A 281,519-nucleotide genomic window follows, 5' to 3' on the forward strand; every position below is an offset into this window, starting at 1 on the left:
GAATTCACACTGTGAAGTAAACCTCCCAACAAACAGTTGCAGGCCAATTTTACACTACGAGGGGGTGGCCTAAGGAAGAAAAAGGGACGAATATATCAGACGAATATATCATTTCCCTTGTTACTAAATTTAAATTAAAGCCATGGCCCAACTTCCGGCAGATTGGATGATGTCTTGGTGTCTTCAATCAGCATGGGACCGATCTTCATGGTAAAGTATCGTGGTAGCCCACCAAATCAATGGCCCCAATAATCTCTCTCTCACACACACGGGCCTGCTAGCATAAAAAAGAGGACCTGTAACTGTAAACGACCCCTTCCCCTTGTCCATCTTCTTGTTCTTTGGCTTTCCTTAGTGTAACATAGACCAAAATGATCTGATCTTGGCTTTTATTTTACTATTGCACGGATTTATTGATATGTGAATTCTCTTTTTTCCTTTTTAGTTTTTATCAATATTTTACGTGATCCTTGCCCAAGATTGCCCAAGGATCCTGCTTGGCTATTACAAGATACTTGGGCCAAGATTAACAACGATTCGTTTCAATCTTTGGCTATAGATTTCTCCTATGATTCTTTTTTATGATTACTTCCATCTTTAGCCATGATTTCTGGTGTGATGACTTCCATCTTTAGCCAAGTTTTCTCTTGTAATTTACTGCCAAAATTTTTGCTGCAATTTATTTTTTTACCTTCGACTTTCTTTTGTAACATCATCTTAAGATTTCTGTTAACTTACCAACTTCTCCAAAAGCTTAAGCTGTTGGAGAAAGGCGTTATTTATCTTGTATACTTTAACACTCCCCCGCACGTATAGCCCACTTGGCAAACACGTGGCACATGTGGTTCCACTTTGGGCCGACCATCGCATGTGGATTTTTGCTATCTAGGAGGTTTGAACTCGAGACCTTTGGCTCTAATACCAAGTTAACTTACCAACTTCTCCAAAAGCTTAAGCTGTTGGAGAAAGGCGTTATTTATCTTTTATACTTTAACAATTTCCCTAAAATCTTCTATAATAGATATCTATCTATTATCTATTATTTAAGGAGGAATGGGGAAGTTACTGTTCATGCCTTCCTGTGGGCCTCCCCTTCCTCCTCATACATATTTTATATTTTATAAAGGAAAATGTTATCAGCACTACTATATTTTGATGAGGGCACTCCTCACTTTATTAAGAGTACGGTATGGCCTGCACCATAGGATGATCCAAACCGTCCATTAGATGGGCCACAGCCTAAATAGGTTGTACCCCAAAAATTATTTCCACAGGTTGATCCTAACCATCCGATCTGAATGTTAGAGGGTTGATCCTAACCCTCTATAGATCGGAGGGTTAGGATAAACCTATGGAAGTATTTTTTTTGGGCACAACCTATGTAGGGTGTGGCCCATCTAATGGACGGTTTGGATCATCCTATGGTGCTGGCCATACCTTACTTTGAATAAAGTGAGGAGTGCCCTCATCAAAATAGAGTAGTGCTGATAACATTTCCCTTTATAAATTCCCCGGAAACTAACATTTCCCCTTATAAATTCCCCAAAAACGAAAAAGAAAGCCGAAAAAGAGAAGAAACCCAAAGAAATGCCTGCGTGTGGGCCTCCTCTTACCTGGATGATCCATTTTAGTTTTTCATGCTTAGGAGGCCCTGTTACATTACTCCTGCTGGGCCAGAGAGTTGAAGACACAAAATAGACATATAGGCCCTGTTAGGATTGCTGGATTTTTTGGAGAAGTTAGGAGAGGAAAAATATTTCAGTAATTTTCCACTCTTTTTGCATATGAAGAAGAGGAAAGTGTCTCTAGTCGGTCGACTAGAGAACCTTTTCTAGTCCGCCGACCAAAACCACAGTGGGCCCACATTGTTTGGATGATCCAAAGCATTCATTTGATGGCCCTGACATAGATAGGGTGTGCCCAAATCAGCTCCATATGATCATCCTAACCCTTCGATTTGTGGAGGTTAAAAATGGACAATGGAGGTTACAAACCCAGTGGGCCCACGTTGTTTGGATGATCTAAAGCATTCATTTGATGGGCCCTGACATAGATAGGATGTGCCCAAAAAAATCATTTCCCTAGGATCATCCTAACCCTTCGATTTGTGGAGGTTAAAATGGACGCGTATAAACTCCATAAATTGAAGGGTTAGGATGATCCTATGGAGCGGATTTTTTGGGCACACCCTATCTCTGTCATTGCCCATCAAATGAATGCTTTGGATCATCTAAATAATGTGGCCCCACTGTGTTTTTGGTCGGCAAACTAGAGAAGGTTCTCTAGTCGACCGACTAGAGACACTTTCCTCATATGGAGGAAGAAAGAAAACTTGAACCTACCCTATTTAATTTTGATTCAGATGGACCTCCAGAGAAAAAAATTATCCGTCAGAAACATTTTTCTTGCAATCCAAACAGGGCCACAGGGAATGTCTTTTCCTAAGCACCTCCAAAACACGAGTGGTGAATTTTCTGTAGGAAATGTTTTCTTGCAATCCAAACTGGGCCTCATAAGCACCGGCAAAATACACCAGTGGTCCAACAACCACACCTTTTATCTACCATTCAAAAAAAAAATTTACACCTTTTATTTTGCATTAAGACATATTATTTCTCTTTCTTCAGTTATTAACGATTTTTAAATTGTGTTTGATTGTCTTAGTCGCTTAAAAAATATCTTGCTATTGTTCATCAACATAACTGTCATTGGCTACTCTTGCCCATGATGCCTTTTATTTTGAACTTCATCAATCGAGTGTTGATTTTTAATTAATTCATTTGGCTAATGCATTGGTGACATTTTTACATAGTAGGAAAATGCCATGTTAGTTGTGGTAGAGCTAAAACAATCAGGTTTGCTTCTTTCAAGGATGTGATTAGTAATTTGAAGGATTTGAGAAGTACTATAGCTTCCTTCAAAATGATACGATTATTGTTAATATGGCGGGACATCATAGAAATTGAAGGCCCTTCTAAGTAAAATTTGTATAGGGTTGGTTCAAATTATCTGTTTTTGTGTAAAATTGAAAGGAATTTTAGAAATGTGTGTTTTGTTAGCTTAGATGGGCTTGTTGGGGCATGTGGTTGCTTCGACCCAAGCTCCCTGATATTTATGCTCATCCAAGCCCAATTGCAAGCTACTGATAGCTTTTGATGGTCGAGCCCAAAACTCAACTCATCTAAATTATCAAGCCTAAAGATCCAATATGCATTTTCACCACCCTATGATAATAGTTTTTAATCGCCATGGAGTATAATGTTGTTTAGAAGAATTTGTATTATTCATTTAATTCATTGAGGTGGCTTTTCACTACTGCAAAAGTGAACTGTGAAACCCGGGAGGGCGTGGCTCTTTGGCGTAAAGTCATGGGTATGCTGCCCAGTGACGAGCGTTCGAATCCCCCCTTGTTCAACCGATGCGCGTGGTCTACCGGGTGCCTGCGTGCATCCCTAGGGACTAGTCCCGCCCCACGAAGTGGGGTGGGGATACCCTATGCTATTAAAAAAAAAAAAAAAAAAAAAAAACTGTGAAGGAAATCCCATTTAGGCAATTTCCACTCCATGTCCACTTTTGCAGTAGAGAACAGGTACAGTTTTCCAAAGACTTTCTCTTATTATCTTGTCATAGGGAAATGATTTCAGCGCTCCAATATTTTGATAAACATATGCCCACTTGTTTGTCGTGTAGCATTTAAGGGGCTTTAAGAGCCTTTTGAGAACCCTGATATCCTCTTACATTCCTTTAAATACTACACGACAGACAAGTGGAGCGCATGTTTGTCAAAACACTTGAGCGCAGAAATCATTTCCCTTATTTTATTTTGATGGAATTCCTATTTATTGGACAAGAGGACTGCCCATCAATCTGGATTGTCCACATGGATTCTTTCTCTCCATCTTTCAACTAAATTCTATTCTCATATTTTCTCATTAACTATACAATACTCTCGTATGCTATTAATATTAGTTTTATAATTACAAGTAATGCTTTACTTATTTAAAAAATTTAGTTTAGTCATAGACAGATAATTTATTTGTATAGATTGCAGAGACACACTAATAGCCAAATGGACATTCTAACTTCCTTTCAAAATTCTAATATGTATAATACATAAGTCAACCCTACTATGACACTATGATGGACGGGTCTGATTTGAAATGGATCATGAGTGAGACATTGGAAGAAGGTCCGAAGAACACCCCACATATAATTCCACCAATAAGAGATTTGAATAGACAGTAACTAAGACATAGATAGATCCGATTAGGGGTGCAACTTGGGTCGGGTCGGTTCAGGTTCAGGTTTTGGTAAAAAAATGAATTGGAATCAACCTCAACCGGACCTAATTTTAAGGCAAAAGCTCAAACCGAATTCCCACAAATCGATCCTAGTTGCACCCCAGATCCGATCCAAAGTGGATCCATTGATAGCTTTTTTGAAATTATAAGTTATAACAACCTCTTAATGGATCTGCGCCCGCTCATAGGTGGGCTATGTTCCGAATTGGATCCATTGAAAGCACCATCGCATATTCGAATCTTGACATTACCTCAAAACCAGGGAATATTAAAGGCAGAAAGCTATAGGACCATCGGAATTAGTGGTAACCTTTTGATCTCTTCCCTACACGTGGCTTGCATGTGGTTCACGTGAAACTAGATGAACATTTTCGTAATTCATCAGATCAAGGTCTCCGTGAAACTGCAAAAGTCAAATCCATCCCTGAACGCCACGTGGAGGGCAGCCCGCTGCTCGCTCTCTTCACTGAAGAAGAGAGCAACGAGAAAATAACGGAAAAACCAAAAAACTGAAAGCCTTAACTACCTGCCCGTCCTACCCGAATGTAGCCCCATCTATAAATTTTCATCATTCTTAACGGTCATTCAATTTTCCGTCACCATGGCCAACCTCGCCGTTACAATCTCCGTCATCTTTTCTCTCTTCTTTGTCTCTTTTGCCCGTATTCCGTCAACTATACCGTCACCTTTCCTCACCGAGCAGATCGATATTACCACGACCCCTGAAAATGATAAAAACACTCTCTCCATCAAAGAGAAGGACACAATGACCTTAATACCCGTAACAAAAATGGAACAAGAATTCTCCCGTATCCCCCGACCGTTGATGGTTTCTTTTAACGGTAACGAATTCCGTCCAGTTAACCGCCACTTCCGTCACATGCCCGGTAAACGGCCGTTTCGGTTACGTTTCCGCCACCATTGCCATCACCACCCCCGCCTCGGCGGGCCCCACTTCGTACGGATTCCGCACGGGGAAATTCCGGCGAGGCGATTCCGTTTCCCCATAGAGAGGAATCCATTTCCGGTCAGGCCGGATCGGATGAACGGTGGATCTGCGAAAGAGGAGGTGGGGCTCAATAGGCCTGAATTAGAAAAGAAGGAAGGGGGTTTCATGAAGTGGGTTCAAGACTTCATAAACCACTTTTGAAGGCCTAGGAGTTCCCAGGTTTTGGTTTTGAATTTCATGTTATTTGGGTCGAATGTTTTTGTTTAGCGAGGAATTTTAGACTGAAGGGGCCTTGCAAAAAAGAGGTGAAAGGGCTCCCCCATTGGCTGCACATCACCATCTTGCATTTTTCTTGCTTTTGTAATATATTTTGGTTTGTATTCTTAGAAGAATATATATGAAAAATATACTTATATTTTGCCATATGTAAATATTTTTTTGTATTTGTGTGCATGTGAATGAGCTCGAGTAGGAATGCAACGGGTTTTATGGTGTTTGCTCATAGGCAGGGCTACGGGCCTACGATGATCCAAACCGCTCAATAATCCAATCAGGATTTAGAGGAAAATGATATGAATATGCCTTATTTAGAGGCATATCATTGTGAATTGAACGTCCCTCTATATAAAACCTGAAATGTATTGGTTGAAGTCATTTTTTTTTCAAAGTTTTTCCTCTTCAGACTTTTTGCAAGAAATTTTTACAATCTAATTCGGACCTAAGAAAAAAAAAATCTGCCAGAAATGGTGCATATGTCTGCGGCCTCACTTTGTCCATGCGTTGCATATGTCTTCTGAAAAGGACTGTTGATCAAATATACAGTTCGTGTTACATGTTACCGTCGTAAGTGAGGACCTCATGGGAGATGCAGTTTAGTATGGGACATGTGGGGTTAATGTGTTCCATCATTCCCTGCACTTTGGCATATTGGTTAGATACCTAACATCATATTGGTTAGATACCTAACATTTGGTATTAGAGTAGCAATATCTACTCAAAGACCAGAATGGAAGGCATGTGAGTGAGATGGTCTGACTTGTGGAAATGGCTACCTAAAAAAAGGCTAGAATTGAAGTTACCAAGGAGTGGACCGTACAAAGATGGGGTAGATGCAAAAGTGTGGTGAAATGTTACCATCCTAAGTGAAGGGCCTACATAAGTATGGGACGAGGTAGGAGTGTAGGACCCAGCCTGATATGAGACATGTTAAATGGCTTACTAACGTGTTCCATTAATGCTAGTGCTTTTGCCACATTGGCCCGATTTTTAAATAAAATTATTTTAAGTAACTACCTCATTTCTCATACTATTATAACCATTATTTGCAAATGATCATGGTTGACTTTAAAACCATTTCCAATTAAGATTTTGAGAAGCTATAGGAGGTCGGAGCGTATTTTTGTAAGGAACATTATTGATGGTGAAAGTACAAGTGGGCCGATATATTTGGATGATCTAAGCCGTTCATTTGTTGCTTGTTGGTCCCCATTGTAGATAGGACGTAGCCACAAATCATCTCCATAGGATGATCTTAATCCTTCACAAATTAAAGGGTCAGGATCATTCTATGAAGATGATTTTCCAGGCAAGGCCTCTCTCTGCCGGTGGCCAACAAATGAATGGTTTACACCATCCAAATATGTGGGACCCACTTTTTATTTTGGGCCGCTACGCTCGGGATAAAATAATTCTTGTCTTACTATATTCAAAAGAATTACGCTAGGGATCAAATAATTCCTCTCTTATTATATTCAAATGATTGTTAGTGGTGTCCACAAATGCCCTAATTCTTTGGTAATGCTTGTGATTGAAAGAGCTTGCCTTTGATATGGGGTAAAACTTCATATGGAAATCGAGTTTTTCTTTGGCCCTCTGAATTTCCTTGAACATTTTTCTTTCCACTGAATTTTTATCCCTGGACCCAAACTGCCCCATAAGGTTCCGATGGAGTGTAAAATTATATAGAGGAAGTTACAGTTATTCGCCCTCCAGGACACTCTATCCCACGTAAACGTGGCAATTTATGGTGATCGAGACAATCGATTTGTTGGGCCATTGAACATAGGGCCTGGTGATCTACTAGATCATTTTGTCATCATTCTGTTTTTAAGCCTGGTAGATTCCTTTCACCTTCTTCATGAAATTTTTCCAAATGATTCATTTAGTCGACCCCAACTAGTTTGGGACAAAGGCTTTGTTGAGTTGAGTTGAGATAATTCTGGTTTTAGAGAAATCAGAAGATGATGTCGACTTTGATTCCAATTCCTGATTCTGAAAAACGTTTACCATGATCTATGCCATATGGTGTTATATTGTTCTGGTCCAATCAATTCCTCTAATTTGAACAGTGGCCCGCCAAATTATTTTATGGGACTTTGAAGTTCCCATCAGGTCACGATTCTAAGGTATCTTTCTTGAAGCTTCCCCAGTTCGCCCTATTATGAGGCAAATAGAATACTGGCAAAATGAAATTGCTAATAAATTTTCACATGGTGAAAGTTGCTTCACTTGCTTGGGTGCAGTGTATCGTGTACCTCCTTGTCACCTTCATGGTTTTAAATTTCGATCGAAACCTGAAATTTCAGACCGATATATTGGATTTCAGTCAACAGTGAAACCGAATTTTGAGAAATTCAACCCAAAAATCTCAATTATTTTAATTATATTTCAACCGAAATTATCAGAAATTTGGGCCGAAATTTGGCACTGAATAAAGTATTATTTTTTAATTGCGTACCTGATTTCTGCTGAAATTTCAGTTCCAGTGAGGGCCGAAACGCATACCGAAACCGAAATTTAAAACCATGGTCACCATTGTGTATGATCCCAAAATATGTGGACATTTAGTCGTTGAATGTGAACTGTCTCGCTATGTATAGATTCTAAGTTTTCTTGTCAAAACAAATGATGTACAAAATCTGATATTACAATTGGAATATTGGATGGTTGGGCTGATTTGTTGGCAAGAGCGATCCAATACAAGGCCTACCAAATAGATAGTTTAGTCAAACAAACGTGGGAGCCACTGTACCTAGCAGCCACACTTCCTTCTCTTAGAAGCCCTCTAAGATGCTGGAATTATTCCGATTCCACCTGGTTCCGGTGTTTTTTTCAAAAAAAATAAATGAAATCAGGGGCACGCAATGCCCAACAATTTATTTTATTTTATTTTTTCCGCAACAAGTTATCGGAAAAGAAGCTAAAAAGGATGGGAAAGAAATTAGTGTTTATTCGAGAAAAATATTGAAAGTGTATGTTGGGTATTTTAGGAATTAACTATAGTTTCGGAGAATTTTTGTTGAAAAATCTTGGTAAAGATCATTAAGAGTAATGCTAGGGAAACCGGTTTTACAACCGAGCAGGAATCTTAACAATTTCCCTGAGGCTCGTGGCCTAGGCCCAGAGAGACCTCGTGAGGAGAGGGTTAAGAAAGGCTAAAAAACAAGCGGGAAATTGTTAAGATTCCTACCCCTCTGACCCTCTCTCAACACTTAATAAACCAATATTTCATCCAAAAGAAATTTCATAGTTGCCAAACATGGCCTAGCAGGCTCCCCAATAATTTTTTGGGAAAATGAACAAGTGGTGTCATGTCCATGGCCCATGCCATTTAAAATGTTATCTATAGTTCTATACTATACATAATGTCAAAACATGGGGTGTCATTTACATGACCCCATTCTATTTATAACATTACTAACCATTTAAATGCCTCTACAATTAATTGCTATTAAAATTCTCAACCATTTAAATTCCTATACTCACTATTCTCAACCTTTTAAAACTTTATGTAAATGTGACCCTTTAGCTATCAAATATAAATTTCTTTACACACACACACTGCTGCAGTGTGTTGGGTGTCCCAAGTAATCAAAAGGGGCGGATATATCACTTCACAATTTTTATAATAATTAAATATTTTAAGGAGGAATGCTAAACTGAGGGGCACCCATGCAAAATCAAGATAAAAGGGCGCTCCCAATAGTGGAACTTGACCAAAGTGCATTTATAGCATGCAAAAGTCAAAAATGAGGAATGCCCTTCAGTTTAGCATTCCTGATTTTATTGAGATAATCACATAAATTCCTTTCCAACCCATTAAAATGCTATATTTTATTCTCTATATCTATTTTTACCCCACAAAAATATACTCATAACATAAAGCACATATTTTTGGAATGAATAATGTTCTCACACAGCGCGTGCTCTTTTCTTTGGTATCTCTGATGAGGTTCGTTCATCCATGAAAGGGAAAGGAGGTTAGTAACGTCTACATTTTGTCTTGGGAGGACATTGCCCAGCACTCGATGTTAACATATCCAACTTCATTTTCTAAAAATAAAATGCATTTGTCGTTTAGCACACAAGTTGGTGGAGTGAGGCCCAAGGAAGAAAAACTATCATACACAATTAATTAATATTAATAAAAAGGCAGATATGAACAAACACAAGTAGGTGGAGTGAGGCCGCAGGAAACCCACGTTTGGTTGGTGGGCCCAAAATAATCCCAGGAACCAAAGTAACCCCGTACGAAACCCTAGGAAGGAAAAAAAAATACTCCCAGGAACCAAAATAATACCAGGAACCAAAAATAAACTTGCTGAAGAATTTTTTTTCTTCCCAACAGTTCAAGCAACCAAACAAAGCTCCCACCATAGTCCAGTCAACCAAACATGGGATTTTTATTTTACCGGGATACTTCCAGAGAGTTTTTTTCCCACCAATCTCCCAGGAAGTTTTTTGTTCCACAAAGAGTATCAAGAAAAAGAGCTAAACTCTAAGGGCAATAGAACTCAAGGAGGGAGGAACTAAAAAAATCTCAATTGCCGATCTCGACACTCCGGCTCAAACTACCCCGTTCGCGGATCTCATAATGTGATGGTAATGAACTAACTAACTAAGTGACCCTCCACATGGTCGAAGATCTCATCCATGAGCTGAAAAATCTCCTTTGGGTGAGGGGATCTTCCTCCACAATGAGACATTCCAAAACTCTACCCTCGGCCAATCTAATACTCTGGAGGATCACTTTGACTCCTGCCTCATTTGAATCATTGATACCAATCTGTGCAGAGAACGCCCACTTGGTGGAACCTCCCCCCCCCCCCCCCCTCTCTCTCTCTCTCTCTAGTTTTATGCTTCATTCGGCTCCACATGAACATAAATATGAATTTGGGATGGTAAAGGGACTCTTTGTTTTTCTAATTGCACTGTTTATTTTGGCTACTTATATCGGCACTATCATGAAACAAGAGAGTGCATTTAATATTTCCTTGTAAGAAGTACCGAGACATGGCATCTCTAGGGAAAATAGACCCTGTTAGTTTTGGATTTTGAGAAGCTACTGCAAGTCCAAAACCAATTATTGGACTCATATGCATGTTTAAATTTGAGTCCAATACTCAGTTTTGGACTCAAAAATCCAAAACAAACCGGGCCTAACTCTAAGTCTCTAACTTGGATTCTCACCACTTGAAAAAAAGCAGCCCTACCTCCACCTAGTGGGCCCTACGATGGACATGGAATGGGTGAAATCCATAGCAATAGAACAATATTTAGACTTCATTCTTGATTGGAAAGTTGAAGATCATCCGATCAACATTCGTTTTGGCTAATCAAGAATCTCTCTCAGGTGAGTCTCACTAGCTTTTGGGTCAACAAAGATGTCCCCATTAGATCATCCTTTACACGTGACTTTTAAATAAGCAATTCAGCAAGAAAGAATCACTTTATGTAGCTAGGCAAACAGAATCACAGGCTCTGAGTGGCAAACTGAATCACAAGTAGACAGGCAAAGTAAGATGAATGTCTTGTCTTCCTCGTGAGAACCATTGTGAGCCCCAAACCCATTTTTGGACTCAAAATTAAACGGATTCGTTCTTCAACTCTTCTCCATTTTCGCTTTTGAAAGATGGGTTGACAAGAAAGGTTAAAAAACACACCCAAACAGGCCAAAAACACTGCTAATCAGGACCAACTAAAAGTTAAATGATATATTCGTCCTCTTTTCTTCTCCGGGGCACCCCTTTGTAATTGTGACTACCCTCTTTAGAATACAAAGAGGTTAGGTGGTGGATATATCATATCCCCAACTCAAAACAATGCAGAAAGAACTGATAAACACAGAACAATTGGCAGAGGAGGTTGAAAACCTCATGTGGAAAGGAGGCATTAGATTGCAGTCTCCGCGCAATTAAAAAAATCAACAGAAAAGTACTTATAAAGCATCCAACTGCAGAATATTCGGGCCACAAAAGTCCAAAAACATTTTGTAAAATAAGCTTAGAATAAGTGATAATAGGTAAGCAAACCAGCTTCTACTACTACTAATACTAATAATAATAACCACAACAACAATAATAATAATACTAAGACAAGAAGTATGTAAAAGCATCCATCTAACAACAACTCTTCAATCTCTGCAATGAGAAGCAGCTGCTACATCACTTTCACCAAAACCATATAAACACGAATTCCGGCAGAGATATTTACAAACATAGAAACAAACAAAATACCATGGCCAAACCCATGAAATTCACAATGAAAAGAGCACCTAATTTTTCCTTTTTTTTTACTTTTCTTTTTTCAATTCATGGATAGGGTTTGGAGACCTGTCAAAGAGATGTGGTTCTGGAAACTACCAAGACACAAGAAATTCCACCAGAATTTAGCATTTTGAGGGAATGGAAAAGGAACAAAAGCAAAGGAAAGAGAGGGGGGGGGGGGCGCTAAGAACCTGGAGAGGAGCTACCAGTCAGTCTCCAAAGCTTCTGAGATCGAAAGCCTCGGAAGCTTCATCCATGGCGATTGGTGCCTCTGCACCCCCCTAACTCATGATCGGTCGATGGGTTCGGTCCGATCCTGCACAGCCAGCCGCTCAGAGACATCTGCCAAGGATTTGAGATTGCATTTTATTAGGGCCTCGACAAAGTAGCATGTCTCGTCCTTGGTGTTCCCATCAGGCACATCTACAACGTAGGATTCGATCACCAGCGTCCCTGGTCTCCCGTCGATGATCTCAGGATGAAGGGTGATGATCGATGAATAGTTCTGTAGAAAAACAAGGAAGAAATGTAATGTAGTCTTCTGAGTTTCAGATGATTTAAAATTATACAAACCAAAGTTTATCAGCAATCATATAAAACTTGATCTGGTGTCTTATGTATAAAGATTAGGGCTCTGTTTGTTTGGATTTTGAGAACTGATTGTTAGCAATGGCAAGGCCTTGGGCTTGAACCCAGCTTACAGCCGGAAAATATACATAAAGTTACATAAGTGTGCTGACTTTATTACAAAATAACTCTATTATTATACAAATGTCTCAGTCTGTTGGATTTCTTTAATGGTTTAAATCTTTAGCTACATTATGTCAATATCTCAAGTCCAAACTAAAAACACAAAAATATTTCATAAAACTCAGCAAACTCAAAGTGGAATTAAAGGAAGACTATGATTTGAATGATGTTGGTTAGCTGTGAACTAAAACAATTAAACGTTTTTTAATAGGACAGGCCTTGGAAGGGACTATGTTTCTGTAATCAGTCATCCTGTCAATGTTTCAGTGAAAGCATACCAATATAGGTTTCAGGGTTCAAAGAAGTAGGTTTAACAGAGATCAACGGCCGGCAGAAACACTTCAACCATTTTTAAGATTCACTAATTAGCTGTGAGACATTATGAAGACTTTGAAAAATAAAAGAACAAAGAATAAAGAAACATGTTACATCTAAATCAACTGCTTCTGGCCCATTTTATAAGACTCCAGGGATTTTGCCAATTGATGGGATTTTCTACTAATAGATAGCAAAATTATTTAAAATTATTTCATAAAGTATGAAATACTTTCTCAGTAACTAGAGAAAATTAGATGGAATATGTTGGAAAATCATATAATGTAATTCTTCCACTGAACATGTGTTGAATTCTGTTCATATAAGAAGAAAAGCTACCAACACTGAACTTTCTTCAATAACCCAGACATTTCAGATATTATTTCCTTATTTGGGGAATATCAGATCAATTTAAAATAAGCATAACCATTCAAAAAAAAAAAAAAAATTAAAATAAGCATCAGCTGATTAAGCATCAAGTAGTCATAAATTTATAGAGAAGGCAATAAATCTCACTGGATAACACAAACGAGCTCATGCCAAATGTTGACATTAAAAACAAGGGTGAGAAGCCAAGCTTATCCATTTTACTCTAGAAATAGCTCTGATAAATCAATCTAAGAAAATATCTGCATGCATTCATTCAAACAATAAGTAAACAGGGGACAAAGATTAGATCTCAGACCCTTAATCTGTGATCCCCGCCAACGATCCTGATGCTGAGGATGTGCTCGTCATCATCGAGAAGCTCCAATCGTTCTGTGCTTGTTGTGGCAGGAAGCCCTGATTTCACATTCACTTCTCTAAGGCTTCCGATCTCGAGATCCCCACGTACAATACATCTGCTGACAAATGGCTTGTATTTCTGTGGTTGATCAAATCTCCTCACCAGAGACCAGACCTGTTAACAAAGAATTCAAGTAAAAAATAAACCATAAAAAGAAGAATAAGGCAATAATAAGAGAACAAACAACTCAAGAACAAAGTAAGAGATGAAGAAACAAATTCATTCAATTGAATAATCATTCTCAACTGAATCAACTCTGATAGAGCTAATCCAATCGATTTCTCACAAATTCTCAAGGTTTTGGTCAGAATCCTACAAATTTTATAAATTCCAGCAATCCTCATAAAAAAACAAAAAAATCAGGAACAACTTCCGCAAATTTCTTCAAAATCAGACAATCTACATCAATATCTTTTCCCTGTCACTTAACCTAGATTCCTAAAACTACTAACAGACACCGAAATTTAACGGAACATCAATCTAATTATTAAGAAAATCTACAACATGATTATTAACCGCCAAAAGTGATAAGAGGTTAAAAAAAAAAAGAAAAAAAAAAAGAGGAAATCTAAATCGGTTCAGATCCTCTCTGAAATCGCGATCTAAGATCGAAACTACACAAAATCAATCACTAAATCCACAGATCTGGAATCTGAACTTCCTAAAACTGAAAGAAATATCAATCAGAAAAATCTACACAAGAAAGAAAAAAAAAAAAAACTTACGAGATGAACAGGAGCTTTGATGTGTTTAACGAGAGGAGAACTACACTGATTCTCCCTCGTCTCGTGTTGGTGATGTCTCCGTATATAATCCGACTCTGTTCTTCCCCCATTCGCGTTCATCGCGAAAACCTTCCAACCATTCAAATCAAAATCCACAAAAACAAAGAATCCCGCTTTCCAAAAAACCGCCCCCACTCAACCGGAAAACCGCCTTCGTTTTCCCTTTCCTTGTCTCAGAAAAAATAGCCAAACTCCACCGCCAAAGTTCTCATCTCATCTCTAACTCAACTCCAAATAAAATAGGGAAAAGAAATCCACTTTTCCATCCACCTCTCGCCATTCCCGCACCGTATTATCTGGGGCAAGCTATGGTAAGAGCCCTCCTTTTATTTTAGATCTACGAAAATGCCATTACTTTGTCCGTTTGCGAGCTTTCCTTACTTTATAGACGAAAATACCCTTCAATTTTAACAGGTTTTCGTTTCACCGTCACGAGTAGTTTGGTCATTTCCTAAAGAGAAAAAAAATGGGAAAATCGACGGTACTTGATACTTATCCAACTCCGTCTGCCTTCGTTTTTGGAGCTTATATTTTCACAGCCCCTTGTTCTGATAGATACACCCCTGTTCCTTAACCATTTCACTTGTGCTTATATGTATGAGACCAAGAGGGTGAAAATATCACTTCATCACAAACCATCCAACTGATGAGTCATGCCCGAAAAAATCTCTCCTAATCAAATCATCCTAGCCATTGGATGGTAACACTTTTGAAAATGGGCCCCCTAGTCTCTCTCTTTTCTTTAATTTAATAATCATCTGCTGCAATCCGCTACAGAATAGCTGAGATTGTTTCATAGAAACTGAGTCCCTCTCTAATCAAACAAATTTCTCCTTCGTTTTTTCCACTTAAAAACTGGGTCGTAAAAGTTGTTTCAAACCCATACTCAACTCAGCTCAACTCAGCCTTTGTCCCATACTAGTTGGGGTCGGCTAAATTTTAGGAAACAACTTTTTTTTTACACTGCGAGGGGTGGGGACATAAGGAAGAAAAGGTGGTAATGTATCGCTTCCTGAAAATTTCCTACAAAAGACAAGCAAAAGTACAAAAGAGGTGAAATTGTTTAGAACCTCCTCACACCGTAGGTGTTGTCCTACTTAATATGTGCTAGGTCCCGTCGGATCCCACTGATGAGAACACGAGGACGAGAAATTATATCCTCGCGGAAGGACTGAAGCTGGCCTTAAAAAGAAAAAGAAAAAGGCTACTGATATTGGCACTAATAATGAGACAAACTGACCTTGTCTTTTCCTTTTTAATTTGCTTCCTAGGAAAGGAAATGATATATACGGTCCTATTTCTTCCTAGTGGCACCCCCCTGGTAGAGTAAGAGGGGAGTCATAAATACAATAGAGGGGCTGCCCCAACGAGAAAAGTGCGAATATATATCTTGTAATAGCTTTGACAGCTGGTTACATAACAAAAGACAAGTTGAGCTCCTCTCATTATCAAAACACAGTAGTGGGAATATCAGTAGCCCAGATATAAAATATAATGCTTGTTCTAGGGCTGAAAGGGCTCCCCCATTGGCTGAACGTGGCTACATTTAGTACTATTTGACTTTTGACATCACAAATGCAGCCAGATTCAGGCAATGGCTTTCAGCCCTTTTCAGCAAGGGCGCCTGTCAGTTTAGAAAAATGATATCTGCTATATTGGAACAGGCAAATCTTGCCTGAGACTAGCAATCGGGGAGCACCTCAACACCAGGGGTAGTATCGTAGTTTATCAACAAATCAACAGCATTTGGGGAGGGATTTATTATATATCCAACTTGTCTCGCACAACTGGCGTCTCCTAGTTTATATACTAAAAAATAGTTTTTTACTTTAATTAAATAATGTATTATTTTGATCGATGATTTTTCCGCCCCCTGTAGGATAATGCGCCCATTGTAACGTGATTTGACATTTTGACATCAAAAGCGTTGAAAAGTCTGCCACGATTCAGGATACCAGGGGCGCGCATTATCCTACAGAGGAGCGAAAAAATCATCTCCCATTATCTTTTGCTCTATTTTGCAAACCATATTTACTTCCGAACAACACCGCCGCCTCGTCTACTCAGAAACCCACAACTTAAAAGTTCGGTTAAATTAGTGCCGGAAATCCATCCACGGCTGAAATTAATCCACCTGTCACACGATAGAAGACACGGTTTCATAATTGGAGCTCCCCTACGCCTTGGGACCCACACAGTTCACGAATCTTCTGGGTCATATAATTGGAGCCCCCCCCCCCACGCCTTGGGGCCCACACGTTCCGTACGGATCTCTAGAACCCGGCGACTTTTTTGAGAACTCGCTTACAAGCTTCGGGCCCGCACGTGATGCTCCCTCGAGTAAAGATACAGGTAGCATGTGACAAATACTTCTTTAGCTTAATTTACCAATTCACCTTAACGATTAACAAAACCCATTAAAACTCTCTACACATATGTGTAGAGAGTTCTCTACACACTAGCTTAAAATACAATGGGGACCCACATTGTTTGGGTGATCCAAGCCATCCAATTTAAAGGCCCTCACGTAGATAGGGTGTCTACAAAAAATCAGATCCATAGGATCATCCCAACCCTACGATTTGTGGAGGTAAAATGGATGTCTTTAAACCTTTACAAATTAGTCAAATTTTTGCCTCCACAGTTCGAATGGTTAGGATGATCCTCTGGATCTGATTTTTTTATGGACACCCTATCTATGTGAGGGCCTTAAAAATGAATGGTTTGGATCACCCAAATAATGTGGCCCCAACTGTATGTTAAGCTAGTGTGTAGATAACTTATCTATACATGTGTGTAGGACTACTAATATTATTTTTCGTTTGGTAGAATGGTTAATTTACCATGAAAAGATTAGGCCCTGTTTGGATTGGAGGAATTTTTTTGAAAGGAAATTATCTCTAAAAATTTCTACCTTATTTATATACAAAAAAAAATATAGGGAAATGATTTCAGCGCTCCAATGTTTTGATAAATATGCGCTTCACTTGTTTGTCATGCAGTATTTAAAGGGCTTTAAGAGCTTTTTGAGAACCGTAATATTCTCCTGACAGCCTTTAAATACTGCACTGTTGTGGGTCCAGCCCATGTAGGCCCCACCCACACACTGATTCCTAATTAGACTAGGAGAGTGACTTTTCTTGTTGAAAAAGGAACGAGAGTCGGTGGGAGATGTGGTCGTTTGTGTGTGTGTCAAAGGTTATTTTTAGAAAACAAAAAAAGAAGGAAAAGCATAGGTTGTGTTTTGATGTTGTAGCACGTAATTAGAGAAAAGAAAGAAGGAGAGAAAGGAAAAAGAAGAAGAAGAAGAAAACTAGGGTTTTCTTGGTGGCACTTTTAGAGGGTTTTGTGTGGGATCAAAATCAAGGATTTGGAGCGTTCTTCCTGGAGATTTTCACCGCGCCATTGAATCCTTTCGTTGTACGGAGACTTCGTAAGGATTTGGATTTTTTCGACTTGAAGATCGAAGTGGGTATTTTTTGTGAGAAAGTGAGTTTTGTTGTTTGCAACGAGGTAACCCTTTTACTTCTCTTGTTTCTTGTATTAGCTCAAGTTTTGGATGAAAACTTGAGAAAGAGACGTATTACTTATTTGATTAGTAGATATTTCGTCGGATTCACCCCGTGATTTTTCCCTCTTTGTTGGAGGGTTTTCCACGTAAATCTTTGTGTTATCTCGTGTGATTGCTCTCTTGATTGTTTGGTTTCTATTTTATCCACATATTATTTGCTTCGTAATTAAAGTGGATTTTCTTCGGCAAAAAACCCAACATGCACGACAAAATATGGAGCACAGAAATCATTTCCCAAATTATAACTTAAACTAGTCCTACTCAATTTTAATATGCGGGGCCTTAAATTTAGAATGATTCCCTCTAAATTAACCGAAATTGTAACATTTTCCTCTAAATCATGAAAAGAAAAAATTTACCAAATAAACTATTATATCATTTAAGGGTCTTTTGGACATTTGACTTTTTAACATATTTTCAAAGGAGTCAAAATATTTTGGTTAATTCACTTAAGATTAAGGAGTTTATGGTAGTTTGTAATTTTTGGAATGTTCGACGGAAAGTCTGGATTTGCGGTCGAAACAATGACCTCAACGATCCCACCGTCATACTGTAACGGCCTCTGCACAAGTAAAGGCCCTAGAGCACGTTGTAATGCAAGGGTTCATGCATGTTAGCATCACAAAAGTCAGGCCAGATAAAAAATGACCTCAAAGCTAACGTTATGACAGAACGAAACATGCATTGTGACACAGAGCTCAAATGTCCGGCCTAATGTGTCGAACAACATTTTCTGTGTATCCATGACCCAAGGAAAGCAACAAAATAAAAGCGTACTGACAATTTGGAAGTATATACTCAATATAACCGCTACTTTGATGGGCCGCTATCTTTAGAAAATTACCTTGTAATTAACCCTACTTGTCACGATTATATGTCATATGGACCTCATTTTGGTAAATTTTGGCATTGGGTTCATTCAAGTATCACGATAAATACAAGTAATTGATATATACCCAAGGGCGGAGCTACATGTAGCATAAGGGGGGGGCGCAGTTGCCGCTTTTGAGTTGGGCCAAATCCCTAATAGGCCCAACTCACCATTAAAATTTGAAGGCCTGCCCCCTTATGTACAAGCCTATATAAGCTTGCCCTTCTTATACCTAAATCCTGGCTCCGCCACTGTATATACTAGCACTATTGTACTTGCCATATCCGCGATGTCAATATCAATACCAAAATTTTTCTATCGATCCCCAGGGACATGGGTCCCAACCTAATGCCGATGATTAGTGATTAATTCATTTTTAATCCTAAAAGAAATCTAATTTTTCCTAGCTAAAAATTTGTTATAAAGAGTTCAATAATTATAATTTTTGGTATTCTACTTAACCTTCGTTTGAGACTATACTCTTAGGTGTTTAATGATTGTTATGGATAAGCCATGTTCTCATTTCCTTAAAACGGTAGCTGAGGGAGCTCATGTTTATGCACAAATATTTTTTCAAATAAATCGGCGATTTGTGTCTGTAGTTGACTAACTATAGCGATCCAGGATAGTCGGGGGAAGAGTAGTCATATATAGCGAGTTGGTTTTGCGCAAGGATGAGATAAATTCGCTCCCACTGTAGGATGATTCGCACCCCTTGTAACATGAATTGACGCCGAAAGTGTTAAAGTCTGACGCTTTTTTACGCCTTTTGACGACAATTTACGTTACAGGTGGTGCGAATCATCCTACAGTAAGGTGCGAATTCATCATTTCCCTTGCTATTTATGTCTCCCTAAAATTATAATTTCGAAGTACGGCAGAGCCTTTTCTTTTCAAAGAATTATATAGGCGTCCCTTAGGAAGAGCATAAAAGACATGACGTTTTCTCAAAGTATGGGACGAGATTGTCATTATCGTTAAAGACTGATGAAATTATGTCTATTTGTCTCTTACACCTCGATAAAAGCTCCATCCCTGTCCGATTGCATTAAAGTTAGTGAGGGGAGCTCGTTGCACGCTGGGATTGGAAACTAGTGCCTACGTGGCAGTTACAGCGATGGGTCTCCACAACGTGGCAGCTTAGGAATCTGACACGTGGCGTCAGATCTTTTGGCCTTTCCGCTTTTCGCCCCCCTCATTATCTGTTTTTCTCTCGAACGTCTCGGAAGATGACCAAAGTTGGCGCTTCGTGAACCTCATCCGTTGATTAGTGTGGGACCCATTACCGTTAAGGCATTGATTTGTTTAACTTTTAGCCCCGTAGTTTTATTGGACGTAAATGCATATGGTGATGCGGATCAATGGAGCGCCCTTGCGGTTTCCAAGGGCGCCCTTGAGTTTACCATTCATCCGTTCTTTAAAATTTGTTTAAATAATGGAGGAATGCTAGAATGAAGGGCTCACTTGCAAAAACCGGCTACAAGGGCATTCTCGTTGGTCCGTTTCAGCAAAGCACATTTCTGAGGGCACAAAATAAAAATAAAAATAAAAATGGAAACGGCTTTGCAGAAATGTGCTTTGCTGAAACAGACCAATAGGAGCGCCCTTATAGCTGATTTTTGCAAGGGCACCCTTCATTCTATCATTCCTCTGGGTAATAATGTCTTGTGGGTGCTGTGTAGTTAGGGGTTTAAATGGACCCAAATGGTCCAATGGAACCTGATGGGGTGTAAAAGCGCAGCAGCCTGTTAGCTGCTGACACGTGGCTAGAGGGGGGCCCACCGGGGGCCAGCCTATCAGCTGCCGGCACGTTTCTCGAGGGGGAGGCCCACTGCAGACCCCGCGTCAGCAGGGGTTGTTCGGTAATTACCACAGAGTAGGTGAGCCTGAACCTATAGTCGGTGGACACCTGCCTTGGAGCATTAACTCCCCACCTACCCCAAATCTCCTCTATAAAAAGATTTCCAAAGCTCATAAATCGGGGTATTGAATTCTCACCCACCACTCTTAAAACTCTCTCTTCACTCTGGTTCATACTGATTTGAGTGTCGAAGGGCCTGTCCGGAGTACACTCCGGGTCGGTCATTCTGACCTCGTTTGCTTCTGTGCAGAACACAGTTCATCCGGACTCTATTTCCTTCACTTCAGCTCCTCGGGCCCTCCAGCTCGGCTCTTACGTCACTGTCGTACCTGTTACCGATTTTCGGTCTAACAGATTGGCGTCATCCGTGGGACCACCTGAACTAAAGGCTGTTCCAATCACTTTACAAAAATGACAGGGCGAAGGAGTGCGCGAGTGCCAACCGCGCGGGCTACCCGAGCCATGCTGCCCCGCAGGACTCGGAGTGAGCGAATCGCCTCGCTGGTGGTGGCAGCTTCTGCTATGGCCGAGCAGAGCCAACCTCGCTCGGAACACCTCAACCCCATGCCCACTGCGGAGCAAGTCCAAGCTCTCTTTCAGCAAATGACAACTCTCGTTGGTCAGGTCAGTACCAGCAGCTACTCCAGGCACCTCCCCAACTTCCTCCGGAAGCTCCACGACCGTCCCAGAGAGGTCAGATATCCACAGGGGAGAGTCATCGCGCCATGGTGAGGGCCGAACTCACCACTCCACCAGACAAGTCCGTCATCCACCGGCCAGGCATGCACAGACAGAGCCGCACCACCGTCGGAGGTCGCGGTCTTGCTCTGAGCAAAGGCGCCGGGCTCCTGAAGAGCGCGCACCACAGGCAAAATCCCGGTCCTGTCGTAGGAGTCCGGAAAGCCACTCCGGCTCCGCGGCGAGTCAATCTGTGGAAAGAAGCAGGTCACCAGACCGTAGAGCTGACTCGATGCTACAGAGAATAGAAGAGATGGACCACATAATTAAAGAGCTGGCTAAGGATCAAAGCCGGCCTGTGTCTAAGGCGTTCTCAAGCAAAACGCCGTTCACCAACAATGTGATGGGTGCCCTAGCACCCAGGGGATTTAAAATGCCAACTATCCCGCAGTATGATGGGACCACTGACCCCGTGGACCACTTAGAGACGTTCCGAACAATGATGCTCTTCCACGGTGCATCAGACGGTTTCCTCTGCAGAGCATTCTCGACGACCCTGACCGGTGCGGCAAGGGACTGGTACTCAAGGATCATACCGAACTCCATCAGCAACTTCGACGACTTCGGGGAAGATCTAATTCGTCACTTCATGAGCAGCCGCAGGCCAAGGAAAACCACGGCATCCCTGATGGCCTTGCGACAGGAGGATAATGAACCTCTCAAAGCTTTCGTCAGCCGCTTCAACAGGGAGGCACTCCAAGTGCCAAATCTAGACCCCTCAGCCGCTACAAACGCACTTCTCGCAGGTGCTAGATCTAATAATTTCCGCCGAGCAGTGGCCCGCCGGAATCCTCACTCCCTAGCAGATCTAAACCAAAAAATTGTGGCCACCAGTATTTTTTCATAATTACAATTTCAACAAAAGAGGCTTGGGTTTGGTTTTTACAAAAATACCCCCACCATGACAAAATAACAAGAATACCCTTATCTCATAAAAGATAACGAAAATATCCCTACTTAAATCTCATGAAAAATGACAAAAATACTTATATCTCATAGAAAGTGTTAAATACACCTATCTCTTCGGAAAAAAAAAACTCATATATCATGGAAAATAAAAAGACCCTATCTCATAGAAATTTATCAAAGTACCACTCACTCATAAAAAATGACCAATACACTTATATCTCATAGAAAATAATAAAAAAGACCTATCTAATGCAAGACAATTTACATGGTGGACGGCTCTGCACTTACGTGCAACCCGAAAAAATACTGATGGCCACATTTTTTTGGTGATCCAACCATTCATTTTGTTGGGCCAGGATTTTATTCTCTAATTGAGATCTAATTTTATTCTCTAATAAAATCTTCTCCATAGAATGATCTTAACCCTTTGATTTGAGAAGGTTTAAAATGGACACTGCAATATAAAAAAACTACATAGATCGGGGTTAGGATTGAAAAATATTTTATGGGCACACCCCCAACAAATGAAAAAAATACATGTGCCGACATTGTTTGGGTGGGTGATCCAACCATTCATTTGTTGGGCCCTAATGTAGACAATGTGGGCCCGTAAAATCTTCTCCATAGAATGATCTTAACCCTTTGATTTGAGGAAGTTTAAAATGGACACCACAATAAAAAAAAAATGCATAGATTGGAAGGTTAGGATCATCGATCCTATGAACAAAATACACTATCTCATAAAAATGACAAAATACACTGTCTCATGAAAATGACAAAAATAAACTTATCTCATATAAAATAATAAAATATTTCAATCTCATGGGAAATGGGTCAAGGTACTTTGGCTATTATCTTTTATGACATAGGGGTATTCTTGTTATTTTCTCGTAATATAAATGAAACTATGGGAAACGGTTCTCTAATAATAAATGTGTTTTGAGGATAAAGGTGTGGGTACATGAAAATAGGCGCTTTAAATGCTCCTTAACGAGTGCCCTAAGGGCATAACAGACATAGGGCTGCACATGGTTCGATTCGGTTCGGTTCATGGTTTATCCGATTTCCTTGAGTTGGATTGCTGCCTAAGTTATTCTTTTGGTCTTTAGTGTTATATTTCCGCCCATTTATTTACTTGGAACCACCCATTTTGGTCGGTCTCTTCTCTTTCTAGTTAAACATTAGATTTGGGTGTGCCAAGTAAAGAAAATTGATATATATATATATATATATATATATATATATATATATATATATATATGATTTATAACAAAAAATGGCAAAAATACCATTGGTTCGGTTTGGTTTTTCCGGTTGAAATTTTGCCTAGATTGTGACCGAACCGATCCAAACGGTTTATGCAAAACCAAAACCGTGACCGAACCGATGCCACAAAAAACCGAACCGAACCAAACCGAAAGGCCCGGTTCGGTTCGGTTTACCGGTTTAGACGGTTAAATGTGTAGCCCTAAATAGACATGACGTTTTCTCAAAGTATGGGACGAGATTGTCATTATCGTTAAAGAATGATGAAATTATGTCTATTTGTCTCTTACACCTCGATAAAAGCTCCATCGCTGTCCGATTGCATTAAAGTTAGTGAGGGGAGCTCGTTGCACGCTGGGATTGGAAACTAGTGCCTACGTGGCAGTTACAGCGATGGGTCTCCACAACGTGGCAGCTTAGGATCTGCCACGTGGCATCAGATCTTTTGGCCTTTCCGCTTTTCGCTCCCCTCGATCGCCCTTGTCTGATTTTATACATCTAGGCCAAAAGATCTGACGCCACGTGGCAGATCCTAAGCTGCAAATTTGAAAAGAAAAGGCTCTGGCGTACTTCGAAATTAGAATTTTAGGGAGACATAAATAGCAAGGGATATGATGAATTCGCACCTTACTGTAGGATGATTCGCACCACCTGTAAAGTAAATTGTCGTCAAAAGGCGTAAAAAAGCGTCAGACTTTAACACTTTTGGCGTCAATTCATGTTACAAGGGTGCGAATCATCCTACAGGTGGGAGCAAATTTATCTCATCCTTGCGCAAAACCAACTCGCTATATATGACTACTCTTCCCCGACTATCCTGGATCGCTATAGTTAGTCAACTACAGACACAAATCGCCGATTTATTTGAAAAGATCTTTGTGCATAAACATGAGCTCCCTCAGCTACCGTTTTAAGGAAATGAGAACATGGCTTATCCATAACAATCATTAAACACCTAAGAGTATAGTCTCAAACGAAGGTTAAGTAGAATACCAAAAATTATAATTATTGAACTCTTTATAACAAATTTTTAGCTAGGAAAAATTAGATTTCTTTTAGGATTAAAAATGAATTAATCACTAATCATCGACATTAGGTTGGGACCCATGTCCCAGGGGATCGATAGAAAATTTTTGGTATTGATATTGACATCGCGGATATGGCAAGTACAATAGTGCCAGTATATACAGTGGCGGAGCCAGGATTTAGGTATAAGAGCGGCAAGCTTATATAGGCTTGTACATAAGGGGGCAGGCCTTCAAATTTTAATGGGGACTGGGCCCAATTGAGTTGGGCCAACTCAAGAGCGGCAACTGCGCCCCCACACACACACATTTGGTGACTTGGATCCAAAGGGGTGCCCTTGCGGCTGGATTTTGCAATGGCGCCATTTAGTTTATTTAGCAGTACTGGTCCTAATTTTGTCCCCATAAAGGTGGGAAATATCAGTACTCCCTTGTTTAAAAGGGACTAGACGAGGAGCGGGAGAAAGAGTTGTGGGGTTAGGTTCTCCTATTTCTATCTTGACAAAAATTGAGCTATATTTACTCCTTTACTTTTATATTTTTCAGTACAAATACAAACGCACTTTGATTAATGGATCCAATGGGAGCACCATTGTGACTAGTTTTTGCTAGGGAACCTGCATGGACTAGCTAGGGAGTATAGACCACGAACACACACACAAAAACACATACAAGGAACAAAAATGAGTAGATGTAGCATTTCCAGTTAGTCAACTAAAAATTGAGTACATGTAGCATTGTGTTGATCGAACAATCTGCAGCCCCGCACGCCCTGCACCCCAATGATTCTCGCCTAGCTAAAAAATTCTCATCTACTCATATTTTCCTTTTGAGGAATTCTAAACTGAGGGGCACTCTTACAAAAAATGAGTGAAAGGGTGCCCCCATTGGCCAATATGTACCATATTTTCCTTCATAAATGCACGATGGTAATGTTTGGCCAATAGGGGCACCCTTTCACCGTATTTTTGCAAGGATGCCCTTCAGTGTAGCATACCTCTTTTCTTTTCTTTATATCGTAAATGCCTCTCACTCTCTAATAAAGGAAAATATGAGTAAATGTAGGATTTTGAGTTGGCCTACGATGACATTATCTCTATCTATAAAGGAAAATATGACTAAAAGTGGCATTTTAATTAAGTTCGTCAATAAGCTACATCTTTTTTTGAAATACCTCCCTCTCTCTCTCTCTCTAGCCTCTCTCTCTAATCTCTTCACGTATCTCTCCCCCCGACCTATCAAGCACCTGTAGGGTTTGTTCTGGATGCAGGGAAAATTTAACTAGGCACTTTGTTTTTCTTTTGGAAAACGAGTTTTCCAAAGTTTGGCTAACTCGATTTCCTTGATTTTTTATTTTTATTTTTTTTGGATCAAGAGATTTTACAAGCTTTTAAAGAAAAAGTAACCTGATTAGACCTTAGATTTTTTCTCAACGAAAAATTTCCATAACCTTTCTCAATAGATCCAACCGCCCCCGACATCTCTCACTTTCTCTCCTCCCCTATTGTGTCACCATCACAATTGTCACTTTTCTCACACGCCTGCTTGAAAATGTTTGTGCATTGTCAGAGAAGGTAAACTCAAAAATGAGTTTTTATATGAAGAGTGTGTGTTTTCCCTGGTGCTGTTTTCCCTGGAAAACAGCCTTTTTTTTCTCTGACAAGACCTTGATACGACAGAATTTCTGTGTTCACTTCTTTTCGAGGGAAAAATATTATCAAATGTGGAATTTCTTATTTAAAAGCTGAAAATGACGTGGAAGTTGACTTTTTCCCTGTTACTCGAGATTTGATTCCGATTAAATATATCGGAAAGAGGCTTTTTAAGGAAAACGAAACGTTTTCCTTGACAGTTCCCTGGATTCCTTTTCCTTCTGCCATGTCACCTGGAAAGGAAAGGAAAACGAAATCCTTTCCTTTCCTTTCCTTTCCGGGAAAAAGAAGTGAACAGAGCCTTAGTGGGGGCGGACTAATTTACACTTACCTGCAATGGTCATTGGGGGGCCATGGCCACTAAACTATTTTAGCATGCATGTACATCCATACATTATAAAAGGGATTTTCCAAGTCATTATGGGGGGGGGGCAATCTCTCTCTCTCTCTCTAATATATATATATATATATATATATACACACCAGATGTGGCTGTCCCAAGTTAAAGGTGGATGAAGGCCTTTTTGTCTTTTTCATGGTCCCTACCCAAGGCTAAAACTCATATCAATGCTCAATGGTTTTGTTCTTTAATCAACTATCAATTTCATTTCAATCTTAAATAGCTTCCAACGTGCATGACACGGTGCTAGGGATGCAACTTGGGTCGGGTCGGGTTGAGCTTTTACTAAAAAATGAATAGGAATAAACCCGACCCGATTTCCAGGTAAAATCTCAACCCGAATTCCCAAAAATCGACCCGAGTTGCACCCTATCTATAGAGTAGATTATAACTGAATAATGGCATCTTGCAATTGAGATTAAAGGTCTTATGTGATGACACTAATATTAGTCCTTAACTGCAAATAAGATTATTTTCATTTAACTTCAAAGCCATTTGTGTATGGGATTATATGTAAATAATGTTATGTGCTCAGAGTGGCTCTACGCTCTAGGGGCTGACTTGATACCCCTAAAATTTATTTATATATAATCATCATGCATTTAGTCTTATTCGCGAATTATCACTTTGTAAGCTCAAACAATGTGGACATTTCATTACTGTTTTATTATTCCTACATTTATGTCTACTTCACGCTACTTATTATCTTTTACTTTATATTTAGCACGACGGGCATCACCAAGAAGATAACCAGCCCTTGACTTTAAATTCGAAGGACTTACAATTTATCATGTTATCCCCCTAAATACATTAGCCCCCTTTTTGTCGCAATTCGAAGTACATTAGCCCCCTTTTTGTCATTGATACACTGACACTGGGTGTCCTTTGTGATGAAAAGGGGAGTAAATATCACTTCCCTTTTTTTTCTGGCTTTCAAGCTATTCTTTTGTTCCACCTACATCTTTTTATGAGTGCATTCCCTCCTTTTTATAAATATTTTTGACACATCTTTTTTTATGAATTATTTATTTTTCTTGCCCCGTGCATCGCACGGGTTGCCGCACTAGTATAGCAATACAAGAAAATAAGCAAGCAAAAAATGAGTGATTCCTGAAACATGCTTGCCCAAATATCAATCCATTTGTGGGGAAATGCCATCTCAACATTCTAAAGAAGATGTTGACATGGACCAAACACCCTCTTGATGTTCTTTACAGGCATTTTGAACAAACACGAAATAGGCAGTGAGATTCTAATGGCAATGTCAAGCTTATGAACCATCTAACCCACTTTGAATCCAGAAGATGATGTCAATCCAAATAGCAAAGAGTGGATGCTTTTTTAGCAGCTAATTCTCTTCCAGACCTTCTTGAGAAAAAATACATGAGCAACAGTAGTATGATTAGCAACTAGTGTTGAGTTATCTAGTTAGTCTGCTCCTTTCTTATAATTGATTAAATTTTAGGACATCTGATCAGTTTCTGCCAATAACTTCCCTCATTTTATATATTAAATACCAAGTGGATCAAACCTAGTATCTATCTATCTACTATATAGCATAAGAGAAAAGGAGAGAATTTTTTGAATTATTTCAAAATTCTATGAGAATTACACATCACTTTTTTTTACTTTTTTTTAACAAAGGTACCCGCATATTTTCAATCCTACCTCTCCTTTATGCTTTCTAACAAAGGCACCCATTAAAGCCACATAATTTCAATCCTACCCCATCCTTTATGCTTTTTAACAAAGGCACCCATGAAAGCCGCATAATTTCAATCTTACCCCCCTCTTTTATGCTTTTTTAATAAAAAAATCTATAGAGTGATCTTAACCATCCGATTTAAGAGGAACAACATATTATGGAAACCTCTATAGATTGGAGGGCTGGAGGGCTAGGATCAGCCTATGGAAATGATTTTTGGGGCGCAACCTATAGATGTTGTGTTCCATCACATGGACGGTTTGGATCAACCAATGATGTGGTCCGTACAGTTCTTTGTTGGCCTGTGCATCGCAAGGGGTTTTTTTTACTAGTGTGTGTGTGTGTGTGTGTGTGTATATATATATATATATATATCCAAAACACACAAAAGACAAATGAAAAAGAAAAAGGAATTGAAAGACAAACAACAACACCCATTAAAGCCACATAATTTCAATCCTACCCCCCCTCCTTCATGCTTTTTTAATTATGGAAACCTCTATAGATTGGAGGGCTAGGATCAGCCTATGGAAATGATTTTCCGGGCAAAACCTATTGATGTTGTGTTCCATCACATGGACGGTTTGGATCAACCTATGATGTGGTCCGTACAGTTCTTTGTCTGCCCGTGCATCGCACGGGGTTTTTTTACTAGTATATATATATATATATATATATATATATATATATATATAGCAAAGAGAAAAGGAAAGAATTTTGTCAATTTAACACGTCAATGTGGATGATTTTTACTGTTTTTGCCCTCCTCACATATCTGTATATATTCGCTAGCCACCTTCTCCAAACGCTATGTCTCTCCCATCCTTTGCAATTGTATGTATTCAGAGATTTGTCTTATTAGATGTGATGAAAAACTGCACGGAAATACTATTTCTTGAAAGGTTGCCAGCAATAATACGTAAAGAAATATGACAATTACGAAAAACTACTTTTTCTTGAAAGGTTGCTAGCAATAATAATCATTAGTAGTAAGGTTTGGGAGGAAAATTATGGATAACGGGTACCTGGATATGACAATTATGGAAAAAACTACAAAGAATTACGACAATTACGAAAAAACTACTTTTTCTTATTAATTTTTTGAGGATATTACGAAATCAGCACACCTGTAAAAATATTTACAAATTCCGGGCACGTTCATATGAACAACATATTATGGAAACCTCTATAGATTGGAGGTCTAGGATCAGCCTATAAAAATGATTTTACGGGCACAACCTATTGATGTTGTGTTCCATCACATGGACGGTTTGGATCAACCTATGATGTAGTCCGTACAGTTCTTTGTCGGCCCGTGCATCGCACAGGTTTTTTACTATATATATATATATATATATATATATATATATATATATATATATATATATCCAAGTCAACTAAACTGCCTTTATCATTCTTTTAATTTGCATTTTTCAGTGTTGTTAGTGTTGTTATAAACGCATTGAGTAATGTGGATCCAATGGGGTTCCCTTGCTGTTGGGTTTAGCATTAAAAACATTCTAGTGATATTTTTTCCTCGAATTTTTTTTCGCTTCCATAATTTAGAAGGAAATGACAAGTAGGCAATTCAGAGGGATATCATTATAAATTGAAGGTCTCTCTCGATAAAACTTGAATTGTGGTGGTACATGTCTTTTCATATGTAATAAACAATAGTAAACAAAATCTGAAAAAGTTTCTTCTCAAAAGTTTTACATAAAATTCCTGCAATCCAAACATGGCCTTAATCCTTGTAACGCTTAAGTACATGGCTACCAAGAAAGAATAAACACAAAGAACACAAAACTACTATCCATCAATGAGGAAGGTTATCGAAGGTTTCCAAATCCATCATTGCCCTCCGTGGCTCTGTTAGCCGACCGCCTTCCATGATGGAAAGGGATAGATGATCAGTCACTTGATCCATGATCTCATCAATCCAGTGCCCAAACCTCCAAGGATAGGCCTTAATCCATTTTATCACATTCAATGAGTCTCCCTCTAGTATAACTTGATCCAGTATGCTAGGATCAATTATCCTAATTACTTGATAAACTGCTCTAATCTCCACCTCATTGGAATTTCCTGGCCTGGTATTCCCGAGGCAAGAGCCATCAAAATTTAACTTTAAAAGGCCTCGACTAGGAGGATCCCATACCTGACAGGCTAATGCCCTCTGCTCACTACTGGTTCATATCTCAGCGCATCCTTGCCATATATCATATGCTGAAACAAAGCGAAACCTATAAGATGGTCAAGGTGATCACCTTAATAAAGATGTAATGGGGTGTCTTTACTAAGCCTTTAAACACCCTAGCATTTCTCTCATTCCAAAGCACCCAGATAGTGGTCAGAAGAGTAAACTTCTTTAAGATCTTACCTCGCTTTCACCAAGGGTTAAACAACCAACTATCCAAAAGCTCCGACAGCTTGGAAAGGAACACCCATGATACTCCAAATCTACTTAATTAGTATATTTCCCCATACATTCCTAGCTGTTTTGCAGAAGCAAAAGATCCATAGTCTCTCCCGCCTCCACACACATCGTGCAATGATCAGTTATCCACATGTATCGATTACGGAGGTGATCCACAATGAGGGTTTTATCTAAGACCACCGTCCATGCAAATGCAGATACCCTAGGAGGGGTACTCTAGCCACTGGCGAAGATGCAGGATTATTGACCCTTTTGCACCTGTAATTTTCACATTCACACTAATGACATTCGTGGGATTACGTCTCCTAATAAATTTCTCACGATAAAACTACAAGTCATTTCATATTCATTAATTTGATGGCTGGAGCAATTTAATCTTTTCAAGATTTTGATTACAGACGAATGGAAGAAAGAGAAAAGGAACATAACGATTATAATTAAGGATTTTCTAGGCAATTAAACATAATTTTGAGTCCGATAATCGGCTGGGGGCTGACAATCGGTTGCCACAATCTCAAATGAACAGGGCATTAATTTTGGGCCAATAATTGGTTGGGGCCCTCACCATCCCCATCGGTTCTCACAATCTGATCGAAACGATCAGGACTGCCTAACACTATTTAACTAGAAAACATGATGTTGATTGCCCACTTTGTACTTGGTATGATGATGATGACAGGGAGGTTGCAAGGTTCTCATACTAAGCATCAGAAACACAAGGGCAGATAAGGATTTTGCTTGAGCCCCACCACGATTGGCTTTTCTAAGTTATGAATGTTCTTGAAAAAGACTGGGAGAAAAAAGAAAAAAGAAAAAGAAAAAGTTGGAAAGGGAATGCATTTGGAAAGGGAACGGCCAGTTAGTAACAGTGGGTGACCCTTTTCTACCATGTTTTAATGTTTGAAGATGATTCTAGATAGTTATTGATGTTGGCACTAACATGTTTTGATAATTGTACTAATTCATCTTATATTTTTATTGTTTAAACAGCTGTCAAAGGTCATTACAGTTCCCAAAAAGCTCTTGAATGCCGATTAAAGAAGGAAAGACAAGCTAAGTTTGTGTAATTATTAAAACATAGTAGTGCCAATATCAGTAGTCTCCTAGATAAATCAATTAATGGCAAAGGAGTTAGCGGAATCGTAGAAAGATTTGACTTGACATGTGAAAGAGAGAATAAACGTTAACACACAGTGAGTGGATGGAGGATAACATCAACATGCGTGTTCGCTGGGTTCTCATAGGCGTGGGGGTGACATTATTCTTTTGGTCTCTTTATGTATCTATGACCTTTTCTTACTGGTAAAAACGTAGGATTCTCGCTTTTAGTATAGTCAGGATAAGGATTTTAGACCCTGTTTGGTCTTATTATTATGGGAAAGTTTGGAAAAGAAAATCTTTTGTTGAATTTTCCACTTTTTCCATTGTTTGGTTACCCATCAAATAGAAAAGTAACTTGAACCTAGTTCAAGATTTATTATAGGGAAAATTCTCAAAAAAATATGACTTTTATCTGAAATTCTCAAAAAATGGTTAAGTTGGATAATTTCTCAAGAAGGGGTGAAACGCATCCCAAGGAGTATTTTTGGATAAAAATGCCCTTGTGTTGGTTTTCCCTCCAAAAAAGTAAGCAACAAATCCCAATGCATTTCACCTAACATTTTGACCTTTTGACCTTTTTCTTCCCATGCCAAAATCAAACTCCATTATCTTTGTAAAACACCCAAACGAAATTCCATTGCAGAGAGGGGAGTTCCCCTCTCCTAAAATGTAGATTTTATTGGATCTTTTATTTTTCTTTGGCTATCAAACCTAAACTTCTCAAGTAGGTCCATTGTGATACATTTGCATAGGTTTAACGTGTTCCTTACAATGCTATGATGTATTGTCATAATCTTGTTTATTTGTTAGGGATTTATTATGGTTTTGTTAGGCATTTGTTATTGTCATCATCCTCTTTACAGTGCTATGGTGTATTATTTAGATGGCCTAATACTTTAATGTATGGTGTATTGTCACTCGGATATTATGGTGGTTAATAGTTTAGATGGCCTAATACTTGTGAGAATGACTGTGTTTATAGGATTTTAAACACTCAGAAGCACTCATTATACCTGGGAACCACTAATTATACCTAGGAACCACTATTTACCATTATGTAGTGGTTCCAAGCTATAAATAGTGGTTCCAAGGTATAAATAGTGGTTTCAGAGTAGAAATATTACTTCACACAATCTAAAAGTACTTCATTGGGTGTCAATGTTGCAATGAATTTATGAACAATGGGTTAAATAGTTTTCTAAACACTCGGATGTTATGGCAGTTCATAGTTTAGATGGCCTAATACTTGTGAGAATGACTGTATTTATAGGGTTTTAAACACCCAAAAGCACTCATTATACCTAGGAACCACTCATTATACTTAGGAACCACTAATTATACCTAGGAACCACTATTTACCATTATGTAGTGGTTCCAAGGTATAAATAGTGCTTCATTGGGTGTCAATGTTGCAATGAATTTATGAACAATGGGTTAAGTAGTTTTCTAAACACTCGGATGTTATTGTGGTTAATAGTTTAGATGGCCTAATACTTATGAGAATGACTGTATTTATATGGTTTTAAATACTCAGAAGTACTCATTATACCTAGGAACCACTAATTATACATAGGAACCACTATTTATCATTATATAGTGGTTCCAAGCTAATAATAGTGGTTCCAATGTATAAATAGTGGTTCCAGAGTAGAAATATTGCTTCACACAATCTAATAGTACTTTATTGGGTGTCAATGTTGCAATGAATTTATGAACAATGGGTTAAATAGTTTTCTAAACACTCAGATGTTATGGTGGTTCATAATTTAGATTGCCTAATACTTGTAAGAATGACTGTATTTATAGGGTTTTAAACACTCAGAAGCACTAATTATACCGAGGAACCACTAATTATACTTATGAACCACTAATTAATTATACCTACGAACCACTATTTACCATTATGTAGTGGTTCCAAGGTATAAATATTGGTTCCAAGGTATAAATAGTGGTTCAAGAGTCGAAATATTGCTTCACACAATCTAATAGTACTTCATTGGGTGTCAATGTTGCAATGAATTTATGAACACCTGTATGACGGAATGGTGGAAAGGTCGACCTTTTCACATGTTTTACACCTGTCTGACGGAATGGTGGAAATGTCGACCTGCAAGTCGACCTGTAATTGGTATTCCTACCTGTTTGGTCAAATGCTGAAAAGGTCGACCTATCAAGGCAAATTCCCACTTGTTTGTACATATGTTATAAAGGTCAACCTGCACCTATTATGGCAAATTCGCACCTGTTTGCGAAGAATGTAAAAATGTCGACCTTCATGTGTGACCCGTACAATACTATTTGCATTGTATTTCATTAGATCACCCTGTGAAAATAATTTTTTAGGCACAACCTATTTGCATTGTGGCTTATCTAATGGACGGTTGGATCATCATATGGTGTGACCCGTACAATACTTTTTTGAAAAATGCTGGAGTATATAGGTTTATACCGTATAAAAACTCTTTCTCATGAAGAAACAATATATGTCTTCCCTACCACTAAATCAAAAGCCAAAAGTATTTATGTAATTGAACACAATTTGTAGAAGGGCAGTGAAAAATTCACCTCGTATTTTTCAAAATGGACCATACAGCCCACACCATAGGATGATCCAAACCGCCCAATTGATGGGCCACAACATAAATAGGCTCTGCCCCAAAAATTATTTCCATAGATGGTCCCAACCGTCCAATATATAGAAGTTTCCATAATCTAAGTCCCTCTTAGATCGGATGTTTAGAATCATCCTATGGAAATGATTTTTGGGGCACAACCTATTTACGTTGTGGCCCATCAATAGAGCGGTTTGGATCATCCTATGTATGGGCTGTATAGTCTATTTTGAAAAATATGGGTTGAATTCATCTGAGAAGGGAGCTGTACAATGGAGTTTTACCAAAGGCAAGACTTTCAACACTTGGCATGGGGAAGAAGAATCTAAAAAAGGTGAATAGGGTTTGTGAAATGCATTGGGATCCGTTTCTCAAAAAGGTAGAGGGAAAAGCAACTCAAGGGCATTCTTGTCTTTAAACATGCCCTGGGATGCGTTTCACCCCTTTTTGAGAATTTAGCCAACTCAACCCTTTTTGAGATTTTCAGTTAAAAATCACATTTTTTTGAGAAATTTCCCTTTATTATAAGGTACCTTCAATTTATAAGGATATTCCCAAAATAAACTATATCCATATAATTTTCCTCCAAACACTCTTTATGTTCAGAACAAATTTATGTTTTGGAATTGTTTTCCTCAAGGAACTTCATCGAGAAAATAAAGACAAAAGTGAAAATGACATGTGATCTAGTCATTTTCAGAGTGCTTTTGGCATTTCATGGGGATTCGAGCTTTCTTCTTTGTCTTTCTGTACACATGTCACCACAGTGCCTTTCGGTATTTTTTTACAAAACGGATTTCCGTTTTGCTAGCAATGCTCTACCATCTTCGATTGCTTTTTATGCACAACTAAAGTTGTTCATAATAATAAATAAGCATGGTTAATTAATGGGAAATGACATCACCACTCCTCTTTAATAATGGCACTCTATTTATTCACACTTTTCTAATTAGCTTTTGAAGTTTAGTACAATTCTCAAAAGTTTATCAACCAAAAATTAAAGAAGAGTTTAATAAAGTGAGGAATGCCACTACAGAATCAAGAGAGTGCTGGTATCACATCTCTAATTCTTTTGTTAAAATATTGAAGTTGGTGAGATTTGTCACCCAAAAGTTAAGACTTTATACTCTTCCATGCATGTTAGCTTGTATTTTTTTTAGAAAACATGACAATCTGAAGTCTAGAGATCTTTCTGTCTTTAAATGTGATCAGAAATGAATGTGTTAGAAAAAATAAATATTATAATAAGCTAAGATTTTTCAATCTAGGATCAAAATAAAGTCATCAGTAGACATCAATTGAGATTCGGAGGATGAGTTGTTTGGCACATACAAGGTTTTTTAAACCTGGAATGAGTTGTTTGGCGCATACAAGGTTTTTCAGCACTCATATCTACTAGAATTTTCATTCGTGAAACCTCATGGAAGCAATCCTTTGTTTGGATTGATTGGAGAGGGGTTATAGTGGAATGAAATGGATTTAATGGACTGGGGAGGGTCCCTCCCTCTCCAGCCAATCAGAATCCTACTGCTATAGTTCCTTTTCCTTGGATAGTTTAGGGAAAGCGGTAGGCTTACACATTCAATCTTTCAGCTCTTAGGTTAGCAAAAGCCGTTGCTTGCTGCTTGCTGGCTAGCGCGAGCGCCCTAAACATAAGGCGCATACTTTTCTGCTATCAATGAAACCGGCCCGTAATGATGAGATTTACTTGTTCATCACTTTCAGAAAAACCAAGGAACTATCATCCAAAGAAAAGCATTGCAAACAAGAGTTGTTGACTACTACGGCACTGGGGCCTGTCCTCTCAAGTGGCGAGACTTTTTTTGCCTTTTCTTTAGCTAGCTTGAGTCACAAAAGAACCCATAAAAAAAAAGTCACAAAACAACAGGTATAGCTTTGCTTGGGCGCCAACGCTCTATCTTTAGTAGAGGGGCTGCCATCTACTATAAAGGTTTCTTTGTGTCTCGATTATAGTATATCACGTTTTAATGCTGACTAGTTTTTCCCTTTTCTTTTGTATTCAACTTCTTCATCACAAGGATAAGAGCTCCAGGTCAGTAAACATAGCCATGCTCATGTTTCTTTTCTTTAGCTCTGGCAGCAATATTCATTGTTCTCTTTGTCTGTATCCTATTATTAGGATAGGGTTAGCGTTTTGTATGCTGATTGTAATATCTTTCACATTCTAACATTCTAATAAATCGGTAGGGGTCCCCGCCAAACCCCAGCTTACCTATCAAAAAAAAAAAAAGCTCTATCAGCAATATCATCTATCGGACTATTAAGGTTGTCAAGGCACACAATCCATCCTTTGGTTGTATTTTTTTCCCTGGTAACCCTGATTATCTGTTTACTCTGGAGCAGCTACCATTTCTATTGACTCAGGTGTAGAACCTACCCTGATAGTGTTTAACAACTCTTGGTGAGATAGAAGGTTCGGACTTGCACTCTTATCCATGGCTCTGTTCGTAGGTTCCTTTTTAAACAAATTCTCCAGAGCAAACCATTGATAATAAAAGGCATATATGATGCAGCAGAGCTTTGAATACATGAATCCATACTCTTAAGAACAATCAACTTGAGCCATGATCATTCAAAAAAATCAATGTAAGCCACACGTACATGGATAATAGATAACATTTAGATACAAACAACAAAAAAATGGACAAAAAATAAAGCAAAAGGGAGCATGTACAAAGACAAATGGAGAACCAAAGCCCTCATCCATGTTTCCTAGAAATTCCTATACAAATCTTTGCATATAGAGGGAAGAATTTACAGTCTCCATGACCAGTAACTAGCTCTTTAATTAGTGACCAAGCTGAAGGTCTCTGAATTCCGCCGTTTCCCTCTTCACTTCACAAGTGTGATGGCAACATAAAAAGAGGCCCCCAACGGTTTAGCCTCTGACTATTGTCGCCCTTCAGACTACCCACTAACTACTTCTTTAGTGACCAAGTAGGAATTCTCGGTATTTACCTCAAGGCTCCGCCCATATGGTGACATTGTCAACAGAGGCCACCATTGGTGTAGCCTAGGCTTCCTTGACCTTCGAACAACCCACTTGGTATGTTGGCGGAGCACACCATTGATGGCCTTCAAGTAGTTGCTTGAATCATGGTCTCTAAGGATTGTGCCTTCTGAACCATAGGCGGTGGGGTCACTCAGGGTCTCTAGTGGGTGAGGAGAATTGAGGAAGGCCCTCAATGCACTTGCTATACCCAATTGCGAACTGTCTCGGTTCACGCCCAAGGCGTAGAGAGCACTCCCAGGTGGGAGAAAGGGGTGAGGAGGAGATGACTTCCCATCAGGTTGAAGAATGAATACCTTCCCCAAAGGAGAATACAACAATTTCTGCAGAACGCACATTGAGACAACATTAGCAAAGAAACATGAATGTAAATTTCCTACTTACATTTTTATAATGAGCTATCTATCATCACAGACTGGAATTCCTTAAACAAAATTGGTCCTCAATCTCATGTTTTTTTGGCTATTTCGTAAGTTAACCTTTGTAGTTTGGTGTTTGGACACTGAAAATTAATACTGCAAGATTAAGTATCTATATATATATTAGAAAGCTAGTTCACTTGTAGGCCTAGTCAAAACAAAGCCCAGATGTCGAGTCTACTCTGGTTTAATGCTGCATAATATTGTGTGCAACTTACTCTAACAGTGGGATTTTTATAATGAGCTATCTATCACCACAGACTAGAATTCCTTGAATTAAATTGTCCCTCAATTACATGTTCTTTGGCTATTTCATAAGTTAACCTTTTTTTTTTTGAGAATTAAAAACACAATGGCGTCGCCCGGGCTCGAACCGGAGACCTTCAGTGTGTTAGACAGACGTGATAACCAACTACACCACGACACCTTTGATGTCGTTTGAGTTTGGAGACAGAAAATTAATGCTGCAAGATTAAGTATACATCAACTTTCTACGAGACAATACAAAAAGAAAACAAATATATGTACATTTTAAAAGAGTTAGAGAGCTAGTTCACTAGTGGGCCTAGTCAAAACAAAGCCCAGATGTTGAGTCTACACTAGCTTAATGCTGCATAATATGGTGTTCGACTTGCTCTACCAGTGGGGTTTTAAGGTTACAGAATTGTCATTTATAATTGTTATTGCTGTCTTAGGCTACTCATGTGAAACAACATTGTATAGAGTAAGGCTTCAATACGGCATGACCTCACTGTAACACAATGAGGTCGGCATAGTGGGTCCTACCTTTGATTGATCCAAACCCGTCCATTTGATAGGCCATCCTCTGGACTTTCTATGACCCCAAATTCATGTCAACCATACAATCCTAACATTTATTAATGCCTACATTTTTGTTTAATGTGAACCATTGCCTTTGTCATTTTTGACTGTCTATGTCCAATGACAAAAAAAAGCATATGATTGGATGTTAGGATTTAATGATTTGAATGATTTTTGGGCCATAAGAGATTCAATGCAAGGCATGTAGATAAATCAGAGCAGTCAGAGGTGACACCCACTATACCGTAGTAGCATGTCCTAATGCATTACAATTGCAATGGGAACATACCCTATAAGGCATGGGGTTTAAGTACTGTTGTGATGTATCATGGACTTGGAATCTTAAGATCACAATGTCTTCACTCGTACTCAGAGCACTGGAAATGTTCACTTAATCACTTGCAATGCATTTTGTCATGTGTTTGAGTCAAAGAAATTTTTGACATTTCTGAGATTTCACTGTCATTAACTATCGTTTTCCAATGCATGCTATGAGGAAATTAATGTGGCAGAGTTGATACTCACGTTATTGTTGAGGCAAGGGTGAGACCGAAAGGTGCCGTTGAGTCGTTTGAGGACTTGTGCCACATGGTTAGGATAGTTGCAGGAGAAGGCTCTAGGGACAATGTCTCTATGCATTATAACAGAGTGCACATGACCCTCATCCAACCCTAGATCATTGAGGATACGGTGGCCGCCACAAAACACAGAAGGAGATCCAAAAGTGACAACTGGCAATAGGGTGGAGGGGTTGACAGCGCCCCTTCCCAAGAGCATCAAGTTGACCAGCAGTGAAAGGCTACCACCCAGAGAGTGACCGGTGAATCTAAGTCTTGCTCTCTCTCCGTAAAGCTCCAAGTGGTTCAGGATTCCTGGCATGAATTGCTCGTATATTCCCTTTGCAGCTTCATAGATTCCCCTGTGAACAAGCACCTCTGTCCCCTGGACATATGAGAAGAAAAAAAAAATGGTGATCAGATAAATCCTAACAGTTTGATAAAGAGCCTAGAAATGGAAATATAGGGAAGACTCCCCATTCAATATCTGAAACTACATTCAATCCCATAGTTAGGATTGAAAGATTAACATGGCTTTTGGACCATTAGTAAACCTAAGTTGGGCCATGCCAAGTGATCAATCAGAGGTAGCAACTATTTGTAGATCACAAAGAGTTATTAGAGAGAAACGTCAATCCTGTGGAATTTTGAAGTAGAGATTATAGAGTATGTGCTTACCTCAAATTTTGTGGGTTCGAAGAAGAGATTTGCTTGCCAGGACGCTAACGAGTCCGAACCCTAACAATTGGAATCCCACGCATTTATTAATAAATGGCGTTATGTTTTAGTAATACGGTGGAAAAGCCTAAAATATTAAAATTACCTGGATGACGAAGCAACGAGTAAATGTGCCCGGATCGTCACAAACGAACCATTCACAAGGCGAAGAATGAAGAGATTGAAGGTCCTTCGCAGCCTCTTGCCTCGCTCTCTCTTCCGCACCCACAACAGCTGTCATAGTCGAGGCTGCCACGTAAGCTGCCACCTCAGACTTATAATAAACCCTAGATGGAGAACGCTCCGCCTCTTCTACAACGCCACGTGTCTGCATCTCCTCATCCTCCTCCTCCTCCTCTTCATCGGAGGAGCCCAATGAAAGGAGGCCCTTGGCACGTGCGTGGACGTACGAAGCAGCCGAAGCCGCGATCTCGTAAGCAACGGACGGTCGGATGGGGCGCTTCTGATTGGCACGTGAGAATTTGATGGGAGACGTTTCGGGCACGCGAATGGAGTCCTCTTCGAGCTTCGATTTTATTGCCTCTGCCTCTGCCTCTGCTTTTTTCTCTAATGAAGAGGTCACCAAATTCAGGCCGTAATGTTTCTTCAAATCTTCCCCCTTTTATTACAGACAAAAAACATAGAGTTAGTTACTTGTTTTTTATGTAGAGTTGTTGATATTCTCACAAGACAAATGTACAATTGACGTCATACATAGCTTTTGAGTGTATTTTAGGCACGATGAGGTAGGCTACTTATTAGAGAAAACTTACAAGGGTTGAGAAATTTAGAGGCGGTTTAGGTTAGGGTTAACCATCCTCGAGCAAAGACTCGTGTTGGGTCGAGTTAGGGTTGAGGTAATGGTACCTAATAATAGGTTAGAAATTGCCACAGTCCGACCCGACCCGAGTTGCACCCCTATATTGTCTGTTGCATGCATTGTGGAACCTACTTTAGTTTCATCTCAAATATCCACCATTACATATACGTACACGCTATGAGATGGGCGGTCTAAATCAACCCCAAGAAGTTGTCTCGGAGGGTAGTAGAATGAGGGGAGGAGAAAAGCATTTGATTTGTCTAGAAGAATAGTGGAAAAGTGGTCTGTAGTGTTTGGTTGCGCTGTAGTTCTCTTGAAGAGTAGCAGAAAAAGCAGGGGTGTCATTACCAAAATAAAGAGAGTGAAGAGAGGGAAGAGAGAGAGAGAGAGAGAGAAAGAAAGAGAAAAAGATAGAAAAGACAAGACCTTTTCCACCATTCTTCTACAAAAATTTTAATTTTTTGGTGAAATAAGTTTGGAAGATGAATTGAGGGGAAATTAGTGTCACATGGGGTGTGTGCAAAAAAGCTAGGGGAGTCAAATGGAACTTGAATGCAATATTGGCAACCAAACATGCAATAGCATTTGTTATTCCACAAATCCCCTATTCCTTCTAGGGTTTTGGGACTGCCTTGAGTGGGGCTGCATTGTTCCGCATATTATTTCCATCCTCTGTCTCTGCATTTCCATTAATTATTTTTTCTTTTTCTTGAAAAAATCTTTATTTTCAGGAAAAAGGCAAACAAGGAGGTGTAAATTTTAGGAAAACAAAGCTAACAAGAGGGGGTGTAAATTTCGGAAAGGGGGAGGAAAAACCATGCCCTTTACAAGAATACCAAACTTTTGTTAAGACCTTTCTAAAATAGAAAGAAAAGAGAGGCTAATTTGGCAACTTGTACAAAACTATTGTCCAGTACTCTGGATCGAAAGTAAGGAATTCATGAGCCCCATGAACTATGAAACGATGAACAATTAGATAGTTCACGAATGGAGCAAAGCCTAATCGAAACCCAATAAGAATATATAAAACAGAAATGTAAATAAGATAAAACAAAGAGAATACCTTAATCTCCGGAATCACGTAAGCCATATTGCACAGGAATGCCAACTGAGAAAAGAGCCTGGTCTCAGCCAAAGGGACTCGAACCAAGAATCTCGAAAATGATTCCCTATCAAAATCCACCTCCTCCCCTCCTTCTTCACTCTCCGAATCATAACAAACACCACATAAAATCTCATCCTCATCTTCCCCATCTCCTTTTGTCTCTCTTTGCCTATCTCTCCATCGACTCTTAATCTCCAAAAGCCTCTCAACCCAATTCACCCTCTTCTCCTCCTCTTTTTCACTCTCCTCAGAATCTACTAACCTCATGTCTTTGTTGTAATCCGAGTCAAAGAGAAAAGATCGCAACGAGTTGGGAATCATGGAACCGGAGAACGGAAATGGGAAGATCCTAACAGAACGGCTAGTTTTGAGTTTTGGCTCGGAGGAAGATCGGACGGTGTTGATGGAGCAGCGGAGTTGGGAATCAGATTGGGATCTTCGCATTCTGGCATGCTCGCGGAGGTCCTTGCCGGAATGAGATCGGCGAATGCCCTTGTGTTCTCGGAGAATTTCCTTTCCGGCCACCGAAGTGCAGGAAATGGCTACCTGATTACATGCCATGGTGTTGTTGGAATGGGAAAAGAGATGGGCCTTGTTTCCTTGTCTTTTTTACTCAGGTTACGAGACTGCATGCCATGTTTCACCTATTATAAAATGAAAATGTCGGCCTTTTGTCTTTCTCTTTTTCCTTAGAAAACCTAAATCACACTATCAGACTGATAAGTAAAGAAAGCTTAGAAGTGTAACTCTATAAATTCTTATATATGGGATTGGTAAATGAAGAAAACTCTCTCTCTCTCCCTCTCTCTCTTCTCTCTCTTCTCTCTCTCTCTCTCTGTGGGTTGTTGAGCGAGTTCTTGAAACAAGACCACGTAAGGATACTGCTCTCAAAAGGAAGGTGTTGAATAAAAACGTACCCGTTTCTTAAGAAATAACGAAAGTACCCCGGATGCTCTTTAATTGCTTTTAATTATTTTTAAATGACCAAAATACCCAGTGGAGCTCTGGTCAAACGTGTCCAATGTAAGGAGACACGACCCTTGACCCTTCAAATGGATTTACATTCCTACTCTAAGTCCCCTGTTTGTTTTGGACTATGAAAACCAAATTGTGAATCCAAAACTGATTATTGCTCAATTTCATGCTAGGCCTTGTTTGTTTTAGATTTTGAGAACCAATTGTTTGTCCAAAACTGATTATTTGACTCAAAATTATGTTTAATTTTGGGTTAAATTATCAGTTTTGGACTCGCAATGAGTTCTAAAATTCCAAAATGACATAGAAAATGCTGAGAGTCATCGCTGACTCTCCACGGCATTGGAAGGGATGGGCCAGCGTGGTGTGGTGCGGGTCGATGTAAGGCTGTGATATTTGAATCCTGGTTAAACTAGGAGCCGTAGTGGTTAGAGGAGTTAGACTCATAAGGGTTGGGTAACTGTTAGTTGGTTTTGGGAGTTTGAGTCCTAGTGTGATTATGAGTATGTATTGCATGTATATATTTTGAAATACTATTCAAAAGAGAATTTTCTCTCTCCATCTCTTGTGTGGCTTTTGTTTCTTAGTTTTTCTACTTCTTGTTTTCTATAAGTGATATCAGAGCTTTTGTGCTTTGATCATTGTTTTCTACAGAAAATTCATGTCCATCAAGTCTATCAGAGTGTCTCATGTAGGACATAAATTTTTTTTATTTAATATGTTAGGACTATAGTGTTATTCTAGAACATTACTTAATGATCCCTTTGGATCTTTGGTATTGAAAACAAAAAAAATCAATATTGAATTGAGATGGGTTTGATGTAACTTTCACCATGGCTTGTGATTGAACGTATGTAATCCGACGATCCTCGTAGCTTTTTCGAGCATGACGGCGGCCCAGAAACCCCCCATTGATACTTCTCTTACCTTGCACGCCAATAGGTCTATGGGAAACCTCTCAAAAGTGAACTATCTCTCTCTCAATGAGTTCTAGTGTTATGGCGTGTGGCAAGATGGACTAAGGGTTTCTTTTATAGGCAAAAGCTCCCATAGAGCTTTCCTAGAATGCCCAAATTCGTTTGACAATTACACTTAACTGTTATTTTCCCTTCCCAAACGTTTCCAAATTCAAGGGATTACCCTATAAAGATGAGAGGTTACTAAATATGCAATGCCACACTCAAATTAGCAAGTCTAAACAAAAAAATCCTTGCTTTGCAAGGAATTCTATCAAGTTTAGAAACCTTTAAGTTTGGTAATTTCCAACATACAATGGACATAGACAGACAGTGAAGGCCCATTGGAGTGTCCCATGTAAAACAATAGACACAATTCTTATTTATTCGGATTATATAAGCTAAACATAGACCGTATTTCTTGTATAAAACATCTACCCTAAGAACAATAAAAAATCTCATTTGAATAAATTGAATCAAACAAAGTCTTCATTTCCTCACACTTGTTGACCCATTCTTTGCATTAGCCAGTAAATATGTCCTTTCCATTCTTGTGATGTGCAATAGTCAGACCTAATTCTTAATTGGGAACAAGACACAAACAAAGAAAGTAGATTCTCAGATCCAACCGAGTAGGGCCTAGCCAAGTTAGGCTTCAAATGGTTCACGGCACACACATAGAGGTTCCCCTCCGAATTGGGTCCACTAGATAGGCCCAAAATACCAATCCCTTTGTTTGTGGGGCTCACCAACGGCCAAGTATAAAATTGCATTCGTGCGGTAAAATTACTAAACTATCACCTAGCACAGGTGTTTTAGTATCGTTTTAAATAAATTAAAACAACGCCTCTGTCTTAAGAGCCAGGATATTTTAGTAACTTGATAGAGGAGTTCCGTTTGGGAGGCAACACAATGAACAAGGAATCCGTTTGTCTTGTTTCTTGTACATGGAAACAAAGACTTTGGCTGTTCATCTCGATGAGCTCTCGATCTATCCAAACGAGTGGCTCTACCAACGCATAAATAACACGAAATGAAAACAAAGAAAATCCCTCCTCGTGGCCTCATCTCTCTTTGTTATTCACGCTTTCAGTGGCCTCCAGTTCAGACCCACTTACTCGGAATTCATATAAAAATGGTCCCTAAAACCTTATCAGGTAAGAAATGAGTATATACTTATGATAAAACAAAATCTATAGAATGAATCGAGTTAAAATAAGAGTTTGTCAAAAACAAGAGACAAGCAAGCTTGTTGTAGTAGAGCTCCACTGAGAGAGGAAGAGCTTGTAAAAGGTCATTAAAAAAAATCATAAAAAGGTCATTATTATAGTGACGTAACTAAAACATTGATTGTAAACCGACTTGGAAGTGATTCTAAAAGATTGCCAACTAGGTATTGTTTTCCGACGGTACATGTTAGCAAAAGTAAGCATACAATTTAACGCAGGGGCGTATATGCGCGTATATGCTCAATGAAAAAGATAGAAATATGAAAAAGGAATTCAGAGGCGAATTCACCTTGTATGTGAAATAATCAGCAGCAGTGGCTGAATTTGGGCAGCAACGGCGAGCAAGTAGCTGCTGACTTGCTAGAATAGCCAACCAATCTGAGGCGATGTAGACACCCCATTTTGACCGGGCCCTTAAGTCCCTAAAGTAGAGTTGAAGTCTTGAAGTCGAAGAAATTCCCGAAGAGTTAGACCCAAATGCGAAGGAAATCCGAAATTTTGTCATCTTGTTGTTCTTGTGGGCAAGGGTGAAGTTCCCAAGATATGGCTAATTTTCCAAGGGAGTTACCCGTAAAATTGTGAGCAAAACCGATGAAAATTGCCAAATAAGCCGAGGCAAGATTGGGTTAGTGCCATTTGCGGAAGGGAAGTGACTTAACCCATTGAAGGATGCCCCATTTGGTAGGAATGATGCTCTAACCAACACAATTATGCTGACATTAGCTTGAGATATTTGGTATAAAGGGGGGGGGCGAATTAGCAAGGCATGGGTGTGCCAATACTAGTTTACCATAGGCAAATCAAAGAAGAAGAGAATTTAGTCCACCCCAATTTCCTACTCGAGCCATCCCTTGAATAGAGTAAAAAGAGAGTGAAATATACTAGAAAGTGGCTGTCCAAGGCAAGCATGGGAGGTCAAATTTATCATTTCCCTTTTTGATTACCCATTTCCTACCCAAGCCCAACCCGTAATCAGAAGAGTAGTTATATATATACTAGATGGGGCTGTCTAGAACAAAAAGGGGGGTCGAGTGTATCATTCTTCTTTAATAAAATCCACGTACAAGCAAAATAGAGGTATTGGGTAAGAAGGAAATCAACCCATCTTTAAGGGTATTCTTGGATGTTCTCATTGCTTGCTTGGGAAGTAATAATTCTAAGCCATAGAATCAATAAGGAAAGTGTGTGGGTAAGATGAGGTGAGAAGAAATTTTTTTATTAGGGTTTGTAAAGGCAATGGAAGAGATCAAGGGTTGAAATTATACAAGATACATGGGCTTTGCAATGAATGGCTAAGATCATACCCATGGAAATATCTCAGTTATAAAAGCAGCCAGAGTAGACCTGGCAAAATGGGACCCGTACCCGCGGGTACACCCAGCCCGCAGGGGTACGGGTACCAATTTCATTACCCGCAAAAAAAAATACCCGTACCCGTGACCCGTGGGTGGGTCTGGGTCGGGCGTTGGTGCCCGCGGGTTACCCGCCATTCGGTTTTCAACTTTTTATTCTTAAGGCCTAAACACTAAACAGTAAAAAATAGACTATGTGGGTGGGCCAACAAAACAAGTCAAAGCAATCGGACTATGTGACTGGTATCTTTGGTTGTACCAAAACAAACACTTGTTAAAGTAAATGAAAAATTGTATGATGAATGGGCGTATAAACATGTACTCATCATCCCATCCTTGATATTTGAGAAGCTGTTGTTGGATTAAATATCAAGGCTTGTACATCCATCGTACCACCTCTATGTGTTCATACACCCATTCATCATATAATTTCTTTTGGTATATATATATATATATATATATATATATAATTTCATTACGTGTAAAGACGAATTACCTTATAAAAAGACCAAAATACACATGATAGTCAAAGATAGGTTTTGAATCAAGGGTGTGGGAATATCATTTCTCTACAAGCAAGCATTCTAATGCACTAGTGTTAAAGAATGGGCCAGCCCCATCAAAATCAAACATGGCGTGTAAAATTGTGGGCCCACCATATATACATGTACTCGGTGAAGATTGCGGGACCTACGCCACGAAAGCACGAGGCAAAAATGGTGGGCCCCACCCTATGCATGGGTTTCATAGAGTTGGTGGGACCCACCCATCAAAATAGGAGAAATTATATGGTGGCGGCCCTTTACATATATAGGGCGGAGAGAGAAAATATCAGCCCCCTTGATTTTTTATCAAGGGGAAAGTCAAAAAAAGGGGTTTGTCCTGGATCAAAAATAAAGAGGGACTGTTTTTTCTTTCTGTTTGACAGTCGGCCACCATATAAATTCTCTCAAAACAGATAAAGGGCATTTTGGCCTTTTCCATGAGGCGGTTCTCCTCTTTACATAGATAAGGGCATTTTGGTCCTTTACTAGTTAAAAAATTTATCATGGGCGTTTTGGTCACAAATTGATGGCACTGCCCGATTTACAAAATCTACTCAAACGTGGTGACTCTATTTGCAAATTGTTAAACTACGAGACAGTTCTTGCAAATAAATCAAAGTAGAAGTCTTCTTTTGCAAAATCCCCAACAACTAATCCTAAAAGACTAAAAAAAATCCTAGTAAAAGTAAAATTCTTAAATTTCTTAAAGTGTAGTATTTAACGTGCGCCGTTGATCTAGACGCCGTCTGAAATCATCCAATCTAAGGGTCTTGGACGATCCGATTAAGGCTACGATGATCTTGACCGTTGATCTCGTGATAGTGCGAGATGCACATGCATCACAATTCCCACGACTGCAATCTGAACCGTCGATAATATCTGGCTGCACCATAGATGGGCAACGATGCAGATATAGCTTTGGTGGGAATTATCTAGGCCCTGTTCATTTAAAATCATGACCACAGATTGTGAGTGCCAAACCAATTATTGGACTCAAAAATTACATTTAAATTTGAGCTCAATAATCAGTTCAGCACTCACTATCTGTACGTTTTCTTAGGCCTTGTTCATTTAAGATTATGACAACCGATTCTAAGTGCCAAACCGATTATTATACTCAAATTTAAATGTAAAATTGAATCCGATAATAGGCCTGTCACTTACAATTGGTTGTCATAATCTTGAGTCCCTGTTCGTTTCAGATTGTGAAAACCGATTGTAAGCCCCCTAACGATTATTGGAGTCAAAATTACATTAATTTTGACTCAATAATCTGCTGAGGAGCATACAATCGGTTGTCACAATCTGAAACGAACATGTTATAAAAGAACAGGGCCTTAATCTTAAACGAACAGGGCCCTAACAATCGGGAGAGCTGGATTAAACATTGATGAGATGATATAATCGTTCTAAAGAAGCGACGCTTGGGGTTGGGTTACCGTTAACTTACCAACTTCTCCAAAAGCTTAAGCTATTGGAGAAAGGCGTTATTTATCTTTATCTTTTATACTTTAACACGCCCCCCCCTGCACATGTGGCCCACTTGGCAAACACGTGGCACATGTGATCCCACTTTGGCCTGACCACCGCATGTGATATTTGCTTTCAGGGAGGTTTCAACACGAGACCTTTGGCTTTGATATCATGTTAACTTACCGACTTCTCCAAAAGCTTAAGTGAAGGGATTTATTTCTAGCTTTACATACCAATTAGCCTACAATAGAATTATGTAATATACAGCTGCTCGGTAACACTTGGCAATTATAACAAGTTTCCCAAGAATAGAAAAGCATGGAAAGTTGCCAACTATATGCAGCTCTACGGTATAGCAACTTTCCTACCACAAGCATGGGAATTTTCCTAATAGTTACAGTATAAAAAGATTAAATAACGCCTCCTCCAACAGCTTAATTTTTTGGAGTAGCCTCTCTTGTCACATGATATCATAGCCAAAGATCATGAGTTCAAACCTCCATGATAGCAAAAATCCACATGCAATGGCCAAAGCCAAAAGATGGGCCACATGTGCCACATATAGGCCAACCCTAGAAAGAGGGGCTACACATGAGGGGCAGTGTTAAGGTATAAAAGATTAAATAACGTATTCTCCAACGGCTTAAGCTTTTGGAGTAACTTGTCGTTTCACAGGGTTCGGTTGGGACCCCTACTGGTTTATTTGATAGAGAAAGATGATACATTATGGGCACAATAACCCACCCCTTACTTGGAACATATGAGAGAGGGAGATCCCAAATACAGGATAGACAAACACTAAGCCTAAAAGATTGAAATGCTCAATACTTGCGAGTTACATAATCAGCTAATTTGATAGGAGTATGTTGGGCTCTTTGTGAGTGTCTTAGGCAAATTTTCTTGGGAACTTCCTGCCATGATCCAAAATAGAATACTCCCTTTATTGCTTCTATATTTTATTACTAGGCTTTCTACGTGATCCTTAAGTGCAAAGCCGGCTTGGTAAGCTGGTAGCAGCCTTTCAAATGGAAAAAAGACAGTTAATGCCCCTCCTCAACCAACCCAAGTGCTTAAATGATAAGTTGTTCTTTAAAAAAATAGTGCTATTTCTGTCTTTTACTAAATGGGCTATGGAAGTCCACCGTACTGAAATTACGACAATGCAAAAGCAAATTGAAGGAAATAAGAAGCAGAAATTTTCTTTAAAAATTGGTGACAAAAACAAAAACAAAAACCAAAGAGCGGAAAATAATATAAAATTTGAGTAAAAAAGAGAAGTTCTCATATAGCTAAAATTTGAGGCTGGAAATTCCACAACTTGGTTCTAAAAATCCGGTAGATATATGTTTCTACATGAAATTCAAGGTAACAAAGGAAGAAATGTGTTATAACTCACAGCTGAACTGCTAAGATGTTTTTCCTTTTCTTTACAGTGATTTTTTCCATTCACAGTTGCATTTTCCTCTTTCTAACTGAGATCTGGTTTTCTTTTTGCTACTGAAACCTGGCTTAGAGTATATGCATGTAAGAACATCGAGAACGACAACACATCGGAGAAAGAAAGAGAATCTCAGCACCTGGCTATTTATCGACAGGAAAAGCTTTACAAATTTAAGAATAGAAGGAACCCATAGCCCCTCAGCTTGTCTTTTCTGAAAGCTTTTTGGGAACTTTAATAACCTTTGACAGCTGTTTAAATAACAAAAAGATCGACAAATGACTTCGTGCAGTTATCAAAACATGGCAGTGCCAATATCAGTACCCTTCAGAAATTACCCAAAGATTATAGCATTTTGAGTAAAGAGGAAGATCTTGTAAGGGTCTTCTAAAAATTCAGCATTTATAGGGTGGTATTCTATGAGAGCAAATGGCTTTGGGAATGTTAAAGTATAAAAGAATAAATAACGCCTTGTCTAACAACTTAAGCATTTGGAGATTTGAGGGCAAGTCCTAAGCAAATTGAGAGGGGGCAGATTTTTGGAGTGTCGATACCAATTCTCTTCCATAGTAATCTTTTTTTCCAATTGTTTAAAGGGAAATGATTTCAGCACAACTATATTCTGATACATGCGCTCATGTGTCTTGTCTTGTAGTATTTAACTGTCTCTTAAGGTGCTTTTTGGGAACCATAAAAGGTACATTTTGGGAACCCATAAAAGGTGCTTTTTGGGAACCCTTCTACAACTTTCCAAAGTTTGCGATTTTGCACGCGATTTTGCGTCGAGTAAAAATCTCCTCTCTTTTCTTGCATTTTCTCGAGTAGGAAAGTTTCTGCAATGGCGCAAGTAGTAGTAGCTTCTGGATCGATCTGTTACAGGCTCTTTTTAGTACAGTGGCGACACTGAATTCCTGAACTTATTTCACATGTTATATAAAGTTATTATTAGGAATACAAGCCATGATTACTGCATAAGCGTTCTCCACTTTTATGGAAATGATGGGCAGATTCCTTGTGAAACAATTGAACTTTTTTGTTAGAAACTGTCATTATGCTAGAAGATACCATGCCTTCTGAGGTCCCTTTAATTAATTTACTTCTTTTTTATGTAATCAAGATTGTCCAGTATGTTTTTTTTTAAATCCAAGCCAATTAATCTGCTCCCTTCGACTGCATGGTTTCTGGTATTTCAATGGTCAACATTGATTTTAGCACAGTCCCTTCAAGCAAGACCAAATAGAGGGACAGTGTATATCTATGGAAGTCTGTAAGATGGCCTTGGGAAACTGCATAAACTCGGTCAATGGTTCAATTTGTGATATACCTAACTGGGAAAGCATAGCCAAAATATCCACTCATATATGCGATTACCAAATCATTGGTCTATTTCCTGTATTCCGCCAAAAGATAGCTGCTCTTTTGTTTTTATGTTAATATCAAGCTTTAGCGTATCAGTGACTGCTTCATCTTGTTTCCATAAAAAATGTTTATTAGTTAATGGCACCCATTTTGAAGGCATATTTATGACAACATGTCTTTAAGTTTAAATAGAAGTATTTGATCATATTCAACACTTGTTAGGATTTTGTATTTTTACTTCACTATAAATGGTACTTGTTGATGATCAGGGAGGAGAAGGATTCCAACATCTCCAAGGTATTCAGCAGTTCGTGGACGCACCAGTGGGCATGTGGTCTAAGCCGAGTGTCCAACGTAAGACAAAAATTGTTTGCACGATAGGTCCTTCTACTAACAAGCGGGAAATGATATGGAAGCTAGCTGAGGCTGGTATGAATGTTGCTGGAATGAACATGTCTCATGGAGACCATGCATCACATCAGAAACTCATTGATCTCGTCAAGGAATACAATGCTCAATCAAAGGACAATGTGATTGCAATTATGCTTGATACTAAGGCAGGTTTTTTCTTCTTACCACATCCTTTTCTTGCATTATTAACTTACCACTTACCAGGCAAGGTTGCCCAGACACAGTTGGCAGATTAGGATCATTAAATAATGTTTTTGCCACTTTTATGTTACCAGTAGGGGCCACAGTAGTTATAGCTGTTACTGACATCAGAAGCTTGGTACCTAATACTTGGTAAGGAAATTTGAGCAATGGATTCAAACTCAATAGGCTACCTTGCTAAAGCAGCATTCCAAGTTTCCTCTTCTTTTCATCCCATGGGGCTTATTCACTTTGATGAGCTGTGTCCTTGTTAATTTAATTAAGGTCTTCCAAAGGTTTATGTTGTCTCATACGGGAGCCCAATACCTCGACGTGTTCATGTCACCGACTTGACGTTTCAGTCCATGGCATGGCCATGCATAGGTTCTATTTTGGACTATTATGCTCTTCTTGCCAATCAACCTCCTTGATAATTTAATCATACTAGGGGAATGGTTTCAAACTTAATATGCCATCTTGCTAAAGCTTCTGTGTATCCTCTTGTTTTCATTGTCTGGGACTTAAGCACTTTGATGAGCTAAGTCCTTGATAATTTAATTAAGGTCTGCCAAAGTTTTTGTATGCTGCCTCATAAGGGAGCCAATGCCCTGCCATGTTCATGTTTGTGTTCCCAGATTCCATGCATATGCATGGACATGCATGGATTTTATTACAGACCATTCTGCCCTCTTTGACAATCAAGTTCCTGAACGGTGATTCATGATTTATGGACGAAATTTGAAAAGACTGTGAGCTGCTGCCATAGACACATTTTTATATTAATTTCAACTGTCCTTTGCATTTGTTATATTTCAGGGCCCTGAGGTTAGGAGTGGGGACTTGCCACAGCCAATCATGCTAGCGAGTGGTCAAGAATTTACTTTCACCATCAAAAGAGGGGTTGGGACAGAAAATTGTGTTAGTGCAAAATGATGATGATTTTGTTAATGATGTAGAAGTGGGTGACATGCTTCTGGTTGATGGTATGTGATCAATGGCCTCCCTGACAATCTGCGAAGTGAATTCCCCACTAGTAGATAAATATGTAGCACCCATATAACTGTAACTTGTAGAAACTACACACTTTGGCTTCTGTGATGATTTAGTGAAACTGACAATCAGTTTCTTTCTTTAGGAGGAATGATGTCATTTTTGGTCAATTCCAAGACAGAAGATTCAGTCAAATGTGAATTTGTTGGTGGAGGTGAACTCAAGTCTAGACGGCATTTGAATGTCCGAGGAAAGAGTGCTACACTGCCATCCATCACTGGTGAGCTTTTGAAATATATCAAATCACATGCTTGCTAATTTCTAGGGAGTTTTTTAATTGTCTTTTTTTTTTTTTTTGCTTCATTTCTAATGCAAGGTGTTTGTTTGATGATAATTCTTTATTCTTGTATAAATGTAGATAACCATCTGCTTTGTTTTTCTGCAGAAAAAGATTGGGACGACATTAAGTTCGGGGTTGACAATAAAGTGGACTGCTATGCTGTTTCCTTTGTCAAAGATGCAAAAGTGGTCCATGAATTGAAGGATTATCTCCGGAGTAAGTATCTGGTACAAATACCTACATTTTGATGGGTGTATGCCAAGTCAAAAAGCACATTTTGGTTTCATTTATTTTATGGAGTATCAGTTAAAGCTCCTGTCCTATTGTTTTTGCAGGCTGTGGTGCAGATATACACGTGATTGTCAAAATTGACAGTGCAGACTCTATACCAAATCTCCATTCTATTATCTCTGCATCTGATGGGGTATGACACCTGACTCTGTATATTGCAAGACTTGTTTCACCCATAAGATTGGTTACACTGTTTGGTTCTCTTGACATTTTAGTCAGTATGTTTTGCCCCTCGGTACACTCACCAATATTGTGGGTGTTGAAACTTGAAACAGCCGTATCAGGGTTTTTTTCTTCATATTTTTTCTTTCCTTCAATGGAATTTTATCTTTTTTGCTAAAGAGAACCTATCTTGCCCAAGTAATCATGACTGTGTTTATCTGCAGTCAACCCACTTAGGATCTTCCAGCACCTATTATATGTAGAAGTACCAAGTCTTGGGGATTGGTTGTCCATTCAGCTGATTGTGGATTGTTGCATCAAGAAAGAAATAGCTGCTTCCAAGTTTTTAAAGCCTGGTGTGGCGTTCTATCAATTTTATTCCTGTTATGGACAATGACTTAAACATTCAAACACTAATTTAGATTTCTCCCATCATGTACTTGGCAATTAATATTTATTTAGGCTTCTAGCTATAGTCTAGAGGATAGGTTACAGCGATGCTGTTTCTGTGGAGTGAGCTAAAATAAAAAAATATGGAATAAACAATTGTTTGCAAGAATATGCAGCTTGGTCCATTCTATTCCCCTTCTCTGCCAAGGACATTGAAATCCATCAGATGATTTTTCATCGAACGTCTCTTTCAGATGGTGCAGTAGTATGCTATTAGAGAAGAACTATTGGATATAAAACATATATACCAGATTAGGGTATTCTATTAGAGCCATGCACTAAATATTGAATCATCGTCTCTAAGCCATCTTTGACTCTTTGGCCATATAAACAATTTGTGTGTATGTAGGGAGATCTATGCACAAATCTATTGATAAACCAGTATTTATGTGTATGTAGGGAGATCTATTTGGGGAGTAATAAATTCAATTTGCATACTTCATCTGCACAAAGAATTCTTGAGGAAGCATAGATGCAATTGGAACTGGCATTCACCTGGATACTATCTCTTATGTTTACCCTTCCTACAGTTTGACATAATCCAGTTTGCCCTTTGCATGGTTAAACTTAAGTGACCCCCAACAGTGTACATTTGAATTTCTTAATACCTGGAGCATAGAGATTACAATGTGAAGTTACTATCTTCGTTTTAATGTGACTGTTGATATATACATCATAAAACGGTGAATATACAATTTTTTTGTCTGTGAAGAAATTATTTTTCTTTCTTACAGTCAAGAGCTTATTTTTTGGCTTGCTTGATTTGTTCCGATTATTCTTTTGTTATGTATTGTATGCACATCAATCTTTGATATTTCTGAGTGTATTGTATGCTCATCAGTCTATGATATTTCTGAGTTTATCTTTCTTCTATAGGCTATGGTGGCTAGGGGTGATCTTGGGGCTGAGCTCCCTGTTGAGGAAGTTCCTTTGTTGCAGGTATTTTCATATGCTATTCTATTTTCATTTTCATTAATGTGTTCTTTGATGTGTATTATATATTATCTTGAGTTACTGATGCTATTTCTATCTATTTACTTTCCAAACCCCCACCTTTTTGGGTTGCTTGATTTAAATGTAAATTTATGCACCATTCACATGCTTTAGGTATAAAAGGGATCAACTTGAGATGAGTCAATAGCAAGAGAATCAGTTTTAGGGCATTGGCTTGGTGAGAAAATGGGTAACTGAGTACTTCAGTGCCATATGCATGTCTCCTAACTCTCCTAAGTGGTACTCTGCCATTGCTCAGGTCAAAAGTCTTGGACCCTCCACAGCTGTGATTTCTCATCCACTGTATATGTTGTCTACATCACCAAGATTTTTGGGGTTGACACAGAACAATGAATTGAAAATTGGTTTTAATATTTTTGCATGTTTTGCAGAAGCTCTTTGAAGAATGGCAACAGGGAATGAGAAATAAGAGAAGTTCTCAGCTTTTATGGTGTTTGTCAAGGTTATCTAGAAAACTAGAACAACAGGACCTTATCTTCCTCGGACATAAATTTTCTGATTTTGGTCTAATTTGTCACAGGCACTTTAAAGGTGAAATGATGGACGAAATGTATTCTTCTACTAGCTTTTATGCTCTGCATATATCAATTACATCTTTTGTTCACGCAACAATTGTGTTCAATTAGTATTTATTGTAATAAAACCTTAGTTTCTGTTAAGCCACCAGTGTAAGTGGGATTGATACTAGACATCGGTTCGTAAGCACACAGACTTTGAGAAAAAGTACAGTACATAAAGAAGTTGGCAATATTTGCCTGTGTGTGGAGTACTATCATTTTCATTTTCTTGGTTATTGCCATGATCTTAAAATTAAGTTAATTTGTGGTTAAATCAAAATTTTGTTTTCTACTTAAAAGCATCTATTTAATTCACTAACTAAACAGGCCACATCAGTTGCATTTGGTTTACATGCAGGAAGAAATTATTAGGATGTGCCGTAGTATGGGAAAAGCGGTTATTGTAGCTACAAATATGTTGGAAAGCATGATTGTTCATCCTACACCAACTCGGGCGGAGGTCACAGACATTGCTATTGCAGTCTGTGAGGGTGCTGATGCTGTAATGCTCTCTGGAGAAACTGCTCATGGAAAGTAAGAGTTCTAGTATTTTCCATACTTCAATTTTTTTTCTCATTTGAACTTCAGAATCTAGCAAATAATCGCAGGAGATCACAGATATTTGAAGAAGCTGGACAATTTTTGCCATGTTTAATAACTTGCATATTTGGTGATTTACCCTTGAACGGTTTATATTTACAAACCAAAATTGTGCAGCATAGACATGACTGATCCATTAACTTCAAACTGTGAATGGTATGTTACATGCCAGAATGAGTTACAGTCAAGGTTTTAAATTTCGGTTTTGGAATGCGTTTCGGCCCTCACCGAAACCGAAATTTCAGCCAAAATTTCTGAAATTTCGGCGAAATCTGTCGAAATTAAATTAAGCAATATTTTATAGGCTGTACCAAATTTCGACAAAATTTCGGTAATTTCGGCTGAAATTTCAGCATAATATTAAACAATCAATAAAAAACTGATTTTTTGGAGATATCCCTTAAATTTCGGGGGAAACGAAATTTCAATCGAAATTTTGTAACGTTTTGACTTTACACACTTTCGGTCTCCACCGAAACCCGAAATTTCGGATTTCGGTCAAAATTTAAAACCTTGTTTACAGTCATGGTTTTAAATTTCCCCAAAATTTCTCCAAAACGACCGAAATGTTGCCATTTCCATCCCCACCTAAACGAAATCTACATGAATTCCTTCCATGTCATTATTTCCGCTGAAATTCTCGAAATTTGATCGAAATGGTATGAGCGACAATAAAAAATGGAAAGATGTTATGATTTGCATTATATTTCATTTAATTAATGTAAAGAATGATATTTGGTAAGCAGCATCATTGAACTGCACAACAAAGTAAGATACGGAAATTTCTCCGAAACGACCGAAATGTTGCCATTTCCATCCCCACCTACACGAAATCTACATGAATTCCTTCCATGTCATTATTTCGGCCAAAATTCTAGAAATTCGATCGAAATGGTATGAGCGACAACAGAAAATGGAAAGATGTTATGATTTGCATTATATTTCATTTAATTAATGTAAAGAATGATATTTCGTAAGCAGCATCATTGAACTGTTATTTCCGCCGAAATTCTAGAAATTCGATCGAAATGGTATGAGCGACAATAGAAAATGGAAAGATGTTATGATTTGCATTATATTTCATTTAATTAATGTAAAGAATGATATTTTGTAAGCAGCATCATTGAACTGCGCAACAAAGTAAACGTATCTTATGCCAGGGATGTTAGCTCGGCACAGGACCAGTGCTTGTCATAGGTGTTCCTTGTGATTAAGCCATTATGGATGGCTTTCTTGCTCATGTGTTGGTTTCCAAGTATGTATTTGTGCTTATTCCAGCATTTCCCATAGTTTCATTTTAAAATTTCATCATTTGCATATGTTTCCATGTGTTTTCGTGATTTTACAAGATTTCCACTGAAACCAAAATGTTTCCATTTCCATGCTGACCGAGACTGAAACTGAAATTTAAAACCTTGGTTACAGTATTGTTTGGTTCGGATTTAATCTTGCAGCAATGAAGCCAGGAGGGTTAGCAATATTAAGTAGATTTCACTATTAAATTCATTTAGTAAAAATGAGGATTACAAGTGCGCTTAATGGAGTGTGTGAGGCCCCCTCAAAAAAAATAGTTACTAGTCTAGAAGCATCCAATTTGGCTAGGTGATCCACCAAATCATTGACACTTCTAGGAATACGGAAAAAAGAGAAACCTCCATACAAACACATATCTTAGTTTTTTGAAAAAAGAAAAAAAACGCTTGTCTTTGATCTCATCTCATCCTTTATGCATGCTACTAGGGAGGCCAACGTCGTTTGCCAAAGCTAGCTTAGTTGTGAAGCTCTTATTGAGGCGCAATCTTTGTCCCGTTTGGTTCTGATAATATTTTATCAAAGAATGAAGGTCGACGTGAATAGTGAATGTCAAGTCTACAAAAAAGGTCGGCCCAGTGCATGAGGCTCCTGCCATTGTGGGGTATTGGGAGGGCTAGATGTACGCAGCCTTACCCCTGCAATTTGTTCTGATAATATTTTATCAAAGAATGAAGGTCGACGTGAATAGTGAATGTCAAGTCTCTCTGAGGATAAAATAAATCGCAGCTTGTTATCCCCATGGTGAACAACCCCAAAATGCGGATAGGAAATAGAAATTCTTGGATAAGTTTTTCTCGGCATTGGCTACTCTGTTTGTATAGTATACCCTACTGGGTTGTTCTCGTTGTGCAGAGATGATAGCAAGCCTTTCCAAGAATAACATAAATCCCGGCATGCTATCCCCATGGTGATATATGGGGTTTCTGTTATAGATTTTTGATGTTTCTTGACTGAGAGAAGAGGTAGAAAAGAGATTTGTAACCCTAATATCGATATCGGGAAATTCTCTTCTCCCGTGAATGTAGTCACACTGCCGAACCACACAACTTTTGTGTTTCTTGCTATGTGTGTTTCTTTGCCTCTCATCTTATCGTTTGTTGCACATCGAGTTTGATCTTGTTTTTTGGGAGATTCGAGATTTCTCGGTATATTTTCACACTATTTTATATCTTCTCCTCTCCTTCAATGATATTGGTCTCCTTCTTCAAAAATAAATAAAGGGAGATGACGTTTTCGCCCCCACCCCCCTGTAGGATTATGTGCCCCCTTTTAACGTGAATTGTAGGCAGACTTTAACCCATTTTGACGTCAAATCACATTAAAAGGGGGCGCATAATCCTATGCCGGTTGAATTTCTGTTGCAAAGAGTAGTTAATTTTTCTGACAAATTTGTGGTAAGAATTTCGAACACAAATCATGATCGAACTTCCTGACTAAACCTCTTTCCCATGTAGTGCTTTGAACCCCCAATTGTAGTTAGATTTTCCTAGAAAATAGGGAAAGCTTTTGACTTTGGATTTATTCCTTTCTCTACTTCTTCTCTGGATTACTTTCTTTAACCCTTCTTGGCAGTGCTCCTGGGCCTTTTTCATTGTGAATTATGAAAAATACTAGAGAATGGTGTTCACCAAACGCAGCCCTTTCTGCCTCTTCCTACAAATCTCTAGTTCTCAGCAGCTAAAACCATTGATTTCTTGGAATGAAGTGGAGCTGCTCCAGACAATTCAGTTATGCCCGTTTCTCCCACTCTGGAAAGCAGAGAATGTGAGGCTTTGAAGAACGCAACATTTAATATTTTCGAAGAAAATTATTGCTCTAATTTAAGAGGTTTTAAAAACCAAGTGTTGAATCTGAATTAGGAACCTAGGAACTGGAATTAGATGTCCCATTTTAGTTTGAATCGGTTGTGACTGAATTTTCACTTGAAGAAAATCTTTCCTTCCAATGCTTCTTTCGCTTCTTTCCTTTATGAGGGGCTTCCTCCCTACGGTCGCCTCACTACACTACACCTTGGGAAGTTGGTTCGGTACCCAGTTGCCTTCCAGAAAGTGAACCAGGTAAATCATCTTTCGAGATTGTTCAACTTCTTTCCTGCTTGCATTGAACTTAACAGAAAACTATAACATGTGATCCTTATTATAAATAAAATTAATTGCAAGAATCTTACTAATTAATACCAATCTGTGTGTGGTGCACGTGAACAGGTTAACAATAGATGAGACACTCAGAACTAAAAGAAACTCAAAAACCTTGGGAATCTTGATTATTTGGCTGGAGCTAATTCTTCCAATGACGGATTTAGTAATGAGATGTGGTACAATTCTCTATAATAGTTAGAAAAAGAAAGAGATGCATCTACCAATGAAAAAATATATCACCAATCTAACCTGATCCTGGGGCTGTTGTTCCCACCCCACTATAAAATGTGGACTTGACTCACTATCTCGATCAGTGTTACTACAGCAAAAACGAGGAAAAGAACTCCCCTACATATGTAATAACCTGTACAAGGGTTACAGTTGAAGAAGTTAGATTCAAACAGTGTAAAAAACTGCATTTTGAAAATTTCCCAGAAATTAGGGATAGACAAAATACTTTCACAAGCACTCATGGTGCAATTAAATTAAAAACTGGGGGAAAACCAAAAAGACCATAAAAATGTAAAGCATCTGTAGGATTTGGCTAATGGCTCGCATGGCATATTGATTTAATAAATTGAGCCATGAAAGGAGTATATAACATAGTTGCCAGAAACTCCAAGGGTGGGTGGGAAACCCGTTTCCCCTAAAACGCGTTTCTCGTGGGTGGGAAACTCGTTTCCCCTAAAACGAGGGAAACACGTTTTGGAAACGTTTCCAAAATATGATACAAAATTGGAGAAATGCTTCTGAAACACATGGGAAACATATGGAAAACTTATGTAAATAAGTGTAAACACGTGATAAACGTATGCAACACTCGTAGAAAACACATATGAACTGTGTAGGAATATGTGTGGAAGTTACGAAAATCATTTTGGAAAAAACAAATCATTTCCTAAGACGTTTCTCATACGATTTTCTATTGTTTCTCGTTTCTCGTTTCCCCTGTATTTTTTTCATGCGTTTCCCGTTTCCGTTTCACGTTTCGTTTCCCGAATTTGTTTCCCGCCATGGTAACTATGGTATATAATACCAGTAACAGATGCTTTATACATAACAGTGAAGGTAATCCAAGAAAAAAAGTGTAATTCTTTTAAACATAAGCAAAATAAAGAGATAGTCCATGTTGTCAACACTTAACATAAATTGGGATTTACCATGGGTTAAGTTTCATGTCTTTTTCCAGAGAAAAAGTGTCTTATATAAAAATATAACATCACATTTATATCGCCCATCAGCATTACATAAAAGTTAATATAGATCAAATGTAGGCAAAAAATTCACATAACAACAAATCTAACACTGGCACATTTACCCTTAGCATCATACGATTAAACAATAAAACAGTGAATTGATGTCTACTTTACGATAGTAAGTACGCAGAATACAGTGAATTGATTGAAAATAATATAGAGAAAGACACCGGAAAATCCTCTACTCAAATAGTGAAACCAAAGTTTACACTACCCCAAGATGAACAACCAAAGTAGAAGAAGAACAATGCCCAAAAGAGATGTGCTTCAATATATGATAAAAGAAGACAATACAAGACAAGAACAAAAGAGAGAAGAAAGTTTCAAAACATAAAAAATATGGCAAAGCTTCAAACACTAGCTTGCACACAAGAGAGCTTCAAAACTTAAATGGAGGTCTAGGTAGATAGTGGAGAATCTCTACCAAAGTGAAGTTAATTAGAATAGGCTTAGTCAATGGAAAGTAGAGAAGTAATAGCTTTGGTAGGAGATAGTGGGTATGGGAAAGTGGGGACTTTAATGCTAGGAAAGTGGTAGTGGGTTTAGAGTTTCAAGTAGGGTTTGAATTTGAAATAGAAAGTAGTGGGAAAAGTTGTAGCAAACATGTGTGGCTCACACATGTGCAAGCTAGGCCAACAAAAGACCAAAATGCCCATGGACACAAAATTACAAATTTGTCCTCACTACATCTCTCAAAATAAAACAAAATAAAGCTAACCAAAAAATACACTTTAAAATTAGCACTCCCCCTTAAAGTGATTTTTTGAAAACTACTCCAAGCTTACCACAAAATAGCTCAAATGGTCATTTGGAAAGTGACTTGGTAAAGATGTCGGTAATATTCTCTTTGCTCCTCACTGCAACTACACCAATTGTACCATCTAACACCCTTCACGAATGAAATGATGCTCGATCTCAATATGCTTTGTTCTTGCATGACAAACTGGATTTGTGGCAAGTTTGAGTGCACTTTGGTTGTCACCAAGAATAGTCGTCGCCTTGTGAATAGGTAAATGAACATCTTCAATCAACCGTAGCAGCCAAACATATTCTTGAGACGCAAGAGCGGCGGCCTTATATTCCGCTTCCGTTGTTGAAAGAGACACCGAGTCTTGTTTCTTACAACACCAAGAAACACCCGCCGATCCACACAAAAACACATAACCGAAAGTAGATCTTCTATCATCTAAGTCCCCTCTATAATCGGCATCGGTAAATCCATTCAACACAAAATCAACTCTTCTCTTGTAAAGCAACCCAAAGTCAAGGGTAGAATTCACATACTTCAAAATTCTCTTTGTCGCTTCGAAGTGTGGTTTCCGTGTCGCTTGCATATAGCGACTAACAAGCCCAACGAAGAAAGAAATATCAGGTCTTGTGATAGTCAAGTAGATGAGACTACCCACAAGAGCACGATATGTCCGCGGATCTGGAAGAAGCTTGCCGTCTCCCCGCCTTATCTTTATGTTGGGATCAAGATGAGTAGATGATATTTTACTTTGATTCATCCCCAATCTTCCAACTAATTTCTCCGCATAACTTTTTTGAGAAACTAGCACGCCATCCTTCAAGGTCTCCACCTCCAAGCTAAGAAAGTGACTTAGCTCTTCCAAGTCCTTCATCTCAAAACGAATAGTTAGCTCCTCCCTTAGCTTTGCAACCTCAGCATCATTGTTGCCGGTAACTATCATATTGTTGACATAAAAGAAGTACAATAACAAGCAACCCTTTCTCTTTCTTCACAAATAAACTAGAATCGGAGTTAGAAGCAAAATAATCACAAAATTGTAAGTATTCGGCAATCTTACCATACCACTCTCTTAGAGCTTGCTTCAACCCGTAAAGATATTTCTTGAGCTTGCAAACATAAGTGGGATGATCACTTGAATTGTAACCCAACGGTTGCTCCATGTAGATGTCTTTGTCAATCTCACCATACAAAAATGCATTCTTAACATCAAGTTGAAACAATTTCCAACCATGACAAGCGGCGAATGAAATTACAACTTGAACGGAAGTCATCTTGGCAATGAGATGTACTTTAAATTACTCAGTGCCTGAGGCTTTGATGTATCGAGCAGGTCTGAAAAATATGCCTTTTGCCCTTCTTTGACTCCTAAACCAGGATGTACTTTAAATTTCCTTCACATTTCGGAAGGTATACACCCATTCCTTCTCAGTGCTAAACACTTTAGACCTTGAAAGAAAACAAATAAGAACAAGAAACAGACTCCCAATGACTCTTTAAAAGAAGACTTACGATGTTCAAGGGACTTGACTCAAACACAAAAGTTCTCAAACACAAAAGATGCTACCTCAAAGTCACACGGTACTTTTGGCCCAACTTTTCAAGCTCTGCCATGTCACAATCCGTAATACAGGGAGTACCTGGATAACCAAATGGAAAAAGGAGTAAGCCATAAGTAAAAAATATTAACTAAAAGAAGCACCAACAAAAACACAATTAGTATAGAACAGAATCAAATTTAAAATGAGGCACAGTAGCTGAGTCGACTGCATGTTTACATTTTGCATATAAGCAGTCCTCATTGCTTTCTCTAAATCCAACTGCATGAAAATGGAATAGTGATTAGTCATGCAAGGTAACTACTAAGGATGAACAGTTTGGTGAACCGTAGAGATGGATATACACAGATGTTAGAAACTTTCCGACTTCTCCAAAAGCTTAAGCCGTTGGAGTCTTGGAGAAGGGAAGTATTTAATCTTTTATATTTTAACACTCCCCCTCACGTGTGGCCCACTTGGCAAACACATGGCACATGTGGTCCCACCTTGGGCCTACCATTGCATGTGGATTTTTTTGACATCGGGGAGGTTTGAACTCGAGACCTTTGGCTCTAATACCATGTTAGAGACTTACTGTCTTCTCCAAAAGCTTAAGCTGTTGGAGAAGGGTCGTATTTTGGGCCTGTTTGTTTTAGACTATGGCAACTGATTGTGGAGTCCCCAACCGATGATTGGACTCAAATTTAGTGCAATTTTGGTCCAATAATAATTTGGGCACTCCACAATCGGTTGTCATAATCTAAAACAAACAGGGCCATAATCTTTTATACTTTAACAATAGAATGCAGTTTCAAACCCACATAAATCAAGGAGATCCATTCACAATTATCATCATCCTATTATGCAATTAAATATAGCAAGACAATTTTTTCATCAATCTAACTAAAAGGGGGCATACCATGAAAGGCAATCCAATTCCATGCATCGCATTGAAATTACCATTTTACAATCAAAACTCACTTTCATGAAATCAAATGGATTTAAAGAGAATACCTTATTTTGAATAGAAAAGTTGATGAAATTAGTATCGACCAAGACACGATAAGGCGGCCAAAGTGCAGTGTTATACTTGAAAAAAAGCGTGGATGGAATGTTTGGTCTGTCACATTATCAGATAGAGAAAATAGAACATAAGACATAAAATTCTAGAAGGAAAATGAAACAAACTCCAAAAGATGAGTGAAGAAATGTTTGCTTACACGTTTCGTGGAAGCTTCTCCTTTTCGAGATCTTTCTTTTTAGGGTTTAGAACATCTTCCTTATATCTGCAAATTAAAATAGAAAAATATGAAATATTTCCAATGAAAAAGAAGAACAGTATAAAATGAAGAAAAAAGAAGATTTCTTACTTTCGAAAAGTCTTCGAGCTCACTATCTTTTTCGTGACTACGAATTTTGGGGCCTTCTTCGCTCTTCCCATTCTGAAAGAGTTCTCACAATCATCCTTAACTTTTTCCAAAACCCTAGAAATGGGAATTTGAAGAACAAATTTCAATCTTGTAGTCGAAAATCACCGCCTCTTTCCCTTGCCAAGGGAAAGAAACTTTGTGCCCTCGTTAAAGATTCTATATGATATAGAATTGCCAGTGACAGTTTCGTAAACTAACCCTGAGTTCCCAGTTTTTACTATCCTAACTCCTTACTAGTGGGCCTGCCTAGGTATAGGACTGGGTGGGACCCAGCCTGGTATGGGACAGGTTTAAAAGGCCTTGCCTGAGACGTTTGGCGAGCTTTTGGTGTATTGGTAAGATACCTAACATTTAGTATCACCACATCCTGCGTGCAGTCCTGAGTGGGGGCTCGCCTAGGTATGGGAACGGGTGGGACTCAGCTTGGTATGAGAAAGGTTTAAAGGGCTTGCCTAATACGTTCCTTCCGCTCTTGAGCTTTTTGGCGTATTGGTAAGGGAGTTTTTATATGGTGCACCACCGTCAAGTACCGTGAAAACGGCACCACTCTTGATATTTGATCCAACAACATTGCCCTTTTTAAGAGGTTGTTGTTGGATCAAATATCAAGGATGTTATCATACCACCTTCACAGGGCTTGACAGTCGGACACCATTAGGGGTGTAAACGGACATTCGAAATTCGATTACCGTCCGCATCCGAATTCGTTTAAAGCGAATATTATCTGAATCTGTTTCAAGCAGATATTATTCGAATCCGTTTATGAGATATCTGGCTCTTAGAGGATGCGAATCTGGTAAATGGTACATTCGATCCGTTTAGCATCCGAATCTGAGAAGTACATCCGTTTATCCCGAATATCCGTATCCGAATCCGTATCCGTATCTGTGTATCCAAATCCGTATCTGTATTTGTATGTCTTGAATATCCGTATCCGAATTCGTTTTATTTTTACTAATATTTAATATCATCAAATAAGTGAAAAAGTGTGTAAAGGAAAAAATACAAGGAAAAAAAGCATAATCCTAGAAAAACATGATGAGGAAAAAAGCATAATCCTAGAAAAACATGACAAAACTAGAGGAGAGAGATCGGGTTCGGGTCTGGTTGCCAAGGCCTCAACCCTAACCTAACCCGAAATTAAATCGGGTTTGCTTTTCCCAACCCAACCTGAGAAAATGCCAACCCAACTCAAGCCAAAATCAGGTTGAACCCATCGGGTTCGGGTTGAGCCCGACCCAAGTTGCACCCCTATGTACAACAATCCAAACAGGGAGTTAACTTTAGATAGAATATGGTTACTTGAGCCTTAGAGGGGTTAACTATTTCTATCTAAAGTTAACTAGCTTGGCCTTGTTTGGATTGTTGTAATTTTGTGGAAAAGTGTGTAAAGGAAATATATTTGTGAAATGAGATTTTATATGGTGTATGCCCTATAAGCTCGTATTTTTTCAAAAAGTACTATATAGACCACATCATAGGATGATCCAAACCGTCCATGTGATGGAACACAACATAAATAGGTTGGTTCCCAAAAATCATTTCCATGGGATGATCTTAGCCCTCCGATCTATGGAGATTTCCATAATATGCATTCCTGTAGAGATCAGAGGGTTGGCATCATCCTATAGAAATGATTTTTTGGGCACAAGCACAACCTATTTTACTTTGTCACCCATCACATGGACGGTTTGGATCATCTTGATTTTTTGGGCACAACCTATTTTCTTTGTGGCCCATCACACGGATGGGTCATCCTATGGTGTGTCGTACAGTACTTTTTAGGGCTTACACCATGTAATTTCTCAAAGCCCTGTTGTTTGCTATGGACAGCCACATTAAGTGTAAAACAAAGCCATAAATACACTAAATTGGGGTTGCATGAAGTTAAAGGGTGGGGGGTGAGGAATGAAACGGCTTGCTCAAATCCACAGTCTAATTTCTCAAAACCCTAAAAAAATGAGAAGAAGTATCCGAGGCGAGAGCTGCTGTGAAGAAACCCCTTGCCGTCCTCCACTAGCCGCCCCCACAACCACCATCATCACCATTGACCTCCATTAAATCCTAGATCTACCATTCCCTTCCCTCAACCACCATCATCCTGTAACTCCACCAGAGAGAATATCATTTTCCTTTAGAACCCATCCAATAAGGGCATCAAAGGAGGGGGCTCTTCTCATCTTCCAAAAATACAGAGAGAGAGAGAGAGAGAGAGAGAGAGAGAGAGAGAGAGAGAGAGAGAGAGAGAGAGAGAGAGAGAGAGAGAGAGAGAGAGAGAGAGAGAGAGAGAGAGAGAGAGATCCCTTGCTGCTACTTCCTTGATCACCAAGGACCTTCACCCTCGCCACTTCATCTCCCCCATCACAGGCTATCTCCATTGCCACCACAATCCGCAAGTGTAGCATCGAGATTAGAGACCAGAAGCTAATATATTAGATCCAAGACTCAAGTAATCTATTTCTCCTCTCTTTAATTCAAAGCTATATGTGAATCATATTGATTAGAATGATGTAGATCTGTAATTTTGGCTTGGTCATTGTGGATGCCTGAGATTGCTTAGTCGGTTAGATTTCTTTTTGTAGTTTAATTGATGCCACAACACCCGTTTTGTTTCCTATTTATTTGAGATGGGTTTTATGAAATTGAAGTTTCCTCGGACTCTTTTTTCCGAAGAGCACTAAAAGGGAAGAAAGGGGTTTCAGCCATTGTTTGGGTTCTAAATCCGGCCAATCTCCCGTGGATCCAGTGAGCATTCTTGTTGAATTGAATTCGGACATGATTTTTTCGAATTCGGATACTGGACTCAAATTCGGATTTAAATTCGGACATTCGTTTATGAATTCGAATTCGGATTTGAATGTGGATAAATGGATACGGATAATATCCGAATTCGAATAATATCCGTCGGATTCGAATTCGGTAAGAAATAATAAATATCCGTCGAATCCGAATTCGGATACGGATACTGACTATTCTAAACGAATTCGAATTCGGATAGAGCAATATCCGATTCGAATTCGATCCGTTTACACCCCTGGACACCATATAATTTCTCTTGGTAAGGTACCTAATACCATAACCCCAGAAATGCAAAATACCCACCCCTATTTTGTTTGCAAGCGAAAATAAACTTTGCTCCCTCATTGAAGAACTAAGACTTATAAATCGGCTCAGGATGGGCGGGTTGAACTTCAAGAACCTCAAACCCTAGTAAAAATCTAAAACCTATATATATTAAAGAAAAGTGTTGCTACTCGGTCTTAGCTAAGCTTATCTACTCGGTTTGGTTAAATACAGTGGGGGCCCACATTGTTTGGGTGATCCAAACCATTCATTTGAAAGCTCCTTACCTAGATAGGGTGTCCACAAAAAATCAGATCCATAGGATCATCCTAACCCATCCAACAGTGGAGGGAAAAATGGGAAAAAATGGACAGACACAGTTTGTCCACAAATCTGCCAATTTTCCTCTCCACTGTTGGATGGGTTAGGATCATCTTATGGGTCTGATTTTTTGTAGACACCCTATCTAGGTAAGGGGCTTTCAAATGAATGGTTTGGATCACCCAAACAATGTGGGCCCCCACTGTATTTAACCCGACCGAGTAGATAAGCTTAGCTACAAGACCGAGTAGCAACACTTTTCCGTATATATATGTGTGTATATATATATATATATATATATATATATATATATATATATATATATATATATATAGAGAGAGAGAGAGAGAGAGAGAGAGAGAGAGAGAGAGAGAATTGTACGCTCGAGTGTACCAAGCTTATGGTACGCTCGAGTGCCCAATCACATGTGGGCCCACTTTGTTAGGATGATCCAAAGCATTCATTTGAAAGGCCCTTACATAGATGGGGTGTGTACCAAAAATCAGCTACATAGGATTATCCTAACCCATCCAATTGTGGAGGTCAAAATGGACAGACACTGTTTGTCCACAAATCTGCCCATTTTTGCCCTCTACTTTTGAAGGGGTTAGGATGATTTAATAGAGCTGATTTTTGGTACACACCCTATCTATGATAGGGCCTTGCAAATGAATGATTGGGCACTCGAGCGTACCATAAGCTTGGTACGCTCGAGCGTACAATCCTTTTCCTCACACACACACACACATATATATATATATATATATATATATATAATGCGGGATATCAACCGTCGACCGATGAGATTAGAACTAACAAAGAGAAAATGAAACGCTTGAATCAAACCTCTGAGTCAGAGACCGACGAAAAAATGGCACAAAGAAAAGAATGCATACCTGACAGTGGATTTTCTTTTCTATTTCTTCTTTCTTTGTTTCTTCTTCGGGTGGGTTTAGGGTTAGAAGTTTGTCACAAGTTGAGTTTCTCGCACAGGAAGGATAAATGAGAATAGTAACTCATGCCTTAAACTTTGGGGCTTAGGTCGGTTGGGTTGATCGAAGCCTCAGCCCTAACCAGAAAAAAATTGGATTGTTATTTTCCAACCCTAACTAGGGGTGCAACTTGGGTCGGGTTGGATCGGGGAACAATTCATGTTAGCCAAACGTGCCCTTAGTGTTTAAAGGGCTGTCAAAAGGTTATTATAGTTCTCAAAAAGCCCTTTAAACACTAAAAGACAAGAAGCTTCCGCGGAGTATCAAAACTTGAGAGTGCTGATATCATTTTCCTTCATATTTAATTCATGTATGTCTATTTAGGAGGGACATTTTTGTAACATGAAAAAACCCTACTCAAAATCATGGACAACATTTCGTTCTTTTATTTCCTCTTGTTTTGATAATGAATCATCTCGCTAAGTATCTATTTATTCCCTCTTCCCTTCTCTAACACTAGGCCCTAATTGTGTACGCCATAAGTAGGGCCCAGAACACTCCGCGTGGTTGGCAACGGGGCGGAGCGGGGCCGGATGTTGCATTCCCCGTCCCCGCTTCGGGGATTGCGGGGAATCCCCGTTCCCGCCCCACGGGGGAAATCTAATCCCCATCCCCGTCGGGGAAAAAAATCCCCGTACAATCTCCACCCAATGAAATAAGAAATGTGAGAACTGCTTACATATAAAATATAAGACAAACTTAAATCATAAGCATATTTTATGGAAAATGATATTTGCACAACCTCAGTTGTCTTTTCTTCATTAATTTGCTGTGAAAGCCTTTGGGAAATGAAATGATCATTTGATAGATCTTCAAATTTTAAATAAGTTATTTTTTATAATGTAATGAATCGGGGCGGGGCCAAGGCCCTCCCCATTCCTGCCCCGTCCCCGCACCGGGGAATTTTTTACATCCCCATACCTGCCTAGATATGGGAATCCCCGCCCCGAATGGGCCGGGCTGGGGCGGATCCCCGGTTTTTCGGGTTAAATTGCCAGCCTTAACACTCCGGACTGTACAATTTGGAAAGGATTGTGAGTTTGTGACCTAGACTCAAAAGATTAAGATCCTAAAATCCACTTCAAAAATAATATATTGACACACCTAGGGTTACTTGCATTTAGTTTGGGATTTGAACAAGTCATGACCAAGACATAGGTGGATCCGATGACATCCCTAGAGTACTTGCGTTTAGTTTGGGACCCACACGATACACAAGTGGGTCCCACCATGCTCCCTTTTTTTTATCTTAGTGTGACCCCAAGGTCAGGAATGGTCCCCAACTCCCCATAGCATATGTCCCACACTCCCCCTACACTACCACATAAGACGTCTTAGTGAGAGTCATGGTTGATTAATCAATGAGACCTACTTCCACCTAACAAAGTATTAAACTAAAGATATATATAATTTCTTGTCTTAAGTCATGATAACCAATTCCACGAGTGTATGGTGAGGAAGGAAGAGTATACGGAAATAAAAGAAAAAGAGTAAGAAACTTTGATTTATGTTTTATTTTTATAATGGAAGCTGTATCTTAGAAAGCATGTTTCACTCCATGGCAAGATTCACAACTCCTGCACATTAAAGAGGGAAAAGAAAATTGATGTTCTCACACGTTTTGATGTTTCTAATATATTAAAAAAGAGTTTGATTTTGGCTCAGTTTTTATTCGCTCAGTTTTTATTCGCCGTGTGTGCCAGAAGTCCATTATTTTTCTAAAAGTACTGTGGGCCCGCTTCATAGGATGATCGAAACCGTTCATTTTGTTGTGCCACAAAGTAAATAAGTTGTATCTTGAAAATTTATTGCATAGGTTGATCCAACCCTCCGTTCTGTACAGGGACTGCAAATTATAGAAAATTATAGATTTTATATTGTGTGTGCACGAGAAGTCCAATATTTTTCTAAAAGTATCGTGGGCCCTCTTCATAGGATAATCCAAAGAGTTCATTTGTTGTGCCGCAAAGTAAATAGGCTGTAACCCACATATCTTCTACGATCTAAGGAGGTTTCTATTATGTACAGTCCCTGTACAGATCGGAGGGTTAGGATCATCCTATGTAATAATTTTCAAGCAATGATAAATTCGCAGCCCTGTAAAGGAGGGTGTGTGGCCGACTTTAATGCTTTTTTAACGTTTAAAGGGGTGCGGGGTGCGAATTTATCATTGCCTGAAAATTATTGCATAGGATGATCCTAAACCCTCCGATCTGTACAGGGACTGTACATAATAGAAACCTCCTTAGATCGTGTAGATGATATGTAGGGTACAACCTATTTACTTTGCGGCACAACAAATGAACGGTTTGGATTATCCTATGAAGAGGGCCCACGATACTTTTAGAAAAATATTGGACTTCTCGTGCGCACACCATATAAAATCTCTCATTTTCTATAATTTGCAGTCCCTGTACACACACCATATAAAATCTCTCATTTTCTATAATTGCAGTCCCTGTATAGAACGGAGGGTTAGATCAACCTATGCAAATAATTTTCAAGATACAGCTTATTTACTTTGTGGCACAACAAAATAAACGGTTTCGATCATCCTATGAAAATGGGACCACAGTACTTTTAGAAAAATATTGGACTTCTGGCACACACGGCGAATAAAAACTGTGCCAAAATCAAACTCTTTTTTTTTCAATATATTGGAAACATCAAAACGTGTAAGAACATCAATTTTCTTTTCCCTCTTTAATGTGCAAGGGTTGTGAATCTTGCCATGAAGTGAAACATGTTTTCTAAAATACACCTTCCATTATAAAAATAAAAAAATAAATCAAAGTTCTTAGTCTTTTTCTTTTATTTCTGTGTATTTTTCCTTCCTTACCATACACTCGTGGAATTGGTTATCATGACTTAAGTTAGATATGTATTTAGTTTAATATTTTGTTTGGTGGAAGTAGGTCACATTGATTAATCTACCATGACTCTAACTAAGACGTCTTAGGTAGTTAGGTGGTAGTGTAGTGGCACATATGCTATGGGGACCACTCCTGACCTTTTGTGCATTGAAATTTATTGAAGAGACGGGGTAGGGTCACGCTAAGAGAAAAAAGGAGAATGGTGGGACCCAATTGTGTATCATGTGGGTCCCAAACTAAATGCAAGTAACCCTAGGGGTGTCAATAGACCCACTTAGGATCGGATCAACCTCTGTCTTTGTCATGGCTCGTTCAAATCCCAAACTAAATGCAAGTAACCCTAGGTGTGTCAATATATCGTTTTTGAAGTGGGTTTTAGGATCTTACTCTTTTGAGTCTAGGTCAAAAACTCACAATCCATTCCAAATTGTTCTGTACTAAGTGTCCTGGGCCCTACTTATGGTGTACACAATTAGGGCCTAATGTTAGAGAAGCGAAGAGGGAATAAATAGAGACTTAGAGAGGATTCATCATCAAAACAAGAGGAAATATAAGAATGAAATGTTGTCCACGATTTTGAGTAGGGTTTTTTAATTTTACAAAAATGTCACTCCTAAATAGACATAAATGAATGAAATATGAAGGGAAATGATATAAGCACTCTCATGTTTTGATACTCCGTGGAAGCTTGTTGTTTAATGTTTAAAGGGCTTTGTCAGGGCTTTTTGGGAATTGTAATAACCTTTTGACAGCCCTTTAAACTCTAAGGGCACATTTGGCTACCATGAATTGTTCCCCGATCCAACCCGAACCAAGTTGCACCCCTAGTTAGGGTTGGAAAATAACAATCCGAATTTATTTCTGGTTGGGGTTGAGGCTTCGGGCAACCCCATCCGACCCAAGCCCCTAACTTTAAGGCCCGAGTCACTATTCTCATTTATCCTCCCTGTGAGAGAAACTCAACCCGTGACAACTTCTAACCTTGAACCCGCCCGAAGAAGAAACAAAGAAAGAAGAGAAGAAAAGAAAATCCGCTATCAGGTATGCATTCTTTTCTTTGTACTATTTTTTTTCACCTGTTTCTGATTTAGAGGTTTGATTCAAGGGTTTCATTTTCTCTCTGTTAGTTCTTATCTCATCGGTCGTTTGTTGATATCTCGCATATTTTGTACATATATAGGTCTTAGATTTTTACTAGGGTTTGAGGTTCTTGAAGTTCAACCCGACCCATCCTAAGCCGATTTATAAGTCTTAGATCTTCAATGAGGGAGCAAAGTTTATTTTCGCTTTCAATCAAAATATGGGTGGGTATTTTTCATTTCTAGGGTTGTGGTGTTAGGTACCTTACTAATACGCCAAAAGCTCCAGAGCTAATAGAACGCATTAGGCAAGCCCTTTAAACCTGTCCTATAGCAGGTTGGGTCCCACCCGGCCCCATACCTAGGCAGGCATCCACTCAGGATAGTTCTCGGGGACGTGGTGATACCAAATGTTAGGAACCATACCAATACGCCAAAAGCTTTCAGGCAAGGCCTTTTAAACCTGTCCCATACAGTCCCATACCTGGGCGGGCTCCTAATCTTTAAGGAGGCGCATGATGTCTTTTCCCTTGCAAGCGAAAGAGGCGGTGATTTTCAATTACAAGACTAATATCTTTTCTTCAAATTATCGTTTATAGGGTTCGGGAAAAAGAAAGGAAGATTGTGAGAACTCGTCTAGGGTTTCTCAAAATGGGTAGAGCGAAGAAGGCCCCAAGATTCGCAGTCACGAAAAAGCTCGTGAGCTCGAAGACTCTTCAAAAGTAAGAAATCCTCTTCCCGCTCCATTCTATCCTGTTCTTCTCCTTTTCTCATTGGAAATATTTCAGATTTTTCTATTTTCATTTACAGATATAAGGAAGATGTTCTAAACCCTAAAAAGAAAGATCTCGAAAAGGAGAACCTTCCACGAAACGTGTAAGCAAACATTTCTTCACCCATCTTTTGGAATTTGTCACCTTTTCCTTGTAGAATTTTATGTTTATGTTTTATTTTCTCTATCTGATAATGTGACAGTCCAAACGTTCCATCCACACTTTTTTTCAAGTATAACACTGCACTTGGGCCGCCATATCTTGTCCTGGTGGATACCAATTTCATCAACTTTTCTATTCAGAATAAGGTATTCTTTTTAAATCCATTTGATTTCATGAATGTGAGTTTTGATTGTAAAATGGTGGTTACCTTATTTTTTACCTTGCATGACTAATCACTCTTCTATTTTTTATGTAGTTGGATCTGGAAAAAGCAATGATGGACTGCTTATATGCAAAATGTAAGTGTGCAATCGACTCAACTGCTGAGTTTCATTTTAAATTTGATGTTGTTCTATACTAATTGTGTTTTTGTTGGTGCTTCTTCCAGTTAATATTTTTTATCTATGGCTTATTCCTTTTTCCATTTGGTTGTCTAGGTACTCCCTGTATTACGGATTGTGTCATGGCAGAGCTTGAAAAGTTGGGCCAAAAGTATCGTGTGGCTTTGAGGTATCATCGTTTGTGATTGATTACTTTTCATTTCTTCAAAATACATTCTGATTTCAGTTCTCCCTCCAAATTCTGCATTTGCTGGCATGTGCATGGGACTGCGTATTCATTTGAGTGCATTCTTGATTGTCCATTCACTAATGATGAATCTACCTCTGTTTTTGTTACAGGATTGCCAAGGACCCTCGTTTTGATAGATTACCCTGCACACATAAAGGAACTTACGCTGATGACTGTATTGTTGATAGGGTTACTCAGGTATAATTAGATGTCTGCATTCACTACAACATGTTATTGCTGTTGATTTTCTCTGCGTCATTCAGAATTGAAATTCAGCTCTACATTCTGTTATTGGTGTTGATTTTCTGTATCATTCAGAATTCAAATTCAGCCCTACATTCCTTGAGAACAATCAGAACATATTTTTATTTGTTCCTTTTAACTTGTTTAGTAATGGCTTGTTATGATGGACTGTACTGTTCAATAGTTATAATCAATCTATTGAAAAATAAAATTAGCATCCCATTAAAGATTAAAATGAAATGGATGCACACTTTATACGTAATAGTATCTCTTTCTTCAATAGTGATGTTGATGCAAATTGCACATCCAGTAGCCCAGGCCCTTCAAGAAATTATGGAAGAGATTTTAAAGTAGTGTGGATTAATTGAATTTTCTCCATGTAAGTCTTAAAAAAATGAATCTTGAATTAATTGAATTTTTCTCCTCTTTACAACTTGCATTGCTAGCATCTGATTGTCATGCGGTTGACTTGTCACTTGAAAAATTTGTCCAAATACCTTGAACTTCTAGGGGGCGTCAAATAATATTTGGTACCTTGAATAATGATGATTTGTGGCAAATAAATCTCAAAATATTATGTGGAAGTGCAGAGTGTATGTACCATTGAAAAAACAAAGTTGAGAGCATATGTAGAGTTCCATATTTTTGTTTAAATGGCTCTCAACATGTGATTGATTGCAGCCACTAAATGTCAAGGCTTGCTTCAAATCAGTGACCATGCTTTGAGTGTTTCTTTGCTCTTTGAAAACATGAAAAACACAAAAGACAGCTATGTTTCTCCCATGCCAGTCATTCTCTGTAAGAAGGAATTATATGTATGTGTGATCATGAATATAGCTGGATTATTATTATCTCATTTCTTCTTCCAATATATTAATGACTACTCTAATGTACAGCATAAGTGCTACATCGTCGCTACGTGTGATAGGGACTTGAAGCGAAGAATTCGCAAGGCAAGAGATATCCACTGCTTGTGGCTTGATATTTCATCTGATTGTATTTAATGCAAATTTAATTTATGAAATGGCTTGTTGTGTGTAGGTCCCTGGTGTGCCTATCATGTATATTACTAAGCATAAGTATTCGATTGAGCGCCTACCGGAAGCAACTATAGGCGGAGGTAGTCTAGAAGCCTCCCTTTTTTTTTAATCTCAATTACGCCCATATGCTTGAACTATTTACATTTACATTTCTCTAATATTTATATTGGGTATGTTCTCCTCAGCTCCAAGATATTGATTCTGGATGATCGTTTAGCTAACGGGTTGGAATAGCATCATTAAAGTCCGCAATCATTTTCACTTTTTCAGGTTCCGTTCTTTTTTAAATATTTCAGGTTCCATGCCTTTTTTCCTTTTTTCTCTAATCCCATACCCTCATGTTGATGAAATACACAATGTCATGGATACATTTGTTGTTCTCACTAAAGTAATCAATATGAGTTGCCCATAATTATTCTGTTGGATTTATATTTATATTTATATTTAAGGTCCTTGCTTGGAAATGGTTGGTGGTTTTGCTTCTTGAGTTCCCATCTCCATAATGAGTTGTCTTTTCAGTGTTTCAATTACAAATGGAAAGGAAGTTCTAAATGTAGCATATTTGTCTTTTTTTCTACTTGTGCCTATTTTCTGAAGTTTAAAGCGTGCCCAATATAGTTTGTTCCATTGTTGTTTATTCATTAGTGAGAATTGCCTTGTATCAAATACAAGGGGCCCTTCTATTCCTCCTTGGAGGTTTGCTCGTCTTTTGGATGAGATCTTTGATAAAATTGAAGGTTCGTCGGTCATTTTCAATCATGTTAAGAGATCGGTTAATAGTGTGGCAGATGGTTAGGCTAGAGAAGGGGTAGATAGGGTAGCCTTAGAGTGGTTTGATTTTTTGCCCCCATAATTTGAGCCTATATTTGTTCTTTTTTCTCCCTTTTGTTTCTGTTTTCCTTGTATCTCTTCTGGTTGACTCTGTCTTGGTCGCCCTCTCATTCTTTTAATAGAAGTTTTTGCTACCATTCAAAAAAAAAAAAAACAAACAGTGAGAATTGCCTTTCTTGCTTTTGATATGCATGCAGATGGGGTTTGGTAGATCCCTTACTGTTCATTGGTTAGAAAAGACTGTAACTGAAATGGAGGGCTTTTAATTCATTTTATTCCCAGATTTATTCCATAGTTGTTGAATCCATCAGCATTTTGATCTTCTAAGATCCATTTATGGCTTTTTGGATGCCACCAAATCTGTCCTTATTTGTATATAAAGTTATTTTAAGTTAATCTTATCGACAACTGGACATTAAGGCCTCTTTATAATTTCTAAAACTATTGTAGCCATAACTTGCAAATAAGCAAAATTTAACTCCCATAACATATTTTTCGAACCAATAAGTATGTTAAGAACCAAACCAATTAAAAACAGCAGTAGCCCTGCTAGCTGAACAAACTAACAAACCAGGAAACTACACCTGGCCAAAGAACTTCTACAAGTCGGACATCTCATCCCAGACTTGTATTCAAATAACTTTGACCCTAGTCTTGATTGAGTACTAAAGTGGGTCTTTTTAGATACTTTGTACCATTTCTAGGAATTCATCTGTTGAATCCAAGATGGTGAGACAATATTATCTAGCAAACTTAATAGACCATCTCCTTATGGCGTAGATGGTATGTTCAAAAACATATCCTCTCATGTTTCCGTATATAGAATCTGTCAACTGCAATGGTGATTGACTGATTGGATAACATTTTATATCTTTGTTATTTTAAGCTTAATTTTGATGGCTCGAGCATTGGGAATCACACAGTAAGCATAAGAGGGCCTCTTAATGGATGAGCATTGTGCTACTAGGTGGGTTTTTTCCGGTTTGATTGGGATTAAGAAGTCTAACGAAGCAGTGGTAAGAGCGGTTATACAAGGGTATTAGATTTTTTTTTGAATGGTAGGGTATTATAATTGTAGAGAGTCTCTTAATGGATGAGCATTGTGCTACTAGGTGGGTTTTCTCCGGTTTGATTGGGATTAAGAACTCTAATGAAGCAGTGGTAAGAGCTGTTATACAGGGTATTAGATTTTTTTTTGAATGGTAGGATATTAGAATTGTAGAGAGTCGATTTGGCTAGGTTTATAGTGGAAGGTGAATCCTTGAACGTGATTAGGTGGCTTGAGGGGGAGCTTCCTATCATTTGAGGTTTGCGGATTTTATTGAGGAGATCTTGGACTGAACGGAGGGGTCTCATGTTAGATATCGGTATGTTAGGAAATTGGCCAACTCGAAGCCAGGCTTTTTAGCCCAGATGGGGTGGCCAGGGCTGGTTTAGAGATCTTCAATTTTTTTCCTCCATGATCTGTAGTTTTTCTCTTTGTTCATTCCTCTTCTCTTTCTATCTTGTTTGGATCATCTCGGTCTTTTCGTTTAATAAAATCTTTTTGCAACTCAAAAAAAAAGAAAATGAAGATTTGATTCCAGAAATTTTGCATCGTAGAATCAATTTCATTAAGTATTTTTGTGTGCCCCCATCTCCTCAGGACACTACTCACTGGATGGGTTGTAGGGCTTTTGCTGGTCCTATTTGATGGGGTTTTCTTCAATAACAGTGTGAAGCTGCTAATAGCCATGCCACCCATGAGCCGAAGCCCAATTCTGTAAATCCTGTGAAAATAACATGGGAGAATCAGATTTCTTTACCTTTTTTACTCAAAGCTTGGCAATCGCTTCAGCCGATTCTGATTCTCCTGTTTCTGCCCTTTTATTGCCCGAGAACTAGCATTGTTGCCAAACACACCAGTTTTTGACACAATCAATTCTCAAAATCCAAAACAAACAGCGCCTTAGCAGTTTGAATTTGGATTAAGAGATTATCAAGGGCTGCTTTCTGAATTTGACACCCAGTTCCAGAAAAATGAAAGCAACAAATACAGTCGAAACATGTAATAGAAAGATTTTAAGGTATAGGAAATTATTTTGGTTGATGACATTGAAGTTACATAATCCCTTTTTCACATGGTCTGCATCTATTTCATATAAAGTGATATAAATAATGGGATTAAGTTTGGTAATTTTACTAGTAAGCTCCACTTTACTTCACACCCTCATGCTTGAACTTTGCCATCTTAGCAAGCTCCTCTACAGCCTCAACCAAGTGATCAAGTCGAGCCACAAACTCAATGAGCAGCGAAGTGAAGTTAACAAGTGACAGAGATGTGGTGCTCTCATCTTGGGGATTAGATCCATGACGTTGCCTCCCTCCTCTTCAAAGTCATCGACCTCTCTTGACGGCCACGAGTAGAGCCTCCTCTGCTGTTTTTTCATGGTCTCGTGGTAAGATTCCGTTCGAGCCGGAGCTGCGGAGGGTTTATTCTGAGATGGGTCATTTTGGGGTGGTTCAAGACCGTCACTATGGCCGAGCTCAGCCAATTGGGTGGAGAGATTACTGAGGTTGGAGGAGAGAGTGGAGGAGAGTTTGGTGGGGGGAGGCTTGGAAGAGTAGTCGAGGAGTTCATGGGCAGAGGTGAGAAGATAGGAGTGCATGTCAATGGAATGTTGGAGGCGCTCCGTCGAGTGGTGGACCTTCTTCAGTAGAGCAGCTTGAAGGTTGCACTTCATGTTATTTATGTCCTTGCCCAAGATTCTCACAAGCTCCGCGGCTTGGGTGCTTGCATCCATGATCACTGACTGGAATACAGTTCGGAGGTTATATGGTGCCTGAAAAAACAATAGTGAACATCACTTGTTATCATCATAGTCTATCTTACTGGTTGAGATTCTTAGAAAGAAAACTATGGAGACATGGGGGAAATCTTTATCGTCCAAAAAAAATCAGCTAACTGATCATTATAAAGTCGGCTTTTTGGATCAAATATCAAGGGCGGTACCATGATTACTCGCTTAGCGCGGACACCATATAAAAATTTGCCATTTAGAAAGTTTGTTTGTCAAACAAATGACAAGAATTCAGAGGGAGAAAAGAAGAAAAAGGAATAGAAGAAGACCCGTATCTCTGAGTGTAGGACTCCATGCGATGCCATCACCTCATAAGCATAGTGCCGGAGAACTGCACCCACCTTCATGTACTCCATCCAAGGATAGAAGAAATACTGGAATCTTCCATGTGGCGGCTCCCATTTCACCGAATCCGCCTGAAAACCAAAATTAAAAACAATTACACTTCACTAATTACATCGATGTTCAAATTCAACTGATAAATCTATCAATAATTAAGCTAGAAATTCCCGAAATGCTGATTCGTCGGCGAAGTCATCATTAACCATCTTGGCAAACTCTGGGTGACCAGACCCATCATCCTGTAGATACGTCCTAACACACTCTAAGGTCAGAAAATAAAATGTCAAGTCAAAAAGTTGCCACAATTTGATCAGAAATATCATGTACTTGTACAAGGTGGTTTACCTTCTAGTGAGTCAGCAATCGAGTCAAAACTCCTGACTACCTCCTTATGTAGTTGCTCTCCAGCCCATATAGGGAAGATGGGTACATTCACAAAAACAGCCACGAATGCTCCCATCGCGATCGAGTACAGCCGATCCATGACAGTTCGTATAGGATTCCCCATCCGATAACCGGAGACTATAAGCAGACAGAATGTGAAGAGTATGACCCTAAAGCCATACTCATACGAAGCAAAGGACGGCCATAGCTTTATGAACGAAGTCAGGGCTCCTCTAGATAAACCTTGACAAACACATCGACCGTTGAGTATGGCTTTAGGGTCATACTTCACATTCTGTCTGCTTATAGTCTCCGGTTATCGGATGGGGAATCCTATACGAACTGCCATGAATCGGTTGTACTCGATCGCGATGGGAGCATTCGTGGCTGTTTTTGTGAATGTACTCATCTTCCCTATATGGGCTGGAGAGCAACTACATAAGGGGCTAGTCAGCAGTTTTGACTCGGTTGCTGACTCACTAGAAGGTAAGCCACCTTGTACAAGTACATGACATTTCTGATCAAATTCTGGCAACTTTTTTACTTGACATTTTATTTTCTGACCTCAGAGTGTGTTAGGAAGTATCTAAAGGATGATGGGTATGGTAACCCAGAGTTTGCCAAGACGGTTAATGATGACTTCGCCCGAAAAGAGTTTAATGTCGCCCGAAATATCCGAAATGCTGGTTCGTCGGCAAAGTCATCATTAACCATCTTGGCAAACTCTGGGTGACCAGACCCATCATCCTGTAGATGCTTCCTAACACACTCTAAGGTCAGAAAATAAAATGCCAAGTCAAAAAGTTGCCAGAATTTGATCAGAAATATCATGTACTTGTAAAAGGTGGTTTACCTTCTAGTGAGTCAGCAACCGAGTCAAAACTGCTGACTAGCTCCTTATGTAGTTGCTCTCCAGCCCATATAGGGAAGATGAGTACTTTCACGAAAACATTCACGAATGCTCCCATCGCGATCGAGTACAGCCGATCCATGGCAGTTCGTATAGGATTCCCCATCCGATACCCGGAGACTCTAAGCCTACAAAATGTGAAGAGTATGACCCTAAAACCATACTCATACAGTGCAAAGGACGGCCATAGCTTCATGAACGAAGTCAGGGCTGTAACCTATCCGCTTTCCGATGAAGACAAGGTCCTGTTGTTCTAGTTTTCTAGATAACCTTGACAAACACCATAAAAGCTGAGAACTTCTCTTATTTCTCATTCCCTGTAGCCATTCTTCAAAGAGCTTCTGCAAAACATGCCAAAATATTAAACTACTTCATCCCCTTCCAATTTTCAATTCATTGTTCTGTGTCACCCCCAAAAATCTTGGTGATGTAGACAACATATACAGTGGATGAGAAATCACGGCTGTGGATGGTCCAAGACTTTTGACCTGAGCAACGGCAGAGTACCACTTAGGAGAGTAAGGAGACATGCATATGGCACTGAGGTACTCAGTTACCCATTTTCTCACCAAGCCAATGCCCTAAAACTGATTCTCTTGCTTATTGACTCATCTCTAGATGATCCCTTTTATACCTAAATCATGTGAATGGTGCATAAATTTACATTTAAGTCAAGCAACCCAAAAAGGTGGGGGTTTGGAAAGTAAATAAATAGAAATAACATCAGTAACTCAAGATAATATATAATACACATCAAAGAACACATTAATGAAAATGAAAATAGAATAGCATATGAAAATACCTGTAACAAAGGAACCTCCTCAACAGGGAGCTCAGCCCCAAGATCACCCCTAGCCACCATAGCCTATAGAAGAAAGATAAACTCAGAAATATCATAGACTGATGAGCATACAATACACTCAGAAATATCAAAGACTGACGAGCATACAATACATAACAAAAGAATATATGAAACAAACCAAGCAAGCCAAAAAATAAGCTCTTAACTGTAACAAAGAAAAATAAGTTCTTCCCATAAGAGATAGTATCCAGGTGAATGCCAGTTCCAATTGCATCTATGTTTCCTCAAGAATTCTTTTTGCAGATGAAGTATGCCAATTGAATTTATTACTCCCCAAATAGATCTCCCTACATACACATAAATACTGGTTCATCAATAGATTTGTTAAAAGGACTTCAAATAGTTTATATGGCCAAAGAGTCAAAGATGGCTTAGAGACGATGATTCAATATTTAGTGCATGGCTCTAATACAATACCCTAATCTGGTATTTATGTTTTATATCCAATAGTTCTTATCTAATAGCATACTACTGCACCATCTGAAAGAGACGTTCGATGAAAAATCATGTGATGGATTTCAAAGTCCTTGGCCAGAGAAGGGGAATAGAATGGACCAAGCTGCATATTCATGCAAACACTTGTTTATTCCATATTTTTTAATTTTAGCTCACTCCACAGAAACAGCAACACTGTAACATATCCTCTAGACTATAGCTAGAAGCCTAGAACAACTTTTAAATATTAATTGCCAAGTACATGATTGGAGAAATCTAAAATCGTGTTTGAAAGTTGAAGTCATTGTCCATAACAGGAATACAATTGATAGAAGGCCACACTAGGGTTTAAAAACTTGGAAGCAGTTACTTCTTTCTTGATGCAACGGTCCGACACCGACTGCTAAGGCACAATCAGCTGAATGGACAACCAATCCCCAAAACTTGGTACTTCTACATATAATAGGTGATGGAAGATCCTAAGTGGGTTGATTCCAGATAAACACAGTCATGATTACTTGGGCAAGATGAGTTCTCTTTAGTAAAAAAGATAAAATTCCATTGAAGGAAAGAAAAAATATGAAGAAAAACACCATGATACGGTTGTTTCAAGTTTCAACACCCATAATATTGGTGAGTATACCGAGGGGCAAGACATACTGACTAAAATGTGAAGAGAACCAAACAGTGTAACCAATCTTATGGGTGAAACAAGTCTTGCAATATACAGAGTCAGGTGTCATAACCCATCTGATGCAGAGATGATAGAATGGACATTTGGTACCACTTTTGCATCTTTGAGAAAGGAAACAGCATAGCAGTCCACTTTATTGTCAACCCCGAACTTAATGTCGTCCCAATCTTTTTCTGCAGAAAAACAAAGCAGATGGTTATCTACATTTATACAAGAATAAAGGGGCGTTTGGATACACGGATTTTAGAATGTGTGACTTCTTCAAAATTGTAGCTAAGAGACAAGAGAAGAAGCGGATCAGCCGTCGTTTTTTACTTCTTGCCCTTCTTTCGAACATCAAGAGAGTAGTAGATCCCCCCATATTTCTAGGTTTTAGAAATCTTAGGATGCTGGAGAGATTTTTAAAACCTGAATTTCTCACTTAAAATTCAAGAAACGTTATCAGGACAGCATACGACAACTTGATCATGAACCGTCTTTTACACTGTTTTCAAACTAAAAACCTAGATTCTAAAATCTGCGTATCTAAGGGGCCATTTGGATATGTGGTTTTTAGAATCCTAGATTTCATCAAAATCATAAATGGGAAACAAGAGAAAAATGACCACCTGTCGTTTTCTGATTTCTTGCTCATCTTTCCCCTGCAAGAGAGCAGCGTCTTATGTTCCCAGGTTTAGGAATCTCAAGATATGCTTTCAGGACATCATACAACAGCTTGAACATGAACCCTCTTTCACTGTTTTCAAACTAAAACTTGGATTCTAAAATCCACGAATCCAAATGGCCCCTAATGTTTTTTGAACGTTTAAAGGTGTGCGGGCAATGATAAATTCGCACCCCCAATAGGATAATTTGCACCTCTTTAACTGGAATTGACGAAAGTCTGCGACATACCCTCCGTGCTAATTATCGTATAGTGGGTGCGAATTCATGTTTTTGATGGGTGCGAATTCATCATTGCCCTTTATCACTCAGGAGGCTAAAATCATTCAATCAAGGTTAGGACTATTGGCCGTCCATTGTTTCCAATGGATTCGATCAGATCCACGTGGCACAATGCACGGGGATTAGACGAATAATCCGAACGGCTGCATGATCAAGGCAAATTAACACACTGCAAAATTTTGCAGTATCAGTACCAGTAGAGGAATTACCTTCCACAGTAATTTTTTTTTTTTTTTCCAATTGTTTAAATAACAAACAAAAAGAAAGAAAAGGTAATCCAGCCGTTTTGAATTTATTAGTTTAAGACAAGAATAAGAAAAGGCACCCCTTCTTGTAGGTTATTCCCCCCCTCCTCCTCTCTTTTGAATTTATTAGTTTAAGACAAGAATAAGAAAAGGCCCCCCCTCCTTGTAGGTTTCTCTCTCTCTCCGGAACAGGAACAATTGATGGGCCCCCAAAATTCTCCTCCTTGGTTCCTAAATCCAACCCACTATGACAGTGTACCGTCCAGACCATAGGATGATCCAATCAGTCCATTTGATAGGCCACATCGTAAATAGGTTGTGTCCCAAAAAACCATTTCCATATGATGATCCTAGCCCTCAGAAATAAAGAGAAATTGCTTACTATGGAAACCTCTATAGATTGGAGGGTTGTGATCATCCTATGCAAATGATTTTGGGGGCACAACCCATTTACGTTATGGCCCATCAAAAGGACGGCTCGGATCATCCAATGGTCTGGACGGTACACTTCATTTTCAAAAATATGGGTGGGGCCTAAATTGGGCCTTAATGTTACTGTACGAACCACACCATAGGATGATCCAAACCATGGACGGCTTGGATCATCCTATGTTGTGGACGGTACGCTTCAATTTGAAAAATACCGGTAGGGCCTACGATTGCACCTTAATGTTACTGTACGACCAACTCAATAGGATTATCCAAACCATGGACGGCTTGGATCATCCTATGTTGTGGACGGGCCTTAATGTTACTTTACAACCAACTCCATAGGATGATCCAAACCATTCATTTGATGGGCACAATGTAAATAGGTTGTGCCCCAAAAATCATTTCCATAGGATGATCACAACCCTACACTCTATAGTGGTTGCATAAGATGTAGTTTCTATTTATATCGGAGGGCTAGGATCAGCCTATGGAAATGATATTTTGGGACGCAACATATTTACGTTTATGGCCCATCAAATGGACGGTTTGGATTATCCTATGGTGTGGTATGGGCGGGGCCTACGTGGTTCAAAGATGGGCCCACCATTCCACCAACGGTTTCTGTTGGGCCCACCAACTGTTCCTGTTGTGTGTGTGGAGAGAGAGAGAGAGAGAGAGAGAGAGAGGAGAGACCGGTCAAATGGTGGGAAACGTTAAAGCCTAACAGTTAAAGTTTGCCAGCCTGAGAAAAAACAGCTTCTCTTCGATACGAACAAAGTTCTTTCAGTTTTGTTTGATTTAACGGCGATTTCTCCAGAGAGAAAGAACAGAAACTTTCAAGAGGGGTTTTGACTTTTTAAGCTTTGGTTCTTGCACGAGATTTTGCATCGAGTGAAAAAATTCCTCTTTTCTCACATTTCTCGAGCAGGAAAGTTTCCGTGATGGAAGATGTCCCTAAGATTGTAAGATTTTGGAACTTATGCTCTTTAATTACAATTTTCTTTTTTAATCTCTTATTAGAGCTGCATTAGTCAATGATTTCATGATTACTATGACCTAACAGGACTTATATGAATTGCAAGAGATTGATGCTATTTTTATTTTTTTTTTGTGTGTGTCGTATGAACTTGTATGAATTGATTGCATAACAAATATTAGTATAGTTGTGACACTGAATTCCTGAACTTATTTCACATGTTATCAGTCATACGAAGATATAATTAGGAATACAAGCCATGATTACTGCATAAGATACCATTCTGAAACAATTGAACTTTTTTGTTAGAAACTGGCACTATGCTACTAGATACCATGCTTTCTGAGGTCCCTTTAATTAATCACTTCTTTTTTTATGTGATCAAGAGTCAAGACTGTCCAATATGTTGGTTTAAAATCCGAATCAATTAGGCCGTGTTTGTTTAAGATTACGACAACTGATTGTGAGTGTCAACCTATTATTGGACTCAAAATTACGTTTAAATTTTAGTCCAATAATCTGTTTGGCACTCACAATCGTTTGTCATAATCTTTAACAAACAGGACCTTAATCTGATCCCTTTGACTGCATGGTTTCTGGCATTTCAATGGTCAACAGTGATTTTGAGCACAGTCCCTTAAAGAAAGACCGATAGAGGGACAGTGTATATCTATGGAAGTCTGTAAGATGGTCTTGGGAAACTGCATAAACTGTGTCCATGATTCATTTTGTGGTATACCTAACTGGGAATGCATAAGCAAAATATCCACCCATATATGTGATTACCAAATCACTGGTCTAATTCCTGTAGTTGGGGGACATGTGATTCCGCCAAAAGATAGCTGCTCTGTTGTTTTTATTTTAATATCAAGCTGTAGAGTATTAGTGACTGTGCTCCATCTTGTTTCCATAAAAAAATACAACTCAACTCAACTCAACTGAGCCTTTGTCCCAAACTAGTTGGGGTCGGCTCATAGAAAAGTGGCAAAGTTTACGGCCTGCTACCAACCTGATGCCAACCCTCCTCCTTTATCCTGGCTTGTTTCCATAAAAAAATGATTATTAGTTAATGGCATCTATCTATTACACCCATCCCATTTTGAAGGCATATTTATGACCACATGTCTTTAAGTTTAAATAGAAGTATTTGATCGTATTCAACACTTGTTAGGATTTTGTTTTTTTATTTCACTATTAATGGTACTTGTTGATGACCAGGGAGAAGCGGAATTCCAACATCTCCAGGGCATTCAGCAGTTCGTGGACGCACCAGTGGGCATGTGGTCTAAGCCGAGTGTTCGACGCAAGACAAAAATTGTTTGCACTATAGGTCCTTCTACTAACACGCGAGAAATGATATGGAAGCTAGCTGAGGCTGGTATGAATGTTGCCCGAATGAACTTGTCTCATGGAGACCATGCATCACATCAGAAAGTCATTGATCTCGTTAAGGAATACAATGCTCAATCAAAGGACAATGTGATTGCGATTATGCTTGATACTAAGGCAGGTTTTTTCTTCTTACTGCTTCCTTTTCTTGCATTATAAACTTACCACTTACCAGGCAAGGTTTCCCAGACATAGTTGACAGGTTAGGATCATTAAATGATGCTTTTGCCACCCTTTTTTTATTTTTTTTTGAAAATTAACAAAATTTATAGATAAAAAATGGGGACAAGATGTCCCAGTACAGAGTCCAATTCAGTAATAAGGCACAAATTGCCTAACTGGTCCAACGAATTACAATAATTTACACATTTGTTTCCGTAGCATATACACCCTCTCTAGCCGGTGCATCCGCCAAAGAGTTGGCTGTTCTCCTCCGGTGAACAAGTTGAGGATGGATCCGACGAACCAGATCCCGAATCTCATCGATAATATAGTTCAACCTCCACGGTCCGCCTCCTTAGTTCCTAGCCCAACCAATAACATTTGATGAGTCCCCTTCTACAATGAGTGGGCCTAAATTGTTAGTATCGTACCATCGTAGTATCGTACCATCGTAATCCAAAGAGCAATCCCCTAGCCTCAGCCTCATTGGCATCGCATGTTCCCGCGGGCCCAGAAAACGACGTTAAAATTCTACCAGAAGAGTCTCGTATTAGGCCGCCAAAGCCAGCAGGTCAGGGGTTTCCTAATGAGCTGCCATCAAAATTTAGTTTTAGTCAACCCTCCGTCGGTGCCACCCATTGTGGAGTATTTATGTCTCGAGACTTTCTTTCCATCAGCACCACCTTCCAGTTTCTAAGAGCAAGTCCAGTTGGGTATGATAAGTTCCCATTCGCCCTAGCCCACGCAATAAGGGATAGTTTTATTTCAAGTATTATGTATCTCCAGTGCCTTGTTTTATCAGAAAATACTCTGTTGTTCCGTTCTTCAATAAACTCTGTCAATGGTTCAGTTTGTGATATACCAAACTTGGCAATCATAGCCAAATATCCACCCATATATCTGAAGATTGGATCCTTGGCTTGATTCCTGTAGCTGGGGGACATTTGATTCCTTCAAAAGATAACCACTCTTTAATTTTTATGTTAATATCAAGCTGTAGAGTATTAGTGATTGTGCTTCAACTTTGTTCCATAAAACTATTAAGGATAAACAGTTTGGTGAACCGTGGGGATGGATCAACATAGAATCATAGTTTTAAATTTCGGCCAAAATCCGAAATTTCGGCCGAAATATTTCGGTTTCGGTCATTGAATCAGATTTTTACATGATTTCCCCGAAATTTTGAAATTTTGCCGAAATCCGAAATGAAATTTCGTTTTTCATCCTTATTTACAAAATTTCTACCGAAATGTAAAAGATTTCCACCTAAATTACCAAAATTTCCACCGAAATGGCCGAAATTTCCACCAAAATTTTATACTTTTCGGTGGAAATTTTAAGAAAACCGAAACCGACATTTAAAACCTTGCATAGAATGCAGTTTCAGACCCACATAAATCAAGGAGATCCGGTCACAATTATCATCATCCTAATATGCAATTAAATATAGCGAGACAATTTTTTCATGCATCGAACTAAAGGAGGCATACCATGAAAGGAAATCCAATTCCATACATCGCATTGAGACCACCATTTTACAATCAAAACTCAATCTCATGAAATCAAATGGATTTAAAGAGAATACCTTATTTTGAATAGAAAAGTTGATGAAATTAGTATCGACCAAGACACGATATGGAGGCCCAAGTGCAGTGTTATACTTAGAAAAAAAGCGTGGATGGAATGTTTGGTCTGTTACGTTATCAGATAGAGAAAATAGAACATAAAACATAAAATTCTATAAGGAAAAGGTAACAAATTCCAAAAGATGAGTAGAAAAATGTTTGCTTACACGTTTCTTGGAAGGTTCTCCTTTTCGAGATCTTTCTTTTTAGGGTTTAGAACATCTTCCTTATATCCGTAAATGAAAAATAGAAAAATCTGAAATATTTCCAATGAAAGAAGGAGAAGAACAGAAGAGAATGGAGGTGGGGTTTCCTTCCTTCCTTTACCACCTCTGTATTTCCACCCTCAGGCCAGTAAAAATCTTGGACATTCTCCTTTCTTGAGGGTTCTACAATCTTGACAGCTTGTTGGATATTTTTCTCTACCATCTGCTCCCTCTTTCGTCCACAACGACGACATTCAGAATGCCGCCGGAAATTGTGGTATCTACACACCTTGCAAATCCAGTCGCCTGGTAATACACGAACGTTTTCAGTATTATGTTTTTCATTATCAAATCCAGGAGAAATTCTTTCATTTGCCACTCCACCCCACCGCCCTTCTTTGGGGGTTTTGCCATGCTGTCTGGAAGCCTCCATCATCTGATTCCAGTGGTGATACGACACCCTTGCTTCTTGTTTGTCCACAGTGAGAAAAGCTTGACTAGAAACCCCGGACAGAAGGAATGTGAAGGGCTTGGGCCCTAATAAGTCAGAGAGTAGAAGAAACAGAGCTAGAAGGGCTTGGGCCCTCGGTTCGCCGGAGAGAGACAAAGCTCAGGTCGCCGGAGAGAGAAGGAAGTCATCGTCGAAGGTCTCTTTTTGACTCACATGTTCGTCCCTAGACTAACTAGAGAGAAGCATCATTGTAGATAGGGCATTGAATTTTCCTCTTGTAAGCCGCTTTTGCCACTTTTATGTTACCGGAATAGTAGGGGCCACAGTATTTATAACTGTTACTGACATCAGAAGCTTGGTATCTAATACTTGGTAAGGAAATTTGGGCAATGGATTCAAACTCACTATCCTACCTCGCTAAAGCAGCATTCCAAGTTTCCTCTTCTTTTCATCCCATGGGGCTTATTCACTTTGATGAGCTGAGTCCTTGTTAATTTAATTAAGGTCTTTCAAAGGTTTATGTTGTCTCATACGGGAGCCCAATACCCCGACGTGTTCATGTCTCCGACTTGAGGTTTCAATACATGTGCATGGCCATGCATAGGTTCTATTTTGGACTGTTATGTTCTTCTTGCCAATCAACCTCCTTGATAATTTAATCATACTAGGGGAATGGTTTCAAACTTAATATGCCATCTTGCTAAAGCTTGTGTGCATCCTCTTGTTTTCATAGTCTGGGACTTAAGCACTTTGATGAGCTAAGTTCTTGATAATTTAATTAAGGTCTGCCAAAGTTTTTTGTATGCTTGCCTCATGCGGGAGCCAATGCCCCGCCATGTTCATTTTTGTGTTCCCAGATTCCATGCATGTGCATGGACATGCATGGATTTTATTACAGACCATTCTGCCCTCTTTGACAATCCGTTTCCTGAATGGTGATTCATGATTTATGGACGAAATTTGAAAAGACTGTGAGCTGCTGCCTATTAGACACATTCTTATATTAATTTCAACTGTCCTCTCATTTATGATTTCCGTTTTCATTTGTTATATTTCAGGGCCCTGACTGAGGTTAGGAGTGGGGACTTGCCACAGCCATTCATGTTAGCGAGTGGCCAAGAATTTACTTTCACCATCAAAAGAGGGGTTGGGACAGAAAATTGTGTTAGTGTAAATTATGATGATTTTGTTAATGATGTAGAAGTGGGCGACGTGCTTCTGGTTGATGGTATGTGATCAATGCCCTCCCTGACAATCTGAGAAGTGAATTCCCCACTAGTAGATAAATATGTAGCACCCATATAACTGTAACTTATAGAAACTACTACACTTTGGCTTCTGTGATGATTTAGTGAAACTGACAAATCAGTTTCTTTCTTTAGGAGGAATGATGTCATTTTTGGTGAAGTCCAAGACAGAAGATTCAGTCAAATGTGAAGTTGTTGATGGAGGTGAACTCAGTCTAGACGGCATTTGAATGTCCGAGGAAAGAGTGCTACACTGCCATTCATCACTGGTGAGCTTTTGAAATATATCAAATCACATAATTGCTAAATTCTAGAGAGTTTTTTAATTGTCTTCTTTTTTGCTTCATTTCTAATGCAACGTGGTTATTTGATGATGTTGAAGTATAAAAGATAAATAACGCCTTTCTCCAACAGCTTAAGCCTTTGGAGAAGTTGGTAAGTTAACATGGTATCAGAGCCAAAGGTCTCGAGTTCAAACCTCCCGGATAGCAAAAATCCGCATGCGATGGTGGCCCAAAGTGGGACCACATGTGCCACGTGTTTGCCAAGTGGGCCACACGTGCGGGGGAGTGTTAAAGTATAAAAGATAAATAAACGCCTTTCTCCAACAGCTTAAGCCTTTGGAGAAGTTGGTAAGTTAACAAATGATAATTCTTTATTCTTGTATAAATGTAGATAACCATCTGCTTGTTTTTCTGCAGAAAAAGATTGGGACGACATTAAGTTCGGGGTTGATAATAAAGTGGACTGCTATGCTGTTTCCTTTCTCAAAGATGCAAAAGTGGTACATGAATTGAAGGATTATCTCCGAAGTAAGTATCTTGTACACATATCTACATTTTGATGGGTATATGTAAGTCAAAAAGCACATTTTGGTTTCATTTATTTTATGGATTCTCAGTCAAAGCTTCTGTCCTATTGTTTTTGCAGGCTGTGGTGCAGATATACACGTGATTTTCAAAATTGAAAGTGCAGACTCTATACCAAATCTCCATTCTATTATCTCTGCATCTGATGGGGTATGACACCTGACTCTGTATATTGCAAGACTTGTTTCACCCGTAAGATTGGTTACACTGTTTGGTTCTCTTGACATTTTAGTCAGTATGTTTTGCCCTTTGGTATACTCACCATTGTTGTGGGTGTTGAAACAACGGTATCAGGGTTTTTTTCTTCATATTTTTTCTTTCCTTCAATGGAATTTTATCTTTTTCAGTTTTTGGCTAAAGAGAACTCATCTTGCCCAGTAATCATGACTGTGTTTATCTGGAGTCAACCCACTTAGGATCTTCCAGCACCTATTATATGTAGAAGTACCAAGTCTTGGGGATTGGTTGTCCATTCAGCTGATTGTGCCTTAGCAGTTGGTGTCGGACCGTTGCATCAAGAAAGAAGTAACTGCTTCCAAGTTTTTAAACCCTGGTGTGGCCTTCTATCAATTTTATTCCTGTTATGCACAATGACTTAAACTTTCAAACACTATTTTAGATTTCTCCCATCATGTACTTGGCAATTAATATTTAAAAGTTGTTCTAGGCTTCTAGCTATAGTCTAGAGGATAGGTTACAGCGTTGCTGTTTCTGTGGAGTGAGCTAAAATAAAAAAATATGGAATAAACAAGTGTTTGCATGAATATGCAGCTTGGTCCATTCTATTTCCCTTCTCTGGCCAAGGACTTTGAAATCTATCACATGATTTTTTCATCGAACTTCTCTTTCAGATGGTGCAGTAGTATACTATTAGATAAGAACTATTGGATATAAAACATAAATACCAGATTATGGTATTGTATTAGAGCCATGCACTAAATATTGAATCATCGTCTCTAAGCCATCTTTGACTCTTTGGCCATATAAACTATTTGAAGTCCTTTTAACAAATCTATTGATGAACCAGTATTTATGTGTATGTAGGGAGATCTATTTGGGGAGTAATAATTTCAATTGGCATACTTCATCTGCAAAAAGAATTCTTGAGGAAACGTAGATGCAATTGGAACTGGCATTCACCTGGATACTATCTCTTATGTTTACCCTTCCTACAGTTTGACATAATTTAGTTTGCCCTTTGCATGGTTAAACTTAAGTGACCCCCAACAGAGTGCATTTGAATTTCTTAATACCTGGAGCATAGAGATTACAATGTGAAGTTACTATCTTCGTTTTAGTGTGTGACTGTTGGTATATACATCATAAAACGGTGAATATACAGTTTTTTTGTCTGTGAAGAACTTATTTTTCTTTGTTACAGTTAAGAGCCTATTTTTTGGCTTGCTTGGTTTGTTTCATATATTCTTTTGTTATGTATTGTATGCTCATCAGTCTTTGATATTTCTGAGTGTATTGTATGCTCATCAGTCTATGATATTTCTGAGTTTATCTTTCTTCTATAGGCTATGGTGGCTAGGGGTGATCTTGGGGCTGAGCTCCCTGTTGAGGAGGTTCCTTTGTTACAGGTATTTTCATATGCTATTCTATTTTCATTTTCATTAATGTGTTCTTTGATGTGTATTATATATTATCTTGAGTTACTGATGTTATTTCTATTTATTTACTTTCCAAACCCCCACCTTTTTGGGTTGCTTGACTTAAATGTAAATTTATGCACCATTCACATGCTTTAGGTATAAAAGGGATCATCTTGAGATGAGTCAATAGCAAGAGAATCAGTTTTAGGGCATTGGCTTGGTGAGAAAATGGGTAACTGAGTACGTCAATACCATATGCATGTCTCCTTACTCTCCTAAGTGTTACTCTGCCATTGCTCAGGTCAAAAGTCTTGGACCATCCACAGCCGTGATTTCTCATCCACTGTTTATGTTGTCTACATTACCAAGATTTTTGGGGGTGACAGAGAACAATGAATTGAAAATTGGAAGGGGATGAAGTAGTTTAATATTTTGGCATGTTTTGCAGAAGCTCTTTGAAGAATGGCAATAGGGAATGAGAAATAAGAGAAGTTCTCAGCTTTTATGGTGTTTGTCAAGGTTATCTAGAAAACTAGAACAACAGGACCTTTTCTTCATCGGAAAGCGGATAGGTTACAGCCCTGACTTCGTTCATGAAGCTATGACCGTCCTTCGCTCCGTATGAGTATGGCTTTAGGGTCATACTCTTCACATTCTCTCTGGTTATAGTCTCAGGTTATCGGATGGGGAATCCTATACGAACTGCCATGGATTGGCTGTACTCAATCGCAATGGGAGCATTCGTGGCTGTTTTTGTGAAAGTACTCATCTTCCCTGTATGGGCTGGAGAGCCTCGGAGCATTCATGGCTGTTTTTGTGAAAGTACTCATCTTCCCTATATGGGCTGGAGAGCAACTACATAAGGAGCTAGTCAGCAGTTTTGATTCGGTTGCTGACTCACTAGAAGGTAAGCCACCTTGTACAAGTACATGATATTTCTGATCATATTTTGGCAACTTTTTGACTTGACATTTTATTTTCTGACCTCAGAGTGTATTAGGAAGTATCTACATGGGTCTGGTCACCCAGAGTTTTCCAAGAAGATGAACGACCTGGATCATCACAAAAGTTGGCCCTACCAATACTTTCCCTAGCTAATTTATTTACTTTAATTAACAGCTCTAAAAACGATCAATATGAGATGTAGTTGTTAGTTGCTAGTCAAATACGACCCAGAAAACCCAATTCTTCAAATCCTATCAAAATAGGATTGAAGAATAAGATTTATACCTGTTTTTTTCAAATCTTTCCTCCTTGATGTGTATTCTTGATGTGGTTTTCTTCTTCTTTCTTGTATTGCTTTGATCCTCTTGATTGTTGCGGGCCCTCCCTGTGGCCCTCCTTGTGTTTTCTCTTCTTTAATAAAATTCTTTGCCATTAAAAAAACTAGGGATTTGCTAGGCATCCTCGCAGAGGGCATTTCGCGGGCCGGCTGTTTCATGAAAGAGCAGCCACCTAATGAATAAGACAAAATCTGTTGAAAAGTGAGCCTCTGTGGCTGCTTTCTCATGCAACACCTGCCCACGAAATGCCTTTTGCGATGCTTCCTAGCAAATCCCTAAAAACTATACGCGGCAGTCCCTTTCAAATGCCAAAAAAACAGTTAATTTGATAGTCCGCGATTGCACAGTTAGCCAATGAAATCTAACAATCGACCTCAACAAGTGGGCGGTCTTTATCAATCGAAGGTGAGACCCACACGTAATAAATACGCATGCCTTACTTTTCAAAAGGAGATGATAAATTCGCACCCCTTGTAACGTGAATTATGTGGCAGCCTTTAACTCTCTTTCACCTTACTTGGGTGCGAATTATCTTACAGGGGGTGCGAATTTATCATCAAATAGGCCCACGACGACTTTGCTAATTGAAGTTGGACTCCCTCTCTCTCTCTCTCTCTCTGAATCGGATTCTTTTTCTACTGTCTAGGGTCAATAGTGGCGATTTGCTTTTTAAGGGCAGATCCAAAAATCGCCCTTGAACTGCAAAATTAGGGTTTTATACCTTTTCTTTGCAGAAGATGGACATGGACGGATCTAAGAAACGTATTTACAATCTCCCTCTTGTGGAAGCTTCTCGTTGCCTAGACGCTATTTTGGTTAGTGATCTATTTTAGTTTTAGGTTTTTGCTTAATTCACTGTTTAATTATCGTACTAGTAGATTGATTGATGTTTTACTCTGTTAATCTCTTCTGGTTTTAGGTCTTCTTTGAAAAGGACGAAATTAGGGTTTCCATGTAAAACAGTAAAAGTAGTAGAACTTATCTGGAGAGGAATGGACAGAAATGCCGTTTTTCTTGTGGGTTTTGTGCTCTACCTTCTCATATTATACTGCTACGCTACTGAAAATGAGGTAAAGAAATGATAAATGAAAAAAAAAAATCAGTTAATTATGGTAAATTTTATTTCTAGGGCTTTTAACTCAAGGTAAATTTTGTAAATTTTGAATTTAGGCTATGAAAGTGGATCCAAATGCGAGTTTGGATACGAAATCTTTCCTGCCTTTGAACAGTGGCAACCAATCCGATGCAAAAGTGACCAAATCTGAAATGAATTTGGAAGTGATGGAAGTTGATAAAGGAAGTAAGGGTAAAGATCAGGATGAAGAATCAAAAGCGGGAGTCAATAAAGATCCCAAGAAGAGTAGTTCGAGTATGGAAATGGGTTCGAAAGAAATTCGTAAGATGGGGAAAGATAAGGATCTTATGAGTTCGGAATCAAAGTTGGACGATGAAAGCAAGGAGGGGAGATCGAATGCGGGGTCGGATTCTAAAGTGATGCCAAAAGAGAGTATCAGGGAAGAGAGTTCGGGTATTTTGAAGCCACCAAGGAAGGAGAATTCTCGGGTTGAAGAATGTGATGCATCTAATAGATGTGTGGATGAGAAGAACAACTTGATTGCTTGTTTAAGAGTTCCAGGAAATGGTAATCCAATGATACCCTCGCTCAAAATAATGTGAATTGTTCATTTAGTTTCACTAATTTCGCTGATTCGAGATTTATGCTCCTGTTAGTTATAACTTATAACTTATAACTTGCTATACATAGTATATTGAATTGATGTTTGTAGACACCCAATTTTGTCAAGGTGGGACTAATGATAGGTTGTCACGAGACGAGCCCGAATAAAAAACCGGCTCCCACAATGTGATGAGTTGGTTTGGCTGTGAATTCTTCTTTTTGAAACCAATTTATGATTTTGCTGTTAAGAAAAACCTGTTGAAAAGTTGGAAAACTGGTCGATATGCTATTGTAATGAAATAATCTTAATTTACAAATACTAAGCTGTTGGCTAACATTGTTGCAACATTGTGACCTGGTGGTCACGGGTTCGAGTAACGGAAACTCCTCTCTGCAAAACAGGGGTAAGGCTGCATACATCTAACCCTCCCCAGACCCCGCAATGGCGGGTGCCTCGTGCGCTAGGCCGCCCTTAAGCTGTTGGCTAACATTGTTCTAGGGTATGGATGCTAGTGAGTCAAATGTATGGCTAAGCAAGACATGATTACATTTTCTAGGAGTTGACCAAACCTTGCGTTTCATTAGAGTTAAACAAATCGCTCTTTTTTCAGAATCTATTTGATTTGATTATTTGTTTGTCTCATATTATGGGGTGACTTTGGCCTAGAATTGGCTCAGTAAAACAGAGCCACATGCTGTTCTCTTTTGTGTTGAACTGCCTCAGTCATTGCTGATAATAGGTCTTTCAGAACAAGACTGTTTTCCAGTTTATGGCGACAACGTGACTGGCTGGAAATGTGTCCCCCAAATCATTCATGTAACTTTTTGAATTTAGGAATTGTGATAATGAATTCTCTATCTATTAGGTATTTCATATAGCAATCAATGTGAGTAGAAATCTTTTATTTTCCGTGGTGGTGGGATCAAAGGCCTTGACGAATTGGTGGCTGTGGAGACACATGGCTACATCATGACAAAATGATTGAGAAGGCAAAACTGTCACAACATGAGAAAGTGGGAGGGGCAGAAAATAAAGAGGGGCCAAAAAGATCAGTTCCATAGTGTGAATGTTTATGTACTTGTCTGTCGAGGTTAATCAATATTTACGACTTTTAGATTTTGCATTTTACCCTACTTTGATCGTGTTTTTGCCAAATCTATCACTCTTTTATCTCTGTATCATTGTTCCTGAAGATGTGATTGTTTAATTCTCTAGGATGCCTTCTACTTTTTATTAAATTCCTAGTAGTATCTTCCATTGGCTGCTGCCTATTTTGGATTCCCTTCACTGTCATGAATTGGAGGGAATGCTGCAAAAAATTTTGGATGAAAGGTGGATTATTGTGGCACCTGCATTTCGACTTCTTGAGTATCTTGGAGAGCTTTTTTTCTCAATGTTCCTCTTTGCACTTTTCATTTTTAACAAGAAGAAATAGGGGTTCCTCCTCGAGCTTGGGATTAGTTGGAACTACATACCTCTCTCTGCTCCATTTTGTCTTGCATTCGTGGGATAGATTTTATTCTCAAAAAAACTGTCACGTGAAACTGTGCTCATTGTTGCTCTGCATCTCAAATGACATTCCCTTCATCACATGAGAATTTGGGCTTAATCCTAATCACGCAGTGCTGCTCTTTCATTGTTGGTCTGTGTTGTTCATGTGCGTGGTTTTCATCTCCCACAATTTCTTTGTTTGTTTTTTGTGTGTTTCTTTCATCGCAAATGACATGTACCTGTCCTATGAGACTTGGATTTGAATAAATTCATGCTGCATTGTTGTTTCAATATCGGTCTCTGTCATATTTATTTAAGTTGGAAAATAACAGAGGCTTTGCCAATATTGCAAAAAATGCATCTTGTAAAGTTGAACAAGAAAAGTGCAGGTTGTCAGCTGAATGTCATAGCTAGAATGTTCTGATCTGAATTGGTAATGCGGGAATAAAGCAACATTTTGTAATTGTTCCAGGGTATTAATGTCAATCGTTATTGTTGATGAACATACTTTATTGTTCATATTTGTGCAAAAAGAATGGGGTTGAGCCTCTAGCTCATTGGGAAAAAGGCATTGTTCCTCAACCAAGAGGTCAGAGGTTCAATCCTAAGTTACCTACGGAAAAAAAAATGGGCAAAAAGGACCACATGAATAGCTTTAGTCATGCTAACCTGTGCTCATTGTTGCTTTGTGTGGGATGGTTCTTATGCATTTCTGTTTAGTTCCAAAATTTGGCTACATTTTAATTATTGCATATTTATATTGAAATATCAGTTATTTGTGGTTTCCAGAATCACCGGATCTTTCACTTTTGATTCAGAACAAAGGCAAAGGGTCTTTTACTGTTAAGATAACAGCCCCCAACTTTGTCCAGCTAGAGCACACCACGGTTCAACTCGAGAAGGAAGAAAACAAAAAGGTATTTATGGAAGTATTTGTGCATCAAAAGCCTTTTAAAAAATTTCGCATTTAGTTTTAACAGAACTGATCCCAGTATCAAGTGCTCATAGATACAAGCATGGGCAACTTCAAGATCCAAATGGATTACACATGCCTAGCTACTAGAGATGCAGATTTGCTCAACAAATTTTTATTATTCATCATGAAAACCAGTTTATTTAATTTTCTCAGAAATCTCAGATTACTTTTGAGACCCATGACCCGATGTCAAGTTCCTATCAGATGATGACATTATCAAACCCTAAGAACAGAGTTATGGAGTCCCGAGTTTGGTTCTTTATTTTAAAATAACTAAACCAATAAGTCATACAGTTCTACATGCATGCACAAAAGCACTTAGGTGTATGTGTAATCAATTTCCCTTTGGATGAGTCTCCCTAGGTGGGCTGTTTTGCTTATATTTTCAGGGACAGCAGACTACCTTGCTGGAGCGGTGTCGCTGTATTGACTAGGCAGATTATGATGCCCCTTTCTGTTTTGTGTTTTTGGGTCAAGGGAAAGAATTCCTGTTTTGTTAGCAGCTCTCATTTTTTTGGTTAGGTAAGCTGGGATTGAACCTCCGACCTCCAGGTTGAAGAACAAAGCCTTACCATTGAGCTAGAGGCTCAGTCTCTTTATTTATTTATTTTGCTCGCAGCTCTCGGATTATAAACTATTGAAAAAACTGCTTAGCAATTTATTTCGATCTTTATTCGTCTTTCTCTCTATGGAAGTTGGAGTGTGACTAGAGATGGGATGATGCAGGTGAAGGTTACAATTGGAAACATCATCAAGGACACCGCGATTGTTTTGGAGGCTGGAGAAGGTCGTTGCAATCTAAGCTTTCGAGATATTCTCTTACCCAATCTTGACAAAAAGACTGAACATTTGCCCCAGTTCAAATACTCCAACACCTTCAGACGAGCTCCCATCATATATGTGCTCATAGTTGTGATGCTGCTCATAGGAGCAACTTGGACATGCATCAGATTCCGGCGAAGGAACAACTCCATATATGAAAAAGTGGGAATCGAACTCCCTGTTTCCGGTGGAGTCAAGACGGAATCGGTAATAACTGACAGTTGGGATGACAGTTGGGGAGACAGTTGGGACGACGAAGAGGCACCGAAAACGCCTTTGAAACCTGTTTCGAATCTGTCATCCAAAGGCCTTGCCTCCCGGTGGTCTAATGGTAAAGAAGGGGGCAAGAATAAATGGAAGGATTAAGTGCTTGTGATTCATACACGGAATATGAGTAAAGGGAAATTATATCAGCACTGTCATGTTTTGATATTTCCACGGTCCAGCTTGTCTTTTCTTTTTTAATTGGCTTTTCAGAGCTTTTTGGCAACTGTAATAACATTTTGACAGCCCTTTAAATATTAAAAGACAAGAAGCTTCGGCTGAAATATCAAAACATGGCAGTTATCATTTCCCATCAAGTATTTTCAGTTTGACTATCTGTTTCTTACTGTTGGCCCTGCTTTAGGGTGATGAAAAGAAGAAGAAGAAAGGAGGTGGATTTTGTTGGGAGAATGTCCGTGAGCAAACCAAAACACCTCATCTGGGGAGTCATTGATTGATCTGAACTGTCCATTTGATAGGCCTTTCATTGATCTGAACTGCCCATTGGATAGGCCTTTAAGCTATTAAACCACAAAAATTACGCATTATTGGTTGTGGCTTTTTTGAAGCATTCCTCTTTCTGTATACTAGTTGTACAAATAAATTTTGACTGCCAATGTCTACTATATATGTTGCACACATTGGATGAATGGAATCTATTTTACCTAGTTCAAGTTGAAATTCCACAACGTCTATAAGAACCTGATTCGTTATTGGTGGGTTTTTTTTTTTCTTCATAAGTGGATAATGAATATATACTTAAAAGTTCTAGCAATTAATACTCCATAAATTTTTAAACTCTTAAAGCTTGTTGGAAATTTAGATTATGGATCTGATCTATGGTTTATTCGAACCCAAAAAATCTGCAACTTGAAATGAAAAACTCTTTCTATTTGTAAATCAGAAATAAAATAGAACTTATCTGTTTGGTTGAAAACCCTTTGAAAATCGGATTGAAAAGAATAAGGCTGAGTCGTGCCACTGGTCACTCTCCTTAAGAATCGTATCCGCCCCCTACCGGTGCAACCGGGATTTGCGAACCGACGCTCCAAGATAAAACAGCCGGAATTGGCCCCAGTCCACGTGCACTCGCTGACTGGTCCACCCAGAATCACCAACGGAACTGTGCTCAGAAAGAATAGAAGGAAGGAGGAGAACAGAACAGAAAGCCTTGAGTGCAAAAACGTATGTGTAATTTTCTGTGTGTAAAACAATCTGTCTCGTCCCCTTTTATAGACCTGAAAGTGTTTGTTGGGGAGAGCCACCATTAAGACACACCCTTAAAGATATAAGGGATCATTGGCTGTCAAAATTGGAACTCCATTGATACCTTGCACACATTCCTCTATCTGTAAGTACATAGATTGTATACTTAATGTGGGTACATGAGAAGTGCTCTCGTCTTTTCAGTGAAATTTGATGTGGTGGTTGCATCAACTTTGGAGTTTGACATGGTGCACATAAAATGTGAATAGAACAAAGACAGAGTTGGATGAGGAAAGTGTCAACGCTTGTTTGATAATTAACTATCTAATACCTTTCATAAAATGTGGGCAATATTAATTATTAAAGTACCAACCATATATGCATAGATATAATTGCAAGGGTGTCTAACTTGATCAATGTCACTCATCTGCATTTAACTTTGCATCTATCTTTGAGGCGTGTGAGTAATGTAGAGAGGAACATTAATGCCCGTCAGATTGACAGGTGAAGGTGGAATTTGCACACATGGTGTCCTGATAGATTAATGGATCAAAACCCGTATGGGGTTGGCATGTCGGCTGGCACCGTGGGTATGCTCTACATAGACGCGAGTTCAAATCCCCGGGCTTACCCAATGCACGTGGTTTACGCTGGTGATTGCATGCATCATAGGGATTAGTCCTGCCCTAAACAGCGTAGGGATACCCTATGTCATAAAAAAAGATTAACATATCTTGGTGGAATTTGTGTTAAAGTATAAAAGATTAATAACGCCTTTCTCCAACAGCTTAAGCTTTTGGAGTAACTGGTAGTTTCACATGGAATCGGAGCAAATGCCTGGGTTCAAACCTCCTTGATAGCAAAAATCTACATGCAATGACCAAACTCAAAAGAGGGCCCACATGTGCCATGTGTAGGCAACCCAAAGAAAGAGGGCCACACGTGAGGGGGAGTGTTAAAGTGTAAAAGATTATTAACTTCTTTCTCCAACAGCTTAAGCTTTTGGAGTAACTGGTAATTTCACAATTTACACACCTGGTGTCCCGATAGATTAACGGCCCATTATATTAACGGATCAAGGTGGAATTTACACACAGCGTGTAACATAACTGAACACGAACCATGTAAGAGTGCAAAATGTTTGTCCAAGTTAAGGACAAGTAATATCTATTTCGATTGCATGAGTTTTTTTGGAAAAGTTTGGAACAAAATAAATATTTCTAAAATTCCGTACTGTATATGCATGGCAAAAGATAACTTTTTTTTCGTAGGTAAGCTGGGACGAACCTGCGACCTCATGGTTGAGAAACCAAGCCTCAACCGGTAATGACATGTAACAGTGTACCTTTAAAAAAGGTAATTTCAATCAGGTCACTTCATTCCTTCAAATATGAAGTACATCAGCACCTTTGCAGTGTATCTCTCATAGATACACTGTACCTGAGTATACCAAGTAATGAAAATGGGCGCATTTATCATTTCCCTCAATAATAAATAGAAAATCTATAGGAGATTGAAAGTTAAAAGCATTGTCTATATATAGATAATGAATCCTTGAAAAGATAATGATGCTTTTTCTCTTTGTTTCCCCCTCAATTCTCACCTTCTTATCTCCTCTACATCACTGCTCAATTGTCATCACACTTCTCAGCGAGAGCAGTACAAATCAAGAGGTAGTTTCTAGTTTCTACTATTCACTCTGTTTATTTTACTCACTGTGCTCTTTTTTTTTTCCTTTCTTAAACGTCTTGTGCTTTCCGATATTCGTGGTTGAAAAAACACAGATTTTTCATGATCATTTTATTTTGATTTATAATGTTAGTTAATGTGACTGATTTTAAGACATTCAACTGTCATATTGTAAGGTTTTTCTGTGGAGATCTTGTTACAAAATCTGTTGAGAAACCAAGCCTCAACAATATTTACCTAAGAGAGACCATCAAACTATGATAGGGAGATGATAAATAAGCCCCTTTTCTGTACATGGGACAGCCAGCTCCAGCCTCCGGTGTACATGGTTTGAATCCTTCCCACGTGAAGTACAGAGCTGGCTGTCCCCAGCATGGTTTTAAATTTCGGATTTCAGTTGAAACCGAAACCGGAATTTCACGAAATCCGAAATTTCAGGTTTACCAAATTTCAGTAATTTCGGCTGAAATTTTGGTCATTTCTGCCAAAATTTGGGGATTTCGGCCGAAATTGGGACCAAAACTGAAATTTAAAACCATGGTCCCTAGTAATTAAAAGGGGCATGTATATTACTATCCTTTATGATAATATCCTATTAAATTGACAATATTCAACCATTCCGTCTAATTCGTGGAAAGAAAAACAAAAATCTAAGAAAATATTCTGTTGAAATGTTTTTTAAGGTAAGCTCGGATAGTACCTCTTACCTCTAGGTTAGAAAGCAAAGCCTTTACCATTGAGCTAGAGGCTCAATCCCTCTGAATTGTTTTTCTTGCGATCCAAACAGGGCCAATGTTCCTCTCTGGGCAGAAGATAAGTGTTGGTACATTAAAGACTTCTGGTAAGAGACGCCCAAAAAAGGAAAGGAATGGGAATCTATAACATATATGCAACGTAAAGGAGCTGACATTTTACTTAGTTCGTATCTGTCACCGAATCCTTAATTTAGACGTTTTGTATTGACAGGGCGATAATTGTTGGCATTTTGGTGGGACCCACTTAGGATAAAAAGTTCACTTTGTGTTCTATTCTCACAGGGACTCATAAATACCAAGCGTTTAAGAACTCTAAAACACCAGGGTGTTTGAAGTGTGGAAGGACATAAATTTGTGTGTTCCTAAATTCTATAAATATACGGGACAATCCCATATATTATAGCTAAAGTTCCATCATGAAGAGGGTCCCTGAGCCTGCGATTCTATCGATCAAGCCCTAAGGTCTTCTACATATTAGAAGAAGTCTACATACTAGAAGAAGTCCTTTCTTGTTCGTGGACGTGTGGAGATCGACGGATTGATTGACACGGATCGCCGGAATTTTCGTCGTGAGGATCTAATGTCATCGCCGGAGGTACGCTTCCACAAGCTTCTCTGTTAATTCTAGTTTAACAATAATTTCAATGAACCCGGAGAATGGGTGGAAGACGCCAAAACAGAAACTGAAAATATGAGTCCCATTTTTTTCCAATGTTTCCTATTTTAGCCGTTTTAAGTGGCTCGGCTTCTTCGTCTTTTAAAAGCCTGGGAAAATATTTCTTTCTTCACTTTGACTACGAGATGAGATGCGTAGTTTTTCAGTGAGCTTAAAAGCGTTTCTGTGTCTTTATGTTAAGGGATTTGCTAGGGAATTTCGCGAAAAGGAATTTCTCGGCTGACTTTTGCATTGGAGAGTGGTTTACTTTTGCATGAGAGAACAGCCACCTCAGCTAAATCAAATGAATAACATAAAATGACCAAAATATCCTCGTACCTAAAAAGGTAAAAATGAGTAAATTACCCAGTAATAGGACCAAAATATTTGTTATGGTATTCTGAATTACCTAGTGGAACCCAGGGGCAGAATAGACAGTAGGCGGAATTAAAGAGGAAAAATGTTGGAATCTGTTTCCCGCCCCAGGAGGATTTCGCCTAGTCAGAATAAAAACTTTATTGGATTTTTTTTCGAATTATATTTTTATTTTTATTTTTACCTATTTCATTTACACCATAACCAGAATAGGATGTCGATTCCGATTCATGATTCCAGCAATCGAAATGCAGCATGAAGTAATGGACGGCTGTGAGCCATTCAACATGAGAATCATTAACTTGGCACTTAGGCATGGTGACGGCTATCACAATTCTCTCTAGTATTTTATCCCTTTAATTGCCGTCACTTTTCTAATATCGGAATGCTTAACTACTAAATGGGCAATTAAGTTAATTTATTGAAATAGCTGAAATTATATCAATAACCAAAACAATCTCAAGAGATCACACTTAATTTTGAGTCCAATAATCACTTTTGGACTCTAAAACGAAAAGGGCATGAACGGAATCCTCGGTTTTTTCCTCATAATTGATTGTCAAAATCTAAAACGAACAGGGCCTAAGGTATGTTATAACTAGTTATAATGATATTTACATTTGTTAGATATTAAATAATCGTCGAGCATAAGATATTTAATAGGTATAAAGAAACTTATATTTACCATACACTTACAATGTTTCGAATACCCTCAGCAGTCAACAAGCAAGTCACCTTGGTGAATTGCTGACAAAAGTTTGATTCAAGTAGGGGCGCAACTCGGATTGATTTTTGAGAATTTGGGTTGAGCTTTTACCATAAAATCGGGTCGGTTTTGGATTGACTCTCTTTCACTGTTTAGCAAAAGCTCAACCCGACCCGACCCAAATTGCAGCAGTAATTCCAAGTGACATTGGGGACTGATATCCACATTACCATATTTTGATAATGGCCCACTTTATTTTATGCTTTTCTAATTGGATATTGATAGCATCTTAAGTACTGATAACACCCGTTAAAAGTTAGTTAAAAAGCTTAATTATAACATCTATACTATTTTGAGAAATCGGGTTGGGTGGAGCTTTGGATTAAAAAATATTTGGAATCAACCCGAACCAAAACCGATTTTAAGGTAAAAGCTTAATCCAAAAAAATTGTCAAGTTCACAAAAAATTGACCAAAGTTGCATCCCTAGTTTTTTTTTTTTTTTTTTTTGCCTTTTTTGGGGGGATAACATAGGCTATCCCATCCTAATTTTTAGTGCGAGACTGATAGTAGCAATTTTTTCTGAATGTGGCCCCCTCGAAATTAGGGTCGCCCCTTTAAATTGGGGATTTTTTTCCAAATCCATAGGTTTTGTTAGTAATATATTACAGGGGGGTTTTATTGTAAATCTCTCTCTCTCTCTCTCCCCCTCTCCCTCTATCTCTCTGTCAAAAAAATGTTGGCCCACTTCATAGGATGATCCGAATTGTTCATTTGCTACGCCGTTGCTTGGCTACTCAAGGAGGTTCCTACGCAATTCAACGTGCCAGTAGGAGTCGGGCACCTGGCGGATTTTTAGACGGAAAAAAACTTAATTTTCTTAAGGACAATCGTACCCCTTGCTTTGTTATTTTCTTTTTGAGCATGGTTTTAAATTTCGACCGAAATCAATCAAAACCGAAACGGTCATTTATTTCAGCCGAAATTTCGGTTTTTCCAAAATTTGACCCAAAAAATCTGTTTTTTAAAAAATTAATTTAATATTTCACAGAAATTTTGGTAATTTTGGCCGAAATTTAATATTGAATAAAATTTTGTTTCGGTTTTTGTACCAGATTTCGACCAAAATTTTAAAATTTTGTAATTTCATGGGTCCGAAACCGGTATCGAAACTGAAATTTTAAACCTTGGTTTGAGGAGTCCTTGGCGTATTTTCTCCAGATTTTAGGTTTCATTTCCATTCTGACAAAATTGGGCAAGGGTACGATTGTCCTTAGGAAGATTATGTTTTCTTCCGCCTAAAAAAACCCCCCAAGTGGCAGCCAAGTTTTGTTCCGTTTTTAAAAGATTTTTCCTATAAAACCGGCTTGGTGCGTTAAGCCGAGTCAGACTTGAGCCAATCGGGGGTGTCAAAGTTCAGATACGACCCCGAAAAATAAGAGCCTCTTTTTCCGAAAAAACAGGTATATAAACCAAAGTGGTGCATGCATTAGTCGACATTTATTTTTCTCCTCCGGTTTTCGTCCCATATGCTTTCAATGAGATTGAAGAAAGCTTTAAGAATCATTTTGCACAGGTTTCTCTTTTTCTTCCTTTCTCTTCTTCTTAGGAAAGCTTCTTTGGTAAGCTTCTTCAATCCCTCAATGATCAGATGAATTTATTTCTATTGCATGCTTCCTTCTTTTTGTTTTATGATATGAAGATTCGATTCAAAAACGTACGGAGTTGAGAATGCTGTATTGATTTTCTGCGAATTGTGTAAATCAGTTGTAAAGATTTTACTCTCCTTTGAATCTTTACCACCTTTTCTAGGAATTTCTCTATTGCATGTTCCTTTTTTTTTTTTTTTAATTCTATCAAGATTCGATGGAAAAAGGCTCAGGATTGTGAATGCCATATTGAGTTTCTGCAGATTGTGTAAATCAGTTGTAGAGATTTTAGTCTCCTTGGAATCTTACCACCTTTTCATTGATGCTTTCGCTTTTGATTCTTATTCTGTACTGAAATCTTGATTTCTTCTGTTTTATGTTTGTTGAATCTGAATCTAGATGCGCTTGACGGTCCTGATTAGTTGATGTGAACTTCATTCGAATTCATGGCGGTGATTCATAATTTTGCTAATGTGATGCTTGAAAGATCTTTTTTTTCTTTTTTTTGCGTATGTTTTTCTTTAGTTTCTTTTGTTTATAAGGAGTTTGGAATGTTGTGAAGGGTTTGTTGTTAGTCTACTTTATTTATGCAACATGTAAAATCTACTCTGCATGTTGTTTTGCTTGTTTCTGTTGGAGATTATGTCAAATAATCTAATAGGAATTTCTGTTAATATTTTTATTATAGAAAGATTTAGGGTTTAATGAATGGGGGATAGAAGGAGAAAGAAACCTGATTGTTAAAAGCTTGGCTAGCTATGGCTTGGTATGCTATTTAATATTAAGTTAATGTGTGTGTGTTTATATTTTGATTTTGGGGTTAATGCTTTCATATGCATCATTTTTGTGAATGCTTTGCTACACAGGGATGCCAAGATCTTCTGACCATAATTGGTAGAATGCATGCCCTTTTCCTCTTTAATTATTTGTCTCTTAATAAGGTAGTTATCATGCTTTGCCATATCACTATACTCTTGGATTTGGTTTTGATCTTTGAAATTATTATCAGGATTAGATCCTTTATTCCGGTTTTTGTTTGTTTTTTGTCCTTTTAAAATCCGCGCAAAATCTCAAATCAGTTCTCATGCTTTCTGTATCCTATACTCTTGGATTTGGTTTTTACCTATGTAATCATTATCAGGATTGGATCCTTCATTCCATTTTTTGTCTCTTTGTTGTCCTTTTAATCAATGTTTAAAAGTAAGGATGCGGCGCGAAACGTGGCCGAAGAAAATCCCAGTCGACTCGGCACAACGTGGCTGAGTACTCGGTTGACGAGGTCATAAATCGGGACAGTCAAAGTTGTTTGGTCTTATATATATGTCCTCTTCATCATAAGCTCATTCAATCTGATTTGTTTTCTGCATTAATTTTTTTATGAAATGCATTTTTACAATGGTTGAGTACTTCCATTACATCTGACAATATTTCCACAGGATCCCCAATGCATACCAGAAATAGCACCCCCATCACAAGTGTCCCATGAATCCCAAAGTGAGCAACAAAACAAGCCTGCAACTAAGGTTCCTGTTATAGACGTAGATTCGATATCCATTTCAAGAAATGCCATGAAGGTCTCTTGTGAAGACCTTGACCGTGTAAGACAAGTTATTAACTATGTATAATGAGTAACTTGAAAGCTGCTATTGATTTTGGAAAGGGAGTTTAACTGAATCCATCTTTTTCCAATCAAGGTTTTGATCTCTTTAGTTTAATGATTTGTAGGTAAAGAATCTGATAGAACACTGTCTACAATTGTATATGAATAAAGAAGAGGTGGTAAAAATTCTCTCGAGTCAAGCAAAGATAGAGCCTGCATTTACGTGTGTTGGTAAGTCAAGGAAAACTCTTTTATGTCATGGAATCCTTTATTTTTATCCATCCCCAACCTCTTCCAATGTCTTATTAAAAGTTACACCTGAAAATCTTAATACTTTCTTTAAGGAGAGCTCTTGTGTTCCCTCTTTCTAACAAACCCAAGCGGATAAGTGCACTTGGACACCCACATGCACAGACAAGTTGAAATCCACCTTGTAGAACCTGATCTCTTCATCTGTTGATTTTAAATGCTTGCATTATAGTCTGATACTCTTTCTTATTAATTCAGTATGGGAGAGACTGGAAGAAGAAAATGCTGATTTTTTCAAGGCTTACTACATACGTTTAAAGCTGAAAAAGCAGATCAACATGTTCAATAACTTGCTCCAGCGTCAACAATTTCTGATGAAGTACCCCAAAGTGCCACAAGTTTCATTGGCTCCCGTCACATACCGTATGCATTATATATAAATATGTATATGCATTACATGTGAAATGTGATACGTACTGAATTATCAGACATGTGTGACAATGCATGCCACTAGGTGTTCAATTTAACCATTATGGATAATTGTCTTGCTTATGTGATGGTTTCCAAGTGTGTATTTGTCCTTAATCTAATATCTCCTAAAGTTTCAACTTAAAATTCTATCATTTGCAAGTGTATTGATCATCTAAAGAAATAACAGAGATGATTTTTGCTTTCCCAAATGAAACATCACGAATTTCGAGTTGAGTGAGGGAAGTTACCAGGAATAGGATGAATGTCATTTTGTATTTGTAATAATATATAATACAGTATAATTCAGTACATATCAGTTAATAGGGATTTGCTAGCGTCCATCGCAAAAGGCATTTTGCAGATGGTCTGTCGCACGTCAGAGCAGTGACCTCATGACCTGTGTGGCTGCTATGATGTGTGACAGACCATCTGCGAAATGCCTTTTGCGATGGACGCTAGAAAATCCACTGTTAATATATTAATATAGTATACCACTAATACACTTGCGGTTTCAGTTTTGGTATGCAATTTGATGGGGATGGAAGTGGAAGCATTAAGGTCGTTTCATGTCAGTTTCTTCGAAAATTTATAACCATGGTTTTATCTCATATGGCTTATTTTATGGAAACCAATTCAATTTTGAGTTCTAAGAGTGATGAATGAAGTGAAAAGCCTGTAACCCTAATTTCCGAGATTGTGTAAATCTTCTCATCTCCTCCTTGGCCGAACCACACAAATCTTGTGGTGTTCTGTAGGGTTTTATCTCAACTGGCTTATTTTACGGGAAACAGATTTTAGTTTCTGATTCTAAGAGTGTGACGGAGAGAAAAGCTTGAACCCTAATCTCAGAGATAGTGGAAATCTTCTCATCTCCTCCATGGACATAGGCATGCATCCGAACCACATAAATTTTGCCTTATGTGTTTATGCCTTGTTTCTTTACGGCTTTCACAGTTTGATTGGGTTATATGCATTCACAAAACGATTATGAAATATTTATATCATGATGATAGAGGCAGTGATATTATGTTTAACTTTTGACAGGTATGTTTATCATCTAATTCAGTGTCAAACAAAATATCAGTAGCCTTTGTAGTTTCTTTAGCATTATTGTCATGCTTATTCAACGTCAACCTGTTTGTAGTATAATTTCTAATCTACCTATGGGTTGCCCAGTTCTGCAGAAGCCTCCAATCCCAGCCACAGGTCATCTTCATCCTGATTCCATGGGTTGTGGACCGTCCAGCCGTCACTCAGTAAACGGAGTAGCTGCACGGGGCAATTTCCATCCTATTATGCTTAATTCTGGGAATGCGTAAGAAGTTTCCTTGTATATTTTCATTTATGCTTTCCCTCTTTTTGTCTGTATGATAGCGATGGTTGAGGGAGCCCAAAACCATAACTCTGGTAACCTATTACTGGCTTTCTAATTTAGTTGCCTTAGAACTACAATAGATGTTCCTCGAATTTTATTTGCTCAACTATAATTAATAACAATATGACAATGCTAAATGAATAATATATCCTAAAGGCTGGAAAATGAAAATAGATTTATGTAACTGACCAAGACTGACAGTAGCTTACTGTTCTAAGGAAAACTGCATCACTCTAGCTCTTAAAATTTCAATTGTTTGAATCTTGATACTGCTCTTTTACAAGAAAAGTTGGTGGCATATTTTTTTCTTCGATCATTAATTTCTAGAAGTTAATCAGGTTGGTTTTAATTCAGAAATTCATCATATTTAAAAATAGGAGGATGTACTGTTTAAGGTACACAGCTCAATGAAATATGATATAATTTCCTAGCTAACTAGATAAGCAACAACTTCACCAGCATAGTAAATGACAACAGTGACTTCCACTTTTTTTGTGCTCATAAATAGATTTAAACTATTGAAATTTTGCTTTTTGTCCATTTTATGCTTCACTTCAAACTAATCAACTTTTCCATGCTTGCTATGCTAATTACAGTGTCTATTCTTTTTCTTGAAGTGGGATGATGAACAATGTCGCAGCTGATGTGGCACCTGTTACCCATCCATGCAATGCCATGTCATCCCTGTCGGGCATGGCTGGGGGTCCTGCGCCAGTAGCACCCAGTGGCCATTTTCCTTTTACTGCGTCAGAGATGTCGAACATGGACATTGACACATCAGCACTTGGCACATTCACACCTGATATGGCAAACACTGGGGGTTTGCATCAGGGAACAGATGGTGGGGCCGGGACCTCAAGTAACTTCCATGGGTCGTTGGATCAGATCCCTTGGATTCTCAGCAACTCAGATTTTGATTTGAGTCATTTCACAAGCACCGGAGGTAAGCTTTCAGTGTCTTACAGTCTTTTGCTCAAATCTTGTAGTTTCTTAATGCAAGCTTGAGGATGAAATTTGTTGAAATACCATCGAAAATGGCAAGCATCCCTTGACTCTTTTCCTAACAAGTTACAGGAAGAACATTTTTGTCATTTCAGTAATCGTTTTTGTCAAATCTGCAATTCATGGTGGCTTGTATAATTTGGTTCAATAAAGGTCATGTCAGTAATGTTGTTTAAGGGAATTGATATTCCCAGTCCCCCGTTTTGATTGTGACAGTCCTTGCTTTATTTGACACTGTTGTGGTTGACAATTTAAAATTTCAAAATAAAGATAGAAGTATCATTATCTAAAATGATTTGAGGGTGGATAATATCATTTCCCTGGTTTATATCCTGGTTCAGTTTTTGTAAAAGTGACCCAACCATTCCATAAAATGCTGTGACCAGAAAACACCCTTGCTTATTTTGTCGCGGAATGGCAAAATGACAAGAATGATTACACACCCTTGCTTATTTATTTTATTTGTTTTTGTTTTGAATGGTTACCATTTCCGAACAGCTATAGACTGCAGATGTTAGATTTTTTATGATTTAAAATTAAAATTGCTTAATTACCTTTTCTATTTTCTCTCATTTTTTGGTAAGTTACAAATGGGAGAGATTTTAGGAGATAGTGGAGACGTTTGTAACGTCTCACCCTTCCTTTCCTATTTATTAGGGAAGTTACAAGGTGTAAAACGTGATGAAATATTTTGGGGAGTGGGAGAGATTTTTGGAACGTATGAAACGTCTACTCTTGAAATATCTCTAACGGCTTTCTCTACTGATATATAGATATGTGTGAGAAAGCACGCCTGCATCTTCCTAATATCTCTTCCCAAAAATATTGCTTTCTCCCTTTGAAAAACCTCCCATGGATTTTTCGTTTGGATCTTTATCTTTTATTTTTTATTGTTTTTGCGATACGGGCGATTGACAAGTTTGTGAGCTCAATTCCCTTCACGGAAGAGATCTTGAAGGATGGTTGAATCTTGGGAGCCAAACGCCGGCAAACCCAGTGCAGACGGGGGCGTTTTGACTCTAAAATTGTTGGAGATTTTTGTTAAGAAATCTATCTTTAGGAATTTCTGTTAATATTAATTAATATAGATCTAATCTATCAAAATAGTAAAAATAAATTAATAGTGCATTTTCCTTGAGTCAATAGTGCATTTTCCTTGAGTGCCTAAGAGGCTAACTTCCTAAGAGGCTATCAATAGTGCATTTTCCTTGAGTCAAGGCAGGAAAAAGAGCCTTTAAATTAGCATATTTTGTAAAGACATACTTGAATAGAAAGGAGATGCCCTAAGAAATTGAAACTACCTATTTCCTGAAAGCACAGAAACTCCTTCGGGAGTGCCTAGAAACAATAGCTCATAATATTGTTAATGCCACCCTTTCCAGAGAGTGGTAAAGCACCCTCTACTGTGTTAAATTTTCATTGCCCAATTTGCTCGACAAATGCCAAACCTTTGGCCTTTGGATGTGGGCATATGGTACATTTCAATTTTCTGTAAAACTCTTGGTTGGCTTTATCTGATTTGCTTACTACCTGTTGACTACTGTTATATCTGCTTGAGATACTAGCAAATATCAAGTATTTTTTTAGTCATTCACTAACTACTGGTAAAAACTTTGCTATGCCTGGTCTATTAAAAATGATGGCTTCAAGTGAATTCTACGTTATATAAAATAAAAAAAAACACCATTGGTTGCTACTGTAATAGCATTTGCGAAAACATTTTTTGTGCCTTTCTGTTATGAAAATTGCATATGTGGAAATTTGAAAGTAGAAGTTAGATAAGGACGGTTTGATCAAAGAGTGTAGTCAATTATACACCACAGTATATAGTATTCTACAAAGAAAGATCTTTCTAACATAGTTATTTGGGAATAAGTAAATCTTATTGGCACTCATATTGATATGTGCACATTAGCATAAATGGAAATAAGTTGTCATTTTTCAAATAATGCTCTTAAATGTGGGGGTAATTACCTATGCATGTGGGGGTATTTAAAATTGTTGCTTGACTGAAACTTATGAGCATATGATGAATTAAAAAATAAACAGATGATTAAAGTGCCTATGCAATGCATTTGACTTGATGTTCTTTGCATGTGATTAAAGTGCCTATGCAATGCATTTGACTTGATGTTCTTTGCATGTCTATAAACTAGATATTTTGTATTGCTCGTAACATTTGATTATCATGTTGGATATGGTGGATATCCATATCATGGGTGAATATTGATAATGAATATTTCATTTCCACATTCATAACGTGAAAAGTGCTTTAGCCACACATAAATTATAACTCTCTCAAAAGAGTGATGGCTTTAGACTTTATAAAGTCTGAAAGCAATATAATTAAAAAAAAAGAAAAAATGACTAGCTCAGACTAGTGACAGATCATTGAGGGGAATGAGACTAAAGCCCACAAGTTAGTCACTGCAGTGGACACCCAACCTTTATGATTGGAGATCCCATGAAGGAGGTTCAATGGGTAAAAGCAAAGTTGTAGGGTGTCTAGGAGGAGCGTTAATTTTTTGAGGAGTATTTCCTAGTCTCATTCCTATGGTGATAGTGCTCATGACTGTGACGGCTTTAGGTTGAGTATATCTCTTAATCAGTCCAAGGCAGAATTCTGCAGGGTGTAGGTCACAGAACACCCTTGGAGGACTCACCTATGTGAGTGTGGTAGTATGGTCGCTACTGTGGGAAGCTGGGCTACTCCCTAAAGACACTCATGAAACAAGATTTGGGCTCATGACCATAAAGGGCCAAACCGCTAGAACTCAAAAATTGCCCGTACTGTGTGTGTGGTAAGATGAAGTCTGAACTCAAGGACCCAGTTCAAGACTTAGTTCACTACGGCTTCTTCAAATAGAAACTTGCTAACACTAAGTGTAGGTTCAAGTCCGGAAGACACCTGCACCCATTGTACAGTAAAGTCGCTTGCCTGTTTATTTTAAATTTTAAATCATGTGGGGGATTGTTAGATTTTTTATGATTTAAAATTAAAATTGCTTTAATGACCTTTTCTATTTTCTCTCATTTTTTGGTAAGTTACAAATGGGAGAGATTTTAGGAGATAGTGGAGACGTTTGTAACGTCTCACCCTTCCTTTCCTATTTATTAGGGAAGTTACAAGGTGTAAAACGTGATGAGATATTTTGGGGAGTGGGAGAGATTTTTGGAACGTATGAAATGTCCACTCTTGAAATATCTCTACTGAATTTCTCTACCGATATATAGATACGTGTGAGAAAGCACGCCTGCATCTTCGTAATATCTCTTCCCAAAAATATTGCTTTCTCCCTTTGAAAAACCCCCCATGGATTTTTCGTTTGGATCTTTATCTTTTATTTTTTGTTGTTTTTGCTATACGGGCAATTGACGAGTTTGTAAGATCAATTCCCTGCACGGAAGAGATCTTGAAGGAATCTTGGGAGTCAAACGCTGGCGAACCCAGTGCAGACGGGGGCGTTTTGACTCTAAAGAGAGCGTCATTTCCGACGTGCCTCGATCCATTACACAGGCTATTTCTAGCCTTTCTTGATTAATTTATTTTTACTATTAAGCTATGTTCAAGTGGTAGTATTTATGAATTTTTTGAGGGATCAGTAGGTTTTGTGAATTATGCTCATGAGGTCCATGCTCCTAAAAGTCAAGATCTCTTTATGCAATTTTTCCGTTAGTTTCCTAATCCATTGCTTGTTTGGGTTTCCTTTTTTCAGATTTTGCTATGGGAGGATCTAACAAGTCGTTGCTCCTGCCGTCTGACCTAGACTTTTCGCTCAATCCCCAAGAGCATGATAAGATAGGTAAACCGAATCATATTTTCTCTTATCTTTCCCCTAATGACAGTTAAACTGAAGTTAAGAAATAGTGCTTCTTCTTCAGACAATTTAGCTATTACCATATAAATAGGCCATACCCAATGTTGAAACCATAATCACCATTAGCTCCCTAGCTGGGCCAAAAGCTTGCTTTGGAAGCTAAATTCTTCTCGCTTCCCAAATTAAGTGAGTGTTTCCACAGCATGCTTCATCTTAATTAAGAGTACGCTTCTTATTTATATGAGTACTAACTCTTAAAAGAGTGATTTCCTTTTTGGTAATGCCAAATGAGGGCATTTAAAACTTGAAACTCCTTTTAAATACATCTCAAAACTTTAAAATCTCCTTTTAAATTTCAAATAAAACTTATTTATTTCTAAAAAATTAATATTAAATCTAAATGAATAAAGCATCCATCTTGTAGAACTATAAATCTCTAGAACTCATAAATCGAATCAGATCTAATGACAATTTTAACTACTCGTAATCCTATCCCTGATCACAATTCTCAAGATATTGACTTTTCCCTTTAAAATTCATTATTAGGAATATAATATAATTTTTATAATATATAACATCATGTCCACATCTTTTTTTTTTAATCGGTAAGCTGGGGTTAGGCGGACCCCTACCAGTATATTGATTAAAGAAAGATGTTACAATAAAAGGGAGAAGACGTTGCCCCAAACCTTAGAACAATGGCTAAAGAAGGGGGCCGAACAAACAAGGACATACTACCCTTGAAATCAAAACTTAAGACGAGCACAACAAGAGAGAATACACGTGAACTCTAGAGCCTGGCCCCATTTTAGCCCCTAGTGATCAAAGACTTCTTTCATCTTTTGGCTAAATTTCCTTGCTCTCATGCTCTTCCTCAACTTCTCAACCTTTGGGGGTTTAGAAGTCCTATGATGGGGGGTTTCATTTTTCTTCTGTTGAGGGTGATCTACTTCACCATCTTCTTGTTTCTTCTCTTCTTCATTCTCTGTTTCTTCATCAGAAAACTGATTTTCTGAATCACAAACAGATCCAGGTTCTACTTCTGAGTTAGAGACAAACACAGAGGTGTCTTCCTGATCATGATGGTGTTTTCCATCATGTCCACATCTCATAAGGCTTTTCCACATGTTTTCTCTTTATCTTCCCCATTTCTTCCTTAATGCTTTTTGCTTCACTCACTTTCTCTTTTTTTAGACCCCTCGCTTCCTGCAGAGCTTCTCACATTGCTTTTCACCTTGGCATCTTTGGTTTGAACTTCATTTATTGCCTGTTACAATTCCGAAGTACCTTCAACGGCCAATGGAGAAAAGCTGTAAATAAATAGACATCTATCAAAAGGGGGTGTAAATAAGGCAAGTAAATGCGAAATCCCCGATCCAATGGTGCACAAAAGAAATGGAAATGGAGAAATAAAAGCAAACCACAAAATGAATACCAAATTTTTATGTGGTTCGGCCAAAATGCTTACGTCCACGGATGAGAACATCATCTTAACTATGGAAAAGAAAGATACAGTTCTGAAAACTTTATTGTTCTCTCTTACCTCTTAGAAACGTTTGACTGTACATATTGTTTCTTTGCTTTTTACTGTTTTACTTCTTGCATCTCCTACCAACTCGGTTGTGGGTCTCTGTTTTTCTAACTGTACATAAATTATAAGCAATATAATTGGGTTGTTCTCCATAGGATAGCAAGCAGGGGTTATTTTATCCTTGGATAGACTTGCTATCCTTTGTTCATGTTGACCTTTGTTCTCATATAAAATATTAGCATACCAAAATTGGGGAACAGCTGACATGAAAATTTCATGACAAACTTATCCAAGCAGGATAGCCAATCCCAGGAATAGCTTATCCAAGGATTTGCATCCCCGTGGTGAAAACCCACATTAAGAATGAAGTAAATTTTGTTTTTCATCGTAATTTGGCCTCTCTGGAGATTCAGAAAATCTCTTTAAGTTTTATTGTCTATCCGATATTGATATCCTTTTTTTCTGTAGACGATTTCATTGTTGAGACGCCGGAGCTGTCCTCTTTCCCTGCTGATATCCCGGGGCCATCCTCTCAACCAACTCAACTGAACACAACTCAACAAAGCCGTTGTCTTAAACTCGTTGGCCTGAAATCCTCTCAACCAGATGACAAGAAATCAAAGAGAAACTAAGGTGAGCCATTTCTTTTCTCCCTGAAATCCTTTGGATCTCAGAGACATTTTCAGGTCATTTAATTAGTGGTTAGGATCTCAGAGACATTTTCTTTCTTTACCTAATAATGAAATAAAACTGACTGTCTGCATATACTCTATATTTCCTTGTGATTCTATTTTGGGTTAAAATAGGGTTATATACTATGGTTGATTTACATGATGTGGTCGTAGCTGATATTTTCCAATAAATGTATAGATAGTGATGTGATGTGTAGAGCTGAGACAATGTGATAATCTTGGCAGATTTTAAATAACATCATCAATCTATACTATGTTTAATGGTGGGAAAACTTTGGGTGGCCCTCAATTCAGGTTATTTAAAACCTTGTAAATGTAAGGTTTCTAGGGAGAAACAGTAAAATTGGGAGAGGCACTCATTGAAGTGCATTGGAAATGTAATTTTATAATTGTTTTTAGAATGATTTGAGATTTTTACTAGTGTTTTGAGACTTTTTTCTCGAAAACGTAATTTATTTTATGTCGAAAGAAACAAAGCCTTAGTGGTTAAATACCCAATAAATGAAAATTCCTTTATAGCTATTAAATAACTCATACATGTAAATTTCTCAATAGATATTAAATACATTTATCTATACTATATGTACTGGGGGCCTTTGAGGTTGTTTAAAACCTTGTAAAATGTAAACTTTCCTTTAGTAAATTGTCTTTAGAAGCGCCAGAAAGAAAGCTAAGCTGTTGATGTTTGTCAGCATTGATCATACAAATGGGGTGTGCATGTGACATTGGATTAGGATAATGTTGGTTGCCCCAAGGGGATACACCAAATCAATGGCTGTGATCCCACATGTATGTTGTATTGGACGCAAGGTTAATTAGCAAGATCATATCTTAACAAATTGTTATTTTGTGATGAACTCATAAATTTAGGGCCACTTTGGATGCCGCCAAAATTGATTATCATTTAAAAACACTATTTGTCATATTATTTGCCTCTTTAGAGCCCATTGATTATCTCATTTCTAAATCAATTTCTACCATTATTTGCAAATAATCATATTTAAATTCATCATCCATAACTCAGGGTTAAGTTAAACCTTGATCATAAATGGCTATATTTCTAAAGATAGAGAAAGGATTGTTCTAAATTAACGATCTCAATGAAGAGGTTGTGTCAAACAATATGAACAAAGTAGTGTTCCACATTTTCAAACATTGACCATAGATGTAAAAATTTCCCTCTTTTGTGGGTAACTTAAGATAATCTGTTGTATCAAAAGAGGCACTCCACTTTTAGGCTATTTGCTGATGAGCCAGAACTATGTTTTAATTGGATTCTGATGACTTTAAGGAATTATGGTTGCCACGAAAAAGGTTTAAAAAGTGGGAAAATAATGTAGTCATTTTCATTTTCCATGAGTTGTTTGGTTACCAATTATGAATTTTCTGTTCAAGGATGGGATGATGAGTACGTGTTCATACGCCCACTCATCATATATTTCTCCGGGATCACGGCCAGCCAATAAGGAAAAACAAGATCCTTGATTCCTTAGGCAGTTAAACTGCTTAAAAGAGGAGAATCAACACAGATTCTATGGCACCCAAAAATTGTTTGTACCGGTGAAAATTTCCTAATAAAACCAGATTTTTACAAGAAATTGCAGAAAAACTTCTCACGGGAGTGAAGACTGTATACAAAGTTGTTTTACAACGTAATAGTTAGGCTGTTTGGATCATGGTTTAAAATTTCGGTTTCGGTAAGTGTTTCGGACCCCACCGAAAACTTTTTGGCGAAATCCGAAATTTCGGTCCGAAATTTGGTAATTTGGTTCGAAATTCAGGACCTAATTTTCGCCGACGAAATTCCGAAATTTTGTAACACTTTTAAAAAAAATAAAAATAATGGTATTTAATCGGGTAAATGGCGAAAAATGAAATTTCGGTTTCGGTCTCCACGGAAATTTAAAACCATGGTTTGGATACGTGAATTTTAGAATCCAGGTTTTAGTTTGAAAGCAATGTAAAATTCTGGATTTTACAATCCATTATCCTAGATTTTAAGTGAAATCCAGGCTTTTAGAAATCTCTACCCTATGGCAGTAAGATTATAAAAACTCTGAAAAGGACCCTACGGAGGTACGATTATAAAAAGGACCAATTACCAATGGGGGACAAACATTAGGCAGAATTATCAACTGGACCCAGGCTTTTCAGAAATTACCAATGGGGGACAAAATCTGTCTTGTCAGTAAATGCTGGACGAAAATACCCTTTGGCATATAAAACACGTTTTGACTTTGAAAGGGGGTTTTCATGTCTCTACGATTGGGGTTATTAGGTATCAAAATGAGGTTACCAATTTCAGAATGGGCTTATCAAGTCCCTTGAAAACCCCTTTCCAAAACTCTAGTGCCCTCTGCCAATTTTTAGGGACTTGATATGCCCATTCGAAAATTGGTAACCCCATTTTGATACTTGATAACCCCAATCCTAGAGATTTGAAAACCCCATTCCAAAACTCCAGTACCCTCAGCCAATTTTCAAGGACTTGATAAGTCCATTCAGAAATTGGTAACCCCATTTTTATACTAGATAACCCCAATCCCAGAGACTTGAAAACCCCCTTCCAAAACTCTAGTATCCTTGGCCAATTTTCAAGGACTTGAATACCCCATTCGGAAATTAGTAACCCCATTTTTTATACTAGATAACCCCATTCTTAAAGACTTGAAAACTCTCTTCCAAAACTCAAGAACTCTCGGCCAATTTTCAGGGACTTGATAAGCCCATTCTGAAATTGGTAACCCCATTTTGATAACTAATAACCCCAATCGTAGAGACTTGAAAACCCCCTTTCAAAGTCAAAACGTGTTTTATATGCCAAAGGGTATTTTCGTCCAGCTTTTACTGACAAGACAGATTTTGTCCCCCATTGGTAATTTCTGAAAAGCCTGGGTCTAGTTGATAATTCTACCTAATGTTTGTCCCCGATTGGTAATTGGTCCTTATAAAAATTCTGAAAAGGAGTGAGAGTTTTATAATCGTACCGCCATAGTCCTGCTTTCCATTTAAAAGAGTGCCAAAATTCCCCTAAGCCTGGGCAGGAAATATAATTAGTCTTTTTTATAACAAAATAGAAGCTCTCTATGTCCCCCAAGATTAAAAAAAAGGAAGACCGCTGCAATGCAATCACGAAAAGCTGGAGGTCTCTTATTTAAAGGGGAAACAAATCTTGATCGAACCCATATTTGCCCAATGGATACAAACCGCTCATTAGACCTGGCAAAAGCAACCCGTGCCCGCGGGTCGACCCGACCCACCCGCAAATTTGCGAGCACGGGTCTGAGTTTTGGTGACCCGTCAAAACTAACCCGCGGGTGACCCAACCCGCAAAAACACCGGTCGGGTCGGGTCAACCCGCGGGCACCCGCAAGTCACTTGGCTTTTTTAAGGGTGGTGATTTTGTTATGCTAATCTAGTTAGATGGCTTCATGCTAATCTATTTTTTAAGGGTTTGATGCCTAAATAGGTTATGGCTGGCACCATAGAATATAAATAGGTTGTGGCTAGCACCATAGGTTGATCGCAACCCTCCGATTTGAATGTTAGAGGGTTGATCACTTGATCCTAACCCTCTATAGATCGGAGGGTTAGGATCAACCTATTGAAATGATTTTTGGGGCACAACCTATTTAGGCTGTGGGCCATCGAATGGACGGTTTGGATCATCCCACGGTGCCGGCCATACCCCCCTCATCAAAATCAAGTGATAACATTTTCCAAAATAAACAACTGTTTGAATTTGCGGGTGACCCGCGGGTTGACCCGGCCCACCCGCGGGCCGCGCGGGTCACCAAAATTCTGACCCGCAAAAATGTGGGTCATCTCTTGACCCGACCTGTGTGACCCGCACCCGCATCACCCGCGGGTTGACCCGGCCCGACCCACCCGTTTGCCAGGTCTACCCTCATGGTAAGATTGAATATGGGTTCTATGTACTCTTATCTTCAACAAAGAGGGAGGAATCTTCCATGGATGATTGAACCATCTTATGCCCTGAGAATGATATAAGGTGTTCGGAAATGGTTGAAGTAGCTGAATAGGAGGATCACTATGAGTATAGCCTTGGTAGATTTATTAAAGAAGGAAATAATTTATTTGGCCAAAAAAAAAATTCTTATCATTTATTCTCTCATATCCCAAAAAGCGGAACCGAATAAAAGCTTTAAAAAAAAGAAAAAAAAGCCATAAATTCTCCATTACTTTAGACATGGGTGCAATACAGGACTTTGCTAAGAGGTCACCCATCCTAGTACTACTATGATTGCACCTGATCAATTCTCCATTGTTTTAACCTCAGATATCGCTTCTCGATCCAATCCCCGCACCTCCATGTCCTCCAGGGTTTTCTTGACCCGAAGGAGAAAGGTCTCGTAAAGTCGTAATAGTCCCCATGCTTCAACAAACACTTTAAAAAGCGATGTACTCTCCTCTAAACACTTGTCATTGCTGTCTTCCTTGTTCTTCTCTGCATCTTGAACGCATTCCTCCCAAGAAGTGAATTGAGCCTTGCACCCCCCGTCCTTTCATAAAATCACAGAACTTACACCCGCCCTTGTTGTCTTCATCCCCGGAGGTTTGATTTTCTGTAGTCTTTTCTAGGGTTTTGATTTCAGGAGAGTTTGAGTTTGCATGGGTTGGTTTTCTAGGGTTTTGGGGGTGGAAGAAACAGACGCCATGACCTGAAGAAAAGGGTTCTCTCCGTCTTTGAATGTTCTCAACTTCTCCTTGCTTAAAACCTACCCTAAACCTGCCTTCCATTTTAAACCTGAACAAATTGGAGGGTTTGGATCATCCTACCTCAATAGGACCTGTTAGGTCTAAAATTGGTAACAGGTTATGGTAGGGCTGGATGGGCTGAGCTAACAAGTCACGGCTGAAGGGCTGGTGGAGTCCTGCACTGCACAAGGGCACAGACAAGGAAGAAAAAGGGTCAGAGGACCAACCCGGAGTGATACTCCGGACGGGCGCTTCGACACTCAAGTCAGTATGAGCAGGAGTGCAGAGCAATGTCAGAGCAAAAGCTTAGAGTTTTGATTTTCAGATCCCTCACCTTAGCACAAGTGAAGGCTATTTATAGTGATTCTGAGCCACCTGTCTAGGACAGGTGGTAGTTCTGAGCCACCTGTCCAGGACAGGTGGTGGCCTCTGTATGGACCAGGTCTCATACCTAAGGAGGGCAGGTGGAAGTCCCTGATTGGTCCAGGTGTCACACCTAGTAGGGACAGGTGTTGGCCTTCCAACGGTCCTGTGAGGGCCACGTGCCAGCAGCCAATTGGATGCTGAGTTCGGACCCATCAGTGCTGAGTCCGGACCCCATCAGTTGCCCCCTGGTTCTCCGAGTCGTGACAGCGGCCAGGGGAAGCAAAGAGAGGGTTAAAACAGCATATGGCCGGCCTTGAGGCCTCTGGGCAGCTGAGGCCGGCCTCGTGTGGGGGCCAGAAGAACTGCAGTGGCCAGGGGCCTCTGGGCGGCCTGGTCCGGCCTTGTGGCTTGGCCTAAAGGAGCACGGCCGGGCAGGAGCCCCTGTGCAACCCAGTCTAATCAAAATTTGAACCAGAAGTCTGGCCGGCAAAACTCTCTGGGCGTCGTGGCCGGGCAGATCCCTGGACGGGATGGCTAGGCCGGACAGGTTCTCTGTTGCCTAGCGGACGGATCATATCCTTCCCGGCAAAGCCTTCTGGGCGGCTGGTCCGGGCAGGTGTTTTGTCGCGTAGCGATTGTGTCATATCCTGTCCGGCTTCGGCGTTGAACGGCCAGGCCTGACAGATATGTTGGCTTCCAGCGAACGCGCCATGTCCTGTCCGGCTAAGCCTTCTGGGCGGCAAAGCCGGACAGATATTTTGTCGCGTTGCGATTGCGCCATATCCTGTCCGGCTTCGGCGTTGAACGGCCAGGCCGGACAGATATGTTGGCTTCCAGCGAACGCGCCATGTCCTGTCCGGCTAAGCCTTCTGGGCGGCAAAGTCGGGCAGGTATTTTGGCGTGTTGCGATTGCGCCATATCCTGTCCGGCTTCGGCGTTGAACGGCCAGGCCGGACAGATATGTTGGCTTCCAGCGAAAGCGCCATGTCCTGTCCGGCTAAGCCTTCTGGGCGGCAAAGTCGGGCAGGTATTTTGGCGTGTTGCGATTGCGCCATATCCTGTCCGGCTTCGGTTAAGGCGTTGAACGGCCAGGCCGGACTGATATTTTGTCTTCGAGGCGTCATCTCTTAGCGCTTTGGAACTTGTACCTTGCATTTAATGCGGAGCGGCACATTTAATGCGGTAGGTGACGTGGCGCACTCCGGCTGGTGGGAAAAGGGCGGGGATTTTCCCGCTCTTCCAAGCCTATATATACCAGAGTTTTTACTCGTCATTTTTCACTTTTTACATTCTCCTCTCCTTCTCTGCTGCTCGGCTAGTCGATTTTCTGCCCGCCTCGGATCAGTGAGCCCGGAGATCTTCAGTCAGCACCTCAGTTCGGTAATTTCTTTTAGCTTTTCTTTTGTTCCTTTTTAATGTCTAGCACCAGTTCCGAGTCGGACTCCGGCTCAAAGGAGTCTGGCTTGACTAGTAGTAGTAGTGGGTCCGGGGCGTCGGAGAGGACGGGGCCGGCCTCTCCTGCGGAGGCTGGTGTTGAGGACGAGGAGGTAATAATTGTAGTGGACGAGGAGAGCGGAGAGGAAGAGATTGTGGACTTAGACACAATCCCGGTCCGTGGGGACGGACCGCACCGGGTAGAAACCAGCGACGACAAAGAACATATTGAAGTTCCTCGCTTGCCGCGCGCACCCGTAGAGGTAATAGCAGAGGCACGGATGGAGGCCAACCCGCAGTACAACGTTGGGGCTCTGTACGAGGTGAATCATCTAGGCCCGGGCAAACTTCAGGCCATCCGGGGGAAATACTGTATTCCTGACCGGTACCTTTTGAGGGCGGCCGTTGAAGGGGACCGGGCCAGCAACGATAGTGCAGATCTATGCCTATACGAAGAAGCCTTACGGGCCGGGCTCAGACTTCCCTTGCATCCATTTTTTGTTGAGGTGCTGAATTATTACGGGCTGGCGATCACACAGGTCGTGCCGAACTCTTGGAGGAAGCTAGTCGGCTTCCTGCACCTCTTGGGAGTCCGGGTCCGTAGGAACCCCACCCTGCCCGTCTTCAGAATGTGTGCGCATCTGAAGAGGCATAAGGACGGCGGTTGGATCTACATCAGCCAACGGCCCGAGGTGAAAATGATCACTGGCATACCTACTTCCATTCACACATGGAAGAACATGTTTTTCTATGCTTGGGACACCGAGCAGAGCTCCAAATGGCCGTTCTCGTTGGAGTGGAGAACGCCGGACACCAAGAGTCTTAGTCGAAAGCCGGTCCTCAAAGGCTACGACTACATGACCTTTATTTTGATCAAAGAAGAGCTGAAGCGCGGCCAAACAAACTGCTCAGAATTCTCCGAGGAGGCCGTCCTGGTGGAGTTCGGTGTCAGCCGTGCGACGCCGGCACGTACGTAAATGTTCTTAGGCCAGCTCTTATATTTTGAACTATTCCTTTCTTTTCCTCTGACTCCTTCGCCCCCCCCCCCCCTTTTTCTTTGTAGTTCTAACTCTGTTCTGTTTTTTACGTTCAGAAATGGTGAAGCAGATGTCCATGATGGACAGAATAAGGCAGAGCTCCCAATCGTCCCCAACGCATGAGCAGCCCCAACCTAAGGGCAAGAAAAGGAAGGTGCCGGAGTCAACCCCGGCGATGGTCGCGCTGGCTAATCCCCTCAAAAGTAGCCGGGCGACTCACAAGCTCGCATTCAAGCCGAGCCGGCCAAGCCTCACCGGGCAGAGCTCAGGTCTGCACGGGAGGCAGAGCCCCGGCACAGCGGGCCAGTGCTGGGTATCCCCGCCGCCACGGCGGCGAGGGCTGATAATGTTTTTCGCCCAAACTGGGCGGTGCAAAAGACGGACACCGGCCTGGGTGATAGCCGGGTGGCCACAGAACTGATGTTCCAGGGCGTCCTCCCGAGTGACCGACGAGAAGTCGAGAAAGAGGCACCGGAGACCTGCGCAGAGGCGATCGCCTCCGCCCTCTATCAGCTCCAAGTATACTCAAGAGACATGGCAAAGAAGATTTATCTCTTCTCTGACACACTCACACAGATACAGTCCGAGAAGGGTGAGCTCTAGAGGGACAAGGACGGACTTAGTGAAATCGTCCAGGTCAAAGAGGCCGAATGCAACAGTCTCAAGGACGAGGTGCAGAGGGTCAAGAACCAAGCCGTGCAGGATCTCCTCACTGCGAGGGAGAGAGCCGACCAGAGGGAAAAGGCAACTGTCGAGGCTGCCGTAAAAGTGGCAGTACGGGAGGCCGAAGAGAGGAAGGACACACAGTTCTTCAACCTGGGCCTCCAAGCCTATAAGGCGGGGTTCCTCCTCTGCTCTGAGCAGGTTAAGAAGGCTTACCCCGACATCTCTCTGGACGGACTGGACGTCCCGTACGCACCTCCAGAGGATGAAGAGGACGAGGAGGAGGAAGGTGAAGTGGGCTCCTCCCAGCCCAACGAAGTAGAACAGGAAGTCGCTCTGGCTTCCGAGGTCACCCCTCCAACCGCCGAGGCCGGCCAGGATGCGGCCCTTATTGCAGAGATGGTCACCGACGAGGTGGCCGACAGGGAGGCCTGAGTGACCGGGCAGAACTCCTGTTCTTATTTTTGTAAATTTTTGTAAGGGCCTAAGAGGCTCAATCTTTGTAAGCCAGCTCGGCGAAAAGAGCACTTTTGTAATACGAATACAAATTCAATTTTTGTCTAACTGTGTGTACGGCTGTCTTGTTTTTGTACGTATGTTGTCTGTGCTTCTTCCTCATTTCTCTGCCGAGCCGGACTGATCCACTTCTGTCTCCGAGTTTGCAAATACTTAGTCTTTTTGGCGTCTGGCGTTTGCGCCGCATCCTGTCCGGCAAAGGCTGTAGACGGCTAGGCCGGACAGGTGTTTTGGCGTTTAGCGGTTGCGCCATATCCTGGCCGGCTTCGGATGTAGAAGGCTAGGCCGGGCAGGTCTTTGAGGAGGTTTTCACTAGGGCGGGTTCATGTGGTCAGAACTGGTCTCCACACCAAATCGGACGCGCCGGAGTGCTCCACTGCTGTTCTCTAAGTCTGCAAACACTTAGAATAAGAGCTAAGTCTGCAAACACTTAGAGTCTTTTTGGCGCCTGGCGTTTGCGCCGCATCCTGTCCGGCAAAGGCTGTAGACGGCTAGGCCGGACAGGTGTTTTGGCGTTTAGCGGTTGCGCCATATCCTGGCCGGCTTCGGATGTAGACGGCTAGGCCGGGCAGGTCTTTTGAGGTGGTTTTCACTAGGGCGGGTCCATGTGGTCGAAACTGGTCTCCACACCAAATTGGACGCGCCGGAGTGCTCCACTGCTGTTCTCTAAGTCTGCAAACACTTAGAATAAGAGCTAAGTCTGCAAACACTTAGAGTCTTTTTGGCGCCTGGCGTTTGCGCCGCATCCTGTCCGGCAAAGGCTGTAGACGGCTAGGCCGGACATGTGTTTTGGCGTTTAGCGGTTGCGCCATATCCTGGCCGGCTTCGGATGTAGACGGCTAGGCCGGGCAGGTCTTTTGAGGTGGTTTTCACTAGGGCGGGTCCATGTGGTCGAAACTGGTCTCCACACCAAATTGGACGCGCCAGAGTGCTCCACTGCTGTTCTCTAAGTCTGCAAACACTTAGAATAAGAGCTAAGTCTGCAAACACTTAGAGTCTTTTTGGCGCCTGGCGTTTGCGCCGCATCCTGTCCGGCAAAGGCTGTAGACGGCTAGGCCGGACAGGTGTTTTGGCGTTTAGCGGTTGCGCCATATCCTGGCCGGCTTCGGATGTAGACGGCTAGGCCGGGCAGGTCTTCTTGAGGTGGTTTTCACTAGGGCGGGTCCATGTGGTCGGAACTGGTCTCCACACCAAATTGGACGCGCCGGAGTGCTCCACTGCTGTTCTCTAAGTCTGCAAACACTTAGAATAAGAGCTAAGTCTGCAAACACTTAGAGTCTTTGACTGGAGGAGTTGGCATATATTAGTGACTCAAAAGTGAGGGACACAGTTTAGTGATAACTCCACTTTATTTCTTTTTTGAAATTTCATTACAGAGATTCTTTACAGGCCTTCAAAGGCAAAGGAAAAGACTATTGATAATATATTCGAAGATTTCTGGAATTCCAGGCATGCGGTAGCAGCTGCTCGTCAAGTGTATCTAGGCGGTAGCTTCCTGGACGGATGACCTCTTTGATTCGATACGGCCCTTCCCAAGTCGGGGAGAGTTTGCTCACCCTTCTCGGCTGGGAGACGGCCGCTTTCCTCAAAACTAGGTCGCCTGTGCGGAACTCCCTTGGTCGGATCTTCGTGTCATGGTATCTAGACACCTTTTGCTTATACACTGCGGCCCTGATCTGTGACTCGTCACGGACCTCTTCAAGCAAGTCGAGGTTGGCACGGAGCCCGTCCCCATTAAGCTGTTCATTGAAGTGAACAATTCTTGGGGAAGGAACGCCGATGTCAACCGGGATCACAGCCTCTGTTCCGAAGGAGAGATTGAAAGGCGACTCACCCGTTGCAGTGTGTGGGGTAGTCCGATATGCCCAGAGCACATGGTACAGCTCGTCAGCCCAGTGTCCGGCCTTATCATCCAGTCTCTTCTTTATTCCCTGCAGCAGAGTCATGTTCGTCACTTCGGTCTGCCCATTCGTCTGGGGGTGGGCTACGGAAGTGAACCTTTGCTCAATCTTCAGATCCGCACAAAACTTTCTGAAATTCCTCGAGTCGAACTGTTTGCCATTGTCCGTTATGAGGACCCGGGGTATCCCGAATCTGCACACCACTGATTTCCAGAAAAAGTTCTGGACGTTCTGCTCGGTGATCTTGGCCAGGGGTTCAGCTTCTACCCACTTCGTAAAGTAGTCGATGGCGACAACGACGAACTCGCGGCCTCCGGAGGCCGGCGGAAAAGGACCTAAGATGTCCATTCCCCAGATAGCAAAAGGGAGAGGGCTGATGATCGGAGCCATTGGCACGGCAGGCTGGTGAACGGTGGGAGAAAATTTCTGACACTTCTCGCACTTCTTCACAAGGCTCAGTGCATCTTGTCTCAATGTAGGCCAGTACAGGCCTCTTAGAAGGACTTTGATGGCCAGGGCCTTGCCCCCAAGATGTTCTCCTCAAATCCCCTCATGGGTCTCTCGCAGGGCATACAGGGCGTCGGTTGGCCGGAGACACTTCAAGTACGGGAGGGTGTAAGATCTCTTGTACAGAGTCTCGCCGTCAAATGAAAACCTTGCTGCCCGCTGTACGACTTTCCAGGCCTCTTTTTTCTCCCCTGGGAGTTCTCCGCTGCGCAAATATCTGATGATCTGCATTACTACGACGGGCCGGTCATCAATACTGGAGGTCTTTAGGAACTCCATACGGATTTCTTTGAGAGCGGTGTAGCCTGAAGCCGCTAGCTTTGAGAGCACATCAGCCTTTGTATTTTCAGCCCGGGGGACTCTGATGAGCTCAAAACTTTCGAACTTGCCGGCCAGGACACGGACCCTTTGCAGATATTTGATCATTCGCTCTTCACGGGCCTCATATACTCCTTGAATCTGACATACGACTAGCTGCGAATCACAGTACGCTCTCAGTTTCTGAGCGCGGGCCTGAGCGGCGAGGTTCATTCCGGCGATGAGCGCTTCGTACTCTGCCTCATTGTTTGACGCACGGAATCCAAACCTCAAGGCATAATTCAGGACGAAATCATCTGGCCCTGTGAGGACTAGCCCGGCACCGCTGCCACCTTTATTTGAGGATCCGTCAACATACACCTCCCAGAGCGGCTCTTCAGAACACGGAAGCGGACTGGTCGGAGGAGGTGCATCCTCGGGCCCTGTAAGCGGAACCGCTTCGGCTTCGACCTGCTGCTCGGATATAGCCGGCTCTGCTGCTGTAGGAAGCGCTGCTTCTGACCCTGGGTCTGAATCTGGCATGGTACATTCAGCTATGAAATCCGCGAGAACCTGGGCTTTGATTGGCTGCCTGGGCAGATATCTGATGTCAAACTCGCTGAGCTCTACGGCCCACTTCACAAGACGACCTGAAGTGTCTGGGCGGTGGAGGATCTGCCTCAGGGGCTGTCCTGTCAGGACTTTGATCGTATGCGCCTGGAAATACGGCCTTAATTTTCTGGCCGCCATAACGAGGGCGTATACGAGCTTCTCGACCCGCTGATATCTTGTCTCTGCATCATGGAGGACCTTACTGACATAGTAGATTGGCTTTTGCTGGTGGTACTCCTCTCTGATCAGTACTGCTGCGACTGCCAAAGGTCCCGCTGAGAGATACAGAATCAGCTCTTCTCCTGGCTCTGGCTTCGAAAGTAACGGTGGAGAGGACAAGTACTGCTTCAGCTCCTCAAACGCCGCTTGGCACTCCGGAGTCCAGGGCGCGGTTTTTATACCCTTGACTGCGTTGAAGAACGGAAGACATCTTTCTGCGGACTTAGAGATGAACCGCCCCAGGGCAGCTACTAGTCCGGTCAGGCGCTGTACTTCTCTAATAGTTCTGGGCGGAGTCAGCTCCATCACCGCCTTGATTTTCTCAGGATTTGCTTCTATCCCTCTCTGGCTTACCATGAAGCCCAGAAACTTGCCCGCTCCGACGCCGAACGTACACTTGGTCGGATTGAGCTTCATGTTGTGCTCCCTCAAGACTTGAAATGCTTCTTCGAGGTCGGCAACATGATTACAGGCAGCTCTGCTCTTGACCAGCATATCGTCCACGTAGACTTCCATATTGCGGCCGATTTGCTCTTTGAACAACTTGTTGACGAGACGCTGGTAGGTGGCCCCTGCGTTCTTCAGTCCGAAAGGCATAACTCGATAGCAATAAGTCCCCTGATCGGTTACAAAGGATGTCTTCGGAATGTCGGGCTCATGCATTCTGATCTGATTATATCCTGAGAAGGCGTCCATGAAGCTTAACAGCTCGTGACCTGGGGTAGCGTCGATGAACTGATCAATCTTTGGGAGCGGGTAGCTGTCCTTCGGGCAGGCCTTGTTCAGGTCTGTAAAATCTATGCACGTCCTCCACTTCCCATTAGACTTCTTCACCATCACAACATTCGCGAGCCAGTCCGGATACTGGATCTCGCGAATGAAGTCTGCCTTCAGAAGCCTTTCCACCTCTTCTCTGATGGCCCTTCGCCTCTCTGGTGCAAAGTGCCTCCTCTTCTGCTTCACGGGCTTGCAGGTCTGATCAACCCCGAGCTCATGGGTGCTGATTGCAGGGTCGATGCCGGGCATGTCTGAAGGAGCCCAGGCAAAGACATCTGCATTGGCCCTGAGGAACTGAGTAAGATCCTGCTGCGCGGCCTCTGGCAGGGCAGAGCCGATCTGAACAACCCTCTGGTCATCTTCGCTATACAACGGGACAGATATGACGTCCTCGGCCGGCTAGTTTACTGTGATCTGGGCTTCATCCCTTAGATCAAACAGCTCGATCGGCAGAGATTCGGACGCATTCTTTCCTTTCAGCGCCGCTGCATAGCACTGCCTCGACTGGGGCTGGTCCCCTCTGACTTCCCCTTCTCCCCCTGGTGTACTGAACTTCATCTTCTGATGATAGGCGGAAGGAACGGCTCGGAGGAGATTCTGGCCGGGGCGGCCCAAGATAGCATTGTAGGCCGACTTGGCCCTTACCACCAAGAAGTTTACCATGGCGACGGATTGGCAGGGCGGCTCCCCGATTAGAACTGGAAGCTCGATCTGCCCTTCGACTTTGACCACTTCTCCGGGGAACCCGAACAGATCCGAGTTGGCCGGCTTCAAGCGGTCGGTTCCGATCAGCATCCGCTCGAAAGCGTGATAATAGAGGATGTCTGCGGAACTCCCGTTGTCGACCAAGATCTTCTTCATTTCCCAGTTGGCCACCAGCATGGTGATGACCAGGGCATCATCATGCGGGAGGATCAGGCCATCGAGATCTGCATCTGAAAAGGATATCTCGTTCTCTAGCCTGGCCTTCTTGCTGCAGGTATGGACGGCGTTCACCTGCCGGGCATATGTCCTGCGGGCTGATGAAGAGGCTCCTCCAGCGGTCGGCCCTCCTGAAATGATAGCAATAACACCATGAGGTTGAGGTTGAGGTACCTGAGGAGGGGGGCTGGCCGGGGCCGGAGCTTGAATGCGGTCGCCTAGAGGTTGAGCGTCGCGAGGGCTTCTGCTTCTGGGCTTCGGCTTTTCCTTGCGTTCACTCTTGTTGTCATCATTCTTCAAGTACCTTCCAAGGTACCCACGGCTGATTAACTGCTCGATCTCCTCCTTCAGATGAAGGCACGCGTTGGTGTCGTGGCTGTGGTCTTTGTGGAACCTGTAGTACTGGGATATGTTTTTCTTCGTCGATGAGTTCTGCCTCTCCGGCCAACGGATGAAGTCCTCTTTCCGAATGGCTGCCAGGATTTGTGCTCTGGACGCGGTCAGCCGCGTGTAATGCTCTCTCGCTTGGGGGCTTCTCCCCTTTCGAGAAGGGCTTCTCTCCCTGCGGGGAGGGCTTCTTTCCTTCTTCTGAGACTTATCATCCCTACACTGCTTGGTAGGGTTCTTCTCCTCGGGCCTTCTCCTGCCAGCGGAGTCCAGGGCGGCGAGAGTTTCCTCCACCGAGATGTACTCCTCCGCCCCGGCCATCAGGTCTGCGAGAGACTACGGGTTGTGCCGAGCCACTGCTCGCCTGAAATCAGTTGATCGAGCGCCGGCCAGAAGGGCGTTCGTGGCCGCGGAGGGATCCAGGTTAGGGACCTGGAGAGCTTCCCTGTTAAAGCGGCCAACGAAAACCTTCAAGGCCTCATCATCTCCCTGCCTGAGGGCCATCAGCGAAGCGGTCGTCTTCCTGGGTCTCCTGCTGCTCATGAAATGGCGGGCCAGGTTATCCCCAAAATCATCAAAATTGTCCACGGACCTGGGCTTAAGCCGCGAGTACCAGTCCCGCGCTGCTCCGGTTAACGTGGTGGGGAATGCCCGGCAAAGGAATCCATCCGACGCCCCGTGGAGGAGCATTGTGGTCCTGAAAGTCTCCAGGTGGTCCACGGGGTCGATGGTCCCGTCATACTGCGGAACCTGGGGCATCTTCCAGCCCGCGGGGGCCTCCGTGCTGAGCACTCTGTCTGAAAACGGTTGAGCGCTTGTAAAGATCCGGGAGGCAGGTCGGCCCTGCTCTCTGGCGAGCTCTTCGATCCGGTGGTCGATCTGCTGGATCCTTCGCAGCACCGGGTCCTCTCGTTCCTCAGCCCGGTGGACGGGCCTCTCTCTCCTTGCTGGCGGGCTCATAGCCGATCCGGACTGACTGGCCGGACTCCTTCGCCGGTGCCGCGACCCCTCTCCGTGCGTGGCGTCTCTCTTGCTGCCACGTCTTTGTACGGAGGGAGATCGTGACCGGTGATGCAGGGGAGGCTCGGGGCGCACATGCTTGTCCCGGGAGAGGTGATCTCGTCTTGTAGAGTGACGAGTCTGCTCCCGGGGCGGGGGCGTGTGCTCTCTGCGGGAGCTTCCCCTCCCCTGGGCGGGCTGAGAGGCCTCGGCTGGGTGCTGCTGGAGTGCGGTGGCCGGATTCCTGAACTGCGCAATCACAGCAGTCATTTCTTGGAAAATGGCCCGCATCTCCCTCGGGGTCGGGGTAGGGTCTGAACGGTCCGAGCGAGTCGGACTGCGCTCCCCTGGCGCCCCGACCTCTATCTGCGAGGCCAATCGCTCGCTTCTTCCTTCGCAGGGGGCTGTAGCCCGGGTCGTCCGGGAGGTTGGCACATGTTTTCCATGTTTTCCTACCATTGCTTAAGTGAGGTTCCGAACAGCTTTTTGTTGCGGGGTCCCACGGATGGCGCCAAATCTGTTAGGTCTAAAATTGGTAACAGGTTATGGTAGGGCTGGATGGGCTGAGCTAACAAGTCACGGCTGAAGGGCTGGTGGAGTCCTGCACTGCACAAGGGCACAGACAAGGAAGAAAAAGGTCAGAGGACCAACCCGGAGTGATACTCCGGACGGGCGCTTCGACACTCAAGTCAGTATGAGCAGGAGTGCAGAGCAATGTCAGAGCAAAAGCTTAGAGTTTTGATTTTCAGATCCCTCACCTTAGCACAAGTGAAGGCTATTTATAGTGATCCTGAGCCACCTGTCTAGGACAGGTGGTAGTTCTGAGCCACCTGTCCAGGATAGGTGGTGGCCTCTGTATGGACCAGGTCTCATACCTAAGGAGGGCAGGTGGAAGTCCCTGATTGGTCCAGGTGTCACACCTAGTAGGGACAGGTGTTGGCCTTCCAACGGTCCTGTGAGGGCCACGTGCCAGCAGCCAATTGGATGCTGAGTTCGGACCCATCAGTGCTGAGTCCGGACCCCATCAGGACCCACTTGATGTATGGTCTTGATAATTTATACCTGAGCCACATGTATGGTGGAGATTGTGTAAGGCCACCAATTTGGGTCGTTTGAAGGTTACGTATATTTTCCACTGACTAATTGTCAAAATAACATGCAGACGTAAGAGCACACATTTGATACGCAAAGGAACCGAGAATCTTTGTGTGAATAGTCTTCTTAAAATAACATTTTATTTACACACGCGGGGAAAGATTAAGTTTAGGAAAATCAACAAAAAGTAAAAAAAAACAATGAGAGAACGGAAATCTCATTAAGAAGATTGTGTCGTGAAAAAAAAAAATCAATGGCTCAGATCAAGGTCTAGAATCGCCATACACATGGTAGATATGGTAGTGGGTCCATCCGAATTAATGCTAACAATCATTTTTAATGCTTCACATGAGGGAATGTATGTGTAATTGAGACCATTGATCTTGTAAACATCATGAGGGGACCCCACGTTGCCTTCTGCCATGTGAGATCTCGAGTGTAGGATAAAGGACTAGAAAATCAATGGTTTAGCTTTTTTTGTTGGACCCTAAACGGGCTAATGGATCAAGGGCTAGGATCATCCAATTGAGTTGTCATTGGCCAGATTAGTGACCATAGGTCAGATCAGCGGATCCAAATCAGTCCACGTGGCATAATAAGACCCAAAATTGGCTCTTACGAAAGAGCCTAACAAGTAACAACCAATGAATAAAAGAGTTGGACGACATCAGTTATGTAGTTTTTTTTTATTAATCTCACCCTTTTGGCTGGTTTTATAACGGTGAAGTTACTACTCAATAGAAGTTAGGCCTCTTCCGTGACGTGTTTTTTTTTCCACGGAGGTTGACTCATGTCTCTGTTATTTTCTAAACAGTGTAAGTCTTTGGGTGGGGCTTCGTACTGCTCTCTCTCTCTCTCTCTCTCTCTCTTACTTTTCCTTGACTTGGAATTTCTGGCCTTTCTGAATTCACTCGCATGACAAGGGATTTCGAAGTCCTTGCCCTAGAAATATCCAGGAACTTTCTTCTCTCCCCCCCCCCGTACTTTACGAATTCCTCCTCATCTCTCCCGTCAAAATCGAGATTTTTGTTCTGCCGATGAAAGAACTGGTAAGATTTTTCCGATTCTGGTTCGATTTCCATTTTTTTTCTTTATTTTTGTGTTTAAATTCACCCGTGCTGTGATCTGTATAAGCTTTTGATTTTCTCAGAGTCTTTTTTCTGTTTTTTTTTGTACATTAATTTCGGCATAAAACCTAGTTATGGGTAAAATTGAATAGAAACCTAAGGAGATGCAAGATAATACTAGTCTTTTTAGAATTTTCTAGATATTTTTAGGGCTTATGTGCTTCATTTTCTATGCGAAAATCTTTTCAACTGATGGATTCTATATATCAATTCTTTGTAATTCGATTTTTGAATTGATTGAAATATATGCGTAGATTGATCTGTTAGGTACTGTGAAAGCAATCCCTTTCTCATCGGAAAATAGTAGAAAATCTTTAAAGCTGTGTTCAATCTGCAAATTATAACATGAAAACTTTAATTAGTTTGAATACTGTGACTTGTAGAACCATAAGAAATGATGTAATAAGCAAAGATTTTATTGATCTCAACAATACATTTTTGTCATTATATCATATTTCAGTTTGACATTTAAAAAAAAAAATCAAAATTCATAAAGTTTGTAACGTCTAATTTGATAATCTTAAAACTAAACTATAATCCAACTCCTAGTTCTACTTCTCTGAAACTTGTTGGCATTAATAATCTTATAAATCTTCAAAATATTATAAAATTTTTAAATATGTGGAATTCAATGGCAAAGAGAAAAAAAAAAGTACCAACCATTTCAACGCAAAAACAGAAAAAACGCAGGTTCAACCAAATCATCAAAGAAAGAAGAAAATAAAAATGTCCAAATAACAGCCATACCTGGCACGACTATTGTGAAACGAAACTTCTATTTGGCGTGGTAAGCTTCAACTCAAAGACCAATGCTTCTTTCAGCTTCTGTAAAATAATAACTATGAGGTAAAAGAATAAAAATATGTCGGGATTTCAAATATCCTCCAAGACAAAATAAAGGAAAGGTCCTAAAGTTTGTAACATCTAACTTAATAATCTTAAAAATAAACTATAATCCAACTCCTAGTGCTACTTCTCTGAGACATGTTGGCATTAGTGCTTATAAATCTTTAAAATATTCTCAAAAAATCAATGGCAATGAGAAAAACAAAATTACCACCCAATTCAACACCAAAATCGAAAGGCAGGTTCGACCAAATGGTCAAAGAAATAAGAAAATAAAAATAAAAAATGTCCAAAATAACAGCTATACCTGGCACGCAGATTGTTAAATGAAACTTATATTTGGTGTGGTATGAGATTCAACTTGAAGAACAATGCTTCTTTCCGCATCTATAAAATAACAATTAGGAAAAAAAAAAAGAAATGTCAGGGTTTCAAGTATCCTCCATGAAAAAATAAAACACGAACAAATTAATAGAAAACATTAAAAAGCAATGAAGGGATAGACCCATTGAATTCGAGTTTGAAAGGATAGACACATTGAAAACAACTGATATTGCTCCGGAGGCATCTTTCGTGGTAGAACGTTGATATGCTAAGGTAGAAAATCACAGAAAACGTAAAAAAAAAAAAAAACCAAATAAAAAAAACATACCTATTTGATGGATTTAAGTGATACCCTATCTTTAACGCTTCCTCCAGGAATCAAGAACTCGTCTTTTGCGATAGTCTAGAAAGCAACACATAAATCCGTATAAATCACCAAGCAAACTATACTTCACTATTCTCTGTTTTTTTTTTTTTTTTAAGTTGTTTCAAATCTTTTTTTTTTCTTTTTTGTGGCTGTGGGAAGAAAACAACATAAAGAAGAGAAAAGCCACTAATGCCATGTTTGATTTTTTTTTCTTTTCATTTTCACGATTTAGATGGAAATATATGGTTGTGTAGCTTATTCAGCGGGAAAACATTATAAAATGAAAGTTCCCATATGTAAAACAAAGCCAATCCTAGTCACATGAATTCCCAGCTAGGCCATGAACCTTTCCTGAAACAACCTCCTTCAATTACAGTGTTTTAAAAGTGAGTTTCCATTTATTAAACCTAAAAAAAATTGAAAGATAAAAAACCTTCCAGATACTAAACTTATTTTTTGATAAAAATTCCAGATACTAATAGCTTAGAGAAAAAAAAATTCTGGATACTATAACTTTAAGAGGGAGAAAAAAATTCAAAGATAAAAAAACTAAGTTAACCAAACAAAAAATGAAAAATTAATCTGTAAAATCAATTTGTTCCTAAAATTGGCTAAATTTATGGAGATTTTATGGAGATCATCTTTTGTGCTATATTTATGGAGATTATCTTTTTCTCGCAATTATTTAAGAAAGAAACATGATTTGGCAAAAATAGGAAACGGGATATGAAACTAATCAAGTTGTCTTTTTTTAAGATGAAACGTGAGTTGTCCCTAAAAATAGCATATTACCCAAACGATGCTTTTAAAAAGTAATTGCTAAAACTTCCCTAAAACAAACACACTTCAATATACTCCGTTTAAAATATTAAAATGACAAACTTACCCTTCCTCTTAAGTGTCTTTTCTCTCCCAATATTCTCATGCAAATCATGATTTATGAAGATGGGCAAAAATATTATCTCTTCCAATTTTTTCGTGCAAATTAAATGATAATAATGTTAATTTAGAAGGATTTCATAATAAACTGAAAACCCCTTTCAATAAAAATTGAATAGTGTCGGTTGGAATCATCTTTTTCTTCATGTCTGTAAAGCAAGAAATTTTAGAAAGATTTTTCGTTTGCAAAGTTTTCCAAAAAATTCCCACAGGGCCTGTTCGGATTGTAAAAAAAATATTGGAAAATTATTTTCAATCGATGGTTTAAGAGGGAAATGATTTGACTAACTAATTTATAGGGGTAGCATCATAGACTATAGGCTGAGTTCCCCAACTAAATGATTAAATAGGGTCGGTTCACCTTTTTTTTTACATGTTAAAAATAAAAAAAATTAGAACTTTTTTCATTTCTAAAATTTTCCAAAAAAATTCCTCCAATCTCCTTCCCTCTGCACAACCATTATTGCCTTTTCAATTTAATAATTCCACAAACATAGCTTGTCTTTTCAATTTTAAATTAATCAGTCAATATCATTTCCTTCTTAAATTAATAACTGTAAAAGAACAGAACACACATTTTACATAACTGAAAATACATGTGATCCTATCATATCGAATGAAAAAATCTCTGAAAAATAATTTTCAATCAGAAATATTATTCTTTCAATCCAATAGGAATTTGTTTGGAAACGGAAAATATTCTTAAAATTTCTTTATTAACAAACGAAGAAAAGATAACTCCAACAGACCCTCTTCAATTTTTATAGAGAAGGGTTTTCAATTTAATATGAAATCCAACAACTTGTAATTGGGGGATTTTTGACGAAAATATAGGGAAAGATAATATTTTCGCCCATCTTCATAATTTTTGCCTAAAATATAAAAAATGGGCTAAAATGACTTAGAGGGAGGGCAAACTTGTCATTTTAAAATTATTAATGGAGAATATCAATGTGTGTTTTAGGTGCATTTTAGAGGGCTTGTATTCTTTCTCCGGAAGAAGAAACAGGGAATAAATAGGGTTATGGTAAAAAAAGAAGAATAAACAGGAATTTAGTGAGAAAGACTTACGTTAGAAGAGGATTCGTTCATCTTCCCCTCCCATTTTCGACAGAAGTTTCCTCACCAAAATGAATTTTTTCTCTTCTACCTGAAAGGTAAAAATACCGATATAAGAAAAAAAAAAAGGAAAACAAAACGTCGTGAGGTATTGTATAAGGGAGAAGAAGAGGCAGTGTAGGCGCTTGGGTTTTTGCTCTGTGAGAGAGAAAGATAAAGAGGAAACATTAATGATAAAGATAAAGAGGCGTTTCAATAAATAAAGGGGAGAGAGTGAATAGAGAGTGAATAGATAGATATAGAGAGTGAAGGGTTGTGATCCTTCATAGGGTTTGATTGGAGAGAGAGAGAGAGAGAGAGAGAGAGAGAGAGAGAGAGAGAGAGAGAGAGAGAGAATAAAACGGTTAGAAAAGGCATATATAGGATAGCTGTTATAGAGAGGGTGCCACGTGGCAGCACCACAGTTACAGGATTCTGCTTTCTATATATATATAGGATATGTTGACTTTGGGTAATTCAGTCTATTACATTGACGGAAATATATGCGTCGATTAATCTGTTAGGTACTGTGAAAGCAATCCCCTACTCATCATAAAATGGTAGGAATATGATGACTGTGGGTAATTCAGTCTATAAACTTTCTTGGAATATTTTTTATTGTTTGGTAATGCTTTGAGATTGACAGCAATAGAAATCCGATAAATTTATTTGTTCTACCCTGAGTCTTTCAATTTCTGTGTCCAGCTCTGCCGTGTCGATAAAAAGTGTCCACCTTTAAAAGATACTGGCCGAGTTGCTGTTCAAATTTTTTTTTTTTTTAAAAAAAAAAAAAAACCAATAAGAAATTGGCCGAGTCACTGATTGTCTTGGTGTTTCTACTCAGAGACTGAATTGAGTTTCCTTGCAAGATTTGATTGGTGATTCATAAGTTTTAAGTCCAAGACTTAGTAAATTTAGTGAAGGATGATTGAGGCATGTGTAATCTGTGGTGTAACTTTGTCCGCTACGTGGCAGGAAATGTGCATGTTTATTGACACCATACTTCCAGTGTGAGGATCAATGAAGCACGGATACGGGTACGGGGTGCGGGTACGACACTTTATATTTGATTATATATTTATAAAAATTAAAAAATTAAATATTTTGTTAAGGAATTCAAACAATTTAATTGGAGAACAATCAAACAACAATAACATCACCAAAATCTAATATTACTTCTAAGTTGTTAGGTTTTCAATTATGGATATATTAGATATTTTGATATATTCCAACCCCCCCCCCCCGGAATATTTGTTAATTGAGACAGCCCCTCTATTGTAAATCTGTAATTTTGGATTTAATTCGAACCGGGTGTGCTTGGGTGCGCACCCGATACGTACCCAAACTAAATTTTCGTTTTGTTTGCTATTTGGGTGCGTATCGGGTATGCACCCAAAGAGTACCCAAGAGCACCCGGTACACACCCAAAGAGTACCCAAGAGCACCCGCTCCCGATACGCACCCGACACGGGTGCGTGGGCCTCCAGAGAGTACCCGTGCTTCTTAGGTGAGGATTCTACATGATAGTATTTGATGGGCACATACCTTATTTATATATTTTTACTTGTCTATACACTTAGTTTTATACATAAAATAGTGCATTGACATATATGTATATGGTTGCCTTTGCTTGGATGCCTGCATAAGCACATACATTTGTGCATGTGTGCATGTAGTATGTACCTATATGTTTTTTTTTTTTTGAAAGATAACAAAAATTTATTCCCATATGAAGTTTCTTACAAAGATGCGGACAAGTGGTCCCACAAATTCCCAGAAGGGATTAACAAGGATGGTTAATCACAAGAATAAAACATCTACATCCATCAACGATTTTCAAACGACGATGAAAGGATATACACACGTATGAGGAATTTCCACCCCCTCTTTCGCCAATTTGTCGGCCCGATAATTTGCCGACCTCCTCGGATGAAAAATTTGCGGATGGATTACACGAATAAGGTCTCTAATCTCGTCCAACGTATTATGCAGTCACCGGGGGCCGCCACATCAACCAGATGCCCAGGCAATGGTGTTAGCCGAATCACCTTCAATAATCAATGGTCCCATGTTATTATCAACATACCATTGCAGGCCGGATAGAAGTGCCTTCGCCTTCGCCTCCGCTTCATTAGCATCACACTCACCAATGGATCCGGAATAAGTCATGATCGTACGGCCCTCACCATCTCTAATAATACCGCCAATACCCGCTCTGCCAGGGTTTCCGAGGGAGCTTCCGTCAAAGTTAAGTTTGAACCAGCCATCAGGTGGTGGGTTCCATCTAGGCGTAATCCGATGCGATGACCTTTTCTCCCTGCTTATCATGAGCCACTGTCTCAGCACCTCCCCAGTAGAGTAAGGAATTCCGCCTTTGCTGCGGGACCATGCAATGATAGATAGCTGTATATCCAATACGATGTGTTGCCATGATTTTGCCTTATCGTGAAATATTCTGTGATTACGCTCCACCCATATGTGCCAAATAATTGCGAATGGCATTCCCTTCCACGTCAACTGACCAATATGTGGACATACATACATACATGCATATATCGGCATATATTTATTTATGTGATATGGACAGACGTACATGCATATCTTTAATTGTACTAATGTGCATGTATGTTATTTATACATTTATATACGTGCTACGACAACACAAAAACATTCACAAAGTGTACATGTGGATATATGTTGGAGTTTGAGTGTTCGCTCGTATATCTGCATGTGCATGTATATATTCACATCTGTATCTAATCTACATAGACACATGATCATACTTACACATATCTGCATGTATCTGTACATGTTACATAACCACATTTTTTTGGAATAGATCACCATGCTCATGAGAATTTATTTTTAAACACTTGGTTATAGTTTTCAATTTGCCTAGGTGACTGGCCTCGCCTAAGTGACTACCTAAGCAATGGACGCGTACATAATTGCCCTGGTATCAAGATCAGGGAAAGGTTATGCTATATGCATAGCAGAGGTTGGTAAATTGTTGAGGGGCACAACTGTATGAAATAAGTTCGTGTTTGAATGTTAAATTGTGTGAATCCTGTTATGCGATATCCATGTGATATATAGTTATATGCCTTCAACATTATGGGTATTTCAATCTTCCTGTGGAACCTAACAGGAATGATATAAACTTATAAAGGTACACACAAAAACCCAGGCACAGATTTCAATCAAAGTTCTTTTTATCATGATTGAATATCTCCATGAATAAATCCAGAAATTGTATAGTTAGACTAAACAATGTATGATAGTGTCACATTGATAAACTAAGCCCACTGTTTGTGGCACTCATGATGAAATGTTTGGACAATATGGTCAACCAATGGCTATAAGAAGCTGGTTTATCTATAGAGGGTTCTTGCTGCCAGATATGGACACTTGTAGACGGGTATTAGTTTTCCAGATTAGTGACTCCCTGCAACAATCTGCAATGTGGTTTTTGATATGAATTGCTTTTAATTTGTATCTTAGTTATCAGATACCGGGTGACTAGTCTGTTATGTATCGCTGATTCAGAATGTTCTATGAAACTTAACCTTGTTAGACCATTATAGCTTGAGCTGTTACTTATAATTGAACAGCAAGTTGGTGAATTCATTTGCTTTAAGGTCATATCGTATGGACCAAATATTTGCTTATGCATCCATTTCATTTGTTCCCTAATGAATTGTCCAAGCCTTGTGCTAAGCGTTCATTTTCTTTTGTGTTGAATGTTTAAGATAGATTGACTCTATCCACTGCATTTTTCAACTTATCGCCTTTTCCCATTCCATGTCCTCCTGACACACTTTACCTGGGAGGAAGAGTTTTTTTTTTTCCTTTTTTTGAAGTTGATCATTCTGATTGGTTGGCTATAGCACTATGGCACTTTCTAATGGTCTAACTGTATCTAGGTAAAGGAATATCTTGATCATCTTTGAAGTTGCGACATTAACTTTTTCACCATATTGGACAACTATATGCATGCAAACTAAAGTTATGAGTCACCAAGAGGAGAAATTTGTGAGGTCAGTCTCTTTTAGTTCACTGTATGTAAGTTTTAAATTTTCAATGCTTTCGACTCTAGATTGCTATTTGACACTTTCTCTGCACGCCACTTCTTTGCATTTATATAACAGATCAGCATGAGTGGAAAGGAATCTAGCTAACCTAAGAATATTTCTGTGGAAGTACTTATCACTTACTAGTTTCGTCTTTAGCATTATAAGTATTGATTATGATTTTTATGACTGCATTTTCTTCTATAAGCAGCAGGGATTTATTTGTGCAAAGCAAATAGATGAAGAGAGTCTCATCTTCCACTGTAACAGCATGCGTTGGAGTTTTATTTGTGCAAAGCAAAGGATAAGAACCTCTAGATGGTTGGAAAAATCACACCCATTCAAGCATTGTGCCTAATGATTGACAAGAAATCATGACTTGACTCCCTTCCACTTCTGGGATCTCACCGATCAGAATGGCTCAGCTATTTTCATTTCCCCTAGCATGGGGACTTTTCTTTCTTTCCTGCGAGTCATACTCATAGGCACTCAACTTCTATAGCCATGAAGTGATTAGTGGCTATTTTATTTTGACAAAACAAGAATGAATTCTCTCAGTGCCACTTTTCCGTCTAGTTTTTTTTTTCATGATTTTCACTATCCTTTTTCTTGGCTTTCTGAACATGATAAAAATTCCTTAATATTCCCACATTCAAGCAATGGTGCATGTTTTAGCAGACTTACATTGTGAAGAAGGAAAAGAAGATGATGATGATTATGATAATGATGGTGAAAACCATAACAACCTCTGCAATTAGCTAACTAGAGAACCTAAAAAGAGCAAAATACTACTTTGTCACTTTTTCAATTTATGGAAACAGAATTTTAACATGTGCTCTCAACCGGGGAGGAACCATATCCACTTCCCCTGATGTTGGTATGTATACCCAAATTGCAATTAGGGCCTTCTTAATTGCAATTTACACATGGCTACTGTTATTGACACTAACATGTTTTGATAACTGCACAGACCCATCCTGTCTTTTATTATTTAAACAGCTGTCAAAGGTTATTACAGTTCCCAAAAAGTTCTTAGAAGCCAAGTAAAAAAGAAAAGACAAGCTGAGTTTGTGCAATTTTTAAAACATGGCAGTGCCAATATCAGTAGCCTTCACACAAACTACACTCTAAAAGGCTCAAATTGCCCCCAAATTGTAATTAGGTAACCACCCAAGTGCACCCTTAGCTTATACATGAAATTTCTATTTTGTATGTAAACCACGCGTTTCCTATTGTTTTTCCATAAAATAATGTATTATTTGAGTATTTGTAAAATTAAATAAATACTATGTAGCCATTAAAAATAAAAAAATAAAAAAATACTATATACAGAGGCAGCAGGAGTTGCAAATTAGCTTGAGTCAAGCCAATCAAAGTATTCAAAGCCATTGGTAAAGTCAACAAGCTTAGTCGAGCTGTGAAAGTATGATTGTTATGCTGAACTACTTATATTTGCACCTTTATAAATAAATAAAAAAAACTACTTATATTCAGGTGGAAATGTTTAAGCATTAGGTATTGTTGTCATAATGCTGTATTATTTCCAAGTTCAAGCTATCTAATATGTTATTTGTAACTTGTTTATAGAATTATTCCACAGTTTCAATTCGCACTTTGATGCTTCGCGTGCATTTGACTTGAGACTTCTTTTCTTATATACATGATATGTTCAGGTTTCAGGATTGGAGTAGTCCAGAGGGATCTTTAAGTACCGAAAGGAAAGTTTCTGCAGAAGTTGGAGTATTTTCAGGAAAGATTAGAGGAACAATAAGCTCAGTGTCAGAGGGTATATTAAAAGGCTTTGAGTGGGGATCTGAAGGGGTTAGAAACATTAGAAAATCATTTCATGTCCGCTCTGAAACGGATTCATCTACAAACAGCTTGTGCTCTAGGAAGATTCTTGATCCCCAGGGTGCATTTCTACAAAGATGGAATAGAATATTCGTTCTGTCGTGTGTGATTGCAGTGTCTGTGGACCCATTGTTCTTTTACATCCCAGTCGTCAACCATGATAAGAAATGCCTTGGTTTGGATCACAACCTGGAAATCACAGCTAGTGTTTTGCGTTCCTTCACTGATATCTTCTATGTACTCCATATATTATTTCAGTTTCGTACTGGCTTTATTGCTCCTTCTTCTCGAGTATTTGGAAGGGGTGTTTTAGTTGATGATTCTTTAGCAATAGCAAGAAGATATTTGTCATCATACTTCCTAATCGATATTCTTGCTGTCCTTCCCCTCCCTCAGGTACGCGAGTTGTTTCAGCTTAATTTATTTATTAGGGGACTTTCATTATTGTCTTAAGTACTTTTAGCTTCTATGGTTTGTGCAATAAGACTTTACTCAAATCGGTTGCAATTTCATGATGCTTTTAGGTCTTATTTCCTTTAATGGATAAAGCACGCCTTGTATTTTGGTGGGCTACATTGGACTTGAGACATTTGCGTGATTAGTCTGGTCATTTCTTTTTTCCAAACAAATCTTATACATTAACAACAAAATATTTCTTAGATCCATTTTCTGAGATCTTGGAAAAAGAACCCCAGACCCATTCTCCTGTTTCAATTTAAGGAACACTTATATCTATTATGAATGCTAAAAGAACTTTAAATACTTGTTTAATGCATCGATAATCATGAACTTGTGAGAAACTATTATAAATGTTATAGTTTTGTTGTATGCATTCATCATATTCTTTCTTTCTTGAATGCATGACTTACTCCAGTTAATTTGTATCAAGCCGAGGTTATGGTCGCTTTGATGTAGTTGTTTGTCAACTTTATATGGTTGTTGTGCCAGAATATATTTTCTTGTTCTCTGTTGTGTATACTTTATGTAAATGTTGGTTAAACATATAATGCCCATCACATTGAAGTTTTGTGCTGATCTTAGAAATGTAAATGTTACATTATCACAAGATGCCTTATATGCATGATGAAATAAAGTTCAGCAAAGGATAATTTTCCTTGTTCCATTTTTTATTATATATATATATATATATATATATATATATATATATATATAGATATATATATATATGTGTGTGTGTGTGTGTGTGTGTGTGTGTGTGTGTGCGCGCGCGTGCGCGCCTGTGTGGGTGTGCCTATGTGCGTGCGTGCGTGCCTTTGTGCTTGTGTGCGTGCGTGTGTGTGTGTGTGTCGTAGTTGAAATCCAAAAAAACTTTGCTGAAATGTAGTTTTACCCCTTGAGGCAAGCATGCTATTAAGATTTAGTTTTCGTGAGAAGTTGTATCATTTTTTTTATATGCTTTTATCTGTTCAGGTTGTTGTTCTGTTTATAATTCCTAGATTGAGAGGAGGGTCAGCACCATTGGCTGCAAAAAACACGTTGCGATTTATTGTTCTTTTCCAGTATATACCGAGGCTTGTTCGGATCTATCCTCTATATAAGGAAGTCACACGATCTGCTGGTATAATCACTGAGACTGCATGGGCTGGAGCAGCTCTCAATCTTTTTCTTTACATGCTTGCAAGTCATGTAAGTTTTTATTATGATCTACATTGTTTTAATTACTCTAGCAATTATACTGAAACAAATACTTTGTCATATATTTGTTTCGGCTTTAGCGTTTATGAATGCATAAGTTGAATTTCAGCATTTTTTCCACTCTCTCCCTCTCTCTCTCTCTCTCTCTCTCTCTCTCTCTCTTCTGTAATTTGGGATTCCAATCCAATGTTACTATGGTACCACACCTTGAGCAAAACCCGTTTCTTGTACGAAATGGTTTTGGAAATGGATATCAGACAATGTTCCCAAATGGTTGGGATGTTGAACAATCATTTTTTCAAAATCTTTGGGAAATCCGTTTTCCTTCTCTGCCCCAAAAGAGTATTTTGGCCTCAGTGCCATTTGCTTATGTTCTAGTTTTTTACTGTGTTTTTATTGCTTAATTCATATATTCTTTTTCTGCTTCGCTAGTCTTATTTTTTCCATGGTACTGGGGCATCTAATGAATTTTGCAGTTATTTTCATAATAACATAGTTGACCTATCTTAGTGCATTCGGAGTCAGGAACTTAAAACTTTACATATAGATTTATCAATATTTTAGCGGTTAAGATTAAGTGCTTTCCGGACTTGTGACTTGGTATCCAAACTTTTTTCTTGGGATATCTTGAAAATCAAGCAAATCTACAAGTCCTCATAAAGTTAGCTATAGTTTCCTTATTATTGTTTTCTGGTCTATTTTGCACAATGAAAGGGGCAGAGACATCTAAAAGTACATAGGGTGTTGTAGAAGAGATTTAGGCATCTGGAGATTTAATTTTTCGAGAGAGGTCAAACATCATTTCCTCCTTTTACTAGAAAAATGTGTGTGTACTCTCTCTCTCTCTCTCTCTCTCTCTCTCTCTATATATATATATATATATATATATATATATATATATATATATATATATATATATATATATATATATAGGAAAGTGTCTCTAGTCTCTCCCCTAGATAAGCTTATCTACTCCTCCCTTTAAAAAAACACAGTGGGCCCACGCTGTTTGGATGATCCAAAGCATTCATTTGATAGGTCCTAACATAGATAGGGTGTGCCCAAAAAATCAGCACCAAAGGGTCATCCTAGAACTTCGTTTTGTGGTGCCTTGTGGTACCCAGAATGGACACATATAAACGTCCACGTTTATATGCGTCCATTTTGGACACGGTGTGCCCAACAAAATGAAGTTCTAGGATGACCCTTTGGTGCTGATTTTTTGGGCACACCCTATCTATGTTAGGACCTATCAAATGAATGCTTTGGATCATCCAAACAGCGTGGGCCCACTGTGTTTTTTTAAAGGGAGGAGTAGATAAGCTTATCTAGGGGAGAGACTAGAGACACTTTCCTCATATATATATATATATATATATATATATATATATATATATATATATATATATATATATATTGGTTCTCTCTCCTTATACTCATGAAATTATGCCCCCCTCAAGGTAAAATTAATTGGTTTTCATGCATGTGTGGGGTGCTGACTTACTATTTTGATGTTTACGTGTAGAATCCTTGTTCTTTATAGAGACATACCTTTTCGTATGGGTTCATCTGGTGGGATCTATTTAATTGGGGCCGATTCAATGAGAATAAAAATACTGCATTCATCAAGGTTATTTCCAAGGAGAATGAGGTGGAAGTAGAGGATTCCAACCTGTTAGAAGTGTATATGTGCCAAAGGGCACTATGATCATTGTACTTTATTTCCCTTTATATAAATACATAAGTGAGGGGGCGCTCATCTCCATTCACTCTCGTTCTTTCTCTCACTCTCATCTCTTCTTCCTAACTCAACATGGTATCAGAGCCCTAGGGTGTTTGATCCCCTAGGGACCACCATTGTCACCCCCCCCCCCCCCCTCTTCTCTTTCTTCCTACTTGGCCTTACCATCAACAAAACCCAAACCCTAACCTCTCCTATTCTTCTTCTTCTTCCTCCCTAAAATAAAACCCTAACCCCATTTGCTAACCTCTCCTCCTCGCTGACCTTCCCCAGTCCACCTCCATCTCTCGCCTCCCTCCCTCACCAACTCTGCCTCTCGCCGGACCGCCCCTTTGACCCCCCATTCCCGCCGGACACCACCCTCTCCCTCGCTGCCCTCCCCTCCCCTCCCCTCCCCGCCGCCATCCGAAAACTCCCTCCACCTCTACCCGCCAACTCCTCCCTCCTCTAAACCCTCGCCCATCCACTCCTCACCTTTTTTTTTTCCCGCCCCTAATTCTTTGAGTCTGTTTTTCCTCCTCCTTCAACCACTAATCTAAGGGGTCATTTTACTCTCTCTCTCTCTCTCTCCTTCATGACTTAAATCCTATTTGATGTATTTTTCATTCGTCTCCGCGGCCCTGATTTCGTCTCCTAGCCTTCCTTCGCATCCTGGCTAGTGCTCATATGTCTCTTTCTGCTATGTCTCTCCATCAGAGCTGCAGTATCATGGCCGGGCCCGTCGTGTTATCTTTCTGCTTTGCCTCTCTTTTGCTTATCATCCGCCGTTATTGTTGCAAGTCTTCTTTTCTTTCGTCGTCTATATGAATCCTCATGTCATCATGGATCCGCCCTGTTCCTTCTGTCAACACGATGACTCCACCTACGACTTCATCTTCAAATTACTCTCCTAGTTACTCTCCTTCTGTGGAGCATTCTTACCCACAGATGACTTCAGAGAAGCTCGACGGTTCAATTACGTCAGTTGGCGTATGGCAGCTGAGACCTACCTCCTGGCTCGAGTTAAGGTAGCTCTCATTGAGCGTGATCCCCCACCGTCCACGGATCCATCCTATGACCAATAGCGGTAGGATGATGCCTTGATCCACACCCTCCTTTGGTAGAGCATGGCCTCTCATGTGGCTCGCACAATGATGTGCCTAAAAACTTCTAAGGACATCGGGACCACTGTTTTCTATTCTGGGGTTGACAACCTCACTCATATTTGCTCCATCTACTCCGAGTGGATGCGCCTTCATCGTGGCGATACTCCTCTATCTGCACACTATAGTCACTTCGTTTATCTATGCCAGTAGCTCGATGTCTTCATGCCCCTCACTGCTAATGTCATTGTCCTCGCATGGCAACGGGACCAGCTCCGTGTTGTTCATTTTCTTGATACCTTGGGCCCAAACTTTCTACCCCTTCGACAACATATTATTGGCTTAGGGTCTATCCCATCTCTCACGGAGGTTTATTCACATGCCCAACAGTGTCTCCAGAGTAGCTCATCCCCTACTGTATCTGTCGATGGCTCTGCACTTGCAGCATATGATAGCAGTAACTGTTTTGGTCTTAGCAGTGGTTCCTTTGGCCGTGGTAGAGGCCGTGTAGGTGACTGGGATTCTGGTGGTGGCCGGGGTACTGGTGGGCGCGACTGCCCGTATTGCACTTATTGTCGAGGGAGGGACATCTTATTAATACAAGATGCCTTACATCCTGCCCGGCGCACCTCACCGCCAATGGCCTTCTTGATGCCTCAACATCTTCCTCCATCCCAACGACACCTGATGATACTTTCCTTCACTCCAGGGCAGACTATGAGGAGTTTTAGCACCTCCGTTTGAGTAGTCAACCGCCTATTGCGAGTTTTGCACAGCCAGGTAGTTCACCTGTCTCTCTCTCCTTACTCGTTCTAGCTCCTGGATTATTGATTCAGGGGCCTCGAACCACATGATAGGTATTTCCTCTTCCCTTAGTTCCTTTAAGCCTTTTCCCTCTATGTCTCATTCTATCACTCTTGCTGATGGGACCACCCCTCCCATCTCAGGTATTGGTTTTATTTCTCCATGTTCTGGCATTACTCTATCATCTATTTTCTGTGTTCCTATGTCTCCTTTTAGTTTGGTTTCTTTTAGCCAGATCACTAAGAATCGTAAGTACTCGTTCTCATTTTTTCCATCTTATTGTGTATTTCACGATCTCTCGATTGGGAGGAATATTGGTTCGGGCCGTGAGGTGGATGGCCTCTATTGCCTCGACTGTGATCCCCCCTGCACTGTTTTGCATAACTCAGTAGATTCGCATATGTGGCATTGTCGTCTTGGCCACCCCTCTATCTAGAAGCTTCGACAGTCATCGGCTATTTCTTCTCATGTCCAGTCCTTTCATTGCGAATCCTGTTGAACTCGGGAAGCACCACCGTGTGTCTTTTCCCTCTAGAGTTGTTAGTAGAGTCTCGCGTCCTTTTGATTTAGTGCATTCAGATGTATGGGGTCCCTCGTGGACTATGTCTCTTTCTAGATATAGATATTTTATCATTTTTGTGGATGATTTCCCTCGTGTGACTTGGTTATTTTTACTTAAAGAACGCTATCAGGTTTAGCTTCAAAATCTTCATTGCGAGTCTTGTGAACTCAGGAAGCACCGCGTGTCTTTTCCCTATAGAGTTTGTAGTAGAGTTTCACGCCCTTTTGATTTAGTGCATTCAGATGTATGGGGTCCCTCGCAGACTATGTCTCTTTTTGGATATATATATATATATATATATATATATATATATATATATATATATATATATATATATATATATATTTTATCGTTTTCGTGGATGACTTCTCTCGTGTGACTTGGTTATTTTTACTTAAAGACCGCTCTCGTGTGACTTGGTTATTTTATCACTAAGCCACCTTTTCACATTGAGCGAGTCTCCTTCTACCACTACCTTATTCAAATCTTCATTCTCAAGATACCTTATTCCTTGGTAGGTAGCACGCACTTCAGCTTCATTAGCATCCGTGACTCTAATGGGACCTACAAAAGCCCATTTCATAGCTTCAAATTCATCCTTCAAGATTCCCCCAATTCCGGCAGGACCAGGGTTCCCCATGCTAGACCTGCCAAAGTTTAGCTTCAAAAGACCATGTGCGGGAGGTTCCTAGTCTTGGAAAATCTTGGGTTCTTGACCTAAACCACCACAAATCTCCTTCCATCCATACCATAAATCATGGACGGATACAAATCTAAAGCAAGGAAGGGTTTTCACCCATGATTAAGTTACAGCCAGAACTTAATTATTTTTGTGCGGGCAAGCTACAAGCATATAGTTATTTATATTTTTGGCTTAGTACTTTATTTATGTGCTATTGGGTTATATTTTTTACATGGTTCATCTTTTGATATATAATTATATTTTTTAACTAAATTTCTGTTTTGTCAGAAACTCTTACGAGTCACGAGTCATAAAATTAAGAAATCGAGTCACGAGTCGAGTCACGGGTTGACAACTATGGATAGAATCCTAGTAGATTTACTTGCTTCATGTGCTCTTGCTGGGTTGGTAGTGGTTTTAAAAACAAGAAGGGGCTGATTATTAAAGCGTCTTTTTCGGTATGGTAAGGACTCAACTGAAGCCAAAACATTGGGTCTTTTAACTGGGTTGGGTATTCTAAGGATCATTTATTGGTTTCTCTATGGTTGAAGGGGACTTGTCAAATGTTATTGCTTCGGCTACCCAAGGTAGCCCGGGTTGTGGTGGTTCTCTATCTCTATTTTGGAGAATGTTGACCTTGATCATGATTGTGCCTTTTCTCAAGCACTTCCCTAGAAGAACCAATGAGGTGGCCAATAATCTCGCCTGGCAAGGGGTTGAAAGAACTTCTCTTATTGTCGGGGACTCTACATATTGTGTAGTGGCATTTTTTTGATGGTTTTGGTATTGTTGAGTGTGTTCCTGTTTGTTTTTTCCTTGGGAACAGCTGTCCCCGTTGATTTTTGTCTTTTTCCAGTTCCTGCTGCCTCAATCAAAATCATGTTATCACTTACAAAAAAAATAAAAAGTTCCATGTTTGAAGGTACTGTCTGTTATTATCGCAATCATGAGTAAACTGATTAGTAGTAGTTAAATTGGTTTCTGATGTTATGTAGTGCCCTCTGGGAATTCATCTAATTATTATTATTTGTTTAATTATGATCACAATTAGGACCTTACCTATGTGATTCAGCAATTTCTCATAGATGCCACAATTATTATCACTACAAGAAAAAGTAGGGTGTGCCATTTTTCTTCTGACAGACCCATGTGATTCTCATCAGGGAATTGGAGCCTTTTGGTATTTACTCTCAATTGAACGAGAAGATACATGCTGGCGAAAAGCTTGTCATAAAGATGCACTATGTATCCGTTCTTTATATTGTGGAGGAGATGATACAAGAAGCAAGGGATTTCTAGATATTTCTTGCCCTATAAAGGAACCTAATGCAACAATATTTGACTTCGGAATTTACCTTCTCGCCCTTCAGTCTGAGGTGGTCCAATCGAAAGATTTTCTACAGAAGCTATTTTACTGCTTTTGGTGGGGACTACAAAATTTGAGGTTCGTGCATATAAAGTTTCTCTTTTGCTTATTTTCATCAAATTCCATTCTTTTTTAAAGTGTTGGTGCACATTTATTATTTTGATGCAAGTTGCAAACTTATACTCTTTGTATTATTAATTATTTTTCTTCACATGTATTATGGGAAACATGTGAGAAATGCAGCAATGTGTTCTTGCACTTGTCGCTTCCACACTCACTAGTAGTCTAGTACTGATGGTGCACATTTGTGGTTTGCCTAAAAAATTAGAAGGTGTCTTTTTCAAAAACTATTGTAAAATAGTTTAGTGTTTGTGGGGGAGCTAAGCTTTTATAGAATGCTGGATATATGTAGGCAATGAATGTTTACATTCGAAAAGCATTTATATGTTTTGTATCTTGGTTTCTTTCCTGCTAGCATCAAATTTCTCTGGCTAGTACATTCTAGTGATAAAGGGTCTTGTTTTGATTGAAGAGGCACATGGTTATTCTCATCTCTTACATTTTATAAGATATGTATTTTGCAATATAAAAACTAAAACCTTGAATTTGAGGTAAAACATTTAGGTTGAAATATTTTAAGTAAAGTTGGCATTCAAAATTCAATGTGATTTTACTTTTTGACATCATCATTTTTTTTTGTATGGCCTCCTTTATAGTTCTGTTGATGCATACCTTATCTGAATTTATCTGAATGAAAAATCAAACTATATCAGTTCTTAAAGTTTCTCTGAATGAATTGAGGTTTGATAAAAAAGATCCATTCAGCCAACTATTTATTGGGTCTCCTAACTGGGGGAATATGAGTTGAGACTGACTCATAGACTTTAATTGAAATCGTACGCTGTTTGATCTAGTGGTAATTACCGGTATGAGAATACTGATTTTTATGTTGTTGAACGACTTACACAAAACCAGTCTAAGACGCTCTTGGAAGGTACAAGATGTGGTTATTATGTTCTTCAAATACACTGAAAAATGTTGAGCATAATGAATTACAGCGCACTTGGCTATGACAAGATTGAAGAGCTCCAAACAGCAACCATGATTGTTTTTTATATAACTGAGATACCTTAATCTCAAGCTATATGTCTTTGTAGAAAGGAGTGCTAGGGGTCTTCCAACAACTCTGCAGTACTTAAATATCGGCTTAAATGTTACTTAACTTGCATTAACACTTAGTATGTAAGCATTTTGAGAACATAGGGAAAATGTTGACCATTTATTCATCTTATTATTGGGAAAGGTGCATATGATGTCTAGGTTGTTTTCATTGTTCCAATGCTGATTCCCCCCGTATTGGTATTTATTTATTCTTCTAAAGAAACTTTTTCCTCAACCACTCGGGTCTAAATGATCTTGTGGAAAATGGATTACTGCATGTAAATATGTAATCATCCATACCTACTCTTATTGGGTAAATGAAAGAACAGCTGATGTAGGACCGGGAAGAGATATAGAAGAAAGGGGAGAAAAGCAGAAGAAGAAGAGAATAGAAGGAGAAGAATAGAAGAAGAGCATGGGAAGACGAGAATAGAAGAAGGATATGAAAAGAATAGAAGAAGAAATTAGGGGAGAAGAGAAAAGGAATAGAGGAAGGAGAAGAAACCTGTAGAGGGGAGAAACCAATCAATCTTTATTCAATAATCATCAAAGTTAAGAATCCCTAATACATGAGGCCTATACATAGGCAATGGGATGGAAATAAAATTCCATGGAAAATAAAATCACTAAAACTAAAACATGGAAATAAAAATACTAGAAACTAAATAATACGGAAATAAATCCATAAAAGTCCTAATGGGCAAATATGCAACTTATTTAGCCTACAATCTGCATCATTCTCCCCTGCTTGAAAAGAACTCGACCTCGAGTTCTGTCTGCCTGGATCAAATATGTAAACGACCCACTCAAGCAGCATGAGTCGCAATCCGTCAGAAGCACTTGGGATGCCCATGATAACCGTGAGAGTAGCCTTAAATACCGGTGGAACGTGAGAGAAGAAATTGCCCATGTAGAATCATAATAACGCAACCCACACTGAAGAAGCAAACTTGCTGGAAAGATATTAACGTACTCCTCTTGGGTCGATCATACCGGCATGACAACTATGAGCAGTACCAATCCATGACTAGCCTCAATAAGATCATCATCCACTGGTATCACATTTGGCGCAATGGAATCAACAACAAAGTCATTTGCTAAAATCGTATTTGGCATAGTGATATCAGGCGGGCAATCCTCCTGATCAATCTGCGTAACAAGCACCTCTGTGTCAACATAAATCTCGGCAATCTGCTCAACTGGCTCAAAGATAGTTCACTCAACAATATGCTCTCGAACATCCGTCTCAAGTAATGGCCCGTCAAGCAAGGCACCCGTCGCTGAATCATGACGGTGCTCGGTCAACTCTGCCAAAGAAACAGCCTCACATGGCTCTGCCACAGTATCTGTGGAAGTGTTAAGCTGTCTCTCTAGATGCTCGGCAATCGGTCCTGGGAAAATCTCTGAATCGCCATGCTCATCGGCATCGGCCTCAGCAATCACTGGACTCTCTGGCTCTATATCAGATATCTCTGACCCAGTATCTGCCACCATGGACTCAATATCTGACATAATTAAGGACTCAACTATAATGATCTCAAACTGAATGCAAACTAGTATATGCTGGGAATACTGTAGAGCCAATATGGAGGGGTCTAGATAAGAAAAATGGAAAGGTGAAATCATGGAACACTGAAACACTTAATGCAGGTGATCATAATCAATGGTGGAACTTGGTTGGTTCCCAGTGGGCCTATAGTTTTAAATTTCGGCCGAAATATTTTGGTTTCAGTTTGGACCGAAACCGAAATTACATTGAATCGGAATTTTTCGTGATTTCCCTGAAATCTAAATTTTCAGCCAAAATCCTAAATTTTGTTTTTCACCCTTATTTACAAAATTTCTCCTGGAATGTTAAAGATTTCTGCCGAAATGGCTGAAATTTCCACCGAAATTTTCTACATTTAGGTGGAAATTTAATACAAAAAATGAAAATTTTGTCAAATTTTGCATGATTTCGGCCAAAATTTCCACCGAAACCGAAATATTTCTGTTTCAGTGGTGGCCGAAACTGACATTTAAAACCTTCAATGAACCAATGCAACTATTACAATAAAAAATTCATTTGAAGGCACATGATCAACAATAAAATTAAATTTGACAAACTTGCTTTGGAGTGAGAAGGCTAAATATAAAGTTTTGTGCTCCTTGCCTTCATAAATAGCTAAAGAATTAGGTGACAAAAATAGGAGGGCATATAGCCAGAAACAACATCAGGCAGCAAAAGATCAAATAAATATCTAATAACTTGAGATAAGATTCAAAAGAAACCGAAGATGATTGAATTGAGAAAAACTGATAACTCTTTTGAAAATAATGAATATTCAACTTTGGAGGTGAGAGGTAGGGAGAACATTGAATTTTAGAACAGTTAGTGATCAGTATTTTTATTATTGATGAGAATTTAGAGACGAGGGCCAAGGGGAACAGGAACCACCTAAGAGAGCTTCTGTTAAATGATAGACATGAAATGCTCAAGATCTATCAATATCGAATAAAGATGCGACAACGGTGGAAAGCATCAACAAGTTTTCAGTTTTGATTTGTTGAGGAGAGAAATTTAGGCTTGTGAATGCTCTTTTTGTGTAGAAGGGGAACATTATCCATTACATGATGGTGGGCAAGGTGTGAGTTTCCATTGTTATTGCTTTCGAGTTCTGTGGTTGTTTTCTATGGATCTTGTTGTTGGGTGGGTTAGAAGTTTGGTAATAAAGGCAAAATATTCTTTTTTTGAATGGAATAAAGGCAAAATATTCTTTGTAGGATCACAACTTTTGAGGTTTTTTGGGGATGGTGGTGTCAAACATCAAGCTCTCCATCATCAATTGGGCTTTAACTCGAAAGGAGTTTTGGAGTCCATCTGCGAAGGACTTTTTCAAACATGAAGGGAAATTGCTTGGAGTCATCCAAGCAAGAATAGAATTCAGATGTTTGCCATCCCTTTAACTCAAATTGAATTTTGATGGAAGATCACAAGCATTATTTAGAGACTCACTGCGTCAATTGGGTCGACTCCCTTTACCTCTGCCGAGTTCTTGTCTGAGTTTGCCCTTTTTCCTACTAAGTCTTAAAAACTCCTTTGACCTGTCAGGTTATGACAACGTCAAACATTGACTCGCCCGAGTCGTCTCCCTTTTACCTTGTCCGAGTTCTCATCCAAGTTTGAGTTTTGAAACACAGTTTTCGAGCTTGGCTTGAGGGGCTCCATATTTTTAAGTCATTCTCATCTAGTAGTCTTCAATTGAAGGTGATTCTTTGAATGCCATAGCGTGGGCTTCGAGGAAGAGCCCTGAAATACAAGGTGACAACCCAAGGAAGGAGCAGGGGGGGGGTGTGAATTGGCTACTTAAAAATTTGGGGCTTAATTAATTGGATTACTAAAATCAATTTACAAATTAAGCCTTAACAGGTTTAACCCTTGATTAATCAATAAAGATATTAAGAGCTAGGGTTTGGATGTTACTTTAAGCATGCATTCACTAACCCCTGTTCGATTAAAACATAGACACAAGTTGGGTTAGAGGTTACCAATCACCACAATGTGCAAATGAGAAGGAGAAGAAGAAGGCATCCACAAGGCACAAGTGTTATAGTGGTTCGGTCACAACTTGACCTACTCCACTCTTCCAAGTTTTCCTCCTTGGGATTCTTCACTAACCAATAAGATTCTTCAACGGGCGAATCTTAAAGCCGTACACCAACTCCTTCAACTTCCAAGGGATCACACCCTTTCGCACGAAGCCTTTCCGAGGACACCTTCCTCTTACAGATGATTTACCTTTCTTTTCGGGCCAAATCGAAGACCCTCAAATATAGAATGAAGAAATAAAATGAAAGAACACTCAATGCCTCTTGATAGGCTGATTACAACTTTCAAAGCTCACAAACTCTCCAAGGAATAGATGCAAATGTAAAGCCTATGGAAGATCCTCTTGATAGAATGTAAAAATACAATTTCAAAGAGGTTTAACCTTTCATATAAAAGCTTAGGTTTGAAGAAGATGGGATTTGATCTTCCAAAATATTGTTTAGAAAGGTTTTGATAGTATATATATAGCCTACTAGGAAATATGACCCTTTGGGGGGGAAAACTGTAATTTACAGGGTTGAAAAAGTCAACCTGCGAAAGCCCCAACGGATCTATTTCCCAGTCGCGGCGGTCGACCGAGGCACGGCAGTCGACCGCCCTTATCGAGCTCTTCTTTTGAAATTCAAAAATTCATACCGGCGCGGTCGACCGGCCCAAGGGCGGTCGCCCGGCGAGGGCTTCCTGTTTGAATTAAATTTTCGCTCAAAACACTACACTATCGCGGTCGACCGAACCCATGGAGGTCGACCGCCCACACCATACTGGATTGTTTCTGTCTAAAACATAAACGTATCCGTGGTCGTCCGACTTACCTCGATCGACTGGCCCGATAAATTTCGAGATGCCCTGGAATTCCAGTTAGCATCCCGCAGTCGTCCGGCATAGCCCGGTTGACCGGCCCTGAGTAAAATTTCATTTTTAACTTTAAAATACAAGGGCTTTTGGGCTATGGTCTTTGAGCTTAAGTCCAAGGTTTTCAAACACATTTTTAGGTGTGTGTTGATGGTTTTCAAAGATGTAAAGTGTTAAGTATGAAAACCATTTGGAAAACCTTTTGAGAGCATTTAAACATAAAATCACGAGGACTCCAAATACATTCTAATAGTGTATACCATTGAGTCTTCTTGGAATGTCTTGGCTCCATTGCACTTCTTTGGACGTCATCTTGAGAGTGAACTTCTTGAATGTTCGTTTGACGCTTGTGACTCCTCCAATTTTCAATACATGTTGGAAGGTGCATGAGGTGTCACGTTCAATTTCAAGCTTCTTCTTGACACTTGTTGGGAACTTGTAGGATCTTCATGATGAGCTTCATGACTTGAACATCTTCAAATGAGGATGTCTCAATTGTAGGTGCAAGCTCTTGATCAATGTGAGTGTGGATCCACAAGCCATGTGTTGTGTTGAGTTGTGTAATGACAATATAACATATCAAATTCCTGTATAGAGCACAACATCTCAAAGCAACACATTAGTCTGACAATGCTAATCAATTTGTATTTGCTAGCATCAAAACAAGAAGGTTAGGTGAATGATTGAACCCATGGGAACCCTTGGGCTTACAAGCCCAGACCCTTGAGACTACAAAAATCCTTGACTTGGGTAGATAGCTTCCTCCTCCTTGTTTCATGCTCTGAATGGTGCTAATTGGTGTGGTGGATGGTCTTGCTAGGGAAAGTGTTGGTAGGGCCTTTGAGCATTCATGTAGCTTTACTGATTATGCAAAGATTTTTTTTTCCCTTTTTTCCCTTGTTCCCTCATTAGCTTCAACTCAACCCCTCTTGTATCTTTTTGTTTTTAGTAAAGTTTATGTTATTGTTATTTACGTAAAAAGATCTATCCACAAAGATGGATGGATGATACAATCAAAACTTGTATCGATGAGACAATCAAAGTTTGATTGAAAGCAATGCATGAGATTAATTAAGTTGATGTTGTAAACACTAGTCGAGTGACCCCTCGAAATGAAAGGTACACAATGGGTGCAAATTAGAACTTGCAAAGATGACATGAGAAATGTACATATACTATTTTATGAAAACATTTATTGCTTATTAGAGTTTGTAGGCACCAGTAGTTTTACAAATTCTTGAAATACTGATCTTTATCTAATTTTTGGTGTGCATTTATAGCTCTTATTTCCTCAGTGATGATACATTGTAATGAGTGATTTTATTGGTCCTTGCATTTGTTGAAATCCTGATCTTGTGTGACTGCTAACCTTTTTGCAGTTCTCTAGGCCAAAACCTGAAAACAAGTACTTATATTGGGGAGATTTTATTTGCGGTGTTCATTTCCATATGTGGGTTGGTTTTATTTTCTCTTCTCATTGGCAATATGCAGGTTAGTATTAAGTCGTAATCACTTAATGCTCTACATTAATTTCTGTGTTTGAAAGTATGAATGCTGATTTATGTGCATGCTTTCCATTCAGTCATGATTTTTCAAGCATGTGCATGCTTGAGCATACATCTTTGTGTTGACTATATCGAGGGAACAGGGATGCCAAACTCCATTGATGTATCATTGTTCCATTCCATGGATGTATCATTATGTTACTGTCGACTATCATCATTCCATCTCGTCTATTTCTCAAATCCAGAATCTAGGGAACCTGGATACTCCCACAGAATTTAATAGGAATATAAATCACCATATAAGAGATGCCAGTTGGGTGATCGAATTGGCAATTTGAAATCTTCAGTTCTTTTTTTTGTTTGTGAATGGCACTTTACTAAAAAGAGGGCCAAGCCCAATGCAGGCCTCAATAGACGATAATGATTCTTCCGCAGGTTCACCCAACTCAACTCAACTAAGCCTTTGTCCCAAACTAGTTGGGGTCTGCTAATGGATCCTTTAGAACATTTTCATGAAGAAGGTGAAAGGATCTACCCGGCCCAACCCAAATTGACTAAGTCTAATCCTGACACTAGTTTGGTTCATCTACATGGATCAGTTTCTTCCATTCTCTCCTATCCTAGGTCATGTTCACTGTTATGTTCCTAGCAATCAAGTCTTTCCTCACTGTTTCTACACAAGTTGTTTTCGGTCTGCGCTTACCTCTTTTTACTCCATCAAATTGGCACGAGTCACTTCTTCTCACTGGAGCATCCAAAGGCCTACGTTAGATATGCCCAAACCATCTTAAGCGGTGCTCTCTCATCTTCTTCTCAATTGGTGCCACCCCCACCTTTTTACGGAGGTCTTCATTTTTAATTCTATCTAATCTTGTGTAGCCGCACATCCATCTAAGCATTCTCATCTCCGCTACACTCATCTTATGCACATGCTGCTTCCTGACGGCCCAACATTCTGAGCCGTACAGCATGGCTGGCCTCACAGCTGTCTTATAAAACTTTCCCTTCAACTTGGTAGGTATTTTATGATCGCACAGAACTCCTGAAGTATGGTTCCACTTCAACCAACCTGCTCTTATTCTGTGGTTACTAGGGGTGCAAGTTTGGCCCTGTCAGCCCTGACTCGCCCTGAGCCCGAACAGGGTTAGGGTTGGATTTTCTAACCCTGAGGGTGGGTCAGGGTTCATTTTTTTAGACCCTGACTCAGGTCGGGCGGGTTTTGGGTTAATGCCTCGGGTACCCTGACCCGGCCCGACCCTGAGTTTTCTATTATAGAATTGAACCATATGTGCATGTTTCTTTTGCTAATGTTTTCTATTATCTTGGATTGATGTTTCTTTAGATTATTATTATTAATTGTCTTTGTTGCCCGTCATGTTGTTGAATTCGTATTGTCTTATTTTGTTCCCTTTCTCTGTTTATTGATCATTTTGTTCCATATGATAAGTGGTTGCTTTATTTTTGGCACTCTTAACAGGTATTTGCACTAGGGTCAATTAGGGTCGGCCCGGCCCTGCCCAATCAAGGCCAGCACAATACCCTGTAGGGCGGGTAATGGGTTGAGGTTTTCCGGCCCTGACTCAGGGTCAGGGCGGGTCAGGGCCGAGATAATGGGATCCAAGGTTGGGCTAGGGTTTTGTTGCAGCCCTAGTGGTTACCATCCTCTTCAATCTCTCCTTCTTTATGTAGGATTGAACCAAGATAGCGAAAGATATCCCTTTTAGGTACCTCCTATCCAGTCATATTTACTACATCCTCGCCCCGTCTCCTTACATTACTAAAGTTGCACTCCATATACTCTGTCTTAGTCCTACTCAGTCTAAAACCTTTGGATCTTCATTGTTTTGATATAGTGGAGGCCATCGGATAGAACACAATTCTATAACTTTTGTCGCATATCATCATCTGATTTTCTGTTTCCATCAGCTAGTAAGTGCATTGACATTCTGTTTCTTGCAACTTAAAACCAATGCTCAACTCCCTTCTATGGAAACTACAATCCCCTGCTGCAACTCTTTTATGGCAGCTCATAAAACTTCTACGAGGGTTTATTTTTCAATTTCAGTATACCGTTGTGTAGAGAGAGAGAGAGAGAGAGAGAGAGGGAACAAAAGAACTAAACAATTACGGAAGTTTTATGAGCTGCCATAAGACTTGGCTTATTAATAGATACATACCGTACACACAGATATATATATATATATATATATATATATATATATATATATATATATATATATATATATATATATATATATATATATATATATATATATATATATATACGGTTCCTACACATATGTGTAGAGAGTTCTCTACATACTAGCTTAAAATACAGTGGGGGCCCACATTGTTTGGGTGATCCAAGCCATCCATTTTAAAAGCCCTCACATAGATAGGGTGTCTACAAAAAATCAGATCAATAGGATCATCCCAACCCTACGATTTGTGGAGGTAAAATGGATGTCTTTAAACCTTCACAAATTAGTCTATTTTTTGCCTCCACAGTTCGAATGGTTAGGATGATCCTGTGGATCTGATTTTTTGTGGACACCCTATCTATGTGAGGGCCTTAAAAATGAATGGTTTGGATCACCCAAATAATGTGGCCCCCACTGTATTTTAAGCTAGTGTGTAGATAACTTATCTACACATGTGTAGGAACCGTTCTCTCTCTCTCTCTCTCTCTCTCTCTCTATATATATATATATATATATATATATATATATATATATATATATATAGAGAGAGAGAGAGAGAGAGAGAGAGAGAGAGAGAGAGAAGTTTTATGAACAAAGGGAGCTCATAAAACTTGGCTTACTAATCATGGTTTTAAATTTCGGCCGAACACAAAACGAAATGAAATTCACATGAAGTTATTTCTTTACAAGATTTCGCCGAAATTTTTCCGAAATTTCACCGAAATTCCCAAATTTAGCCAAAATTTGGGTTGAAATTCCATTTTTGGACTTTTTTACAAATTTTCCACCTAAATTTTAAAATTGTTCGCCGAAAAGTAATAATTTCCACCAAAATTTATGAAATTTCCACCGAAATAGCCGAAATTTCAACTAAAATCACCGAAATTGTCACTGAAATTTTAGACATTTCGGTCGGAATAAAAATAAATAAATGAAATCATAATCATATTTTTACATGATTTCGGCCGAATTTCGGCCCGAAACCGAAACGTTTCGGTTTCCGTGGTGGCCGAAACCGAGACCGAGACCGAAATTAAAACCTTGTTACTAATACATACACACATACACGCACACATATTTGCCCATTAGGATTTTAGGGATTTATTTCCTTAGTATTTAGTTTCTAGGATTTTTATTTCCATATTTGTAGTTTTTAGGACTTTTATTTTCCATGCTATTTAATTTCCAGGTTATTTCAATTGCCTATATAAGGCCCTCATGTATTAGAGATTTTGGTTTTTGATGAAAAATACTGATCGAGATTTCTCCCCTAATTTTCTCCTCTTAGATTTCTTCTTCCTCCTCCTACAACCCTTTTTCTCTTCTATTCTTTATCTTCTCTTCTTTTTCTTTTTTCTGTCTCCTCTTTCTCCTATTTTTCTTTCTTGGCCTACATTACATATACACTTGTTAGCATAAGCTACACTCTGATCATATTAACGAAACTACATGCATATGTATATATGTGTGCTGTCCAACTAAAAAGACTTCCACCCGATCAGCGTTGTACACAGTTTATACAAGTTGCTCGCTAAAGTTTTAGTTCGTAGAATCTGCGTGGTAATGGGTGATATCATTTCTAAGTTCCATGGCGCTTTTGTAAAGAACGCCAAATCCTGGATGGTATTTTGATTGCAAACGAGGTGCTGGATACTGTGAAACGTGAGGGGAACCGTGGTATCATTGCTGGGGAGTACTTGGAGAAGGCCTACGGTCACGTAGATTGGCAGGTACTGGATTACATCATGGAAGGCATGCGTTTTGGGAATAAATGGAGTAAAGGGATAAGGTTGTGCATATCATCTACTTCATTCTCCATCTTGATCAACGGAACTCCTCACAGATTTTTTGGCAGCACCCGCAGTCTCCAGCAGGGTGATACGCTCTCACCGTATTTATTCATGATGGTTGTTGATGCGCTCAATTTGCTCATCTCAAAGGCAGAAATGAAAGGGTACTTCAGTGGACTTCCTTAAAGATGGTCTCTCGGGAATTGCAAATCTGACGCGGGTGTTCTGCTGGTTCAAAATGGCCTCGGTACTCCGGATCAATTTATCAAAGAACGTCATTGCTGGTATCAATCTTGACCACAATGATGGGCAGAGACACGTAGACATTTTGGGGTGCACAACGAATACCTTACCTACTAAATATTTAAGACTTCCACTTGGGTTCGGCATCCCCAAACTCCAACAGTGGGATGCGGTGATCGAAAGAATTGAGTAGAAACTTGCGACATGGAAGAAGAAGTATCTTTCTTTGGGCGGACGCATCATTCTTATCAAGGTTGCCCTTGCAAATATGCCGATATACTTCATGTCACTATTTAAGATCCCGTCCAAAGTTGCTTCCCGTATTGAAAAGCTCCAAAGGGATTTCATATGGGAAGGCAGAGAGGAAAGAAAAAAACGGTTGCAACACTTGATAAAATGGACAAAAGTCTGCAAATCTAAACGACAGGGGGGACTTGGGAATAGTACGGAAGGAGTTGGGGTGAATGGGAATGCAGTGGCCTGGCGCAGGCTAGGGGTTCGGGGGCATGGTGATCTATACACACAACAAGAGAGTTATTCAAGCCTTAGGTACGGTTTAAGGTGGGACGGGGGGAGGAAGTTAGATTCTGGCTGGATTTATGCGTGGGCGAAGCACGACTTTGCCAATCATATCAAGATCTATTCCGCCTTTCTCAGAAGCAAAATTCTAAGATTTCAGATTATCTAATCCGGGCGTCTGATCATGGCACCTCCTTCTTGGATATACATCTTCGTCGCAATTTAAAAGACGGGGAAATTGTTTCTTTCACTTCGCTCTTAGAACTGTTGTCTACCTGCTATCTGTCTAACGAATTGGATAAGTGAATATGGACACCGGATTCTCAGGGTGGTTTCTCCATCAAGTCATTTTTCCATAAACTGAACGAAGGCAATAGACCCATATCACAGAGGGCACGATTATGGAATCCATCAGTACCCCCAAGCATCGTGGCTTTCATTTGGACTGTGTCTTATCGGTGCATCAATACATCCGAAAGGCTGAAAAGGCGGTGTTTACGAATGGCAGGTTGGTGCATTTTATGTCACAATAGCGAGGAAACACCGGACCATGTTCTACTACCTTTTCCTTTGCGGTTTGGATGGCTATCTTCAGATTCATTGGTGTGTCGTGGGTATTACATAATAACATTAAAAGAACCCTTTTCAGTTGGCCGCGGGCCTTCCATGGATGTCTTGTCCAGTCCAGTCGAGTCCAGTCCAGTCCATGTGGGCTGCTATCCCATACGCTGTCATATGGTTTCTGTGGTCTGAATCATAGATGCAGGAAACGCCAAGGGAGGGGGGGAAACGCGTTTCCGAAACGGGAACAAAACGCTCTTCGGAAAATTGTGAAACGCCTGTTAAACGTTTGTGAAACGTCGGTGAAATATTTGTGACGCGTTTCCCATTTCTTGGAAACGCGTTTCCAAGAATGGGAAACACGTTTTATTTCCATGGAAACTCGTTTCTTGGAATTTTAAGACTTTAAAAGGATATATTAAACCCCCTTTAGTTTACTGTGGACAGTCCTATTTAGTTTAGAATTATATATATTATATTCAAGATTCTAGTAACCATCACATTTATGTGTTTCACTAGCGTTTCCTTTAGGTTTCACGTATGTTTCACTAGCGTTTCCCAAACGTTTCCCTTGCGTTTCCCAAGACGTTTCCCAATGCTTTTCACATGTGTTTTTCTATCGTTTCCCGTTTCTCGTTTCCCCTTTGATTTTTTTCACGCGTTTCACGTTTCCGTTTCACGTACCGTTTCCCATTTCCGTTACCCGAACTGGTAACTATGGTCTGAATGAAACAGCAGAATTTTTAATGAGAAGTCTAAGACTTGGTATCATATCTCTCTCGACATTAAGATCGCAATTTCTTCGTGGTCAAGAGCATTCGAGGGAATGCCATACTCTACCAGTGAGATCTTACGGAACAGCTCAACTGTCATAACAGAAAGAAGAGCATTGGCGAATCTATGCCACAATGGCATGCACATCGTGATCAAGAGCATTCGAGGGAATGCCATACTCTACCAGTGAGATCTTACGGAACAGCTCAACTGTCATAATGGAGAGAAGAGCATTGGCGAATCTATGCCACAATGGCATGCACCCCCTGCGGGTTGGTTCAAACCGAACTTCGACGGTAGCTCATTTGGCAATCCGGAGAATGTTGGCATCGGAGCGTGATTCACGACAGTGACGGCGTTACCATTATGACATTCTCTGATTCGCCGGGAATTTGTGATGCAAATGATGCGGAGGCGCGGGCACTTCTATTTGGTTTAAAATGGTTTCTGTCCTATAATCTAGGTCCCCTTATTGTTGAGGGTGACTCTGCCAATGTCATTGGGTGGGCTGCAACCAGTTGTGTTGGGCCCTGACGGATTGCCTCAATCGTGGATGAGATCAGAGATCTTATGGGGATCATTCATCTTAAATTGGTGCACATGAGTAGATCTGCAAATGTGAGGGCTGATGCTTTGGCGAAAGATGGGGTTGGACGCACAGATACCCTCGTCATCTACGAAGGTCCCAACACGGGAATGCCATAACCACATTTTGGGCCCTCTGTTTCTTATTACTTTGTACACCCATTCAACCCACATATTTTCAATCCTACCCCCTCCTTTATGCTTTTTAACAAAGGCACCCATTAAAGCCACATAATTTCAATCCTACCCCCCTCCTTCATGCTTTTTTAATTATGGAAACCTCTATAGATTCGAGGGCTAGGATCAGCCTATGGAAATGATTTTACGGGCACAACCTATTGATGTTGTGTTCCATCACATGGACAGCTTGGATCAACCTATGATGTGGTCCGTACAGTTCTTTGTCGGCCTGTGCATCGCATGGGGTTTTTTACTAGTGTGTGTGTGTGTGTGTGTGTGTGTGTATATATATATATATATATATATATATATAAGAAAATGGTTTCTACACACATGTGTAGACAAATTATCTACACACTAGCTTAAAATACAGCGGAGGACATATTGTTTGGGTGATCCAAACCATTCATTTGATTGGCCCTCACATAGATAGGGTGTCCATAAAAAATCAGCTCCATAGGATCATCCCAACCCTACGATCTGTGGAGGTAAAATGGGCGTGTATAAACCTTCACAAATTTGTCCATATTTTGCCTCCACGGTTCGAAGGGTTAGGATGATCCTATGGAGCTGATTTTTTGTGGACACCCTATCTATGCGAGGGCCAATCAAATGAATGGTTTGGATCACCCAAACAATGTGGGCCTCCACTATATTTTAAGCTAGTGTGTAGATAACTTATCTACACATGTGTGTAGAAACCGTTCTCTCTCTCTCTCTCTCTCTCTCTCTCTCTCTCTCTCTCTCTCTCTCCTGTCGTTTTCGTTTTTATAGGTATTTGCTAGCCACCTTCTCCAAAGGCTACGTCTTGCCCATCCTTTGCAATTGTATGTGTTCAGAGATTTGTCTTATTAGATGTGGTGAAAACTGCACGGAAATACTATTTCTTCAAAGGTGGCTATCAATAATAAGTCACGAAAGAAGCTACCAGTAATAATCATTAGGTACTAAAGTTTTGGAGGAAAATTACGGACAAAGTGCTTGGAAGTCGCAAAATTATGGAAAAAATTACCGAAACGGGTACCTGTATATGTCAATTACGGAAAAAACTACAAAGAAGAGGTATAGAAATATGACAATTACGAAAAACTACTTTTCCTGAATAATTTTTTGAGGATATTACGAATTCCGGATACCTTTAAAAATATTTACGAATTCCGGGCACCTTAAGAGGAACAACATATTATGGAAACCTCTATAGATTGGAGGGCTAGGATCAGCCTATGGAAATGATTTTACGGGCACAACCTATTGATGTTGTGTTCCATCACATGGACAGTTTGGATCAACCTATGATGTGGTCTACAGTTCTTTGTCGGCCCGTGCATCGCACGGAGAGAGAGAGAGAGAGAGAGAGAGAGAGAGAGAGAGAGAGAGAGAGAGAGAGAGAGAGAGAGATTATATAAGCTGTTAAAATCGCCTTCCTGATCTCGCCTTACCGCTGTTCTAATGCACTCAATCTCAAGGTTTTGTGACAACTAGGATGTATATCCACATTTCTCAACGTGTACCCTAAAAATTAAATGCAGGTCAAGTTTGTGGGAATGCATGTCGTTTCATCAAAATGTTAGGTCCATTTCACACTTTTTTTTTCCTTTTAGATTGAAATGCTAAATATTGTATATGCTACTTTTACAGACATATCTACAGTCCACGACTGTGCGATTGGAAGAAATGAGGGTGAAAAGGCGAGATGCAGAGCAATGGATGTCTCACCGCTTGCTCCCTGACAACCTGAGGGAGCGGATTCGTCGTTATGAGCAATATAAATGGCAAGAAACAAGGGGGGTCGATGAAGAGCATCTCCTTTATAATCTACCCAAGGATCTTAGGCGGGACATAAAACGTCATCTCTGTTTAGCACTACTCATGAGAGTGAGTTCTATATTTAAATATTTTATACGCTTTGTTAGTGTGGTGACAAAACCCAATGCTTTCTCTTTATTTTCTATCTATGGAAAACATGTCTTTGTCTTGTATCAAAATGGAAAGGATGTATTGGAAATGAGCCCTCCAGTATGATTATGCAACATCTTTTTATCATTTTTGAGGTCAGGGATTTGTTTTTCATGTCCGAAAACCTTGCTTCGTCTGAATAATTGTGACATTTCTTGTCAGAGCCAGAATGTCAATTAGAACGGCCCCGTTTTAGAGCTACTAGATGAGATTTGGTCAAAAAAAATTCCCTGCATAACTCATTATACAAGAGCGAATATTTCCTTGCATCTTAAAATTAGACTTGTATTACAAATATGCTGACGGGCCTTCTTTATGTTAGCTAAATAAATGAAACAATTGATAGAGACCCCCAAAGAAACAAGCCCAATCACCGAATTTTCCTTGTGCTCTTTTTTCTGTTCTTTAGGTCCCGATGTTTGAAAAGATGGATGACCAACTGTTGGATGCCATGTGCGAGCGTCTCAAGCCAGTCCTCTACACAGAAGATAGCTATATCGTCCGTGAAGGAGACCCAGTTGATGAAATGCTCTTCATCATGCGAGGGAAACTAGAGAGCGTAACTACCAATGGTGGAAGAACTGGTTTCTTCAATTCTGATATTCTCAAGGGAGGGGATTTCTGTGGAGAAGAGCTTCTCACATGGGCATTGGACCCTCACTCCTCCTCCAACCTCCCAACATCTACCAGGACTGTGCGAGCACTCTCCGAGGTTGAAGCATTTGCTCTCATGGCCGATGATTTAAAATCCGTTGCATCCCAATTCCGGAGACTTCACAGTAAGCAACTTAGACACACTTTCAGATTCTACTCACAACAGTGGAGAACATGGGCTGCATGTTTTATACAGGCCGCTTGGCGCCGCTACTGTAAAAAGAAACTCGAGGAATCCCTACATGAGGAAGAAGATAGATTGAAGGAGGCACTGGCAAAGGGTGAGGGCAGTTCGCCTAGCCTTGGTGCCACTATTTATGCTTCAAGATTCGCCGCTAATATTTTACGTGCATTGCGGAGAAATGGAATGCGTAACGCCAAGATTCCGGATAGATTGCCTCCATTGCTACTCCAGAAACCATCAGAGCCGGATTTTACAGTCGAAGAGGAACAGTAATGATCTATCCTCTCTCTTCTTTTACTTTTACTTTTCTTTTCTTTTCTTTTTAAGTTATATATGTTGTCTATCAAAGTATCAGTCCCTCAGAGGTTGTCTGTTGGCTATCATGGTTTTGTTTTGTAAAAAGTTGAAAGGGGTTTTCAAGCTATGTAAGGATTCTTGACTTCTTGTTGTATTAGAGGTCATGTACAGTAAGTAGTCTGCAAGTCTGCAGCTATTGTTTTGTTTTCTGATTTGTTTAGTGAAATATTAGTTTCTCCCTTTGTGTTATAGAAAGAAGAATGGGGGAGGATTTGTTTCTATGACTTGTGTTAATGAATTGGGTTTTTTTCACAGCAGCGTGAGGTTTGGAAAGGGGAGCTTTTTTAAGCCCATTAATTCTGTTTACTGTGGTTCGTAATCAAGTTCACTTTGGCTTGTGCTTTCCAGTGTTTTAGACGAATCTTTTAAAGCTCAAAACTGTCAATGGACCCAGATGGTCTGATGGATCGAAAGGATCCAAACGTTAATGAACAGGATTTGGGATTAGCTGCTGAGTCCGAACTTGTCTATTGGATAGCCAAAATTGAGCTTTCTAGATTAGAATAGAGGGTGCCAATGTACAAAACTAGCCTTCATAGATTCATTCATTTATGTCTATTCGCTAGGATATTTTTGGAACATTAAAAAGCCCTAGTCATTCTCCCTCTTATTAGTTTCAATTGTGATTCTCCTCTTCCTCTCTTGAGTTGAGTTTCTTTCCTCTACCCAACCCGTACGCCTACGGACCTAGGCCACTTTGAGTTTCTTTCCTCTACCTTATCAGTACGCTGTAACTACTTACAAGTAGGATCTAGGACACTCCAATGGCCGTCCAATTTGAAATGGATTGTGCCTCAGACTCAAAAAGTAAGATTTGAAATTAATTTCCAAACGGATCGGATCAATCAGGAATTTAAATGGATCGTAGCCGACATAGAAGATCCGATCCACTCCATTGGCACCCCTAATCAACACATTACTGTTAGTCCATTACCCCTCATAAAATGGAATTAATCAGATCTTATGTGCAGAGTTTAAAAACTTTGAAACTGACTTGGATATCCCCCTCTTCCCAGTAAAAGGATCCATTGGCATCCACAACTATACACTACTGTTAGTTCATTACCCATCATAAAATAGAATTAATCAGATCTTATGTGTAGAGCTCAAAAACTATGAAACAGACTTGGATGTCCCCCCTCTGTAAAACCACACTTCATGTGGCATTTAAGGACAATGGGAGAGCCAGTTACTTCACACTAGCCTGCCTGCTTGTGGCTATAAATTTAAATCAAATAACATAGGCTTAGCTATAAAATTGCATCAAACAACATGTCCTTAGCTACAAATGCCAAAGCTAGAATCAATCTAAGCTTGCAGCAGACATGACAGGAAGATGGCTAGCTTGCCATTAATATTCTTAAAAAAAAGGAAGCAATGTATGGTTGGAAATCACAGCCTATGTTCTTTATATCTGGCAATAACTAGAATATTTTGGAACACCAAACCATCTAAATGTATGGAATCTACCAACATGGCCTTAGCTACTTGGTTCCAAAAAACCTACTAGCTATCTTTATTTGATTAGAAGTATCATCTTGTCATTAAGATTCTTAAACACCAAGCATTGTATGGTTGGAAATTTGAGCCCCATGTTCTATTATACCAAACAATAACTAATATTATATTGGAATCTTCCTAAAGAGTTGGATCATGGGCTTGTTTCACAATAATAATTTGGCTAATGGGCTTTCTCCAGACTATCATCCATTTCCTTGCACTGCCTGCATTTTGATTGATCCCAATTGATTCTCGTCCGAAGGCTAAGATCATATCACTTGATCCGGTTTCCAATTTGTCTATGTGTAAGGTTCACATAATATAATAAATTTGCTTAATATTTGTTGTCAAGATGATCTACGAACTTTGAACAAAGAAAAGCGTCGGAAAGATGATTGGAGTAGGACTTCGAGGGGAGACTCTGATGCGGCAAAAGTATGAGCTGAGCTCTCTTATAACTCAGGAAAATGGTAGTGAAATTTGTGATGCGTATCCTGAAGTTTGTCGAGTCCAAGGCCTGCCTTGTTTTTGGGAGTCTCGCCTGATTGGGCAGCTACAGTTTTTAGGGTTTCTATGGCTTTTGGAAGAGTTGTAAAACTACCCTCTTTTCGGCCTTTGAGTCTGTGCATGATGATCCCAACCATTCTCATTTGTTGGGTCCCGAATTAGATAGGCCTTGCTTCAAAAAATCATCCCAATGGGATAATGCCAACCTCCTTATCTGTAGAAATTTCTATAATGTAACTTCCCTCTGCATCGGAGGGCTAGGATCATCTTATGGAGATGGGGATATAATTACACAAGAAAAATATGGAAACTCTTCTTCTTCTTCTTCTTCTTCTTTTTAAAGGGATCTAATAAGACAAAATGCATTATTTCACGTTGTGGAAATAGGTAAATTTTTTGGGATACGGGCAGTAGTAGTTAGGTAGTTAGAAGCATGTGAACCGGGAGATAGGAGGCGCGTACGTGTCGCAAATCCAATGGATGGCGTATATAGCGGCACGTGCAGTGTCTTTGAACATGAGATGTACCAAAGCACACGTGGATGCCCCACCACTTCCGCTCATCAAGCACGCACGTGGTCGAGAGTTAATGCTCGTGCAGTCCGACACGTGTATACATATCCTCTAGAATTATAACTGAGTACGGGCCCCAACCAGTAATCACGGGCAATTAACGGTGGCAATTTTGACTCATCTGACTTTTCTTATGGCCCCACCGCCGAGAGTTACGGGAAGATTCGATTCCGCTGCTTACAAATGGAAAATAAAGGGTTCGGATCTGCCAACATGGACGTCCTTTACAAATCTGGTGGTTAGGATTTTCTTATAGAGGGCGATTATAAATTCGCACCTCCTATTGGATAATTGGCACCCCTGTAACGTGAATTATGTGGCATCGCCATAGGGTGGTTAGGATCATCTTATGAAGATGAATTTGAAGAAAAGTGGGGGGCAAAAATTGAACGGTTTGGATCATTGATTAATGTAGCCTCTTTTAACGTGGGGGAATGAGCACGGTCAGATTCTTTGATCTTGAAAGCTGTGATATAATATGCCACGCGTCCATATCTTCTAATGCAAGTCTCTGTGGGACCCAGAGATCCGTTTCCGTTAAAGGACGTTAATCCTGTTGTTGGATTTATTATCAGCGTACAACGACCGCACTTAAAGACGCTCTTTTCCACGTCTTGGTCTTTGTCTTCTTTGGAAGGCTATACACAGACACGTGCTTTCTGTGTGGCTCGAGGGGCGTGCCTCTCTTTCATTCCCCACGCCCCTTTTGCCATTCTTTTCCTGTATTCGGACCAAAAAGCCTTCACTCATTGTAGGGCCCACAATCCATGGTCTGGACTTTGGCCTCGTGGGCCCTACGGATAATAAGCCTCAGATTTTGATCGGACGGTGCTGCTCAGCTGAAGAATCTAGCTTCATTTGATTTCATTATAGGCCGATGATAAATTCGCGCCCCTTGAAAGGATGATATGTGGCAGGCCTTAGCGCTTTTTTTTAATTTGATGGAGAGCGAATTATCCTGCAGGGATTACCCTACATATTGGAAATGTAAGTCGGCCAAAATATAAACGCTGTCATAAAATTTGGTGATTAAGGAATTTTATATTAGGTGCTTCGTCACTAAATGATCTTAGCCCTTCGATTTGTAGTCTTTACCTTGGCAATTACAAAAAAAAAAAAAAAAAACAAGGTTCAAATCACGTGGCGATGTCCATTAACAAAAGTTTTCATCATTTCAAATTTGAGATTTCCTAGAGCTCAAAAACACATGTGGCCCCACATTTTTTGGGGGCATCCAAAGCAGTCATTTGGAAGACCCTTCCATGAATGGGGTGTGTACCAAAAATTAGATCGATAGGATCATCCAAACCCAATCAAAGGTGGAAGGGAAAATAGACAGACACTGTGTGTCCATGTTTCTGCCCATTTTTTCCCTCCACAAATGGCAGGGTTAGGATGATCCTATAGGGCTGATTCTTTGTACACACCCTATCCATGGAAGGGTCTTCCAAATGAATGCTTTGGATCACCCCAAAAATGTGGGGCCACATGTGTTTTTGAGCTCTAGCTAGAGCTTAGGAACACTTTCCTCTTATATAAATACTAGTATTTTTTACTCTTTATATGCGAACTAGATCTCATTAGAATTCTTCAGTTTGTATATAGCGAGCCGAAAATAGGGATATTGTGGAACCCTGGTTCTCGCATGTTGGGAAAGTTGCCTTATTTCCCACCACCGTTGTGTGGTGTGGTGGGAAAGGCAAAAGGCAAAAGGCAAAATAGAAAGTCTTTCTATTTATGTTTTGGAAAAAGCCTAAATATAAAAAGAGAGTTGGCATTCTCTATTGAAGAGTGAGAATGTGCAAGAGTGGAAGAGAGAAGAGAGAGAGAGAGAGAGAGAAGGAGAAGAAGAAAGTGGTTTTTTCTTGGATTCCTTTGGAGCTTTCTCTTGGGGTTCTTTTTCTTGGGTTTTCTCTTGTGGGTTTCTCTTGGGTACGGTCTTAGGTTTGAGAAGCAAGGAAAGGGTTGTGGGTTTTAGGTTTTGGTTTAAATCCATTGTAATCCTTGTATATTGTATTTCTCATAGTGAAAGATCGTGTTTCTTGCCCGTGGAGTAGACTTGGCCGAACCACGTAAAATCTTAGTGTTCATCTTGTGGCTTGTTTGATTTATTACTTTTCTTTTCTGTTTAATTTGTGCACGATCGGATTGTTTTACGCGGCGGATTTTCTCAACATCGCACACATCAGAAAACAGAAATAGGTGCATCTCTAACAACAACTTAAGTTTTTTTTCACGGATAAGTGCACCTCTAACAACGACTTAAGCTCTTGTCTTTTTCTTTTTTTTAAAGATGATACTTTATTAAGGTTTAAAATAAAATAAGATAGATCTGCATCTATATAAATTATTTAAAAATGTTGTTACCATTAACAATTTGCCCAGACATATGGTCATCTTTTGAAGTGAGTATGGCCTGCCAAAGAGGCAGCTTGTCCTTTTTTGTTTGTAACACAACCAATATTTCATTTGTATCCTTCCTTTTTATAAAATTTAATGGGTTACCATGGGCCAAAAGGTATTTGAGTGGAGTGGAAGACTGAGAGTGTAGTTGTAGACACACTAAGATATCATGTTCTTCTTTTCCTTGTTCCTTTCTTGGTGGGACTCAAGAGATCATGTCATCTCAACCGAATGTAGGGCTTTGCATATGATATTTCGGTGGTGATGATGGAGCGACATAACGGTCGAATTAATTTACTTTAAAAAGAAAAAGAAGGAATATCTGATTGAGCTTTGTAATAGGAAATTGGAGGTAAATTCCATGGTTTTAAAATTTCAGATGAAATTTCATATGCATTGGTCACAAAATAATCGAAATGGGCATCAACTATTTGAATTTTTAACATTGATTAATTATTATTTTTATCATTTTATGTTTTTATAAAACATCTATAAGGGATTTGCTAGGCAAGCCGAAAGCCATTTCGTGGCTGACTTTTGCGGGAGAGAACATCCTCATATGAATTAAATGAATAAGACAAAATGTGCTAAAAAGTGAGCCTGTGTGGTTGGTCTCTTGGTATTGCAAAAGTCAGCCGCGAAATGGTTTTCCGCAAAATGGCCTAGAAAATCCCAATATGTAAAGATTTTAAATCTTCATATTTTGGGCAACCAAAATGAAAAATTCCCAAGTTTAACATTGAAGAGAGAGAGAGAGAGAGAGAGAGAGGAATCCGAAGAACATACTGTCGCCGTGGGACTAGTTATCCAACCCCGCCTTTCACAAAGATCAACTCAACTAAGCCTTTGTCCCAAACTAATTGGGGTTGGCACCTTTCACAAAGATCAAAATCCTAGATTAGTAATTTTAATCTGGATCGTCAATTTGTTAGGTGCCTAACCAATAGGCCAAAATCCCTTGAGCTGATGGAACGTCTAGATTAAAGCCCTTTGAAGTAAGCCCCTAGTAGAGTGGGTCCTACACTGTCCTATACCTAGGCACGCCCCCAGGCCCCCACTTAAGAGCTTAACATTTCACCACGCTTTCGCATCTAACATATTCGACGACCCACTTTTTGCCGATTTGCACTGGCTTCAATTCCAAGTCGCCCTTTCCACGGATGTCCATTTTGCAATGGCCCACTCTGTGGTAACTTTCGCTCTAATGGTTTTCACTCTGGATTTTGCTAGGTAGCCCTCTTCTGCTCTTCATATGTCGTCTCTTCCACGACAAGAAAAAATAGTGGGATTATCAGGAATGGATACCACTAATTTTGAATTCACATAAGATCTGAGTGGGAATGAACTTCTTGGCTGCAAACAAGAATAGAAGAAGTGGTTGAAAGTTCACAACTTACCAAGTTAACACTTCTAAAACGGGATCCCGTTCAGAAAATAAAGAAGGGGGTGAGATTGACAGGTGATTTGGTCAATCTCATCTAGAATTTTGGCTTTTGTGGGGATTCGTGTCCCCTTCCTTGTCTCTTGCACACCTGTCACGAGAGAAGCTCTGAATCTATTTTTTTTCCAAACGGGATTCCGTTTTGCTAGCAACGCTCCTAGAAATAAGAAATTTAATTAATGAACCAATCTTCCAATTTTATGAGAATCGACTGCAAGATTATTATTTTTTGGGTACTTGTACGGTTATACCTACAAAATATCAAATCTTTGCCTAAATAAACAAGAATGATTCATACGAGAACATGAAAGCCACATGCATTGCCCACCTCGATTATGAAATGCAAAGTTATCATCACAAACAATTGAGAGAGAGAGAGAGAGAGAGAGAGAGAGAGAGAGAGAGAGAGAGAGAGAGAGACCCGTTTCTCTTATGAAAAGTGGGGATAAGGAGGGGTCCTTCCACCATTCGCGCTTCCATTTGAAAATTTCTCTTATGAAAAGTGGGGATAAGTAGGGGTCCTTCCACCATTCGCGCTCCCATTTGAAAAATCATGTTAAAATAGGACACGGGGGAACATCTTCAAGATCTTTTCATCAGTATGTCTCCAATTATAGTAGCATGTGCATGTGTAATCACAAATTTGAAATTCAGTTGCTACCGCGGCAATTATAAAATTAACTGAATAATTGACAATCCCCAAAATTTTGAAGCCTGCTCTAAACTTAAAAAATTACAAATAATTAAAAAATTCTTGCACATTTTATTTAACTTAAAGAATTTCAATGGGCAGTGATATCCCCCCCCCTCCCCCTCCCTAACAGTTTCCGTTAACTTTTATGAAGGGGTGGAGAAGCAACCGTTAACTCCGAAAGCATAAAAGTTGACGCTTTCTGTTAAAGGGGGGGGAATAGCCACCATAGGGGGGGAAATATCACTGCCCATTTCAAATTATTAAAAAATTCTTGCATATTAAGCAAACATTATGGACAATTCACAAATTTCTTACATTATTTCTAAATCTCGTGAAATTATGAAAATTAAAGAAAAAAACATTGTAGTAATAAAATATAATCTCACATCCTAATAGGGCCGGCAATTAAACGTGAGAAACCGGGGATCCACCCCCGCCGCCCACGAGGGGCGGGGATTCCCCGATTTAAAAACATTGCATGAGAGCACAGCCACCTCATGAATAAGGACAAAATCGGTTGAAAGGTGAGCCTGTGTGGGTGCTCTCTCATGCAACATCCGTTCCGCTGAATGCCTTCTGTGATGGTCCCTAGCCAATCCCATCTAACAAACATATGCCATTAACCATCCTCCCTTGCTTTTGTTATGTCTTATTTATATATAGATAGGGAAATATACATAGGGCGATGATCCCCCCCCCCGGAGGATTATACGCCACCCTTTTCAGGTGATTTGACGTCAAAAAGGTTAAAGTCTGCCCCAATTCATGTGAAAAAGGGCGCATAATCCTACAAGGGGGTGGAAAAATCATCTCCCTATACATATTGTGCCATTAAAGATCATGATAAGAGGAATGCAAAACTCAAGGGAGCCCTTGTAAAAATGGGCTGAAAGGGCACCCCATTGGCTACACAGCACCATTGTGCATTTATAATGACAGCAAGTCAAAGAGTATTAAATGCACATCGGTGACATGCAGCCAATGGGGCAGCCCTTTCGGCCCATTTCTGGAAGGGCCCCCTTGAGTTCAACATACTTCAAATAATAAATGTATACATATTGTAAAGAGAAAAGCGTTCCTTCGCTGCAGCGCAGGCAATCTAACTCTGCTTAAATTGTTTATAAAGCCTCACATTGGTTCCTTCTTGTGGACCCGCTATATGTTTCAAAGGGAGACCCGCTATATGAACCAATGGAGGCTTTATAAACAACTAAAGCACAGTTAAGCTCCCTGCGCTATAGCACAAGAATGCTTTTCTCTATTGTAAATAGTAAATCACATGAGTCTTTATTTAGAATTTTCTGAATCTCTTCCCAATCCTTCCCCACTTTTTCGTACACTTGCCTTGCCAACTTATCCCCGATTCCAAACTGTGTAGCTATGCTTACACCATGCTTGAGTGCACAATTCCTTTTTTTCTCATTAGGAATGTTAAAATGATGCTGTTATATGGTGGGTGAACCTTATGGACCCCTTCTATTTATTGCAACATGAAATAAACAAACATACTTTATACAATTTCCCAAATTAAAATAAAGGGCTTCAATTATAGCATTGGTTGAGAGGGCATTAGAAAATGAAACTCATTACACTTAGGGGATGTGTCTGGTGCCCCACTTACAGCTTTCACTCTGGTTGTGCTCCAATTAGCCATTTTCATTGGTTGTATCTCTGTCGGTGATCCACTCTGCGACGACCATAACTCTATTTGTTTAAGGTAAGACCTTTTCAGTTTTCACGAGTTGTGATTCACTGACTAGAACACAAGACAAGACTTCTGCTCTTATTGCGTTCTCTTGAGTATGTGCTATGCCTTAGGGTCAACATTATGATATCCTATATCAAACCATTGATTGATCTCAACCATCCATCCATTTGATCGGTCTTTCTTCGGATCCCCATGTCTCAGAAATGATATCAAATCAACGGATCAGATCAAACATTAATGGGACTCACTATCTAAATCACAGCCTATCTAAATCGGGGCCCAATAAATGAATGGTTTGGATCAACCAATCATGTGGGACCCAGTGTATTTTTAAAATAAGACTTGCACTTGTGTGAGGACACCATGTAGAGACTCCACTCATAAAGTGTCACCAAACTAATTGGGATGGTTCAAATTCCGTTGTTTTACAAGAGGAAGTGGTATATTCACCCCCTCTTGTTCCCTGGCCACTCCCCTCTAGTGTATTTATGAGTATGACTGCTCTGTTTATACTACAAGAGGGTGGGTAGGGGAAGACAAGGGAGCGAATATTGAAATAGAAACTGGCATGGGTGGGACTTCCTAATTTCAGGGGCTGGCAAATATAGCCTTTCAATCAAATGCCGTTAGTTTCGGCGAAGGTGGCCGTTGATTGCGGTTGGGGAATAAAGGACTGACATTTTGCCTGCATTTTCTCCTTCCTTGTCTTTTTCATACCTGCTAAAAGGTACCCCTGGTTTTTCATGAAATTACGACCATGCCTACGTTTGCTTCTTTTTTTTCATTTATTGTCGGTGGGCTTTATTTAAAAGTGAAAATTATCGGTGCTTTAGAAAATTAAATATCGGCGAATGCAGTTTTGTCGGCTTGTCTAGTCCGCATCTTCTCGTTGCGGATCGGCTCACGATTCAATACGTGCCATGTATTAGTGTATTACCTCGAAAAATATTATTGGCACTATCATGTTTTGATAATTGCACTAACTCACATTGTCTTTAATTTTTAATTGGCTTCTACATCTCTTTAGCAATTGCAATAATTTTTTTACTGCTGGTTAAATAATAAAAGATAAGGTGATTTAGTGCAATTATAAAAACATGGCGGCCCCAATACCAGTGGCGAGAATCAATTTTCAGGTATAACAATAATGAAAATGATTAAGAAGTTAAATATGATTATTTTAAATATTTTATACTATATTAATGATAAAATTGGGGTTATCATGCGCATTCCCTTGGGAGAATGATATTAATGAAATTTCGAGTGCAATAATCAATTTTGGACTCAAACTAGATTCTCAAATTATAAAACAAAGAGGGCCTACAGCCCCATTATGTACTTAATAGCATTTCAATAATAATTTATTATCTGTAATTTTATATTTTTTATCAAAAAGATTGATGAATTTTATTTGGTGGGAGGGGTGAGGTTCTACTCTTTCAAAAGATGACAATAAATAGGCTAATGATATTGGCACTACCATGTTTTGATAATTGCTCTAACTCATCTTGTCTTTTATTATTTAAACAGATGTCAAGGGCTATTTCAGTTCCTAAATGGCTCTCTGTATAAAGTGATTTAAAAAAGGAAAGACATGCTGATTTTGTTGCAGAAGATAGTAGTGTCGGCTCAGAGAAAAACAGAAATTGATTCGCTTTAAGGCGTGATATCACTTTCCTTAAGACACATTTTGCCCTCATGAAAACTGTGTAAAGGGGATCCACGAATTGCCTCCAAGATACAATAAAGCCATGTAGGAAAATCCTACAAATGTTTAATGACACCTCGCATTAGCAGAATCAAACCTGAAATGCCTTCTAAGAATTTCAAGCCTTAGAGAAATTTCTAGATACTGTTTTTGTAGAATAACAATATCTAGAACACAAAAGATAAGAACAATTTTTAAAAACGGCAGACTTGGGGATTATGTGGGGGTAAAATTTCTTTTCTTTTTTCATAATCTGAAATGACAAATTTCTGCTCCTTTTTATATTGCCTATGGTTAGGGGTGTAAACGAGCCGAGCCGAACCGAGCTTGACCAGGCTCGCGAGCCTTACCGAGCTCGGGTTATATTAAGTTCACACCCCTCATCTTCCCTGGACAGCCCTATCTAGTGTAATTTGACTACTTTTTTTACACTATGGGGGGTGGTCCAAGTAACAAATGGGGTTCCAAAAATGAAGTGACATATTTTGCCTCCCCCTTTCACTCCCTCGATAACCCTTTTAGTGTATATATTAATATAATATATATATATATATATATATATATATATATATTTAAATATATTAAATTCTTAACGAGCCGAGCCAAGCCAAGCCTAGCCTAAATCGGGCTCGGCTCGTTAAGCTTAACGAGCCTGGCAAGCCGGCTCGGCTCGGCTCGTTAAGGATTCGAGCCAAGCTCGAGCCGAGCTTTTTACTAGCCGAGCTTGAGCGAGCTTCAGAGCCCGAGCCAAAATTGACACCCTTACCTATGGTGTCTTAATTTTCAGTGTGAAAAGCACCTCTACAAAGCACATTTCCAGATTGGTTAGTATTATGACTGTTAGATCGCACCTATTCGCAGTTCAGTCGGTCCGGACCAATCATGGAGTGACTGTAGGGTCGTGAAAACGTTCGTGACCATTGGGGGGCAAAAAGGAGGGAAAAAATCAAAAATTGGCTAAAGAAAAAACTTGTCGTTTGGGCCCCAACGGATCTATTTTCTCACAGACTCAGTTGACAGGCATGAGTCTGTCAACTGTCCCATATTGCTGGAACTTTTTTTAGAATTTTATTTAAGTTTTCGACGAACCGCAATAAGACCAAACGCTAGCGGCCAGCGGGCACTACCATGCTGGAAGGAATTTGGAACTTCCATAACCAATCTGCAGTCGACCGGAGTTGTCGGTCGGCCTAAGAAGCTGAATTTTTTCTTTTCCAGAAGGGTTTTTCGGCCAGCCCAAGGGCACTGGTTAAGTATCATTTAATGACCATTGAGAACATGATTTTACACATACTTTTATATTTCTACACCTCTTTGGTGTTTTTTTTCTTCATCAAAGTATGTGTAAATTCATGATCCCTTTCAAAAAAAAAAAAACACTTAGTGAAGACATTTTCTAACACTATGATTTGACCCAAAAACACTAGATTTTGAAAATAAAAATCTCCAACAGTTCCAATATCAGTAGCCTAAAATTATTCAGCCAACTATATAGCCCTTTTAACATATGAGAGAAATTAAAGTGCACCTGAGGCTGCACGCACGTTACATATCGGCTCCTTCAATGCCGATTTTTCCCAAGAATTAAACATGGCTCGGCACGATTTTGTCCTACCTTAATACATGCTGCCGTTTTGGTAACGACACCATGGTTGGTGAGCTGACTGGACGAAAGACTAAACAACCATTACTCTTTGTAGCGCTAATGCCGGAGATAAAACTGACCCCCTGCCGTTTTCCTTTCACCATTACTCTTTGTAGCGCTAATGCCGGAGATACTAAAACTGACCCCCTGCCGTTTTCCTTTTGGCCACGAACCTGCTTTCAAAGTTCAAACACAACATAGTCCTCATAAAACCTACGACTTTTCATTTTCTCATCTCTACTATATTCTCACACCCACGTGTCACGAGAGAGGCTCTCGTCGTTTTTTTTCCAAACGTGATTCCCGTTTTGCTAGGAACCTCTTTACACTTTTTTACTTTCAAATTCCACCGACCTTACTCTTTTTCCAACTGTTTCGGGCTTCCAAAAGTGGAAAAAGAAAGTTTAAAGTAAAAGAAGAGCATTTACTAACCAGTGCTAATTTGCAGAGACCTTTCTCCATATATAGAGGGTCTTGCTCCTCATCTTCCTCAAGTCTCTCTGTCTCCCCCATTTCCTCTAAACTCTTCCCTTTTGTGGGTTAATCAGAAGTTTTAGCTGATAAGCAACACCCACATTGTCATTTTCCAAAAACCCTCTTCTGAGTTTTTGTGTTTTCCCCATTTGTTTTTAATCTTTTCCTTTGAAGGACAGATCTGTTTTGGGATCTTACTTTGGTTACTGCATTTGAGTTTTCCATGGCTCCACTTTTGTTGAATGTTTTTCTAGTTTTGTTGCCTTTTGCTTCTGCTGGTCATGACTATGCCCAAGCTCTGAGCAAAAGCATTCTCTTCTTTGAAGCTCAGAGATCTGGATATCTTCCTAGTAATCAGAGAGTTAATTGGAGAGCAGACTCAGGTCTAAATGATGGAAAGGCTAGTGGGGTAAGCTCTGTTTATCTTATGTTTATTGGTTTTGCTTTTCTGTGTTTTCCTGTTAGTAATGTGTCCTTAATAAGGTCTGGAAAAACTTATTGAAATATTGAGTATTTGCTTTATGTTTTAGCATATATTGCATAGTTTCCTAACTAAAGATATTGAGTTATCTTCTAATATTGTGCAGGACTTCAAAATTTTCAATAAAATTTTTACTTCCAATTTCCTGAACCATTTTCGATTTTTTTTCGAAAATCTATGTTTTCTTTAATTTGTATTTACATGGTTTTGTACATAACTGCAGTTTAGACCCTTTTCTCATTTTCCCCAAGTTATTGCATAAAACACTTTATACTACATACAAGAATATACATAAGAAGGCATAAAAGTAAAAAAAATGCAGTGTTACTGTTCCTTAAAAAATTACTAGGATTTCTTTGTGCTTTCAATTATCTAGTAGGAAGATTCAACTTTTTTTTACTTCATTTAGTATACAAACTTTTATTGATCTGTTTTTTAATGCCATATATTTTCAGGTTGACCTTGTGGGAGGCTACTATGATGCAGGGGACAATGTAAAATTTGGGCTCCCCATGGCCTTCACCATCACCATGATGTCATGGAGTATAGTTGAGTATGGGAAGCAGATGGCTGAGAGTGGTGAGCTTGGCCATGCCATGGAAGCTGTTAAATGGGGCACTGACTATCTCATAAAAGCTCATCCAGAGCCCAATGTCTTGTATGGGGAGGTGGGTTTTCTTTTCCCCTTTTGTTCTTTATTTCTCAATTCATACTTCAACCTATTAATGTATTATGATTTCATTGTAACTCAGTTTTGTTTCAACTTGTTGTGTATGAGGTTGGTCTCGGTTCATTGGGTTACTTACATTTGAGAGGCTGGTCTTTTTTTTTTTTGTTTGTGGGATTTTTTTACTAGCTTCATTCTAGTCGGATAAAATCTGTTTCATTCACCTTACTAAAGAACACTTGAATGAGAGTCAGTTTGCTTAGTGGGTAATTTTTTTTCTTCTATGTGCCAACCATATGAAAACAACCAGTTAGATCTGTGTATTTTACTCCATCAGAGCTCTTATATGTAGAGCTTGGGTAGATTTCTAGTGCATTAAGTTTTCTAAATGAGAAGAGGGTGAGCCTTGGCACAATGATAAGATTGCTCCATTGTGACCTGGTGGTCATGGGTTCAAGTCACGGAAACATTTGCACGGGTAAGACTCTGTAAATCTAGCCCTCCCCAGACCCCGCAATGGCAGGAGCCTCGTGCACCGGGCCGCCCTTTTTTTTTTTGTTTAGTTTTCTAAATGAGACCCATTACATGGGAAACCAATAACCTCATATCAAGAGGCTCAAATCTTATGTGGACAGTTTGTTATGAGGGTTTCCTTTTGTAATTTTGTTGATAAATTTATAAATGCTACCTTTTTAATTAAGATTAAATTTCTATCATGTACTAAACTTACTAATCTTTATTTATATATTTTGTTTCAATTAGGTGGGTGATGGAAATACCGATCATTACTGCTGGCAACGGCCGGAAGACATGACTACAGACCGACGAGCTTACCGGATCGATACTAGCAATCCTGGTTCGGATCTTGCCGGAGAAACTGCCGCGGCAATGGCTGCAGCATCTCTTGTTTTCCGGCAATCTAATCCCGCTTACTCTAATGAGCTAATTAACCACGCTAAGCAGGTTTTGTTCTCCCCTTGCTTTAAAAATGGTTTCAAATTTCTGTTTCGGAATGTGTTTCGGTCCTCACCCAAACTGAAATTTTGGCCGAAATCCGACAAAACCATTAAAAATAATATTTTATTTCATCTGTAAGTTCGGCCGAAATTTTGGAAAAATATTAAATAATAAAAAAATCCCCTAAATTTTTGACGAAATTTGAGTCGAAATCCTGTAATGTTTCGAACAAATAGCTTCTTAACACTTTTTAAATCTTTCCCTTGATTTTTGGCTTTTTTTCCTATGAAAATGGCAAAACTACTCCTCCCATGACATGTGGCATGTGGGGATTTGCTAGGTTACACTCTCGGTCTCCATAGCAACACTCAATTTAAAACCATGGTTTTAATTAATTTATGCTTCTGTCATCATGAAGGCGCCTGTTAGCTAAATCATGCTTGGAAAATATAACATGCGCAATGACGGGAAACTATTATGGGAATTCCTTTTGATAATGGCACTCCTCTCTCAATTTTGAGACTTTTCTAATTAGCTGCTAAAACTTTGCTAGAATTTTGTAAGGTTGTACCAGCCAATCAGAAAAATGTCTTGATTTTTATTCAGGATCCAACCCATTTGTTTGTATTTCATTTTCTTTCCATTCTGCTTATCTCACCTTATGACTGAATTTCTCTTCATTTTTTTTCATTGAAAATTTTCAGCTTTTCGAATTTGCGGACAAATACAGGGGAAAATACGACAGCAGCATTACGGTGGCGCAGAAATATTACCAATCCTACAGTGGATATGCGGTAAGTTACTTTTCCATTTAGACAATGGGAAATGATTTTTTCACCCCCTGTATGATAATGCGCTCCACTCTAACATAAATTGACGTTAAAAAGTGGGGCCCATTATCCTGGGGGAGGGGGGGAATCAATGGAATCATCACACTTTTCAGTGGGGTTGAAACTTGAAAGTAAGTAAAATTGTGGTGTGTGGCGTTACCATTTTCCTTTCTCAATTTCCGGAACTATTTCTAACTTACGCCTAGTGCGTATTGTGCAATGGATTCCGAGTTATAGGATGAATTGCTATGGGGAGCCACGTGGCTATATCAGGCGACGAACGATCAGTACTACCTGAACTATCTGGGAAGCAACGGTGATTCCTTGGGTGGGACCGGCTGGGCAATGACGGAGTTCGGATGGGATGTAAAATACGCCGGGGTGCAAGTTCTCGTCTCCAAGGTACTTACTTATCCTACGCACCCCCTTCTCCACCTGTGACAATTTCCTTTTGAGTTGTAAGATTTATGTACCTACCTTTTATTTAAATTTTAAAGGCCTCTTTGGTATCAACGGCTGAAATCATTCAGCTGTTGGCCCCTACGAATACTAATGCAGTAAAATCTTGGATGGGTAATCCTAGCCGTCCTTGGTGGCGTTCAAACGGCTGAATGCATCGTGTTCAGAGTGGAGCCCGCTGTTTGGATGATGTCTAATTTTGAGTCTAATAATCGGTTTTGGACTTACATTCTTAAACTAACAGGGCCTGAAAGAAACTTAGGCTTGCCCTTTAATTTTGAGTCTAATAATCAGTTTTGGACTCACAATCGGTTCTCAAAATCCAAAAAAACAAAATAGGGTCTTAGGCTCTTAGCGGCCCTACTTTTGCCTTTTTTAAGTCATCGGATCCGTTGATCTGGTCGGCAATAGTAGGGCCGCCAAATGCCATGAGAACACCTTGATCGTCATGAAAAGCTAAAAAAATGATTCTTGCAGTATTTTGTCTAATGCATGTGATGTCTGTTTGGGGTTGGACCAAAACCATGTGGGTTGTCTCATGATGGTCTACAAGATCAACGGTCTTCGTCTTACATACTCAATTCTGTTTACACCACAATTTTTACATCTCGTATTTTTTTAGTACATCTGGGAAAGGAACTCATTAATATGTTTGAGTGAAATTTTTACTTAAGCTAATTTGATCAGATGGGTCAGTTAGCATTTGGTGTGAGTAGCACTGGCCTCACCTTATTGCCTGTTTTCTTTGCCTGTAGTTTCTAATGCAAGGAAATGGAGCTCAATATTCATCAGAGTTTGAAAAGTATCAGCAGAAAGCAGAGTACTTCATGTGTTCATGCCTTGGAAAAGGCAGTCGTAACGTTCAGAGGACTCCCGGGGGACTACTCTTCATCCAGAGATGGAACAATTTGCAATTTGTAACAAGCACTTCTTTTCTACTAACAGTTTACTCTGACTATCTCACCTCTGCTGGGAAGAGCCTAAGTTGTGCGACTGGTACTGTGCCAGCTTCTGAACTTTTGGCGTTCGCCCAATCTCAGGTAATTACATGTATCATATTTGCATATTAATATGTTTGAGTGAAATTTTTGCTTAAGCTTTTCAATTTTACTTCTTTGTTTAATTAAGGGTACACCATATTTATCTTATATTACTTTAGTTTAAGTATATAACAGTTTGTACTTTGTACAACTACAAACCTTCTTATTCAATTTCTGGTCCTGATCTTGTTTGAGATCTGACTTGTTAAATTAGGCTTTAGATAAGAATTCTCTAAATTCTATTACATTAGTCAGTTAATGATCCTGTTTTTACGGATTTTTGAAATCCGGGTCATTCTGTCCATGTCTTGTTTAAATTAATTAGAGAAAAGGAATCAGATAATAGACACTTTTGTGATATGTACAATGTCATGTCATTGGGAATAATTCAATTTGTTTCATCACTTTCTCAGGTGGATTACATACTTGGAGACAATCCGAGAGCTACGAGTTACATGGTGGGATACGGGAGCAACTACCCGCAACAAGTTCACCATCGCGCATCTTCAATTGTCTCCATTAAGGTCGATCCTTCGTTCGTGAGTTGCAGAGGAGGTTATAGCACATGGTTTTCAAGGAAGAGTAGTGACCCCAATCTCCTTGTGGGTGCAATTGTTGGTGGTCCTGATCCTTATGATAACTTTGCTGACGAGAGAGATAATTATGAACAAACGGAGCCAGCAACTTACAACAATGCTCCCCTTATTGGTATATTATCTCGTCTTAACAGCGGCAAAGGCGGATTTAACCAACTCCTTCCGGGTATTGTTCCTTTGTTTCCTTTTCATCGATCCTTTGGTGAGAAAGTTGATTCTAGTTATCCATTAGGGCTATGATCCTTTTACTTAATCTTCATTTTTTTGGGTTCTATCTTACAGTGGTAGTTCCTAGTCCCCAACCAGTTTACAAACAACAAAATCCCTTGCCTCATCCCAAACCATCTCCTGCTTCTCCAGGTATCAACTGCACCCCTTCTGCTAATTTTAAGCTCTCTCTGTCTTTGTTGTCTTGTTTTGCTTAGACATTGTGTTATTAAACTGAGCTAATACTTGAATCCCATATATTTTCTTCTACTAGAATCATCTAACAGAGTTTGTTTTCTTGCAGGTACGACAGTCTCCCCGATCGCCATTCAGCAAAAGACTACATTTTCATGGACTGCAAAGGGAAGAACTTACTACAGATATTCGGCTTTGGTGACAAACAAATCGACAAAAACAGTCAAGGGCCTTAAGCTTTCGATAGCAAAGCTTTATGGTCCACTGTGGGGGCTTTCAAGGTCCGGCGGGGCTTACCAATTTCCAACATGGATTGACTCTTTGCCCACTGGAAAGTCCTTTGAATTTGTGTACATTCAGTCATCTTCTCCGGCCGATGTTAAAGTCTCCAGCTACACCCTGGCTTGAACGGTTTCGAAGTTTTGAGTACGAAAGGTTCTCTATTTTTTCTGGGGTTGCGATGTAAGAGTTGTGGAGGTACAGAGTACACAGGATTTTTCTTTCTTTCTTACATTTTGGTCCTATGTGAGTTTGGTTAGCGATTTAGTTTAACTCAGGTTAAATTAAAGGATGTGGGTTAGGGGAGAAAGGTGTGAAGAGACAAGGAAAGAAGTGCTCATCCTCTTTCTCCTCTTCTTCAATTAGTTTATACAGAGTGAACGATATTGAGAGGGATTGAAAATTGGGAGGCCAAGAAGGAGCCATCCAACTGTTTTTAAAGAGTCTTTGTTTAAACCACTTAGCTGCTTTTGTGTACTGATGCTGTAAGCTTGCAACTTTCCTTTTCTTCTATATAAACAACATACATGGTGCAATTATCTCTCTATTTTCTTGTAAGCAGAAGGGAATGGGATCCTAACCCCAATTTCAGTGTGAAACCTGCACTGAGATTCTGCGCATGCTTCAGTTGCTCTGTTTTTCTCTCTGCTTGTTGCTCACCCCGTTCAAAATTAGATGGATGGCATGCAAAAGAGTAATTCAGATCAAATGCAAACAATTCTAAGATCTGAACTAAATTTTGGATTTGATGAAACAAATCTTTGAATTTCAAGATTCCGTTATTACATGAGCTAAATCGAAAAGGAAAAGATCTATATGACCACACTCAACATGAGAAGAGAGATTTCAAAGAAAAACATCAGATCTAAACTTGTATAATTCAGATATCATGCAAATAGATCTGATATTCTCAAAAACTTTATTTCAGAAATTTGAAAGGACGATGAGAATCTGAATTATATTTATCCAAATAAAAGTTAAAATACTCTAATCTATTCTCAAGAACATGCAAACCTACATGATCTAGCTAAGAAAATGAAAAGAGATCTGCACTAATTTAAACTATGATTAAAATCAAACCAAATCCTTAACTATCATGTAAAACACTAAGAAAATAAGATATCAAAGTTGAGTGCATGGGATTTGATCATTGGGAGGTGATCCTCATTTCTTGTCTCACAAATTCCAAGAAGCTTTGATTTCACTTGGAGCTCAAACTCAAGATTTTCAAGTTTTTTTTATTTTTTGAAAATCAAAGTTTTCTCCGAGATTTTTTTTAGAAGAATTCACATGCTTTTGTAGATCAATGATTTTGAGAATACGTTGAAGGATGAAAAAAAAAATTTATAAAATAAGTACCCCTATCCATTTGGGGAAATGCCAGATGTGAGCAAACAAATTGAAAATATTACATAAATTATAAGCGAAAGACAAGCTTTCTTCCTGAAGTAAATCATCTGCGTCTCCTCTTCACCAGCCTCATCTCTCGTCTGTTGGCTGCGTTCCTCACTTGCAGTTGTCTCGAATTGCGAGCGCCACTTGAATCCTTAAAATGCACCATAACTTCGCTCGTCCTTAGCTTCAAATGATGGTGATCTCCACTCTTATATCTGCCCATTGATCTGTGTCTCACAGGATATAAAGACCTCCGTATCCGATCCTTCCTCCTCTCTCTCACTGACCTCTGCCTTCTGAATGCCCTCAAACTCCCATAACTTTCCAAAGACCTGTCATCGTCCTCACTCGAACTGTATCCTTCTTCAACATCCCGAAAGTGACGACGGCGGTTCACCCGTTTGACATTCTTTAGTTTGTGCCACAAAAAACAACTGATATCTTCTAATGCAAACCAGTATGCCTGGCATGCTGCCCATGTCATTTTACAGAGGCTTCTCCCTATGCATTGGATGATTCCCACTTTAAATAGGAGGTAGATGAACAACAAGGCTAAAGAGAGAGTAAAGAAATGTGTTAGTATTGTTCTATACCGGCATTGTTTCCTAATCTAGTGATTAGGTAGAAAGTGCATATTTCAACAAATCAATATAGAACATAATCAATATAATCAATTATAGTATGAAAAGTCAGAAGAGAGATGAAAACAACATGTGATGCAACATAGAAAATGTGACTTGATGCAATAGAGAAATATAACTTGTGATCTAAAAAACAAAGATGGTCTATTTCTCAGAAAACCTATATTTTGAGAATACTTCCCTAAAAAAATAGAAGAAGAGGAAACATAAATAATTTGGTTCATTTTATGTAAACTCCCTACTTCATCCCATATGCAGTTGAGAGATAATATGCAAAGAAGGATCAAGTACATAGGAAAAGTGGAAACAACACAACTGTTAGAATATATCAGATCTTGTAAGATGTGACTGTTGGATTGTTGGGATGTTGGATCTGGCAACTAGGTAGTTAGGATAGATTAGGATTCCTTTATGGTTATCTGCTTTAGTTAATATCATAATCTAAGTTTTCCCCTTTGAGTGCTCTATATAAACACTCATTAAGGTTCATTGTAATTGATTCAAAATGGGGTGACTTTTTTCTCTCTAATCTTCCCAATAACTTCATCTGTGTTAATGTTTATTAATCTGAGCTAACCTTCACCAGATTGGAGATAATACATGATCACTGAAATAGATTATGTATGTGCAAACCATATAAAGCTAATTAATGCAAATAAATGGAAGAGAACTTACTGATATAGCTGAGGCCCAAAACCATCAAAAGTTTCACCAGATTGGAGACGCATAAATGCTCGATGAAACAGATTATGTCCCATGTTCCTGAACAAACACCCCTACAGAGTCAACAGAATGAAAGGGTCATACTCTGAGGACAATAATTCAAACCAAAATCCCATAAAGATTAGGGAACACAAACTTGAGTACATCCCCATGGGAAAACATATGGGCATGTTTGGTAACCATGAAAAAAAAATTCATGGAATCCTGGTTAAACCAGCGTGGGAGGGTTGACGGTAGTGAGTGAGGAGAGCATGAGATGGGGCTGGAAAATAGAGAAAAAAAAAATCTCTGTTTAGAATTAATATAAAAGATCTTTTTAGGCTCTCTCTCTCTCTCTCTCTCTCTCTCTCTCTCTCTCTCTCACACACACACACACACACACACACACACACTTACACTTGACTCTTTAATGGAAATGCACATACTCAATTTGAGAAATGACATTTCCACAAAAACTGGAGCAAATTATGACTTTAAAGTTCAAATGTTTTGGACATGTATCCATATTTCTTACATTTTAAAGTATAAAAAAGTCAAGGCGAAGTTGTGTTTTTATACCAAAAAAATAAGAATAAAAACACCCTCTGCTCCCCCATAAGATTTTTAGCCTGGTAGAGAACAACTCAAAAACAAAACTAAAGAAAAATCGTCATGGGGCAAATCATTCAACTTTCAGTCAAAAAGGAAGAAGAGACAACAATGATATGATTTACATTGTCACAAAATCGATTTGGAATTAATACACATGAAAAAAACTGTAAGATGCTTACTCGCAAGATGCACCAAAAATAGTTTTGATTGGAGATACAAAAGCAGTGCCAAGAGCAGCACCAATCCCATTTGCAGCTTTACTTATGACAGCTCCCATTTGAAGATTTTTGCATTAACATTCAACTGTTTATGTAATGGCACCACATACAGGAAATTGGAATTACCATTCCCTTCAACCTGTAAAAACTGAGGTAAGAAATGATAAATAAATAACACCTACCATAACGGCTTAAGCTTTTGGAGTAATTGGTCGAAAATTGTTAAAGTACAAATGATTAAATAATACCAACTCTAATGGCTTAAGTTTTTGGAGAGTCATTGGTTGTTTCACATGGTATCAGAGTTATTGCCTCGCAAAAGGTCTTGAATTCAAAACTCAACAACTATTTGATATTAAAAATGAGAAATGATTTCAGGGCTCCAATGTTTTGATAAACATGCGCTCCCATGTTTGTCCTGTAGCATTTATAGGGCTTTAAGAGCTTTTTGAGAACTGTAATATTCCACTGACAGCCCTTTATATACTGCAAGACAAACATGGGAAAGGTCTTGAATTCAAAACCCAACAACTCTTTGATATTAAAAATGGGAAATGATTTCAGCGCTCCAATGTTTTGATAAACATGCACTCCCATGTTTGTCCTACAGTATTTAAAGAGCTTTAAGAGCTTTTTGAGAACCGTAATATTCCTCTGATAGCACTTTAAATACTACACGACAAACATGGGAGCAACATGTTTATCAAAACATTGGAGCACTTAAATCATTTCTCTAAAAAATCCACATATATGGCCAGCCCAAAAGTGGGACAGCATTTGCAAGTTAGGAGTTAGTCTCTTTTCTAAGGGCCTGTCCAGTTGCGCGCAGGAAACGAAAAGCAAAAGGAAATGACGTGGCAGAAGGAAACGGAAAGAAAAAGAAACTGCTAAGAAAGCAGTAAGAGTGCGCGTTCAGTTGCAGGAAACGGAAAAGAAACAGTAAAGAAACAACAGGAATGTGTATTCAGTTGCTAGGAAAACGGAAAAGAAACATCACAGAAGTGGTGGAAATATCATTTTCTATGAGAAATTATACGGAGTTAATTTGTATTTTTTCAGGTAAAAATATGGGCAAGCAAACATTAATAATTAAGAAATGAAGGTACTTACTGGGAACAAAAAGGCCATGTTTGGAAATGTTGAAAAAATATTTTACAAAAAGACACAAGAAATATCAGTATTTTAGAAAATATGCAGAAAATAAATATCTTTTTTTATTCTAGTGACTTAACCCTAATTCAACCAAAACCTTTTGTCCAAGTGACTTAACCCTAATTCAACCTGATTTATTCAACCCAACCCGATTTCCAAATCGGTCGGGTTGGAACACCCGATTTCCAATCCTATTCTTATTCCCACGGTGAAGGGAATGTTAATTCTGATTCTAGTGTATGGAAAAGCATTAGAATTAGGAATTGGATTTTCACACAGAAATCTCTTTTTCTGATTCTACTATTAATTCTAACTCTAATGTTGATTTGGTCCCACACCTCTGTCCTTGGTGTTGGATTTTCACAAGGAAATCTCTTTTCTCTCCTCCCAAACCATCTCTCTCCCTCTCAAAAAAATGAAAAAAGAAAAAGGAAACTTCAAGGTTTTCTTACACCCTTTCAAGAATATGCTTCACTGGTTCCTTTGATTTATTTATTTTTGGTATGAACACCAAAATCAGATTTTAATGATTGAGCTTTGTAGAAACCCACATCTGAAGGAGAGGTTGAAACGAAAAATCCGAAAAAATCGAGGGTTTCATTGCTAAAAAAGAAACAAAAAAATTGAAAATCAGAGGGTTTTGCAGGTGGGTTTCAGTTGCCGGAGACCTTCTCTCCTGAGATCTCTCGCCGGAGAAAAATGGAAGGGAGAGAGGAAGGGAGAGAGAAAAAAAGAAAAAAATGAAAAGGGGCTGGAAATGAAAAGGGTCTGGAAGAAGAGAGAGAGATTACCAGTGGAGTGGAGAGGAGAGGCCGGCGGCGACGAAGGCGGGCGGCGAGGAGGGACGGCAACGAGGGCTGGCGGCGAGGAGGGACGGCGGCGAAGGCGGAGAGAAACAGTTGAGAGACCGGGTTTCTTTCTTCTTCTTTTTTCCGCACAAGATACTCGGTTTTATTTTTTTGGCGTTGTTGTGAGACAATACCACGGATCCGTGGGTACGCGACAGATTTTAGGTCGCGGAAAGGAGGTAGCCACGTGGGATTAGAATGATTCCACGTTGGACTTTTATTTTCCAGCGCTTTCTGTCTCCCGCAACAAAACGCTCCTTTTAGCACAAATCCACGGAAAATAACCTCCTTTTCCTTTCCGTTTCCATCTCTTAGCGCAATTGAACAGGCCCTTATGTTCTTTCCGCCATGAAATCATGACACTGAAAAACAACTACAAATATAGATAAAGGAAATTAAAAAATGAGTCTATTGTTGGGTACCTTTGAGCGGGATGAACAGTGAATGATTGCTACGTTCTTCAACGATGACAACATTTTATTGGGAAAGAAGATTTTTTTTTCTTTCTTTTTGGTGGGGGGAAGAAGATCGGTTTAAAAGATTAACCGTTTTACCAAGGAAATTAGGTAGAGATGTGAGAGAGTGGAGATTTTAGATACGTTAAGATTTGGGAAGAGTGGAATATTTTAAAATTGTCTTCGAGGGGAAGAAACAACCAGAAACCGTCGTTTCTTTTCTTTTATAACGTGAACAGAGGGCAACTTTAACGCTTTTTGACGTCAAATCAAGTTACAAGGGGGCGAATGCGTACTACAGGTAGGGCTGCAACTTGGGTCGGGTTTTACCCGACCCGACCCGAAAATAGCCTGGGCCGGGTTCATGATTCTCGGGTTTCGGGTCGGGTCGGGTTCAGGATAAAAAAGCCCGCATGAATCTCGGGTCGAGCCGGGTTTGAAGGGGCCCAACCCGACCCGACCCGAGTTACTTAAATTTTTACGATGTATTTTTTTTTCAAAAACTTTGTTAAAACTTTGTAAAACAGTAGATGTGTAAAACTGTAAAAGAGTAAAAGTAAAACTGAAACAACGACTCTCTCTCTCTGGTTTGTTTTCACGTTTCACTTTTTCCCCTTTCACACTAGGGTTTTAAGGAGAACCAAGGAGATCTGTAACTGCTATCACGACATCACCCAGTTCTTCTCCGTTAATGGCGAGCACGATATCGTCCTAAATTGAGTGAGGGTGGCTGTGGATTCGGGCGACAAATCATCTCTCTTGCTTTTGAAACCCTAATCAGAAAGCCTTCTCTGATTTCTTCTTCCTTTAATCTCCTCTTTCTCCTTTCTCCTCTTCTTTTCTTCTCTCTCAAACCCTCACAAATACACTCTCACTCTCTTTGAAAATTGAAATCCCTAATTCTTAGGTCGATTTCATCTAATCTCCCTCTGATTTTCTCAAAACCCTAGAAAATTAGAAAACCCCCAAAACGAGATCTCGCTATCTGCCGTCCCAAAAGGTATTTCCAAACCCTTTTATTGTTTATCCTTTTATTTTATAATGCTATATTGCTATCCAGATTTGAGTTTTAGTGAGATTATTTTGTTGTTTATAGTAATCTGATGATTTGATTGGGGTTTGAAGTGTTTTTGTTGTTGTGTAATCAACTAATCATCATTTCTTCACTCAAAGATGATGAAGAAAGAGATTTTTTTTTCTCCTGTTTTTTCTAAGTTTTTCTGAATCCTGAGTTTTTTGTTCTCTTTCTACTTGGACATCTGGTCATAGAGTGAGGATTTTTGGAAACAAATTGTTTGTCTTTATCATTTTTACATTATTTTTGTTTAGATATGGTCAAAGACAAAGAGGGTAGATTTTCTTGTTTTGTGATTTAGATCTGTAGATTTGGTTGTCTTTTAGATATGGAGATTTTGGGGCTTTGATGGTGATATGAGAGCAACTATATATAGTGTTTGTTAGACTTTAGAAAGTTAGGGTTTGAGTAGTAGAAAAGATGATATTTTTCAGTTGTTTTTGATCTGCTGATTTCTGCTTTGCTTCCTTTATTATCTACTCTTTTTTGTCAGCTATGTTTAATTGTTTATCTTGTTAGATTCTTATCGCTTATCGTCTATCGATTTCCTTTTAATTTCTCAATCTCCTCATTTGTCATTAACTGTTTTTTTTTTTTTTCAATTCCCCCTGCAGTTTTGTTCGAAAGCCTCAAAAGATCTCATCTGTTTAGTGATTACACCTCTTTTGAAGTGAGTCCCCTTATCGAATGATGATGGAGGATGATATTAACGAGGACTACAATATTTCGGTGAGAATTGCTTCTTATTTGTTTGTTATAATGATGCATTTATTTCATTCCTGTAATATTTACTTTATATTTTATTTCTACCAAACTTAAGAAATTGTAATTTGTGGATATTTGTTTAGGTCTTAGATTCTTCTGAAAATGCTACTAATACCGTTAGCACTCCTGGGGACTCAACACAGACACCTAAAAAAAGGGCATATCCAACCAAATCTGCTGTATGGAATCATTTTACCAAGGAGAAAGGACAAGATGGGGTAAGTGAGAGGGCTAAGTGTAACTATTGCAAGAAATTATTTGCATGCCCAAGTAGCAGTGGCACGAGCAGTCTTAAAAGACATTTGGGTAATGCATGCATCCCTTATACCTCACGAGATAAGAGCCAGAAGTTATTGTCTTTTAAATCTGTTAGAGATGGCGATGATGTGGAGGAAGGGGCGGGTCTTACGCCTTGGATGTTTGATCAGGATCGAGCTTGGAGAGAGTTGGCTATTTTGGTAATTAAGCTCGAACTCCCATTTAACATAGTTGACAAGGCCGCTTTTAGAGATTTTATGATGGTTATCCAACCCCGGCTCAAAGTTATATCACGCACAACTATAAGAAAAGAGTTGTTGATAATATATGGAGAGGAGAAACTTAAACTGAAAAGATTGATTGGTGTAAGTCATCGGATTTCTTTAACTGCCGACATGTGGACTTCTAATCAGACTTTAGGTTACTTATGCCTTACAGCACATTTCATTGATAATAATTGGAAGTTACATAAAAAGATTCTGAATTTTTGTATGGTTCCAGCTCCGCATGGGGGAGATGTTATTGCGAATGCCATTGAATTGTGCTTGATTGATTGGAATATAAGCAAGTTAAGTACCATTACCCTAGATAATGCCTCTAATAACACCGTTGCCGTTAGGACACTTGTTCCAGTTCTTTCACGGAAAGGCATGTTACTACAAGAAGGTCGTTATTTCCACGTTCGTTGTGCGGCACATGTCATCAATCTCATGGTACAAGATGGGCTAAATGAGATTAAAGAATCAGTTGATGTTATTCGAACAAGTGTTAAATATGTTCGGGGTTCACAAACAAGAAAATAGTTGTTTGAAGAATGTATCTTGCAAGAGAGGCTTTCAAGTAGGAGAGGCTTGTGCATAGATGTAACTACAAGATGGAACTCCACCTTTCTTATGCTAGAGTCTGCATTACAATTTGAGAGTGCCTTCACTCGCTTAAAGGCGCGAGATGCAATGTTTGCAAGAGAAGCCCCTACTGTTGTTGATTGGAAAAATGCTGAAATTATTTGTCGTTTATTAAAGGTCTTTTATGATGCTACAAAGCTTTTCTCTGAACATAAATATACAACTGCAAATCTATATTTTCATGAGGTTTTTGCGATTCAAGAACACTTGCTTGGGATGGCTATACACGAAAATGTATCTATTAACCAAATGGCTAGTAAGATGCAAAATAAGTTTGATAAATATTGGAGGGAGTGCAATGTGATGCTTGCTATTGCAGTGGTTCTAGATCCTAGGTATAAGCTTAAATATTTGAGTTTTATGTACCATCTTATCTATGCTACGGATGAAGCCGAGTCACAAGTTTCACTTGTTAAGTTTGAGGCCTTTAGGATTTATGATGAGTATGTACATGCCTGTAGTTCAAGGCGAAGGCGAGTTTCACAGTCGATGGAGAGATTTTCAGAGGTTGACACTGGAACTTCTTCTAGTGGTGAGAGGAGGATTTCTAGTTTACAAAAACAGTTTTTCAAGATGAGTGCTGAAAAGAATGATGTTGGGTCGACAACAGAGATGGAACGATATTTGGAAGAAGAGAATCATTTAGATGATCCTAAATTCGACATTTTGAGCTGGTGGAAAATTAATAACTCAAAATATCCTGTACTTTCTCAAATGGCTCGTGATATCTTGCCGATTCCGGTATCTACAGTTGCTTCAGAGTCGGCTTTCAGTACCGGTGGTAGAGTTCTTGACAAATACCGAAGTTCAATGAGTCCTGGGGTTGTGCAAGCATTGGTTTGCACTCAAGATTGGCTACGAGACGTTACATGTAATGGTGATAATGATGAAGAAATCGAAGTTTATCAACATGATAATGATATTGAAATCATTGAATCAAGTAATGTGACTACACATTTGCTTAGATAATTATAAATATGTTTTAAAAATTCTAATGTATTTTCTTCTCTTTTTGAAGGTCTGATTGAATCTCGACAATTTCCATAATATGATTCATAACAATCTTGAGCTAGGCCATACATAGATGGGGTAAACTTCATACATAAATTCTTTTAAATAATGACTGTCTATAAATTCATTTGGATAATGCTCAACTTTTGTAATGCAAAAATTCACTCATACTTCGTGTTTTTCCTTTTGATGCAGAAACCTGTTGGAATTCTTTTTGGTGCAGATTTTTGAGTTGGAATGTGTTCTGGAAACCTGTTGATGCAGTAACCTGTTGGAATTCACTTATGTTTTATGCACAAACCTGTTGGAATTCACTTAATTTTGAGCTGGAATGTGTTCTGGAAACCTGTTGATGCAGAACAGCAGAAACCTGTTGGAATTCACTTCTTTCTGATGCACAAACCTGCTGGAATTCTCTTAATTTTGAGCTGGAATGTGTTCTGGAAACATGTTGATACGGAAACCTGTTGGAATTCACTTCTTTTTTATGCACAAACCTCCTGGAATTCTCTTAATTTTGAGCTGGAATGTGTTCTAGAAATCTGTTGATACATAAACCTGTTGGAATTCAATTCTTTTTTATGCACAAACCTGTTGGAATTCACTTAATTTTGAGCTGGAATGTGTTCTGGAAACCCGTTGATGCAGAAACGTGTTGGAATTCACTTCTTTTTTATGCACAAACCTGTTGGAATTCACTTAATTTTGAGTAACTTTGTGCTCGAACAACTTTGTGCTTAATTTTGAGCTGGAACTTAATTTTGAGCTGGAACAATACATTATTGGTGGTTTTGACTTTTGAGCAACTTTGTGCTTAATATGACAACTTCATGTTTTGACTTCTAATAGTATTTTGTTATAATTTGGATGCATGTTAGCAAGTGAGCTGCCTAAAGCTGAGAATCTGAGATGCCTCTGCCTGAGTTACTCCAACTCCCAAATGTTTTTTGAAAGTGCAACAGGTTACAGGACTAGCTGTTGTTCTTCCATTCTATACTCTCACGGTGATGGCTCCTAAAGCTGAACTGGTAAATATTCTTTGACTGAGAGCACTTGTAATGTGAGTGTAATTTCTACTTCTATGAGTTGACTTGATTCAAGTGTTTGATTATGCATTGTTTGATTGTAAATACAACATTGTTTGATTCAAGTGTAATGTGAGTGTAATTTTTGCTTCTATGAATTGAGTTGCCTTGCCAAACAAGAGTTCTCCTTAAAAAATCGCGTCAATGTGAAAAAACTCGACCCGACCCGACCCGACCCGAGTTTTATCATGGGTAGGGCCGGGTTTGGGAATCGTGGGTTTTCTAGAAAAAAACCCGACCCGACCCGACCCGAGATATTTCTCGGGTAGGGTTGGGTTCTTCAAAACCCGACCCGCCCGACCCGAGTTGCAGCCCTAACTACAGGGGGTGAAAATATCAGCGCCCTATTTTAATTTGTTTCTTCTTTTTGGGCAATAAAGGTACGTTAGCCCGCGGGCCAATCCGAATTAGTACACCTACGCTTTGTATGGTGATCTGGACCGTAGATCGTGTGGACTCCGCCGGGTGGAATGTTCATTTGGCAATTTTTAAAGGTTTTTTAATGAATCAGACCAAAGATCTAGCATGCAAGTACAATCTCTAGCTTATTCATCTACGGCTAGAAATCTAACTGGAGGGATTCTGCCTTGCTGAATGACTATTGTAGTATTGCGGGTCCTATTGCTAATTGGGTATTGCAATTGGTTAATAGTGCAACAGACCTCCGATCAATGATTTTCAGGCAAACGTCTCAATAGTGGGACAGATCTCCAATCAATGATTTTCTTCAGACGAATGCTGTAAAATAGAACGATCAGCGTCAGATCTACGGAGTAAAATAGAATGATCAACGATCAACAAGCATCAAATCTTGTACTCGGACGGTTAAGATCGATCGATTACTGAGATTTTTGAACTTTTACCATAATTGAGATTTTTAAACTTTCACCAACGTGTTACCCTTTCGCGCATACGGCACAATAGTCCAGTCATCAAGGTTTCCCATTCAATGGGGCCCAAAAAACGAATGGTTTGGAACATCCTATGGAGTGGGCCCCACATTTTTAAGAAAAAAAAATACACACATGCATACGGTTTAAAATGGACGACACGCCATAGATCCACCACAGATCAAAGGGTCAGGATCATCTTTCCGCCATGAAATCATGACACTGAAAAACAACTACAAATATAGATAAAGGAATTTAAAAAATGAGTCTATTGTTGGGTACCTTTGAGCGGGATGAACAGTGAATGATTACTACGTTCTTAAACGATCACAACGTTTTATGGGGAAAGAAGATTTTTTTTTTCTTTTTGGTGGGGGGAAGAAGATCGGTTAAAAAGATTAACCGTTTTACCAAGGAAATTAGGTAGAGATGTGAGAGAGTGGAGATTTTAGATACGTTACGAATTGGGAAGAGTGGAATATTTTAAAATTGTCTTGGAGGGGAAGAAACAACCAGAAACCCTCGTTTCTTTTCTTTTATAACGTGAACAGAGGGCAAATTTAACGATTTTTGACGTCAAATCAAGTTACAAGGGGGCGAATGCGTACTGCAGGGGGTGAAAATATCAGCGCCCTATTTTAATTTGTTTCTTCTATTTGGGCAATAAAGGTACGTTAGCCCGCGGGCCAATCCGAATTAGTACACCTGCGCTTTGTATGGTGATCTGGACCGTAGATCGTATGGACTCCGCCGGGTGGAGTGTTCATTTGGCAAATTTTAAAGGTTTTTTAATGAATCAGACCAAAGATCTAGCATGCAAGTACAATCTCTAGCTTATTCATCTATGGCTAGAAATCTAACTGGAGGGATTATGCCTTGCTGAGTGACTATTGTAGTATTGCGGGTCCTATTGCTAATTGGGTATTACAATTGGTTAATAGTGCAGCAGACCTCCGATCAATGATTTTCAGGCAAACGTCTCAATGGTGGGACAGATCTCTAATCAATGATTTTCTTCAGACGAATGCTGTAAAATAGAACGATCAGCGTCAGATCTACGGAGTAAAATAGAATGATCAACGATCAACAAGCATCAAATCTTGTACTCGGACGGTTAAGATTGATCGATTACTGAGATTTTTGAACTCTTACCATAATTGAGATTTTTAAACTTTCACCACCATGTTACCCTTTCGCGCGTACGGCACAATAGTCCAGTCATCAAGGTTTTCCATTCATTGGGGCCCAAAAAACGAATGGTTTGGAACATCCTATGGAGTGGGCCCCACATTTTTAAAAAAAAAATAATACACACATGCATATGGTTTAAAATGGACGGCACGCCGTAGATCCACCATAGATCAAAGGGTCAGGATCATCTTTCCGCCATGAAATCATGACACTAAAAAACAACTACAAATATAAATAAAAGAATTTAAAAAATGAGTCTATTGTTGGGTACCTTTGAGCGGGATGAACAGTGAATGATTACTACGTTTTTAAACGATCACAACGTTTTATGGGGAAAGAAGATTATTTTTTTTTCTTTTTGGTGGGGGGAAGAAGATCGGTTAAAAAGATTAATCGTTTTACCAAGGAAATTAGGTAGAGATGTGAGAAAGTGGAGATTTTAGATACATTAAGATTTGGGAAGAGTGGAATATTTTAAAATTGTCTTGGAGGGGAAGAAACAACCAGAAACCGTCGTTTCTTTTCTTTTACAACGTGAACAGAGGGCAACTTTAACACTTTTTTACGTCAAATCAAGTTACAAGGAGGCGAATGCGTACTGCAGGGGGTGAAAATATGAGCGCCCTATTTTAATTTGTTTCTTCTTTTTGGGCAATAAAGGTACGTTAGCCCGCGGGCCAATCCGAATTAGTACACCTGCGCTTTGTATGGTGATCTGGACCGTAGATCGTGTGGACTCCGCAGGTGGAATGTTCATTTGGCAACTTTTAAAGGTTTTTTAATGAATCAGACCAAAGATCTAGCATGCAAGTACAATCTCTAGCTTATTCATCTATGGCTAGAAATCTAACTGAAGAGATTCTGCCTTGCTGAATGACTATTGTAGTATTGCAGGTCCTATTGCTAATTGGGTATTGCAATTGGTTAATAGTGCAACAGACCTCCGATCAATGATTTTCAGGCAAACGTCTCAATAGTGGGACAGATCTCCAATCAATGATTTTCTTCAGACGAATGCTCTAAAATAGAACGATCAGCGTCAGATCTACGGAGTAAAGTAGAATGATCAACGATCAACAAGCATCAAATCTTGTACTCGGACGGTTAAGATCGATTGATTACTGAGATTTTTGAACTTTTACCATAATTGAGATTTTTAAACTTTCACCAACGTGTCACCCTTTCGCGCATACGGCACAATAGTCCAGTCATCAATGTTTCCCATTCAATGGGGCCCAAAAAACGAATGGTTTGGAACATCCTATGGAGTGGGCCCCACATTTTAAAAAAAAAATACACACATGCATATGGTTTAAAATGGACGGCACGCCGTAGATCCACCACAGTTCAAAGGGTCAGGATCATCTTTCCGCCATGAAATCATGACACTGAAAAACAACTACAAATATAGATAAAGGAATTTAAAAAATGAGTCTATTGTTGGGTACCCTTGAGCGGGATGAACAGTGATTGATTACTGCGTTCTTAAACGATCACAACGTTTTATGGGGAAAGAAGATTTTTTTTTCTTTTTGGTGGGGGGAAGAAGATCGGTTAAAAAGATTAACCGTTTTACCAAGGAAATTAGGTAGAGATGTGAGAGAGTGGAGATTTTAGATACGTTAAGATTTTGGAAGAGTGGAATATTTTAAAATTGTCTTGGAGGGGAAGAAACAACCAGAAACCGTCGTTTCTTTTCTTTTATAACGTGAACAGAGTCCAACTTTAACGCTTTTTGACGTCAAATCAAGTTACAAGGGGGCGAATGCGTACTGCAGGGGGGTGAAAATATCAGCGCCCTATTTTAATTTGTTTCTTCTTTTTGGGCAATAAAGGTATGTTAGCCCGCGGGCCAATCCGAATTAGTACACCTGCGCTTTGTATGGTGATCTGGACCGTAGATCGTGTGGACTCCGCCGGGTGGAATGTTCATTTGGCAATTTTTAACGGTTTTTTAATGAATCAGACCAAAGATCTAGCATGCAAGTACAATCTCTAGCTTATTCATCTACAGCTAGAAATCTAACTGGAGGGATTCTGCCTTGCTGAATGACTATTGTAGTATTGCGGGTCCTATTGCTAATTGGGTATTGCAATTGGTTAGTAGTGCAACAGACCTCCGATCAATGATTTTTAGGCAAATGTCTCAATAGTGGGACAGATCTCCAATCAATGATTTTCTTCAGACGAATGCTGTAAAATAGAACGATCAGCGTCAGATCTACGGAGTAAAATAGAATGATCAACGATCAACAAGCATCAAATCTTGTACTCGGACGGTTAAGATCGATCGATTACTGAGATTTTTGAACTTTTACCATAATTGAGATTTTTAAACTTTCACCAACGTGTTACCCTTTCTCGCATACGGCACAATAGTCCAGTCATCAAGGTTTCCCATTCAATGGGGCCCAAAAACGAATGGTTTGGAACATCCTATGGAGTGGGCCCCACATTTAAAAAAAAATACACATGCATATGGTTCAAAATGGACGGCACGCTGTAGATCCACCACAGATCAAAGGGTCCGGATCATCTTTCCGCCATGAAATCATGACACTGAAAAACAACTACAAATATAGATAAAGGAATTTTAAAAATGAGTCTATTGTTGCGTACCTTTGAGCAGGATGAACAGTGAATGATTACTACGTTCTTAAACGATCACAACGTTTTATGGGGAAAGAAGATTTTTTTTTTCCTTTTTGGTGGGGGGAAGAAGATCGGTTAAAAAGATTAACCGTTTTACCAAGAAAATTAGGTAGAGATGTGAGAGAGTGGAGATTTTAGATACGTTAAGATTTGGGAAGAGTGGAATATTTTAAAATTATCTTGGAGGGGAAGAAACAACCAGAAACCGTCGTTTCTTTTCTTTTATAACGTGAACAGAGGGCAGCTTTAACGCTTTTTGACGTCAAATCAAATTACAAGTGGGCGAATGCGTACTGCAGGGGGTGAAAATATCAGCGCCCTATTTTAATTTGTTTCTTCTTTTTGGGCAATAAAGGTACGTTAGCCCGCGGGTCAAATCCGAATTAGTACACCTGCGCTTTGTATGGTGATCTGGACCGTAGAACGTGTGGACTCCGCCGGGTGGAATGTTCATTTGGCAACTTTTAAAGGTTTTTCAATGAATCAGACCAAAGATCTAGCATGCAAGTACAATCTCTAGCTTATTCATCTACCGCTAGAAATCTAACTGCAGGGATTCTGCCTTGCTGAATGACTATTGTAGTATTGCGGGTCCTATTGCTAATTGGGTATTGCAATTGGTTAATAGTGCAACAGACCTCCGATCAATGATTTTCAGGCAAACGTCTCAATAGTGGGACAGATCTCCAATTAATGATTTTCTTCAGACGAATGCTGTAAAATAGAACGATCAGCGTCAAATCTACGCAGTAAAATAGAATGATCAACGATCAACAAACATCAAATCTTATACTCGGACGGTTAAGATCGATCGATTACTGAGATTTTTAACTTTTACCATAATTGAGATTTTTAAACTTTCACCAACGTGTTACCCTTTCGCGCATACGGCACAATAGTCCAGTCATCAAGGTTTCCCATTCAATGGGGCCCAAAAAACGAATGGTTTGGAACATCCTATGGAGTGGGCCCCACATTTAAAAAAACATACACACATGCATATGGTTTGAAATGGACGGCACGCCGTAGATCCACCGTAAATCCACCACAGATCAAAGGGTCAAGATCATCTTTCCACTATGAAATCATGACACTGAAAACCAACTACAAATATAGATAAAGAAATTTAAAAAATGAGTCTATTGTTGGGTACCTTTGAGCGGGATGAACAGTGAATGATTACTACGTTCTTAAACGATCACAACGTTTTATGAGGAAGGAAGATTTTTTCTTTTTTTTTTTTCTTTTTGGTGGGGGGCAGAAGATCGGTTAAAAAGATTAACCGTTTTACCAAGGAAATTAGGTAGAGATGTGAGAGAGTGGAGATTTTAGATACGTTAAGATTTGGGAAGAGTGTAATATTTTAAAATTGTCTTGGAGGGGAAGAAACAACCAGAATCCGTCGTTTCTTTTCTTTTATAACATGAACAGAGGGCAACTTTAACGGTTTTTGACGTCAAATCAAGTTACAAGGGGGCGAATGCGTACTGCAGGGGGTGAAAATATTAGCACCATATTTTAATTTGTTTCTTCTTTTTGGGCAATAAAGGTACGTTAGCCCGCGGGCCAATCCGAATTAGTACACCTGCGCTTTGTATGGTGATCTGGACCGTAGATCGTGTGGACTCCGCCGGGTGGAATGTTCATTTGGCAACTTTTAAAGGTTTTTAATGAATCCGACCAAAGATCTAGCCTGCAAGTACAATCTCTAGCTTATTCATCTATGGCTAGAAATCTAACTGGAGGGATTCTGCCTTGCTGAATGACTATTGTAGTATTGCGGGTCCTATTGCTAATTGGGTATTGCAATTGGTTAATAGTGCAACAGACCTCCGATCAATGATTTTCAGGCAAACGTCTCAATAGTGGGACAGATCTCCAACCAATGATTTTCTTCAGACGAATGTTGTAAAATAGAATGATCAGCGTCAGATCTACGGTGTAAAATAGAATGATCAACGATCAACAAGCATCAAATCTTGTACTCGGACGGTTAAGATCGATCGATTACTGAGATTTTTGAACTTTTACCATAATTGAGATTTTTGAAATTTTACCATAATTGAGATTTTTAAACTTTCACCAACATGTTACCCTTTCGCGCATACGGCACAATAGTCCAGTCATCAAGGTTTCCTATTCAATGGGGCCCAAAAAACGAATGGTTTGGAACATCCTATGGAGTGGGCCCCACATTAAAAAAAAAAAATACACACATGCATTTGGTTTAAAATGGACGGCACGCCGTAGATCCACTGTAGATCCACCACAGATCAAAGGGTCAGGATCATCTTTCCGCCATGAAATAATGACACTGAAAAACAACTACAAATATAGATAAAGGAATTTAAAAAATGGGTCTATTGTTGGTACCTTTGAGCGGGATGAAAAGTGAATGATTACTACGTTCTTAAATGATCACAACGTTTTATGGGGAAAGAAGATTTTTTTTTTCTTTTTGGTGGGGGGGAGAAGATCGGTTAAAAAGATTAACTGTTTTACCAAGGAATTAGGTAGAGATGTGAGAGAGTGGAGATTTTAGATACGTTAAGATTTGGGAAGAGTGGAATATTTTAAAATTGTCTTGGAGGGGAAGAAATAACCCGAAACCGTCGTTTCTTTTCTTGTATAACGTGAACAGAGGGCAACCTTAACGCTTTTTGACGTCAAATCAAGTTACAAGGGGGCGAATGCGTTCTGCAGGAGGGTGAAAATATCAGCGCCCTATTTTAATTTGTTTCTTCTTTTTGGGCAATAAAGGTACGTTAGCCCGCTGGCCAATCTGAATTAGTACACCTGCGCTTTGTATGGTGATCTGGACCGTAGATCGTGTGGACTCCGCAGGGTGGAATGTTCATTTGGCAACTTTTAAAGGTTTATTAATGAATCAGACCAAAGATCTAACATGCAAGTACAATCTCTAGCTTATTCATCTACGGCTAGAAATCTAACTGGAGGGATTCTACCTTGCTGAATGACTATTGTAGTATTGTGGGTCCTATTGCTAATTGGGTATTGCAATTGTTTAATAGTGCAACAGACCTCCGATCAATGATTTTCAGGCAAACGTCTCAATAGTGGGACAGATCTCCAATCAATGATTTTCTTCAGACGAATGCTGTAAAATAGAACAATCAGCGTCAGATCTACGGAGTAAAATAGAATGATCAACGATCAACAAGCATCAAATCTTGTACTCGGACGGTTAAGATCGATCGATTACTGAGATTTTGAACTTTTACCATAATTGAGATTTTTAAACTTTCACCAACGTGTTACCCTTTCGCGCATACGGCACAATAGTCCAGTCATCAAGGTTTCCCATTCAATGGGGCCCAAAAAACGAATGGTTTGGAACATCCTATGGAGTGGGCCCCACATTTAAAAAAAAATACACACATGCATATGGTTTAAAATGGACGGCACGCCATAGATCCACCACAGATCAAAGGGTCAGGATCATCTTTCCGCCATAAAATCATGACTGAAAAACAACTACAAATATAGATAAATGAATTTTAAAAATGAGTCTATTGTTGGGTACCTTTGAGTGGGATGAACAGTGAATGATTACTACGTTCTTAAACGATCACAACATTTTATGGGGAAAGAAGATTTTTTTTTTTTCCTTTTTGGTGGGGGGAAGAAGATCGGTTAAAAAGATTAACCGTTTTACCAAGGAAATTAGGTAGAGATGTGAGAGAGTGGAGATTTTAGATACGTTAAGATTTGGGAAGAGTGAAATATTTTAAAATTATCTTGGAGGGGAAGAAACAACCAGAAACCGTCGTTTCTTTTCTTTTATAACGTGAATAGAGGGCAACTTTAACGCTTTTTGACGTCAAATCAAGTTACAAGGGGGCGAATGCGTACTGCAAGGGGGTGAAAATATCAGCGCCCTATTTTAATTTGTTTCTTCTTTTTGGGCAATAAAGGTATGTTAGCCTGTGGGCCAATCCGAATTAGTACACCTGCGCTTTGTATGGTGATCTGGACCGTAGATCATCTGGACTCCGCCGGGTGGAATGTTCATTTGGCAACTTTTAAAGGTTTTTTAATGAATCAGACCAAAGATCTAGCATGCAAGTACAACCTCTAGCTTATTCATCTACGGCTAGAAATCTAACTGGAGGGATTCTGCCTTGCTGAATGACTATTGTAGTATTGCGGGTCCTATTGCTAATTGGGTATTGCAATTGGTTAATAGTGCAACAAACCTCTGATTAATGATTTTCAGGCAAACGTCTCAATAGTGGGACAGATCTCCAATCAATGATTTTCTTCAAACGAATGCTGTAAAATAGAACGATCAGCGTCAGATCTACGGAGTAAAATAGAATGATCAACGATCAACAAGCATCAAATCTTGTACTCGGACGGTTAATATCGATCGATTACTGAGATTTTTGAACTTTTACCATAATTGAGATTTTTAAACTTTCACCAACGTGTTACCCTTTCGCGCATACGGCACAATAGTCCAGTCATCAAGGTTTCCCATTCAATGGGGCCCAAAAAACGAATGGTTTGGAACATCCTATGGAGTGGGCCCCACATTTAAAAATAAAATAAAATACACACATGCATATGGTTTAAAATAGACGGCACGCCGTAGATCCACCACAGATCAAAGGGTCAGGATCACCTTAAAATGAAGAAAGAGTGGTTGCACCCTAGAAATCAAATATTTTTAAGTGAATAATGAATTAGAAGAAAATGGTTATCCTTTTGATTAAAAGAGGATAGCTGCCTTCATTGTTTCCTCACTGAGAGACATGCATTTTCCACTAGAAATAACTATATTTATATTCACAATAATTCCAACCATACGTACAGTAAAAATAAAATAAACTGACAGATAATTTGTTCAATTCACCAATGAGAAAAGGCTCAATAACATGACGACTCCAAGTATTTCGCCGGTCATCATACCCTCTGGGATCAGTTGATCACTTGGTATTTTTGTAAAGCCCGTCAATCACGCTCTGAGATTAACATTCTTCTGTTAGTATTTGATCCGCAGGAGAGTATAACATATCTTATTACTAAATAAAATATTTCCTAATTTAAGCTTCCAAATTTACCTGATAAATGTGTGTGCGCGCGCGTGTGTGTGTGTGAGAGAGAGAGAGAGAGAGACATTAATTGTAAATAAAGTGTAAGTGATGGTCTGACTACCATGTTTTGATATTTTCAGTAAAGCATCTTGTCTTTTAGTATTTAAGGAGCTTTCGAAAGGTTATTACAGTCCCCAGAAAGCACTAACAAGCCAATTAAAAAAGAAAAGACAAGCTGGGACCGTGCAACTATTAAAACGTGGTTGTGCTGATATCATTTCCCTAAATAGTAGCAAGAAAATTTTGTAAATATAAATCCCATCTATTTAGTTCAGAGATTGGTTCACCTCCGTCATGACTAGTGTATCACTCATTAATCACACTTTTCCTTTTTTGCGAAGGGCTGATATTAAAAAACACGTCTGTTAGTGAGATTGATCTCAGCCCTAAAAAAACCAAAAGGCTGATTTCCGGACGACACACTTAGTCACGAAGGAGGGAAAACAGCCTCTAGTTTTAATATCTTATCAATGTTATGTTTAAATAGTCAAAACAGTAAAGATTGTTGACCGAAAAGTTGAATTTTTTTAAACAAGATATTAAAAACCGTAATGAATCATTTCAGCTGGAAATCTGTAAGCCTTTCTTGATGCCTTGATCTTTCAGAACAACAGAAATCGGACAGCTTAATTTACCTCCAGTGTGACAGTAATACCTTTTCTAGTCCACAACATGTTAACAATGACAGAAGCCTAACTGAAGTTTCAAAACCCACAAAATCAAATCGGATCTTTTCTATTCAGTGAAACAGGAATTTTCTTTTGCTATTCAATCCAACATATTTAATGCCAAAAGAGAAGTCTAGTCACTTGATACGGGTTATTTTTTGGAATCTGTCTATAATTATTTAAACTTCATGATGTTTTTAGGGTGCAATGTTTCTTAATAAACGATCTAAATGATTTATTTTTTGTTTTAAGGGTTTTGAGGCAGTGTGGCATGTCCTCATCTTTTATCTTTTGCTTAATATCAATAAAATTTGATCCTAGATAAATTCCAGGTAAATCTGATGTTTTTTTAAAAAAATGTTTTAATTATCATTAAAATTATAATGTTACTATGTCCAAAATGTTTCCTAGAAATGAACAAGAGAATCCAACCTGATAGTACTTAAGCAACTGTGGCCGCTTTTTCTTATAAGTCGGCGTGAGAAGGTCCCGTTCCATGTCAAATGGTACTGGTTCAAGGTGGATAGCTTTCACAAACTCAAAGCCTTTTAACTGCGAATCATAAGTAATGATCACATTCAGAAAGAGATTTCAGGAGTTCAAAACCCTAAAAAACCGAAGAAGAAGTATTCAAAGGAAGAGAAGAAAGAAATGTGCATTAAAGCTTTGGTTAGCTCCTGATTACCTGCTTTGCTTTTCCAGTCTTTGCTAGTTCCCCAAGAATAAATTCTTTCGCCTTGGGATTCTCACAGAGCTCAGTGACGTCACCAGTATGCCCATTCTCTTGGGCCCACCGCTCAAGTGCTTGCTGGTTGGGATTGGCGACAGCAACAAGAAAAGACTCGAAGCTGTTTCCGTATATCCATATCTGGAACAAAAGGTAATCACAAAGTTTACATAAGAAGAATTTCAGACAAGAAAGTAAATAATTTGAGCAGAATGGCCTTGGCGCCTTGCATTCAATATTCACGTTATGATAATGTCAACCCCTGGTTCCTTTGTACATTGTTTCGGGCTATTGATAGGTGAAAGTGAAGTACTTTTACAATTCTATTCATAGTAGGCAGGATCTGTGGTTGTCATTACATTGAACATTCCACAATTAAATAGCTCCCGGCAATTAAATATACAACAATTCACATTATAACTACAAAGCTATGTTACATGGATTCTTATGAATCAATTAAGTACCCGTGTCAGACACATGACGATTCCAATACTTCATGATTCACTACTGTGACATTTCTAGGTCTCTTTAATCTATTTTTTTTTATAAATGCTACAACAAAAAGAAAAGATTTCCTAACATTAAAAAGCTATCATGATTCATGATGAAAAAACTACAGTACCACCTGACCCGAAGCTAAACTAACATGTATGGGAACAAAACAGGTTTGATAACACCAACAACTTGATCAGATTTTATAATACTGCAAATGATTTCAGTTTCAAAAAAAAATATTGCAAATGATTTCATACATAAACAGCTGAAGCAAGACACCCAAAGATGAGCAAGAACTTAGTTCATAACAAATCAAGAAACCTAACAACGGCAATTATGAAACTTTTAGTGAATAAAAAGCAATTTGCATTAGCTTTTGAAAACAGGGTAACACAATGCCTACATATCAATCAGCTTTGATAATATTGCAGAGATAAATTTCAACCTTAAACACAGTAAGCACACCGAAATGAGCAAAAACTTAATTTAAACAAATCAAGAGTCTAACTACCTCCAAATGGGAATCTTTCAGGGGCCATTTGGACACGCGGATTTTACAATCCGGGATTTCTTCAAAATTGTAGCTAAGAGACAAGAGAAGAAGCAGACCAGCCGTCGTTTTTGACTTCTCGCCCTTCTTTCCGTCAGCAAGAGAGTAGCATATCCTCCCATATTTCCAGGTTTTAGAAATCTCAGGATGTGGGAGAGATTTTTAAAACCTGAATTTCTCACTCAAAATCCAAGAAACGCTGTTAGGACAGCATACAGCAGCTTGATCATGAACCCTCTTTTACACTGTTTTCAAGCTAGAAACCTGGATTCTAAAATCCGCGTATTCAAACGGCCCCTTAATGAAATCAGAAGGTTAATATTCATATAAGCACTAGTCACTTGTGCCATCCTAAAATACATACTGGCAGTGGGATGGTATCATGAGGCAGATTTCCTTTTGTAGAACATGTAAACAATTTAATTTTATTCCTCTCAAAGAAAAAAGTGTCAAATTAAAAGTATATAAAAAATATTTGTTGGGACTGTCTGCCACCATCGCTGCTTTATGGTAACTTAGGGTAACTACTTGCATACGTTCTTGCATAGTTTTAAATTTTGGCCAAAATATTTCAGTTTCGGTTTGGACCGAAACCGAAATTACATTGAATCGGATATGATTTCCCTGAAATTTCGCTTCTCACTCTTATTTACAAAATTTCTACAGAAATGTAAAAGATTTCCACCAAAATGTAAAGATTTCCACCAAAATGGCCGAAATTTCCACCGAAATTTTGTACTTTCGGTGGAAATTTTAAGGAAACAGAAATTTTTGTCAAATTTTTACATGATTTCGGCTGAAATTTCGTTGTGGCCGAAACCGACATTTAAAACCTTGCATTCTTGAACATGAGAATCTACAGGGGGATGTTACCCTATATACTTTGCATTCACTAATGAAACACATCTAAGGCACTATTTCCTTATGTGAAACATTCAAAAGCTATCATCAACTCACAAAGTGCCCAGTAGATCAAAAAAGCAGAGTAAGGTGAGTTGATATATAAATAAGTGATTCATACAGAAAAAGTAGATAAGAAAGAACTGTAGCAAACAAATTTTTGTAAAAGAATTAAAAAACAAATCAGAAATTTACTGAGATCTTGGGCTTAGGTATTTGATAAAGAGAAAAGCCTAAGAATCTTCAACACTATCCAAAGGAACTATCTCCCAACTTCTCCGTGTTTAAACTTTGCCTCAATTCTCAACCATTCCTAAGCTATAATGTTTTCCTAAACACCACTTCTTAAGATTAGAACCCTCAACTAGACATTCAAATAAATTTGAAATGGTCAGGTGAAAAGTAGCAACTTCAAGTGATCCAAAAGTAGATTTGGATGTTGTAAAATCTAGTGGCTCTGATACCACTTGATCTAAAATTTGAACGGACCAGATCCAAGTTGATTTACACAGAAAAACCCAACGAGGGTCCCCTCAGTGTGGAGACTAGCTGATTTCAGGATGTAAACAGCAGCTCTCGCAGTGATGGTACAACAAATCAGCCCTCAGCTTTGTAGCAAACGAAGAGCTGGAAGCCAGCAGTTTATGAAGCTCTCTCATAGTTTTACAAAAAGAAAACACTCAGATTTTTGAAAAAAATCCAGCCCCGTAGACATGCACTGTCCACCATGAAAAAAAAAACCCAAGGGAAGAGATAATGGGAAAAGGGATTAGTTCCCCTTCTTTTCTCTTTAATAGATTTTTATTAGCATTCAAAAACAATAGCAGGAACCATCTTGTCGTGGGTCTAATGCCCTTTTACATTGAATTCCAAAAGAGAAAAAAACTCCTAAAAACTCTCTTAATCCAATTAAGAAACTAGCCAATCTAGATGGCATCTAATCAACTATCCTAATTAATCAAGAAAAGCTAGAAAATCAAGCATCTATGTGGCATCTAACAAGAGGAGTCAAAAGAAAATCTAACAAGAGGAGTCTCTAACTTTTGGGGACTCCTTGTCACCATTGCAAAACGTGTTTCCAAAGTAAGATAAGAGATTTTATACAGTGTAAACCCTTATAGTCCCTTATTTTTCACGAAGTACTGTACGGACCGCACTATAGGATGATCCAAACCGTCCATATGATGGGCCATAACGTAAATAGGTTGTGCCCAAAAAATCATGTCCATTGGATGATCCTAGCCCTCCGATCTGTAGAGGTTTCCATAATATGCAGTTCCTCTATAGATCGGAGGGATAGAATCATCTTGTGGAAATGATTTTTTGGGCACAGCCTATTGACGTTATGGCCCATCATATGGACGGTTTGGATCATCCTATAGTACGGTCCGTACAGTACTTTGTGAAAAATAAGGGACTATAAGGGCTTACACCGTATAAATTCTCGTAAGATAATGCATATCTCAAAATAGTTGTTGTTCCTCCACTTCTTTGAAGGTAGCAACTCCCACATGGAGTCTTCCTTTTTCCAATCCTAGTGTAACTAGGATTCTCCATGCACAAGGAAACCATGCAAAGAATGCAACCATGCATGCCAATGGCCATGCCATGCCATGCACGTGGCCATACAAGCCATATAAGTGCCACAGGGCACGTTTTCATGATCTGGGTCCGCCAGGGCCAGCCTTTCAACTAATAATAATGTAAATCACTCGAACCCCACATGTAAAACTTGCACTCCATCCTGGGGTGTCAGAAACCATGTAGGCCCCTGCAGTCCTATCTCTACAGTATGTGGTACCCTAAACTGGGCTCACTCCACAACCCACCTGGATCATTACGAAACTACTGGTGAATGATGTACTGAGCTGAGTAGGTCACTGATCCAACAATTTTGGAAAGCATATTTAACTCACTGGTTCAAAGGGAACTGGAGTTTGTCAAGGCTTAGTTCTGATTATCAAATTAATGAACATTATTACTGCCTAAGAAGTTACACTGAGAAGCAAACATATGCAGAAAAACAGGATCACTTCTTTATGACAATGGTCTCTGGGTGAAGCTCTATAAAATTCAAGAACAGGAAACTTTGTTGCAAAAGAGGATAATACCAATGATTATTAAGAACTTTTCTTCAATGAAACTTATGAAATGACCAAGAATATCTTAAAGAAACTAGAATCACTAAGCGCACAGATTCATTTTCAAAAGTCATCCATGAGGCTCAATCCATACCGAATCAACTTCAGGAACACTTCCGTAAATGTTCTCTAGATTTTCAACTGCAACATATTCTCCTTGTGAAAGCTTGAATATGTTCTTTTTCCTGTCAATAATTTTCATAATTCCATCTGGTTGCCACTCACCAATATCCCCTGTGTACAGATATCAATGGAAAGGTATTAATGGAAAGGGATTTATTGAAAAAATGAAATGGGTTTTGAAATAGATGCAAGAAAGAAAATCTGAATCCAGAAATAATTGATAATAAACACCAGATTGTTGCCAATGGTCTAGATATAGATTCCAAGTCAGAGATAGCAGGATATATGCAAAAGATAGCAAACCTGTGTGGAACCATCCATCAACCATAACCTCTTTTGTGAGGTCTTCTCGTTTGTAATATCCTGAGAATAGTGTCTTTCCTCTCACACAGACTTCTCCACGAGATGTGCTTGAATTGGCATCATAACCCATTTCAGGAACAGACTCAAGGCACACATCAACATTCGGTACAGGAGGGCCCACTGTACCAAGCATTGATACTTCATCTGGTAGAGAGACAAATGTCCCCGCACAGGTTTCTGTCAGGCCTACAGTGACAACGAAATTGCATCAACTATCCAATATATTCCATTCACTTACATAGTTTCTGCTGTGACCCATGACAACTTCGTGAGTCTTCATTTGGAAAAATAGACTGCTCACTCAAGCATTAAATCAGGTGTTTAATAGGTATTGAAAAATGATGCAGCAAAAATGCCTATTTATGGCAGCTGTGTCATTTTTCATATGAATAAGTCGAAAAACTATTTTATTATTTGGGAATATACATGGAGTTTTTTTTTTTTTTTTGGAAAACTACAAAAATTTTGGGGCATAAATTTTTTTGAAAACTATTAAAATTTCGGGGCATGAATTGGCAACAGATATTTTTTAAAATGACCATTTAGTAGCCTGTTATTTCATATGAATGTCTATATATAACTACACTAGAGAAATTATATGGTTCCCGACCATCAAGTCCCGTGTAGGCGGTACATCAAAAGTACCACCCTTGATATTTGATCCAACAGCAGCCTCTTAAAAAGTGGGCTGCAGTTGGATCAAATATCAAGGGCAGTACCGACCACCCACACAGGATTTAATGGTCAGGCACCGTATAAAACTCCCTACACTATATCCTTCAGACAAGTACGTAAAAGTATGAAGCTTTATTGAGACACCTTACTACAGAGGCTGACAAGGCCAAAAGTAGACTGATCTGGCATAAGCTTTTAAATTGGTTGAGGAATACCAATTGATGGTACTAAGTTTTAACATGCTATAACAATAACAATCAAATCATAATCACATTCTAGGATCAGCAATGACGATATAGTACATAGAGGTCACAAGGAAGATACCATAGCCTTGTAGAACATAAGCACATGCCACCACTCGTAGAAAAGCTTCTACATGGGTAGCAAGCGGAGCAGCTCCAGATAGAATAAGTCGTACTTTTCCACCTAATCCTTGCTTTACCTGAAAAAAAATCATGAAACCCAAGATTATCAAGATTCTGAAGTAAAAAATATATATTACGAGAGCCAATATCCCTCGCAATCATAGTAATAAATCTCATTCTACAGATTTTCACAGGAAGAGAAAATTGTAGAAGATTTTCTTTGCTGGGTTTTATTGGGAAAATACTGCCAATATATAAGTAAATAAAAACAGGGAAATGGGAAGGAATATTAAAGAAGTAAATAAAATTATCGCAAAAAAGTATTGCAATGTGTCCCGAGATTTTAAAAACATGGGCAACATTTAAAAGCCAACCTACCAAAAATAAATATTTAGATAACCTGGCAAAAGCAATAATATGGCATACGGCACCCCACTTCATGTGGAAGGTCAAGGCCTCTAGTCCTGCTGTTGTCAGTTTCGGTAGAAAGAACCAGCTTATGAATCAGAAAAATAAAAAGAAAAGAAAGATCCTCTTTGGAGAAATAGACTTTGCTAACATTAAAAACAAGTGTGCATGCAATGACGAGATTCAGGGAAATGTTTTGCTAATGGAATATTTTAGCTACCTTATTGAAAACTACTTTGTCAAAAATTGGAGCTGCCTCTACATGTTTACTTCCCTTCCGCATGTTATGCTGTTTGCTGCACCATTTCCAACTCACAGATTAAACCATCCAGAATATTAAAAAAAAAAAAGAAGATTAAACCACCCAGAATTGCCCGACCAAAACAAAAAAAAAATTTGACAATTAGGGAATGTGTTACCTACATACAGCTACCAAAGAAAAATATAAACAGCCATAATAAAATGAAGTTAACGGAAACACATTGTTACATTAAGTTCTGAAAGAAATAAAATGGCATGGGTGTAAAAGTACAACAAAAAATGCATAATACCCACAACCTAAGTTATAAATTCCGTTTCGTTTGCCATTTCGTTTTGGTGACCGGAATGGAACGTTTCGGTGTTTCGTCCGTTTTGTTCAGTTTCTCGTTCGAAACTTTCCGTTCCGCTACGACGAGGGAAATATTTTTTTATTAGTTAAAAATATGAAAAAAAATCCAAAAAAACAGAATCTTAAGTGTGTTGACACTAGCCTGACAAGATGAAATTTTTTCAGAGACCAAATTATGAGATTTGTTTTACCAGACTGTTGGGATTTACTAATGTTTGGACATTATTGAATTCATGAATTTTTAAAATTAGAAAAATACCCAATTGTTTTGAAGTTATGGAGGTTAAGATTTTGACCCGGCCCATTTTTTTCAAATTTTGTACTAGAACTAGAAAGTTGACTTTTTATCCTTTTAGATTTGGGTCTTGAAACTATTTTTAATAGATCTGAATAGGGGGGGGGGGGGTATTCCCTTATTTACACGTAAATCTTATGTAAATGGACAATAAAAATAGTAAAGACATTTACTTGAATGGCTTTACATGCAAATACTGAGAAGAAAGAGGAAGAAAAAAGGATAACCAAGAAGAGGAAACAAGAGGAGACGAAGAAACACACAAAATGGGGAGTTCCGGACGAAACATGGAATTCCGCATGTTTCGTCCGGAATTCAGGATTCCGACAGAATTCCAGCCGGAACGACCGGAATCCGGACCGGAACAGAATATATGGTCGTTCCGTTCCGGATTCCGGTCCATTCAGAACGGAACGGAATTAATAACTTAGCCCACAACTCAATCATATCTAAACAGGAATATCATGAGACAATACTCTCGTGAGAAGTCAAGGGATTCCATAATGGACAAATGGATCATATGTTTTTAAAGTTAGAAGTAGTATAACTTACTATGCGTAGGCAATGTTAAACAATGTATGCTTCAATAAACCTCCTGAAGAAATTTTCTCTGTCAAACCTGAAAATAAATGTATAACTGCTAAGAAAATATCTACAACGCTAAAAGCAAAACGTATATGCCAAGTAAAATAATTTCACATTCTTATTTTTCTGCCTGCTATTGATGTAAGGTAATGGTTAAAGAATGAAGAGCTAGCAAGATATTAGATAACCAGGGACTGTGATGCATTGTTACAATCATTAAAGGGAGACACGTGTATCTGTAAATGTAAGTGTGTGAGTGTGTATTGTGTTTGTTATTCGCATAGCACTTCTCAACGATAATGGCACCTGAATAGATCCGATCCAACACACGAGGCACAGCACAGAAAATAGTTGGTTTTACCTCCCCAAGGTCTTCAATCAATAATTTGACATCCTGAATATGATAACCCTAATCAGTTATTGAATTGGGATCATATCGGTAAAAGGACAAGATAAACTCAAGCAACTTACCCCACGCCAAAACCCTATCGAGGCACCAGTAGAAATAAACAACTCCTCAATCACCCGATCGAAGATATGTGCAAGAGGGAGATATGATAGAAAAACATCATCCTGATTCAACTGTAACAATTTCCAAGAACAAAAAATTACAAGAAAACATAATAAAAAATAAATAGATCAGACTCATCTGTATTTTGACCCTTGTCAATGCCAATAGCCATCACAGATAATAGATTGAGACTCAACTCAACTAAGCCTCTGTCCCAAACTAGCTGGGGTCGGCAGATTGAAACTCAAATGACTCCTTTATATTTAGATTTACATTATTAACAAGAACGCAATGAAATAAACTAAAATGAACATGACTTCACCTCAAAATTCACGGATTTAAGCAGCCGTTTTACACCAGCAATAAGAGTAATAATGCTTTCATTAGAAATCAATACGCCCTTAGGGTCACCAGTTGTTCCACTGGTATACATTATAGTACAGATGTCACTTTTCCTTGACAGTGGAAGATCAAATTGTTTAGTATCCCCCTGTAGGCAAAACAAGTCCAACACTTTCATAGTGACTGATTGTCCATAAATTACGAAAACCAGAACCGAACTGACATGTGATGAGATGAATAGTCTTCTACACTTCAGAAAACAGGGGTAACAAATGAGCTAAAAAAATAGGATGTCAAATTAAATCTAAAAATCCAGACATTATGAGAACTAATTCATCACGTATAAAGAAGCCCATATTCTGCCAATCAAAATGCAGTAATTTCCACGTAAATCTCAAGATAAGAATGTCCACTTATTTTTCTCTCTCAAGGCAACGAAAATCATAATATTTGGAAAATTTTAGATCTAGACTTGCTTTCAATTCCTCGACCACATTAACCCTTTGAATTTCATAATTTCCCACCGCATACAGCCTCTGGTTTCTAGCCAAATAAGACAATGACTGAACCGATGCTAGAAAGTTTCACTAACAAAATACCATTCTCATAGTCCCCTATGAGTAAAGAAATATCTAATTATGCAGTCACACTACTTGAACATTCCCCAAAAAATTTGAGCTGACAAGAAATTCTTAAGATAAAAGGACCAAACAATGTGTATTTGGGTTGGATCAGACCAAATTTGTTGCCAATTACAGTTTTTTCCGGTCCAGCCCAGCTTTCAAAACATTGGCCCTGACGTACAATATGTCTCAGAGAGAAAAAAGAAGACTAGAATAGTGGAATCAGTTTTAAGATGTGGTTTCCACCACCAATCCAATATCAAACCAATCCCAATCTCTTATGTGAGAGATCCAAGTGAAATTAAAAACCCAAACATGTGAGATATGACAGAAAGATTTGAGAATAATCAAGCATATTATTCCAGACAGACGTCCAGATGATGGTGTTATTAGAAAAGGTGTTTGGTCGATGCATTTGAGGGAAAGAGACGTGTGTAGAAACGAAATAGGAGATGGGACAGAGGCTCCCACTGACACAGTTCCCATAGCAATACCCATGTTATGTCATATAACTCAAGTGCCTGGGAGAAAAGATGAATCATCAACAAGAAAAGAATATAAATCCAATAACCACGAAAATATAATAACTACTTCATCAACATTTGCAAAGAAGTATCAACATCCATAGATGAAAAGATTTATAGGGCAAAGAACTTGGCCTACCAGAAGCAAAAATTCATCCCAAGAATATAATGCCAAACCAAACTTTTCAGTCTCTTCTCTTTGTTCAGGTGTAACCTTACCAAAGCTCACAATAGCTGCATCAATGTCCACATCAATATGTCATATAAGGCATGCATTGGCATTGAAAAGAAATGAACAGAATGTCACTTACTTTTCAAGAAATTCGTTGTATTGGGAAATGTTTTCAATACCTGAAATTAGACGATCCATCAGAGAAAACAAAACAAAAAAAGAAATTTCTAACATAATCAACAAAGTGTGCATATTTTTTTTGGTTTTTTTTTTTAAAATGAAAGTGTGCATATCTATTAGATCAGTGGACCTTTCAAAGAAGCAATAAAATTAAATCGCGTACTTAAGAAATACAAGATGTGCTTAATGGAAAAGTAAATTGGAACATATGATGTTTCTCAAAAAACAAAAAGATATTCGTGACACATGGTCCAAGATATATAGGAGAGAAAATGTTGCATCACTCCCCACGAAGTGCCATCATGCATAATAATCAATTAGAACAAGTGGTGGGGTTAGAAGTAGAGGTGCAACTCGGGCAGGTCGGGTTCAGGTTGAGGCCAACCCGAACCCGACATGAGCCACCATTTACTCAACCCGAACCCGACCCGACCCGAGGTCCAACCCGACGAGGTTCAACCCGACCCGACCCGAACAGCCCTTTTTGCCAACCCGACCCAACCCGAGTTCAACCCGACCCACCTGACCCAACCCGAGATTTTAAGCTTAAAAACTTAAAAATTATTAAAAATTTCGGGTTGAACTCGGGTCGGGTTGCCCAAGCCCTCAACCCGAACCCGACTTGAACTCAACCCAACCCGAGTTTTTTCCGGGTTGAACCCACCGGGTTCGGGTTGAGCCCGCCCGAGTTGCACCCCTAGTTAGAAGAGTAGAAAAGAGCTCTGTTTCGGCAAACTCATCCTGGTAGAATTATTTTAGGTTGACCTTTGCATATGGAGCAAATGACAAAGAAAGATACGAGAAAGGTTTTGGAGAAGCAACAAATTGCATATTAAAGGAATTAAGATGGGGTGTTGGTGGAAGTACTAAAAGAAATGGGAAAGCCATACTTAACCGCTATCCCTTCACTGAATCATACATAGTCAAATGGAAACAAACCAATTCCCATCAATATATGAATCAAATGCAAAAATAAATAAATAAATAAAGGGCGGCGAAGTGCACGAGGCTCCAGCCATTGCGGGGTCTGGGGAGCGCTAGATGTACGCAGCCTTACGCCTGCTTTGCACAGAGGCTGTTTCTGTGAATTTTAATAAGTCTTTAATTAAAAGTGCCTTAAAAATGTAAGATTCTTATTTTAGAATTTTATGTATTTCTTATAAGAAAGATACATAAAATTCTAAAATATGAATCTTAAATTTTTAAGGCACTTTAATAAAAGACTTATTTTATGATTTTTCCAACTCTTCCAATTTCATATCACAGTGTCTCAAACGCTCTGGAGCCACTAAAGTCAGCAAACATATTATCACATACCTCAGGGATCTTTTTGTCCTCTACAAAAACAATTGATACTTCTGCATGGCATATAATAAACTCCACTGCACCAGCTCCTATAATCATAAATGAGAAGCAAACAAATCAGTAACTTTTGCAAAACCCTTAACGGATCATGGCATGAAATGAACAAGACTTTAACTTGGAAAGCATCGTCATTATGTTTATGAAACAAGTTCAAAAGTAGTACAGGCAACTCCATTATCACGCATAATCCCACAACTTTTGTGGAACTAATACTCATTTATGAGTATTGAAAATCACTGCATGCATCTCCAATTCTATAGAACAAAATATTGCAAAATGCATACCAAGGGTATCATATAAAGGAACGCAATAAATCCCATGAGCATTGCAGGCCTGCAAAAGGTATGGAGCATCAATAAGGAACAAGGTTTAAAATTTCGGTTTCGGTTTCGGTTTCAGACATAGCCGAAATTTAAAACCATGATAAGGAACAACAACAATCTTAAATACAGGTGCAGATATTTGAGCGTGATGGGCTGATTGAAACAGCTTGCAACACCACATCTGTGTAGAATTCCTCCACACAGCAGCAATATCACCAGGTGAATACATAAGAAGAGATAAGGAGGCTCATATAAATGTCTTCACGCAAGAAATAGTGAAATAACATAATCTATAAATCACAGTGGAGATACAATTGTTTTTCAAAGTATGATGAACTTCACAGGAAAGAAAAGCAATACCTCCATACTCATTATCCATTCAGGACAATTGACACCATATATACCACATCGTCCTCCCTGAAAACAAAAAATTTACAAAATCAATTTTCAAGATGCATAGAAGGTGAATATGTCAAAAGATTTAAAGCTTAATGATACCAAAAATTGACTTATTCATTGCTAATCAAGCCAGACAAAAGACAACAATTATGAGATGTTAAATCTATAGATGCCTAATTTTAAAATCTCACAGAAGGCCTCCTAATAATGAAACTTATGATTAAAAAAAAAAAAGATCTTCCATTCTTCAGATATTAGGATATAAAGCAATGCAAAATAATCATACAGCTGCAGTATCAGAAAAATCAAGGCTTACAAAACATTCAAAACACTGAAAATCAACCCACAATTATGCAGTAAAAAAAGGCGGCCCAGTGCACGAGGCTCCCGCCATTGCGGGGTCTGGGGAGGGCTAGATGTACGTGTAGAATAGTTTAACCTCCTCTAGTTTCAAGGTGGATCATGAAAGAGGAAAATAAAAGGTCGGCTAAAGCACTACGTTTAGATAGATTATAAAACTTGTCTGTGGCATTGTTAAAGGACACAGAGTAGCTTGGCACCAGGGGGCTACAAGAGATCCATAGATGATAGAACTTTTTGGCTGGATAGTATTAAATTACATAAGAAGCTTGGTTTATAACAAGAGCCAAAGATTTTCAATGTTTTCTAATTATCACATTTCATTTTTCATAATTCAACCAATTTAGTGCATATACAAAACCAAGCCAATGGCAAAGACTCGGCCACAATTGGCTATAGTTCCAATGCCAATATCGGAGAACAGCTCCCCAATTAGTTAAGAGTGTAGAAGAGAGTTTGACTTCTTTAAGTTCTGCAGAAGCCAGACATCACTAAATCTCCGTAGTATCCAATATTTCCATGACGGTCTTTACTGTGTGACATGTGTGAATGACATTGAGGACTGAGCCAGTTGCCGCAACCAAACTGCTATTGTTCAAGCTAATAGTGATTCATGAATTACGTGCACCGACCGTATCAGACATAATGTCCCTAGCATCCAATATTTCCATCACAGTCTCTATAGTGAATAAGTGTTTTCAGTCATCTTGGTACCCCAAGGAATGACATTCACGCCCGAGACAGCTGTCACAATGAATTGAGGCCCAAGACAGCTGCCGCAAACATAATGCAATTGTCCCAGTAACAATGGTTCATGAATAAGGAGCACTGACTATAAATAATAATGGAGGCAGGAGTTGTATTCTCTACAAGTTGGATATGGAGAAAACCTACAATAGGGTTGACTTGGTGTTGGAGTACATGATAGATTAGGTTTTGGGTCTAGATGGAGAAGATAGATGAGGAGCTTATTGATTTTTGGACCATCTTCCTTGGATCATTCAGGGGGAGGAGTTTTATGGAAGCTTTCCCAACTCCCTGGGCCATCTAGAAGAAATGAAAAAAGAAGAGCTCTCAGGTTTGTTGTAGGAATATCAAACTCTAACGTTAGGAAATTCTAGGATGTTTACTAATATCACCCCAGCCCCTGATGGAGTCTGCCGCTCTAGATTCCTCTAAGCTGAACTTTAATGTGTCTAGGTTTGGAAATCCTGGACCGGTCAGTGTTGAGGGAATCATTCCTAACCATGGCGGATGAGTGGGTCCTCCCTCCCTCCCTCCGTGTTAAATTTTAGTCATGAACAATCATTACGAGGGACTGCTAGCTATCAATTTTAACAAGCATGTAAGCCCTCATCTTTATAAATGTGTAATCAAATCTTGGGCCTTGAATATAACCAGACAGCTGATGAAAGAGACATAATTCAGGCCCTCACATGAAACCATCAAACTAGAACACAATATTATGTTAGAGACAACTCACTTGCTCGACACCGCAACTACGGATGGAAAGTCCAACTTTTACTACTCTGTCATATACTTCTTTGTATGTTAGCCATTCATATTTACCTGCCTGCAAACAATGTGGGCCATAAACATCTAGCACTTTATAGTCCTTCAAAGGCATTAACAGGGTACAGATGATGTAAGAAAAACAGGAATTAAAATTTTGAGCAGAAGATGTACCTTCCCATTCACAATCTCACGACGGCCAAGCATCCGTCTTCCAGGAAACTTCTCCACAGCAATGCTGCAACAAAAATATATAAATGTTAATAATGATTATCAACATGCACATGTTTCTAAGAGATGCAAGATAAAACTTTCTACTTTCAGATGCATGTACTTCATTTCAAATACATAAACAGAAAAAAAGTACAGACTGGCATACCTATTCGATGATCCAAACTATTCATCTTATAGGCCCACTACAGATGGGTCACACCCAAAATCTCTCCCATCAGGCTATCCTAAACCTCTGATTTTGGAATATTTTTGAACCAGTGTGCCTCATTTGTACTTTTACCGGCTGATGTATTTTCTAAGGAAATGAATGCACACTTACCATGTAATAGCTCATCCATTAATACCCCTTGAATTTGGAACTTAAGTGAATGGTCAAGAGTAAAGACTGAAGAGGCTGATGCAACCCTAAGTGTCTAGAGTTCCAAATGAAGAATGCGAATACATCATTGCTTTATGGTTTATACTTTCATAGAAGAGCAGAAACAGATGCATGCACACGCATGCAGGCAGTTGCACACTGTAATCCCTAATGGCATGTTTGGATCTAGGGACTTGTTTCTTTGAAAAAACTTTCCATAAAAAAAGGGCGGCCTAGTGCACGAGGCTCCCGCCATTGCGGGGTCTGGGGAGGGCTAGATGTACGCAGCCTTACCCCCTACTTTGCAGAGAGGCTGTTTCCGTGACTCGAACGCGCGACGGCCACCAGGGCTTTGTTAACTGCTTTAATGTAGATATAAAAATTCTGGGATAAAATAAGCTGATTCAATTCAATTTTGGGATTTTATGTAATGTTCTTTCATAGAACACAGTTATCTAGGTTACTATTTGCTACTTAGATTCTCTATAAGTGACAACGATAGCCGCGGTGAAGAAGTCAATATGGTTCTGTTCTGTCTGCATTTGGAAGGGCTTTGGATTCTCAGATTCATCGAAACGGGTGGAACCAAACAATAAAAAAAAAAAATTCCCAAAAACAAAAATAGATTGATGTGAATAAAACTGTAGAAAAAACCCATAAAAACGTTTCCATGAAAATATTATTTTCCATAATTTTCTTTTCCCTAGATCCAAACACACCGCAAAAGAAAAATTCTGTCAGGATAAGAACTAAATCAATACTCTAAGTACATCACAATTCTAGTATCTAATCTCACTCCACCATCTTAAACTGCAAAAATTAACATAATGGAGGGTTTTTCTCTGTAAAGACTAAACGCGCTAGTTTCATGAATAAAGATTACAAATTACTCATAATCTCTATGCGTAAAGATCAATGAGCTTCAAGTTACGAATGAAAAACAATTCTCAAAGCGAAATTACGGAATGCCATCGAAAAACAAACAAATATCCCCAAAATCGCACCCTGAATTCCTAAACAATATTGTATTCAAGAGAGAGAGAGATGGGGGGGAAAAAAAAAACAGACCGAAAAACGTCCCAACAGGTCTCCATTCCGTCATCGGGCTGAGGAAATCCATCCTTAGCAAACATGCTCCGGTAAACCGGTCCAACGGAAGGCCTACCGCCGGTCGCCTCCTTCGCTTTCTCCACCTCGAAGACGAACTTTTTTCCCGGCATCTCTCCCATCTCCTTTTTTTTTCTCTTCTTCTTCTTCTTCTAAAATTTCTAGGGAGGAGGAAATCTCGTGTATTTGAAGAGCAAGACCGAAAAAAACAAATGGAGAAAGTCGTTTTTTAGAAGGTTTTGGTGACGAACGTCATTAGAAAATTGACCGTGTGCCACTAATCATCCTGGTTGGATCAGCATGGCTGACCGGATCAAGAAGTATCTTATAATCGGGCCGGGTACGGATTCGGGCTATCTACGGCTGGGACTGAAAAATGAATGGTTTAGAACATCCATTCATGTAGGTCCCACTAGGGGTGTAAACGAGCCGAGCCGAGCCGAGCTTGGCCAGGCTCGGCTCGGCTCGTTAAGTTCAAAAGCTTGGCTCGGGCTCGGCTCGGGCTCGAACCAGGCTCGGCTCGGCTCGGTCAGGCTCGGCTAGGCTCGCGAGCCGCTCGTGAGCTTTAACGAGCCGGTTATAAAGTTTCGCCTCTGTCACTAGCAAAAGCAAATTTCAAAAAAAAGTAATGATTACGAATAAAAAGTAAAATAAGCTGATTTTATAAAGTTTCGCACCTCTCACTACCAAAACCAAATAAAAGAAAAAAACGTAATGATTACAGTCAAAAATAAACAGCTGGTTTTATAAAGTTTGAAATGGAAAATTACGAATAAAATGTACTAATTTATGACAATTAATAAAAAATTACCAAAAATATTTCAAAGTTATGACAATTACGGTTTTCGATTTTTCACAGCCGTTCATTTTTGCGTTGACATTACATACGTACCATCGTATATCATTACGTATTTCAGTATTTATTTTTTCACACGAGCCTTAACGAGCCGAGCCGAGCCCTCGGCTCGTTAAGGATTCGAGCCGAGCTTTTTTCGAGCCGAGCTCGAGCGAGCTTCCGAGCCCGAGCCAAAATTAACACCCCTAGGTCCCACTATACTGTTTGCGCGTCTTGCGGCATATAAAAACTCTTTTCATGTCTAGAAGGGGAAGACCGGCACCTTGAGTACGTTACGTTGACACCGTGTAAAAGATCAACGGTTGGTACTATGATATGACACTTTTCCCTTACTTTATTTTTATTTTTATTCACCTGATTCATCTGAGGCGGTTGAGAGAAGCCACACACACAGGCTCAGATTTTGTCTTATTCATTTGATTCATCTGAGGCGGTTGCTCTCTCATGCAACAGCCGGTCTACGAAATGCCTTATACATGCATTGCGCGTACGGACCGGTGCAGGGCGCGACCTATACTGTTTGCCGTTCTGTACCGCGGTACGTCTTGTGGTTAGGCCAATCTTTAGGTCTTCCATGGGTTCGTGCCGCGGCGACTTCGGTTGCCCTCGCGAGGTGTACACCTTGTGGATCAGTCCATGGGGCATCTTGCTCCTTGGACGACCAAGCCCCGTCTCTTGGCGGATTGGTACGTGGTATCGTCATGCCTTGTACTCGATGGACTTTGCATTGGGCCTCAAGGCCTTATGTTCGATGGAGCTTCAAGTTACGAATGAAAAACAATTCTCAAAGCGAAATTACGGAATGCCATCGAAAAACAAACAAATATCCCCAAAATCGCACCCTGAATTCCTAAACAATATTGTATTCAAGAGAGAGAGAGATGGGGGGGAAAAAAAAAACAGACCGAAAAACGTCCCAACAGGTCTCCATTCCGTCATCGGGCTGAGGAAATCCATCCTTAGCAAACATGCTCCGGTAAACCGGTCCAACGGAAGGCCTACCGCCGGTCGCCTCCTTCGCTTTCTCCACCTCGAAGACGAACTTTTTTCCCGGCATCTCTCCCATCTCCTTTTTTTTTCTCTTCTTCTTCTTCTTCTAAAATTTCTAGGGAGGAGGAAATCTCGTGTATTTGAAGAGCAAGACCGAAAAAAACAAATGGAGAAAGTCGTTTTTTAGAAGGTTTTGGTGACGAACGTCATTAGAAAATTGACCGTGTGCCACTAATCATCCTGGTTGGATCAGCATGGCTGACCGGATCAAGAAGTATCTTATAATCGGGCCGGGTACGGATTCGGGCTATCTACGGCTGGGACTGAAAAATGAATGGTTTAGAACATCCATTCATGTAGGTCCCACTAGGGGTGTAAACGAGCCGAGCCGAGCCGAGCTTGGCCAGGCTCGGCTCGGCTCGTTAAGTTCAAAAGCTTGGCTCGGGCTCGGCTCGGGCTCGAACCAGGCTCGGCTCGGCTCGGTCAGGCTCGGCTAGGCTCGCAAGCCGCTCGTGAGCTTTAACGAGCCGGTTATAAAGTTTCGCCTCTGTCACTAGCAAAAGCAAATTTCAAAAAAAAGTAATGATTACGAATAAAAAGTAAAATAAGCTGATTTTATAAAGTTTCGCACCTCTCACTAGCAAAACCAAATAAAAGAAAAAAACGTAATGATTACAGTCAAAAAGTAAACAGCTGGTTTTATAAAGTTTGAAATGGAAAATTACGAATAAAATGTCCTAATTTATGACAATTAATAAAAAATTACCAACAAAATTTCAAAGTTATGACAATTACGGTTTTCGATTTTTCACAGCCGTTCATTTTTGCGTTGACATTACATACGTACCATCGTATATCATTACGTATTTCAGTATTTATTTTTTCACACGAGCCTTAAAGAGCCGAGCCGAGCCGAGCCTGGCCTAGCTCGGGCTCGGCTCGTTAAGCTTAACGAGCCGGCTCGGCTCGGCTCGTTAAGGATTCGAGCCGAGCTCGAGCCGAGCTTTTTTCGAGCCGAGCTCGAGCGAGCTTCCGAGCCCGAGCCAAAATTGACACCCCTAGGTCCCACTATACTGTTTGCGCGTCTTGCGGCATATAAAAACTCTTTTCATGTCTAGAAGGGGAAGACCGGCACCTTGAGTACGTTACGTTGACACCGTGTAAAAGATCAACGGTTGGTACTATGATATGACACTTTTCCCTTACTTTATTTTTATTTTTATTCACCTGATTCATCTGAGGCGGTTGAGAGAAGCCACACACACAGGCTCAGATTTTGTCTTATTCATTTGATTCATCTGAGGCGGTTGCTCTCTCATGCAACAGCCGGTCTACGAAATGCCTTATACATGCATTGCGCGTACGGACCGGTGCAGGGCGCGACCTATACTGTTTGCCGTTCTGTACCGCGGTACGTCTTGTGGTTAGGCCAATCTTTAGGTCTTCCATGGGTTCGTGCCGCGGCGACTTCGGTTGCCCTCGCGAGGTGTACACCTTGTGGATCAGTCCATGGGGCATCTTGCTCCTTGGACGACCAAGCCCCGTCTCTTGGCGGATTGGTACGTAGTATCGTCATGCCTTGTACTCGATGGACTTTGCATTGGGCCTCAAGGCCTTATGTTCGATGTACTCGTTATGCAGGCACACCTTTGATGCTTCGAATGTGCACACAAACTCTAAGCTGTTCAGCAGAATGGTCGCTAGACTCGCTAGCAAACCCTTCCTATATTACCTTTCTCTTAGCATCATTGAAGAGCAAAATTATATATAGAGAGAAAGAGAGAGGGGGAGAGGGAGTACTAATAATCAAGACCATTGATTCTAAACGTTTGCCTCAAAATCACATATCTTGGTCTATATATGGACCACTCCCCCTCATTTACAGCTGACCCATTAAAGGGTTGTACTGAGATTATGTCATAGACTACTGAAAAGTTTTCAGTACACTGAAACCCACCTTTACCCTTCTTCTAACCTGGACTTTATCTAGGAACCAGGACCGCACCTTAAAATTTATTAATAAAAATAAAAGACACAAGAGGAGGACATAAAGCATTGCCTCTAACCCATCATTATACAAGAAAAGTATACGTGAATCCCCTCTTCCAAAAAAGAAACAACATTATTTATCACGTATATAAGGAGTGCGCAGTTGGTAGTATCTAGCAGCTCCCATGGAATCCTTTGGTAGGCTGGCCCAATCCCAAAGCACTGATTGTTGCAGCTTTAAGAGATGTCCTCTGTGCATGGAGCTGATTGAAGAACTAAGGGAGGAGTCTCCTTCCGTACGTAAGTATTTGCAAGTTAAGTGTGGTTTTGTAATTGAATTTGTTGTAATCACACGTAGTTTTTGGAAATTTTGAACTAAATCGATGGAAAAGCCCATGTTTTGTTAGGATAATGCTGTTTTTTTAGTTTCAATATAGGTAGACCTTTGAGAGCGTGCGGAGTGTGCTATATGCCTATACACACTTCATAATTTGTTAATTTCACCCCTCGTGTGCTTGTGCGGGTTCACATAAGTGAAAGATACGAGTGCAACTCTGTTGATTTTTTACCTGAGAATATGTTCAACCATGCCCAACAGATCCCACTGTGGATGGACATTGTGCAAAATTGCACCTACAAAATGATCCTAGCTGTACATTCGGTGATATGTGATTAAGATTGACCCTTAACATTGAGTAGGTCCAAATTAGGAATAAAGATTACATATATAAATAAAAGGATCCTTTGTATTAATGAGCCACTTGACAAAGGAGGGTATATTTAAGTCCATCCATGCATAAGAAATTACATAGAAAATGCTTAAAGTCACTTCTTCAGGACACACTAACCTAACATATTATGCTGCTGAGAAGGAAGTGAAACACCATTACCAATGCAGCCTGCCAAAGCAAGAACATAAATGTTAAAATGAGAGAGAAAGAGAGAGAGAGAGAGAGAGGGAGAGTTTTAAAGTTTAGAAATAATGGAAATTAAGAAATTCAATGACCCAATTTCTTATCTCTAAAGTGGATCTTAAACTGAGAGTGTGAAACAACCAGTTACTCCAAAAGCTTAAGCTGACGCAGAAGGCGCTATTTATTCCTTTATACTTTAACACTCCCCCTAACGTGTGGCCCATCTTTCTTTGGGTTGGCCTACATGTGGCACATGTGGCCCCACTTTTGAGCTGACCATTGTATGTGGATTTTTGACATCGAGGAGGTTTGAACTAAAGGTTCTGATACCATGTGAAAACAACCAGTTACTCCAAAAGCTTAAGCTGATGGAGAAGGCATTATTTATTCTTTTATACTTTTTGAGAGAGAGAGAGGCTTACTTAGAGCAGTCCGTTTTGGCAGTGATAAGAATGTTACTTATCAACCCACACTCCTTCGCAAGCTTATTCATGCGGGAGTAATTGAACGCTGCCAGCTTTGAAGCCACTTTCATCGTGCATTCGTAGATAGACTGTTGAGCAGCATTAGTATTCCCCATGGTCTTGACGTCCTTCACCCCCTTACGACAAGATGCCGAAGGTACACTTTTCTTCCCAATCAGGTAGACAATGCATGGTGCAAGTTCCTTCTTTGCTTTCTTACATAGATCGACCTTTGCCAGAGCCGATCCACAAATTAGGAAGAAGATTGCGAGAATAGAGATGAAACGAGCCATCTTAGTTCTTAGTGCAAGAAAAATGTAGTATGCTAAGAGGTCAAGTTGAGGTGGTGATTATATAGGTGTTTAAGGCACCTTGCAGGTTACATGCTCCTTGTTCTAAATGCAATGGGGGGAACAAAGCTATTATGTTGAGTAACATATTGAATTGCTATAGACACGGACTGCATGAGGGTGTCAGGGCATGCCAATGGACTCGGACTGTTGGATGGATCTTCCTAGTGGTGAAGAATTTTATTACAAAAAGGGGGAAGCCTCAAGACCGAGATGTTTAAATACAAGAAAACAAGACCAAGCACCAACTAAATAAAATAACAAGACCGTTTGATTGATCCAAACATACTAAAATTAGCTGGGACATCGACATCCAATGAGATCCATCGTCCGAATGGCTCGTGACCTAGACTTGGGCGGATTCGATTCAAATTCCAAATTCGTTCACAGCTTTGGGTAAAAAATGAATAGCCCAAATCTGGGTCCAATTAATTCACTTGGGTCGAATTAGCTATTGGGTCTGACCCGTTGACAAACCGGGGCATGGTTTTGCATAAAGAAGCATTAGGGGCGGTTTGGATACCTCGTATTTTGTATTTGGTTTTGGAATTGAGTTTTGAATACAAAATGAATAGATCCACTAGCTTGTTTGAGGGAGACAGAGAGGGAAAGGGGCACTTCCTACTGGAGGGGAGAGGTTGAGGAGCAGAGAGGGTGAAAGAAACTACTAGATCTGTGGATTTCCAATTACTTGTTTCCACAGCATATTTAGAAAGGGTGATGATATTTTTACTCCCCCCCCCCCCTACGCTACTTGCAACTCCCCTTATAACATGATTTGACATAAAGTTTGAAGAATTTTGGAGAATTTCTATTATTCTTGGATGAATTACAATGCATCTCAGGGTGTACTTATATAGAGCACTTACATGATAAACATAGAATCAAATCAAGATAACTATGAAGGGAAATAATCATAATCAAATATACTTTCTAATCTCTCTTGCTTGTCTCTTCTATCCATTGCCCAATTTATCTAGATGTTTTATTTAGCCAACTTACCCAATCTACCTCCAAGAAGATCCACTGGTGATTTCTTAAACCAATCTAACAGTTGGATCCCACATGTTCTAACAAAGTTGCCCACTTTTCACGTCAAATCAGGTTATAAGGGGAGCGTGCACGTAATGCAGGAGGAGTGAAAACATCATCTCCTAGGGAAATCTGATTTTTTTCACTGTAAGTCACTGATTTGGAAATCCAAGGATTTGATCCGGATCCAAATCACAACGCAAAATGGGCTGCAAATGTTAGAGATCCAAATCAAAATCTTCTCATCTTTATGGTATCGCCCTATTTGGATGGTAAGAAAAAAAAAATCTAGGAAAACTTTTTTCTTTCCACAATTCTGAGGAAAATAATATGATCATATCATTAATTTTGAGGGATATTATGATAAAATAAAAGTCCCTACAAGTAAAAATTGAATAGTTCATCTTTTTTTGTGTGTAAAACAAGTGGGAAAATTTAGAAACATTTTTCCTCTCTGAATCCTTTTCAGCTAAAACTTGTGTGAATCCTTTTCTAAAATATTATTATTAAATCAAATAGAGAAATGATTTCTGCGCTCAAGTGTTTTGATAAACATGCGCTCGACTTGTCTGTCATGTAGTATTTAAAGGGATGTCAGAGGCTATGACAGTTCTCAAAAGGCTCTTAAAGCCCTTTAAATGCTACACAATCGCATTTTTATCAAAACATTTGAGCGCTGAAATCATTTCCCTAAATATATACGAATAAACATGTTAACTATAAATCCTTAAAACTTAAGAATTCTAATCAGTTGCCTTCTTTACTACTTGTAATATTAACATAAATTAATTCTTCTCCCTAGTCTACTATAACCTTATCTTATTCACTTACATTGAGACTTATTACATGCTCTATGTTGACTTTTGATAATACTTTCCCACACATTCTTACTTTTACTTTTGGTAAAGCTTTTCAATTCCTGCATTTTCTCTTTTACAGACTCCTCAGCTTCAAGATTATGCTTCCAGCATCGCTCACATCCCCACTCTGACAACTACGATCTATACAACTGTGAATGGGCACACTGGATTATGACTTGGATGGATTTCTGGATTCAGCCTTGGATTCTGTGCCATCTTTCAAGTACAAAGAACCTATGCCTGGAACTTCAGTGCGAGACGGGACCATTGCAGAAAGGGGCTGAAAGTTGGTATTCCTAACAAACCAGTACAAAGCCCATTTCAGATTGCAAAGTGTATACTTCAGAGCCTTTGTCCAATTCTCCTGCTTGTTGAAACTTTGAGTGATGGTGTAGTTCTCTACTCGGTCATTTTCAATCCTGCAAGATTCAGCAAAAACTAACAGTTAAATAATGGATGCCATCAAAATGGCCAGCTTCAAAAGAATTGGATCTGTATTACCATTTTACACTTGTTCAGATGATACGATAAAATGTATTTGCAAGATGAACAGACTTGACCATTGCAAGATGCAACATGCACGCTCATAAGAAACAAATATATCTGGCAGAATATTCCATAAGAAGGTTGACACCCCCTTGATGTAGCAACATCCACTTTCTTCTGTTCAGTTTATTGTACTTAATCACTAGATTAAAGCAAAAGATTTTCCCAAGAAAAAAACCAATTTGTAATGCACTAACTTTCAAATTTTCATATTCTCATCCCATTGGCCCCTTATTTTACACAGCCAAAGATTCATATAAAAATGGCTTAAGAACTTCACTTCTATTATGTATATAAATGTTTAGTTCACTTACCTAATTGCACTTGCCGGCAGTTTTGCTTGTCCTAATCTACACACTGCTCTGCTGTCGCTCAACCCATATGAAATTATGAAGAAATAACTTGGAATTGCAAGATTTAGAAGCAGAGAGGAAACCTGATAGAAGATTTGGTGCAACTACAAGTTGGAGCTGCTAAATAGACATTAAAGGAATCCGTAATAAAAACTTGGGGCCACCAAAGAACTCCTAGAAACAATCTAGATGAGTTGATCCTTTATACTGCAAGGTCCTTGGGAAAACTTGACGAGAGTTGGTATCCAAACCAAAGATGTGATTACATAAGATAAGATCATCCACTTGGAAGTACTTACAACTACCAACATGTTAACGAATGAATTCATGTTAGTGAGATGGCTAAAGCAGGAAGTGTTGCAACTGCTGCATGTCCAAGGTTTCAAGGTATTTTTAAAGAAACATTTCTAAGAGTGCATAGAGACACTCAAATTTTGGACTTCATGAGAGCAGGAAATTTTGTAGTTTTATGACTTTTATCTTAGGACATGCCTTTGATGGAGATGCAAGCTTGTCACAAGACTCACAGCCAACCTGTGAAGAAAGCCTAAGAATGTGCACATACTCATCAACCCGTTGTTGTACGAAACGGAAATAAATAATAGAGAACAATATTACTGTTTGTAGATGAAAGAAATTTGAGTTGAGGTAGAGAATAAACAAACAAAAAAGCCACATGTTGCCACTAATCTAAACATGAATTTATTCCTTTATTATGCAAACCAACATGATGATAGTGGTGGTGATCTCCAATACAACTCTAAGCTGAGAAACTAATTAAAATGTCCCAAAAATTTGAATCTCTCTCAAATCACGGCTAATCTCCTTCACCCGTTCTATATTTTGTTGTTTAGTATCCAAGAGGAGAACAAATACCAGCAGGATTGGGTTAGGAACAACTAAATTACAGAAGAGGAAAAATATGACACCCAGATTTGGTAACAGATACATAGGTATATAGATATCAATAAAGCATTCTTCAATTGTGTGACCAATTTATAAAGGCTCGGTATCCTATCCAAGATGGTGATCTTAGAGAATTCAAGAAATGTTGCACAAGGGCACTTAGCTATGCCATCAAAATAAGGAATTTGGAATACAGAAGTATCAAGATGTATCTTGTATCAGTACTGCTATCACATCAATATATCTCTGATAGCTGAGCAACATTACTAATTAGGAATTACAACGTATCCATTAGTAAGCTTCTAAATTACATGAAAAAATCCAAGTAGAACCAGTAGCAAGATATTACGGTGAAATCAAACTCTTGAAGTAAAATCAAATTTTATGAAAAAATTGAAGGCTACAGAAGTAGATGACTCCTGTTTCAATGGGATGGTGTTTTTTAGTACATACTATTAATATCTCTTTCATCATTAAAAAAACCTATTAATATCTATTCCGACGCTATTGTATGAATGTCAATAAAAGATAAAAAAAAAACTCACTTATAAGGGAGCTTGAAACACTTTTCAAGTGGAATGTTGTTTTCTTGATCCTTAGAATTTGCAAAGTCAGCAAACTCTTTGAGGCATGTCAAGAACAAGGTCATTGCTTTGTCGTAGCGTGTGCTCCAAAATAAATTCACAGGACCAAATCTGTAAGTAAAAAAAATTGTGCTCAGTAAAATAGGCAATATCTATTTTCAGGAGAAACAAAAAGCCTCACGAAAAAATTCTGACACCATCAGATAGCCCAATTGAAACAACTATATGATTTTTTTTAAATAAATAAAGAGTTTGTTTCCCATAAGGAAGCAGCAAATATATGAAGAATGTGGAGAGTTGAAAATTTTCACGGTAGAAGAAACCAACAATGAAGGTGAAAAATAATAATCAGTTGAAATGGAAAAAGAAAGAAGCATAAATTAAAACATCATTTTAGGCTTTTTGATAATAAATGTGGAATAAACCTACTAATTAAACCACACCAAGAGTACAGAGAGGAAGACAAAATGCTATAAGAATTTTCAATTCTAAAAGAGTAATAATTTCCCTATTTTAGGTATTACAGAGGTAGGAACAGAAACTGTGTTACTTAGATGTGCACTCATATATAGGGGTGCAACTCGGGCGGCTCGGGTTCGGGTTGAGGCCAACCCGACCCGACCCGAGTTCCAACCTGCCCGAGCAGCCCATTTTGCCAACCCAAGATTTTAAGCCTAAAAAATTAAAAATTTATTAAAAATTTCGGGTTGAACATGGGTCGGGGTGCCCAAGCCCTCAACCCGAACCCGACCCGAACTCAACCCGGGTTGAGAAAACCCAACCCGAACCCGAATTGAACTCAACCCAACCCGAGTTTTTTCCAGGTTGAACCCGCCGGGTTCTGGTTGAGCCAGCCCGAGTTGCACCCCTACTCATATATGCCCACATCCAGCAGCACACATGACACAACCCAGACATACATGATCATAAAGTGTATAGAAAGAGCGATATGCAAATCAAGAAAAATTTGAGAAAAATAAAATCAGTGAAACTTTTTTTTCTACCGAGTGAGACAACAGACAGAGAATCATATGTTTCACCAAGCAAATAAAAGGTAGAAACCATTGCCCTGGACAATCAAGAAACCCCAAAATAATCAAGAGGGGTGAAAATAAAGAACTATTTTTCTCTCAAGCCATTAGCTGACCCCAACTAGTTTGGGACAAAGGCTTGGTTCAGTTGTTGAATTTCTCTCAAGCCATTACTGTAACAGCTATGGGTTCAAGATCTAGATTAAGCATCAAGGGGAGTAAAGGCTTTATTTACCTAAGCAGTAGGTTGGGATACCAGAAGAAAAAATGTATTACAGTAGAAACCTATGCATTAATGGAAAATTCTTAACATAAATTTAATATAATTGAGCTAATCTTACATAGTAAAAGATGAAAACAAAATTCAGATATCCTTTTGTTTTTAATGGCACAAAATTCGGGCATCTTAAAGTAATCAACCTGAAATCAATAGACCAGATTGTTGAGGGTATCACATTGGAAGTAAAAACAACTTACAATGAACATCACATAGTGATTGATACATGACAAACAATAAAATTAATAAAGAGGGTACTCACAGCTCATATGTGTTGTTGCTGCTGTCCATAATTCGTGGGTAACTTCCCATTGGGAGAATCTTTATTCGATATCTGAAAATAAAGAAGTCAAGAATTTCCAATAACAAGTTACACTGGAAAACGTCACGCACGCATTCATTATTTTATTAGGGAAAACAACCAACGTCCATGGACCCACTGCCACATGTACGGTGATCAGGTCCATGAATATTGTTGGCCATCACAAGTCCAGTCTATTTCCCTAGTTCTTATCCTCAAAAGATAATTTTAGACCATTGATCAAGCATGACGAAAATAACATCCTTTAAGATGTCTTTACGCCATTGATTTTTGCATGCCTCATTCTTGCGATGAGATCTCAGTTTGGAATCAGACCAAAACACACTTTGTCGCCCTTTGATGTGGCTCATCATATCAACAATGATCCTGATCACCAAGCACATATACCACGTGTGCAGTGAGTCATGGCCATTTTCATTCATCAAGATCTCTCTCTCTCTCTCTCTCTCTCTCTCTCTCTCTCTCTCTCTCTCTCTCTCTCTCTCTCTCTCTCTCTCTCCACACACACACACACACACACACGTGATGCTTTGTGTGAAATTTTAATTGATCACATATTTTAGGAACAAAGGTTTGCTTTCATGTGAGGTCCAAACAATTACTTTATCAAGAACCATTTTCTCAATTGACAAAATGATAGTGAACAAAGAAGAGGGGTTTCCAACCCTGTTCTAGCATTTCGCGAAGCATCATCTTAAAATTCCATCATTTACATATGTTTCCATACGTTTCCATGATTTTACAAGATTTCCACTGAAATTTCTAACCAAAACTGAAACGTTTCCGTTTCCATGGTGACCATAACCGAAACCAAAATTTAACACCTTGGCTTCGCTTCGTCATGGAGTTTCAAACCATTCGATCACCTATTTGAGGGAGATTTTTAGTCTCTAAATCCTAGATTCAGAATGTCTGAATTTTTTTGGGGGTATTTAGTGGCTAGATCTTCTGGTCAGTCATTCATCTCATTTTATAAGTGGACTTGCATCATCTACTGGTAACGTACAAATGAATACATGTGCTGTTTATCATTGAACTACTAAGAGATCCCCATTAATTACAAAGAGCTCATCCACATATGCCTGCTTCCAATCGAACTATATTATTTCAAAACTTATTTTTAAGGTCATTTCAAATGGCATTCATACAACCAGACTAGTCGCAAAGTAAATTTGATTTTTTTTAAAATTCAGTTACTGAAGAAATGAAAATGACGTAAATAAGTAACAGGGCAGAGAACAGTGCATATGGCCACATGTAGTTTTAGAGGAAATAAAGGATACGGGAACTTTGGTCGAAAATATTGAGCCATGGTGTGAAGAAGAAGGCATGCCTGTCCCCAAGCAGCATTTATCTCATCCCACTCAACCTAAATTTTCAAACATAATGGTCAAACAAATACATCAACAGGTTCATAAAAATAATAAACCATGATGTGGAAACACATACAAAGCGTTACCATCCCATCCCCCTTCCAACACAGTCACCTCACCCACGCCCAAAATCCAAAACAACCATCAGATACATGAAAAAGATAGGCCGAGTTCCTACCGGTATCTTAGGAAGACGGCCAAGTCGAAAGTTGTTAATGGTTCCAAATTCTCCATCATGCCATATAGGAAAGGCATCATTCAGCACATTGGTGCACTTCAACAATTCCAGATGTGCTTGTGAAACTTCCATCTTGGCCAAAATAGCATCTCTCTCTTCCTGTTTAATTAAAGAAGCTTTTTGTGTTAAACCTAGGCACCCTCGCGGATTTGCAAGTGAAAACTGATGAAAGAACACAAATAGCTCGAATCTGCAGCATACCTGGTGTGAAGTTAGCTGAAAATGGAAATTGTTGAACTCATGCCAGTACCTGAAATATATAAACTCGTTAAGAGAAGCAGTTAATTACTAATAATCCAAATGATAGATTTACTGGATAACAACATACAACCTCCCAGAGATAAGAAAATCCAGAAAATGGAACTCGCAAAACAGGCTGCAAGGAAAGGGCTTGGCGGTATTCTAGAAAACTGTTGTGCGCACTGTTTTCACTGGTGATAGGGGCTGTCAGGATTCAATAGGTTCAGGTTAGGAGTTGGTGCCCTTGGGATAAAAAAGAGCGGGTAGGATTCATACAAATGAGAGTTGGGAAGAGTTAGTACAAAAAGGGTGGGAGCCACAACAACAATAAAGGTTGATGTGGGTTCAGTGTACTTCATTAAAATTGGAATCTGGAAGAGAACCACGGCTCTTACTCCCAATTCTTAGAAATGATGCATGGCTCCAATGTTGAAAAGGTTTGTTCTTCAAGGCATAGTTTTGGTGGTTAGTTGTAAAATCTTGAAAACAGGACCTATTGTAAGTAAGAAATCCAAAAGGCAAGCAATGGTAGACCTGGTTTAGACAAACAAAAAGATGTTAGAGCACTCACCGTTCCTCTAGTTCATTAAAGTGCTTTGATTTTGATTCTAATTCCTTAAGTTCAGCATTTACTGCTCCACACTGTTTCTCAGCTTCTTCAATTGCTGCTTCAAGTCTTCTTTCTTCTTCTTCAACCTTAAACAGATATCAATGTTACTTGGCACTTGTATTAAGTATAGATATCAATGCTACATGATTTGTGGCTCAAATCTTGTACATTGTTAAAGTATAAAAGATAAATAAAGCCTTTCTCCAACAACTTAAGCTGTTGGAGAAGTTGGTAAATTAACATGGTATCAGAGCCAAAGGTCTCGAGTTCAAACCTCCCGGATAGCAAAAATCCACATGCGATGGTTGGCCCAAAGTGGGACCACATGTGCCACGTGTTTGCCAAGTGGTGGGCCACACGTGAGGGGGAGTGTTAAATTATGAAAGATAAATAACGCCTTTCTCCAACAGCTTAAGCCTTTGGAGAAGTTGGTAAGTTAACATATATGTTCCGTAAAAATGAGTGACAAAACAGAACCATAACAAAAGGGCAAATCTTCAAGAAAACATGTGATTTTCATGCAAATAAAATGATTTACAATTTGCGTTTCACAGTTTACTATCATTCCAAAAAAAAAAAAAAAGTTTTACACTTTATGATCTGAATAGTAAGATTCACAAGAACAGTGAGATACAGAAGGTGTGAAATGTCAACAGCGGCTGTTATATATATATATATATATAGAGGAAACTGTTGGTGAGCTTAAGCTCACCAAACTTATGGTGAGCTAGCTTGCCCAATCACATGGGTCCCACATTTTGGGGAGTGATCCAAACCATTCATTTGCAAGGCCTTATCATAGATAGGGTGTGTACCAAAAATCAGTTCCATAGGATCATCCTAACCCCTCCATTTGTGGAGGACAAAAATGGACAGACACCCCCCATCTATGTAAGGGACTTTCAAATGAATGGTTTGGATCATCCTAACAAAGTGAGCCCCCATGTGATTGGGCAAGCTAGCTCACCATAAGTTTGGTGAGCTTAAGCTCACCAACAGTTTCCTCATATATATATATATATATATATATATATATATATATATATGAGAAAACGGTTTCTACACACACGTGTAGATAAGTTATCTACACACTAGCTTAAAATACAATGGAGGCCCACATTGTTTGGGTGATCGAAACCATTCATTTGATTGGCCCTCACATAGATAGGGTGTCCACAAAAAATTAGCTCCATAGAATCATCCCAACCCTTCGAACCGTGGAGGCAAAAAATGGACAGATTTGTGAAGGTTTATACACGTCCATTTTACCTCTACAAATCGTAGGGCTGGGATGATCCTATGGAGCTGATTTTTTATGGACACCCTATCTATGTGAGGGCCAATCAAATGAATGGTTTGGATCACCCAAACAATATGCCCTCCACTGTATTTTAAGCTAGTGTGTAGATAACTTATCTACACTTGTGTGTAGAAACCGTTCTCTCTCTCTTTCTCTCTCTCTCTCTCTCTCTCTCTCTCTCTCTCTCTCTCTCTCTCTATATATATATATATATATATATATATATATATATATATATATATATATAGAGGAAACTGTTGGTGAGCTAGCTTGCCCTTAGAAGCAGGAACCTTCTCTCGGGGTGCCGCTCCCACCTCAGAACCTCGATTCGGCGCTCCTTAGGAAGGAGCTTCCAGGGAGCGCGACCTGAGAGAGACGGGAACTGTTCTAATGACACCCCAGCCTACTTCTATTACTCTATAAGTCCCACCATCACCAACTTCCTTACATCAAACTCTAACTCTTCAAAGTACTTTATTGGAGCAAGCACAAAGGCTTGTGCATCTTCAGAATGCACGATGAACGAGTGCACACAAATGAAGATGGTTAGAAATTAGCTTTTAGATGTATTTACATTTTGAAAGATACATATGAAAATTGTTAGAAAATATTATTTTTTGATGTACTTGAATTTTTAAAGATATATTAAGAAAATATTACATACACGCTCCCATGGCGCTCCCAAACTTAGACTCTTCTAGACCCCACGCTTCCCCGCCCCCGCTCCCGCCTCCGCCCCCGCTCCCGCCCCCGCTTCGTGCTTCTAAGAGCTTGCCTAATCACATGGGGGCCCACTTTGTTAGGATGATCCAAACCATTCATTTGAAAGTCCCTTACATAGATGGGGGATGTACCAAAAATCAGCTCCATAGGATCATCCTAACCCCTCCATTTGTGGAGGACAAAAATGGACAGACACAAATCTGCCCCATTTTTGTCCTCCACAAATGGAGGGGTTAGGATGATCCTATGGAGCTGATTTTTGGTACACCCCCTATCTATGATAAGGCCTTGCAAATGAATGGTTTGGATCACTCCCCAAAATGTGGGACCCATGTGATTGGGCAAGCTAGCTCACCATAAGTTTGGTGAGCTTAAGCTCACCAACAGTTTCCTCATATATATATATACACACCATATCATATATATGATAATTCCACCCCCATTTCAGCATTTCCAACCCTTTTGTTTGTCATCACACACGCACACACACAGGTGGGCAACGCGATTGTGTTAGTCATGCCCTTTTCTCCTAACCACTTCTTTGTGCCTTTGACGGAAGTCAAACACCTCAAATCCTCATTTGTGAGCAATTTTATTTCGAAGCAGGGTTGAAGCCATTGTTGGATCTCTTAATCCATACATGTGTGAGATATAGCTTTAAATATTTTTGAAAAATGTGTTGGCGTATTATTGAGCAGTATTGAATAGTCTATCTAACCAATTGTGCCAATCAACTAAGATGTATATTTGGTGGAAGTTAACCATTACCAAGGATTCAGACAATCCATATAAATGAAAGCAGTATTAACAGAATAAATAGGGGAGATCGACTGATAGTTAATGAGCACCTTCATTTTCTCTCGAAAAAAATCTGTTTCGCTAAGAACATCGTGTGAATCCGCATCAAAGCGTTGAAGACAGGCTTCATACGCTTTGATATCCCTGTTCACATCTTCAACCTCTTTGTCAAGCTTATCTGATAACACCCTCATGCATTCCAAACATAAAGGTTGCTCAACCTGAAGAAATGAAACCTCACACACGTAAGTATAAAAATATCCCTACAGCATCAATGAAAGATTGGAAAGTGGGTGTACACGAGTGAGAGAGAAGACAAAAGTTTATGATACCTGTGTTTGGGAAGTAGCAATTTCAAATGCACGGTTCAGGACCATTATACTGGAGTGGAACCCAGCATTGTTCATCTGCAAAGGGCTAATGGGTCTTCCTCCAGAAGTCATTAAATTTGTCCCACCTCCCTCGGATTGAGACTCACACTTGTACATGGAAGCAGCAGCAGGTGGCAATACCACAAATGACTCTTCCATCGCCTTCCCACTTTGGCTAGTTTCAGACTGCATTCCACCACGAGGGCGAGGAGGAACTCCATGAACCTGATTTCTTTGCTTCGGCAACACTACAAAAGACTGGTCCATTCGGGTTGAACCCAACACACTACCTGCTCCATTGACTGAAGATGCTTGCATCCCTGCACGTGCATGTCCAAATCTATTGTAAGAGAAAGAAATGGGGAATTCTACTAAATTGGCAATTCTGATAGTGCTAAAGAGCTTTAAATATTAATCTTTATCAGAACATAATAAAATAGGAAATGCTATCTACTCATAAATTCAACTGCTTTGAATTTAGTTAAGAAAACTGGAATCTCGAATAACATCGAATGATATGCCACAGATATTGGGGCATAAAAAGCTGTTCAATCTAAAACAGGAAAGGATAAAAACCCAAATACACAAGTACATGGATACAGAGAGAAAACTGATCCTCCAGCAATTCACTTGCAACCAAAAAATAAAAAATCAAAGAGACATTACACGCAACCCTAATTCAAAACAATTCGAGTATCAATTTTGGAAGTGAAAAGATATTACAAACCAATTAATCCAGCAGTGAAAAGAAATCCTCAATAGAAATCAGTAACAATGAAATAACTAAATTCTAACACCAATTTCATCCTCCAATGGCAGACATGAGAATCTAGAATCCCAAAATTACAAATTTCTGAAACAAATTGACCGTGAATATCAAAGCACGCGATGTTCTATTCCTTAATGTAAGAGAAAGGAAAAGGAAAAAGAGCATAATTAAAACAAATAATAATAATAAGAAGAAGAAGAAGAATTTAGAAAGAGAAACCCTAACCGGAGCGAGAAGATGAATCATTGAAGAACTTGTCGGCATAGGAATCGACACCAACGACACAGAGGGAGTGGTGACAGTTCTGGCAGACCCATTTCGGAAGATTCGGATCGACCGGAAAGATCGTGCCTTTATCCGCAGGATCGTTTTTCATCTCTTTTTCTTCTTCTCCTTGCCCTGCCCCTAGGGTTTTCTGCTTCTTTCTTCCTCTCGTTCGTTTTCTCTCAATCGCAGATACTAGAGGGAGAGATTTCCTTTACATAATTTTAACTAGCTTGTATATCTGTGTATCGCTCTAGAAGTAGGCGCTCCTTGTGCTGCTCGGATTCCACAGAAGAGACGAGACGGTAAGGGCGTATCTGTCAAAAACTTATGAGCGATGATTTTTTCGCCCCTGTAGGATTATGCGCTCCCTCTTACCGTGATTTGACGTCAAAAAGCGTTAAAATCACACTAATAGGGGGGCGCATAATCCTACAGTGAGGCGAACCCAATGTCTCTAGATCTCAAAAACAAAATAGCAAAGAGAAGATAACCAAATCATAAAAAACTAGATCCACTAAAAGTAGGGAGTACTTAGGTAAAGATGTTTCCACCCAATGAGCATGTGGACGCCAAGAGTGGAAAATATAAAATTGAAAAATCTATCATGGGGGAAAACATTAGTAGGTACTTGAAGAATAGAAAGAAGCAGGAAAGAGTTAGCAAAACCAGTGTTTAAAAATGCGGATTCGACGCGGAACGCGGCCGAAGAAAATCCTTGTCGACTCGGCGCGGACACGGTTGACGCGGCCAAGAACGCGGTTGACGCGGCCGAGTCGTTATTTTTTATTAAAAAATAAATGAAAAAAATACAAAAATCCAAACCCATTTAAGTAGGGCCCAACAAATGAATAGTTTAGATCATCTAACCAAGTACAAGCCCGCTAATTTAAAAAAAAATACATGCAAGAAAAACATTTTTGATGAGAAATTTTTCTTGGAAAAATTTTGAGTATAATGATATGATTATGATTTAATTGGAGGCATATTCTCATAAATTGAAGGTCCATCTAAGTAAATGTTGAATAGGTTTAGTTTAAGTTATCTTTTTGTTTTTCAGGTGTTAAAAATGTAAGAAAATTTAGAAATATTTTTTAATAACCAAAAGAAAGAGGTTATATATATCAAAAAAGGAGATTTTATATGGTGTAAGCCCTTAAAGTCCCTTATTTTTCTAGAAGTAGTGTACGGACCACACTAGAGGATGATCTAAACCGTCCATATGATCCAAACAGTCCATGGCCCATCACATGGACGGTTTGGATCATCCTCTAGTGTGGTCCGTACAGTACTTCTAGAAAAGTAAGGAACTATAAAGGCTTACACCATAAAAAAGAATTATATCCTTGTCTTCTTAAATGGCTGTCACCGACACCCAGAATGAGGTAGAGAATAAGACAAGCAAAGCTGCAAAAGTCAGGCTGGAATTGACAACTTCACTGTGTACTGCACTGCTCAAAAAAATAATAAATTATATTTGCCCCTTTGTTTTATTCGAATCAGCCCTTGGTTTTACTCGGGACAGCCCTCTCTAGTGTATTTATGACTACTATTTTACATTGGAGGGGCTGTCTCAGGTAATGAAAGGGGGCGTATTTATCATTTCACAAAATCATATAATCAGATCCAGTAAAAAACGAACTACTTCTTCTTCTTCATGAGTTAGGTTATTACATAGGGTTTTCTCTGCGGCTTTAGGTACGTTTCTCTCCTGTAAATCTGATCTTTCTTTTTTTGAATGGTTGAAGTTAGGATGGAATATGAGTTCAAAATGGCCACGACTCGGCCAGGACTCGCCGAGTCCGGGACTCCAAAACGCGGCCACCGCAAATCCGCGTCGACTCGGCCGAGTTCCGAGCCGAGTTGCCGAGTTTTAAAACACTGAGCAAAACCATAAGGTATTTCTACTCAGATCTCACTTCACAGGAAAAAAAATCAGCATGAGTTCAGAAGCTCAACAGCTTCACCTCTTCTTCCTCCCTCTCATGGCTCATGGTCACATGATCCCCATGATAGACATGGCCATATTATTTGCAGAGCGAGGGGTGAAGGTTTCCATAATCACCACCTCTCACCATGCCTCCTTCCACCAAAAAACCATCGACCAAATTCAAAAATTGGGTCACCAAATCCAACTCAAACAGCTTCAAGTCCCTTATTCCGAACTGGGTCTGCCTCAAGGATCAGAAAATCTCCAACCCAATTCTTCCCCACTCATGATCTCGAATTTCTTCAAAGCCATCAACATGCTCAAAGACCCATTCGAACAACTCGTCAGAGAACTCCTTCCTGATTGCATCATCTCTGATATGTTCTTTCCTTGGACGGTCGATATCGCGGCCAAATTTAATATACCAAGGCTCTTCTTTAATGGTAGTAGCTTCTTCCACCTCTGTGTCTCTGATAGTCTGAATCGGTATAAACCCCACGAGAACGTGGCCTCCGATATAGAGACCTTCGTCGTGCCGGGTCTTCCACATCCAATAGAGCTTACAAGATCCCAACTTCCTGATTTCATGAAAACCCAAAATGATTCTACTGGTGTAATGGTTCAAATTGCAGAGTCCATTGTTAGAAGCTATGGTGTTGTGATGAATAGCTTCTATGATTTGGAGACTGTTTATACAGAGCACTACAAGAAAATCAGTGGAAAGAAGGTGTGGCAAATTGGGCCAGTGTCTTTATGTAACAGAAACACTGAAAGAGGGAAGAAAGGTTTAATTGAGGAAAGCATGTGTTTGAGATGGCTTGATGGAAGAGAGCCCAACTCGGTTATCTACCTTTGTTTTGGGACTTTATGCAGGTTTTCCTATCCTCAATTGGTGGAAATTGGGTTGGCCTTGGAAGCCTCTAATCATCCATTCATTTGGGTGATTATAGGTAATGAAGATGAGAATTTGTTGCAAGATGGAATGATGGAGAGATTGAAAGAAAAGGGTCTGATTATAATTGGGTGGGCACCACAGATTCTCATTCTGAACCATTCTGCTGTTGGGTGTTTTGTCACTCACTGTGGCTGGAATTCCATCTTAGAGAGCGTTACCGCTGGCGTTCCGATGGCTACTTGGCCGGTTTTTGCAGACCAGTTCTATAACGAGAAGCTTGTGACTCGGGTTTTGGAGTTTGGGGTTGAGGTGGGTTCTCAGGTTTGGTTTACAGAGATGGAAGAGAATAAGGGGTTTATAGAGAGGGAGGAGATACAGAAGGCGATGAGTAGAGTTATGGGAGGAGGAGAAGAAGGGGAAGGGATGAGGAAGAGGGTTAGGGAGTTGGGGGAAATGGCAAGGTGTGCTGTGGAAGGTGGGTCGTCTTATGTCGATATGAGCAATCTGATTGGTGAGCTCGAGAAGGCGCGTTCGGAAAGGGGAAAGAGGGAGGTGATGCGTGTGGAATTGCAGGGATGTAGCGATTGAGTTTAGCTGACTTTGGCGTCAAGTTATCCAGGTAATGTCTTCATGTTGTAAGATTGTTTTGTCTTGATTATCTGTTTTGAAGATTTGCTAGAGAGAGTGAGTTTCCTAGAGAGAGTGAAAGTTTTTCGTTGGTTCGGCCATGAAAAGCTTTGCTCATTGGGGGGAGAGAGAGACTTAAAAGATTAATCAATGTTGTGTTATGTCTTGTTTCCCAAACGATTGAAAAACAATTTCTAAAACTGTTTCTTAGGTGGAAACATGGGATGAAGAAACAAATTTAAAATTTGAAAGAGAACAATTATTCTCTTTAGGGGGGACGAGAGAATAAGAGTGAAAAAGAGTGAGTCTCCTCTTAGCTCTTGCTTTCTCTTGTGCTTTTCTTTTTCTAGAGATAAAAATTTGGAGTGCTTTCTCTTCTTTGGAGGAGATAGAAACATGAGTTGATTCTTGGTTTTCTCTCCTTTTGGTTCACTTTTATAGTGAAAATGAGGGTTTTCTTTCTTGTATAAAGAAATGGATTTGAGAGAGAAGTGTATCCATGAAAGAGCAAAGAAAATTATAGGTTTATGGGATTGTGTAAATCATATTGTAATCTTGTTTTGTTTTCTCTAATAGTGGAAGAACGTGATCTGGCCCATGGATGGAGGCCATTGTACTGAATTATGTTAGATAATGCAAATTGAACTCACGCATGTTCAATTTGATATCGGATGTTTTATATCGGATTCAATTTATTGTGATTCTTGAAACTTTTGTATTACTGTGAGGCAAAGAAATCCTTGTCGATGACCTCTTGTCCATTGGGGCCGGGTTACTCCTATTGCTTTACTAAAGTTGGGCCTCCAAAATTATTAGCTGTGGTTATTGCTCTTTTAAGTTTTGAGTGCTGATGAATGCCATCATCTCATTCTTTCTACTATTATAAAAGAGCTAGGAGCTTTGGTATTTAGGAGATTTAGTTGAAATTGGTTCTCCCCAGTGATATATTTTCCGACTTTTCTCACATTAGAGCAATCAAAGAGATTACTTATCTCCATCTTGAAAAGTTTGAAGGAAAGTTGATGGACTCCAATTTATGACAAAACTCTTAGAAGGGTCGTAACCCTCGGGCATAATCCCTACGCGCAGCGAAACATAAAATCGCGTAGAACAAAATTTTCTGAAGATTTTGCCCTTTAACTAGGATTTCTAGGGACTAGGTGATATTATGATGATCAAATAAATACAAAGATAATGTCAAATACCTTATTGTGATCACGGAATTGATCGTCTGCTTGATCTACTCCTCGAATCGCCGCGCGCAATCTAATCGCTACGAACACCGCAAGTTGATCCGATGGGATCCTTTCGCACAAGGGAACGAGAACAACGATTGTTCTCTTTGATTTATTGATCTAAATCAGTTGTTAAGAGAGGGAATACTTTGTCTTTTACTGGAGCTTTATTAAATGTAAAAACTACCTCGAAATTGTAGTTTGAAACCAAGAAGAAGAGAGAGAGAAGCAATGGACGAATTGTACTTGGAATTAATTTTCCCAAGAAATTCCAATAACTTAGGTGGTTTTGAAAATTCGTGACACACCTCTTTATACAGTGAATTTTGATTACCAAATATCCCCACCTTTGTTTACCAAAAAAATGTGAAATAATTTGTAAACTACTAACTTTATATATATAAAGAAATAAGTAATCATTACGTTTTGGAAACTCTTTCAAAAAAAAAAAAAACGTGGGAATTTTCTCTACCATGCTTGGCGTGAATCCCAAGAAAGGATAAGCCAAGTTGCTATATTGGCAAGTGCAATAAAAGTCAAGCTTCCAAAATTTTATTAATAGATCTTTCTCTTTCCCATCCGATCCATGCGAAAATCAACAAACCTTGTAATATATATATATATATTTGCACTAAAAATAAAATAGTGTTGGGCGTATATGTGGATGGGTCCCCACCCAATTCGTCACTTTATTTTATACACAAATAGTGACCATCTTTTTCAACAAACCTCCATTAGTTATTTATTTAATTCCCTTAATACCCTTAGTTAACTTTTAACTAAGCCAAGTATTTTAAATTAAATACTTTATTATATACACATCACTTTTATGTGTATATATTTCCCTTTCAAATGATACGAACCTAGTTCGTGTGTGCAACTCTATAAATGCGGGACCCGTATCCAATGGATACACATGGGTCAAACGAGTAGTGAGTGGGATCATTGCAGGGGTTCAACGGTAGATCCTGCAGAACCAAATAAGCGGGCCCAACTGCGATCTCGCTCCGTAGTCAATGTTACGATCGCATTGAATCAGTGGCCTCCATCGAGACGTAACTCTGAAGATTAATCGTCAAACCATCTTACCCCAAACCACATCCAATATGTGCATGTCCCTTCTCCAGTCCTCATCTACTGAGTTGGGTCATACGAAGGGTGGACTGTGTTTACCCCCTGGGCCCACTCTTGGTATACCTTTTAGTCACGCGGTTTTGACCCACAAATGCATTTGCAAAACATTTGATAAACCTTTTATCAAATCCACCTGGCCGGGTAATATCATTGGTCTACTACCTTGACCAAAACTTTAGATGTTTCCCAATAATTTGGGCGAAGAATCCCGTGTCGGGTATCCTTATTAATCTCGAAGGTTTGTCAAACATTCCAGTACTACCCTTAAGTAATCCCTAGTGGAACCACTGTTAGATAGACCAAGAAAGAAAAACGTGCCCACAGACTACTATGATCCCTCAGGTCAAAGGACATGTAAAAGGTCATGTCTGGTAGAATAGCCTTACTATCTCATGTTCACAGGCTAATCTAATGTGATCATGTTCAGTGCATGATCCCATTGTCGCACCCACTCTTCTAGCTTAGGGTCAATTACCAGAGTGACTGAGATAAGCCGCTCCATGACACGTGCATGTAGGCTAGATTGGTGTTAGTTGTATACAGGAGAAGATGTCCAGTCTTGTCCCCAACTATGAACCTTTAAGGCATGCAAAGAACCAGAATTCCATTTCTCCTTGCTTCTTGAGATCTGTGAATCTCTAAGCATAGCATTCCTACTTTGCTACCTAAGGACAAATATGTGTCAATATCAAAAGCACATCTCACATATTCAAATAATAATACCCAATATTGTCATGAAATAAAAACTTTATTGATATTCAATCAATTTACACTAGTTTTTAGGGCACTAACTCTAACAAAAACATGCTTACACTTGATAAATCTAATACAATGTCAGAATCACCTTTCCATTTATGCCCTATGAATTTGTTTTTTGCTTTCTGTGAGTTGAGCTTAACCACCAACGTTTAAAGACCTGATCAGGTACTTGAAAGACTAGTATGTTGACTTGTCTTTACAAAGTATCAAATTGAATTGTAGTTTTCATTTTTTTTCAATGTTTAGGTTATCAATGAATTGGTGGCAGTGTCATCTTCCTTACTTTTGTTGTCTTAATTTTTGTTCTTTAGGTAGTTGGATGTTAAATGTCTGTTGGACCCATTTTTTTAAGTATTTGGAGTGTTTATAATATGGGATTTGCTAGGGTCCATCGCAAAAGGCATTTCGCAGCTGGTCTGTTGCATGTTAGAGCCACACAGTGAATGAAATGGATCCCACATTAAATGAGTTCGTCACATGTGGGTTCTACATGTTTACAATGGATTTAGTAAACTTTCCAACAATTTTCTAACCAACAAAACGCTCAGTTTTGTATTTTTTATTTATTTTCAGTACATTTCACAACTAAAACGCCCATATCACAAGCTCTCCTTTCTATTTCTATTTCTTTTCCAATGCCCTTTCGTTTGATATGTCATTTCTTTTTTCTTTCCTACTAGAGTAAAACAACTTAACACACCCAAAGGAGATATGAGACAGTTGAAGGACATATTTGTCAAAAAACTTATTCGTTTTGTTTAAATTACCAAATCTAAGATTTTAGGTGGTGAGTGGGCGTGCATGCGCTGTCAAGGGCAGCCACCCTTCATATCTGTTCCAATAGCAGCCAACTTTTTCCACTTTTGAATAGGCTGCTATTGGATCGAATATCAAGGGCTGCTGCCCCGTACACTTGCATGTCCACCCATAGATGATATATTTGACCCCTTCCTTCCTCAGGCTGAGAAAAGTACGGAATGAGTGTAATAGTTTCGGGAAATTATGGATTTTCAGTACTTTTGAAAACAAGCATAAAACAAGGGTGATTCTTCAAAATCGGGTGGAAAAAAGACCCTGATACCCTTCTGACATCAACATAAATCTCCTTTTTCATTATTGCCTTCACAAGGTTTCTTTTGGTTCGTCTGAATGTGTACTTGAACCGACGGATAGATGCTTGACACGTGTTGAAAAACTTTTTGGAACGATGTCTCCTCTATACACAGCCGGTTTGGTTTGGATTTGAAATCTTTCTTTGAACCCAGAGTCCCTTGGGTTCATTTAAATCTTGGTCGTCGCCAATATGCATAGACGGTCGGACCCACGACACGTGGACATCAATATGGAACGGTGGCATCTTCTAATTATACCGCCTCTCTATATGAGATTCCGCCGGCATACCCATTGTTTCCGCTGGCGTACACTCTATTTCCGCTTATACCTTATTTTCGTTGGCATACTCTAGGATCCGGCGGCGTACTCGATAAGTTTGGAACACATGTTTGAACCCAGAAAATCCGGCAGCGTACTCGATATTCCGGCGGCGTACTTGATATCTTTGACCGATAGGTGTTTCTTGAATCAGGCGGCGTACTCAAGAATCCGGTGGCGTTCTAAGCCAAAAGAGACATGGGAAATAATAAAATGTTCAATAACGTCGCCGTTCTAAGTCAAAAGAGACGTACGTTATTTGATGTGAAAAGTGGGAAACTTTAACACTTTTTATGATATTTTCAGTCCCCCTACATTGATGTTCTCATCCTTTAAAATTTTTAAAGATAATAATTGACTTTCTTATCCATAAGGAATGGCAACATACGAGGACTTTGATTATGTCAGAAGAGAATCAGGGTCTTTTTTCCACCCGATTTTGAAGAATCACCCGTGTTTGATGCTTGTTTTCAAAAGTACCCTAAATCCATAATTTCTCGAAACTATCACATCATTCCGTACTTTTCTCCCTCATGCCACACCGTGTTGCAACTCGAGTAGAGTAGGTCAGGTTTTCCAGAACCCTACCCTACTCGAGAAATTATCTCATGTCGGGTTGAGTTTTTTATGGGAAAATCTGAGATATATAAACCCGACCCTACCTGACATAGTTTCTTGGTGGGTTGGTTTGGGTTTTTAATGTTTAGCTAAGGATAGTGACTAATTTCAAGATTGTATAAATGACTTAATTTTAAGTCATGAATTGTATAAATGACTTAATTTTAAGTCATGAAGTGCATAATTATAAGAACTACTTTTTCACATAACAAGCTTCATGACTCTAATGAAAAAAAATTATATCAATATTTTACTATGCTATCCAAGAAATATTAAGAATTTTATAATATGCCTATAAGAGTCGGGTCGGGTTTTGATTTTTTTTTCTTGAAACCCTACCTCATCCGAGATTGTGTCAAGCTTTTCAACTAAAAACCTGATCCAACCCAAGACCTAGAGGTGGCAACGGGGGGCAGGGCCGCATGTTGCATTCCTGTCCCCATCCCCCTTAAAGGAAAATTCCCCGCCCCTCCCCGCCCCGCCCCACCCCCACTTCGGGGATGGTGGGGAATCCCTGTCCTCGCCCGGTGGAGAAAATTACCCATCCCCGCCCCGCACACTACGGGGAAACTTGTTTAATGGATTTTTTATTGAAAAATTCTACTAAAAATGCATTTGAGAAAGATATTACGGAAAATTTAGGAATACCAAACGAAATTTGTTCTATGGGAAGTGAGGCTACCCAAATTAAAAGCGGCAAACTCAAATTTAATAGCGAAAAATTCAATTTTGTACGGGGATTGCGGGGTGGGGCCAAAGCAATCCCCATCCCTGCCTTGTCCCCACTTCGGATAATTTTTTCAGCCCCAATTACCTGGGCAGGGCAGGCTCCCTTTTTTGCGGGATTAATTGCCAGCCCTACCATGATTCATGATTTCTAAACTTGACCCAAGTTATTTTTTTGTTAGGGAAGTTGCAACCCTACTACCTTATACTGAAAAAAGAGGAGTCATAAATGCACTAGAGGGGTGGCATGGCGAAGAAATGGGGGTGAATATATCAATTCTAAATTTAATTTATTTATCTGTTAGGGCTGCCAATCCTGTATTTCGGCTAGGCCAAACCACGTGGTGGCCCACCAGATCAAAGGCCTCGATCACCGTTGATATGTCACGTGAGTACAGAAGATGCAAAGATATTATTCTGTCCTTTTCCAATGCTAACTGGTATTGGCCCCACCATGTTTTGATAATTACACAAACTCAGCCTGTCTTTTCTTTTTAAATTGGCTTTCCGAGAGCTTTTTGGGAACTGTAATAACCTATTTTTGGTAGGTAACCGTAAATTAATAACATTTGATTGCCGTTTTAAATATTAACAGACAAGAGGATTTTGTGCAATTATCAAGCATAGTATTGCCAATATCATTTCCATTCCAATTAGAAGTTCCCAAAAACTTCGAGATAAGAATTACCCACCCTATAAAATTAGAAGGTAAGGCTTCCGAAACCACGACGAAAGATTTTTTAGGGTTTGCAGGACGAAAAAGAAAAGGATTAAAACCTCCTTTTCAGCCTTTGTTCTTCATCGATTTGCAGAACCTCAAATCCATCCATCAATGGCGATTTTTCAGATCTTCATCAAGCTCTTAGATGGCCGAACCCAATGCCTCCAGATCTCTTCTCCAACCATCTCTGGCTTATCCCTCAAACAAAATCTCCAAACAAAAACCAAAATCCCTCTCCAATCCCTCCGATTAGTCTCTGGATCTCGAGAAATCTCCAACGAAAGCCTAATCTCCGCATCCGAAGATAATCTCTTCCCTTCCTGCAATCTCCTCCTCCGCCTCCGAGGCGGAAAAGGAGGGTTCGGATCTCTTCTTCGAGGCGCGGCCACGAAAGCAGGCCAGAAAAAGACGAATAATTTTGATGCGTGTCGCGATATGAGCGGTCGCAGGCTCAGACATGTGAATGCAGAGAAGAAATTAGAGGAATGGAAGGCCGAGGCGGAGGAGAGGAAATTGGAGAAAGTTGCAGAGGATTTTCTGAAGAAGAAGGCAAAGGCGGTGCGAAAGAAGGGATCTGCGGATACAGAGAAGTATATTGAGAAGTATAGGGAGGATTCTGCGAAGTGTATGGAGGAAGTGGAAGCTTCGGTTAGGCAATCGTTTGGTCTTTATGAGGATTCGAAACGCAAGGTCTTGCCGTCGTCTGGGCCTGCATCAAAGCGGTTAAAGATTTGGTGAGTAAAGTTTTAGGTTTTTTTTTTACTTGTTATGCTTTTTTTTAGGGTTTTTAAATTTGGCTTGTTGTAGTTGTGATTTTTAAGATTTGGTGAGTAGAGTTTTAGGTTTTGCTTATTCTGCTTATTTTAGGGTTTTCAGATTTAAATTGTTCTGGTTGTGATATTTAAGATTTCGGAGTGAAGTTTTAGGTTTTACTTATTCTGTTTTTATTAGGGTTTTCAGATTTGAATTGTTGTAGTTGTGATATTTAAGATTTGGTGAGTAAGGTTTTAGGTTTTGCTTATTCTGCTTAATTTAGGGTTTTTAGATTTGACTTGTTCTGGTTGTGATATTTAAGATTTGATGAGTGAAGTTTTAGGTTTTACTTATTCTGCTTTTTTTAGGGTTTTCAGTTTGAATTGTTCTAGTTCTGAGATTTTATTTATTTATTTCTAGGTTGGGAAAGGGGAAAGAGCTTGAGAGTGATGATAGTGACGATGATGAGGAGGATGGTGAGGAAGATGAGAAATCTGTGGTTCTTGATGATGCAAACTGTTTGGTTCAGAATAAGTTAGATGAGGGGACTTCGGGTTCGGTTTCTGGGGGCCAATCAGATGGGGAATCATCAGGTGGGGCTTCCTCTCATAGCAATTTGGACAATGAGAATGGAATTTTTGATCAGGGAGGTTTGGAAATAGGCGAAGGTTGTGGAAGCAGAGCAATTCATGCTGATGCAATTGGCTCTGCTGAACCCGAATCTGGAGTTTGCAACGAGGGTTGTTTGAAATTGGAAGAGAGCTCCAAAAGTGGAACCGTTAATGGTGATTTGGATGGTCCTGTCGAACCTGAATCAAGAATTTGTAGTCAAGAAGTTTTGGACTTGGGGGAAGGTTCTGGAAGTGTAGCCATTAATGCTGTTGAAGGCCGCTCTAGCTCTATTGAGTCCAAATCTGGAAATAGTGAAGAAATCTCCGTCCAAGACACCACTGTTTCCAATTTGGATGGGCCACTGAAGTTCGACGAATTCAGCACTGCAACAGAGTTGGAGGTATGTTGTTCATGATTACCTATTCTGGCTTATGATGCTTTTTGGTTTTCCATTGATTGTTCATCAACTTTGCATCACGGTTCCTACTGCTCATGGGCATGGTATTATGTGGTTTCTTCATGTTGTGCATTCATTAGCTAATGATAAAAATAATCTATAAAGTCATCATGATAATCTCTTTTACAAACTAGTCTTCTTTGAAACAGAATCAGATTCCAAAACCAAAGAGTCCTAATTTTTGTTCACGAGCAGCGAGCTTGCTCAGGATTCATATGAATTGGTTTCACCTGAATCCTCCCAGAACAATTGGGATTTGTGAATCCCCAATCGGGGCAAAATTTGACTGGACTTGGCACCTTTTTTTAGATGAGCTCTCTAATAAATTCCTTCAAAAACTTCTTATCCCAGAGATTTCGACCACGATTTTCATAAGTTCAAAATGTGTCACAACTCTGGATCATGTGTTCGTATGAATTCCATACTCCTGCATCAGCTGAGTCATATTTAGATCCCTGTTTTGGGCTTGTGAAAAGCCTTGCCCTTGTTCTGTTAGGACCATAGTCACTAGTATTTGTCTCAAGAATGATGGGGGACTATCCTTTATCAGAGTCTAGAATAATTTATATATGCTAGAGGGGTCCATCTCCAGTGTTAATATGTATTTTTCTTTTAGTTATAGGATTTTGAGTGATATTAAGTCAATAGGGGTAGTAGAGTTTTTTCCCTTCTAAATCACTTTAGGCAGTTTAAGTTTAAGGGTACTTTAATTAGGCCCAGCCCATGCATTGGAAAAATTACAAAAGAGGGTATACTTGTGGTGGGTTTATTACTTAAATAGTTGATTTCGGTTTTGGACTCACAATCGGTTGTCAAAATCTAAAACGAACAGGGCCTTAGAAAACTTGAAGTTCGTAACTCCAAGTTATAATGGGATTAAAGCTTTAGTTGTAGTAGGATTATTTAGAGTTTTGAGTCTATCAGTCGGTTTTGGACTCACAATCGGTTATCAAAATCTAAAAAGAACAGGGCCTTAGAAAACTTGAAGTTCGTAACTCCAAGTTATAATGGGATTATAGCTTTAGCTGTAGTAGAATTATTTAGAGTTTTGCTTTATTTAAAGGAGGTTTGGATTGTAAGCATTATGCTTATGAATTTGAGAAATAATGTATAGAGCTTTCAGCCTTTGGATTCAAGGATTCCACCTATAAAATCATGCCGTGAATCCAAGTCCTAATGTGATTGGAAATGAGTGTACTGGATCCCAGTTATATGGTGTAGCTGGAAGCGCGAAGAACAAGAAAATACTTCTCTTCACCGTGGAGATGTGGACATGTCATTATAGCAATGCATGTCTATTCGAAGCTTAACCTCAATTGCTAATTCAGTTAAAGAGTCTTTGGCAAAGTTGGAGAAATAGCCTGATCAGCATATGAAAAAATTGAAACATGATGGCACCCATGTGAGTTGTATAAATTTTTCCCTTTTAGTTGATGGCTTAAGATATCTTGGAATCCATTGATTGGCCTCCAATTGAGAATCCCGTGAAGGATGCATAAATTGTCACTATCATTCATGCATGTGGCAAATCAGACCTGATACTGGTCAAATAAATTAAGTTACCAACCATTCTTTCTTTATTAACCAATCATTGATAGGCATTGAGATTGCTTTGTGGTTCTCCTCATCAGGGCCAAGGTCATGAATTTATTTCGTGTGGGACTGGATTTTGTACCCAAGTTTCCAATTTGCTGCTGCAGATCGAACCTTTACTTTAGTGTGCTGTGATACATTCATTCCAAACCGCAGTTTTGTGGATGGAAATCCCTGATGTTTTGATATTTCTTCAGCTGTAAAATGCACATGGTACTTGTAAATTAAAATTTTAATGATAATGATAATGTCAATGTCATCGACAAACAGGCTGGTGTGGTACTTCCGATTTCTTCACAATACCAACTGACGTAAACGTCTCTGAGACACGATTTCCATCATCGCATTGATGTTTTTTTTGTAAACGTTTGAGTCCTTAGATAGCTTTCTTGATCTTGTATAATCTTCCAATTTTCATGTAGACTTGAAAATCAAAGTGAAATAAAATAAGAAAATAGAAAAACATTCTTCAAACCTAGCTAGAGTTTAGAGGCTTGTCGCTTTTTAGTTTTTCTATCTTTTGGGTAGTTAAGCTGGGTTTATTAGTCTGATTAGAGCTTACTGGTATCCAACAGGATTCTTTCTCTTTTTTTTCCTTGCACTCTGATTGGCAGTTTTTGTGAATGTCAGCTACATTGTGTCTCGTTTGCAAATTCCTAAATAAGTTTGCTTTGCTTTCCTTGTTCACTGTTTGCTGCTGCTAATGTGGATTGTTACCATTGCTATAGGTTCTTGGTATGGAAAGGCTAAAAGCAGAGTTACAAGTTCATGGATTGAAGTGCGGAGGTACCTTGCAAGAGCGTGCTGCAAGGCTTTTCTTGCTCAAAACAACGCCCATCGAGATGCTGCCCAAGAAGCTCTTTGCCACCAAGCCTAAAGCCGCTTAATGAGCTTGTGTAGTATATACATACAATTTTCATTCGGCTACTTCATCTTTATGTAGTTATTGAATACATCATCTTTATGTAGTTCTTGGATTACTGTTTTACTGGGTTATAGCATGCTGTGTTACCAGATACTTGGAAATTGTACGTCATCGCATTAGAATAAGACATTGAACAGTTGTGGATTGCGCTTCATAACATTTGCACTATTCTAATACAGATGATGTGTGTTAAGTATCATCTTTTGGTTCCCACACAAGGATACATATTGTGGGCATTGATCTTGTAGAGAATGATGAGGCGAAACAGTAAAGGCATGAACCTAGCCCCGCATAAGATAAAGGACTCCAATCCAATCAAGGGGGTCTGGTCTTAATGGCAAAATTGTTGTCGCCAGTCAGATTAAGTTTCTTTGGGAAATGATATATTTGCCCCCTTTTTTTACTTGGACCAGCTCCCGGTAGGTAAACTGGGGTCGAACCTCCAACCTCTGGGTTGAAGACCAAAGCTTGACCATTGAGCTAGAGGCTCAATCCCGAATATAAGGGTTGTGCTTGGCCATTTGAGACTTCAAATAAACCAAATTACGACTATGTAAGAAACATGGTTCAGAAGATGAAAATTGTGATGGTACCAAAAAAAGAATCTCCAACTAGGAAGATAAGAAATGTAGGAGAAATTATACGGTGAACGGGTCTAATTATTTTCAAATGAAGACTAGGGAGCGTAAAAGTGGAAGTGAGGATCATTTGTTCAATGATGTAAACTACTCATTTTCATAGATAGCCCGTGCAAGGATAATCCTCTCCAGTAAGTCATCCTAATCAATTCATCTTTCAAAATAGATGGATCAGAAAGAGAACGGTAGAAAAATTACAAACAAGAGGATTAGGATTGTCTAATGTATGAATTTTTATATTTATGGCACGTCTATTGAAGGCCCAGTAGAAGATAGGTATGAATCACCAAACCACCAAACAACACATTTCTACATTTGCTGCCAATGATTCCTTTGAAACTCACCCATCACTTTATAAATTTCCACAAAAAAAGGAATGGGCAATGTGGTTTTGCCATTCCCAGTCTTGCAATTTGCCACCCAAGACCCTGCACGTAGATTTTTTTTTTTTTTTGGTTCGTTAAATCTGTTATGTAGAATGGTTCATTGATTCTTACAATACCCAAACAAAGATGAGTGGCGAGTCCAGAACAAATGGGCATCACCATCAACTCCCAAATCAAAGAACTGATCTAAACACCAATAATAATGTAACAGTATTGAAACAATAGAAGCCATGAAGTAGAAAATGAAGACTACTTGAACATGGAAAACACGAAATAAGCACAAAGTTCATAAGACAATTCCTAGAAACTTTTTATCAATAAGCACTTTATTACTGTCACTTTTATTCAAGTTTTCATGCGGTTGCCACAGAAGTCCCCAGGGCGAAGTCTTTCCTCCAAATTACCTGGGTCTTTCTTAGTATGAGCCTCACTGATATGAAGATCTTTAGCCAGTAACGTTCTGTTATTTGTGTCGTAAGCTGCGCAAACAACCCAAAAAATCATTTGATATCTCAAAAACAAAATACAGAACAGAGATGATGATCCTGATAATTAAGGAAACCAACAATCAGTCTGCCAAAGTGAACTAAGAAACTTTTCAGATCAACGAATAATCCATCGAGATGAAACGTAATTTGATCTTGGAAGCAAGAATGGCATCATATTTAAATGTTTAATCCGACCCCAATTCCCAAACATACAATAGATAATAGGAAATGGCTGAAAAGACTATCACTACAGTATGAGTTGATCTGATAGCCAAAGAGAATTAAGAACTCTACAGATCAAAAAATAATCCATCGAGATGAAACGTAATTTGATCTTGGAAGCAAGAATGACATCATATTTATATGTTTTACCCAGACCCCAATTCCCAAACAAACAATAGATAATAGGAAATGGCTGCAAAGACTATCACTACAGTATGAATTGATCCGACAGTGGGAGAAACTGATATGAAGGGAAATCAGACACTTCAATCTGTGGGCTTCGATGATTCCATTCCTACATAGAGAACGACAGCGCGGATCTGATGAATTTTTAGAGAAGGAAAAGAAAATGAACACCACCCAAAAATAACCAGTGAAGAAACATATGAAAGTTACCTCTAGAATAGAGGAAAGCCCCTCCAACGGAAGGAGAGGCGTTCACTTCTATCTGAACGGTTGAAATTTATGAGACCTATTGTGCAATTTAGTAAACCTGCTGAAGTAAAGGAAGGGGAGTTTCGAGAAGATCACCCAAGAAGAGACGTTATAGGGTTTGATACACTAAATCACAAGAAATTCAAAGCTTTATATGTATAAAGGGTTTGAAAAGCAAAAAGTACAATAATTTCAGTAATGATAATGAGCCCTATCATAAGGCGTGAAATTAAACACTAAAACATAAAATAAGTCACTAAAAACACATTATAATCTCAACAAAGAAATTCATCATTTTAACAAGAAATTGACAAGAAGTTATGCAGAAATATCCATTGTTTTCATCCCTTAAACAAAGAGAGACAGGCTTTAATATCATCCCTTTTGTGTATTATGACAATAATTATCTTATTGCTTATGTTGAAAAATGAAATTGCAGAAGATATGACAATGGAAATGCTTTGATTCTTAAAAGGTTAAGCCATTGGCAAGTAAAATGGTTATAGTGTTCTTTTATTGTAAGCAACAACAATGCCATTAAAAAAAAAAATTTGTACGCAACAACAATGGATTCACACGCTAGAGGGATTTTACTTAGAAATAATTTTAGTTTTTGTTGCCTTTGCAACTCCAACTAGTTTGGGACAAAGACTTAGTTGAGTTGAGTTGAGTTGTTGCCTTTGCAACTAATATTATTTGCAAATGCAGCAAAAACTAAAATTGTCTAACTCTTAGGGCTAGTAGATGAGCTAAGGAATCAACATATGTAAATATACGTATGCATAAGCATAAACACATGCAACCACCATTGGCATTCATACATGTAGCCACTCCCTCACATCTAAGATTTTGTAGGTTGCACCATGGAATCCATACCCCATCATCAGATTACATGGCACCACTCAATCTAAGCAATATAGTGATGAGTGGCCTCAAATGATGAATGGACATTTCAGTAACACAATTTAGAAAATACAAAGGAATTAATTAGAACAATACTATCACTTTTTTTTGCTTACAGTGATAGAACAACACTATCACTGTACCATTAGAAGAAATAATAATGGCAGATATATTGTACACAAATAAAGGAGAAAATAACAATAGTAGGAGCAGCCATGTTCATGGCTCTTTTTTTCTTTTTTTTGAACGGTAACCATGTTCATGGCTCTGTGAGGAAAGACTTGAGGGCTAGGAACATAACTGAGAACATGACCTTGGATAGGAGAGAATGGAAGAAAATGATCCATGTAGATGAACCCAACTAGTGTCAGGATTAGACCTAGTCAATTTGAGCCGGGTAGATCCTTTCACCTTCTTCATGAAAATTTTCTAAAGGATTCATTAGCCGACCCCAACTAGTTTGGGACAAAGACATAGATGAGTTGAGAACCATGTTCATAGCTCTGTGAAACAAAATAAACAAAAGAAGCAGAAAATAAAACTTCAAAACTCTGAATTTGTATTCCCAATATTCCAATAGTTTTGAAAATTTGTCCATACAACTTCATATAAATAAATTTCCTCTACTTCTTTTATAGCCAGTGGGTGGCACAACCATACCCTCCGAGGCTTTTCCGGCTACTTTTCCTTCGTCGAATTTAAAGCCAGTGGCAAGGCAGCTTTAGAAGCCGACTTCGTGTCCTTTGTGGACTTCACAATTGCTTTAGTGGCAACCACTACCAAGTTGGACAGAGTCACCAAGATGGCCTTGCTTTAAGTTCAACATTCTTAATAGACACTAACCAAGTGGATGATGGGTTGTGGTTGAAACTCAACCTTCACTTCAAGACTTTGGATTAGTTTTCAGAGATCAAATTCGGCAGCGGCCTAGAACTGCAAAATGCAAGGACCTTTCAAAAAATGCATCTCTTAGTGACTTTACCGGACTCACTAGCTTGAGGAGTGACTTGATTGTCAATTCTTTTAGAGGTCAGGAGAGCAATTTCCTCATCAGGCTTACTATAACTCTTAAAGAGTATCAGCTTCATTGTGACTAACATTGACAACTTACTACTCTAGTTATTAGGTTTGCTCACAAGGATGCAAAAACCAACACCTATCCTTGGTGTTACAATCATGGTCTTAAATTTCGGACCGAAATTTCGGATTTCGGTGGAGACCGACACCGAAATCATGAAAACCCGAAACAGTATTTTATTTCGGCCAAAATTTCGGAATTTCAGTCAAAATTTTGATTTTTCCGAAATTTCACCCAAAAACCCTGTTTTTTTTAATTAATTTAATATTTCACCGAAATTTTGACCAAAATTTAATATTGAATAAAATATACTTTTCTTTGTTTCGCCGGATTTCGGCCGAAATTTCGAAATTTCAGGGGTCCAAAACCGGTACCGAAACCAAAATTTTAAACCATGGTTACGACACATCTCGCAGTGACTGCATCGTTATTATGTATTGTGGATTAGCTTTTTTCATGTTCTTCCTTATCCTTCCCAGTTGATTTTTCAAAGGCAGTTATTGAGTAAAGATTTTTTCCACACTTGTGGTCAAGCTTCTCACCTTCTCCAAATACATCTCTCTGTTGCAAGCATTGTCAATATTGTTTTTTTTTTAAGTTAACAAAAATTGTGAACATCAAATAGTGCCAATTCAGTTCTCAACCTCTAATATCATCCACCCTTTACTTTTCCAGATTAGATTGCTCCTGTAATTTTTTATTTTTTTTAATAGAAGCCAATTATATTAATCAAAAGACGAACGAGATGGTCAAATACAGAGAGGACTCGAGGAAGACAGCCAAGACACACCATAAGATAGGAAAGAAATAAAACATAATCAAATCAAGTGGGAAGCTCATGGAAAAGTGCTAGAGCATCCTTAGAAACCCCCTCACGCGCAAGCCTATCTGTGATGTCATTAGCCGATCGACAAACATGACGAAAGACAACAGAGGAAGATCCAATGCGGTCTGAGATTTCCTCAAAAAATCTATCAAATCTCCAAGGATGCGATGATGTTCCCTTTAACCAATGTATTACATTAAGGAAGTCCCCTTCCACCACTAAGTCCTCAAAAATCTCCTGGTTCAACAAAATTATGCCATGATGAACAACCCGAACTTCCGCCTCCGAAGCATCCGAGACACCAATAAGCATCCGAGACACCAATAGGCCCAGCGAAGGCCCAATCAACCACACCCATCTCGTCTTATGGAAATTTACCTTATAAAATTGCTCCAAGTAAAACTGCCTTTTATGGAAATTTGCCTTATAATCTTGCACATTTTCCCTTGATTTTGGCATAGGATTGCCATTGGCTTTTTAATTAATCCCAATATCCAATCACAAAAAACTAATTTTATGGTGTCTAGGTCAATTGCCTAGATGAATAATGAAAGTAGGTTGTCACTTCCTAACCGTAACAATATTCATCCTACAAAGTGAGTGAATGACCGGCCAATCTCAATTGAGGAAAAGTGATTTTCTTTGCCTCGGTACATAAGTTGGTGCTAAAATAAACCTCCAACAACTATAACCAACCATCGAACTTCCCATATCCAACTCTCCTTAATATGCTAGTATTAGTATATAAGTGTGAATCTCCATCTTAAAAGGTTCTGTAAGCACTAATGTTACAACTGAATTGCCAGTAGAATGTTCAATCCCTTCTTCAAATATATTTCATCTGTTTAGGCCAATCAAATTCATCGAAAACTGAAGGTTCCACTAGTGGTAGATCATGCTAGAAATGTATGTGTATTTTCCATAAGAGGATCACTAAACACAGCAGATAATTTTGAGAAGAAATCCTCAAATCTTACTGGTTTCCTGTTGGAACTACAAACACGAGTGTGACTCACACCCCCAACAGAATAAAGCTATCAAAGCACCCAAAGTGTTGTACATACAAATGCAAAACATGCATTCTGACTCCGGTAAAAAAACTTATAATTTACACTTCAAATGCTATAATTCATGTCAAATCCTATAGAAACAGATTCACAAATAAGTGTGAAGTGTTTAAAAAAGTGGATTTGACGCGGAACGCGGCCAAGAAAAATCCTTGTTGACTCGGCGCGGACGCGGCCAAGAACTCGGTTAAGACGGTTGACAAGGTCATAACTCGGGAGAGTCAAAGGAGTTTATTGACTCTGTAAGGTAAAACGCGGATGTGGTGAAACGCGGAATGCGGCCGAGGTAAAAAGGAGTCGACTCGGGCGAGTTCCTTGCCGAGTCAAGGAGTTTTTAAACACTAAGTGTGATACCTAGAAAATGAAAATTTAAGGGAAGATAAAAAAAAAAAATCAAACAATGTAACATATTTCAAAGCAGTGTTTCAAAACGCTGATGTGGTTCAAAACGCTGCCAAAGCAAATCCTAGTTGACTCGGCATGACGCGGTCGAGTACTTCGTTGGCGTGGTCATAACTCGGGAGTGTCGATGGAGTTTTGATTCATTTTGTGTGGCAAACACAGACTCGGACAAGAACGAGGCCAAGGTAAAAGGGAGTCGACTTGGAGGAGTTGACGATGATGTGGGGGAGTTTTGAAACTACGGCTCCGTTTCTTTCAACGTAAAATGAACGGAAAACAAACTTTATGCTCATTTTTTGTGTAAAAATTGGGTGTAAAATTCAAACTGGGTGTAAAAGAGTATGCATTCGGTTGAGTTGCCTTGCTTGAAAGAATTCAAACTGTGGATTTCTTGCGGAAACAAGAAATGTTAATAATTGACCATTGTGCTATGTGCATGAGACTGCCGATAACCTGTTCTTGCATTGCAGAGCGGCTACAGAGCCGTGGAACAGGATTCTAGGTAGGTTTGGTATATCCTGGGTGTTCCAATCAGATCTTATAGACCTTCTGGATAGTTGGTCTTTGGCCCCTTGGAGGAAGAAAGGAGAGATATTGTGAAATGTCTCTTTCCTTACTACTATCTGGGTGATCTAGAAGGAGCGAAACGATCGTGTCTTTAAAAGGAATGCAAAGAGTCCTGCCTTCCTCTTTTCTAAGGTGATTGCCCATTCGATCTCTTGAGTGGAGACTGTGCCTTGTTTCGGGTTTGTGTCTGCTTGCGACCTTTGGAACGGATAGAAGGTGGTGTGTCAGAGTACTGAGCAGAACCGAAAGATTGAGCAGGTTTGGGAGCCACCGCCCCAGATTTTCTTAACCTTATTTTTTTTACGGCTCTAGCTTTGTGAATCCCGGACCTTCAGGAATTGGGAATATTCTAAGGGACATAGCAGGTTTAATGTATGCCTTTGCAGGTCCTATTGGAGAGACAGACTCTAGTGAAGCAGAAGTGCACGTTGATCATCACGGAATCAAACTCCTTGAGCAAGAAGCCTTGGATAATGTGGTGGTGGAAGGGGACTCACTCAATGTGATCCGTTGGCTAACTGGTTCCCATCCTTTTCCTTGGAGATTTACTAGTTTCTTTGATGAGATTCAAGATAGAGTGGCAGGCTCGAGGACTTATTTTCGGCATGTGAGGAGGTCGGCTAATAGCGAAGCTAGGGATGGTGTCTCTAAAGAGGGTTTGAAGATATATGACTTTCTTTCCCCTTGATCTTTTTCCGCCCTATCAATAGATGGGGTTGTTCTATATTGTTGGACTATATTCTTTACATTTCTTTCTGTGTTGTTGTTGAACCTTTGCCATTCCCAAAGAAAGGGTGTAAAAAAATTTCACGTCCAAAGAAACAGAGCCTATGTTTCAAAGGATTGGTGAAATTTAATTCCACATAATATATATATATAAAAAAAAAAAATCTGTTAGGCAAATCATTACAACAGATTCAAATCCGCAACCATATCATCTAAATTCCGCATGTATTATTATCTCTAGTTCAGAAATGGCTAAAACAGAGGATATTGCAGCAAGATAATTTTCCTAATGTAAGTATATATTAAATAAAATCACCAAACCCGCATCTAAGGGGAAATCAAAATAAGGAAAATTTACTCTGCTTTCTTCTGATAGATTAAAAATCCGAGCAGCGGCCGCCACGTTCCCAATCTCCGTAACGGGTCGGCTCTGGCCCTCTCGGCCCGCCGATTTCGCCCGTCTCCTTATTCACATTAATGTCATCGTCTTCTTCCTCATCTACATCAACTGAATTCTCTTCTGTTGCTGAAAGAGGAGGAGGAGGATTAGATGTATCTTCTTCTGATGTTTTAGGGTTCTCTTGTTGGTGAATCGATGAACTGAGAAATCTCCTTCTCGAAAGATTCGAAGAGGGTATAATGAGAGGATCGGATCGGACAAACCCTAACCCTAATTTTGGGCGGGAAATCTCGAGCAGCGATGATAAAAAACGGTGCAGATTGTTCGTCATATTCCCCGCCTTTGTCTGCTGGACGGAGAACAATCACTTGCGGGTTAGAACTTCGAACTTAGAACTTAGAATAGAAGAAATATATATAGATAACGTGAGGGTACAGTAGGAATAATGAAAAGGCAAAGTTCCGCCATTTCAATTGGTGTTTGGTAAACTCAATTTTCATGGGAATTTTTTCCTTCTGAAGTTGCAAATAGGGGTGGTTATTCAGTTATAACCGAACCGAAATAACCGAAATTTAATAACCGAAATAATTTCGGTAACCGAAACCGAACCGAAAATTTTCAAAACCGAACCGATTAAAAATTCGGTTATTCGGTTATAACCGAATAAACCGAATAACCGAATAGTGGGAAAAAAAGAGGGAAAAATGCAAAATCTTGGTTTCGATCGGAGGGCTAGGATCATCCAATCGAAATGATTTTTGGAGCACAACCTAATTAAGTTGTGATCAATCAAATGGACGGTTTTGATCATCCTTTGGAGTGTGCCCGTATCACACTTTTTTTTTGAAAAAATAATGATTTGTATCATTATTTTGGTTATTTCGGTTAACCGAAATTTTTTTGAGATAACCGAATAACCGAATTGCCAAATAAAAAAAGCCGAAACCGAACCGAAACGACCGAACCAATTCGGTTCGGTTATTCGGTTTTAACCGAATAATGAACACCCCTCGTTGCAATCCTACCAGACCAAGGAATTTTATTTTTATGGATTTGTTCCCATTGGAAACATTACTTTCCATAATTTTGTTTTGAGGTTTTTCATGTATTTATGTTCCATATCCTTCCTTTATCTTGTCCACTCCGGTCACGGGATTTCTTTCCTTTTTTCTATCACTATAACATGTTACAAATCAAAAAGGAAAAACTTAATTTAACCCACGTATCACCACACTTAAGCAAAATCCACCTTAATATTATAGTATTGACTTCTGACCTAAGGTTCATAACTTTCATGGTTAGGGTCCATCTATTATCTTCACTATAACCAATGAGTTTTTTTTTATCAACATGCATGTATAGGCCTAAATACCTAACCATTTGCACCAAAACAAAGAGTGCATCTACACTTCAAGGAGACCTAAATTCCTAACCATTTGAACCAAAACAAAGAGAAGATTAGAAAACCAAATCATCTCTTATTTACTACATACTCTTCTTAATTTAAGTAAGAATTTCTAATATCTATAGTGATCTCATTTGCCAACCTTATTGTTACGAAGGAATTAATCTTCTTACATGAAAGATTAGCGTATCTTCTTAGAGGGAAGATCAGTCTCTTGATCCACTTCGAGGGAAGGATCAATCCTCCTTCATGCAAAAAGACACAATCTCTAATATAATTTTTTCCTTCCTTTCAATAACATAACATGTACTTACATAGTTGGAATTTAAAGATAAACATAGAGATAGTTGGAAATAAATATAGAAAATGCTAAATCAAGATTATCCTAATCTAAATAGCATTCTAATCTATCATAATTAAGATCTGATTAACTACTAAATATTTCATATCTTACCATATTTGGTCTTATTATCTAAAATAACAAATTAATTTATTCTACCGAAAGTGGGTCCCATTAATTAGGCACGTAAACACTTATCGTGGCGGGAATATGTAAGCAATACACGTATAAAACCGCGCTACTACGCCAAAATCAAACGCCTATCGCATATCACCCAAAGTTGTTTCTTTTCCTCGTCTCCTTCAAAATGATCCTCCTTCCCTTTCTCCTCTCAGCTTTCCCCTCTTTACATCTGAAAAAATTCTCCTCTTTGCCTTACACCTTTTCTCGTGCCCTAAAATTCCTTTCTTCCAAACATCTTTCCATATTGTAAAAAAGCTAGAGTTTCTCTCTTCCCAAAAGTAACTCATTCTCTTCCCGTTTTCTCAATCTCCTTTTTACGGGGTTAGGGCATCCAGCTAGGGTTTCATATTGGTTCTCCTATCCTTTTCCCTCAAATTGAAGATAACCTTGAGATGGGAGAGGCGTTTGAGGATGAAGTTGAGCATACCGTGACAATCGATGAGTATATTAAGGGAGTCGAGGAACAAGAATTGGTAATTCTTCCCCTTTTTTTCGAATTTAGGGTTTCTCTATAAAAAAAAATGTTGATATTTGCAGTAGATTTGTTGTTTTTTATAACCTATTTCTTTCGGAAGGGTTTTTCGTGAAGAAACTTGTGCTTTTGTAAAATTTTAGGAAGCTGATTTGGTATTAGGAGGTGATGAGGGCAAGGTGTGCACTTACTCAAAAGGATATATGAAGAGGCAGGCAATTTTCTCTTGTCTTACTTGTATTACGACTGGTAATGCTGGATTCTGCACTGCCTGTTCCCTGTCTTGCCACGACGGCCATGAGGTATTCTAATTCATGTTTTAATTCATTTCATATTTCATCCACTTCTCCAAATTACACGATACATGTTTCATTTACCAAGTAGCCCTTCATAAATACGGATTTACATGGTGTTTTCCACACCCTGTATTGAATTTATACACTTGGGATATGAAAGATTCCAAATGGATTACTAGTTCACAAGAGATACATCCTCTTTCCTCCATCTGGCGCGCTCACACACTATGTTGCTTAGATGAATTCACAAACGCTGGTTTAAACCTTAGTGCTTAGTTCATTCTTATTAAAGATTGGATTACGGTAATGATGGCCTGATTCGTGATTCTTGGGTAGAGTATTGATGTCTTTCTGGGGATTGGCGGGATTTTGTGATGCGAATTGTTGGGGTTCCATGCAAAAGCAAATCGTCCCACATCGGAGAAAATAGGTGGATGTGGATGGGTTATAAGGGAATGGGCACCCTCCCTCTAATGGCTAGCTTTTAGGGGTGTGTTCTACCTGTGTCCCTTCATCAACCAAGTACTCGACCTCGTGCCAAGTTGACTAGGATTTGCTTTCACCGCTTTTTGACTCGCATCTGTGTTTTGAAACGCTGCTGCTTGCAACAGTATGTCAGCATAGCGATGCAAAACTTTTGCATTCCTGGCCTCCATTTGCTGTTGCTTCTATCATTCTGTTCTTTAATTTCTTACATGGCAATGACTACTGTTTTCTGTTTCTTGGCTTCTGCTTTTCTTTCCCTAAGGATTTGTTATGTTGTTGCTTCATAATTTCCGTAATTGATACTGACATTTCTTGCCGCTACTTGGATAAGATTGTGGAGTTGTGGACCAAGAGAAAGTTCAGGTGTGATTGTGGGAATTCAAAGTTTGGGGAGTTCTTCTGCAAGCTTTTTGCAGATAAAGACCCAGAAAATTTAGAGAACTCCTACAACCATAATTTCAAAGGTTCCTATTGCATCTGTGCTCGGCCTTATCCTGATCCAGACGCTGAAGAACAGTCAGAGATGATTCAATGCTCCGTATGCGAGGACTGGTTTCATGAGAACCATATAGGCCTCAAATCTTCTGAACAGGTTAGCTGGAAAATTTTATAAATCTTGCTTGTTTAGTGCCTTGGAGATTCCCATGTTTTAAGTCGTGGGCTATGATTTCTTCTGGTAGAGGTCATTTCTTTGGTTTCATTTTGTTCAAGTCATGTTCACACAGTTTTGATAATAATTCCAAAAAATAAAATAAAATCGAGTCTATAGGTATTGTGTTTTATCCCACTGCAATTCTAATGGCAATGCTTACTATAAAATTTGAAATGCATTTCACATTTTGTGGCTGTTATGGAAAATTTATGTTTTCGATTTGCCTTGAGGGATTTCTTCTTCATTGGACTGGGTTTTCCATTCTTGGTAGTGATATCCTATATGATTGATATTATCTATTCATCTCTTGTGCTACAGATACCAACAGATGAGGAAGGAGAATCATTATATGGGGATTTTATCTGTCAGGAATGTGCACCCATCTGCTCTTTCTTGACACATTATCCTCGCTCGATTTGGGTACCAGCTAGCCACTACAATGCTCCGGTAATCAGTAGCATAGGTGAAAATGTGTCAGAAAATGGGTCGGTATCATGCATATCCTCTGAGAAGCTCGAGAACGGCATTTATTCATCTGATAATCAAGACATGGGTGGTGCTGCAACACATGCTGATTCAGAAACTGGATTGAATGATAAGGATGCCTTGGTCGATGAAAAGTCAGAGGAGAGTTTGGGTTCAAAGGATAATTCTTACTGCACCAATACTACATTAGGCTCTACATGCATACTTGGAGTGGATCTAAGTGTAGTTTCATGTGTTTCAGAGAAGAAACCCATGTTCCTCTCTAAAAACTGGAGAGATCTTCTATGCAGGTGTAAAACTTGTGTGGACTTCTATACACAAAAGGGTATTGGTTACCTGATCGACAAGGAGGACACACTAGTGGAATATGAAGAGTTGGCAAATCAGAAGAGGCAGGAGAAATTGCAGGAGCAGGAAGGGGTTGAGTCAAATTTTCTCAATAAACTTGAACATGTCCAGAAGATTGAGATTCTGAATGGCATTGCTGATATAAAGAATGAGCTATGTTCCTACCTGGTATGTATTCTACCTTCAGAACTTTTTGGGCACGTATGGATTTATCTTGATGGTTGTTTGATGGAGAAAGCTTTAAGAGTAATGCCTGCAAGTTTGATATTGTTCGTTCTTTCTGAGTGTGTACTTGATGGAGAAAGCTATTTGAGGATGCATGCAAGTTTGATGTTCTTCCATTTGAAGTTTCATGCTTACTAATGAAAGAAGTGATTCTATTGTCCTACCATGTAGTTACCAAGTTCGTTCTAACAACATAAATTGTGAAGTCATCTTGCAAACTGCTTTGAGTGGTTAAGCTATTTGTTTCTCTTATTTATTTTGCAATTTACAAGGAATCTAGTAAACCAAAAACCCAAAATCTTAACATGTGAACATTGGGTGGCAATAGTTCTTTTTTTCTATCTTCCAATTTATTGGGATTAGGATTTAATGAGTTTGAGGCCCGAGTCTCAAGAATATATGATTATATGTCTCGATATGTCTATGATTTTGGCTAGGAATTGTGGTATTCTAATTTAGAGTTCTCTTTAAGGTTTGTTGAAGGGACTTGTGGAATTCGGGTGATCTCCACCACGATTTATCCCGTCTTTTTACTTTATCGAGCCTCAAGTGATTTTGTGCCATTTTTATAGTTTTTATAACAACAGGCCCAACATTAGTAGCATGGGCTGTTTGTAGGGGATTAAAATGGCTGGGTGTGCCCTCTTATCTAGTCGACCACAATTTATTCAAGACCCAAGCTTGACAGTTGAGCCCACGCCCAGCCCACCAATATTTATAAAATCTTTCCATTACTTATTGTACCTTGTTTCAAAGTAAAATGTTTTCCATTGCCCATTATATAGGACATGCAAGAAAATAGTCGTCTTTCTCTATTTTCAATAACACCAGCATGAAATGCATTTTGTCTGATATTTTCAAAAGGGAAACTATATCTGCACTTGCTTGTCTTAATAATGTCACTCCTCTCTTTATTGTATACTTCTATAATTAGCTGTTAGAGTTATTGACTTATTGTTAGAGAATGCATGTATATATGAGTGTATTTTAGTCATTTTTATGTATTCTAAGTCTCTTCATACATAAATTTTGAAATTAATGAAAGCGTACTTTTCCCCCCCTTTGTCTCCTCTCCTATCTTCTTCTCTCTTCATCTCTTTCTTCACATTAATTTCCTCTCAATTCGCTAGGGCTTTTTTTCTCTCTCTTTCATCGAATTTTCTTTCCCCCCTTCCTAATGTGCATCTCACTTACGGTTCACATCAGCAATTAGCTTAAGTGAGGAGCTTTTAAAACGCAATGATAGACGCCACTTCACCTAAGTTATGTGTATTTTAGTACCAAAATTAAAGAAGAGTGGAATGCCAGGACACTCGTCATGAAAAATAGCAAAACAAATCTGAAAAAATGTAGTTTCTTCAAATCTCCAAAGCCCATTTTTCTTCCAACTTGGAAATCGTAACTCCTCTCCTTTTTTTTTATAAGATTCGCAAGGTAGTTATCGTCCCTCCCTTTCTTCTCATATCCCTTTTGTCTCTCTTCATTTCTGTTTTGTTCTTCATCCTCCTTTTTTTGCTCATCTACTTTCATGGCCTCTTTGCCCATCATCCCTCATCTGGTGACACAATCTTACAAATGGAAATTATCTTCTTTGGAAAGGCCAAATACTCTTGATTAACCATGCTCATTTCATTCTAGATAATTTTGAAGGCCCCCCTATCAAACTTGATGCATTTGTGAGGATAGGAAGTGGAGAGAGTTCTTTAGACAAGACAAACACATCTTTTGGAGAAAAATCCTGCATATGAAGCATTGCATATTTTTAGCCCAAGGATTCAACCTTGGTCACTTTCTCAAGTCATGTTTTGATGACTCCAAACACAATATGACATTTTATCCTAGTTGTTTCATTAATGATTAATTGTTGTTTAAGAATTCTTCTTGACGGTCAAAATGGAACATATAGAATCTTGGATCAAAGCACAAAGATTGGAGCATGGAGTCGAAGGAAGAAGAAGATCCATGGAGGAAGAAGAGTGAAGACTTGAAGACTTAAAGTTCCTCATGAAAAATTTAAGTGTCAAGCCTTAGAGTGTAAAACTAATCCCCAATTTATCTTGTGATTAATGGCACTAGTGTTAAAGGAAGAAGAGTGAAGACTTAAAGTTTCTCATGAAAAATTAAAGTGTCAAGTCTGAGAATGTAAAACAAATCCCCAATTTATCTTGTGATTAATTGCACTAGGGTTAAACTAAAATATGAGTAATTGAGCTTATTGGTCTAACTATATGAGGCCTACCTTACTGCCATGAGGCTTATGCCTCATTCTCTGGCTTCTTTTGACTACGTAGGTCTCATGGTTTGTTAATACTAGTTGTTTACTTATTGTTTGAAGAATTTTCAAAGTACCCTGGACCCATGTTGAGCTTTTGTATATGTTTGTTTCTCGAATAGGTGCCTGTATAACTTAGTTATTCGGTTATTTACTTCTATACATGTATTTCTAGCAAATTATCAAATCATAATGATCATAATTCGCGATCTCGTGCATTACATTCACCCTACAATTACTCATTGCCGAAGAACTGCCAATCATATGGCGGACGATTTAGCAAGAGGGGGGGTAGGTTGGACTCAACAAGGGTGCTGTTAAACGACGTCACTTAATGGTGGTCACTTAGGTTGGGGGCATCCTTCTGAGTGGATGCGGGGGATAGTACTGTACTGATTTGTACTGTTGTTTTGGGGACATCTTGTTCCCGATTAATTGTACGATCATTAGCATATTAATAAAGGTTTAGTTATCTTTCAAAAAAAATTAATGATCATAGTTTCAAAACTCACCCTAGTTGTCGTCAACTCCCCCGAGTCGACTCCCTTTTTACCTTGGCCGCATTCTTGTCCATGCCCGCATTTTGCCCTACAAAGTCAATCAAAGCTCCTTTGACTCTCCCAAGTTATGCCCACGTTAACCGAGTACCCGATTGTTCCACACTAAGTCGACTAGGATTTGCTTTTGCCGCATTTTGCCCCACATCTGCATTTTGAAATACTGATAATGGTACCTAACTGTTACCTTCCTTTCACGGGAATCCAGTTCCTTGCCCTGTTGGAGTACACTTCGTGATCCAATTCCGACGGCTTGCTGCTTGATTGTATCCTCTTGCTGTTGTGTGTAAACTGTGTTTTCTTGCACCTGGAAAGCAACCGGTTAGAATTTTTTCACTTAATTTCTACTTGATTTGTGCAGGAATCGTTCGACTCATCAAAGCCAGTCACATCTGCAGATGTACAGCAGGTCTTTGAAAACCTTGCCAAGAAGCGCCAACGAACACAGTAAGTATTTCCTGTGTCCCTTTTATTGGTGCTGGTCCCCAAAATGCTTACTGTACCAGCTGTCGCTGGTTATGGAATATATAGGCTAGAAAAGATCACAATGCATATATATTATTAGGCTTAAGTTGTTGGATTTGAACTCAAAATGCTGTTGGCTATTGTGAATTATGGTCTATAATCAAATTATGCTACTGATCAGTCTGGTTTGTGCTAGCCTTTTATTTCACTGTTGTGATACTACCATGAATGAAAACTAAGCATTTCAGTAGTCATTGGGACTTTTAAAGTTCCATCCAAAATTGACATCATTTGCTTCCATTTGTGCAATCAATGAGACTCATAACCCAATTCAACTAGGTGGGAGTTGTCCCCTGTCATTTCAGGGGTTATTGTTGCCCTTTCAATGTGAATGGGCGAAACTCCGAGCACAAAGCTTTATTCGTATTTATGTGTCTAAAAGCTCCTGATTAAGATCTGTTGCTCGTTGTTTCTTGGGCGCATCACCCAATTTGCCTTTGTCCAAGAAATCAGCGAAAGGTGAGGTGGTTGGTCTTGTCATTCATTGAGATGCATCTATGTACATTGAAGTTACATTATTGAGTCCTTCATGTCCATCACTTATAATCTCATGGGAACGTGGAAAACGCACATTAATAAACAATCGTCAACCAAGGCCAGGAAGAGAAATATGGAGATGGGAGTAAGAAAAAAACCTGCATGGAGTCAGCGTTGAGGATCTCGACCGGGAAGAAAGAGGCAAGATCGATGGCAAGGCGAGATTTTCCCCTTTTGCTCGTTGAATCGATTTGTTTCTTGATTGGCTTGGCCCCGCCTGGTGTCATAAAAGGGAATGGCACATTATTTCACCATTGTGGTGGAAGTCTATTGCATTAGCAGCGATCACACTTCCAGTTACTAAGAAAAAACTGTTGTATTTTACATCCTCTTAAGGAAAAAACTTTTGCTTTTGTGCTAGAACCTACTGTTTAGGGAGTCTCTGTATTGTTTGTCAACCTGATCCTTGTGGTATGGATCCGAATGATCTATCTCCTTGTCAAGAAGTTATGGAAAGGGACAAGTGGCTTGGTTCACTTCCATTGTGAAAACCGAGCTGGTTGGGCACGGGTTACTTTCGAGGGTTGGAGACACAAAACTCTTTTGGGAGCTCTATGACCTTCATCTGGGAGGTTTTAGCATTCCTTAGACACTTCTACAGGCAATCTTACTTTAAGGGGTGAAGAATCACTCTAGTGGAGTTCATCGTGACATGGCAAGTGTTCTCGTCGACTAAGGATTTACTTCGAAGAAGAAGAAATAAGACTATTTTGTATTCCCGTTGAACTTATGGGAAGAGGTTAAGGCTCTGAGAGTGTAGATTTTCAACAATTGTGTTGACCCACCCAAGGCAGTTGTATGTATGCATCCAAGATACCATTCAAAAAAGAAAAGGAAAAATGTATACATCCAAGATGGGGGTGGGCTGTATGAAGGGTGGGCTTCTTGTAATTAGGAGGTAGATTGATCCATGTAGTGATGTTAATCTCGGAGTTATTTTGGAAATTTGGATTCACTTCCACCCAGTGTGAACTGACAATAAGGGATAGAGGCATTCTTTGTGGTAGCGGATGTCTTTGTTCTACAACGGGTTAGATCAGATGTGACTCAACTTTAGGAAGTGTGTCCCCTGAAAGAGAGCTCTGTGTTTTAATACTGGGTTTTGATCCACAACACGACATATTAAGAGTGTTTGGATGTCAACCTCGCAGAGTAATAGAGTAGTAGTAGGGAGTATCATTACCAACATAAGATCCACAACACGACATATTAAGAGTGTTTGGATGTCAACCTCGCAGAGTAATAGAGTGGTAGTAGGGAGTATCATTACCAGCATAAAGAGAGAAAGATAACAGAGAGAAAGCATCATTCCCAATGAATCCAAACAAAATTCCACCTCTTTTGTCGATTTTGGTTTGGATATCTAGGGAGGGACCAAGGGTGACACATCACCAGACATGCAATTGCTAGGCATGAGGCATCCCTGGGACTCTCGGGATGTCATTGCTATATTGGCAACCAAACAATGAGTTTTGCTGATGTGGCACCCAAATGCCAAGTAAAACCCTTAAGCCATCCCTCGGCTTTTGTGCAACCTAATACACTCTTGGCTCTAGGCTTGCGAGCGTTAAGGTTTTCTCAGCCTTTAGACTAGGAACCCAGGTTTTAAATTTCGGTTTTGGAGGTAATTTTGGTCCTATCCGAAACTGAAATTTTAGCCGAAATCTCAAAATTTTGGGTGAAATTCGGTATCGGGCGCTTGAAATGTCGTTTTTTGAGGCTGAAATTTCAGCCGAAATTACCAAAATTTAGGCTGAAATTCTGTAAATGAATAAAAAAATAATATTTAATCTTAAATTTCGCTGAAATTTCGGACCGAAATTTGATACGTTCGGGAATTTCGGTTTCGGAACATTTCAGTTTTGGTGTTGACCAAAAATTTCGGATTTCGGTTGAAATTTAAAACCTTGCTAGGTGGTTATGGTTTGGGAATTTACCTAGATTTTCCTTCACTTTCGGGCACATTTAGGCCCTGTTGAGTCCAAAACTCATTATTGGACTCAAAATCGATTTGCGAAAAATCAGAACATTCAAATAATATGTAATGTTTATTGTCAAACATGGACGGGAAAAAACAGCATGTAAGTTTTGCATTCAATGGGCAACAATACAAATTTTGGATGGTATGCTTTCATGTTTATGATGATTTTTAGGCCACAGATCCAAAGCAAAAGCCTAAGAGTGAACGGTTCAGATCAATCAAAGATGAGACCCACTATACCATAGTGGGTGACGCCACATCGTACTAGAGTGTGGTGGCATCCTACTAAAGCATTCCTCTCTCCAAGAAATGCAAAATCGTCATTTTCTTTGAAGAGATAATATATATCCTCACTCCCTTGTTCTAATAATGACACTATCAATTACTGTTGCATGCTGGAGAGTTGAAAAAATGACGAGAAAATGTTGAGTTTTGAAAAAACACTAACAACTGCTACTTTATTAAAAAAGAACTTTTTAGGACGAAAATACCCCTAACCTTACTTTATCTTTCTCTTCTTTGTTTTTACACTTTATCTTCTCCGGCGATAAAAGCCTTCTTCTCCGGCGAAACATCTTCATTTCTCCAGCATATGCTCATTTGTCTTGAGAGGTTAGAAGGAGTTCTCTAGAGACGCCCATTTCTCATTTTCTTTTTCTTCCTCCAAATATCCAAAATCTCATTATCTCTGTAAGTATTCCCCCTTTTCTAGTGGCTGTAGCCAAAATCAGTTGCCCAAAGAGCTTTCACTAGGCAAAAGGGTAGTAGAAGCCAAAATGGTACTCGAAGCAAAATGTAAGTTAGGCAAAAATGATAGTCGAAGCCCAAAAAATGCTAGTTGAAGCCAAAAAAAAAGTTACTCCAAGCCAAAAATGATAGTCGAATCCAAAAAATAATAGTCGAAGCAAAAAAAAATGATAGTCGAAGCCAACAAATATTTCTCGAAGCTAAAATATATTAGTTAAAGACGAAAAAAGTTCCAAATGTTACTGGAATTTAAAAGTTTTAGTCGCAACCAAAAACATGTTAGTTGAAGCAAAAAAACCAGTTATTCAAAGCCTAAAAAACTTTAGTCGAAGCGAAAAACAAAACGGCGAATGTTACAGGAAACACATTTTTCACTTCAACCAAGTAATTTTTGGCTTCGACCAAGTAAATTTTGGCTTCGAATATCTTGTTTTGGCTTCGAGTACCTGTTTTTGCGTTGAGAAGAAGAGGGGGAGATCTCTGAAAATAACTAATCATTTGATGTCCATTGGATAGCACGAAAATTATGAACATATGACTTTGCCATAGCATCTCTTTTACAAGTTTAGAAGTTAAGAGAGGTAGTGGAGTTTTCCATTAGCCACAGTAATACAACAAAAAATTATCAAATAGGGTTTCTCAACATGTCCATAATCCAATTTCTCCTTCTCATCTTCGCATTCTATTTTATTCCTCTGCTCACATGACGATATAAACACTGATAGATCGGTGCTCTTGGCTTTCAAGAAAGGCATAGTTGTTGATCTTCAGAATCCTTCAGGACAAAGGAGCATCTGCTGCCAGAGAAATGAGATGTTTCGCCGGAAAAGAAGGCTTCTATCGCTGGAAAATCTCGTCGTTTCACACAAAATGCGTTGGAGTAAAACCTAGAAATGAAAGAGTGTAAAACCTGCAAGTAAAAGAGTAATGGTAAAAACTAAGAAGAGAAAGATTAAAGTAAGTTGAGGAGTATTTTCGTCCCTAGCAACATTTTTTTTAATAAAGTAGCATTTGTTAGTGTTTTTTCAAAACTCAACATTTTCTCGTCATTTTTTCAACTCTCCAGCATGCAACAGTAATTGATCCTTCTTTTAATACTTAACTCTATTTAAATTCCCCACAAGTTCCAAATCATTTCACCGAATTTTCCAACAAATACCTGACTGAACTATTTCCAAACCCAAACTTTGTAACCGCCGTATGCCTTTTAACACATAATTGGAATAGGGTAAATATGAAAAAAATAATGAGAGGAGTGCCATTATTATAAAAGGAGTGTGGAAACGAAATAGCTCATGAGATATAAGTAACTTTTCTTGTTGCTTTATCATGCTTTAAATTTTAAATCATGTGGAAAGAAAATAAAAAAATTTACCCGATGTTGTGTAGGGCATTTCTGTTCACCCGTGACTCGCGGCCGAGAAGAGGCTCTGTGAAAATTTCTAAAAGATTTAATAAAGTCAGGTGAAAGAGCTCCCACATCTTTGACTTATTCCTCATCTGTTCGAGCAATAATAGAATGAAGGGCCCTTGCAATAATTAGCTCCAAGGGCATCCCTATTGGTTGATTTATGCAAAGTGCAGCGCCTAAAAAATAATGTTAACATAATGTGAGCGGAGCCAGGTCAAGCTTCTCATGTTCTTCCTATAGTAATAGTTTCTCACTTGGTTTCGAATATTTTGATCAAGGAGCAGGTCCTCTATGTAGGGATCAGAACATGGGTGGGGCCTACTCATTCCTATCCGAATCTCAGGGTACAATTTCCCCTTTTTTCTTTTTGCCTTTTCTAGGAAAAAGATATCACTTTACTAAGCAATTTATTATTGGCTAATGATAACTTTGGAGTAATTGTATTTAAAAGGCTAAGTATAAAGGTGTGGCATTAGTATATGTTACCGTTGAAAATAAGAAATTCTTGAGGCTGTTGAAAGAAGAAGGTTGTTCTAGTTATTGTAAAAACTGCTAAGGGCATTCGATAGATAAATAAGACAAAGGCAGCATCTAATTCCTAGTGGGAAAACTAAGTAAGATGCTTTCAACGTAAACGACAACGACACCATCTTGTCTTCTCCCCTACAAATCACTCGAGTCACAAGAAAGCCTAACAAAAACAAAATTTAAAGGAAGAGTAAAATTTAAGTGAAACGAAAAGGAGAGAGGGTTCACTTAAAAGGAAATTAAAGAAAGCAAGTGAGAAAAAGCAAGACCAATTTCACTTGCCTTTGAATCTTGAGTGGATAAAAAAATTTCTAAAGTTCTTTAAATACCCATCTCCGCATTTCAAACTTGGAGTCACTAGAAGGAACTTTCAAGTAAAATAATGGGAAATTGCTTGCTTACTGATACACATTGCCAAGAAAAAAAAAAGAAGAAGCATAAAGAAGAACAGCCAAAGGGTGGTTTCAGGGTTAAGATCTTAGTGACAAGGGAAGAGTTGGATTGTCTAATACTTGAGCTGAAGGACAAAAGAGAGAGTAGATTAGAGGATGTTTTGGTGGAGATTGAGAGAGGGAGGGGTAAGGCTCAAGGGTGGGTCCCTTCTCTTGAAAGTATAATGGAGATGCCTGAAGTTCAGACAGTTGAAGCTGGTACATGAATCTTCACCACTATCTTCTTCTTCCTTTTTTTCTTTAATTTTTTTAGCTATTGATATCCCCACTACCATGTTTTAATAATTGCACCAACTCACCTTGTCTTTTACTATTTAACCAGCTGTCAAATGTTATCACAATTCTCAAAAAAGGCTCTCACAACACAAGCTAATTAGATAGTAAAAGACAAGGTGAGTTAGTGCAATTATCAATATATGATAGTGCCGATATCAATTGCCTTCTTTTGTAATGTTTTAGTGGTTTGTAAGACATTGACTAGTTGGCCTTGGCCATTCCTTGTAATTAGATTTCCCTCTTTTTTTGGTTACTGAAACTCGGCTTGTCTTTCCCTTTTTTACTTGCCTTCTTAGAGCTTTTTGGGAACCGTAATACTTTGACAGACAAGCTAAGTTTGGGCAATTATCAAAAACAATTTAGTGCCAACATCAGTAACCTTTTTTTCTCTCTTTTATTACTAGACTAGATACGTTATGGTTATGCTTCTAAATCACTATTATACGTAGAGCTGTAAATGGATATTCGAAAATTCGATTACCGTCTGCATCCAAATTCATTTAAAGCGAATATTATCAGAATCCGTTTCAAGCGGATATTATCCGAATCCGTTTATGAGATATGCGGCTCTTAGCGGATGCGAATCCGAATCCGAAAAGTACATCTTTTGTATTTATTATTAATAATATCATTAATATTTATTTTTAGTAATGACAC

The 281,519-nt window shown here is 39.2% G+C and overlaps 15 protein-coding genes, 1 long non-coding RNA gene, 1 other non-coding gene and 4 pseudogenes across 25 annotated transcripts; 11 read left to right on the forward strand and 10 right to left on the reverse strand.

The window, feature by feature from the left end:
- Nucleotides 1-11,592: 11,592 nt before the first annotated feature.
- On the reverse strand, nt 11,593-14,697 carry LOC143890460 (abscisic acid receptor PYL3-like). The gene is made up of 3 exons (XM_077395155.1): nt 14,373-14,697; nt 13,546-13,761; nt 11,593-12,300 (listed from the first exon to the last, which is right to left on the reverse strand). Exons 1-3 carry the CDS (start codon nt 14,490-14,492, stop codon nt 12,082-12,084), a joined length of 555 nt encoding a protein of 184 aa, XP_077251270.1. The 5' UTR covers nt 14,493-14,697; the 3' UTR covers nt 11,593-12,081.
- A 22,446-nt stretch (nt 14,698-37,143) lies between these two features.
- Nucleotides 37,144-42,773, reverse strand: LOC143889322 (phospholipase A1 PLIP1, chloroplastic-like). The gene is made up of 5 exons (XM_077393495.1): nt 42,010-42,773; nt 40,233-40,745; nt 40,088-40,147; nt 39,378-39,794; nt 37,144-37,934 (listed from the first exon to the last, which is right to left on the reverse strand). Exons 1-5 carry the CDS (start codon nt 42,610-42,612, stop codon nt 37,509-37,511), a joined length of 2,019 nt encoding a protein of 672 aa, XP_077249610.1. The 5' UTR covers nt 42,613-42,773; the 3' UTR covers nt 37,144-37,508.
- Nucleotides 38,384-38,457, reverse strand: TRNAV-AAC (transfer RNA valine (anticodon AAC)). The gene has a single exon. It is a non-coding gene; the product is annotated as a tRNA-Val (tRNA).
- An 8,853-nt stretch (nt 42,774-51,626) lies between the features above and the next one.
- On the forward strand, nt 51,627-56,311 carry LOC143891353 (plastidial pyruvate kinase 2-like; annotated as a pseudogene).
- Nucleotides 56,312-63,392: 7,081 nt separating this feature from the next.
- Nucleotides 63,393-64,808, reverse strand: LOC143889345 (uncharacterized; annotated as a pseudogene).
- Nucleotides 64,809-66,694: 1,886 nt separating this feature from the next.
- LOC143890461 (PIN domain-like family protein) lies at nt 66,695-76,342 on the forward strand. Its single transcript, XM_077395156.1, has 10 exons — nt 66,695-67,246; nt 73,725-73,847; nt 73,936-74,001; nt 74,101-74,206; nt 74,317-74,359; nt 74,498-74,570; nt 74,741-74,828; nt 75,770-75,826; nt 75,915-75,993; nt 76,099-76,342. Exons 2-10 carry the CDS (start codon nt 73,777-73,779, stop codon nt 76,110-76,112), a joined length of 597 nt encoding a protein of 198 aa, XP_077251271.1. The 5' UTR covers nt 66,695-67,246; nt 73,725-73,776; the 3' UTR covers nt 76,113-76,342.
- Nucleotides 76,343-78,785: 2,443 nt separating this feature from the next.
- LOC143891354 (aluminum-activated malate transporter 9-like) lies at nt 78,786-83,572 on the reverse strand (annotated as a pseudogene).
- Nucleotides 83,573-85,641: 2,069 nt separating this feature from the next.
- Nucleotides 85,642-95,123, forward strand: LOC143891355 (plastidial pyruvate kinase 2-like; annotated as a pseudogene). The gene is made up of 10 exons (XR_013255291.1): nt 85,642-85,795; nt 87,028-87,315; nt 89,390-89,500; nt 89,549-89,673; nt 90,701-90,870; nt 91,025-91,158; nt 91,591-91,701; nt 91,820-91,908; nt 93,282-93,344; nt 93,805-95,123. The product of XR_013255291.1 is annotated as a plastidial pyruvate kinase 2-like (transcript).
- A 174-nt stretch (nt 95,124-95,297) lies between these two features.
- Nucleotides 95,298-100,552, forward strand: LOC143890462 (uncharacterized). Its single transcript, XM_077395157.1, has 5 exons — nt 95,298-95,454; nt 95,559-95,709; nt 95,810-96,281; nt 98,599-98,726; nt 99,512-100,552. The coding sequence occupies exons 2-5, from the start codon at nt 95,632-95,634 to the stop codon at nt 99,971-99,973; spliced, it is 1,140 nt and encodes a 379-aa protein (XP_077251272.1). The 5' UTR covers nt 95,298-95,454; nt 95,559-95,631; the 3' UTR covers nt 99,974-100,552.
- A 2,093-nt stretch (nt 100,553-102,645) lies between these two features.
- On the forward strand, nt 102,646-117,985 carry LOC143889323 (uncharacterized). Of its 4 annotated transcripts, XM_077393497.1 has the most exons (9): nt 102,646-102,750; nt 103,804-104,116; nt 108,342-108,503; nt 108,631-108,736; nt 109,013-109,177; nt 110,402-110,540; nt 111,218-111,543; nt 115,319-115,405; nt 117,420-117,985. In XM_077393497.1, the coding sequence occupies exons 2-9, from the start codon at nt 104,102-104,104 to the stop codon at nt 117,581-117,583; spliced, it is 1,164 nt and encodes a 387-aa protein (XP_077249612.1). In that variant the 5' UTR covers nt 102,646-102,750; nt 103,804-104,101; the 3' UTR covers nt 117,584-117,985. The 4 variants fall into 4 exon arrangements, with proteins under 4 accessions (XP_077249612.1, XP_077249611.1, XP_077249613.1 ...); XM_077393496.1 differs by lacking the exons at nt 102,646-102,750; nt 103,804-104,116 and adding an exon at nt 106,774-106,878; XM_077393498.1 differs by lacking the exons at nt 102,646-102,750; nt 103,804-104,116; nt 115,319-115,405 and adding an exon at nt 106,774-106,878.
- A 10,834-nt stretch (nt 117,986-128,819) lies between these two features.
- LOC143891356 (uncharacterized) lies at nt 128,820-129,833 on the reverse strand. The gene is made up of 2 exons (XM_077395942.1): nt 129,345-129,833; nt 128,820-129,245 (listed from the first exon to the last, which is right to left on the reverse strand). The coding sequence occupies exons 1-2, from the start codon at nt 129,831-129,833 to the stop codon at nt 128,820-128,822; spliced, it is 915 nt and encodes a 304-aa protein (XP_077252057.1).
- A 1,257-nt stretch (nt 129,834-131,090) lies between these two features.
- LOC143891357 (uncharacterized) lies at nt 131,091-131,486 on the reverse strand. Its single transcript, XM_077395943.1, has one exon. The coding sequence runs from the start codon at nt 131,484-131,486 to the stop codon at nt 131,091-131,093; it is 396 nt and encodes a 131-aa protein (XP_077252058.1).
- A 3,475-nt stretch (nt 131,487-134,961) lies between these two features.
- CNGC1 (cyclic nucleotide gated channel 1) lies at nt 134,962-169,940 on the forward strand. Of its 3 annotated transcripts, none has more exons than XM_077395159.1 (9): nt 134,962-135,142; nt 139,770-139,844; nt 142,718-142,831; nt 144,538-145,111; nt 146,147-146,362; nt 152,406-152,686; nt 159,590-159,701; nt 168,207-168,443; nt 168,934-169,940. In XM_077395159.1, the coding sequence occupies exons 3-9, from the start codon at nt 142,788-142,790 to the stop codon at nt 169,633-169,635; spliced, it is 2,166 nt and encodes a 721-aa protein (XP_077251274.1). In that variant the 5' UTR covers nt 134,962-135,142; nt 139,770-139,844; nt 142,718-142,787; the 3' UTR covers nt 169,636-169,940. The 3 variants fall into 3 exon arrangements, with proteins under 3 accessions (XP_077251274.1, XP_077251275.1, XP_077251273.1); XM_077395160.1 differs by lacking the exon at nt 139,770-139,844 and adding an exon at nt 140,787-141,152; XM_077395158.1 differs by lacking the exon at nt 139,770-139,844.
- A 12,432-nt stretch (nt 169,941-182,372) lies between these two features.
- GH9C2 (glycosyl hydrolase 9C2) lies at nt 182,373-188,627 on the forward strand. Its single transcript, XM_077395161.1, has 9 exons — nt 182,373-182,780; nt 183,308-183,520; nt 184,282-184,482; nt 185,181-185,270; nt 185,544-185,708; nt 186,521-186,805; nt 187,219-187,567; nt 187,684-187,761; nt 187,913-188,627. Exons 1-9 carry the CDS (start codon nt 182,595-182,597, stop codon nt 188,209-188,211), a joined length of 1,866 nt encoding a protein of 621 aa, XP_077251276.1. The 5' UTR covers nt 182,373-182,594; the 3' UTR covers nt 188,212-188,627.
- A 778-nt stretch (nt 188,628-189,405) lies between these two features.
- Nucleotides 189,406-193,785, reverse strand: LOC143889324 (uncharacterized). 3 transcript variants are annotated; one of them, XM_077393501.1, is made up of 4 exons: nt 193,594-193,785; nt 191,612-191,789; nt 190,794-190,894; nt 189,406-190,029 (listed from the first exon to the last, which is right to left on the reverse strand). In XM_077393501.1, the coding sequence occupies exons 2-4, from the start codon at nt 191,707-191,709 to the stop codon at nt 189,536-189,538; spliced, it is 693 nt and encodes a 230-aa protein (XP_077249616.1). In that variant the 5' UTR covers nt 191,710-191,789; nt 193,594-193,785; the 3' UTR covers nt 189,406-189,535. The 3 variants fall into 3 exon arrangements, with proteins under 3 accessions (XP_077249616.1, XP_077249617.1, XP_077249618.1); XM_077393502.1 differs by having other exon boundaries at nt 191,612-191,798; XM_077393503.1 differs by lacking the exon at nt 193,594-193,785 and having other exon boundaries at nt 190,794-190,880; nt 191,612-191,750.
- A 975-nt stretch (nt 193,786-194,760) lies between these two features.
- LOC143889809 (uncharacterized) lies at nt 194,761-199,287 on the forward strand. The gene is made up of 3 exons (XR_013254944.1): nt 194,761-195,105; nt 195,795-195,909; nt 198,998-199,287. It is a non-coding gene; the product is annotated as an uncharacterized LOC143889809 (long non-coding RNA).
- A 9,356-nt stretch (nt 199,288-208,643) lies between these two features.
- Nucleotides 208,644-226,177, reverse strand: LOC143890466 (long chain acyl-CoA synthetase 4-like). Its single transcript, XM_077395162.1, has 19 exons — nt 225,931-226,177; nt 224,445-224,508; nt 224,242-224,331; nt 222,360-222,416; nt 221,961-222,009; nt 221,629-221,705; nt 220,271-220,310; nt 220,099-220,193; nt 218,793-218,960; nt 218,431-218,541; nt 218,266-218,353; nt 217,927-217,993; nt 216,690-216,765; nt 216,021-216,138; nt 214,962-215,207; nt 214,630-214,769; nt 210,408-210,590; nt 210,155-210,274; nt 208,644-208,922 (listed from the first exon to the last, which is right to left on the reverse strand). The coding sequence occupies exons 1-19, from the start codon at nt 226,089-226,091 to the stop codon at nt 208,887-208,889; spliced, it is 1,986 nt and encodes a 661-aa protein (XP_077251277.1). The 5' UTR covers nt 226,092-226,177; the 3' UTR covers nt 208,644-208,886.
- A 7,121-nt stretch (nt 226,178-233,298) lies between these two features.
- Nucleotides 233,299-244,615, reverse strand: LOC143890467 (beclin-1-like protein). Its single transcript, XM_077395163.1, has 10 exons — nt 244,091-244,615; nt 243,058-243,416; nt 242,776-242,946; nt 239,866-239,990; nt 239,256-239,304; nt 238,995-239,153; nt 238,727-238,812; nt 237,384-237,455; nt 235,775-235,924; nt 233,299-233,843 (listed from the first exon to the last, which is right to left on the reverse strand). Exons 1-10 carry the CDS (start codon nt 244,239-244,241, stop codon nt 233,594-233,596), a joined length of 1,572 nt encoding a protein of 523 aa, XP_077251278.1. The 5' UTR covers nt 244,242-244,615; the 3' UTR covers nt 233,299-233,593.
- A 1,140-nt stretch (nt 244,616-245,755) lies between these two features.
- Nucleotides 245,756-248,181, forward strand: LOC143890468 (scopoletin glucosyltransferase-like). Its single transcript, XM_077395165.1, has one exon. It carries the CDS (start codon nt 246,070-246,072, stop codon nt 247,540-247,542), a length of 1,473 nt encoding a protein of 490 aa, XP_077251280.1. The 5' UTR covers nt 245,756-246,069; the 3' UTR covers nt 247,543-248,181.
- Nucleotides 248,182-254,164: 5,983 nt separating this feature from the next.
- LOC143890469 (Ubiquitin-like superfamily protein) lies at nt 254,165-258,702 on the forward strand. The gene is made up of 3 exons (XM_077395166.1): nt 254,165-254,939; nt 255,379-255,970; nt 258,349-258,702. Exons 1-3 carry the CDS (start codon nt 254,317-254,319, stop codon nt 258,505-258,507), a joined length of 1,374 nt encoding a protein of 457 aa, XP_077251281.1. The 5' UTR covers nt 254,165-254,316; the 3' UTR covers nt 258,508-258,702.
- A 9,979-nt stretch (nt 258,703-268,681) lies between these two features.
- LOC143890470 (uncharacterized) lies at nt 268,682-275,050 on the forward strand. Its single transcript, XM_077395167.1, has 5 exons — nt 268,682-269,084; nt 269,227-269,385; nt 270,197-270,457; nt 270,836-271,519; nt 274,767-275,050. Exons 1-5 carry the CDS (start codon nt 269,004-269,006, stop codon nt 274,854-274,856), a joined length of 1,275 nt encoding a protein of 424 aa, XP_077251282.1. The 5' UTR covers nt 268,682-269,003; the 3' UTR covers nt 274,857-275,050.
- Nucleotides 275,051-281,519: the final 6,469 nt, after the last annotated feature.

Source organism: Tasmannia lanceolata, unplaced genomic scaffold, assembly GCF_043159265.1.
Source record: "Tasmannia lanceolata isolate RefF3 unplaced genomic scaffold, GAP_Taslan_0.1 ptg000013l, whole genome shotgun sequence".
In the NCBI taxonomy this organism is placed as follows: Eukaryota; Viridiplantae; Streptophyta; class Magnoliopsida; order Canellales; family Winteraceae; genus Tasmannia; species Tasmannia lanceolata.

Bases quoted from the DNA above. Each gene is read 5' to 3' on its own strand.
- LOC143889324 (XM_077393501.1), bottom strand. From the start codon at position 191,709: ATGGGAGCTGTCATAAGTAAAGCTGCAAATGGGATTGGTGCTGCTCTT. The intron at 190,895-191,611 runs GTAAGCATCTTA...TTGACTCTGTAG, and splicing joins ATTTTTGGTGCATCTTGCGA to GGGTGTTTGTTCAGGAACAT. The intron at 190,030-190,793 runs GTAAGTTCTCTT...CTCTCTCTTTAG, and splicing joins TTTGGGCCTCAGCTATATCA to CCTTGTTGTTCATCTACCTC.
- LOC143890469 (XM_077395166.1), top strand. From the start codon at position 254,317: ATGGCGATTTTTCAGATCTTCATCAAGCTCTTAGATGGCCGAACCCAA. The intron at 254,940-255,378 runs GTGAGTAAAGTT...ATTTATTTCTAG, and splicing joins TCAAAGCGGTTAAAGATTTG to GTTGGGAAAGGGGAAAGAGC. The intron at 255,971-258,348 runs GTATGTTGTTCA...CCATTGCTATAG, and splicing joins GCACTGCAACAGAGTTGGAG to GTTCTTGGTATGGAAAGGCT.
- LOC143890466 (XM_077395162.1), bottom strand. From the start codon at position 226,091: ATGGGAGAGATGCCGGGAAAAAAGTTCGTCTTCGAGGTGGAGAAAGCG. The intron at 220,311-221,628 runs GTATGTGATAAT...GTCTAATTTCAG, and splicing joins AGGACAAAAAGATCCCTGAG to GTATTGAAAACATTTCCCAA. The intron at 208,923-210,154 runs GTTGGATTCTCT...TGTTAATCTCAG, and splicing joins AGTTGCTTAAGTACTATCAG to AGCGTGATTGACGGGCTTTA.
- LOC143891357 (XM_077395943.1), bottom strand. From the start codon at position 131,486: ATGCTGATCGGAACCGACCGCTTGAAGCCGGCCAACTCGGATCTGTTC.
- LOC143889322 (XM_077393495.1), bottom strand. From the start codon at position 42,612: ATGGCATGTAATCAGGTAGCCATTTCCTGCACTTCGGTGGCCGGAAAG. The intron at 40,746-42,009 runs GTATTCTCTTTG...CTGTAATAAAAG, and splicing joins ACGTGATTCCGGAGATTAAG to GGGGAAGATTTGAAGAAACA. The intron at 37,935-39,377 runs GTGAGTATCAAC...TGCGTTCTGCAG, and splicing joins ACCCTTGCCTCAACAATAAC to AAATTGTTGTATTCTCCTTT.
- LOC143889323 (XM_077393496.1), top strand. From the start codon at position 106,786: ATGCTTTCAATGAGATTGAAGAAAGCTTTAAGAATCATTTTGCACAGG. The intron at 106,879-108,341 runs GTAAGCTTCTTC...ATATTTCCACAG, and splicing joins TTCTTAGGAAAGCTTCTTTG to GATCCCCAATGCATACCAGA. The intron at 111,544-115,318 runs GTAAGCTTTCAG...TCCTTTTTTCAG, and splicing joins TCATTTCACAAGCACCGGAG to ATTTTGCTATGGGAGGATCT.
- LOC143890470 (XM_077395167.1), top strand. From the start codon at position 269,004: ATGGGAGAGGCGTTTGAGGATGAAGTTGAGCATACCGTGACAATCGAT. The intron at 269,085-269,226 runs GTAATTCTTCCC...GTAAAATTTTAG, and splicing joins GAGTCGAGGAACAAGAATTG to GAAGCTGATTTGGTATTAGG. The intron at 269,386-270,196 runs GTATTCTAATTC...TACTTGGATAAG, and splicing joins CTTGCCACGACGGCCATGAG to ATTGTGGAGTTGTGGACCAA.
- LOC143890467 (XM_077395163.1), bottom strand. From the start codon at position 244,241: ATGAAAAACGATCCTGCGGATAAAGGCACGATCTTTCCGGTCGATCCG. The intron at 238,813-238,994 runs GTAGGAACTCGG...TTGAAAATTTAG, and splicing joins GCCGTCTTCCTAAGATACCG to GTTGAGTGGGATGAGATAAA. The intron at 237,456-238,726 runs GTATCCTTTATT...CTTTATTTTCAG, and splicing joins TATTTTCGACCAAAGTTCCC to ATATCGAATAAAGATTCTCC.
- CNGC1 (XM_077395159.1), top strand. From the start codon at position 142,788: ATGCAAACTAAAGTTATGAGTCACCAAGAGGAGAAATTTGTGAG. The intron at 142,832-144,537 runs GTCAGTCTCTTT...TGATATGTTCAG, and splicing joins CAAGAGGAGAAATTTGTGAG to GTTTCAGGATTGGAGTAGTC. The intron at 159,702-168,206 runs GTTAGTATTAAG...CTACTTTTACAG, and splicing joins TTCTCATTGGCAATATGCAG to ACATATCTACAGTCCACGAC.
- LOC143890461 (XM_077395156.1), top strand. From the start codon at position 73,777: ATGGGTAGAGCGAAGAAGGCCCCAAGATTCGCAGTCACGAAAAAGCTC. The intron at 74,002-74,100 runs GTAAGCAAACAT...ATAATGTGACAG, and splicing joins GAGAACCTTCCACGAAACGT to TCCAAACGTTCCATCCACAC. The intron at 75,827-75,914 runs GCAAGAGATATC...TGTTGTGTGTAG, and splicing joins TGAAGCGAAGAATTCGCAAG to GTCCCTGGTGTGCCTATCAT.
- GH9C2 (XM_077395161.1), top strand. From the start codon at position 182,595: ATGGCTCCACTTTTGTTGAATGTTTTTCTAGTTTTGTTGCCTTTTGCT. The intron at 186,806-187,218 runs GTAATTACATGT...TCACTTTCTCAG, and splicing joins TGGCGTTCGCCCAATCTCAG to GTGGATTACATACTTGGAGA. The intron at 187,568-187,683 runs GTATTGTTCCTT...TCTATCTTACAG, and splicing joins ATTTAACCAACTCCTTCCGG to TGGTAGTTCCTAGTCCCCAA.
- LOC143890460 (XM_077395155.1), bottom strand. From the start codon at position 14,492: ATGAACGCGAATGGGGGAAGAACAGAGTCGGATTATATACGGAGACAT. The intron at 13,762-14,372 runs GTAAGTTTTTTT...CTTTGTTAACAG, and splicing joins TCAAAGCTCCTGTTCATCTC to GTCTGGTCTCTGGTGAGGAG. The intron at 12,301-13,545 runs GTCTGAGATCTA...GTTTTTCTACAG, and splicing joins GCGGGGATCACAGATTAAGG to AACTATTCATCGATCATCAC.
- LOC143890468 (XM_077395165.1), top strand. From the start codon at position 246,070: ATGAGTTCAGAAGCTCAACAGCTTCACCTCTTCTTCCTCCCTCTCATG.
- LOC143891356 (XM_077395942.1), bottom strand. From the start codon at position 129,833: ATGGCGGCCAGAAAATTAAGGCCGTATTTCCAGGCGCATACGATCAAA. The intron at 129,246-129,344 runs GCAGAGTACGAA...GTCGTATGTCAG, and splicing joins TCCGTGCGTCAAACAATGAG to ATTCAAGGAGTATATGAGGC.
- LOC143890462 (XM_077395157.1), top strand. From the start codon at position 95,632: ATGGACAGAAATGCCGTTTTTCTTGTGGGTTTTGTGCTCTACCTTCTC. The intron at 96,282-98,598 runs GTAATCCAATGA...TGTGGTTTCCAG, and splicing joins TTTAAGAGTTCCAGGAAATG to AATCACCGGATCTTTCACTT. The intron at 98,727-99,511 runs GTATTTATGGAA...GGGATGATGCAG, and splicing joins AGAAGGAAGAAAACAAAAAG to GTGAAGGTTACAATTGGAAA.